Source organism: Fringilla coelebs (assembly GCF_963513975.1).
Source record: "Fringilla coelebs genome assembly, chromosome: 9".
Taxonomy (NCBI): domain Eukaryota; kingdom Metazoa; phylum Chordata; class Aves; order Passeriformes; family Fringillidae; genus Fringilla; species Fringilla coelebs.
Window position 1 is genome coordinate 24,510,523 of NC_140067.1, and position 220,614 is coordinate 24,731,136.

The following is a 220,614-nucleotide window of genomic DNA, read 5'->3' on the forward strand; positions in this document are numbered from 1 at the left end:
TGGAATCTTTTCCAACAGACAGCTGGATTTGCTCCAGATTTACCACTATATCTTGCTTATGGTGTTGCCTGTTATTAAACTGTTTTGAAATACAGTAGCACTCTTTTTTATTTTTGCTCCTGAGCTGGATTTACTGTGTGCACAGGTAACAAAAGGCAAGGAGAAGAACAATCACAGCTCCTGCCAGTCAAATGTGGGGTCTGTGCTCCCAATGACACGGGGCATGGTCACGGCTGCACATATCATACAATGGACTTAATTCTCCTGTATACTCTGTGACTTAAAATTAATTGTTTCTCCCCTTCCTGCTCACCCCCAAGGATTTCTGTTTTCTTCACTCAGCTCTGCCCATGGCTCTGCCCCCCTTCCTGAGGATGAGGCAGCTTTGAGCCACACCATCAGTCGTGCAAGGAAAGGCTGTGTGAATGTGAAACTCTGTTCTGGATCCAGCCTTTCCCCAGTGAAACTAGCTGCAGGTTTTCTCCTGACACCTACAGGACCATGTCTAGAACTCTTCAGGCTCTCAGCACTCGATTTTTGTGGTTCGTGAAACCTCATCTTGAAAACAAGGGGGTTCCCTGCTCCCTAACACAGAGGAGCAGTGAGTTTCATCACCCTCAGCTGCCTGAGCACTCAAGTGACCTCTCCTAACATCTGAACAGCTGTGAGAGGAAAAACAAAGCCTTCTTGCTGAGGAAGGAGGAGGAAGTTGAGGCTGTTTACATGTAGTTATGGTTTCCTCTGTTTTTTCCTATTTTGCGTTGTGCCTGTTGTTTTGGTTTTTTTTTAAGTTGCAGAAAGCAGACTTTGCAGAGCTGGCAATAATATTCTCTGAATATGCTGGAAAATACTGTTATTTGTTTTCTCAGGATTCAGGCTGTGCTTGCATATTTCTGAAATCTGGGCTTCTATAAGGGGTCTAATGAGAGGCCCAGGACATGTTCTAGAATAGAAATAGAACAGAACTGTACAGGATATAAAATGTTCTGGTTGCTCGAGTACCCAGAATTGAAAGTGGCTTAAGCTATTTATAATTATCACACCTATTCTCACTTTCATTCATTTTAAAGGATGACCACAGAAAAATGTCTTCTTGCAGGTGCAATCACCAATTCCCTACATGGAGAAGGACTTCTGCAGCCCGTTGGTGCAGTAAGAGCTGGCTGCTGTCAAGATCAGTGTTAAGTCCTGTATCCTATGTTCTTGTTTTCAAGCTCAGGTCTTCAACAAAGTGGGTTTGGTGTGTTTTTGTTTTTGGTTTTTTGTTTTTTTTTTTTTTTTTAATTAAAATAGAGATTCTGTGTTCAAAAAGCTGGGAACAAGTGAAAAGCAAGAAAGTGTGCAGTAGCTGGAAGGTGTAATAACACTGGGGTATTGTAATACTGTTTGCAGCATGTGAGGGGGAGGGTGTTGAGACACTCAAGGGGAAGAGGCAGACTTGATCACGCTGAGAGCAAGAGACAGAGAGGCCTGGTGTGTGTACAGCCAGCACTGCTGAGCAGCCCTGCCAGGGTAAAAAGCTCTGCTCTGTGGCTCTCTGTATTCTGGTTGTAGAAAGGATGCTAGATAAAGAGCTCAGCGCTCAGGTGAAAAACCTAATGCTTTTACAAAATAGTAACTGCAAAACTGCTGCCTGTGGGAAATACAGAAAGCCTTGGGAGATGCCCTTGGGTTCTACACCCCCAGTACTTGTCTGGAGAAATTTCCTCTGTTCTGCCACTGTCTCCTGAGCCAAGGGCTGAGTAAGGATGGCTCGAGGCCCAGCTTTGAGTTCTGGGGTGTTGGCAGGATGTCACTGGGGGGAGTGCAGGACAAGTTTGCAAACTTGGCTTTCAGGTGACCTAAAGCCATTCTCCACCCATCTATGAAATAATCTGTCTCCTGAGTGATTTGCTTGGATATCAGTTAAGGAAAGTAGGATCCCACTGGTCTAATCCTCTCCTTTTAGTGACTGCTGGAGTTTAAGATTCTTCATTTGGTTTATTTCTCTTTGGGAATTTTCTCCCATATGTTGCTAGAAGACAGTAATGACCCAGACAGAAAGAAGTTGCCCAGCTCAGGGAAGGAGGGCATCTGGCTGCACTGCTCTTATCTGAGGGCTTGTCGCGGTGGAGGGGGGTAGAGATACCCCGAGAACTGGGCTGGGGAAAAATGGGCTTAGGCAGCGGCCAACTTCTTCTTGAGCTCTGGGCATTGGGAGGGGAAGGAGGCTGCGCTCGCTGCGGGAGGAATTCCGCACGCCAGTGGGGCTCTGTCTTCTGCTGCCTTCTGCCGTGACTGGAGCTCTGCCCCTAAGAGCAGCTGCCACCCTGGGACCTTATTGTAAACGCCCTACCTCACCAAAGAAAGAACCCTTCACCATCTGCCGGGGCCGTTCAGGGGAAACCCCGGGATCCTCTTTCCCCTCTCTCTGTGCCCTGTCCCAGAGCCGGGCTGTTGCTGCCCAGCACCCCCCGGAGTTATTCGCGCCATTGCAGCCACGCAACCCCTGCCTGCCGGGCTCCAGCTACAACTGCGGAGTTTCTGATACATCTCATCTACCACCCCGGGATTTTGCTCATTCCTTCCGTCCCAGCTTGCTGCTTCCAAGGGTTCTGCTGGGGCACCGGGCTCGGCTGCCGCGGGGTTTGTGGAGCACAGCCTCCCCTCCTTCCCTTCCCGCCATTTCCCGCTTGGAGGTCTCCAAGCTCGCCAAGGAGCGCCCCCTGCAGGCGCGGGCAGCCAGCGCAGCCCGTGCGCAGCGGGAGCCGCAGCGCCCCTGCCGGCCGTGCCCGGAACTGCAGCGCCGGGGCATCGCGTGCAGAGCGGGAAGCGCCCGCTTTGGGTTTCCTGCTTTAGCCTTGGTTTCTTCTGTTTATTGCTGCTGCCATCGTTGTTGTTTGTTTGCCTCGTTGTGCACATACATCCTGCGAAAGAACTGTTATTCCTTTTTTCCATATCTTTGCCTGAAAGCCCCTTAATTTCAAAGTTATGGTAATTCGGGGAGAGGAGGGTCATGTTCTCTATTCCAAGGGAGGTTCCCACCTTCCTTGGCAGACCAAACTAAAACAGTGACCTAATAACAAATTAGGAGATTTTTTTTTTGACATCATTCAAAAGGGTTTTATTAGCCCAGTGCTTATAATAAAGCTTTTTAGCAGAAATGGAAGGAGGCAGCCTAAGTCAGAGCTGTCCCAGGGTCCTTGAGCTCAGTGTCCCTCAAGGGATGCTGCAGTGTTAATAAAATCACAGAATCAGAGACTGCTCTGAGCTGTAAGGAACCCTAAAGATCATCATGTTCCAACCCTCTGCCATGGGCAGGAACATTTTCCACCAGAGAGGTCTATGTTTCCTGCACAGGGTAAATGAGTCCCATTTTTCATATTTTGGGGTATTGTTTTCTTGAGGTGGATACCTAGCTATGTACTTTTGGGAGGTCTAAGCTATTTAGTGCATCCTCTCATGAGAGTGTATATCTCTTTGGCTTAGAAAAGAACTGAAACCAGGGTTTACCCCACATTGGTTTTGTGCTTGCAGTTGGTTTTGTGGAGCAAAGGGAGTGTTGGGTAGGTGTTCACCACAGGCTGTGGAATTAAACACAGCCTATCTTTGGATATAAAGCCAGTGACCTGGAGCATTACTGTACTCTTGAAAATGAATCTACAGGCTCTGAGGACTAGTTCAGTAGCACTAATTGTTCTCCTTTTATTACATGTACATGCTCTCAAACAACATCTGCCTCTGGTCTTGGAGCTCCAAATCAATCTCTGATCTTTTTGAGGGGTAAAGTGCACCTGGAGGGTTGTGGAATTGTACTGGTGTTGGTGTAAGCTGGGGATGAAAGCACTGGCTGTAAGGCTGTAACTCTTAAAGCTGCAATGGCCAGACTATTATTTTTCCCTGAGGATAATCTGAAAGAAAAGAAATGTTTATGCTGGCTTTGGAATGTTTCAGTCGGGTCCCAAACCACTGACCTCCTAAAAACAAAATATGCCAACACTTCCCTGAAAAAGGCCATTCCCCAGGCATGTGCTAATACCAACCAGTTTGCCTGAATGTGCACAAATAATAAATAAAAAGAGCCACATGTCTGGTTGAATCACAGAGCAATTAGGAACATTGAATGAAGGCTTGCAGATGCTACCTTTGCAATTTATGGTTTGCACATTCCTGTTCCTACACTTTATAAGGACTAAATGAGAGTATGAGGGCTGTCAGCACATCCTGCTGGCAATAATATTCGAATATCCTTACTTTTAAGAGCTCTATTTTGAGTAACTGTTTAAATAGTGAAAGAGAGGAATTTCATGCCTTCTTGTTGAATCAGCAAAGCCTTGAAATCTCCTGTTGCTTTTCTCTTCAGTTATTTATAGCTTGGGTAGTCTCCTCCCCAACACTTCACTCTTGGATCCTGTAAATCCTGCTAAGAGTCATGCAAGACAGAAGAATTCGTGTTGGTATGAAGTATGAAAGCTCCTGAACTCAAAGGTTTAGACTTGCATTGCCTGTGTCACTTTGTTGCTTCCTCTGACTCCTGTAGCCTCAGTTCTCTCTCCAGCCTGACCCAAGAGGTTTCTTCTTTCCCTTCACCCTTTCAGGTGTGCTCCTGCTGCTCTGTCCTGCTGCAGCTCCTGGCAGCTTCTCCTGCAAGTCTCCTTGTTTTAAGTAACAAACAGCCATGGATTCTGCTCTGCCCTAGCAGAGTGGGCAGAGAAAATATTAATTGGAGTATTAAAATGTTAGTTGTTGTATCAACAGCTTCAGCATATTGGAAGGGAATAGATGCACAATGCAAATGGAGATGTGCTCTCTGAACTGTGCTTGCTCTTAATCCTGATGCTATGGACATGAGGATGTTTGCTGTCCATGGCATGTGGTGGCTGCCAGTGTGCTGAGGAAGGGCTCTGGACTGGATGCCTTCCTCCTGAAGGCTGCAGGACATGTCAAGCCAAACAACATGGAACACAACACAATCCTCAGAACTGTGTGGCTTTTGTCTCCCCACAGAAAAGATCGCTGCAAAAGCACTTCATGGTTTAAGGCAGCGCCAGGATTGCTGTGGCCTTGCTGGGTTATTTTGCTGCTGCAGTGGTAGGAGAGGAAAGGAGCGTGTAGGGCAGGATCTGCCTCTGCTTTTATAACTATTCCTGGCAGCAGGATCTGCAGTCCAGGTCTAAGTATTTCCTTTTGGTTTTCCATACCACCTCCCTCTTCCCACCTTATGGTGGAAACAGAGCCATTCCTCAGCCACTGGATACCAAAGTCCCATTTCCTATTAAGCTTCTGTGGTGGAAAAAAAGGCTTCCAGGAAGGAAGCACAAAGAACCCCCATGGGGAACTGAGGCAAATCTGGCAGTGTGGCTTCAAGGCCTGGAGGGATGGGCATTGCAGAGACCTCTGCTCTGGAGATCAAAAGTCAGCACTTCAGCTTGGGCTGTTTGCATGTGCAAATTATTCGCTAGCACTTTAATTTGCATATTCTCACATGGTACTTCTAAGAAAACACAGAGCAGCTCCTCTGTGGGTGTAGGAGCTTTGTTTGTGTCTCTCTGATCTCTTGGTACCTACCTGGAAATAGAGGTTTGGTTCCAGATTTTGTGTTTCCTTGGCTACTCACAGCATTGTTCCCTGACCCAGTGTTTAACATACTTTCAGGGTGATACAGCAATAGGCAAATATTTTACCTTAATCCACTAAACTACTAATTTAGAAGTAGAAAAACACTAGCTTCTGGGGTTTAGTCACTGCAATTTTCCATCTGTTGTCAATGGTAATTGCAGGGCACATAACGCTTGATTGGCAGAGGCAGAAAAGCTGCTCATTCCATTTCTTATTTATCAGAAATTAAAAGCCAGCTTGCCTTTGTGTATGACATTTGTGATGGCACAACTCTGGGACAGCACCAAGTTCTGAGTCCCCCAGCTGGCACAGAGCCCTCTCAAGGAGCTCTGGTGATGCTGATGGAATCCTCACCTTGCAATAGCTGTGTCCCAAACTAGTTGTGCAGCTATTCACATACTCCTACAGATGGGTCTTTTTTCTTATTTTAAAATGCAAATACATCTCCATTTAAACAGGAAAGAGCCCAAGGGTTTCCCCAGCAATGTCTGGGAAACCCAGTTTACTGAGTTAGAAACTTTGTGTTAAAGGATGAGATGGCTGGTACCTAACTTAGGTACCTATAGATTGCTGGTTTGCTTTAGGAAGGGAAACAGCTCTTTACAGAGTGCACCAGGAACGTTGACAACACCCCAGTTCTGCTCCTTTGGAAGTGAGCTGCATTATTCATTTTTCTTACAGTGTTACATCAAATGTGTTGGGATAAGCCCTGCTGAATTTGCCTCACAGAAGGTATTCCTAAGGGAGCAGGGAAAGGGGCATTTCCCTGTGCACAGTGTGTGCCCAGGGCTGTGCCTTAGAGGGGCAGCCAAACAGGCTGGTGTGTCAGGTCTGGCACTGTGAGGGAAATAAACAGGCCTTGGGAGGGGAAATGACTGATGGAACATGTTCTACCCTTTTTCTTCACAGCTTAGCATGTTGCATGTCTGAGAGACTGGTTATCCACCAAAGTATGTGGCAGTTCTGACAGACTATCCCATAACTTTCTCCTTTAGGTTTCTACCAATTGGCACTGCTTGCTCTATTTGCAGCTGATCTTAAAAAAAAAAAAAAAAAAAAGGAAAAACCCCAAAACCAACCAATCAATTAAACAAACAAAAACTTCCTTCAAAATCTAGTCATGAATTATTTTCCCAGGCAAATGATTTTTCATCATAATGTCTTGATAGCACAGTGATAAAATCAGCTGCATTAATTGTGTTAAATACTGTGTTGAAATCAGTACTGAGACTTCAGTGAACGGGCATATTGAGGACATTTGCACATCTGAATGATTCCAACGTCCTGTGACATGCTTTGTCTTCCAGAATACACTGAAAAAGAAAATTAAACTCGGGCTTTGTGTTACATGAAGGAATAAATTGTTCATTTAAACACAGCATAGGAGTTACATCTACCTTTCAGGTTGTCTATCATCTGAAAAACTACTTCAATAATCATGCTCATAGAAACATGGTTCAGAGCTTGTTGTCAACCTCGAGGCTGATAGAATATTGAGTAGCACAGATATCTGTTCTGCTCAACATCTTTATCAGAGTCCTGGAGGAAGATATGAAGAAAAGCCTCATGTTTGCAAATGGCATTGAGCTGAGGGCAGGGCTGCCAGGGGAGCCAGCTCCAGGAGGTCATGAGGAGATATTAGCTAAAGTTCAGCTGAGTTCTTAGTATCTGCAAGCGTGGGGACTCCACAACCTCTCCAGGTGACTTGTGCCGCTATTTGATTACTTTCAGAAGTGACAAGACTCTGCAAGTAATTAGGATTTGACACTTTCTTCAAACAAAAGTTATGGTAATATTGGTCAAGGTGGGGTCAGTATGGATAGGTGAAGTGGCAGTATCAACATAGATAATGTAGCACAAAAACTCCAAGATACTCTTAAGAACTGAAATAAGATTTAAAAATTTGCATATTATAATACTGTCTTTGATAAACTGTCCGTCTCTCACACGTTATCACAGTACCCTTGTCTTGTTTTCTCTCTTCCTTCCCTGCTATTCCATGGCTGTACAAAGCAGTCGCAGGATGAATTCATGGTGGATCTGCAGCTCAGGGAGCAGCCAGGAGGGAGGAGAGTGCAAGGCTGGAGTGGTGCAGCCACTGTGAGCTGTGTTGCAGCTGATACACATTTATTGGGGATGGGGGAGCTTAGATTGCCTCAGACAATGCCACACCACTCCAGGACACTGGCTCTGAGTGCCAGCAGTGTCTGGCTGTGCTTCAGAAGTAATTTTACCTTGGAAGTGGTGTGTACATCTCAAATATTGCACTTCCCACTCTGCACTGCACTTAACATTTCTCTCATATGGCTGACACGTAGCTTAACAAATCATTCTGTGGTATCTGGGGAAAAGCAGGTCAGTGGAATTGCAGAGATTGAGGATCATTTCCATAATCTTCATTAATCCTTTCCTTTGAAGTAAAAATATTCCAAATGGCAGTAAATGTCCTTACAGGATTTTGGCACCAGCAGCCAGCCTTGGGTGTCTTCACATTCATTGCTGCATAGGAACAGATAGGGGTGAATAATCTGGAGCAGTGGGTTACAGTTCCACAGGCACAACAAATAAGAAAGTGAAACAATGGCTTTTCATGAGAGCCTGTTAGGACCCTGTTGGAATTTTTTTCTGTAAATAGTGCCTTATTTCTCTCAATCAGCTCTACAAAAATATAAAATCCAGCAGGGCTGGCATATAAAATCCTGACTTGTGAGAACTATAAATGATGATGACAAACACAGATGCTCTGAGGGCTGGAGCTCCTCTGCTCTGAAGCCAGCCTGGGAGAACTGGGGGTGTTCATCGGGAGAAGAGAAGGCTCCAGGGAGACCTCAGAGCCCCTTCCAGTCCCTAAAGGGGCTCCAAGAGAGCTGGAGTGGCACTTGGGCAAGAGATGGAGGGAGAGGGCACAGGGAATGGCTTCCCATTGCCAGAGGGCAGGGTCAGGTGGGACCTTGGGAAGGAATCCCTGTGAGGGGTGTGAGGCCCTGGCCCTAGAGAAGCTGTGGCTGTCCCTGGATCCCTGGCAGTGTCCAAGGCCAAGTTGGACAGGGCTTGGAGCAAGCTGGACTAGTGGAAGGTGTCCCTGCCCATGGCAGGGATGGAACAAGATGGGCTTTCAGCTCTCTTCCAACCCAAGCCAGTCTGAGATTCTATAATAAATGCTGTTTCTTTCTAGGAATGGGCATAATCAGTAATTAGGGTCATTTAGGGTAGTCGCTGCTCTGTGGGATGAGAGGTGCTGTGTTGTGATGGACAGTTGTGCATGTTTTGAATAACTGTGAGAACCCCAGCAGGAGGAAAGGGAGCACCAGCCCTTTGGCAGTTTCTGTGTTCATGATTTAGCTGCAGCTGCCTGCCAGGAAAAGCAAGCAGGGTGTGAAGGGAGGGTCAATATCCCCTGGGAGACCAATTATTGCAACTGGTGGTTAAAAGCCAAAGGGTTGGTCAGCCAGGCCCTTCTGGAGGTCTGATGAGGTAACTCTGCTCATGGCTTTTTGCTCCTTAAAGGCAGTGACAGGCAAGAGGTGCTCCAGGTTGAGCAGTTTTGATTCAGACTGGACAGTTTACACCTGTAAATAATACCTGGGAGATGCAAAAGGCCAGGGAGAAGGGGGAATGAGTTGATGGGTTTCCGTGTCTGTGGGTGAGGAGCTGCTGCTGGGGAGCTGGAAGGGGAGAGCAGCTTCTCAGACACTCTGTGAATCCCTTGCTAACAGAGTCAGCCTGAGGGACACTGGAGTTTGTGTCTGTCTAGACTTTTGCCCACTAAAGATAATACCCATGTCTATGGAAATTGGCTGTTGAGGCTCAATAGAAATTCAGGCGCTTTTTCCCTTTTCATTAAAAAGCTGAAGACAGTGAATTTTCCTGCACACTGTTATTGCAAATCATAAGTAATAACTAATTGGGAGTTGGTCCCCTTTTCATCCAGACCATCCTAAGAGTCTATGAATTAGTCCATTTTTGTGTAACCCCAGCTGAATTCTCAGTCTGCCTGCAGAAATCCTGGAGCCAGGTGTGTTTACCAACCAGTTCTGAAAATGCCTGTCCTTTTTATTCTCTTGAGTAATTTAATCAAACTAAGAGAGTTTTTCCAATGCAGCCTGACAGGCCTTTCAATGCACTATGCTGAGCAGGTTTCACAATGAAGATGTTATGAAACAAATAGAGCAAGATCAGGTAAATGCAAGGCTTCCTTTCTTTTGCTGATTGATATTGTTGAGATTTGACTCACCTTTGCAGGAACACTCAAGTAATAATTTAAATTAACTAAAATCACTAACATGTGATTTTAACATGTATTAGTCAAACTGTATTAAGCCTCTAGGTGGTTAATTGTAATCAGAATTAATCTGGCTTAATTTGATATAGCTGACTTAATTTCCAAGGTCAAATTAAAGTTACTAGACTCCTGAATTTCTATGAGGAGGTGCTCAAAATGTTTTCTCCTGTCTTGAAGATCCTGCTTTTCTTGGACAGTGAATAATTACCACTATTCTTACTCTGGAAATATTTATAGTCTCTCATGCTGGTTTTGGCCCGGGCAGAGTTAATTTTTTTCCCCAATGGCTGCTATGGGGCTGTGCTTTGGACAACTCTGATTTATTTCTCCTGGGCCACTTGGCAATGTCTGCAGCATCCCTTGGCTCCCAGCTTCCTCCCAACATGCTCTAATTAACGCTGCTGCAGTTGGTTTCCGACAAACAGCCTTATCAGGGCTGGCCTCAAGGTGCAGGATGCGCCCAAGGTACTGCTGACGGGTGAACCTCACAGCTTCCACATTCCCAAAGAGTTTGGATAATCATCACAAGGTCTGGATGTTTATCTGAAATGTATTCAAGCTATTCCAGCCCTCTTGGTCTGCAGATTTAGGTTAGAAATCTTTGACGTAAGACTTGTGGTATTTCCTGCTCCTGACAGGGCCAGATATGCTCAAGTGTCCCTTTGAGGTGACATTTGTCTCCTGTTTTCACTGCTGCTGTGGGGTTATCAGGGCAGCCCTTCTTGGATTTGGGTGCAGGAAGAGACTTAAACATGTTCTTGGTCTCAAGTATAAAGCACAACAACAAAGCCTAGAAAATGGGCTTTAAAGGGATGAGAGGGACAATGGGAAAATTTGTAAGAGACAGGGAGGGATTGTGACAGCAGGGGTGCAGGGGCTGCTGTGGGAGGAGAGACATCTGCAGTCATGGGCCTTTGACTGCTTTGTGGGACAAAAGGAAAGTTGCTTCTGAAAGATAAGATAAATGAAAAGATTAATTAAGAACATAAATGAACATGAGAAAGTTCCATCATGTTCAATTTAGGGTTACATTAAGCTTTGCCAAGACAGAGGGAATACAAATAACATATACAAAGGAGTGGAAATGATAAAAAAATCAATCCAGCTGTGTTGAAGATCAGGAGGGAACAAATCCCAACTTAGAGCACAAAACACAGGAGCTCTAAGGTTACTTATTACCTCCTTTTTCTCTCAAAGAGCCTGTCACTTAATCAGGCCTCAGTATTCAGGCTTGGGGGCACTGGGAATATGTTTTGTGCAATTTCTGAAATCACAGACCTACAGTTTAGGGCAGGATTTATGTAGGAATCACCTTAGGATCAAAGTGATGAGGAGCCACAAGGTCAGGCATGTCTAATCATCCCCCAGGATTTAGGAAGCACCTTGAGTGAGGACACTGTCAGGAATTCCTAGTGCAACCATCCTCCCTGAGGCTTGGGGAAAGAAAGATGCAGTTGTAGGGCAATATATTAATCTCAGCCCAACTGACAACAACAAGGAAAGGCATTTCCTTTGTAAATCTAATAAAAATGTTTAAAACCAAGCTAACTATTGAAGAAGCAGCTGAAATTTGCCTTTGAACTAACTGAAACAGCTTTCATGTAAAGGCAACTTAAGTCTTCTGTGTGATAAAGTAAATAACTTTCAACCAAATAGATATTATTTTAATCTAGTCCTTGAAGTTAAAAAGTTAACTTTCTCTGTGATTTCCCCATTTGTGACAGCCCCTGGCTGTGTTTTTACTGTCGTAGCAGCTTCTGGCAGACTGCATGTCTCTCACATTCACTACAAAGTAAACAGGAATTTTTTCCAAGGGTAGCTGGCTGGGCTCCAGTGGAAGAATTCAAGTTATTCATAAGTTCTGGTAGGCTCATTTCTGCTTAATACAGTCTGTTTTTATTGTAGATTTTATGAAGAAAAAAAAAAAAAAGCTGTGATTTTTTAAAAATCCCCTGGGATTGTTTTCTTCAAATGTGTGGGAAATGGCCTCCACCCCAAGCCCTAGCACAGAGTTATGTTGCTGTTTGTCCTGTTAATATTCACCTTTTCCCACCTGAGGCCCAGTAGGCTATCAGGAGGTTCCCAAGATGCACATGCTGTGCTATTTTGAGGATGGAATTGCTGCTGCAGACAGAGACCCATCAGTGTTCTGGTGAAGGGCTGCAGAGTGTGGCCAGCATGGGCACCCTGCACACCCCCCTTCCCAGGCACAGGCAGGGCAGCAGCAAGGGGCTCCCTTCTGCCTGGATAACCCTGGCAGGAGAGGGAGACAAGGCCTTTAGGGGTTCAGGCAGATTCAGTACTGAGGAGACACAGCAGGGCCAGGTGAATTTTGCTCAGTGCCATGGCACTGGCAGGTCCCAGGTGCCCATCCTGCCGAACTGGGCTTTCCCTGCTCTTGCCTGGGCTGGTCTCTGGGTTTTCTTTGTAGTTCTTTAAGCTGGAGCTGGGACCTGTGGGAGTACATGGGGTCACTCCTGTCTAAGGAGAGAGCTGGGGGCCTGTGCCAGCAGGGGAAAAGCTGGGAAGCTGGAGGTGAGGCTGTCAAAAGGACAACAGGGTATGAATTGTCCAAGCATAAGCTGGAAACTGCATGGAGGCTTCCAAGCAGTAATGAGGCTCTTAGAAGATTTCCTGGGAGGAGGAGGAGGGAACTCGGTGCATTAAGAAAGGGATTATATAATAATGATACAGAAACACTGATTGTGCCAACTGGAGAGTGAATTTGGTGAACAGGGAGGTCAATTTCCAGCCTAATTTCCTCTGAATTTCCTTCTATAGTTGCAGGAGCGCAGCTATGGAAGTAGAGTGTAACTGAGGAGGAGCAGAGCTTCATTGACTCTGTGAAACGGGTGGGTTGTTCAGCCAAGTGAAAGTGTTATCATGCCTCTGACCTCCATCCTAGATAAATCAGCTGTTGTAATTGGAAACAGCACCACACTCAATGTGGTTTGCATGTTAATGTGTGAAAATTCAGGGCAATTAAACCAAGTAATAAATGGAGTACTTCACTTTAAAATTGATAATGTTTTCGTAATACCTTTTAATTCAACATTTCAGGCTGCTTTGCCTTCCAAACTGTCTTAAATACTGCAAAGCTCAGAATGTAAATTGTATTTTATCTGGCTGTGTGTATGGGGAGTGCAGAAAAGTGGATGATTTCTCCCAGGTCACTCCAGGACAGCTGTATAAGGGTGAGCCACAGAACCTTGTAACACTGCCTTTTTAGGTGGGAGACACCCTATGGAAGTTGCATGCAGAGAATGAAGGGCATTGGATGTGGCGTGTGGCTGGTGAGGGCCTGCTGGGGAGCCTCTTGGGATGTTTGTGGCTCATCAGCTGGGCAGGAAATGGTTTCCTTTATGTGCCCTGTGGTGAGAGGCAAGTAGACAGGTTAATTCAGCCCAATTTGTTCCATCCCTCTCTCCCCAGTCTCTGTTTTTCCTTTGACTGTTCTGTGCCCGCCGTTTGTTTCCACTCTGCTCAGAGAGGACACTTTAATTTCACATGAAAGAGCAGATTGATGTGTGATGCCAGGGATTTACCCAGCATTGCTGACATACTCAGCTCTGCATTTTGTCTGCCTGTATGTATTTAGAAATTAGAGTATTAAAAAAAAAAAAAAAGAGAGACTATTCCTCATAAAGCTGAGCTTTATGTGGCTCTTCTGCATGTTCAGAGCACTGTCTAGACATCATCTAAATCATCTTGTGATCTTTCCAGGGAATGGAAATGTAAGCAGAGTTATCTTTTTCCCTGACACTGAAGTAAACTGCTCAAGGCCAGCAGTGGGAAAGGCTCCCCTTCCCTTCCCACTGCCTTCCTTCTGAAATCCTGGGTACAAATCCCTCTCTTTGGGTTTGTGATGGATGAGAAAGGAAGCGATGCCTGGGGAGAAGGCAGGAGGCAACAGCTCAGAGATGAGAGTTACTTGTGGGTCTGTGTATGAGAGTAAACATTTTCATGCACATCAAACTCTGCTAATTCAAAATGGCCTAGCAGGCCTCATTTTGATGCCTTTCTTAATCAGGAAGTGAGTTGTAAAAAACTCCCTTTCCCCATTCCCTGGAAGTGTTGAGGACATGAGTAGATGTGGCATTTCATGATATGGTTTAGTGGGCACTGTGGGATTTGAAGGATGGACTTGATGGTCTTGGGGGGTCTTTTCCAGCCTCTGTGATTCTGTAAAACCAAGGCATTATTTTTCAATATTACTGCAACTGCTATATGGCACAGAACTGATAGGATTCCTCCTACCAGCAGACTTTGAGAAGGCTGTACTTACTGACTTTTCCTGTTTGTGCCTCAGTTTAACGTGTGTGGAAATGTATTGTACCTGAAGTGCAGAATTTGTCCACGAGGAGGGTCCTGAGCCTGCCTTGGAAGTCACACTGCATCATTTCTGCTCCTAGGGCACTGACTAATCAGCTCCTGCAGGGAACAGTGGAAATCTTGCCTCTGGCTCCATGATTTTTATGACATAAAGCTTTACCCAAAGGTGGTCACAGGTCAGGCAATTTTTTTTATTCCTCTCTTTCACTTTACAAAGAATAGCAGGTGGGCAGAACTACTCCTACATGAAGATGTTGCCTTTATAATACTCTTGAAAACAAAATTATTTTTGAGGCAGGATATACCAGAAATGTTTTAATTATGAATGGAGTAGATTTTTTTTCCTTGTTTAAATGGAGATTTTGGATACTTTCTCTTGGCAAAAACCATTTCAAATGAATTCAGTAATGGGTCACAATGTGGTGTGTGCCACCTGCTGAGAGCACAACTCAAGTAGCTTGGCTAGTAGAAATTCATTTTTTCAACTTATGCATTTGATGTAGAATCAGCTGTTGAGTTCACCTAGGCATGAATTTTCAGGTGAATTTGGACTGGAGGTCCTGAAGCAGTGGCTGGGAAGCTCACCAAGCATTCCAAAAAGCCCCACTGTCATGGGCTGCTTTTGGCCCTTTCCCTTCTGTGTGCCCAGCCAGGACTCTCTGCTGATCCTGGCTTGTGTGTAAGCCTTGGGAGGTGTTGGTGTTGGTGCAGAGCTATGGTTTCTCCATGATTGTTCTCTGAAAGGTTTGTACAGGTTTTTTCATTTTCTCTTGGCTTATTTGCCTTTTCCTCTTTCAGAGATGTTCACTTTTCCCCTTCTACTAAAGCTGAACTACTAGTCCAATACAGGATATATTTAGGCCTTCCTGCTGATTTGGCTTGGATAGAGCCCATCTAATTTTAATTTGAGAAAGATTAAAAATTAATTTTAGTCATTCAAAAAGTCACTGGATTGCCTCTCTTTAAAGCCACACCACTCTCCCTTTCTCTCTACTTCTCTCCTCCACCCATGATTTTCTTTTCAAAGCACAATAGATTCCTTTCCTTGTTCTGGGTGTTTTCATCCTCCTGTAAAATTCACTAATGAATCCTTTGTGTAAGTATTAGCCTGGTCTTTCAAGCAATAAATGGGAACAGAAAAAACTGACAAAGCCAAAGTTCAGGGTTCTGTATTTCATATGAAATAGCATCCTCTTTAAAACAAGGTTTTTCTGCAGCTGCTTTGTCATTCCTTTAGGTGTTGCCTGTGAGCTCTTCAAAACCCCAGCCTTGCATTATGCTGTTGGCAGAGGTGGGTCTCTCCAGAGAGAGGTATAATGTAATAAAAAATGAAGTAATGGCTCATTTTTAACCATTTTAACCCCCTCAAAACCTTAGTGGACGCTGATGGTCTGGTCATTTGGGCAGGGAAATTTCCACCTCTGCTGCTGCCTTGTGTCCCTCCCTTCACAGCACCCAGGGTAAATATATTGCCCACTCATGAGGATTTTAAAACTGTCAGATAAAGTAATCCTTTCCTTACCAGATGGATACTCTAACAGGGTCCTGTTATACAGATGGCACACTGCTGTCATAGCTACAGAATTTCTAGTCACAGCAAGAATTAAAGTAAGATTTTTAAAAGATGGGTCCTTCCAGAAACCTCCAAAAGGGCCTCACACTCAGCACATTGGCCATTCTCTCAAGACCTGGCACTTGTTCAGTTTCTTCTTTCTTTATCAGTTTTATAATAAAGCAATAACCATGGAACCCACTTTTCCTTTAGGAAGTTTTTTTAAAAGAAATTACTTATTTTCATCCCTAGAAAGCCCATTTTTCCTATGTGAGGTAGGGGAAATGGAGTTCCTCCTAAATAAAAACATCATGTGTGTGTTTGATGTTCTGGTGTAAATGTTAGAGAAGGTGAGGCCTTCCAGTGCCTGAGGGAAACCTACAGGAACATGGAGAGGGACTTTGGAAAGGGCCTGGAGGGACAGGACAAGGGGGAATGGCCACAGGCTGCCAGAGGCAGGGTTAGGTGGGATATTGGAAGGAAATTCTTCCCTCCCTTCTCTGGCACAGGTTGCCCAGAGAAGCTGTGGCTGCCCAGAGCTTGTAGAATCCGGTCACTCTGGGCCTCCAACAATTATCCAAAGCAGATTACAAAACATTTCATGTGGCCTTGAATTGTGTTAGAGTTTGCAATGACACAAAATAACACAACTCAAAACCCCACTTGAGAGCAGCATAAACACACTTGCAGAGTTTCTCAGTGGGATTTTCCCCAAAAGATAAACACAATAGACGACAGCGGTGTTTGTTTTCCAGCAGTTTTTGCACAGTTGAATATTTCATTCCCTTCTTCTCTGGGTATGCCATGGAGGAGCAGTTCCCAGAGAGAGTTCAGTTCCTGTTTGGCCTCTGTTTCATTAATATTTGTGTACACAAACACACTGACACGCCAGACAATGCTCTCCCTGCAGAGTACTCACACACGTCCCTGCTGCCAGAGCATTGTTTTCTGCATGGCAGGAAACTATTCCAGAAGTTACTTTGCAGTTGTCTGGCAAGAAGTGATGAGTTATAGATTCCTCTAGGTTCCTCTGCTTCCAGCCTCATCCTTAGGTGGAGTCAGAGAGATATTTCTGACATTTAATTGGACAAATTCATCACTGGGCATGGGGAGGGGGAGGGTTGGACTCTGGTGCAAATATTTTCTGTTAGCACTGAGGGCTGACCTGTTCCCATGTTCTGACAGCCTGCATTCTCTCCTCTTACCACCTCCTCACCTGGGGAAGAACTGGAGGCACAGCAGGCAGGTTCTCCTCTGGCTTCTTCCAGGGGTGGAAGGACAGCTTTCCATGGGCCAGTAAAGGGAATTAGAGGTCCTACCTTTTAGCAGGAGCTCTGGAGTCATTAAAGCAGGGGAAAGAAATGTCACTAAATGTTGAGCCAATCTCACTACAAGACAGCTAAATTATTCAAATATCATCAAACCTCAGGCAAAATGACTCCAGCAGAAGAGGGAGTCTGAAAGGAAGGAGAGGCACAAACAGAAACTGGAGAGAGGAAATGTCTCTGTTAATCCCCAACCATTTTGTGCTCAGTGTTTCTTTTCTCACATTTTAATGATTTGGCACAAGTGGGGAGAAAAAATATGTGAGGCATGTTGATGCTCACAGAAAGCAGAGCTGTGTCCTCTCTATATACAGAGCTCATGATAGAGATATGAATGAGAAATTTATCTCTTTCTGGAATGCAAAGGATTTAGTGAACTTTGGGAACCTTCCCAGTTCTTTCTCTTCCTTAATACTCGTAATGCAGTAATGCAGCTTTGAATATAGACGTGCAGATAATCTGTATTAGCTGCTGGTGATGGGTTCTTTGTTTTCAAAATAATTTGAATTTCATTGAGCTTCTCTTTGTTTGATCAATAACTATTTGCTACTTCACATTTCCTGATGTGCAGCGTTTTTCAGTGGACAGAAAATACTTTTCTGCTGGAAAGAGATACCAAAGAAATTTTGACCTTAGCAGCTTGAGTGATGTAGGCAGGCTGGGAAGGGAACATCCCCAGGGATGGTTTGGGGAAACATTCTGCCTGCAGATGAGCAAAGATGGCAGGAACACTTCTGAGGAAGCAAAAAAGGAGCAAAGCTGCTCCAGTACTGGAATAACATTAACATAACACAGGACTCTCTGTGCCCTGGGAGGGTTTGCTCCTATCCCCCTTCCTGCCCTCCACATCTGCAGCCATCCCAAAGTTTTCCTGACTGTTGAGGCAGGTGCCTGTAAAAGAGGAGGAGTGGGCTGAGGAGCAGGGAATTGAATGCACAGGTTCTGTTTTAACAATGAACTGCAAACTGTGACTCCTGCAAGTCCTTTGGCTGCATCTTTCATTCAGTATCTTCATGGAAAAAATTAGATCCCTAAATTAAAAACATTCCATCATATACGAAAGTTCTGAAAAGAGAGAAACAATGGAGACTGTTTTAATGTAAAAGTATCATCTGAAAGCAGTGAGACAATAAATTAAATGACCAGTTCACCTTGATCTGAGCCAATTAAAAAGCCCATCTTCTATTCAATGAAGTGCCTATTGTACATTTTTATTTTCATTATTATTTTCAGCGTTTGAAAGGTAACTGAAACACCTCTGCTGGTAAATAACACCTGAACCCATACCCTAAGAATGGGTGAGTTGGCACTTCTTGCCAGAAAGCAGCCTAATTCCAGTGTAAGAACCCAAAACCACAGCTCGCAGAGCATAGTGCTGTCTCTGGGGGCCAGCGGAGTATGAACATCCTTGGGCCTGGACTTTTGGGCTGTTTGTGAAAAAGTCTGGATTTCCACAACATAATATCCACCTGGCAATATGAAGGGGGAAAACAAACCTTGCTGTCCAACAGGGAATGAATTAATCACAGCTAAAGTAGAGAAGCTGAAGGTGTTCCCAGAGAAAGTTGAGTTTGGCATTGGGCAAAAATATAGGAAAAAGGCCTGGGAGAAAGATTTTGCAAAAATTTCCTTCTTCTGTTCTAAGTACTGGAATAATCTAAGTATAAAGGAAAAATTGTCATTGAATCCCAGAATAATTTAGACTGGAAAGCACCTCTGGAGACCATCGAGGTCCAACCTCTTGTTCAAGGAAGATTTAGTTAGGTCTGGTTCTTACAGGCCTTGTCCAGTCTAAGTCTGATTATCTCAGTGTCCACACTGAAAATCTTTCATTTTCACTTCACTCACAAAGTGTGACTCAACCTCACATAAGCAATTTGTATTTTGCTATGCCTCTGGCCTCCCCATTCCTTTTCTTTTCTACTTCCAGCCAATATCATGCATTTTGGTCCTTTGATGAAATAAACCCTGAGCCTTGTACATATCAAATCTCCTCACCTTATCAGTTCCTGATTTCAGTATGTGCTGTGAGCATGAACAAGATATTGAGCAAAATCCCTGTGTGCTTAGAATACCAAAGTGTCTTGTACACAAAGCTGATGGTAAAAGGAGAGGAACTGGTTGTGTGCAAACTTCTGCCTTGCTGCTGGTGCAAGACAGGCTCTTGTGGAGCAAGGCTGGTCCTTGGTTTATTAAATATATACACCCAGCACTCAGGAAAAGAACATCTTGCTTAGCACAAACACCCACCTGTCTGGCACAAGCAGCTTGTGGCCACTTATGAACACTTTACCTGTTCATTTCTGTTCATAAATGGACTTTCATGGATTCCTTTTCTGCTTACTAGTGAAGGAATCAGTGAACAGTCCTTGCTCTATACAGCAAGTAGGTGAGGATTTGTGCATTTAGGAATCTGGGTCTAATGGAACTTCTGGGAAGAACCTGATTCTTTGCAATGGTTATACTCATCACATAGCAATGTAGAACAGTTAATTGGAAAAGTTAATGTAACAAATCTAGCTGTGACTTGGTTTTCCTGCTGACATAATGATTTTGCATTGAATTTAAAGTGAAAATACTATTTTCATATCCCTGTCTAGACCTGCACTTCATTGAAGGTCAGTGAATACAAAGCTGACTTATAAAGATGAGTATTTTGTATTGGAAAACATGTAAAACAGATAAACACAAGGCATAAATCCAGATTAGTTTCTGTAAGGAGATGAGTAACTGTTTAATGCATATCTTCTTATCAGAATATTCAGCATTACAGAAAGGTTTGTGCCTCTAAATGACACAAGAGACTTTCTCTCAATTTTCTATTATTATAATAGTAGGACAACACTTTAAATATTAAATTGTAGTTTCAAAACTGCTCTTCATCAGCATATTTGTATTGACTAAAAAAATGGACATTCTAGCCTTTGACTTACCTGCTCAGGAAATCAGAGGCAGTGAGAGGAAATGAACATTCTGTATTGCCCTCTGCTGCAAGTGCCTTCAGGAGGAGCTGGAAGGACTGTCTCTGAGATGTGGCTGCATTTGGATCCCATGATTTATCAGTTGGAAGTACACAGGAAACAAGTAAGTTATGAGTATGTTACAACTATTTTAAAATTGCTTTTTTGCATTTCTTTTCTTTTCTGTTGGCCTGGCTTTTTTGGAAACATATGAATGCTCTCAAGGTAGGAGGTCTTTACAGGCTGGACTCTTTTTTTATTTATCAAAGTTTTTATTGTTATGTGATCAATTAAATCTGAGATGTGGAACCAGTTATAAAACATAAAGAGACGTGGGTAGTCTGTAAGTGTTTGCTCAGCCATTGCCGGGGGGGTTAAATAGGAGCAGATGGTGGTGGGGGTTAGGAGGAACAGTAGGTTATTCCCAAAAGAATGGGGGATGGAGATTGACTTTATGGGTGTAATGGCTCTGAAGAAGTCACAGCAGGATTTCTGGGGACTGTAGCATAAATAATAATCTCTTGTGCATTACACATACCATATATTTCATAGCCTTTGGAGGAGTTGCCTATTTTCTTTGCCAATTTGTCAACCACTTATATTGAAAGAGATTATTCCTCCTGAAGGAGACTTTCTGTGTTTAATCAGATTATGGCACAAAGATCTTTAGTCCTTTCCAGCATTTGGGAAAAAATACTATTTCCCACTGCATTTATATACTTAATTCTCAAGTCTGCATTAGATCCATGGCCTGTTATTTCCTATATATAGCCTATTTATAATCCTAGTTAGAGATATTACAGCTGCTTCAATGCCAAAGCAAAAAAATCAAACACAAGTATTAAATCTAATTTTCTGCCCTTCATGTAAGACAAAAATACAATGTTATTCAAGCTAAGGCAAAAATGTGGGGGAAGTTGAAACCATTCGGGCTGGCTCAGCTGTTTCTAATTTAACCAATAACCTTCTGAAATTCCTCAGAACTGTAGGTTTTGCCTTTTTAAATGGGGAAAACACCAATGGTTTGGAGGTTTGCCATATACTTGAAATGTTTGAAAGGGTAAAAAGGTGACCCAGAACGTTTGTGGGCTGTTTGCTCAGTGTCAGTTCTGGTAAGAGTCCCAGGGCAAGGGAGGGCAGAGCATCAGCAAAGCGCTACAGGCTAAAGATGGAGTTGATGGTCAGGGGGTTTTGTGGAACGCAGGCTTTGTTAATGGCTTTGAGCTGAAGCAGGGCAGGTCTAAACCAGCTATTAGGAAACAATTCCTGGCTGGTGAGGATAGTGGGACACTGGCACAGGGCACCCAGAGATGCTGTGGCTGCCCCATCTCTGGAAGTGTCCCAAGCCAGGTTGGACGGGCTGGAGCAAGCTGGGCTAGTGGAAGGGGTCCTTGCCGTGGCAGGGGATGGCACTGGAAGGGCTTTAAGATCCCTTCCAACCCGAACTATTTTATCATTCTATGCCTTCAAAAGCAAAGCTTTCAGCCCCAAGACGTCAATCCCTGACTAAGAATCTCTGTCACAAAAGTGCAAATGTGTCCAGCCACACAGCTGTGTTTGTGAGCACAGTGCACTGTTCTGCCCTGCCGGTGCCATGGTTGTGGCACTGACCCTGACCGGGGACACTGACACTGACCGGGGGGCACTGCCCCTGACCGGGGACACTGCCCCTGACCGGGGACACTGACCCTGACCGGGGACACTGACCCTGACCAGGGACACTGCCCCTGACCGGGGGGCACTGCCCCTGACCGGGGACACTGCCCCTGACCGGGGGGCACTGCCCCTGACCGGGGACACTGACACTGACCGGGGAGCACGGCCCCTGACCGGGGACACTGACACTGACCGGGGGGCACTGACCCTGACCGGGGGGCACTGCCCCTGACCGGGGACACTGCCCCTGACCGGGACACTGCCACTGACCGGGGACACTGACCCTGACCGGGGACACTGACCCTGATCGGGGACACTGACCCTGACCGGGGGGCACTGCCCAGCCCTGCGGGTCATGGTGTCCCCGCTGTGCCACCCCTGTGTGCTGTGTCCAGCCGTGTCCCCCTCACACCGCCAGGCGAGCCCGGGGCTCTTAGGGCAGGTAAGAAGGGTTTTTGGGGTAATTGCTGTAATTGGACTAAGCGTTGTGAAGGCCTCCACCTCGTGGCTGTGCTGTGCAATGAGCCGGCAGCGCCAGGCATGGCTGGAATTTAACTTACAGGTCATGCTAGGCGCTTTGCACGTTTTGCTTGCTTCCCTAATGAGTCTTTTGGGAACTCTAAAGCCGTGTGAGAGGAATGTGAGGGATGGTGTTAAAGCAGTGGTGTCCTGGGCTGTCCTCTGACCCGGTCACAGAGTCACAGAATATCCTGAGTGGGAAGGGACACACAGGGATCATGGAGTCTGACCCCTGCCCTGCCCAGACACCCCAGCAATCCCACCCTGTGCATCCCTGGGAGCGTTGCCCAAACCCTCCCGGAGCTCTGGCAGCCTTGGGGCTGTGTCCATTCCCTGGGGAGCCTGGGCAGTGCCCAGCACCCTCTGGGGAAGAACCTTCCCTGATCTCAGCCTGACCCTGCCCTGGCACAGCTCCAGCCATTCCCTGGGCCCTGTCCCTGGGCACAGAGAACAGAGATTGGAACTGTCCTTTGGGAAGAACTGCAGCCAGCCCCTGGTGAGCTCTGCCCTCAGTATCCTTCAGATGAACTAGCCAAACAGTGGCTCCTTGTATGGCCTCTCCAGACCCTTCACCATCTTCATGGGTGTCCTCCAGATTTTTCTCAAGGAAGTTGAAAAGAGAAAGAGGAACATGCTGCTTGCATTCCTTTGCATGTTGAACACACTTTGTTTAACCTGTAGCAGACCTTAATCAGACCCGAGAGACAACAGTCTGGCCTGGCCATGCCCAGGTGCTGTGTGATCCTGTCTCTGTACCCATGAGACACCTCATAATGCAGATCAGGACTGCATCAGGCTGTGGGACAGGTGGCTTTCTGGTTGGGCAAGGGGAAAAGCAGCTGAAATACCTCTGATGGCAGCAAAGAGCTCAGATACAGGCTGGTTTTGTAAATGGCTGTTGGCTGAGAGGGGACACTGAAAACTGCTTGTAGAAGCCTTGAAAGCCTTGAAAAGGCTTGTGGAAGCCTTTTGACTAGATATGGCTGGCCAAGTTTAGAAGTTTTAGAATATAATAGAGTATTTCAGTTGGAATGGACCAAAGAATCATCAACCCAACTGCCTGAGCCCTTCAGGGCCCACCAGAACTTACAGCGTGTTGTTAAGGGCATTGTTCAAATGTCTCAAGCACAGACAGGCCTGGGGCATCCACCAGTTTTTTGGGAAGCCTATTCCAATGTCTGACTACCTGCTCAGTACAGAAATGCTTCCTAATATCCAGTCTGAAGTGCCCCTGGCACAGCTTTGAACCATTCCCACCCATCTTGACCCTGGATGCCAGGGAGAGGAGCTCAGCACCTCTCTTTGCACATTCCCTCCTCAGGCTGCTCCTCAACCTAGTCTTCAAACTAGACAAGCCCAGAGCCCTCAGCTGCCTCTCCCAGGACCTGCCTTCAGCCCTGTCACCCTCCTCTGGATGCATCCAAGGACCTCCACATCCTTCCCCAGGGCTGGGGCCAGCCCTGCACATGGGGCTCCAGGTGAGATCACACTGAGCCCATGCCCTTTCTGGGTCAGGGCTGTGTGTGATGCCCCCAGGATGGGATTTTCCCTCTGCTGTCTGCTCTACAGTACTTCAGTGAGATTCTGGCCACCTCATGTGACAGAGAGAGCAGCCTGAGGCAGAGGATGATTGAATTCCCACTTCCTTTCCCAAGCTGGCTCAGTCCGACCTTCTGAGGCAGTGATGGTGGTCCCAAAGGGGCTGTTCCCAAGAGGGACAAACACAATGGTGCTGCACTAGGCTATCCCTTGTAAGCAGAACTTGTTCTTTCTTTCTCACATCCTCCATCTTTGGCCCCTGCCCCCAAGGAAATATGAGCTGCTTCTCCAGGACTGTACACAGCTGCGGTTTAAACAATGCTCTTCGATCCTGAAGGTTGGTATTCCACAGCGATTAGAGATCTCTATTTGATCATGAGAGCTGGGGTTCTGCTGAGGTTTGTACTAATCCTCATTTCCCACTTAATAAGGTCTTTGAATATATTCTGAAAAGAGAGTTTTGTTTAAAAAGTAAAATAAAATTGATCTTTGGAAGTCCCAAGCTACCCATGTCACATAAATATTCTCCACTTGTATGCTTCTTCCTGCTCTCTAAAAGAAAAAACACAAGCTTCATCAAGACTCTGAGTGGATTTAATTAGATAAAACCCAAACAGATCCTCTGTTTTTGCCAGGTTACTTTTAAAAGAATGTGACAAATCTAAATACTGTAATTACTAATAATAATTGAAAATAAACCATGGACCACTTCTTGATTTTATCCATCCTTCAGCAGGTCAAAGTAATTGTTTCAAAATTACCTTTCTGCCAAATTCAGTGAGAATGTAAACAACTTAGATATTGAACTAATTTTCATTTTTTGTACAGATAACTCATTTTTCTTCCCAGTTTCTTTCTCAATACTCTGACAAAATTGCTCTGGTCTGAAAATAGTCGAAGCCCATTCTTAATCCACTATTCCTATTTCAATGCTCAGGAGAAGAATTCCCAGTGGTTTAATAACTGAGTTGTGCCTTTGGGTTTATGCACACGCTCCTTTGTTCTGGCCCAGGAGCTCCAGGAAATGTCTCTACCCAAGATAGCAAATCTAATCTCTGCCTTTGTTACCACGGCCTGCCACTGGGAGATAAGCTTTCATTGAAAGCAAAGCTGTGACTGTGCTATGGGAGCAATATTTGGTGCAGCAGCTTCTGCTTGATTAATAAAAATGAATAATTTAGAGAGCCAGTAATCATTACAGCTGTGTCACTTTGAAATGAGAATAGAGGGTAATAGGTGATTCTGATCCCAAAAGGTTAACCAAGGGAGGTGAGCAAACTCACCCAGTAAGTGGCATCCCTGCCCATGGCAGGGAGGGGAAACAGATAATCTTTAAGGTCCCTTCCAATCCAAACCATTCTGGAATACTATGAAATAACATACATGCTTGTGAAGAGGGCAATTGTTTTACCTGAGAGCTCTGTACATCCAAACTCCATTCAAGAGAAACCAGCTCTAAGCACTAACCCAAAAGTTATAGTGGTACCACTGCAGTTTCTATCTGATGTCTTGCCCTGAAAGCAAAATCTTACTGCCTGTCTTTTTCTGAAGGCTGTCTTGTTAGTTAAATAGTAAAAAATAATACAGTCTCAGAATGGTTTGGGTTGGGAGGGATCTTAAAGCCCATCCAGTCCTATCCTCTGCGTGGGCAGGGACACCTTCCACTAGCCCAGCTTGCTCCAAGCCCCATCCCGCCTGGTTTTGGGCAACTTCCAGGGATGGGGCAGCCACAGCTTCTCTGGGCACCCTGTGCCAGGGCCTGCCCACCCTCACAAGGAAGAGTTTCCTCCAAATATCCCATCTAAACCTACTCTCTTTCAGCTTAAAGCCATTTCCCCTTGTCCCGTCCCTCCACACCCTTGTACAAAATCTTTCCCCAGCTTTCTTGTAGGTCCCTTCTACAGAACAACTGTGGCATCAGTGAAATAAAACTCCTATGCTTAAAACCAATTAGAAACCTTAGAATATTTTATTTTGCAAGAGATTGTAAACCTTCTGCTTCCAGATGTTTTTTTTTTTAGTTGAAGACCCTCAAGAACAGTCTCTTGATTAGGCCATCTACAGTGGAGCTTCTAAAATACATTTAGGACATTGCCTACTAGTACTTATTTATATGCAAAGAAGGTCCACCCCTGCTTCTTGGGTTCCTGAGCCTGTGCTAGGAAAGTCACACTGAGCATCATAGAGTGGCACAACCAGAAAAGGTTATTTGGATGCTGAATATTGCAGTTCAGTGGTGTGTTCTCTCTGTTTATTCTGGTTTTGAGGAGTGGATTTAGAAGTTCTTTAACTAGAACAAAAAATACAACAATAAAAACTCTGTAACTGCAAGCAACAGGAACTAAATGACTGTAACAGGAATTCAAAGAAGTCTGCAGAACTGCTTTGATCACAAAAACATACCCAAACCCTGCAATACTGGCACTGGTGTTATTAAGCAAGAATACATTTTATCTTGGCATTCAAGAAGTGTAACAGAAAAAGTATGATGCATTACCTTCCTGTAAATTATTTTATTGTACACACAGAAGTTTATATTTTAAGTTATTAAAGTGTGAGTCTCTTAATCTTCACAGTGAGTCTCTTAATCTTCACAGCAGCTCAGGAAGGCTGGGCAAAGACAGTATGTGTTTTTGAGATGTTCTGTGGCTGACATACATGGAAAGGGCACTTCCCCTCACCTTCTGCTCATCTACAAGCCATGGAAAGGAGAGGTCTCTCTGTATTTTACTGACTGGATTCTAAAACTCATGAACATTAATTTATTACTCTTGTTACATGTTAATTACTGGGCACAGACAGGGGTAGAAAGGAGTCATGCAGAACTTTGCCAGCAGACCCATGGGCTTCAGCAGCAGTCCTGCTAATCTAGACCCTGCATTTTTGGAATTATTATACATGCCAATATACATGGCACCCTAATCAGTGGATTCAGAAAATCTCCCAATGGAAATGAAGTACACAGGTAGGAGAAATGGGAAGGTTGATCAGGCTGCTTGTGTCTGGAGTGTGGCCTCTCATACTGAAGGAGCAGCTTATTCTGGGTCTGAACACATTGCCTGGTCAAACAGGGATGGTCTGATCCAGAGATGGCTGGAAAGGAAGTGAAGGAGCCTGTTCACCTCTGCAGGCCAGGAATGTGTTATTGTTTGTATTTAACTGGAATCAACATTATTTCTGACACCTTTCAGCATAACAGATAACCTATTTCTTTCAGACTCTCAGACCCAGGAGCCTAAAGGCAGGAGGTAAATCTACCCAGGACTGGAGCATTGAAATAGTAATTTGTCTTTTTAAGCATAGCTGTGATCATTCCTTACAGGAGCTGTCCCTGTGCATAGGCCAGATGCTGCAGCTGCAGAAACAATTTGTTTTCTCAGATCAGCTTATGTCATTTACTCATGATGTGAATTTACCAAGATTCACTGTGGTGCTTCAGAAAGGGCTTGGCATTGATTTACATGAAGTGAATCTGCTGCTCACTCTTTTGGAGCAGAGACAAACCACAGGCAGTGACCAGAGCATCACTTGATGCTCCACTGCGCTGGAGCAGAATGAGCTTGCTTGTCTCACATGCTGCTGTGGCTTGGCTCCAAACCAAATTTCTCTCTTGCAAGTCAGGCTCTGTAAGAGAAGTTCCGCCTGTCACAGGGCACTGGCAAAGCTCACTCAAGACTGAGGTCTTAGAGTAGTGACAGGAACCACCGCTGTGCTCAGACTGTGACCGAGGGATTCAGTGACCACAGGGGAATGACCTCTGGCGCTTACAGCTGGCTTTAGCCCCACACTGCTGCTGAATCAGGCTCCTGAGGTCCATTCAAGACCTCATTTGACACCCACTAGAGCTGCAGACCAGTGGGTTGGCTTTGGTACATGTTATAAGGGAAGGCTGAACAGCCTGCCAGGGCTGTGCAGACCAGCTGCAGCCGTAGCTGTGGGTATTTGTGCAAACAATTAGATGTTCTCAAGTCTCAGCAAATGCGCTTGAAATTCTGTGGCTCCTGGTCTCCAGTTTGCATAGCTGCAAGCCTGGGTGTTGCCACCAGCACCAGGCTCAGAGCATCAGCACCTCACCCAGCCCCATCTCAGAGCCCTGCTCCGTGCTGGGTTCACTACCTGTGACCAAAGAGCCACCACAATCGAAATGGTGTTGGTTCACCCATGCTGACTCAGGAGCCTGGTCCCAAGTAGTGTCAGGGGACAGTCAGATTGGATATTAGCAAAAAATTTGTAAAGAGTGGTGAAGCACTGTTACAAGCTGCCCAGGGCAGTGCTGGAGTCACCATTCCTGCAGGTGTTCAAAAATTGAGCATCCATAGCACTTCATGATATGCTTTGTTGGTCATGGTGGGATTTGGTCAAAAGTTGAACTTGATGGTTTTGGATGTCTTTTCCAACCTTCATGATTCTGTGATTCCTTCCATCTTTGATGCAGAGCTTCTGATACTGCTGGTTCCTACTTTGGGCACCATTTGGCTCCCTGCACTGTGCTTTGCAAAACCAGTGCAGAGAAGGGTACAGATGGTCTTGTCTGGGGCAGTGAGTGCTCTTGGAAATGCCCGAGTTCTTTCAGTGGAAAGCCAACAAGATCATCTCAGAGCAGACTTTTATCCGGAAAATTTCAAACCAGACCATGAATCTTACAAAACAATAAGGCCCTGAAAGCAGTTTTGGAATACAAACTTCAAGGTAACCTGATGCCAAATGATGAATTAGCCATTTCTGTCTGTCATGTGTATGTGCATTAGCAACTATGTTTTGTAAGAGGAAACTTTTTTTATCACCCTTTCCTATGAAAGGCTTTTTATTCTTACTATGAATAAAGGCTCAAGTCCACTCTTATTTAACTCATCCCTTTAATCCTAGAAAATGGTATGCCTGACAGAAGGCTCACATTTCACAGTAGAAAGAGAAACAGACAATAATGAAAGAATTTATATGCAAAACATTCCAAGTTTTAAGAATGCCTCTGTTATGCCAAGAAGAGTGTGACTATGGAGAATACAGTCCATATTGGTAATAAAACTAGATCTCCACTACCTAGAGGTCTTGGAAAGTTATCCTTGTTAACTACTGGGGAGGTGCTAACTTACAGTCTGGAAGGATTTTAAAGGATGCTTTGGTCTTTATGGGCTTAAATGTAAAAACTGAAATTGCAGACTAAAAAAAAAAGGACTCAAAAATTATGAACTCATAAACTGGGTGAACTTGGTTTCTTCAAATGCCGGGAAAACACATCTCACATGCCTAAAGATATTTAGTGCTCTGTGGCTGAAGAAATCTAAAGCAGGATTTTTAATAATGTGAGAAATATTTAAATTAGCCAGGTTGACACACACATGAAAATATAATATTGAGATTGGAACTGTGAGCTAACACTTTCATGCCAATGAGGATAGGTGGGGAAGGAAGTGCCAAGCAGTTTTCATCAGAGTCTCAGCCTGTACAGACAGGTACCTGGAACCTGGACTTATGTTTGGTTTAAAACAAAATACTTTTCTGACGGGCTTAAAAGGAGCAAAACAACAACTCTGGAGAACTAAATATTTATTTTCTTCTTTACTGTGCAAATGGCACAAACACCAAACTCATTTCTATTCCTGGCAGGATTCAAGGCCGGGTTGGACAGGGCTCGGAGCAAGCTGGGATAGTGGAAGGTGCCCCTGCCCATGGCAGGAGGTGAAATGGAATGGGCTCTAAGTTCCCTTCCAACCCAAACCTTTCTAGGATTCTATGGTTTGTTGTTCCATTAAGTAGTTTAATCTCACAATTTATGATCAAGGATGCCTGGATCTCTTTCACTTCAGCTTTATCCCAACACACCCACAGAACAGCTCTATCTAATTTTTGTCATGGGGTGTTGATTTGATGCTGAACCCTAACTCACTCCTCCTGAGAAGTTAAACTAGAAGAGTTCATTCCAAGGCATGAGATGCAGTAATTAAGCTCATCTGTCATCTGCATTCCAGAGGATAGCTCCAGGTATGAGAGGAATGGGATGCTTTGTGATTTTATCTATGGTTTGAGTGTCTGTCATTGACTCCAAAACAAGTTTTTGTCTGTAGAGCCAAAGTGGCAAAGCAGCTGCCCTTTGTAACAGGATTATGATACTTGAAGTAATTTCCTCTTCTTTCAGAACCTATTCTGGGTGTCAGCCAGGAAATATTGCTGCTTGCCTGACAGATAAGGGATTGCAGAGCTGTGTTCTGGACTAATTCTGTTAGCACTGCATCAAACATCTAACCTCAGGTCCCTCTGCAGTGTATATGACTTGCTTTAGTACTAAAATAATTGAGAATAGTTCTGCATATCCAAAGTTGCTGTTACATATTATAGAGTGTCACGTAATGGAACTTTTGTAGATTTTTCTGAATATCAAAATTCATTTTAAGTAATTCAGAACTATGAAGGAGACAACAGAAAGGTATTAAATGCTAGATTTTCTCTGGTCAAATTATTAAACAAATCTATCATTGGAACAGTTTTGAAAAAAACCCAAAACCTCTAAGTAAATACATTTTCCCCCCCAATATAAAAAGTACTCTTGCTTTTTGAATTCTCCTATCACTAGAATCTCTCTGTGCAATTTAATTTACTTTCCCAAAAACCTTCCTGTAGAAAAGACTTGCGTAAATATTAAGTATAAAACATTTGGGCATAGGGATGGATCTGTGTGTATCTGTGGTGCTTGCTGCTGTTTTAAGGTTGTTTTCAATCTCAGGCATGAAAAGTAATTTCATTTTATATTCTCTAACTTTATTAAAAATAAGGCTAAAAATCCATAGTTTCTCTAATCCCTTCTCACAACATTTCATTGTGATGTACCAGCAGAGGGAGATCATGTTCTTGTTCTTCCTCTTACTTTCCTAACACAACCTGGTTGCCTAATTGTAAATGTATTGACATGGCCAATACAATATGTTGAGATTCTCCAGATACAATCCTTGCCAAGGAAAAAAATTTAACACACCTTTAAAGATTATTTTTAAAAACATTCCTATGTGCAACAGGCAATTACTCCAGTGGTGAAAGCAGTAACTGTGTAGTAATTTTATCTGTTTTCATAGAATAATGGAATTGTTTATGTTGTAAAAAAGCCATCCAAGATCACTGAGTCCAGCCATTCCCCACTGGCCCAAGTGCCACATCCTTGCATTATCTGAACACCTCCAGGGATGGGAACTCCACCACTGCCCTGGGTAATCTGTTCCAGTGCCTGAACACTCTTTCCATAAAGAAATTTTCCCAGAAATCTCCATTCTAAATCTCCCCTGGTGCATCTTGAAGCCATTTCCTCTCATCCTTGTTTTTTGCATCTATACATCCAGTTCTCTATAAATATAATTTGATGTAAAGTTCATGTGTGCAATTTAATGCATGTACATGGGGATTTCTTGGAGAAACCAAATGGGAGATCTCCATGGACTAGAAAAGGAGCTCCAGTTGTTTAGGGTGGAAGTGGACACCCATGGTCAGTGAAGATACTGATATTTTAGGGGCAATGAACCCCACACTGCCTCATGCACTGTATTTAATACACAACCACAAGTAAGGTTTGCATGATGACATGCCTTTGGGTTAAAAATAGCTTGGACTAATGGATAATTAGTATGAATTCCCCATGTGCAGAATTAAAAAATTTAAGTACGTGATTTATTAATCTTCATGGAGCTGATTTTGAAAAATGACCTTTATGGTGTGGTTCTTCTTTTGCTTTCAGTGTACGATAATGTTCCCAGTATTTCAATAAAGAAATACATTACTTTTTTCATTAAATATTTAATATATTGAAATCTCCATCTGTCAGTTTATCTTCTCTTTTGTTTTTCCAAGTAAGCAGCAGAGCAGGTCCTAACTTGGTCCTGGTCTTGCTCCATAATTGTGTTAATGAAGGCAGCAAGTCTGCTTCTGAGCCAGAAACAAAACTTTTGACCCCTGACTTCTATGTCATGATCACAGGATGGCCTGTTTTATAAAACAAATGTTTTATAACCAAAAGCAAAGTGATTTCATCTTGCAGATGAGAGATGATTCAGTGCTACAGCAGGGTGAAATGGTCTCTTGGCTCAGGCACAGGGTTTGTTAAACAAACTACTCCAGTTGCTACAGCTACTTAGGCCTGTGTCTCACTCTTTTTCACTGGGATATGAGAGTTTGAAATGTGTTGAACTGTGAATCAAACTGAAATTTGTATTTAAGCAAACCTCTGTGGAACAGAAAGAAGATTCAAAATGGCAGAAGTGTCTCTGTAGGACTTCTAGATACTTCACAATCTAGAGCATACAGCATGTTACAATATTCCATTTTTACACCTTTTACAGGAAAAACTGCCTGTCATCAGAAATGTTTGTAGAACACAGGGAATTGCTACCATTCACCTGTCTGCTCTGATTCTGCTGGAAAGCATTAATTGGCAAAGCCATGAAATATTAGAGCAGACTGAGTTTAAAAAGGAAGCAGGAACCATAAAGCACAGGAAGGCCAGAATTCAGCCTGACACTGTAGGTGCGAACATTTCAAAACAGATTTCAGTTTCCAGCTTATCTCTTTATAGCTGTAGGGTAGGAGCAGGGAAGATAGCCTGTAGCATAATTTCAGATTCAAACCTTTTGAGAAAGTGGAGATCAGAAAATTGCAGTTCTTTGGCACCTGGATTATGTGATAAAAACTTTCATTCCTACACAGAAGCTAGAATCCAAGGGTTTGTTTCCTTAACTAGAGCAGGTTGTTTCTAGTCATGTGGATTCTGGAGAAAACTCACAATGTAATGCCCTTCTGAAGAGTCAGAAGGCAGAAGTAGAACAAAAGTTACATACATCCCATTTTCATATTAAATCACAGTTTTTATATTGTTGGCAAAGGTAAGGTACCTCACAGGAAGCTGTGAATCGTCTGTGACTGAAAGGCCTTGAGATTGTTCAGTATAGAGGCTCTCTGGTTCTGTCTGCAGCACAGCTTTTAACCATCTCCAGTGAGATGCCTTGGTCACAGAGCAGAGAGATGAGTACTAAAAACACACTGTCCACGTGTGAGAGCAGCTGCACAGCTGAAACCACAGGGCACAGGCTGGAAAAGGGTCAGGGGTTATTTGATCCCTTCAGAGTCTGAACCCTCATCATATAATGGCATTCACATTTCAAAATCTCCCCCAGAAGCTGTGCAGGTCTTTTCATGGTCTCTGTAGATGCATATGAAGATTATAACAATATAACCACAGATTAATCTATCAGCCCTTTCTCCTTTCTGCACATTGCTTATCTTTCCTTGCAGATCTCTAAGCAGCAGCTCCAGTGAGCTTCATTATTGCTTTCAGGCTCCTGACATACCTGCTAATTCCTGTTGTAGCATTCCTGTCCTGGGATGGCACTTTAACCCTGCCCTTGCCAAAAACAGCATAAGTTCTGCCTGCATGCAAGAATTTGAGACAAAAAAAGGTTATTTTTAGTTTTAGAGCAGTGAATTTGCAACTCTTATATACAGGACCACAGTGTCTGCATACACAAAATACAAAGACAGGACTAAAGGTTGGCTAAGAAAATGCAGTCAGTGAACTGGAGAGATTTCACTCTACAATACACACGCTTCTCATAGGGACAGCCAAAGCCACCTACCTAAAACAAACAGCAGCCATTCCCTCCTTTTCCACAATTAATCAAGTTCAAACAAAAAAATAAAAAAGAAAAGGAGGGATGGGACTTTTAGGAGGAGTTGGAATAAAAGCTTTAAATGCATAAATGCTTAAAAAGCTTAATGGAGCTCCAGAAGAAACAAAATATTGTCAAATGTCTGGGACAAGGCAGCCCAGAGTATCTAGGATACGTGCAGAACTTGCTGGCCAGGAGAGAGGTGTCGTGAGAAAGAGCTCTGGTGGATGCAGCCTGCTGCGAGTGGTCCACGGGATCCCAGGAGGAGCATCTGTTTTGGGACCAGCAGTTGCTCTCTAATTAGAGAGCAGCATCAGCTTTAAAAACAATCATTTTGATGTTCTCCTTCAGATGGAAACTTGTGTTTTTGAAGAGGAGTCTTGTTTATTAGAAACGAGGATGAAACATTCAGCTCTTTCCTCATTAGCAGCCACTGGACAGTAACTATTTTTAGCAGCAAATTACAATGTGGAGCAGATTCAGACAGAAACACAAAGGGTGAAAAGTATTTCTTTCCCAATCTTCTAAGCTAGTATACAAATTTTATTCATTTTAACTGAGATGAACTAGAAAAAGGAACTAAACAACCTAATTCTTTACTCCACCTCAGCTAATACTTTACAACAGTCCAGGATAAATACATAGGGAAAGACTCATGGACTGTTTGGGTTGGAAGGGACCTCTAAAGGTCAGCTGGCCCACACCTTGCCTGCACTCCGTGTGACAGTACAGGAGCGTGGTGGCAGGGGTTTACACTATCTGTTGGATTCTTCCATGCTATCAAATTGCATAAAGAAATTGTTAAATTCCAGCCCCAAAACAAGCACAAAAAGATGATCAAGGTGAAGCTAGAAACACTCAGAATTAGGAAGTGTGAATACAACTGAAATATCTGTGCATCAAAGGAGACTCCAGTGGACCTCGTGAGGGTGGCCCCTGCTGTGGCAGAGGCAGGGCTGCTCTCTCTGGGGTACCCCGACCCTGCTCCCCTGCATGCCCTGCCCACAGCCCCCACCCTGACAACCCCAGGTGTGTCTGCCACGGAGCACTCCCACAGGACCTGGCCTGACCTCAGAGTGCCTGTGCTTCGCTCTCATTCTGGCATCATGTCAAAACCTTACTGGAGAGCATGTCAGAAGGAAAACAAGGATTTTTTTTTTTCAATAGATGAATCTTTGGCAAACTATGAAAACCATACCCCTTCTCATTGGAGAAGAAGAAAAAAAGTTGTTCCTCTTGCTACAAGACTTTCTGCAAATTTCAAAGGCCTGCTGTGAATAATAGTGTCAGAGCTTCCAAGCTGCAAGGCTATTTTATAGTGGAAAGTGTGAGGCAACCAAAATAAGAATCAGTTTCCACTGTTACAAAATAAAGATTTTGCTTTATGTGGTACCTTAAAAGCCATGTTCAGGGATGTGTGTTTTGGGACACAGAAGTAAGTACCCCAGAGGGTTATTTTTTCATACAGCCATTGGGTTTGTTCTTTCTTGTTCACAGCAAATTGGGAAATAATTTGAGACAGAAAGAACACAATGGCTTTCTTTATGATGCAAAACATAACAGGAATTTGTCCTCCTAAAGGACTGAAGGCAATCCTTAAATCCAAATGCTGCCAGTCCTTGGGATGTTCGAAATACATATTCCTATTTAATGGCGTGAGTGCATCTCCCCTTACACAATTTGTGAGTATTTTTGACAAACCTGGTCCTAGTTTTCTGCTAGCCGAGTTACAGATGAGACAAGTTTTCCATGGTTTGGGGTTTTATTGCGAATGCTTCGCACAGCTCTGGTTATGTGCTCCCTTCTCATGACATCAGTCTGAAAGGAAGAAAGAATGTAAACATCTGCTTTTTATAATTCAATTCCAGGCTTATAACTTGATTAGGATAAGCAATGTTTTTGCATGATTTATTTTCCAGTCACAACAATGCACACTTTTAGCAGCAGTTTGAAGATTAGTAAAATAAGGATGGAAACTAATGAGGTAAATCCTGCTTCACGGTCTACCTTTCTGAGCTGCACTGAACATTGTGCAAAGGCTGGGGATTTCCCTCCCACCTGGTATTTAAAATGATGTCCCATTACTCCCCACAGTGCAGGAGGCAGCCCATGGAAAGGAAGCTTCCACAGCAGCACTGAGGTGAGCTGGAGCAAAGGGAATTTGGCTCGTGACTCTCTACAGAGCCCTTCTGTGTGGCATTGGGTCAGGACTAAGTTTTCCAATGATGCCTGCTGGGACACTGCTGCATCCCTAACAACTGCAGCCTGAAATATAAAACCTCTAATCTCTTCCATCGCCTGAACAGAGTTAAAACTCCACTCTGGTCACCTCCCTTCCTTTGTTTTCCAGGCTTTTTCTTGCACCAGAAAACTGACAGTTGCTGGTGCCATTGTCCTGGTCACAGTCTGAAGTCTTTTCTACTCCCTTTAAACTATTAAATTTAGGGGTATGCTCCTGGATACTGAAGAGGGCTTCAGTAGTAGTTGTGGATGTGTAACTGAAGCCAAGGGACAGCCAGGGCAGTAGTGCATGTCAGTGATTTCAGTCTTGTATCACGTTTCCAATAATAAAACACTAAAAATCCCAGAGTCCCAGAATGGTTTGGGTTGGAAGAGACCATAGAGCTTATCCAGTCCCACCCTCTGCCATGGGCAGGGATACCTCCCACCATCCCACGTTGCTCCAAGCTCCATGCAGCCTGGCCTTGGACACTTCCAGGGATCCAGGGGCAGCCACAGCTTCTGTGGGCACCCTGTGCCAGAGCTTCCCCAGCCTCACAGGGAACGATTCCTTCCCAATATCCCATCTAACCCTGCTCTTCTGGGACGAGCCGGCACTGCCACCCTCACCTGCGGCAGGTGCAGACACAGACCCCGGGCCGTGAGGGACAGGTCCTGCTGGGGCTGCCCGGGGCAGGCGGCGGGAGGACCCCAGGTGAGGGAAGGACCCCGGGGAGAGAGAGGGACCCGGAGGTGAGGGATGAAAGCCCGGAGCGAGGGCGGGACCCCAAGGTGAGGGATAGAAGGCCAGAGTGGGGGCGGGACCCCAGGTGAGGGATGGAAGGCCAGAGTGAGGGCGGGACCTCAAGGTGAAGGAGGGACCCCAGGTGAGGGATGGACCCCAGGTGAGGGATGGAAGCCCGGAGTGAGGGCGGGACCCCAGGTGAGGGATAGAAGGCCAGAGTGAGGGCGGGACCACAAGGTGAGGGAGGGACCCCAGGTGAGGGATGGAAGCCCGGAGTGGGGGCGGGACCGAAGGTGAGAGAGGGACCCCAGGTGAGGGAGGGAAGCCCGGAGTGAGGGCGGGACCCCGGGGTGATGGAGGGACCCCCCCCCCCCCCCCCCCCCCCCCAAGTGAGGGCGGGATCCCGGCGTGAGAACGGCGATCTCGAGATACGAGAGGGACCCCGGGTGAGGGCGAGACCCCGGCGTGAGGTCGCCGACCCCGAAGTGAGGGGTAGACCCCAGGTGAGGGCAGGGGCCGCAGCGGGCCACGGGAGGCGGGACGGGGGCGGGCACCGCCTCAATGCGCAGCCGGTGCTCCTGGGGTGGCAGCCGCAGCTCCATCCCCAGCCCGGCTGGCAGTAGCAGCCCCGCGGCACGGCCGGGGCTCAGCTCTGTCCCTCGGGGCGGCGCTGCCCCAGCCCTGCCCGGTAGGGAAGGCGGAGCGGGGCCGCAGCCGCGCGCAGACAAAAGCGGCGGCGCTTCCTGCGCCGCGCCTGAGGGGAGCGGGCGGTGCGCGACGGGGTCCGCTCTCCCCGCTCGGTCTTTGCTCCCCTCGGTCTGTCCCCGCTTTCCCGGTTCATCCCAGCGCTCTCCCCGCTCCGTCCCGCGTCGGTCCCAGCGCTCTCCCCGCTCCGTCCCGGTTTATCCCCGCGCTCTCCCGGCTCCGTCCCGGATCCATCCCCGCTCTCTCCGCGGTTCGTCCCGGTCTGTCCCCGCGCTCTCCGCGGTCTGTCCGTTCCCCTGGCCCGACTGTCCCCGGTGCCTTTCCCGGCCGCCGCGGGTGCCGGCGCGATGGCTGTCGGTGGGAGCTCCGGGGCTCTGGGCACGGTGCTGCTGCTGCTGCTCGCCCTGAGCGCCCGCGCCGTGCCCGAGCCCGAGGCGGTGCCCGAGGGAGCTTCCACCCTGGCCTTCGTCTTCGATGTGACCGGCTCCATGTACGACGACTTGGTGCAAGTTATCGAGGGCGCATCCAAGATCCTGGAGACATCGCTGAAGAGACCCAAGCGGCCGCTGTACAACTTCGCGCTGGTGCCGTTCCACGACCCAGGTAGGGCATTCCCTGCAGTGGGCCGAGCGGGACCTGGCTGGGGCGGGCAGGAGGCGGGAAGGGCAGCAGAGAGCTCCCGAGGGCTGGCAAAAGATTGGGTTTCCTGCGCTTGCAGAGACTGGAATTTAAGTATTCCTGTCCCCTCGTTGTCTTTGTTGCCGCACGCGTTTCTCTGCCGAGGGCAAGTAACACTTTGTGACTACCACCTCCCGATCTCTCTACAAAGCTTTCCAAAGTCTTCGGGATAGACTGGAGTGGGCTCTAAGTGCTCTTTGTGCACCAATGAATAGCTTAAGGGATCAAATACTCCTCTTAATTGTCCAGATACGAGCTGAAGTAGTGTCAGTGAACTGCGCGTGTAGTAGTAACGGTGCTACTGAGTTATTTTCCAATGCCCTTCCATGGAGTGCACTTAAGAACATGAATAACGCAGTTGCACTCCTCCTCTTGTCTTATTATCCCATGTTTACATTCAGAAACTTGCAGTGAAATGAGCATGGTGTGGTTTTTTTGTTGTTTTTTTTTTTTTTTTGGGGTCTTCTTTCTTTTTTTTTTTTTTCCCTTCTGTACATCGTGTGCTCCTCTCTTTCAGCATCTGTTTTTTGTTCCCTTCCTGTCCATTTTCTCTGGCTTTCTTCCTCTTTGCTTGTCAAATTCTTCTGTTGACTTGAAGAGGAAATAAGAACAGGATGCCCCAGGCTGGTGATGTGTGTTGTACTGTGCAGTAAAAACTCTCTTAAAAAAAAAAAGAAAGAAAAAAGAATCAGAAAATGGGAAAAAGCCCTTGAAAATGATCTTTTGGCTTTAGTTCCTATGGAATATGTCAGAATATGCTCAATGATTAAGAGTTCCGTTTTTGCAAGAATGTCAGCAAAAATAAATGGACATCCTCTCTATTCCTCCCAGTCACAGATCTGCTTACAAGATATATGTTTGCTATTGGTGTAAATACCTTAAACCAAGTGCTTAGAAAATTCGAGGGAATAGCTTGTATAGGTTCTCTTTTTTTTTCTTACAGAGTTCTTCATTGTAGTATCAGAGTGTTCTACCACAAAAGGGTCCTCACTGTTTCCACATTTGGTGTAATTTTATTTTTGTTTTCCTTCTGTTCCCCCTGTCCCCCTGTTTTTTGTTATTTTATGGAACAAACTTACATGGGACTTAAAAAGCATCATGCCACAGAAATAAACAAGAAGGGAAACATTTGGGTCAAGTGTAGAACCTAGAACTCTTTTATATCCTTCTGGAAAATCAAGTTCATCTCTTTGGAGCTCTTTTTCCATGGAATGGCCAGAAAATCAAGGAGGATGGGTTAGGAGTGTTTTGGTTTGATTTTCTCTCAATGCTAACTTATCTTCACTTTAGTGAGCATAAAGGGATTCAGGGTAGAAGTCGATAGTTCTCTTTTTCAGAGTGATTGGGTAACTATTCCGTCCACAAGAGCAAGAAGATCTTGTGTGGTGGTCCTTTGTTCTTGTGCATGCTCAGTAGAAAGAAGTCTCATCTTTCTCTCATGAGTAGTCCTGTGCTTAGTTTTCATCACAGACCACTTTCACTTTGTCTGTTTCAATAGCTCCCGTTTTCTTTCTCATCTCATATGTTTTCATTCAATTTTTCTTCTGCACATTTTCACCTTTTCAGTCCTTTTTTGTGTCCTTCTCACTGTCTTTGCTTACACTGCCTCTCCAGGTCCTTTGCTAGTGTTCCAGACTGACTCCTTTGACTATGCTTTGCTGTACCACCCCTCCTTGCTCTGTACAAACCTCACCAGCAACACATCTACTGCCACCTTCCCCTACTTGAATCACATTTTCCCACTCACTGATTCCTTGCTTCCTTGCCTCCTCCCCCATTCCCTCTCTTTGCACAGGAGATCCCTTTCCTTGGCAACAGTTAGACTTCATTCAGTGGAGTGACTGAAACTTAAACCTGCAGAGAACTGACCTGAACAGCCCAGAGCTGCTGGCAAACGTGCCTCAGAGTATCCCGTTACACCTCTCTGTGTGGAAGTCCAACTTCCCTGCGGGGGCCTTGCTTCTTAGAGTGATGGATAACTTGTGAGGGCAGGGAGCTCTCTCAAAGTGGAGGATGGACAGTTTTCAACTTAATTTTGTACTGGTTTCTGAAAACTACTTTTTTGGTCTTTCTCAGAGTTAGAAAGACACACCACAGGCCAGTGTCTTGAATTCAATGTATGTGTAAGGTCCAGATGACTGCTGGTCATGTGTACGGTACACCTGATGATGACCATGCCGAGGCACTTGAAAAGAAAATGTAAGAAATGCGGTTGTGACCACTTCAGCCTTTTTTTATTAATCTATAGAGAAGTAACTTTACTCAAAAGCCTCATAAAAATATTGCTTGGCAACTATTTCACCGCATGCAATTTGTTTACCTAGTGTTGTTCTTTCTGAAGGTTGCTCAAGTGCGTTAATGAGCAAGAAGTTATTTTTTTCATAAGTTGTGTTGTTATTCACTTATATCTTCTTCAAAAAAAGAGCTTTATATGTAGCTGCCTCACAGGCAAATTTTCTGGATGTTTTGATGAGGTGCTGTGGTCCCTGGGGCAGATGGGACTCTACAAGGGGTACAGATACAGTTGGGGCTCAGGTCCAAGGAGCTTCTCTTTGTATAAAGGTGCCCTGATGCAGATTCACTATTGATAGGTAATTGCAGTTTAAACTGAGTGTGGATTTGGTTTTGAACTCTATTGTTTTCCTAGTTTGTATTGCAGAGTGCCCTTGGCATCCCACAGGGTACAGCTGGATTGTAAATTATTTGTCATAAATGTAGTCTAGCAGAATATGGGAGGATTTTTAAATAACTCAAAGTGGGGCATTATTAGTGCTGTATTGAGGCACTGGAGCTTGCCCAAGGAAGGGAATGGAGCTGGGGAAGGGGCTGGAGCACGAGGAGCAGCTGAGGGAGCTGGGAAAGGGGCTCAGCCTGGAGAAAAGGAGGCTCAGGGGGGACCTTGTGGCTCTGCACAGCTCCTGACAGGAGGGGACAGCCGGGGGGGTCGGGCTCTGCTCCCAGGAACAGGGACAGGAGGAGAGGGAACGGCCTCAGGCTGTGCCAGGGCTGGTTCAGGTTGGACATTAGGGAAAACCTTTTCACAGAAAGGGATGTAAAGCATTTGCACAGACTGCCCCGGGCGGTGGTGGAATCCCCATCTCTGGAGGTGGTCAAAAACCAAGTATGTGGCACTTGGGGAGAAAGTTTAATGGTGGTGGTGTTGGGTTGATGGTTGGACTTGATGATGTGAAAGGTCTTTCCAACCTGAATGGTTCTGTGATTCCGTGATTGTGATGTGCCAATGCACTGGGGTGTGCGGTGGTAGATTTAAACGTAGTGTTTTCCCTACTGCAGTGGGATTTTGGTGAAACAGGAATACAAGTATATTTTTAGTATCAAACCTGAGGTTTTTGGCACAGAATTATGGCTTAGGGAAAAATTTGTCATGGGTTTCACATTCCTATACTGTGTACCATCTGGTGGGATGCAGAGAGTTCAACTCTGGAAAAACCTTTTGCTTTGGATTCTATTTGGTGAATATAACCATATCCAGGGCTTTAACAGATTACAGGGAATTTTTTTTATTGTGGGCTTTCAATGCCTAAATGTGATCACAGAACTTTTGTAGATAGTGGAAAGGGCTGTTGACTAAGAAGGCTCTTGCCAGACTTGTGTTCAATGGAAAAACTGGTGTGGGGGGTGGAAAATTGTCCCAAATTTAAGAAGAGTTGGCACAGGAAAATTTTGAACTGGAGCTAAAGCTGGAGATCAGCAAATGCTTTTGTAGTTGCATGTTGTGGGTCCTGATGTCTTACTAACTCCCATTGTATCCTGTGGAAATGGGATTGGACTTGGAACGTCTTTATTTAACATCTGTGGCCAGCTTTGCTATTTTTTTTTTTATGCCATTAAGGAATTTTGGAATGGAAAAAAAGCCTGAGAGGACTAATTCATCCCTATTATTTTTCTGTAAAGCTAATGGAATTATACCAGTCATAACTCACTCTGTGTGATTTAATCAAGCATTCCTTTAGTGTGAATGGGTATTCTATAGACCAAACTCCAGTAATTAATTAAGACAAAAATGAAGGGAATATGTAACCTTTGGACTTCCTAGGGCAGAGAATGGTGTTTGCCTGTTCATACTTCGCAATATCTACAGATCTCCTGACCCTTTTCTTACAAATCAAATAGAAAACACTGTGTGTGAGAAAAGGGGAAACATTAATAATGCTTAGTTTAGATGGGAAAACATTATTGAACTTAAGTCACATAGTAAGTGTGTAGGAGAACAAGGAATAATTCTTTTTTTCCTTGATCCCACTCCTCTCTTTTGAGAGAGTAAAGCTCTTTCCTGTCTTGAAGTGAAGTTACGCACATAGTGAATCATGTAATCATGTAGTTATGTTTAACTGGAGTCTCCTTTAACAGACTGGCAGGGCTGTGTCTGTAACATGGTTAGGCTGCTGAGCCACATACTAGCTTGGATCAAGTTCAGGAGGTCATATGAAAAGTCTGGGAACTTTGGGCTTTGCAGGTTTGATAGTTTTTTTTTTTAGAAGTTATAATGAAGAAGTAATGTTTTTTCCAGAGGAGGAATTCTGTGAAATTAAAATTAGGATATTAATGGAGTTGAAGTTTTTCATACTTCCTGACAGAAAAAGTACTGTGGGTGTGCAGATGGATAATGGAGAGGGGAAGGCACTCCTGTGTCCTTGCTGTACCCTCAGCTGGATGGTATCACAGATGATGTCACTGCCTCTGCCTCTCACATCCAGCGCTCCTGATAGCCCTTCTCCCATGTGTTGCCCTGCACTTTTGCCTTCTGTCACTTGAGGTCTTTGATCTTGGGCGTTACTCTAAGATTTATGGATGTCTAAGCTTCTCAGACAGAGGCTGAACGTGTGTAAATCAGTTGGAGAAGATGAAGAATGACCCTTCTGGTATAGCCTGAAGAAAAGGGGCATTGTCTTCAGCATTCCCTCAGCTTCCTTTGTGGGGTGGAAGAAGTGCTTCAAGACTGGTTATTAGTTTCAGTAAGAACAAGAACATGGCTGTGGAGAAAAACACTTATTGCAGCAGTGGTTTTCAAAGCAGGGAGAACAAGTTTAAGGGAAAAGTGATATTCTGTACTGGTATCTGAGTTTGCCCACACCACGGAAGTGGGATGGGGGCAGCATGAGAAAAGATTGGTGTCACAGAAGCTGTGACTGCCCCTAGATCCCTGGAAGTGTCCAAGGCCAGGTTGGATGGGACTTGGAGCAACCTGGGAGAGTGGAAGGAAGATCTTAGTGGGCTTTAAGATCCCTGCTGACCGAAGCCAGCCTGTGATTTTATAATTTTAATGAAAAGGGAGACAGCTGAAAGAGGGAGAGGAATAGGATCCTGTGTTCCAGTCCACATTCCGGAAGCCTCCTTACCCTCCTTAGTAGGTAAAACTGCTTAAAACTGTTAGAAAACTGTCTTCTGTTTGAGCTAGGCAAATTATGAGGTTGCCCAGAAGAAATAAACTGTTTACCAGTGAAGTTTCTGTGGACAAATATTCTGTGAAAACTGGGTACTTAGCAAAATCCCATAGTTTTTATAGGATAATGTATTGGTTTTGCTTGACCTGGTGTTTGGTAGCAGGGGTGTCAGAAAGATGGCTCCTGTGAAAAGCTCCTGGAAGCTTCCACCCTGTCCAGCAGAGCCAATCTCTGATGGCTTTGAAGCTGGGCATGCTTCTGGCCAAAACTGGGCCTATGAGAGAGGCTGGTAATGCCTCTTTGATGACGTATTTAAGAAGAAAATCAAAACAAAGTCATGGATTCTTGCTCCTAGTCAGAGAAGAGGAAGAGTTAAGGACATGTGAGGGAAACAACATGGCAATACCACCTTCTCCACAAGGTCAGTGGAGAAGGAGGGGCAGGAGGTGCTCCAGGCAGCAGAGCCAAGATTCCTTCCCAGGCTGTGGTTGAGACCAGGGTGAAGCAGCTGTGCCCCTGCAGCCTGTGGGGATCCACAGGGGATGCAGAGATCCACCCAGAGCCCGTGGGGGAGGTGCCCATGCTGGAGCAGGTGGATACCTGGAGGAGGCCCTCTGGCCAGGTGGAGAGAGGGGCCCTCTCAAGGGCAGCCTGTCCTTGGAGGACTGCACCCCAGGAAAGAGAGCCCCACGCCGCAGCAGCTTTGGGAGCGCTGTGTGCCCGTGGGAGGGACTCACCTTGGGGCAGGTGTGGTTTGCTGCTCTTGAGCAGCTGGAGAAGTTCATAGGGAAGTGTCTCCTGTGGGAGGGACCCCACGGTCTCACAGGGAAAGGGCTCCTCTTCTGAGCAGCAGGAGAAAATCTTGGTGATGAGCTGACCAAAACCCCCACGCCCTGTCTCCCTGTGCTGTCGGTGGGAGAGAGGGGCTGGGGGGAAAAAGGTGTTTTAAGGACTTATTTTACCTCTCATTATCCTCCTCTGGTTCTGTTAGTAATAAAATTCACTTTGCAACCTTAAGTTTGCCCTTGGAGTGTTTTCTCCCAGTCCTTATCTCAATTCACAAAGACTTTGTTAACTTTTTTTTCCTCTCCTTTGCCCATCTGTGGCAGGGGAGGATAAGCAAGTGACTCTTGTGGGTGCCTGGCATTGGGCCAGTGTCAAACCACAACAGATAGATAGAGAAGAATTGCCTCAATTCTCTTTGGAAAGAGTAAGGTCAGAGGCCAAGAAAATTATGCTCTCCGCTTAATTCAAGTAGTTGTCTTATTTGAGAATTGAGTGGCTTTTATACTGCTACCAGTATTGAAAGTGGGGAAAAAAAAAGTGCTAATTTAAGAAGTCTCATCTCCCTCTTCTTCTGATGGATCACAGAATACCAGCTTAAAGCTGGTGACAGCTGATCTGTCAGAGCTCTGTGTTTTGGTGGCCTCAAATTTGTGAACATCCCATCTGAAAACTCAAGGATGTGTAAGGATTTGGGGTTTTTTGGAAGCTGGTTTATTTTGGACTTAGATACACAGCGATAGCAATAATGAGCACACGTCCAAATTCTGAGTTTTTTCCTTGGTGTTTCAGGAGATGCCATGTAAAGGTACAACTGTTCAGTGCTGTCTTGGTATGTCTGAGGGTGAATGATAAGCAGACCTGGGCATAACAACTGGGACTGCTCTTTTGTGCTAAAACTGATGAATTATTGCTATTAATGTTTCACAGATGAAATATTGCTATTAATGTTTCACAAGTGACACACACTTTCACTATTTCAATTGGAAATATTGCTTCTCTAAAGCTCAAAACTGCTGCGTGTTGTTACCACTACCAAGTGTTATTGTTGCTGTCATCAGGTGAGTGGCTGTCAGGCTGTCACCAGCGCTGTGGAAGTGAACAGCTCTGGGCTGATAAGGATGAAGTCTAAAGCACTTAGACATTCTCCATCTCTGAGGCTTCTGGGATAACTGTGTGGGAAATGAATGTTGGAAATCTTATTGTCACCCTTAACGGAGACATTGTGATATCTATAAAATGAATTCCCTGTGATTGCATGGGTGTTTTCTTGTTCCTCTAGAGGGATTTATCTGGGGTCCCTCTAAAAGTAGCTGCTTATATAGATCAGAGATGACAGTAAGTATTGCCAGTGCCAGAAGCTCCAAAATCTGTGAGGCAGTCAAAATGTTGTGACATGATCCAAAAGCCTGTTAGAGCATCACTTACAACTTATTTTTCTGCTGTCTTAACTCCGCATGTCCAGCCCAGAAGGTATGCACAAGGGTGAATTTCCTCTCTGATTCTTGAATCCTTCTGGCAAGGATTATTCTCCATGTTTTTATTTGAAGATACAGTAGAGATTCTTTCCTTGGGAAAAAAATGATAATGCCTCAAATACATAAATCTTTTCTGCTTTGAATTACAAGTTATTTTTCATGTTATATTTGAAATTGTTGCCTACAGAACTTAGAAGCTACGTGTTCTGTTCTATTTTGCTTTGCTCTCTTCATCTCCAAGTGGTTATAATTCCAAGGGAAGCTCTGCAGCTCATTAACAATGTATTCCAGTGCTGTTCTGTCCTTACAATTACTACTGATGTCATTTATCAGGTGAACCTTGCTGTTTCTTAGCAGTGTGCACCTATTCCCTAGAGCTGGAATTTGCATAGAGGATACTTCACCTGTTGTGTCCCACGTAAAAGTCACAGTAACCTTGTTAATTTAACTTTTAGGTATGTGACAATTCACAGAGAGATCTCCTCCCAGTTTTTTAACCATTTTTTAAACAAAGAAACTTCCTCATTCACCTTCCTCTCTTCTTTCCTGCACTCTGAATTTATTTCCCAGGGGTTACAGCAGCTTGTATTTCACACAATCACACAGAGAAGCCCAATTAATCCTATTCATGGCAGTAATTGTTTAACACTGGCTATGGGTCTTGATGGGAGCTCTGTGGTATGGAAAGCAAAGAGCAATTTCTGCTGCTGCATGCATCTCCTGGATTGGTTTAAATGCACACAAATCAAATTCCTACTGCTGTATGGAAAGCAGATATTTGATGCAGATCCTCAAGTACTTTTAAGCTATGAATAAACTGTCCCTCCCTGAGGCTAATAAGTGTCCCATTTTCATCTGTAGAAAATGACTATTTTCTGAGAATGCATGGTAATGAAGTGAATAAGGAGCCGTGAATATTGTATACATCTTTATCTCACTTTAACTGAGGCAATAGTGTTGATTGTAAAGAGAATTGTCACAGAAATATGACAGGAAAGTTGAAAAGGAGGCCAATTGGAGTATTTCCTTCTTGAAATCCTGAGCTTCCTCTTTTCAAGCGCCAATCCTAGTGGAAAACTAGGAAAAAAATAAGTCTTTGTGGTGGGGAATTAGAATCATAGAATTGTTAAGAGCGGTTAATTTTTGAGAGGTTGGATGAGACCTCTTAAGATCATTGAGTGCAGCCACTAATCCAATGCTGCCATGTTCACCACGGAAGCATGTCCCCAAGTGCCATATTGACATGTCTTTTGGGTACCTGGTGGGATGGTGACTCCTCCACTGCCCTGGGCAGCATGTTCCAGTGCCTGGTGAAGAAATTTTTCCCAGTATTCCGTCTTAACCTCCCTAGAAGCGATTTGAGGCTTTTTCCTCTCATCCTGTCCCTTGTTCCCTGGGTGCAGAGCTCAACCCCCTTGGCTGCCACCTCCTGTCAGGGAGTTGTGCAGAGTTAGAAGGTCCCCCCTGAGCCCCCTTTTCTCCAGACTGAGCCCCTTTCCCAGCTCCCTTAGTTGTTCCTGCAGCTCCAGCCCCTTCCCCAGCTCCGTTCCCTTCTCTGGACATGAATTAATAGTGAATGAATGTCTTTAGGGAAGAGAATGAAGTTATGAAGTTGAGTTCTCAGGGGAGAACAAAAGAAAAGAACCACGCAAGACCTGAAAACTGGTGAAACTGACACTGATCCTTAATCCTTGCTCTGTGTGCTGCACTGCCATCCAGCAGTACTGACTTGATAAGGAGCAGGTGTGAGGCCATGCCCAGGTGCCTTTTGAAAGCTCACTATTGGGTGATGCAGAGGTGTGCTCTGTGTTACCTGCAGAGAGTGAGCAGTACCTGTCCTGAAGAGGGGGCATGGAGTGATGGGACTCCCTGTGCTGGTACAGGTTGTGTCTGAGCTTTTCTTAACCAATGAGGAGCAAAAGGAGTCTCTCTTGGGTTATGATTTTTTTCAATGAATTAGCAATGTTCATTCTCATCCTGCTGGACCAACTTGTTAGAAACCTTAGAGCTATTTCCCCTGTACTGTGAAAACAGGGAATGGTCAGGACCCAAAGGCTGCCAGAGCTCCAGGGGCTTTTGGACAATGCTCTCAGGCACAGGATGGTATTGTTGGGGTGTCTTGTGTGGGGCCAGGGATTGGACTGGATGATCCTTGTGGATCCCTATGAACTCAGGGTACTTTGTGATTGTATGACTTGAGGTCCCTGTCATCTTTTTTCTTACTTGTCCTTTATCCTTTGTGTGTGTGTCAGAGGCTGCTTGGAATTCATACTAGAGTGGATTCTGCTCAGTGGAGGATCTGGCTAAACCAGATTAAGGACTATGGAAAAGGAGCAGATATTTCATTTAGTTAAAGTACTTTGAATGTAGAGCCTGGCAGGAGGAACCCTTTAGACAGACAGCCCTCAGATGCCAGTTGGTATATATTTTCCAGTCAATGATTTAATTGTTGGCATATGCTGTGGCTTTGGTTTTGAAGGAGACACATGCATCAGAGGAAATATTGAGAACATATGTTTTTCAGTTTGCAAATGGCAAAACAGTTTCTCTGTTGAAAGAGAGTGATGGTGTTACTTGATCAGCTCACCATGCCTTGGTAATCAGCAGTTTTGTTAGAAGGAATAGGACGGATTCAATGAAATATGCTCTGGGCTGGCTGCTTTTTGCGCTTCATTACTCCAGCCAGGGAGAATGTTTTACCCCTCACTTACATTGTTGAACATAATGTGTTTTTTATAACTGGTGCTGGTGTTTAGGATTTCCTGTTTGAGGTGTGCTGCTCTGAGATCAGATTTACGAGATCCTCCAGTGATGCTGGCAGTGAATTCATGTCGTGCAGTTGTTGTTGGGTGAACTCTGGGTCCAAGATTTGCATTTTGCAAAGGGATTGTTTGCAGTGTTGCATTTTTAAGGGGGATCAGAATGGTTTAGGTCAGGCATATCCCCTTGTGATCTATGGTTAAGCTTCTTTTGTTGCTTTTTGAGGAACATGAGCAACTTACTCTTTGGTAACTGGTTTTGCCAGAGGAGAAGCACAATGACTTCATGTTTCTGAAGCACTTGGATGGGATCATGTTATGTCAAGATACATGCAGCCACGGCACTGAGGACAGGATTAATCCCATTTCACTTCAGGCACTTCACTGAGACTCTCAGCTTAGGGGCTGGTGACCCAGAGGCTTTCTAAAATCACAAGATGAAACTGGCACCTTGAGGAGCAATTAATCCCCTGTTAATTTTTAAATACTCATTGGAGATCTCATTTGCTTTCACTGGCTGTAGGGGAAGCAAAGGTCAGTTCAGTCAAAGCCCTGTATTTAGAACATAGGATGTTAATTGAGAGGCTTTCTGCTTTCTAACATTCTGCACTGGGCTGACTGTCTGCATAATAGTCCCTGAGGTTTGTTTCACACCTAGGTTTTCATCCTACCACATGGATACCAAGGGCTCTTGGAATAGGTGATTTCCAGATGGTGACTCCCTGGCTCCCATCAGCAGCTGAAGAAGGCCCTTGGCTGGGCAGCCCAGCACACCCTGAGAGCTCCTGCGAGCCTGCTCTGCCAAGGACCTTGGTGTGTGACTGATCATGGGGCTACTCAGGAGTTTGTGCACCTCCTTTGCCCCTCCACAGATTATTGGCAGGGTTTGAACCTTGGGTGTTCAGAGACCCCTTCTGTGTCAGCTGAAGGAGTGACGCTGGCAGCTCCAAGGCTGATAGTGCCATGGGACAATTCCCAGTCGGGGGCTGGGATGCACCTGGTGCTGTGTGCTGCCAATGTAAACAGGCTGTGTGTGTTCATGCAGCAATGTTAACCTACTGTTCTGTATCCCTGTGCTCCTCCATCTTGGTTTGCTTTGGCACCCTTGGTACTCCTCTTCACTCTGACCACTTTGCCAACTTGTAGCCCTTCTCCTAAAACATTCCTAGCCTAGATTTCAGTCTACAAGGCATTACTAGTAAGATAGATGCATTTTTGGAAATGACATATTCCCAGACAGTGAGCCAGCATGCAGCAAACATTGCAAACAACCAGAAAGGGTTGAATTTACTCGCAGTGATGTGTCCCTGTTGATGTGTCCCTGTTAGCAGGCTCATCCATTCTCGCTGGTATCATGGCTTCCTTACCATTTGCTCTTGGGAATAGGCCAGTAAGTGTGTGATACAGGTACAATGAATGAATATTATGCAGCATTAAAAGCCAATTTCATGTGTCCTGATACATAGTGGAGCCAAATATCAACTTTACAGGATAAATTACAACCAGCAGAGCTTGCTCAGCAATGAGAGGTAACCAAAGCAGAACAGTACCCCAGTTCTCAGCCTGGAAAAATGCAGCTGGAGTGAGTGGGGGTGGGTTTGCAGCATGGAATGAAAATGAAGGAATGTCTTGTGTTTCTGTAGTCCCTGCTAAATGTCTGGGCTGTTTGCTCAGGATAGCAGTTCTGAGCTGTGACTGTAGGTTACTGCTGGACTCCTGCCAGCTTGTTTAAATTAGATTCCTAGCCCGGGGGCTGGGGTGGTCAGCAGGAAGCCATTGTAATTTTCATGCCTTGGACACCAGTGTATTTTCATGAGTTGAAGTGAAGTGTCTCTGGGGATGCTGAATATCTCTGAAACATTTCCTGAGTTCTCTTACGCTCTGCAATGGTATGTCCGAGTCTGTTTTCCAAAGGATGGAGCTTTTTGTTTAGTTAGTGAGGTCTTAGTTCACTTGAGTAGTATGCTTTTGCTGTTGGAACTTAGTGAGGAACAGAAGAAGAGGAAAACAGTGCAGGAAAAATGATGGGCTCTGTCTTAGGACAGCTAGGAATACTGTAATTTCTTTTATGCCCTCATATTAATTTGTATTTCTGTTTACTAAGGTCTTCATGAGATTGTGACTTCAAGCTACTGTGTCAGAGACAGGTTTTTAGGCTGTGAATAGGGGAAATGTTTGGACAAGCACACGATTTAGGTAAAAGAGCAATAGCTGGAGCACCCAGGCAGAGAACCTGTGATTCTGCCCATCTTTGGGCAGATCTTTTCTCATTTGTTGTTACTTACACCAATACAATAGTGGTGTGATTTTTAATTAGAGATCTGTAGCATCCCTGTGCACACTAATTGCTGTCATGTACCAGAGCCTGAGTACCAGAAACACAACAAGAACCCAGGGTGATGTCCCTCGTGATGCCCTAGTACTTTGTTGAAATAAGACATGGTGTGCACTGGCTGGGGTAACATTTTGGCTACTCTCCTACAGCATTTGGAGAACATAACAAGGTGCTTAGGCAGTGGTGCTTGGCCAGGATTGTTTACTCCTGATTTAACAACATACCACTTAAACCCCTGCATCTCAGTGTCATAGGATATTTCAGATATCTGTGTGGTTGGCTTTGTTTTGTTGGTCTGATTTTTTTTTTTTTTTTTTTTTTTTTGAGTCTTGGGTTTTTTTGTTTGTTTTGTTTTGGTCATGTCTTTCCCTTTTTAAATTTTACATAAGCTGAATCAAATCACAGGGAATTCATGTGACCTACCCCTGAGTCACAGTTCTCTGTGTTAACCACAAAGCCACAAATCACTTTTTTCTCCCTGAAATGTTTATTCCTTCTTTTCATTTCTTTCCCAGTGTGTCTGACTCCTCATCTTTTTATCTTCTCTGTCTCTGTATTCAGCCCATCACTTCCTCAAAATTTCCACTGACCCTTTTCCCTCAGAGGTTCAGTGTCCCTTCTCAGTACTCCCCTCCATATCTGAAGATTTCTTGGCAGTCAGGAGTATCTTTTGCATATACACACTGGATCCTGGTGGTGAAGTGTGCTGGTGCTAAAGAGAATATGTTCTTGCTCTGAAAGAGGTGCTGTGTTACCCACAAAAAGGTTTGTGCAGGGGAACATGGAATCATTGAATGGGTTGGGTTAGAAGGGACTTCAAAGACCATCTAGTTCCAGCTCCCTGCTGTGAGCAGGGACACCCTGCACTAGTTCAGATTGCTCAAAGCAATCCCTTCTTCTGTCACTCCAAGCCCTTGTCCCAAGTCTGTCTCCAGCTCTCCTGGCCCCTTTAGGCACTGGAAAGGGCTGTGATGTCTCCCTGGAGCCTTGTCTTCTCCAGGGGAACACCCCCAGCTCTCCCAGGCTGGCGCCAGAGCAGAGGCACTCCAGCCTCAGGAGCATCTCCATGGCCTCCTTTGGACTCTGTCCAACAGGTCCATATCTCTGTGTCTTTCTTGTGCTGAGGGTGGAGTCTCACCAGAGCAGAGTCGAGGGGAGAATCCCCTCTCTCAACCTGCCAGGTGGTGTTTGCCTCAGCCCGAGTGAGGCTGGTAGCTGGGACACATCTCATTCCCATTTCACGTGTTGGCCATGGGAGTGCTTTTGTAGATTTTGTTCTGGGTCAAAATTGGACCAACTGACCCTGATATTTTGTTTTCTGAAATTGTGCTGAATCTGTTAAGTTACACTTTCCTGAAGTTGTAACTGTAGTGGACAAAATAATTATTGTTCTGCACTGCTTCCTGCTTCCCTCTTCTTTAAGGTCTTGGCTTTTTCTGATCCCCAGCCATGAGTGCTGCTTGGCAATCCCAGATTCATTCCCAAACAGTCCAGCTTAGCAGAGGCTGAAGAAGCTCTTCTGTTTGGGAGCTTGATTAGAGTGCATGAGCCACCCTGGGGCTGAGCAGAGGAGGTGATGGCTTGTGTTGTGGTGGTTCTGGCCAGCAGGACTGGCAGTGGGCTTAGCTGGCAGCGCTGCAGCAGGGAGGGAGGGAGCATCCCTAGTGCTAGTGAACTGGAAGGATTGAGTTACATGGGATCTGTGTATGAGGGAGAATCTGGACAGTCTCTGTGAATGCTGACAGTGGGGGAAAAATGAGGCTGCTTTGTGTGTCAAGCTTTGTTCTCAATATTCCTGCTGTGGCTTATGCTTAGGGTGTGAAAAGTGGGGATCATGTCATTGCTGTAAAATGTTGGCCCTTTCTCTACTTTCAAAGTTGATTTCAATGTCATTCCGTTACCCAAATGAGCCATGGTATAGGGAGGTGAAAATAATAACTATTGGCTAAATGGCATTTTGAAGAATTGGCAATTTTACCGCATCAAGCAAATCTTTTAATGCCTTGGTGGTTTGTCACAGCCACTGATATGATGTGTACCTGTGGCTGGGACTTTGTTTAGAGGGAAGGCACAGAAATACTCCCCAATCTAGAGGTGTATGGTCTGGAGCTGGAGCTGAAGCTTAGGAAATGCTAAGAGTTTGTATTCCTTTCTGGAAAGGACAGAAGGGAGGCAACTGAAGAGATGCTGTTGCATTCCTGCTTTGTGGGGATGAGTCTTGGATGATTTTGAACTGTCCTTTTTACAAAGCAAGCAAATAAGAAAAGCCATGAATAAGTGAAGCATGTTTTGAATTAACTCATTAATTTGCATAAATCTTGCTTAGAGGTAGATTTGAAGTACATAAAACTTTTCATTCTCTAGAGAATTTTGGCTGTGGGTATTTATGGGATAACTCAAGTCCATCTCACCTTGTGTTGTTTCATGTTAAGCATTACATACTTACTTAGTTACTTGCAATGAAATGTCCCATTGTGTAGATATAAAAGCCTTTTTTACCCCAGTTTGATATTCTGTCTCTGATCAGGTTTTGATCTCAGTTAACATGGAGTAAATCCAGAGTAATTCCATTACAGTCAGTGATGCTAGTTTGGATTTACACCAGTACAACTGAGCTCAGTCTGGCTTTGGTTGTCTGCCATCTTATTTTGCTAAATATTACATCCTTCCCAAATATCCTTTCTCATCTTGTCTTCAGACCTTGCTGGCTCCTCCTACTTTACCAAATTCCAAGAGTAACAACATAGGTGAAGTTTACTTGATGAAAGATTGTTTGAGCAGGGTCTGGTTTTTATTAGCTCAGCTGGTTTTCATTTTTTCAGCCCTGTTTGAAGTCTGATTGTGCTCAGGCTGGGATCTGGATCCATCCTGCTTTTCCTACTTGACTCAATTTTGTCCATTAGAAGTGCAGTGTTTCAAATTACAGGGTGCTCCCCGACATTATCATTCAGTAAGAATTACCGAGTGCCTCAGTGATGCTTTAAAGCAGTTTTTAACTCCAAAGATCAGAAAAAAGGAAAAAAGACTACCTTAAGGCATTACTGCTAATCAGCAACATAACATGTTTGGAAGGGCTCAGTAAATGTGAGATGTGACTGAAATGAGAGAATGAAATGAATTAAATTTTTCCTGGTTTTGTTGATATTTCCGTTGTAGAAGTGGACACTGAACTTTATTACAGAGTATTTTAATTTATCATGTGTGAAGGACAGCTATAATTTCACCTATGCTATTCTGTTAGTTAAATAGGGTTTATTATTCAGGTTTGCAGTTTGGACAGTTTTATCTATGTTTATGTAGTTTAGCTGGACACTGGGGTCTTGGGTCTCAAAATCATTCCAGAATTAATCCACAACATTTGTCTTAACGTTTTTACAGTTGGGCTTATGCTGGTATAGTATTGCTACATTCATGTGATGATAAATAATCCTGCCCAGGATATCCAGCCCCAGCTCTAGGGATAAAGAAGGGATAGGAGATGGGAAGCACATTTAGTTTGGATACCTCAGGCACAAAGTTAAGCAAAACCCTTTGGAATGTTTTTATATATATTCTGTTGATTTTGATACCCTTTTCACATATCCTTAAGTGTTTTCCTGAGTGAGGCCTGAAAATTTTCCTCTGGCAGCAAAGGGGATGTTTGGCAGAACTAGTGATTTAAACCTGAGCCATCCTGCTCATCATTTGGATACTGTTTTGTGCTGCAGACACCTGAACAAGATCTTCAAGAGAGACTGGATGACTATTCCATGTCTGTACCTGAATAGCTCCTGAATTCCATGGAATGGCAGTCTTCACTGTGACCATTTCAGTGGGCAGTTGGTACAAAAAATGGTGCCTTGAGCCTGCCCAACAGGCTGTTGTTTAAAGAATCAGTGATGCCCGTGCAGTCTTTGTTCCTTGGGCTCCATGTTCAGGAAAATTGCCTTGACTCTCGATGTATGCAGGAACTCCCTTTTGGCTTGTGAATGTCTTAAAGACACTGGATGGGAAGGGGGGGGGGGGGGGGCGGGCAGAGAGAGTTTGCAGCTCGAGCACTGAGCAGCACAGCAGGGCAAAGACAGTACCAGTCTCTAAGGAGTCTCCTTTCCTTTCTAAGGAAAGGACTGAAGACAGGCTGGGAGAGCTGTGGGAGTTCACCTAGAAAAGAAAGGTTTCTGGGGAGACCCGAGAGCCCCTTCCAGTGCCTAAAGGGAGTTCCGAGAGAACTGGAGAGGGACTTGGGACAAGGGCCTGAATGGACAGGAGGGGGAATGGCTTCCCACTGCCAGAAGGCAGAGCTAGGTGGGATACTGGGAAGAAGTTATTCTATGTAAAGGTGGGGAGGTCCTAGCACAGGGTGTCCAGAGAAGCTGTGGCTGCCCTTGGCTCCCTGGAAGTGTCCAAGCCAGGCTAGAGGGGCTTGGAACAACTTAGTGGAAGGTGTCCCTGCCCATGGCAGGGGGTGGACTGAGATGAGCTTTAAGGTCTCTTCCAAACCCAAGCCATTCCATGATTCCATGCCATTCACTGGGGGCATCCTCAGTGACTATACTTGCTGCAGCAGCTCAGGAATTAGCACTCACCCTTCACTTGTGTTGACTCATGAGGGGAGTCAACTCCCCTCAAACACTTCAAATATCCAGTGTGAGCTGTCAGACTGTATTTGAAAGGACCTGCCAGTTCGGAGAGTGGGTTTTCTTCCAGACACAATGCAGACCCTGAGAAAATATGCTTTAGATTGATCTATGCAAACAGTGGAAGTCAGGTGGTAACATTTGATTTTTGGAGCTTGATGGTTTTATGGTCACAGATCCAAATTCCCCAGAGAAGATATCTTTGTGCTCTGTGTTGTATACACAGGCTGAACTAGTTTAGTGAAAACAATCATCATGGTAAATGCTTCCGTTTTTAAACTGTAATCATTCTTTTAGAGTAAGTTTGGTAATTATTTAGCAATTGATTATTTCATTGCCCTGTGAGAGTTCCATGTTTTTCCAGTAGTCAGCTGAGTACATTCCAGTCTGTTTGGGCTAGGCCAGATGGTGAGTAAAACTGGGAAATACAAGGTTCAAGACAAATGAGTTAGTCTAAAATGATTTCTATCTAAACGTAAATAGTGGCATTATTTCAAACAAATTTTACAAGATGAGTGAACAGAAAACAAGGTTTTGTCTAATGTATTACTGTTTAGCTGATTAGGGCAAAAAAGTTAATGTTCTCATCCTCTTTCCCGCCTCCCTCTCTGTTCACATCTGCTTTTTGAGTTAGTTTGGAGCGTGGTTGCATTTTTACACCAGTAAAACTCCATGGAATTTTACAACCCACAGATAATATTTAATTTTTCCCTCTCTTCCTCTCTTCCACAGCTTCCTAAAAACTTCCTGAGCACTGAAACCTGCATCAAGAGCAGAAATATTCTGATGCCTTTTTTTTTTTCTTCTTCCAAAGCCCTGAAACAGCTTTCTTCTCGTGAGGTGTCCCAGTGCTCCCGTGGGCTGTGCTGTGTCTCTGTGTCAGTGTAGGGGCACTGGGCCCATGTGAGGAGGTGATAGAGATCTGCACAGCTGGGATTCTGCTGCTGGGCAGACAAGGCTGGGCAAAGCTGCCCGGATTAGCAGCTCCCCAGTTAAGCTCTCGTGGATCCTGCTGTAAAGAGCTGCCCGGATTTCTTGCTTGCATAGTGGAGCTGGCAAAAGGCAGCGTGGTTGTAAGGGAGCTTGTTATAAACTACTCAGACCCTGAGTGGGGATGAGTTATAAGAAGTTTTATTGAGAACTAATAAAAATACACAAAGCAAAAGGGACAGCGCTGGGAGTGTGGCTCAATGCCAGGGGCTCGTTCACAAAATGGCGGCTCTGCCTTTAGACACCTGGGAATTGCATTAGCAACATGAATATTTATGAGTGGTCATACATATTTTAATATTTTTCTTATATGTGCTTGGCCCTTCCCAAAGTCTGCCAGCTGACCCTCCTCTATTGTCCATTGTTGGAGTCCCTCTCACAACTTGATTGGAGGTGAGGTGCCATGCCAGGTTCCACCAGGGACAAGCTTCCCCCATCCCTAGCTGTCCCATGCAAGAGGCACAGCCTGGCCTTGGACACTTCTAGGAATGGGGCAGCCACAGCCTCTCAGGGCAAGTCCTTCAGCTTGCTAGGGCAGCTCATCTCCTTGGAAAACTTCTCATACCCTTGAGGGTTTAGGTAGACTCTGAAGGATGATGAAGAAAGGACCTCATGAGCTTTTAGGGTTCTGTGTCCTGCATGGATCCAGGTCACACTGAGACAGTGACATGCTCTGAGTTCTCGGCTGAGCTGCTGGTGATGAACCCTCAGAGCTGCTGTTTCAGAGCTAGAGAAGCAACCTGAAATTCTTCCTGAAAAAGTGCATGGCTCTTCTTGATTTGGGCTTCTTTCTGGTCTTTTCTCAGTTGACATTTAAAGCTATATTGTTATATAAGACAGGAGGAAACAGCTTCAAGTTGCTCCAGGGGAGCTTTAAATTGATATTAAGAAAAAATTTCTTGCCTCAAAGGGTTGACAAGCATTGGAACAGGTTGCCCAGGGAAGTGTCACCATCCTTGGAGGGATTTAAAAGGTGTGTGGATGTGTCACTTGTGGCTGTGGTTGATGGTGACCTTGGCAGTGCTGGATCAATGGTTTGACTTGATGATCTTAAACGGCTTTTCCATCCTAAATGATTCCATGATTCTCTATTAGAAGGTGTTTTGCTCTCTGACTGAGATGTCAGTTTTATATGACAAATGACTGTGGGCAGAAATGATGCTTAGACATTGACTGAGGGATTGTTTACATACCACACAGTTTACATAAGTCAGTGAATGTGCAGATTCCCTTTCCAAAGTCACAACTAAAGATGTGTGTCTTGCAGCCAGACCCTCAGTAGCACTGAATGTGAGACTTCTGTGCAACAGGTTTCATTTACCAAATAGTCATTCTCAGGGTTGTGTGACTGCTGTGGGAAGAAGTTCTGGTTTTCAGTTCTCCTGGCAGATTAAAACCATGAAATGAGTGCAGTGCTGCAGAGGGGGGAGAAGAGCCTCTGTGCCTCTGTGTAGATGGCTCCCAGCAGACCAGCTCCAGGGGTTGCAGCCTGTCTCAGGGAGGAGAGCTGCCAGGGAGCCCTGTGTGTGCTGCTGGGCCAGACTCAGAGCTGGGAAGAACCAGAGGCAAGGCATTCTGACTGCCGTGGCCCATGGAGAGCAAGGAGACACATGAGACCACTGTCACCACTGAGCTATTCTGGCAGTGTGGAGACACTGCTCAGCCTGGCCCGACTCCTTTCCCCTTCCCCTGGGTTGTGGTGAGCGTTCCAGTTTCTCAGCCTTGGTTCTCTGGACTTCTGCAAGAAGTTTATCCCTTACTTGAATGGTTTCTGCTTAAAAATGTTTTTCTTGGTGCCATTTAGAAAATGACACAATTACAAATGATACAGGCAAAAGTGAAGGGATGGGAGAGAGCTGCTTCCAGCTGACTCGCCAGTTACCAAAGTAAACAGTGCTGTAATGAAGCTTTTGAGAGCTCATCTGGCCATGAAAAACTTGCTATATCTTTCTTTTTAAATCGGCATTTCAATCCAAACCACATATTTTTAAAAATAGAACGAAAGTGTTTCAGTATCCTCTTTTTCCTGGGTTGGCTCTGTCAGATAAGCTATTTTGCAGTCTTATTTTCTGCTTCTTTTTCCCACTGCCTTCTTGTACAATAGAGTCCTGCAACAGCCCAGGTTAGAAGGCACCTTGAAAAAATCATCTGATCCATCTTCTCAAACAGAGCCTTACCAGGAGTAAGAAATGTGTCTGATAGGTAGAAATGGAAATTGAATTATTTAGAGTCTTCACTGTTTAAGTTAGTAACAGATTTTTAAAAAGACCAGAAAGTTCACGTTAACCTGGAACACCAGTAACAGCCCTTCTTTGAACATCCTTAAATGGGTGTTTTAATTTCAACTAATTGATGCCTCTTTATTCACAGCAGTATTTGAGGCATCACTGGACCCTTGTTAGAGCCCTAGGGGGATAATACTACCAACTGGATATTGTCAGAGTGAATAATTGGTGTACACAGTGTTATCTGCTGTAACATTCCGTGTTCTGTCAGCTGCACATGGATTAGTTCTGTGGAGACTTATCTGGAATGATACAGAGATTTGAATTTACAGTTGTAATGCTTGAAAGAACAGGGCTGAGGTTTCTAATAGTTTTACACCGGTAATCCTTTAGCAATTCACTTTATAGTGGAATACTTGGACAGGAGCTGGGGTCTGTTCTGACTGAAATCAATAAAAATTCTGTCAGTTACTTGGAAAGAAGGCAGATGCATTTCTAGTAGTAAAAAGGAAAAAAAAGAATATTTTAGGTACAGAGTAACCTCATGCTGAATATCTGAATTTTGTACTGAATGTGACACTTCTTTCTCCCAGCAGCTGGCGTCAGATTGTGATTTTTGTTATGTTTGGAAATCTGCATTCTCAAAGGATGGCAGCTGGATATATCCTAAAGCCTTTTTGAGTATCTAAATGTTGATGTTCATGCACATGTATGTATATGTGTATGTGTATATGTGCAGACACAGGTCATCTCCTAGAACCTTGGTTTTATCCTCCTAGAATTTTCAAAATTGAACTTTTTTCTTTCTTCCTTGTGTTCTATTGAGAGACAGGTAGCTTGGTATGAAAACTGAGGGGCTCTATTTAGTAGTGCTTGAATTATTCAAGTAGGTAGGTCTGTATTTAGTGTCTGTCTTTTCCCTTTGTTTAGGGCTAATTGAGTAATTATGTGGTTTGCTGATACTTTGCTGAGCAAAGTTTAGTGTTTCAAGGATTGTGTCTGGCATCTGAAGGAATTCTAGCTCAATCCTTACTTTTTTGTCTTTCTTTTAGGGAAAAATGCCTAAAACTTACCACACTGTGTTTGAGCTTCATATCCAACAATGGTGTTTTTATCCCAGGACATGTAACTCCCTCCAGCCAAAGAAACCTCCAAAGACCCATTTAAACCTAACAGACCATAGTGCACCCATGGGCAGATGGAGAGCCACCAAGGGGATCAGGGGGATGGAGCCCCTCTCCTATGGGGAAGGCTGAGCGCATTGGGATTGATCAGCCTGGACGTGAGAAGCTCTGTGGTGACCTCAGTGTGGCCTTCCAGTGCCTGAGGGGAGCCTACAGGAAAGATGGAGAGACTTTTTACAAGGGGTGGAGGGGCAGGACAAGGGGGAATGGCTTCCTGCTGCCAGAGGGCAGCATTGATTCAATGTTAGGAAGGAATTGTTCCCTATGAGGGTGGGGAGGCCCTGGCACAAGTGTGTCCAGAGGAGCTGTAGCTGCCCCATCCCTCAGAGTGTCGAAGGCAAGGTTGGACAGGGGTTGGAGCAACCTGGGACAGTGGAATGTCCCTGCCCAAGGGATGGAACTAGATGAGCTTTAAGATCCCTTCCTACCTAAGCCTATGATTCTATGATGATTTAAAATAAAATGAACTTTTATCCTGTGAAAGCAAACCCCAACATAAGCTTGTTAAAGAGCAGGATAGGGTTGATATGGGAACATACTCTGGGAGGTCCTTGTGTTCCCATGGTCTTTTGCACTTTTAAGACTGATGGATTAGTGCCATGATCTCCACAAAGCTTGTTAGGAGAATGGCTTCTTGAAGAAAACACTGACTGCTGCTTTATTAATAACTGGGGGGTAATTACCCCTGTTAAGTACCATTCCCGCCTTGGGACTTTGTTTTGTGCTACATGACGGGGATGTGTTTCCCCTCATCCCAGACTGAGCCAGGACTGGCTTGTCCTGCTCCCAGGATGCTTGGGTTGCTGATGGTGACTTTATTTGCTTACAGGGTCTGCTTTTGTGGGTTCTGAATACATTACTAGTTCCTTATCCTTTGGGAAAGCAATGCAGCTGCACTTTCAGCAGGAAAGAGGCAGTTGCTTTTCAGTTTGCTCATGTCTCAAGATCAAAAAGCTGACTTGGCTTCACTAAGGTAGCTCTCTCCAAGGATCTTCCAAATCTCTTTAATGGAAGTAATCTGGGAATATAATCTTCCAAGCAGAAGAAGCTTTTAATTAGCCATTGTAATTGAATTAATCTAGTCTGCAAATAAAAGAAGCTGTCACTTTTTTGCCAGTCAGCCACTGGGCCCCTCTTATGGTGAGGTGCATTTGGGGACATTATGGGAGCCTGAGTTCCATGAAGAAGGAGAAGGAGCTTTATGGATGAGGCTGTGGTACCCTGCAGTGCCAGGAGGCTCCTGATGGTGGAGCTCGGATATTCCCAGCCGACAGTGGTGTGGACAGCAGCTCAAAATCAATCATGCTAGATGTCACAGTAAATAAGTTCATTTTGTAATGCAATATTAAGTATAAATTGTGAATTAAAAATTGTGTTTTAAATCCTTCTTGATTTGACTTCAGCATGGTAAGGTAATTAATCACAAAGCAGCGCTGTGAAATGGGTAGTTGCATTTGTTCCTGCCCAATTCCTCAGTGCACGTTCTTTATCCAGTGCCGTTACAAGTGTAGAAGGAGCAGTGCCAAAATACACAGACCCAGAGATGAGACAGAAATAGACCTGGACTGAACTGGAGTTCAGTCTGGAGAAAGAATTTAAAGAGCATTATGAACTGAGTTTTACTCTGTTCAGCCTGTTGTTAACAAGGGGAAATAAACACAAACAGAAAGTGAGCTGATGACCTTCTCAGATGTTCAGTGGGAGTTGAGAGCGTGGGCCAGCCCTGGGATCCAGCACTGCTCCCAGGCTGGACTGTAAGGAAGCTGTGTCTGCAGTCCTTATCAGCTGTTTGTCCTTTACTGTAGGCTGAGTAAAGCAAATTGCTCAAAGCTTTTTCCCCTTGTGTCTGCTTGTGCCTTTTGTTGTTGGAAAAGTGAAGCAGCCCCATGAACGCCTGCAGTAGTGGCTGTGCTGCACAGGCAAGCATAAACCCTAAAGCTCTGGGAACGCAGGAGATGCAGGAGAGCACAGGCTGCAGTCCTGGACATACTCAGTGCTGGGATGGAGCTCAAGCTCAAGGCTTGGATGTCAGGGACCACCTAGTTGTAAGAGCTTCCCATGATCTTCGTGGCTCACTCAGCCCTTGGCCTCTCTCAGGGCCTGTCAGCTGAGTTGCCAGCCATGGCTGTGTTGGGAGTTGGGCAGCCATCCACGGAGGGCTGGCCTGAGGCAGCAGAGCCAGCTCAGACACGGCACTGTGGCCCCGCTGGGAAAGGACCTCCAGGCTGTGCAAAAGGCTGAGGCAGGGAGGAGGAAGGTGGGGCTGCTCCAGATTTCAGCATTCAGTATGTTTGCTTGTCCCCAGAAAGGAAAAAACCTTGCTTTGTGTCCTTTTTTTTTTTTTTGGGACATTTATTAGCCACTAAAGTCATTACTTCAAATCTGAACCACATGGACTCAAGTTTCTGGTCTCTTTGCCCATAGTTGTGCACCAGCAATAGACAAAAACTTCTGGCCTCCCAGTGGAGCTAGAGGAGATGCTCAGATGGATTACTTCCTCAGAACAATAATTTTATCCACTGTGGGTCTCCAAGTGAGCTTTCTTTTCCAAGAAATGAAGCATGTATAATGCTTATTTTTGGTCATTGTTATTTTTCTTAAAAAAAACCAAAAAAGTCACGAGCTCATAACTATTAAAACAATGGAAAATAACATCACAAACATGGCACTTGCTAAGGCACATTGCTAGTAAAGCTTGTGTTAGATATTTGGTTGTTGAGTTTCATCCAGGCTCTGGCCACTGTCCTGAGGTGAAGATTTTGATGCCTGAGGGTGATGGCCCTTGCCATTCATGAGGATGGAGTGTCATCATCTCCACTGGTGCTGGGTTGGACTGCTTAGCAGTTCCCAGGATAATCTATCTGGTTTATCTGTGAAAAACTGGGTGAAAAACCATGAGCTGTCTGACTCCTTCCTGTCTGCTGTTACACTTAGTAGTCATAAGTCATGAGGCTGAAAAATGATTTAAGAAATAAAAAAGTGAGTGTGTTAAGGAAACGTGAGCTTGCTGGACTGGTTTGGCTCATTTATCTCTGGTTAAGAATCTGGTAAAAGTTGCTCACTGCAGTTTCTGGGCTCTTCAAAAAATTCATTACAGCCAGGTTAGAGTCTGAAAGCTGCTGAGTAATGAGGAAATATCATTTAGGAGGAAACTTTAAATAGCCTATTACATGTTCTAGTGCTAAGCATCTTGGCTTACTTAGTGCTCCCTGAATCCATTGGGATGATTTTTCCAGTGGGATGTGTGTTAGCCATGACTGTAGGCAGCATCTCCAGTGCTGCCTTATGCTCCTGGAAAAATTCATCAAGGTTTCTATCCACACAGCTCCCATCATCTGAATGGGAATTGGGGATGTCCTTCACTTCAGAGCATGAAGCACAAGGCTTTAAGTTTGGTCTTTCTTTACTATGTGGTGGAGTCAGCTTCTTGGTTTGGTAGTCTACAACAGAAATTTGCAATCAGTTCAAATGGAGCAGCATTTTGGATGCAATAAAACATAATCTATGAAACAGCTTCTGATCCTGTGTGCATGTACTCATCAGCTGTGTGAGGAACTCATTATTATTTGAGATGTCAGTTACAAATGGTTTTCTTTATATAGTTTTACCTGTGTGATGACTCTTTAAGGGGAAGAAAAGCCCTGTGAAGCACTTGCAGTGGCAGCTCATGAGGGATCTGTAGAGGGAAGAGCCTGCAGGACTCAATTTGCTGTTGGAAAATTGCAGGTTTCTGCTTCTGTGCCCTCAGGATGGACAGCTGGCTGGAGCAGCTCTACTGTTGTTCATATTCTCCAAATTCTTGGCAGTGGCTGCTTCTAAAGGTCTTCAGAGGCATTATGAGCAGAGCTTTGCAATGGATTGGATACAGTTCTCTTCTTTCTCTGAGAAGAACATTAAATCAGATAAACCTTGGTGCTCAGCACCCTTAGTAAATGGCTCTTAGGGAATAATTGTACGCCAGCTTCTTTTGGCAGGGAATCTTGGTTTAGGCATTTCAGCTGTCTAATCTGATTACTCCTAATCCTTGAGCATCGCTTCATTTGTGGTGAAAATCATTTGATATATGTGTACTTATACACACACAGATATACACACATCAGTGGGCAGGTGAAGATTTGTATATGTGGGTATGTGAAATCCATATTAATCCTCTGATCTCAAAAACTGTCAGAATTTCCCAGTGCTAGACTTGTGAGTCCACTTCAAAAATAAAAAAGAATGTGGAAGATAATTGTCATATAGGTTTTTTTCTGTGCCTACTGTGTTATGAAGAGATAACTTATAAAATATACTAATAACTGTAGAGATAAATAAATATGCTAACTATAATATTAGTTTTTAGTAGTATATAAATAATGTAGTTGTATAATAAAACAGTGTAATTATTTTTGTATTATTACATGTAATAGTAATACTGTTATTGGAATATGAGGGATTTGTTGCTATTCTGTGGTATGCTTTGGGGTTTTGGTTTTTTCTATTTTACTTTTTCATTTGTAGTGTCATAGTGTTGAAATTTGTATTTCTTTGCAAGTATTCAAAGGTGTAGAGGCTTTTTTGGGGTATATCTTTGATTTATTCATTTATTTAGTTAGTTTTAATTCTAGATAGGGCTTTGCATCAGGAAAACATCCTTGCTGTGAATTAGAAGAAGGAATTCTGTGGGTGAGAGCACTCCACAAGGTTTAGCATCTCTGCCAAAATTGCTTCAGCTACCATGTGTCACTTAGAGCTTTCTTATTCCTTCTGGAATAAACAAATCCAGTGTTCTGTCTTGATGAGAGGTAGGCAAAAAACTTCCATATTCCTTTGCTAGATCTCCTAAAGCACCCAGCCATCCAAAGCAGACATTTGGTGCAGATGTGTTGTGTGGTCAGGACTAGGGGAGTGCCAAATTTGCAATCACCGTCAGTGGTAATTATGTGTGATTGTGTGTCATGGGGAAATCTGTGGTTTTCCCAACATGCTTGCTGCTCAGCTTGTACATAAGCATGTGGCCATTTGAGGTGTGGCAGAATGCCATGGAAAAACAGCAGGGCCTTTTGGAATGGCCAGTTTCTCAGGTTGCTGTGGGCTTTTCCCCTTGTTTACCAATGAGATGGTTTTTACAAGACTTTCCACAGAAAGGAAGCATCAAAATCCTTGATTTCTGCGTTACTCAGTTGTGTGTTGTCATAGTTTCATTGCTTAGGTACAAGCTTAGATGCCACAGTGGCTATGTTGACTTTTGTGATTTCAGTTTTGGAAGTCTAGGCTTTGCTCAGGGATGTACAGCCATTCTTTTAAAACGTTTCCTTTTAGCTGGTACCAGTTGGTGTATGTGCAAGTCTGACTGTTGATTCCCAAGTCTGGAAGAGCTGACATTTACACTGTACTTGTGAGGCCAGAGGATTGTGTTGGTGCCTCAGAAAGACTTGCTGCCATTCTGGGGCTGTATCAGCTTTTTTACCTTTGCACAGCTCCCTCTGGGTGACCATGAAAGTTTTGGAGTAGTGAGAAATGGAGAGACCCCCACAACAAACCAGTTCCAGTTATTCCCGTATCAGTCCATAAAAATGGATTCAGATTGCAGCATGAGAATGGAAAACCACCCCATCACTGGAAGTGTCCAAGGCCAGGTTGGACAGAGCTTGGAGCAAGATGAGCTAGGGGAAGGTGTCCCTGCCCATGGCAGAAGGTGGAACTGGATAGGCTTTAAGGTCCCTTCCAACCCAAACCATTCTGTGATTCTGTATTCTGTTAGAGTATTCCATGTGTCAAGCTTCACCTAAAGAGCTAATGAAGTTAAAAAGCTTATTATTTTCTTCTGCTTGGTATGTTTACAGGTGTAGTTTCTGAGTGAATAATCTGTTTAAACTATGCTTGTTATGTAAATTTAAATCACTTCTCATAATTCCCTTTCTTTTTACATGTTCTGGACACTTTGAAGGCCTGTGTTCACCTGTGTTGGTGAAACAGCCTTATTTGGGCTGTACTTGGAGGTCACCAAATGAGGATGAAAGAAACTGAAGCCGGTGAAAGCTTTTAAAGCTCTTCTGACAGGCAGGTCACATAAGCTGGTGGCACAACAGTATGTGAAGGACAGCTTCTGGGTTTTTTGGGACAAGCTGGTGAGTGTTCAGGTGGTGAGGAGGAGCACCATCACCATTCAGACATGGTCTTGGCTGTGGAATCAGCTGAGGACATCTGCTCTTCATGGCTCCTGTGGGGCTCTCTGCTCTGTCCTGCCCACAGCGCTCGATGCTGACTGACCATGCCTGGCTCTTGTGGCCTGGGTGCCGTTTCCCAGCTGAGCTCTTTGCTGAGCTCTCAGCAGAGGGCAGCTGGAGCCCTGGTCCTGCAGGAAGCTGGTCAGGCTCTGCTTGGCATCGGCACTTCTGGAGCCAACCCATGCTGCCTATAGGGGAATAAGGCCAAGTTCTCAGCCCAACTGACCTGATGGGCTGTTTTAGCTTAGCTGAAGGAGTCTTGCCTTTCAGATCTTTATTTTATAGGGTAAGGAAGCCTTTCCAAAGGACTTACTGCTCTAGCCTGAAACAATGAATCCCTTAATGGATGGGAATTATGGAGCTAGTGGGGTTACTGTATGGATAAACTCCAGTCAGTGATGTGCTTTAGAACAGTGCTCGGCAAGGGGGAGGTTGGAAGCAAAACAATTTGGAGGTAGCTTTATTGCAGGTGTTTGCTGTAAAGGATACCCAAAGGAGAATAGTGCCAGGGGGAGCTGCAGCACAGCAGGATGAGGTATGTGAAGGAACAGCGAGTCCTTATAATGGCTCTTTTAATGGTAGTGCAGCATTTTAGTACATGGCATTCTCAGATAAATGACTCACAGCCATACAAAAAATCCCCAAGGGCAGCTTAATATTCTAGGAAAGGTTTTGTGTGATCTCGTGGGTGACTTTCAAAGAAATTAAACCAAAAGACATCCATAAATAGAGCTTGCCCAGCAAATACTGGTGTGATTAGAGTAGACCTTAGTGATGGCAGTTGTTGTAACTCCAGTGAAATAAAACTTTGGATTGTTTAAAAAAGAAAAATGTCTGTATTATATGGAAGATAAGTGCGTATTAACTTTTATAGAGCTTGGAAAGTACTGTGAGGTCTGCTGAGGCAGCACTTCCCTCTAAGCTGCAGCTGTATTAAATTGGCACCGTTGCAGTTTCATGCTTGGCTTTTACCCTGACAGCAGAATTGTGCCCCATTTGGTCTGTCGGGACTCAGCTGATCTCTTTGAGTGCTTTGGAGCACTCAGCTGGCAGAAATCTCTTCATTTGTATGTGTGTGTGTATGTTTATTTATTGATTTTTGGCATAGCACCCTGACTGCACTTGCTGAGCTGGGCGAGTGCCCATGGCCAGGGCAGCAATGCCTGCCTGGGCCAGGCAAAGAATGGAGGGCACTGTGGGTGCCAAGGCAGATTGAGGTGAGCAGGCAGGAAATCACAGCATAGGAACCAACTGGCTAGAATCACATTTGATACCAATCAGGAAGGCAGCTGTGTGAGGGGCAGAGGGGACAGCTCCATGGGATTGGGAAATGCTCACGTGTGTGCTGCTGTTACACACCCCAGGCAACTTCACTTGGATGTTCTGCCCTTCCTCAGTAGCCAGACACAGCAAATGCCATTAATAAAGTTGTTTCTGCTTTGGTTCTTTCTGACAGCTCCTGCTAGATGAGCTGGATTGGAGATAGGGCTCACACTGGAATATTTCCAGAAGTAGATTTTTTTTTTCAGGGAAGAGATGTGGTACATGTCTTTTTTTTCTTCCCTTTTTTTTTTTTTTTTTGCAGGAGTAAAATTGTAGAGCCAAGTATGTGTGTTCTGTCCAAAGAGGTCTCTTCAGGTTTATCTAGAATCACATGGTTGTGGAATGGTTTGGGTTGGAAGGGACCTTAAATTCATCTTGTTTCACCCTTTGCCATGGGTAGGGACACCTTCCACTATCCTAGGTTACTCCATGCCCCATCCAGCCTGGTCTTGGACGCTTCCAGGGATCCAGGGGCAGCCACAGCTTCTTTGAGTACTCTGTGCCAGGGCCTCCCCACCCTCACAGGGAAGAGCTGCTTCCCCAATATCTAATATCTTCTAAGTCTGAAGCCATTTCCCCTTGTCCTGTTCCTCCAGGCCATTGTCCAAAGTCCCTCTCCTTGATTACCTTTAGGCACTGGAAGGTTTCTATAACATTTTCCCAAAGCCTCATTCTTTCCAGTCTGAAGAGGCTCTTAATCAAAAAATACATTATTTCTTGGTCCAGCAACATTTGTTCTGGGAATTTTTGTTCCCTTTTTATTACTAAGAACAATTAGATCTTTGAACAAAATCAAAGGTGAAAGGCTTTATGTGCCTATGAATGTTTAAGGCACATAGGCACATAGAGGTTGGTAATACTGGAATATTTAAGTTACCAGATTTGAAATCACAGGTTTCAGTACTGGGGATATCATTCTCTACTATTTTGAATGCTTTTAGTTTCAATTCTTTTTACTACCGTATGTCTCTGAATAACTCTGGTTTTTTGTATTTCATTCTAGAAATTGGTCCAGTGACAATAACCACAGATCCCAAGAAATTTCAGTTTGAACTTAGGGAACTTTATGTTCAGGTGAGTAACCTGTTTCCTATGTGTTTCTAGCAAAGACTGTTTCCTCACGCAATCTTTCCTCTTGTGCTGATATTCCTGCTGCAAGCATTCATGAGGATGTAGATCACTTACCTCTGTCATTTTGCCTGCACCAACTGTCAACTTCCTGCTCATCCTAATTTAGGGTTACGATTCATTCCTTTGTCTTAGTTTACATCATTGTGTGGAAACTCAGTTCAGTAACCCAAAAAGGAATAGTTAGGTAATGCTAACATTTAGTTGGCATTTTCGTTAGTCCTGCCACTTGTCCACAAACATATTTATGTACTTTTACTGTATTATGGATATTACATTCCATGAACACCATTCAAACAAGCGGTCTGTAAGATCCATCAGGTTTTCCATAGGTGCTCTCTTCCCTGCCGTGCATTACTTGGCACTTAATGATTCAAAGGCTTCTTAGAATCACAGAAAGTCCTGAGTGGGAAGGGACTCACAGGACCAACCCCTGTCCCTGCCCAGATACCCCAACAATCCCACCCTGTGCATCCCTGAGAGTGTTGTGCAAATGCTCCTGGAGCTCTGGCAGCCTTGGGGCTGTGTCCATTCCCTGGGGAGCCTGGGCAGTGCCCACCACCCTCTGGGGAAGAATCTTCTCCTGAGATCCAAACTGACTCTGCCCTGACATTGCTCCAGCTGTTCCTTCAGCTGATAGAAAGAAAGGAGGAAGTACTGGAGTGGAGTTATCCTTGCTGACAGACCATATGCTCCTGTTGTCCTGTCTTTAACCAAGGAAAATGCTTCTGACCTGTGGTGAACCTTGCTGGAGTGAGTAGTGCCAGACAGGCTCTCCCTCAGAAATGGGCACATGATGTAATCCATGTAAGAGCAGATTGCTAGAAGATTACTTTAAAAGTTGGCAGGAGGTTTGAAATCCAGAGAAAACAATAGCTATTGCAGTTTTCTCCTTCATGTGGAAGATTAAGCTTTAAAACTCCATCCAGTTGTCATGTTTTGTTTCCTCAATAGTTGTACTGGACAGTAATTGCCACTGTTTCTAAAAGGTAGATGATTTAGGTGAAGCTTTTGGGAATTTCAAACTCTTAATTTCTAATCAAGTTGTTTAAAAGTTTCTGTCTAATTAATTTTAAATTTCATTCTTTAATGCTAGTAGATTGCATATTTCGTAATTACTTTCAGATATTCTAATTCGGCTATATGAAGGCTCTCCCTGACTTGTATTCATCCACTGTATTGGTGAAGGGCCAAAACAGAAACTAAAAAATGTTTACAACAGGACTGATAGGTCATATTGCAGTAGAGAAAATATAAACACTTTCTACAGGTTTGTTACCAGTATTTTTCTAAAACCACTGGTAAAAGATGCAAGAGTGAATGTTGTGGAGGTAGAGGAAATTTGGAGCTGGGTTCATTTTGAGAAAGGGCATGGACCAAATATTCTCATTAATGAACAAAGCTAAAATTAAGGTGAAGATAATATTTCAAGGCATCTTGTGTATAAAACATACTGTATCAAAATATGCTCAACTTGTCCTTCCTGAATATCAGCGTAAGCCAAACTCTTGTTTTTCATTCATCTGTCACAGAATAGGTGGAGGGTGTTTTCTGACATTTGACATCAGTTAAAAATTGGGCTGTGTACATTTCACTGCAGAAATTGTGCCCTGTTCGTTTTACATTCAGTGTGATAAAAGACATGCTCCATGGATACAGGATCAACTTAGGGGGTATCACCTATATTTCATCTGTAATTATCTTTGAATCATTCTTATAGACAGTATGATAAGAATGTGGACTTGGGCAGCAATGGCTTCTTAGTGTTAGTGTTGTTTTTTTAATTTTTTTGGTAGTGTGTCTTTTCTTTTGTTAAGCAGATTTTTTGTGTATTTCTGTGGGCGTGTTCAAACTGAAGGGAAAATGAAGTTTCCTGAGCTTCACTCACCTCAGATTTTCCAGAAAGTTTCATGAGGTAGTTGTATTTAATTTCAATTTGGAGAGAAAGGCAGGACATACTGAATGGAAAATTTTCTACTTTTTAAAAATTTAAGTAAAGACAATACTAATGTTAAATATTAGGAAGTAATTCTGCCTGTGAAGGGGGGGAGGCCCTGGCACAGGGTGCTCAGGGATGCTGTGGCTGCCCCTGGATCCCTGCAAGTGTCCCAAGTCAGGTTGGATGGGACTTGGAACAAGCTGGGATAGTGGAAGGTATCCCTGCCCGTGGCAGGGGTGACACTGGATGGGCTTTAAGGTCCTTCCAATCCAAACAATTCCATGATGATGGTGTTTTGTTGTTTTACCAGCTGACTTTTAAGAGTATTATTCTACATTATAGGAATAAAAAAGTCCATACTTGTTCTCAGAGCAACCATTTAGCTCAGTAGTGCTTTTTCTGTTCTATGTAAAAAACAGATGCTGCCATGTAGAATATTATGAGATGATAATCAAGTAGACTTGTAGTGGGAATAGAAATTTTCCTGTTCCAAGTAGATGTCTGTATAAATTAGCTATTATTTTGACTTTGCCCACAAATTAAAGCTTTATGTGGAAGAGTCTTCTGCTGAAAGAATTTGGATATACTGATGTGTCCCATTGGACTGTGTAGGCATTGCCAAGATAAAGTTCTGACATGTGTCAAAAATCTTCTTGGAGAGTTCTCTCTTGAATTTCAGGCTGTCTGGAGTCTACCACTTGCTTTTCCCATAAAAATAAGGCTACATTTAGGAGAACTGACTTTGAAAAAGAACTGTGGTTCTTACATGACTTACAGAAAAACAGTGACCACATGCTTATTCTTTAGCATAAATGAGAAACTTATTAATATTCTTGCTTTGAAATTGGATTAAGGATACTGATAAATTAAACTTGTTCCCAAAATGAATATTTCACTGAGGACAAACAAAATTCTTAAGTATGAAGGACTGCTCTCTTTTTGCCTTCTTCTTTCCCAGCATGTGTAGATTTGTATATATGTATGTATGAAGGCATGTTGATTGTAAAAATAAAAGAAATCAATTTTATATTTAATACTTAATGTGCAGAGATCTATTGTAGATGACAGGGCAAGTTTTACAGTTTATATGAGCTCTTTGGAAAGTTCTGTCTTCAATATGCCAAGTTAATTTTTATGTAAGCTAGCTTTTATTTAAACAGTATTTTTCCCAAATTCTTAATTCAGTGAGAAAAATGAATCCTTTCCTATAAAGATAAAGTCATACTTGGAAGCATTTTGATTGAACACATGGTCTGAAAAACCTCCAGCTCTGCAGCTGCTGCAGTGCAGAGCTGTGGGAGCACAGCACCTGTGCCCTCTGCTGAGCTCCTGTCCGAGGGGGGAGTCCAGGGCGGGTTCTGGCTGCTCTTGTGTCCAGAGGTGCTCCTGGAGCTTGGCCCTGCCTGCCTTGGACCATTTCCCATCTGTCTGTGCCCCTGACCTTCTGTGACTGCTGTGTGCTACCAGGGGAGGGGAGTTGTCAGCCAGGAAGGGAGCATGTGGGTGTGGGAAATAGGGCTGTCACAAAAGCTGGAGCTGAGCGGGACATGGTAGGAGTGACTGTGACACCAGCCAACATCAGGGCTCTTCCTTTATTTCCCCTTTGGAATTGTTGCAGTTGCTGCTTGTCAGTGTGTTACAGCACTCTGCAGAAACCGTAAAATCCTTAGGGTAGAAAAGGTGAATAAATGATTAGAGGCTGAGGAAGTATCTGTCATGAATGTCCCAAAAATGTAACTTATTTGATATGGTTTTTTTTTTTTTTCTTAAAAGAAAAAGTTATGTTTGATTTCTACTTCTGAACAGGGTGGTGGAGACTGTCCAGAGATGAGCATTGGGGCAATAAAGATTGCTCTAGAAATTTCCCTGCCTGGCTCTTTCATCTATGTCTTTACTGATGCCCGATCCAAGGATTACAGACTGACCCATGAAGTGCTTCAACTCATCCAACAGAAACAGTCACAGGTACTGAGGGGATTTGCATAAATACACTGGGTTGTGTGTTTAATACTGTGTTTTCTCAATGACTAAGGGTAGAATTCTCCTGTGTGAAACTTGGTGAAATCTTTTTACAGAAGGGACCATAATACTGCATTCTAAGTATTTAATTTTTTTTTAAATAGAGTTAACTGATCTGGGCAAGGAAAAACTTAGTGGAATATTCTTTTATTATTCTGAATTAAATAATGCAACTGAATCTTCTACCAGTATATGTGTTTTTTGGCAGCTTATCACTTACATGTTTTTTTTTGTTGTTGTTCTAAAAGAGGTATTATGTGAATGACAGGGCTGATTGATTTTTGAAGGGATTTTTGTCTATTCCTTTTCTTCTGCATTGCTTTTTCCATCATTACTGAGTGCAATGCCTCTGTCCCTGTAGAGTAACAAACCCATCTCGACTGACATATTCTTCCGTTGTCTTGCCTTAATGCTGCCATGGCAGTGTTTTCCTCACCCATGCACCATGTGTCCAATGATTCACTGCTTTTTCTTAAATCCAGGTGGTGTTTGTGCTGACTGGAGACTGTGATGACAGGGATCATATTGGTTACAAGGTCTATGAAGAAATTGCTTCAACAAGTTCTGGTCAGATTTTTCACTTGGACAAAAAACAAGTTAATGAGGTAACTTGGCTTGAGTTTTGCAATTGATAAAGAAAATGAGGCAAGAGTTACATTCTAAATCTTTTAAGAGACCTGGTGGTGTGTTAGGGAGCAGAAGGGGAACTTCTAAATGTTCTGGTCTTAGTATGTAGACTCTATTCCACCTTTCCTTTCCTTCCTTTCTCCATCTTCTATATCAGGATGCAATTCTATGACTTTTGTTGACAACAGGGAAGTGTGAAGTGACATATCGTATTAGAACCTCCCCAGCTTCCATCTGCCTGTGCCAGAAGGCTTCCAGGAGAGGAGCCTTTAAAAAAGGAGCAGTTCTGGGCTCGGTGTAACCTAGTGGCTTTTCTGCTCAAAACAAGAGCACACATTTAGCTTTAAATGAGCATTTTGTGAACAAGCAAAGGACTGCTATTTAGTCTGGGCAAAAATGTTCCCCACACAGGCTAGATAGTGTGAACTCTCAGGTTTCCATTGTTCACAGAGTCATGGAAGTAACTTTTTAATTGAGGTTATCACTGCAATACTTTTGCCACCGCTGCTGCCCTCCTGATAACTGTGGTTCCTGACCCACAGCCATGAATGACTATTTGCTTTGGGAACTTCGGTGAGTCTCAGGCAGGAATGAAACTTCAGAACTGCGTGAGAAAACAGTTTGGAGAGAGGTGAAATTACATGGTATTTATCTGGAGAGTTGGAATTGTTTATAAATGTTGTAAACATTCCCCTTTGAATTCCCGGTGTAGGCAATAACTAGCTGAAGTTTTTAAATAAAAATTTACCGTGGTTTGTTCTTTCTCCTTTCTGTCCTAAAATTCTGACAATGATAAATGTTGGAGACAAATTGCATTTTTCTACAGCTGTTGCCTAGAAAAACTGAAGTTCTCATTGGGAATGATAGAAGCTATTGGCAGTGATGTGAAGGTGATCAAAAGGAGAAACTTCCCAGAAGATTTATCCTCCAAAAATTAGGTTAAAATTTGGAAGAAAAGAAATTACCTGTTTGGTCTGTTCCTGGCCTGCATTTTGCTGTTAAGTATAAAGGGTAAAACTTTTCTGTGACATTCCATGAAATCCCTTTAAACAGAAGGGATCATCATGGAATGAGATGGTCTTTAAGGGCCCTTCGAACCCAACCAATTCTGCAACCCTTTGATACTGCCAGTGGGGAATGCTCTTTGCCAGGACTGTAGTTTTAGGGTAAGGGTTAGGTTGGATTGTTGTGGTTTTGTTTTCCTCTGCTTTTGAGAGGTAGAAGTGAGCAGGTAAAGCCATTTGTAGGTGCTAGACAGTGCCATGTTCTGGAGTGGAGCTGGCACGAGCTGTTTTCCTGGCTGCTTGCTGCTGCTTTCTGAACTTGGCACTTCCCTGTTTCTAAGATCACCAGCTTCTGCCTGAAAGGATAGTCTGCCTTGGAGTTTTGGGTAAGGTTTTAAGCAGGGGATTTACTGCTCTCACCCCCTTCCAGCTTCATTGCAACATTTCTTTTGAGTAAATAATTGTAGAATTGTAAAGTCGTAAGATGTCCTGCATTGCAAGATACCTTGAAGATCATCTCATTCTACCCCCTGCCATGGGCAAGGACACCTTCCACTAGCCCAGGCTGCTCCAAGCCCCATCCAGTCTGGCCTTGGATACTTCCAGGGATCCAGGGGCAGCCACAGCTTCTGTGGGTACCCTGTGGCAGGGCCTCACCACCTCTGCACAAGAGCAGAGGGTGAAATTAGTAGGTGATATTTTTGCAGCATTTTTTTGAGAGAGAGGGAAAAATATGGCCTATGACCACTGGAAGGAGGTGCTTAGACAGTGTAAGAGACTGCCTGAGGTGGAAAAAAGCAAACCCTAAATAACTTTCAGAAGTCTTCCACAATAACTGCTGAACAATTGTGTTAAAGCCAAACCCAAAAGACTGCAATTTTAATGATTGTTGACCTTACATAAATCTGTGTCTGGGCCAAATGACTGTGAAAATGAATTGACCAAATTGCTGCCATCCCCAGTAAAACCTTCTCTGTGGTTTCAGTTCTGGATCACCACTGATTCCAAGAAGCACATCCACCAGTGGGTGGATGCAAACAAACAGGACATCTTGCAGAGATCTGATCAGCTGTTTATGGGATAGCCCTCAGGCAGGATTCAGCTGCAATCAAGCAATCACACTTGCCCTCCTTTTTCTCTGAGGAGTCGATGATGTGTAAAGAATGCAGTTTATAAATGCTGAAGCACACTCACCGTTGTGGGCCTAGAGACAGCCAGTGCTGGACTGGGGATTAGGGAATAGCTACAAAGTCCCTGCCGAGTACCCTGCCAAACCAACGACTTGTTTTGTTAAAACATTTTGATTATTCTACCCCCCAAAAACTCAAACAAAGCTATTTTTAGTATATAAAGTTTCAAACCATTCCTCTTGTTCTTGCCCTTTGAGCATTAAGTGCAGAATGAAGCAATATGCTAAGCTAGATACAAGGAAACACAGCAAAACAGTACTTGATACACATCCAATGCTTGTGTCCTGAGAAGACTATGAAAACTTAGTGCCTTTTTTTTACTTCTGAAAAACATGTTCTGATTTAAAATACTTCAATAAACTGGGGCAAAATTATTAGTGATTGACAAAGTTGTGTTGGGTTCAGTCCAGGAAAACATGAACTACATATGTATCTCTACTTACCTGCTGAAGGTAGCTCATCTAAGAGTCTGGAATAAAGATCCTATTCTTACAAACTCACTGTGATTTCTGTGCATTAGATAAATGAGAATATTTGTCTAGTTAGAGTATCAAGGCCCCATCCCTGGGAGTGTTCAAGGCTCATGTTGAGGCTCTGAAAAACCTGGCCTACTGGAAGGTGTCCCTGCTATGGCAGGGGTGTGAGACAAGGTGGGCTTTAATATCCCTTCCAACAGAAACCACTATAGGATCATAATATTCTGAAATGTTTTCCCCAGTGTCTTGGAAAGCCTTTATCAAAGTCCTTTATCAAAACGTTGAAGTCCTGGTTTTGAGAAGTGTTTCTTTAGGTGAGATTTCTCTGGTTGCTTTTGTAGACTCAGGGCTTAATTTACAATAATTGCTTGAAATTAAATGAATCACAGAATATTCTGAGCTGGAGAGGATCCTTGGAATCTGCAAGGATTGAGTCCAACCCCTGGCCCTGCACAGACACCCCAACAATCCCAGGCTCTGCATCCCTGGGAGTGTTGTCCAAACCCTCCTGGAGCTCTGGCAGCCTTGGGGCTGTGCCCATTCCCTGGGGAGCCGGGGCAGTGCCCAGCACCCTCTGGGGAAGAACCTTTCCCTGAGCTCCAGCCTCACCCTCCCTGGCACTGCTCCAGGCCTTCCCTCAGGTTCTGTTCTCATGGCATTGAGAATTTTCATCAAGCATGGGTTAAATTACCTGTTGGGAGCAGGTTCTCTATTTTCATAACTGTGTCCAGTTTCCAAAAGGTACTAATTTTGACTTGAACTGAAGTTACATTCCACCACACCTAATTATCCTTCTGTAAGGAAATTCCTGTAAATGGTTGTGATGCCCAAAGGTTTGCACTGATGCCAGAGGGGGTGTTGAGATGAACTGTGATCAGCAGAGTGTGAATATGGGGCTGTGGAAAATAGTGGAGATTTATTAGTCATTGGCAGTTCAGGTCGTGTCTCCTCAGGTAGTTTTGATTGTTTGTGGCAAAAATGAGTCATTCTTATGTCTGATGAACTGGATTGATCAGTGTAGAGCTAGGAGTTCACAAGGACTGAGCTGGTGAGTGGTCTTTTTCCATTTCTTTTAGTGTTGAAACACTTCATTTTTCTTACTTCTAACCTTTCTGTAAGAAGGGAAGAAGTCCTGTCCTTAGACTGCCTAAAAATACATCTTTCTTCCTCATTTTTAAAATGAGTAGAAATGGATCTTCCATATACAGAACATTGAGAATGACATGGGGGCACAGCTTGGACTTTGATGGAAGAAAGGGGTGTTGTTGAGTGACTTGAAAACTGGATGAACTTATATGCAAAAAACAAGAGTTTGGAATTGGATGAGAAGCCTGTGAATGAAAGGGATGCTGTGGGTGAGAAGAGATTGAGGGGGGACTGAAGACAAGACTGGTGACAGGTTATTTAGGATGGTGCAAAAGAGGTTGTTGTTGTGGGGAAAGTATTATCTGTAAGGTCACAGGGAATGGTCTGGTGGTGTTCACTCATGAGTTCTCTGCTGTAGATAGAGGTCCCTGAACCCACTGGAAAACATCCCATTTCTGCTGGCCCTTACTCCTCCCAGGGGGTGGCAACACAAGGGTTACACCAACACAGCTGGGGTTGGTGTAGGTTACTGCAGTGTATGACCAGTGTGTGTTTGGATGATGCTGCAGGGGAAGCAATTTGAAATCTTGTTTCACTCAGTTAAAGGTGTAAAATGCCCCTCCACTGCTTTTCAAGGATACAATGCAGGTGACAAAGTCAAAAGTTAAAAATTACATTACAGAATGAAGGTTTCTTGCATACCTCTGTTTCTTGCCTTTTCTTCTCCCTGGGCCCAAACAGGCATTATCCATTTTCATAGAAAAAGAAGGAATGGTTTCATGGGAGAAGCAGCTGAATGCTTCTATTCTGAAGATACATAATGTACAGTGAATGCCAAACAAAGAAAGGAAAAACAAATAGTTACAGCTGGTCTTCCTCTGTTTTCTATGGAATTTGTAGTCTGTGGAAAAAATAAAACATGATCATGTACCTAAGGCTTTTTGTCATAAAGCAATGCAGAAGGGCTTTTGAAAGCAGACGGGCTTAGTTCTTGTGGTTCCTACATTTGAAGAGCTTCAGATGCAACACTAAAACTTAGCAGTTGTGTGGTTTTCATACATATTATATATATAATTCATGTTTTATTTTTACAGTATGTTTTCTCATGCACTGTCTCAGTTATATTTTTTGATGTGCATTTTAAAACATTATTAGAATTTTTTTCCCCTTTGGGTGTAAGTACGAACCTAAATTTACTTAAGCAATGAAACAGTTAATCTGAAATCCTGTTGCTTTGACTGCTTGAGAAATATTCTTGAGTCCCAGAATAAACAAATGGGAATAGAGGCCATGCTCCACAGATTTTCCAGGTTTCAGTATGCATTCCAAGAAATGACCTGACAGCAGGGCAGGTTGCAAGAGCAAATTTTCTGGGGAAAAGTTATAAATCATTGCTCTATTTGCCCTTCCCCCTCTCATAAAATTCATCACGTCATATTTTGGCAGAACAACAAAAGCTGCTGTTCTTTTGGGGGCTTTCTGTAAACGTCCCAGAGGAGAAAAAACCTACTTCTAAACCAGTGTTACAGCATTATTGCAAAGCTCTTTGGAATGACAGGGTTGGGAAATGGATCTCCCAGAATTGCCTATTGAACTAACACAAGCAAGCTGCTGCCAGACTGCAGACAGCTGGGTTGTTCTGTTGCCTTCCATTTTCAGTTTTGATCTTGAAAAACTCTCAGAAACTGAAGTTCATATGGGTTCCTTGAATTTTACAATCCATTAAAAAACTTACCTGTGGAGGTGAGATCTTGGAATTAAATGGGAACTTTTCCATATACCTCATACAAAAAAGCGTTGTGTTCATCTCACTGGGAGCAGAACATTGAAATTTCCTTGGAAGCATTTTTGGGCCCAGATGTATAATTTCTAAAGTAGAACTTAAATTAGTTGGATCTTTTTGAAGCCTTGTGATTCCTGTCTAAAGCAAACACAAGTTGCTCCCTAGCTGGTGTCACCAGCTGTTGCACAAAACCCAGCTCTCTCTTGGGCCATGTTGCTGCAGGGTTTTGAGCAGCACAGGCAGTTTTACTGTGATTTTTTGGCTATGTTGTTTTGCAGTCGTTCCCAAGCAGCTCGCTCATGCACACCCTTGGTGAGGGGACACCTAGTCAGTGCTGTCTCACCCTGTGCTGGGGCCACTCAGCACAGCTCAGGTTGGACATTCCTAAAAGTGGAAGGGGAATGACTGATGAAAACCTATGCCCTCCATTTCAAACGTGTTTTCAATGATTCCCTTCATTTATTTAAACTTATTTAATCCTTGGACAAAAGTTGGTGGGCATTCATACTGTTACATATGAGAATGAGTACACTTCTATAGGAGGCTGGAATCTAGTTTCTATCACAAAGTCATCTCTCACACAAACCTATGGCATATTTCCTTTTTTTAAACTACAAAGTAGGCAAGTAATGCGCCGTAAGCCAGGGGAATGAGGTTCTTTTGGGCAGTTTGTTGAATTGTCCTTCCTAGGTTGAAGGACTTGCCCTGGAGATGCCCAGTACTGAGGGGTAAACATCAGGTTAGTTTCTTGCTGGTTTCCAAGTCTTGAACTGAGATAACCAAAATGTGGCTTTCCTTTACAAAATGTTTCCCAATGCCACCATGGTCAACTGCAGCTTAAAGCCACAGTTCAGTATTACTGTAAGTCACATTCACATTGCTACATAAGCCTAAGATTACTTCAGCGGGATTTAAAAAATATGCTGCAGCTCTATGATGTACAGATGTAATGCAAAATCATATAGTTTGACAAACCAGGTGTGTTTCTGGGGAGGCTGGGTTGGTTGTGGTGGGTTTCCCTTGGCTGATTGTCAAGCTCTCTCTCAGCCACTCACTCATCCCTTGCAAAGGAGGAATGGGTTGAGAAAGCTTCTGGGTTGAGATAAAGGCAGGGAAGTCACCAGTTGTTGTTGAGGGCAAGACAAAGTTGACTTAAGGAAAATTAATTTCTTGCCAATTAAAATAGATATTCAATTATTCCTTCAGGCAGTGGAAAGCACAGACAGGTAGGAACACCTTCGCCTCCACTTGCCCAACTCAGCTTCTCCCCTGATTCCTTCTCCCTTCCCCAGTGCCATCAGGAATGAGGTTGTGGTCAGTACATGTGGGTTTCTCTTGGCTGCTCTGCCTCCTCACACCCTTTTTTCCTTCAGTTGGGCTCTCCCATGGGCTGCTGTCCTGTCCCTGGTGTGGGAGCCTCTGTGCCCTGCAGGGACATACTTTCCAAAACTATGTCCCCTTCCAGTCCCACCTCTGTGCTGTCCCTAACAAAAATTTGTATTAGGCGTTTTAGGGGAAAAAACCCTGGAGAAGTCCAGAGATAGGAATTAATCAGTACATCTGGATGAGAAAATTTTCCTTGTTCCTTCATGCAACTAATAATTGATGAGCAGAAATGCCCACGGGTTTGTATCCCTAATTCCTTTTAAAATTTACCTGTCGTTGTTGTGTAGAGATGTATGCAGGTGTGCTAGTGTACTCCTTTAAACACCATGCTGACCATGGCTTTGCTAGTATTGTCTATTAAGGTTACATTTCCTTTAAGTATTCATGTTTTTAAAAATAAACCAATATGGAATCTCTACAAGACAGTAGAGACATTTCAGCAGAAAATATTTCAGCAGCCCGTATTGCTGATAGTATAGTAACAACTGTTCTTTTCTAGGTGTTAAAGTGGGTTGAAGAAGCAGTTCAAGCCTCCAAAGTGCATCTCTTATCTACAGACCATCTGTCCATGGCCGTAAATACTTGGCAGATCCCTTTTGATCCCAGTCTGAAGGAAGTTACAGTGTCCTTGAGCGGTCCTTCGCCAGCAATGGAGATTCATAATCCTCTAGGTGAAGTACTTTATACTTTCTTTTGTGATAGTGAAAAAAGAGAAGGAAAAATCCCTTCTGATATTGTATTTTTTTCCCAATATTCCATGGTTTTTTTTCACTTGGAGGAAACTGGAATATTTCCTTATTCTGTCCATTTCGTCTCACCTCCACCTTCTTTGTTACTATTTCTCCTTGCATTCCAGATTGCTGGACACTTTTGTCTTTCATCTGTTTTTGTATTTCCTGAACCATCATTTGAGGGTTGTACATGATGGTTGGGTTTTATGTGAGGAAAATTCAGCCATGGTCTAGCTGTTTTTAACTGAGAACACTCAGAACCAAACCTGTCTCCCCTGCCCATCTCCAGCTGAGCAGTGTGTGATGGGGAATGCAATGACAGATTTGGAGCTAATCTATAATTGAAGCTATTTTGAACAAATCTGTTGTTTATTATTAAGTTGATGCCCTAGGAACTTGGAACAGCACTCCAGAAATAAATTCAGATCATATTTTGTATTCTCTGAATGACTTTTGCCTAAGGATATTGCTTGAGTAGCTGGGAAATATCTTATGCCCAGGATGGGTTCCCTGCAATGTGGTCTGGTCTGTCCTGCACTGAGGCAGTCTTGTTTACAGGAAAGAGGTTTGCTCAATATCTGTGTTCAAGCCATGACAACGCACAGTCCTGGGTGCAAGTGTCAGGCTTCCCTGAAGCTGTGACCCCACCTCTTTTTGGCCTTTCTCATGGATCAGCTCCATGCATCTAAATCCACAGGGTTTCACTGAAATTACCCAAGGCAAATCTAGTAGGTTTTGAAAATGGGCACTAGGACATCCCACTCTCCACTTCCTCTTTCCCTTTAGGGCTGTGAAAGAGCCAGGTGAGTTTTAGAGTTGATGATTCTTCAGGGTCAGCATTTATGGAGCAAAATTCCCCTCTAGAGGGCCAGTTCCTGCACACAATCACCCACATATAAATGAACATTTTCAGTATTCTGTCAGAGAATTATAGGGAATGTTGACTGTTGTAAATGTCATTGACTCCTAAGTTGTAAGTCAAGCATCAGAAATACAGTTGTCGAAAACAAAAATATTGCATTTACTCTCTGTTTTTTTAAAAGCATACTGTGTTTACTCCATCCTGTGTTTAGTTCCTGTTTCTGTTTTTTCAGGCAAGCAGCTCAGTAAGGGATCAGGACTGAATGAATTGCTAAATATCCAAAACTCTGCAAAGGTAGTAAATGTCAAAGATCCAGAACCTGGAACATGGACAATTAAGGTAAAGTTATTGCAGAACTTCTGTGTGATTATTCTGTAGCATATAAGTGGGTTGTATATATAATGATTTGCTATATTATTTATCATACATGCTTACGGCTGAGTCTGTGTTACAGTAAATGTTCTGTGATCTTGTATTTAATGTTGTACAGCTGAGTCTGTGTTACAGTAAATGTCCTGTGCTCTTGTATTTAATATTGTTGTATACCTCTTTATGTAGGTAAAGCTGCATGATCCCAGCTTTCCTAAATAGATGTGGAAACAATCCTACTGGTATAGATGCTTTCTGACTGAACTCTTCTATTGTAGCAGTGTAAATACTCTATAGTCATTTCTGGAGAGGAAGGCACCAGGGTGAGGCACTTTATAGGCAGTGCTGAATGGATCCTGCTGTGCATTGTCCCTGCCCTAAGCACAGAGGTGCTTTGAAAAGGATCACGAATTCACACACAGCCCTGGGGGAAGCTGTTGATCCTGCTGCAGAACTACAGCTACAAAAGCATGTTGAACTCAGCAGCTCTGGGGGGAATTGTTTGAATGTCTGTCTAGGACTGAGGGCTTATCAAACGAGGGACAGCGACTTTTTGTATGGGCAGATATATGGGACAAGAGGGAAAGGTTTTAAACTGCCAGAGGGGAGGGCTGGATGGGCTATTGGGAAGGAATCATTCCCTTCCCCAGTGAGGGTGGGCAGGCCCTGGCACAGGGTGCCCAGAGAAGCTGTGGCTGCCCCTGAATCCCTGGCAGTGTCCAAGGCCAGGCTGGACAGGGCTTGGAGCAACCTGGGCTAGTGGGAGGTCTCCCTGCCCATGGCAGGGGATGGCACTAGATGACTTTTAAAGTCCTTTCCAATTCCAAGATTCTGTGACCAAAAGTGCTGAAAACCAGTACAGAGACAACCTGGTGGGCTATTAAAAGTGAAAAAGAAAAGAGTTTGGATCCTGCTGGACATGGTAACATGATCCACGTTGGGTCCTGAGACCTTTTCCTACAAGTCAGTGCTTTAGGATTCACTTCTGTCAGCCTCTGTTGCTGGAGCCTTCTAGGGTGAGGGATCAGTGCAGCAAATATCCAGTGCCCTGCAGCCCAGAGGGGCAGTGCAGGAAGAGCCCTCTGTGCTCCTGGCTGCGTGATGTGAGCTGAGCCACTGGTGTGTGCCAGCACCAAGTGCTGGCTGCTGGGGAGGAGTCCTGGGCTCAGGGTGGGACACCTGCAGAGCCAACAGTCCCCTTGTACCCAGGCTGCTGCTGGTGGCATGCACTCCTGGCAGCAGGAGAGCAGCCCTGCCAAGCCATCAGGCTGCTCCTGCAGGCAGGGCCTGCGAGTTTTTTGGGGGTTGGGAGGTTTTTTCAGTTCTTTTTCCTAAGCTTGGTGTAATGCTGTCTCCAGCTCTGTGGAGAGCATGGATAAAACTTTCAAATTTATGTGTTTTGTGTTAAAAAAGAAATTAAGACAATCTCTTGAATATGTAGTTGAAATATTTAAATCTAAATTTTATGAGCAAGCCAGGTCATGCATTTCTTCATAGGTACCTGTATTTTGGGCAATTTTTTGATGTTGTTTGCAAGACAGGAAAGCATCTTTCACAAATATGTATTTGCTCTTTTAGTTATACTCATCCAACCTGGGATGGCGAACATTAATGTACAGTCTCTGTAATCCATGTTCAACTACAAATAATGAGAAGAGACCTAAAGATAATAATTGGAAAGCAGTCCTGTGTGATGAACTAATTCCTTGTGTTTGCCTAAACACCTCCAGCTTCTAGACATGACAGTGAGAGATGTTTTTATTGTTATTAGGAGATGGTAACATTTTATAAGGTTATTCCGGCCTTAAAAGTTACAAATAACCAAAGGTCTGAGTAATTCATAAAGAGAAATTATTTCCCAGTATATTTTTCTGTGGATTGTTGACTCGGCTTTAGTCACTGGCTTGGTTTATTTACTCAAAGATTTTAAGACTTAAGCTTTGTGAAAATTTTATTCACACCATAAACTCCTTATATAGATGCACCAAGCTATAAAAACAGAACTTTATCACTGAGTTTATCTAATGAAATTTTAACTGGCAATTAACGCTTGATACCTTGAGTTGTTTGGCACAATTAAATATTTCTTTATATTGTTAACAGCTGGCTTATATAAAAAAGGCTTTAGTGGTTCTATTTCTGAGGTGAAAGGCTAACTAAATAGAAGGAAATATGTTGTTTTAATCAGACAGACATTGATTTGTCATGGTGCCTAATGCCTGTCCAAAGGCTGTTAGTTAGAAGAAACAACTGTTTAATTTGATACTCACATGCAGTTGTGGCAGAGGGGGCTACTCTGGAGTAACCTCTCCCAGAGAGCTGCAGGAATTTGAGAATGGATCCGGTAAAACTCCAGGGAAGCTCAGTGGAAGCTTCCAGACACCTGAAGGGTGTAGAAGTAGGTGAGGAGGAAAAGCCATGGGTTCCTGTGCACCTTTGGCAAATAGCACTTGACCTTTCTTTCTCTGCATGGAATCATACAAGTAACTTATAATTACTTTGATTTGTCTTCTTTAAGATGAAAGATGTGCATCAAAGCAACTATGCTCTCCAGAACATGAAGCTCAGGCTGTTCATGGGTGATGGATGGGTGGATGGGTTGTTCTGATTTCTTTTTTGTAGGTCAAAGCAGAATGACAAGGTGAGGGTATAAGGGTACAGACCAGAGGGGAGAGGTACCTGTGCACCCTCTGTTCTCCCTTGGCCAGGGGAGAGAAGCACCTTTAAAGCATTGATTTTTCTGTTGAGCTCTGATTCACTCACCATTTTCTAGTGGAGTTTGTAATGGTCAGGTCCTAACTCCCAGACCACTACCATTGCAGCAGGCACTAGCACGTGGCAAGGACTTGTGGATATGTTGGTATGGTTTACTTCCAAGACAAACTGACTCTCTTTGCTGACGCCACAATTGTAGGGCTGGGTGCAAAAGCAAAGCTTTATTCAAGGTGCTTTTCCTTACCACTTTAGCCATAAGGTTCCTGTCTGTGCTGCTGTTAGCCATGCTGGAGTCAGTCCCTGAGCTCAGGGCTGGCTCACCTCTGTGCAGTGCCTGCAGTGCTGATTCCATGTGCTGGCTGTTTTGCAGACCTCGAGCAGCGGGAGGCACTCTGTGCGCATCACGGGGCTCAGCACCATCGACTTCCGGGCTGGCTTCTCCAGAAAGCCCACCTTGGACTTCAAAAAAACATCCAGCAGGCCAGTGCAAGGTTTGTTTCCACTTCAGTCTGTGTTAAATACCTTCAGGCCCCCAAAATCGAGTAGAGCTCTATGATGAGCTTTGTGATAACTCTGGGGATGCTGTGGGTTGGTTCCTGGAAGGGCTTTGTATCTGTGTGACATAAATACAGATATTCTTAACTATGCCTCAAAATTGTGGTGCCATTTCTGTTATTTTTGGAGCTTCAGAAAAGGCATTGACCTAGAGGCATGGTGAAGTTAATAAAGAAGCTGCTTTTTCAGAAACACCTGTTGGAAATCAGTAATTTAAACTCTCCCCAGCTGGGTCTCCTCACGGCTAATAAGCAGAGCTCAGCTGAGCACAATTTAGCCTTTCCCTACTCAGTAGGTAAGGGCTGGGGCTGAATGCTGCATTCATGGGGTAGTGAGCCATGCAGATGAAATTTTATCTTTCATGTTTTAATTATCTGTTTTCTTTAGCACTTAAAATAGTGTGTTTCTGTTTTTCTAGGGATTCCGACCTTCATGCTGCTGAATACCACAGGGATCCTGCTTCCAGCTAGAGTAGACCGACTGGAACTTCTGAGTATTACAGGGGAACTCCTTAAGACCTTGCCTGTGAAATACTATCCTGACAGAAAACCCTATGGACTATGGAACATTTCTGACTTCATTCCACCAGATGAAGCTTTTTTTGTTAAAATAACAGGCTATGACAAGGATGGTTATCTTTTCCAGAGAGTTTCAAGTGTTTTGTTTTCTAGTATTATTCCTGGTAAGTGGCTTTAGCTTGAATTGACTGTTCATTTGTCTCATCTGAGTCTGTTGAAGTTGAGGTCTTGTATGCTTTTAGAACTTATGCTAGTACTTTCTGTGCTGTTTCCTTCCAAAGTTCTGTCTCTAGTTCATGGTGGTCAATACCCACTAAGTGGAGCTTTATCAGAAATTGAGCTTCCTTTTAATGAAAGGAAAGGATTGGATGTGTGTTAGTAGCTGTTAATACACTTTCTGAGGAATGTTTTTTTTCTTCAGATGCCCCCAAAGTTACAATGCCCATGAAGACTCCAGGATATTATTTACAGCCAGGCTCTATTCCTTGCCACGTTGACAGCCTTATACCTTTTACTCAGCGTTTTACTAAAAATGGAGTAAAACTGGGAGTGGATCAGTTCTTTAAGTAAGTAGTGACAATGCTGCTTGTTTTCCATGTTTATATGTTTATAAATCCTATTTATAGCTTATGATTTCTATTATTATTTTCTGCTATGTGCTGTCTATGTCCTGCTCCTTCCAGTCTGTTATTTTTGGTGCTCTTCATCAGGAAAGCTGTGTTTTATGGAGATATTGAGAATATTTATATATAGAGAGATATATCTATCAATGATGTACAGAGGAGGGGGTACACTTTGCATGTGATGGGATTTATAAGGTTCTGGCCTAAATTCCCCTCAAGTGTGTGCTCTGAAGTTATGATAAACTGGGTCTAAAAGTCTAGAAGGCAAATGGTTTTAATTGGTAACTAGCTTTGTTTATTAAACACACCCCCCACTCTGGCCCCAGTGATATGTAGATGACTGGGCATACATTAATTTGTTTGATTTCTTAATGCCTTTCATGGATGCCCTAGAAGTATGTCCTATGATATTCCTGCCCTAGAAACCTTCATCTTCAGAAAATCTTTTAAAATAGCAAAATTTATGTGGGGTATACCACAAGGCTCTTCAGATTTCTGTATAGAAAAAGAATTGTGTGCCCTTTCTCTGTAGGGTGAGAGAATAATAATTAAAAAAAAGTTAATTAGTTAAAATACTCCTAAAGTGCCCCTTTTAATTTTGTTTGTTAAACCCAGAAGGGAAGTGTGCCCTAGCAAACAGTGTCAGCAGCAGCCTCCTGTGCAGTCCAAAGCACCTCAGGAGCAGACTGTAGGCTAAATTCTGCATTCTCCAGCAGGTACAGCATACCCAAGTAAACACATCCTGCAGCTCCTTGTGCACTGCTGGCAGCTGGAAATGCTGGAGCTTGGTGTGGTTTGGGTTTTAATGAGGTGCCACTGACACATAGTCAGCCCCAGCACAGCACATACTTGGGTTGCTGTGTAATGTTTTCCATTCCTTAGGTATCAAACCCCACACTTGTCCTTGTTCTTCACACATCCAGCACCGCTGATTCGACTGTGTTTTTCTTTTTTCTGTTACAGAGCAGATGAATGAACATATCATCCAAGTTAATTTAACAAAACATATCTCAAGCCAAATATTGTTGGTCACAGTTAAATAGGATCTAATTCAGCTTGGCTTGTTTGTCTCTTATTTGTAGGGAAGTTCCAGGCAGGGTTTGTCCAGCTTAGTAGTTCAGTGCAGATTTGAACTGTAGTGTTCTTCTGCATTGGATGAGTTTTGTTTTGGTGTCGAGATGTCTTTACTCAGATGTTTTAATATTTATTTTAAAACCTAAATGGTTTATAAGTTGAATATTGTATTTTTATTGTGACGATTGTCTATGTGAAAATACCCTTAGAATGACTATAGGCTCAAGGTTCATGAGGAGAACAGACTTTGAAATCTGAATTTATTTTTTTTTACTTTGGTTCCAGAGGTACTATCAGCTGCAGTAATAATTCCTAATTTTAAATTAGTAACATATGTTAAGAAAAAGAAAATTTTGTAGCTTTGTCTTTCTACATTTCTGCATCCTGTGGTAGTATAGGAAAAAAATTTGGGTTTTGCTTAATATCCCAGTGCATTTTTTTACCAGCCTGAGAAAGGAGGTCAAGAGCAGTAGTTGGGCACCTCATTCCAGTGGGCAGTGGGAACTGAGCACTAAAGTGTCTATACAATCAATTCTGTATTGCAAATAACAGATCCCACCAATCCTGCAGAGATTACAATCAGCAAAAATAAGACATTAAATTCTGACAAGAAAGGCAATTCATGTAGTTAATCAAAACAACAACCATGATAATTAAAAAATGTACTGATAATGAACTGCTATCTATGATTGCCGTTCAAGTCTAGTAAATTATGCAGAATATATTCCTCCAAACCATATGCTAGGAAGTGAAATTATAGGTTTCATTTCTCCCTGTGAGCCATAGCCTTCTGCTGGTGAGCTCCCAGCTGGGTCTGGAGCAGCGTGGTGGGGGTGTCCAGCAGGTGAGGTCCAATACAACCCTAGCCCCACCATGCTCTCTGCATGACTGAGAACCAGGGGGTCATCTGGGCTGTGGAGTTTGAGTGTTTGTAGTTGGCCAGCTGCCCACACAAACAGCCCAATCAGCAGATTGCATGTACAGTAAAACTAATTTGGTAGATAATGGTGATGCTGCAAGGTGCTGAATTATCTCATGACATGTGCTGTGATTTGTGTGCTGTTACAGCTCCTCACCCAGTGCCCATGTGTGTAGCAGATGCCCTGAGCTGTGTGTTAGTCCTTGCTGCCAGCGTTGGTTTGATTTCTAAATTTTTCTTTAATAGTCCACCACAGCTCTTTGTTTTGCCAAGCTGTTCCATGCCCCTGGGCACATTTCCCTTTGTGCTTCTGTTCTCAAAGCTTCCATGTTTGACATCTGGCATGTAGCACAAGTCAGGAAGGAAGCAGAACAGGATTGCCTAACCTCACTTCTAACATACTTTCCATGAAATAAAGGAGTTTCTCACTTGTTATTTGGAAGAAACACCACCTTATTCTTTAGTGTTGGCAGTTGCTGCCATGTCCGTGTGCCAGCATTGCACTGGGAATTATCATAGATTTGAAGTATGATATATTAGGTTATCTAGAGTAAGTATGAAGTAAGAGGGAACAAGTAGAAAGCCATTTAAGGTCACTGTACGCAGTTTTCATTTGTGGTGTGGTTGGATTGTCTGTCTCATGGTGCTATAGCATTGACCTTCCTTGCCTATTCCAAGTCTCTTGTTCCTTCTGTATTCTTTAAGGGCTGATAAATCAATCTATTCAGACAAACAAAGGGGTCATTAATGTAGTGTTTTCCTGTAATGTGGCAATGACTTGCCAAAGCTCTCACAGATATTTTGGTGCTTATCAGTTTTGTTTATGTGCCATAGCAACAGGCCACGGGGAGCACTGGGATACTGCAGAACCACTGGTTTGCTCATTTATGTTGTCCTCTGTGTGTCTGTAGCACCAGAAGTTTATAAAATGTGGTTTTGTATCATGAGAGACTGAGAATGTTTGTTTTGAAGCACATGTAAGCAGCCTATCTAGATACAATTTTATTTCCTTCTTGCTTTCACATTGTGTGTGATACCAATGTGGTGTTACTGCCCAGCAGCCTTGGCCTTGCTGGGATCTAGAGAACACCTGCAGTGGTTCTCTGGATTGCTGTACCTGTGAGTTTGGGAAGCTCAGGTGGGAGGATGAGACCTTGTTGCCTTTGCTGGTAAGAGGCATGGGCTTGGTTCTGCAAACTGGCTCTGCACAGAAACTTGCTGGCTTCAAGAAGTGTGTCTACTCAGGTGGTAAATACAGCAGAGCACAAGCAGCTGAGAGAATGACAGGCCTTTGGGTATTGTGTGACAACTGCTGACTTGTTAAAGGTTTATTTTTTGATGTGCAAGTGGGACATTCTGCAAAATCTTAGGAGAAAATAACCATTCATAAAGTGGCATCCAGTTTGATTCTTTAGAGGGTCTGTCTTGCCTCTGAATGATTGTGCCTGCAGTCAGGAAACCAAGCTGGTGTAGCTCTTGATTCCTTGAGGGATTCAGTGGCTGCCCTTTTCTCCTGCAGAGAATCATCCAGCATGAGCTGGGACATTGCCCAGGTGTCTGTGTCCGACGAGGGCTTCTATGAGTGCATGGCCAGCAGCACTGCGGGGACGGGACGCGCGCAGACGTTCCTCGACGTGTCAGGTGCGTCCCAGCCTCCCTCCTGGGGTGGGGTATTTGGGCTACAACACTTAAGAAAAGCACATGGGGCCGATAAAATACATTGCCAGTTTTACATGTATTTTTAATTACTGTGTTTTTTCCTCACCCATGTCCACAAGTGAGCTGGTGTTCATTCAACAAACCTGTTTTAAATATCAAAGTTGATTTGGTTTTAGTTCCTGCTATCAGTTGGACTTGCAGAATAGATCTGACCTATAGAATCCAAAACCTAAATCTCAGATTTCAACTGTTCTCGATTTTATTTCATTTTGTAGCAACTGTATGTTGGCTTGATTGTATATATGTGTTGTCTGATAGACAAGGAAGTAAGAAAGTTGTGTTCAAATTTCTGCTTTTTTACAATACAAAATTCAGTAAATTTTTGGAAATCTCATCTATTACCTTGAATTTCTTAAAAGTGGTAATAAAGATGAGGAAGTAAAATGAATGAGCTAAACAATATGGCTTATCACAAAGATAATTTTGAATAAGTAGGCTTATTTCTGTCTGTGGGTGGATGGATGAGACCTCTGCCCATACTACAGCAAGTTTTGTCTCTTAATTTTTCACAGTTGCAGTGCAGACAGAGTGAGAGGGAAAAATAATTTCTGGTTTGTAGTAAAGATCTATTCTATACAGCCTTGTGTTGGTGTTGATCAGATATAAGTCTTGGAGCAAATGAAAGCTGTTGCTGGTGAGCTGGAAAAACACTGGAGCAGTAATTCTGTGACAGGGAGGAATGGGAGAACTCAGAGCAACATTTTCATCTCAGGGTTTCCTTTAATGGCCTGAAATTAAAGTTGTCTTGCCTCTTATCTCTTGCAGTAGCTACTCCAGGTAGCCACTCCAGGTGGCTTATGAATCACAGAATCACAAAACAATTCAGGCTGGAGGCACCTTTGGAAGTCGCCTAGTTCAATTCACAGCTCAAAGAGAATTAGCTTCTGGGCTTGATTATGTTTTTCAGGAACTTGTCCAATCAGTCTTTGAATGTCCCCAAGGGTGGAGATTTCACAAGTTTGTGGGCAGCCTTCGCTGCTTAACTACCCCCCAGGAAAATATTTTTTATGTCTGGTGGGAATTTCCCCTGCTGCATGTTATCAACAGAAACTCTCATCTTTATTTTTTCCCCTCTCCTGTGCCCTGAGAACACTCTTAATTGTGTATTCCCTAAAACAACCCTCTTAGTAGCTAAAGAGAGTGGCTCCATAACCCTTCACCTTTTCCAGGCAAAGATGTTCCTTTCATTGTACTATGAGCAAATTCTAAGAAACCAGTGTGATAGCATTGATTTTATGCTAGGGAAAGTCTGTAGAGAAAGAGTCCTCTTGGACCAAGGGATAAATTTGAGGAGAGGGACATACTTTTATTCACAAGAAGCAGTGAGTACAAGGGAGCAGTAACATCTGTCCTAACCCAAGTCCTGCTTCTAGAAGTCTAGTTTATATTTTTGCCACAAAAATCCTTCAAGCAGAAAGGATATTCCCAGATGCTTGTTTCAAACCATGGCTTAGAGGGCAAGCAATTGTGGGCATAAAGATTGTCAGTCTGGAAGTTGAAACCATTCTCCTCATCAAAGAGAAACGTGAAGGAGAATCCTGACCTTTTTCTTGTGATGTTGGTAGCACTTGAAAGCCAAGAGCAATAAGGGGGAAAATCCCATATCCCCTCATTTACAAAGCACAAGAGATGGCCTGGAATTGAGTCACTGTGTAAACATGACAATTTGTTCTGTTCAGAGCCCTGCAGAGGATTAATGGGAGGGAGATGCTTTGAAATCCTCGTGTACAAATATTTGCAAGAAAATTACTTGAAATTTCTTCTTGAAGCATAGTAAACAATCTTTTCAAGTGTTCTTGGTTTACCCAGCTGACAGACAGTATAGCATAGATAATCCATTCTGGCAACTGTTGTGTGAAAGGTATTGGAGCTGTGCCAACGTTTTCTCATTTCACAGAAAGCAAGCACTTGAGTTTGCCTCTTACTCCTATTAAATCTTTAAAATGTCAAACGGCTCGTTAGCTTGTGCAGCACCCTGACTGAAGGGCCACTGAAGTGCTGAGGGATGGCTGAGTGTGGCTGAGCACTGCTGTGGGCAGTGGCTGGGGTAGGGCAAAACTTGTGTTGTCCCTCTAGACTGACAGTCAAGATGGGGATTCCAGTCCTGTACTGGCCTCATCTTTCTTTTCTGAGTTTAGGTAACATATTTGATGATAAGCCTGTGGAAAGCAGCAGAAGATTTATTGTTACACCCCAAACATACAAGTACAGGGCAGAAACTCCATTCAGTAAGCAAGTGTAGCTTTCCCTGACTCTCCTCTGCATGGGTTAAAGTCTATGGATTTGGCAATGGGATGATTGCTGTCAGGACTGTGTTTGTAGGGAGGCAGAGCTGCACACCCAGCAAACAGTGCTGTGCAGGGATCCAGCATATTGAGCTTGTGAACCTCATCTGAGACCCCCCAGGAGACTTTGAGGAGGAGGATTTATGGCTGGTTCTGGGCTTAGGAGTAACTTTAACCCTTAATAAATACAGATTTTTATTTTTTTTAAATTTCCTGTTATCCTTGCTTTTTTATGATAGTTGTGGTTTAATGTGTACTGATAAAGATTTGGTCTTGCTCTTACAGCTGTCTTATTTCTGCACAAGCATCCCTCTCAAAGTATTATTTATTGCAAAGTTTTCTTTGTTCAAGAACCAGTCTTGGGAAAACCAAATGGAATACATGTGATATTTTTAATGGGAATGCATAAAGTCATAAATAATTCATTTTCTTTCTTGAAATGTTGCCTTCTTGAAATGTTGCCTCCTTGATCAGTAATATCTTAAGGAGGAGCAGAATGACTGCTGCTTTTTCAACCATCTGTGGTTTCAAAGTTTAATTTCAGTAGAATATTACTGCATTTGCTTTTTTTCTGGGAGCATAATAGAACTGCACAGATGGGTCAGGTAGAAAGCAGATAACAAATACTGGGAGTTATAACATGAAATATGTACAGGAGAAGATAATGAAATTCCCAGAGATTTGAGTGGAAGTGAGAGTTGAAGGATGTTGTACCTAGCTGCAGGCATTCCTCCTGCTTGGCTGCCAGAACTCATCCCATGTCCCTAGGGACACCTGGTATGCAGCAGCACAGCACTGCCCGAGGTCACTGTGGGCTCCAGGAGCTGGTGCTACTGACATGGGGTTCCTAAACCCCTGGTCTGACTCCAGCAGCCTGCACCAACTCTACTCACACGGGTCTCCCACTAGCTGGCACGTAGTATTTGCAGGGATACAGAGAAGGAACAGGGTCTGAGGTTACCCTGGGAGACTTAAAGAAGGGATTTACTAGTGAGAGAGGACAAGGGCTGGGGCAGGCAGGGCACTGGCTGGTAGTGCTTTACAGGGCACAGGCCCCTTTTATGCCCCTTCCTGCCTATTCCTTCCTTTTCTCCTCTCTGATTCACTTCCCTGCATATTCCCTCACGAGTTTGCCAGCGGCCCCTCAACCCCACCATATCAGGGACCCTCGGGTTTGTGTCCTTACCAGCTGTACAGCCTGGGCTGGCCCCTCTGTGCAATGGTGCTGGTAACTTTTGGTGCTATTCAGTCAGCATGAGGAGGAGTGGCTATTTGCATTGTGTCTGCTGTCTGTGTGTGTACTGTTTATTACCTCCCCTTTTCTTACCTGTTTCATGAGGTCCTTAATCAATATGAATGCTTTCTCCTTCCACATTTTTGTATAGAATCTGTCATGAAAAGAGCTCACTAATGGTGCTAACACTGATGATGCTAACTTGGTTCCATTGTTGCTGCTGTAAGAATTTCCTACTAACATATTATTTTTCCATATACAAACTGTAAAAGTCTACTGAACAGCTCAGATGCCACCAGGTGGGGTCACACCTGGGGCAGAGGTCAGACTCAGAGGCCTGTGGTGGTTCTCTCGTTCCCTCCTGTTGCTGTGACAATGATCCCTTGTTGGCTGTGCTCAAAAAACATGGAGCTGCCTCTTCTCATACAGGATATGATTTTTCATCCTAAAGGATGTGGTAGTTTGGGTGCTAGACCAAGTGTGTCCTTGTGATGTGAGCTCCTGGCAGGTAGCTCAGCATCAGAGATTGAGGGTGCTGCCCTGGCTTCTACTCATGGCTTGCTGAATGGGAGATGAAACCAAATATGAAATGAGAATTATTAAATAACTCAATTCATTAAATTATTTAACACCTAATGCATTGGATAAATATTTTTATATTTAAATACAACTTCTTTTTTTCTGTAGTGTGCCTAGAGTTGTTTATCAGGAATGTGCAAATGCTGAAAGATTGCTTGTTGTATTTGCTGGTAATGCCTCGACGAAGGCAGGAATGATGAATCTGACTCCATGTTCTCAGAAGGCTCATTTATTACTTTATAATACAGTATTATATTAAAGAATACTATATTATACTAAGGAATACAGAAAGGATACTTAATGCTAAAAAGGTAATAATGAAAACTCATGACTCTTTCCAGAGTCTTGACACAGCTCGGCCATAATTGGCCAATGAGTCAAAACAACTCACACCAGAATTCAATTATCAATTCCCTTCAGGTAGACAGTCTTCCACAGTGCATTTCACTTGTGAACAACACAGGCGCAGCAAACGAGATAAGAATTGTTTTCCTTTTCTCTGAGGCCTCTCAGCTTCCCAGGAGAAAAATCCTGGGTGAAGGAATTTTTTCAGAGAACGTGAATGCCGCACTTGTTGAAATGTGTCTCTGACTCCCTTGCTCTCCGTTCCCGCAGAGCCCCCGCCCGTGCTGCAGGTGCCCGCTAACGTGACGGTGGTGCCCGGGGCCGGGGCGGTGCTGAGCTGCCTGGTGCTGAGCGCGGGCCACTACAACCTGACCTGGCAGCGGCACGGGCGCGACGCGCGTCTGCAGGACCCGCTGCGCATCCGCGTCCTGGCCAACCTGTCCCTGGAGCTGAGGCCAGCCCGGCTCTCGGACGTGGGCAGCTACAGCTGCACTGCTGCCAACGAGGGCGGATCTGTCACCGCTTCTGTCTTCCTCACCGTGCAAGGTAACGACGGGATACCGCGCCTGCGGCTCACTTGGCAGGGCTCCCTTTGGAACAGGTTGCCCGCAGCCTTGGACAGGCCCATCCCTGGATGTGTCCAAGGCTGGATGGAACTCAGAGCCACCTGGGATGGTGGAACGTGTCCCAGTCCATGGCAGGGGGTGGAACGACTGGGGCTTTAATATCCCTTCCAAGCCAAACCATTGTGATTTCATAAAAAATCAGAACTAAAAAAGGCAGCCATGAGCAAGACCAAACAAATCTAGGTCTAGGCTTTTGCTGTATACTAGGAACAAATATGTATAAATGCAGTATTTGGTATTGGAGCAAATATTTTTAAAATTTTGTAGTACTACAGGATTTTTTTCTTCTATTTGCCTTGATCGTGTGGAGGTTTGAGCCTTGGTTCTTTGGTGCCTGTCTATGGGTGAGGAGAGACAGAACTCAAAATCTTACAGAAAGAAAATTGTCACTTGTAGGTAATTCCAACAGATTTCTGCTTGTGATGCTGCTGGGCCATGTTCTGTGCAGAGGGGGATGCCATCGTTAATTAACTTTTCTGCTCTAGTTGTAGTAATTTGTTAGCTAATGGAAAACTTAAGATTATGGAAAAAATAAATTTTGAATGGAATAGCTTGACCTGAGGTGCTCCAAAACAGAGGTGGAAGGTGGAGTTGTAAAAGTTATTAAAGAGATGTTGTTTTTCTTATCTTGGTTACCAAGGTAGAGCAAGTAGGTGTGGAACCACTTGTGTAGGGTCTAGTACAAAATACAGCAGAACGAAGTGTAGTTTTTCAATATCTGTTTGAATTACCCTTAGATTGCTACAGCAGAGTTATGACTTAATTTCTAACTAACTTAGATTTCTCTAACTTAAATTTTTAACAAAGCTGAAAGGAAAAAAGTAATGAAAAAACCTCAACCCCCATGCATTTGGAAAACCTAGTTTTGAATTGTAAAAAATTTTTCCATCAAGGCACTCATTCAAGCATGTCAAAGGTATCAAAAGAAGTACCTCTCCGTCATTCATCTCTTCCTGGGGTTTAGGTTTTCCTTCCTAATATCTGTAGCTCAGCTGGGAGCTTAAACACACCAACCAAATTGCTTCTGGTGTTTTTTTCTAGTAAATCTAACAGAGTTTTACTGCTGCCACAACAGAATATTAAGTTTCAGATCACTTATATACGTGGAATGATTGTATCAAATGGTTGGGAATTATATTTTGGCTGGTAGTACTAACAGCTTTCAAACATGTTTGAGAGAGCCCTCTTGGGCAGCTCAGACAAGCCTTAGCTGAGAGCTGTAGTTAAGTTTTCTTTATTTTTTGTAAGGGATGCTTAGAACAGACTAAATACATAGGAAACACTAAGCTGCAGCTGAATTCATCTTTCTGCAATAGTGCCTGCCTCTTTTGTTTGGAAAAAGTAATCTACTGCCAGCTTTTCCCAATGGCTGCAATGCAGAAGCTGAATGGTATCTGAAGGGTTTGCAAGTACTGTTACTTGTGATCATTTCAATTTGCCTGGAAAAAATTATTTCCATCAGATTTCTGAGGGTACTCAGTGTGTGATTTTCATGTACAGCTTGCAGTGCTTGTTAGGGCCTGGAGTAGTTTTCAAAAAACAGTTTTTATTTGGCAGTAAAGAGCAAAGGGTGGCCAGATGTAAGAGCTGCAGCTTTATGGGCTTGTCAGTATTAACATGCCAAAGAGGGAAATTTGAAGTCTTGTTAATTGATGGAGATGGGTCCATGCTTTGTGTTGTAAGTAATTCAGAATGTCAAATTAAATTCATCCTGAAGCCCTTTATTATTTTTGGACTAGCTCCATGTAGATCTCAGAATTTTAGATCATAAGAGAATAAACACTGCTTTCATCCCCATTTTCTCTCTGGGGGTGAGTTAAGGCAGAGAACAAATGCTGGTGGCTCTAAAAATAACCCAGCATCTGCTTTTCCTGCTGAAGGAGGTTATAGTAAACCCTTGTTTTGAAAGTGTTGGGTTTGATGTTGCTGTTTCTGAAATGGAACATTAATGTGACTCCTGTGCCAGCATCTGTGCAAATACAGTCTGGAGCCTTCATGGGGCTGACTTGCTGCCCCACCTGTGTGCCCTGTGTTCAGGAGAACACACTCTCCCCAGCTTCTCACTGCTCCCCGCAACCAGGACGCAGGTAGAGACAGCCCTGTGTGAAATTTGGGCCTCTCTTTAGTCTGGGGGTACTGCCCAGAGCACTCTGGAAGGTCCTGGAATGCATCCTTTACAATTGTTAACACTGCAGATTCACTTCTCTTCCACTTTTATGTGTGCACATGTATTGTGACTTTCATACTTATCCCTCCGGTTGCATTCTGACAGTTGACCCACCTGGAGGCTTGTAAATTTCACAGAATCAAAGAACAGTGTGTGATGGAAGGGACATTAAAGCTCATTTTGTTCTGACCCCTGCTATGGGCAGGGACACCTTCTATCTTGCTCATTGTCTGGTGTTTGTCAAAATTGACTCTTTTGCTCCTTTTTTTAATCCCATCTCAAGAAGACCAATACCTGAATTCTAACCTAATGTCTCTTATAAAGGTGGCTTAGTCTGAGACTTTGACTGTGCCAGTGGAAACAAGTGGTTACTTTCTCACCATGTAGCCACATTTGAAAGCGAGAATGAAGTTCTTATTGTAACCTGTGCTTTCTAACAAGACATTTTAAAATGCTGTTTTTAATTTCTTTTGATAGAACCTCCGAGGCTTGTAATTTCACCCAAGAACCAGACTTTTACAGAAGGTGCTGAAGTGTCCATCAGGTGTTCTGCCACAGGTTACCCAAAGCCAACAGTTGTGTGGACACTCAACGATATGTTTATCATTGGCTCCAGCAGGTGGGACTTGAAGTTGTCTCCATTTATTTTAATATCATATGTGAGAAACAAGGCTTGAATAGTGCCAAAATATTCTACTACTTCAAGAAGGAGTCTGTGAGTTTTGGAAATAGTACCTCAGTCTTCGATAACTCTTTAATTGCAATTACCTCATCTCTCACAGAGAAACACTTTAGTTCTCTTCTCCAGGTTTTTTTACAAGGTTAATTTATGTACTTTTCTCAAAATGTAGTGCTAGATATAATAGTACTAAGAGTGTTTATCGTGAGGAAAAAAAACCCCAGGAACACCTGTTTATAAACCATCTACTCATGGTGCTGTGACTGCTTGGAATGTGGATATACCCATTGTTCTTTCTAATAGTTTTGCTTGGTCCCTTGTGTGTTCCCAGGTACAGAATGACTCCAGAAGGCACCTTAATCATAAGAAAGGCAATCGCCAGAGATGCAGGAATTTATGGTTGTTTGGCAAGTAACTCAGCTGGGACAGAGAAACAAACATCCATCCTCACATACATTGGTAAGTGAGAAAAACTATGTATTGAAATTTTAAAAATAAACTAATTCATCATCAGGGAGAAGGAGCTGTTAAAATGAGTAGAACCCTGCAGAGCATACTGGTTGAAATTTCAAAAACCTCAGAAGATATGTTGAACAGCTCCCAAATGTCCCTTTTGTATTTGGTTCAAACCTGAGTAGTATTGTTAGGTGGTATTTGGAGCATGATGTTCTTTCTAAAAAGAAAGCTTTTTAGGTTAAAAAAACCTTTGTAGGTTAAAAATACCCCCTAAAATAAGGTTGTACTATGGGATAGACTGGGAAACCTGTCCTTTAGAAAAGTCCTTTAGAAAAGAAATTGTGGTTTTATATCAAAATACCGTGTTGAAATATTGATAGCAGAGTATTAAACTATTTTATGACCAACATCTGGCTGGAGGAGGAGAATGATTTAGTTTTTGTACTTTCTGCATGGTGAAACTTTTCTGATTTTGCCCTTAATATTTCATGTACATTTTGCATATGATTCAGGTGCTCTGGACCAGACTTTACTTTCCCTTGTTTCCCAGTGTTTATCTTCCACTTTAAGGTCCATTTGACTTTTAATGCAAACATTCTTCCATATAACAAGAGAAAATTAGAGTCTTTCATGGTTTATATCTTAAAAGTTACCTGTACTTTGGGTGAAGAACTAATTTTTTTTCTGTCTTGTTTCTTTTTAGAGGGCCCAACATTGACTGTAGTTCAGAGTGAAATTCTGGTTGGTCTTGGAGACACGACTGTTATGGAGTGTAAAACAACTGGAATCCCACCCCCTCAAGTGAAATGGTTTAAAGGTGCACTCATTGCTTGGTGATTGAGTCATTTATTTAGCAGCAATATTTTGAACAATGGTCAGGAAGTGACTTCATTTTTCTCAAGAGCATTATGTTGTATTCAACCAGTGACAGACCTGTGAAATTCTCCAAATCTAGAACAAATGGCATTGACCTCTAGGGCATAAATTCCTGCTTCTATTTAAATATGGTGAATTAACACACTGTATCATAAGTAATAATAATAGTAAAACAAGGCTGAGCCTCCTGCCTGCTTACATAAGGTTCATTCTTTCAAAAAATGTTTAGCTTTACACTACAAAAATCACAAAGCATTTTTCTGTAGCCTTTATTGGTCTGTTTTCATGTAGTCTCCAGTTAGGAAAGGAGAAATACAGCCTGACACACTGTTCTAATGCTGATCTCTGCCCAGAGATACTTGGGTTTGTCTTTGCCTTGTGGAACCAATAAATAAAAAAAGATGTATTTAATGTAGTAATGAACTTTTCCTCTCAGTTGAGTGGGAGTCAGAGTACTCATCTGCTGAGTTCATACAGCTGTGTTGTGAACTAAATCAAACTTGGACACTGTTTTGTGGGGATAATTTTGATAAATATAGGTATATGTTTGATATATTCAGTTATGTTGTCTTTTTTCTATCTGGACTTAGGTGACTTAGAGTTGAGGGCATCAGCATTTCTCTTTATTGACATTCACCGGGGTCTTCTGAAGATCCAGGAAACACAAGACCTGGATGCTGGTGACTACACGTGCGTGGCCAGCAATGAGGCAGGGAGAGCTGCTGGCAAGATAACTCTGGATGTTGGCTGTAAGTAGTTAAAACCTGCGTGGGGCACACTCAGATTGCTGAGTTGCTGTGCTGGTCAGGGCGTGATGCCTTGGCTCCCCGAACCTTTCTAACAGATCTTGTGTGTGCTGGGAACACCTTTTGGTGGTGTTGGTTAAGCAGTTTCCTTGTCCCATTTGGACTCCAGCTTGGAATCACTGAATGGTTTGGGTTGGAAGGGTCCTTACAACCCATCTGTTTCCAGCCCAGTCTTACTTCTTTTGCAAAGTATAAAAGTTATGGGGAGGAAGAGAGGCACAGGAGGAGGAAGCTGTTAAAACCTCAACCTAACAAAATTCTCAAACAGAGAATTAATTACAGAAACTTGAGTTACTATGTGAGGTTATTGTAATTTAGCCCTTCCTCTCCTCCTTTCCTAATTCTTTCCATCTGCCTGTGGCCTGACGCATTGCATCCTGTTAAATGTTCCTGTCAGGCACATCTGCTTTCTGAACGCATGGCGCTAGTTGCAGAAGATGAGGAATGTAAGGACGCTGATAGTTAAAGTGTTTCTAGAGTTGGGAATGTTAGAAGACGACCTATGCACAGTGGGACATAAATTGAGGTCATCAGTGATGTTAGAGAATGGGATTGCAGTGTTACAGTGCTCACTTTCTGTGTGTGCTCTCTCCCCAGCTCCCCCCGTTTTCACGCAGGAGCCGGGTGACGAATCTGCAGATCTGGGCTCCAACGTGACACTACCGTGCTACGTGCAGGGCTACCCTGAGCCCCGGGTCTCGTGGAGGAGGCTGGATGGGGCTCCCCTCTTCTCCCGGCCCTTCGCACTCAGCTCCAGCAGCCAGCTCAGGACAGGCGCACTGGCCATCCAGAGTAGGTGGACTCAACGTTAAAAGAGCAGACTCCATGAGGAACTAAGACATTTGCAAGTGACTCCATTAAATTAACTATGTAAACAGACTGAATTTTTATCACAGATTATGTTTGTGATAGTGACATCAGTGCTGTTGACATGCAGTTCATTTTGCTATGAGTTGTGCTTGGTCATTGGCTTCACTCTTCATGCAAGTTATTATTAATCTTTGTTGAAACACACATGGGCTATGGTCTCCAATCCTGAGGAGCCACAAATTTTCATTTTTGGTGGGTTTTCTTTTGTTTTGTATTGGTGTGGTTGTTTGTTTTTGTTTGGTTTTTTTGTGGCTTTGTGGGTTTTTTTGATTGGTTTTTTGGTTTTGGTTTTATTTTTGTGTAGAGAATTGGTTCCAAACTCAGTTTTTTAGATCTGTCCTAATTTGGGTAATAATCAAAAACTTTGCAAGTGGCTTTTTGATTTCGATTATTTTGCAGCATTTCAGTCGCTCTTATGTTAAGCAATATTATTCTGTTTTCTTAATTAGCTTTTAATTCCTTTTTGTATTTTCATTGCTTCTGTACTTGGTGACTGATGGAAAGGAGTGCTCTGTTTCAAACTGAGTGTTTGAAGGTGGGGGGGACAGGGACACAATGTCCATGTGGAGAGGGAGGGGCATTATTATTTTAGATACTGCAGTCAGCTCTTTTCTCCCCCTGTAGATCTGTGGGTCAGTGATGAAGGGACTTATGTGTGTGAAGCTGAGAACCAGTTTGGAAGGATTCAGTCCCGGCCAGCCACAGTCACAGTGACAGGACTGGGTAAGAGCAGTGCATTGCAGTGGGAGCTGTTGGTGTCTGGCCAGCAAGCAGGGTGCCTGAGGGTTGTGTCCATACATGCTGACCTATCTGTGTGCTGTATTTGTGTGTCATCCATACAAACTGAATTAAGAAACATTTACAAGGAATATTATAGTTTATTTCAGTGGATTTTGCTTGTTAGAACATTTTTTTGACTGGCTACACTAACTGAAATTAATTCCACCTGCACTTTTAGCTTGGACCTTAGAGAAGTGATTTATCCTGTGTATTTTTTCTTATTCTGAAGTAAATTTACTGAGGAATGAAAACTCACTGTAATGATGGATGCTAATGATGGGGTTCCTGCCATTTAATTAATCTTAAAGCAAACAAACAAAAAAAAAAAAGGCAGCAGTGAATGTGGTTGTGTCAGTGTTGAGATAGGTCGGAAGGAATCTTTGTGATCCAAGAAGACAATAAATGTCTGGCCTTGACCACAGAATCCCACAATGTGATTTGAGTTGGAAGGGACCTCAAAGCCCATCCAGTGCCATCCCCTGCCACGGGCAGGGACACCTTCCACTAGCCCAGATTGCTCAAAGCCCTATCCAGCCTGGCCTTGGACACTGCCAGGGATCCAGGGGCAGCCACAGCTTCTCTGGGCACCCTGTGCCAGGGCCTGCTCACCCTCACAGGGAACAATTCCTTCCCAATATCCCATCTAACCCTACTCTCTTGCAAATATCCATGCTGTTAGAGGCTTGGTTGTTATCTCAGTTTGACATCTGGCAATAAAAAAAAAAAAAAATAATGCAATGGAATGTATACATTTGCATGAGGCTAAGAACAGAGTCTCTCCCATCAAAGAAACCATTTGTTAGTTTCAAACTTATTGCAAGAGCCAGTAATACTGGTAGGGTTTGATAGACATGTTTTTACCTGTTTAGAAGTATTATTTAATGCCCAGTACTTAATTTAATTTCTCAGCCATGTGCCCAGTTGTGTTTGCTGTTGGCTTTTCACAGAATGTGCAGGTTTTCTGCTGGGCTGTGACCTCTCTTCTGATCCTTCACAATTTTATGCCCAATGGAAATTACAACTTACTTTTTGTCCTCTCCAAACCCACTTCATCTGTTCTTTCGTATTTTGCCCAAGCAAGGAAAAGTGATAAATCAGCTTGGTGCCAGGGGAGCATGAGTTCACAGGGAAACCCTTGATTGTATCCAGTTTCAGCTGAACGGCATCTTCCATTGGCTTCCATTCCTTAGACTAAGGATCACTGTTGATGTATTTCCGCAGCTTCCCGTCTCTCCTGTGCTACCCCCACCCCTACATTTGTTTCTTTTTTTTCATGTCTTCAATTTAATACTAATTTAATTTAATATTTTACGTGAATATATAATAATTCCTAGTAATTTCTTCTTGTTCTTCCTTTTTGTTCAAGTCACTCCTCTGATTGGAGCAAGCCCAGCCACAGCCAATGTCATTGAGGGCCAGCAGCTCACTTTGCCTTGTGTTTTGCTTGCTGGGAACCCCATTCCAGAGAGGAGGTGGATTAAAAACAATGTGGTGGTAAGACTACTTTATTTCCTGTGAGATTTATTGGCAGAGGAAAGCTACAACTGACATCTCAAGGCATGATAACAGCTTGGTTTAATTTACAAAAGTTAATGTGATTGCTGCCCGTGCCAGGAAATTTCTGACCCTGATGTACAGATGAGGGAATAGGAGATGGCAGTGGGGGCTGTGGAGGTCTAGAAAAGAACTTGGAACCAAAGTATTTGTGAGTTACCCTTTAATCTTCTATTTTGCTTGCTTTCAGAGGAGTTTTATGCATTTTTGTAGCTCATGAACTTCAACCTTGGACTCTGAATAAGGGAATGCTAGTGGAATATACCTACTAGAATGACAAAAGTGGGTTTTTTAAAATACAGGTACCAGAAAATTTCTGTAGATTTAAGATGTTTTAACATCTTGCCTTTTCCTGTTGCTGATGGGCTGAATTAAATACCAGTATCCCTGTTCCATATCCTCCTTTCCTGGTGATCCTCCTGTGCTCAGAGCATGAATGTGTGTTTTCTTTCCCCCTTGGGAACGTACCATTGCCAGTTTATACCTCCTGCAAACACAGCTAGGTGATCTTTATGGTCCCTTCCCACCCAAACCACTCAGAGATTCTAGAAAGTTGCTGTAGACACCACACCTGGGTTAGTTGTGTGAATGAAACTTCAGTTCTTTAATACTAAAATTTCTGACTTTACCCTATGAAGCTGCTTTTTATCTTTTTCCTAATTTCTCCCTAATACCCTTTCTGCACAACTGGAATTGCAATATTGTAGCAAAATGCTTAATGTATTGTCACAAAGCAGAACTTGGTACTACCTGACCCCAGTTCAGGTTTCCTGCTCAGTTTAGGTGTCTCTGGGAATCACTGGCTTTTCCTTAGGCTGTGCAAGGAGCACAGGCTGTAAAGCTCTGTGAGAAATACTGGCAGGATCCTCCTTGTTGAGTTGCTAATTCCTCTCTCTAGTAGTGCTGGTTTCCTGTCATTGTAAACTGCTGGGAAATGTTGTGCTCCAAGGAAAGTGTTGGAGTAAGTTATATTTAGAGAAGAATTCAGCTGCTTCTGAGTGTGACTGGAACAGATTTGCTTTCTAACAACTCTTTATGAGGGAGGGCTGTGCTGCCAAGCTCAGGGTGTTTGATGTTGCTGTAGGATATATAACTCTTCAAGGGTTACTCCTTGGTGAAAGTTACAATTCTCTTGCACAATGGTTTGCTTCAGAGCCAATCTGTTTGATGGATATGGAAGTTAGAAGCTTTTGATAACTGTAAAGGAAAATAGTCTGCTTGTGGAAGAAGAACAAGTCATTGCACTTACCAATTACTGGAATAACCAATAAAAATACAGTGAAGTAATTGAGCTAAATTTGGGTTTGCTTCATTAAAAGCAGGAGTGGCAGCACAGGACATGCTGTGGCAGAGTGTCTCTTGCAGTTCTTACTCTCATTCCAGCAGTAAATATGAGGTGCTACTGAAACTCTTAAGTAAAACTAGCTTTGTATGAAAGATGGAAAGTAGGAAAAGCTCTAGTAAAATTCTGCAGGATCACATAATTTTTAACAATGTGACATAGCCAGGCAGAGCCACGCTACATCCCCAAGTGCACATTGACAGGGAGTATTTCCCAGTGAAAAGTTCCCTCTCTCCCTTGGCAGCTGGTTCCCAATCCCTACGTGAGCGTGCGCAGCGACGGCAGCCTGCACCTGGAGCGGGTTCGGCTGCAGGACGGGGGGGATTACACCTGCATGGCCAGCAGCGTGGCGGGCACCAGCAACAGCACCACCACTGTCCACGTCTTCGGTGAGCAACAGGCCTGCCCTTCCAGCCCCGAGCAGGAGGGGCAGCGCTGACCACAGCAGCTTTCACTGCTTCGCTGCACTTACAGCTTCCCACGTTTCCTCTGCTGTCATGATGCTGCTTTGTAAAGTAACAGGGGAGATTGGGTCCACTGCGCAGGGAGGAGCTGAGTGATCAAGACTCTTTTTGAAGTAATATCAAATAAAACTATTTTGTGTTCACAAAAGATCCTCATTCAAAGGCTGGGCTGTGCAATCTTCATCTGGTTTAATTAACAAACAGGTGCAAGTGAGAGTTTGCTGGAAAACCATGAGCAGTGCTGTCTGAATGTTTCATAACTGGTGTAAAGAAGTGCGGCTCATGGGAGAATTAGAATGAAAGAAAATGAATTATGAGTTTGGTAAAAGTCATAATTTGTTTGTTGTTTTTGGTGTCATCCCCATTCTCCTCCCCCATATTTTTTCTCTTTAATTAAAACATACCAAAAACTGCACTGACAGCAAGACAAAGTGTTAGCATTTTGGTAACACATCTGTATTTCAGCTGAACATATTTGTGTTAACTCTATGAGGCCACAATCACTTCATGTTTTCTCACATGTTAAATTTTCTCACATGTTAAATTATTCATGGGAGATTTGAGCTTCACTGAAGATGCCGAAACCTCCTTTTATAAAAAGAATGACTGTAAATTTTTAGTACAAGCAAGTACTCATAAGATCTTCCATGTCAACACTAGTTTTTTGAATGTTTCAGAACTTGAGAACAAAAAGGAATATCTTCGTATGTGTTTAGAAATATCTAGGTTTTGGTATTGTACCCTTAAATCTTACCTTATTTTTCTGTTAATTCAAAGGCAGCTCAACTGAGTGAGGGGAATTCAGGTTTTTGTTGTCTTCCTGTTACTGATTTTGAGAAGCAAAGTCTAAAATGTTACCAGAGGATAATGTGACAAGGCCTTTCTGAAGTCATTTCAGTCAGTGAAATACTTGCAGTTAGTTTAAAACTGCACATACATAATGCAGTGATAAGCCTATGGCTAGAAGGCTCTGTAGTGAACAAGGATTTATTCTGTCCTGAAAAGTTGGAAAGTGGTTCCTTGTCTGTGTTATGGTTGGAGAAGAGGCCAAAAGGTCCCAAACCCTGCTTGCCTGTAGGAAGTAGTAATTGAATATAAAGATTTTATCATAATAGTTATTCCATGTTGAAATGTGTTCTGCATGCCTTTAATATTTGAATGTGTTTGTAGTCGTGCCTGTCATTCAGCATGGACAGCAGATATTCAGCACCATCGAAGGAATCCCAGTGACGCTGCCCTGCAAAGCAAGTGGAGTTCCCAAGCCATCCATTGTCTGGTCCAAGGTAACCCCTTACCTTTGAGCTGTTCAGGAAAAATGGGCTGAACATGTAATTTAGTTGCCATAAAAACTATATTCAAAGAACATGCCCCAAAACTGCACTTGTGAGGAACCTGGAAATCTCTGTTTGTTCAGAGCTGCTTTTGTTTCTTAGAGCAGAGCTTTTGGCCGTGGTCCTGCCACAGCTGAATGTTCCATTCTTTGGCAGGGCTTAGGTTATCGCTGTATCTTTATGGGTTTTACACTTTAGAAATGGTTCCTGTTCCTGTTGTGAGTTGATAATTTGATTTTAGGCAGCCTGCCACAGACTGAGAGTTCATTTTTCTTGTGGAGCTCTGACTTTTTTCTCTGAGAAAAGTGTATTTAATAATGGCATTGTGGAATTAACCCATGACTTTTCAGTCATGGCCTTGACAAGATGTGCACTGAGGAGGACCTCAGCCTTTGAGGGAATTTGTCTTAAAGCCAGTTTTAGGGTTTTTCCCTCCTTGAACAGGATAATTTCTGGTAGTAAGTGTTATTTGGGTTATGTTACAGCTCACATGATATGGTGTGAAGGCACTTTTGGGTCTCAGAAGTTGTGCAGATGTAACTGATTGGGACCCTGGGAACAGCTTTGTTTTAAAGAAGAAACAGAACATGGTTAACTGTTGGTTTGGTAGGGAAGAGAATATGGGAGGATTTCTTTTTCTTTATTTTATCACTCATTCAACTACAGACAAGGAGGAGGCAGCTGACCAAGAGCAAGTTTGTGTAATGTATACAAGATTCATTTTGTTATCGGAAGTTATTGTCCTAATTAACTCAGTTGAAATCTTGATTATTATTCTTGACTGTTATTTTTTAAATTTTCTTTTAAGACTTTGGGTCTGTAGTAAGTTCTCTGCATAAGAATCCCTGTGCATTTGTTCTTATTACTGCTTAGAAAGTGATACTCAAGGACTGTGGAAAGTTAATTGTAATTAATTAGTTTGAGTAAATGGAATTTTAGGGCCAAGTTTCTTAGCTAATATAAGATATTTTGTCCATCTCAGCCTCAAAGAGTAAAAGCAGCTTTTATTGAATTAAATAATTGTAATTTGTTTTATTTTGGAAAATCCAGGCACTGTGGACTTTGATTATTTTTCTTTCTACAGAAAGGAGAGGTAATCCTTCCCAGCAACGTGAGGTTCTCGGCAGGGTCGGATGGAAGCCTGTATGTGGTGTCCCCAGGGGGAGAAGAGAGCGGGGAGTACATGTGCACTGCCACCAATGCTGCTGGCTATGCCACCAGGAAGGTGCAGCTGACTGTCTATGGTGGGTGTCACCTCAGCTCAGCTGCATTATCTCTGCCACCCATCCAGTGCATTGGGAGAAAGACGCACTCAGAACACATGGGATGGGAACTCTTCTCTAGTTAGTGCTTTTGGATCAGCAAACCAGGCGGTTCTGTATATGGCTGATCCCAAAAGGCCTGTCCCTCAGCCATTGTAATTACCTAAAGCCTCCTTATCCCTCTTTCCTCAAGTTCACAGACCTTGGGCAGAGCATAATTTCAGCTTTATGGAAGTGGATAGGAGGCATCTGTACAGGAGTAGAATTTCCTGCTGGGAGAGGAATGAAGATCCCTTAATCTCCCACCAGTCCCAAGCCTTCCTGTCATCATCAATCCAATGTTATTAAAATTTGGTTCAGGTATAGGTATGCTTTGCAAGGCTTTTATGGCTTGGAGTTACTGGGGCTGTTGTGTAACAGTTCAGGGAGTGGTTGCTAACTACCTATGCGAAACAGAGCTCAGCACACACAGGAATTACAGCCATTTGTTGTGTCCATCCTTTTTAATGCATAGTCCAGGCTTTCTGGTATTTGTGGTGTTCCATGTGGGCACTGTACATCAGCATGGCAGTGATTTATCTCTATTGCAGACAGGTCATTAAAATAGGTTTGTAATGTTTTATACCTGATAAAAAAAAGAGATGTTGTGTGGTGTTACTTTGGTACAAATATGTATATTCATTGCAGCTTCTTAATGTGTTCCATTTTATAGTGAAACCTAGAGTGTCCAGGCCTGGAGACCAGCAAGGAAATGCCCATGATAAACCCATAGAGGTCTCAGTAATTGCAGGGGAAGATGTCACACTTCCATGTGAAGTGAGGAGCTTGCCGCCCCCCATAATTACCTGGGCCAAAGAAATGCAGCTCATATCTCCATTCTCTCCAAGGTAACAATGTTTGATGAAAAACTAAAGAAAACTGAAATTGCCTGTAATGTCCAAATGTCAGGATTTTGGAAGGGTGTGTGATTTTTAACTGCCACAGGATTGATCAGAAGATGTTACTGTGTTACTTTGTCCTGCCTGACCTGTTGTACTGGGTCTTGAAACGCTCTTTCCCCAGCCTGCTAAGCCTGTGCATGGGTTGCACAGCTCCCATTCCAGCATGTGCTTATATCCAATCTCAGGGGGCCAGGAGGAAAGAGATCCTGGGTGTTTGTACTGTGGTGGTGCACAGAGACCCACATAATTTGTGCATGATTATAATTGTTTAAAAACTGTGTTTCTTTTCTTATGTACTTCACATTTATGTCAGGGGAGCAATGTCGGTGTTTTATATGAAGCCTGGGCTGCCAGTGGGATATAGATGATGATGATAATTGTTTGGTTGTGCTGACAAGGGCATGTTGTGTGCTGTGTTTTGGATCCAAAAACTCACCAGAGACTTTTGAACATGTGAAAGCAGAGTTAAATACTTGTAAAAATTTGAGCGGACAGCCTTAGAGAATGAAGAGCTGGGGACTGTGTTGGACAGTGTTGGAATTCTCCCTTATTATTTAATGTGGCACAGAACAAGGGGGAGATGAGCTGGTGGCTATTCTCTGGATACTCCCCATGGCAGTGCCAGGTAGTGTCACTGCTGCTGCTTTCTGCTCCTTAGGGTCCCTCAGAAGGGCTAGGCACCAGCTGTATCCATAAAACAGGGAATGGCAAGGCTGGTCACAGACACACTGTGCTTGCTGGTGTCTCCCAGTGATCCCATGGATGGAATCAGCCAGTGTCTGAGCTAAGGAGTGGTACTGGAGATCCTCTTTGCCTTGTGGCCAAACCTGCACCTTGGAGACATTCCAGGGAGCCTGTGACAGCCTCAGCAGATCTTTTGCCACCATGTCTGCTGAAGGAGGCTTGTGTGCAGGGATTGGCTTGTCAGTAATCCATGAGGGATTTTCTGCTGTGTCCTGTGAGCATGTTGCATGCGCTAACAAATCTGCATTCTTCGCCTCTTACTTGTCCTCGTTTTACCTCAGGAGACACTGATAAATTAGGGTACTTGCTCATGGCTGTTGTGGTGAGGTCCAAGTTGTCCAGAGAAACAGAAGTTCAGCTCAGCCCATTCCATAAAATTGTTTACAGATGTCAACAAAAGTTACAGATTAGTCCAAACAGAACTGATTGAGACCACCCAAAGATCTTGTTAGAAATGTGAACAGTAAACAAAGGGAGAGGGAAATCAGATATGAAGGAACTTTTATCAGAAAGCAAATGTAATTACTGGACAAAATCAAGGAGGAGAAGCCCAAAAAAGTGCCAAAAAGTTTGGAAAGGTACAGACAGCAGAGGAGGAATTGTAGTATCAGATGGATTTTACACTGGAGAAAGTACATTTCACTTTCATTCATCTCTCCAGCCTTGCAATCTCCAAATTCACCATTTATGTCCTTGTGATAATGTCCTAATTAGTGCCAAGAAAGGAAAACAGATGATCCACCAGTTCTGGAGTGGCAGGCTTGGATTTTTTCTTGTCAATCCTTAGCTGTCATTTTTCTTTCCTCCTCACTTATTTTCCCTGTTTCTATTACGTTTGATTCTTACAGAAGATTTTGGCTTAGCTGGCCAAAGTAGCTTCTGGTGTTACAGATCTGTGACCAGAACTGTGGGAGAACTTAATGCTGTGTAGTAATTATTTACTGGGGAATAATAACAATTCCTATAAACACCAGAACTAGCAGTTTTGAATCAAAATCCTGTCTTTCATCTTGAATCAATGTAACATCACTTTTTTGCCAGGATGAAGCAGTAATAAAAATTTTCACTTTCTGGCCCTGCTGACCTGAGCTGAACAAAAAATGTTAACAAGGGGGTGAAGAGCTCGAGTTCTCTGCCTCTATCACAGGTCCTCTTTATAGAACTTTTAATAAGTCCTATAAATAGCTAGAACCAAATTTTGTAATTTGGATCTTAAATTTTAGATATTTCCTGTGTATTCTGAATATAGGGGCTCCTTAAATAGTTAGAAAAAAAAAGGAGTAATATAAGTCATAGTTGCATAATATGGTCAGAGTGGTGTTATTTTAGCTCATAGCAAACATTAGCAGTGTGCAAGGAGAGGTCATTCATCTTTCCATACATGTTTATATGGTTTATCTGCTTTTTCTTTTTCCAGACACACTTTCCTCCCCTCAGGGTCGATGAAGATCAGTGAGACCCAAGTCTCAGACACTGGAATGTATGTCTGTGTCGCCACAAACATTGCTGGGAACGTGACTCAGTCAGTGAAGCTCAGCGTACATGGTGAGTGGAACTCCAGGGTTCATCATCTGCAAGTTTCCACATGGAACTGAGCGTTTTTAAGAGGTTTCCAAAGTTTTTTTCTAATTGACATTAAATCCTCTCAGCTGTTGTTCTTTCAGGTTGTATTATCTTCATATGTGAGTTATTGATTTTGTGAAAAGTAAATATTGTATAAACACCCACAAACACATAGATATGTGTAAAGGTGTCCAGTGGCTCCAGCCAGGACCTGTGTCCCTCTGTCTTTCCTTACCTTTGTCTCGTATTGCTCCTTTGTCTCTCTCCTGCCCTTCCCACACTGGGGCCCGACCACTGTCTCTTAAACACTCACACAATTCCAAGTCTGGAAAAATGTCACTTGTTATTGTTTCAGGCATTTTTTAAAAGTCTTTATATTGCCAGTGATCCTTAGGGGGGAAAAAAATATATTGTGGCAAAAGACTTATGGTGAATTCATATTATTCTGTAGGACCAGCAAAATCACTTCCAGTCATATTTTGTCTCCCTTGTCTGAACTTGTGTTTGGAAACATACAAAGATCAGGGATTAGGGAAAGGAAATTAAAATTCCAAAAGGAAAATGTGATTAACTCTATCATAAAAGCTTTTGAATTGTTTTGTGTTATGAAGACCCAGTACCCACAGCTCTTCCAGTGTGCTCAGAATATGGCAGCGCTCATGGAAGTTGTGCAGTGTGGCCTGTTCAAATAAATTCAGCACCAGGGTATCTCCCATCCTGTTCTGTGCAGAGAACGTGCAGTGCTGCTCTTGTAATCGCCTGAGGGTATTTGATTTCAGTAAATAAGAAACATTTTGTAAAATGATAAAAATAGAAAAGAATTTCATAGGATCATAAAATGATTTGAGTTGAAAGAGACTTTTAAAAGGCCATCCAGTCCCACCCCTGCCATGGGCCATGGGCACCTCCCTCTATTTCAGGGTGTCCCAAGCCCTGTCCAGCCTGGCCTTGGACCCCTCCAGGGATCCAGGGGCAGCCACAGCTTCTCTGGGCACCCTATGCCAATGCCTTGCCACCCTCAGCATAAACAATTTCTTTCTTATACCTGGTCTGAATCTCCCCTCTCTTAGTTTAAAATAGTTCCCCCTTGTCCTGTCCCTCCCTCCCTTGTCCCCAGTCCCCCTCCAGCTCTCCTGGAGCCCCCTTAGGCACTGGAAGGTGCTCTATGGTCTCCCTGGAACCTTCTCTTCACCAGGCTGAACACCCCCAGCTCTCCCAGCCTGAAGAAAGATCCTGTACATTGTTTCTTTTACGTTTCTGTGGACTAAACTTGTCTTTCTCAGTTCCTCCAAGGATCCAGCGTGGGCCTCGAGTTCTGAAAGTGCAGGCTGGGCAGCGAGTGGAGCTTCCCTGCAGTGCCCAGGGCATCCCTGCCCCGTTGGTCTCTTGGTTCCGAGGCACAAGTCCCGTGCCCACAGATGGGGGGAAGTTCCTGCAGAGCCTGGATGGAGCTCTGGGTATCAGCAGTGTCCAGCTCCCTGATGCTGGCATCTACACCTGTGTGGCCACCAACAGTGCTGGCAGTGACACGGCAGAGGTCATAGTACAAGTGCAAGGTACTCGTTTGGGGCACGCTCCTGCCCTGACCCGGGCTGGCAGGGACTCCCTGCCAGTGGTGTGGGGTTGGGGCCTTGCAGGGCAGGGCTTTCTCTCACCCACTGTTACGTGATGCAAAAGACACATCTGGTTTAGATGTTATGTTCTGTTGGTAATTGAGGAGAGTTAGAATGAGCAACTAGTCTTTGGAGAGGTTGCAGAAATAAAAAAAAAGTGTGCACATGCTTTCTCTCTGTGTATTTAAATTAAAAAATGATGTTGAAATGGTAAAAGGGCAAATAGTCAATGTGCCAGTTTAAATACATAGTGCAGCTCCTCACCTGAGGGCTGACAGATGTCAGCGGAGCATGACTGACTTAAGCTAAGCAGGAATTGTTTCTTCTTTGCAAAAGTCTAAAGGCAACATTCTGATCCCTTTGGATTAGGGATGCTGAGAAATGCTTCCTACAGACAACAAAGAACTCTCAGTAACTTTATTTAATTATAAAGAATATGCTTCATATAGTCTCTGTCTACACAGGAGTTTAAAATGAGACTTGAGAACAAAGGATGGTAGTAGCACTAAAATATGTGGTGTGGGAAAAAAACAGTTAATATTTTTCAGATTATGCAGAAACATTGCCTTCAAAATAAATTTGGCAAGATTTAAAGAGAACTATTTTCTGTCAAGTTTGAAAGCCTCTTTGTATTGCTTACTTCCTAAATATTCCCACTGAAATGGAAACTACTTGTGCAGTACCCATTCCAGTCAATCTAAAGAGGGTTATTGGAATGTGACCTCATGTGAATGAGAGAGACTTAGTGTTATGTATTGTCAAACTGTATTTTTATTTTTGGAGCAGAGAGCAAGCAGTTTTTTGGGTCTAATTTTCTTTCAGAGCCTCCTACTATTGAGGACCTGGACCCTCCATTCAACAGCCCTTTCCAAGAAAGAGTGGCCAACCAGCACATTGCATTCCCATGCCCTGCAAAAGGTGACTGTCTTGGTGACAAAAGGATCTTTATCTGCTGACCATTACATATTACAACACTGCTGTAAAAATGTCCAATCCACACAGTATTTTCCATGTATGCTTTATATGGAAAAATTCAAACTAACAGTGATTTAAATCACCACTGTGTGTGGAAGTCCTGTGGAAAGTTATTGCTAGCCAACAAGGATTTTACAGTGTTTAGGATGAAGATTTTTAATGTTAAAATCATCCTGTAACAGCTGGAGCTTCCTCTTCAAAGCTCCTGGCCTCCCTGTGTGTTGTCCTTCCAGCAAGCAGCGGGAGTTGTTTGAATCAGCCTTGTTCTGAGCTGAGGGAAGCATTTGTGGCCGTTTCCCCTTTTCCTTGCAGGTATTCCCAAGCCTGCCATCAAATGGCTGCGGAATGGGCGAGAGCTGAGTGGGGCTGAGCCGGGGCTCTCGGTGCTGGAGGATGGGACCCTGCTGGTCATAGCTGCCCTCACACCCTCAGATAGTGGGGACTATGTCTGCGTGGCAGCCAACGAGGCTGGGAGCACACAGAGGAGATACAGCCTGAAAGTCCATGGTAAATAATACATACAGCTCTTGGGGGAGCTGCCTTGGGAAAGTGTCTTCTGTTCTCTCCTTGTAAATTGCATGGCCCAGATCTGCCCTGGTGCTGTTAAATTATAAAATCTGAGTACTTCCTATTTTTCTGACACTCTCTATAGTTTTTCTTTTCCCCTGTTTTTTCTGTTCTCTGTGGCTTTATGCACAAACCATCCTTGTTTTCTCAAGGGTCTTATTGATAGAAACTCCAGTTTTACTTGAAAATTTTAATGCAAATAACAAATGAGGCTTTGTACTGTAGAAGGTACAGATTGAGGGCTAGATCTGCATTTCAAATGAGAAAACAGTTATCAGAGTGAACACAGACTAGGAGATTTTCTATTTGCTGATATTCTTCCTCTTCCAGAATCCTAGTTAGTAAATAGAAACCGTCCAAACTACTTTTATTCCGGACTTGTTCACTTCCCATGACAGTAAGTTCTAATGCCTGAGAAGGATTATATCCTTGTTTTGAGAAGAGCAGGAATTCCATCTCCTCTGTGGGGTTGGAACTTTCTAATCCACAATTTAAGGCCATTCTCTCTGCATTCATAGTGGGGCAAATGATAGATGGGGTTCTTGGGCATGACTGGATCAGTGAAGAGGAAGGATGACTCTGGAATAGGCTTCCTTCATATGCTAAACAAATAACACTAGACTTCAAGATTAAATTTCAGATTAATTTTAAGATTATTCTCTTAAAATGTTGATGGTTCTTGTGTTTGAGTGAATTTCCCTGGGAGTCTGTTACTGAGCAAAAGAAGACTGTTTTTGGCAAAGAGAAGAAAGGATGCAGGGAGATATATCCAGAGCCTAAAGACAAATAGAAATGTTGGGAAGGGGATGAGAAGGGTGTGAGAAATTTTGATTGGTAGTGGTCCTTGACTGGGATGGAAAGGGGAAAGCACTGGAATAGGAAGACTTCAGTCATAATGTTGAGCTTTCTTGCAGTTCCTCCTGAAATTAGAGATCAAGATAAGGTGACAAATACATCTGTGGTTGTTCATCACCCTGTAAGTCTCTTCTGTGAAGTAACTGGTAACCCCTCTCCAGTCATCTCCTGGTATAAGGATGATATCCAGGTATGTTGGATCAATCTAACTGTGGACTTTGGAGGGCTTGGCATGAGAATTCATTCAGAATAAATACAGGTAAATGCCTTTATGTAAATTTAAGTGCTCTAAGAACACCGCCACAAAAAGGCAGCTAAATACAGCTCATCCATTAATTCTGTAAGTCAAATGTAAACTCTATTTTCAGTATTCCCTTAGGAATTGACCTTGGCAATTGCCCAGTATTGTAGATTCTAATCCATACAGAGGGGACCAATATGGCCATTTTTTCATTCTGTAGATGGAGAAATAAGAACTTTAAGAGGTGAATTGAATTATCCTTGAGTCCTCTGTTTCCACTTGTAGCTGATAAGTCATAGCTAAGATGAGGAGAGGTCCCTTTATGCACTCCTGGGACTGTCCATTGCTGCTGGTTGGAGTTTCCCCACTCCCTGCCCTAGGCTGAGCTACAAACCATATTGAATACATTGCAGCAGGGCAGGAGATTAGTGCTGAAACTGAAAGGGGAAACAGATTATCCTTCCACTAAAACTACCATTTTCTTATAAAAATCCAGCTGTGATACTTGGCTGCTGTAGCTTGGATCACATAAGGCTAATGTCTCGGGTTCCTCTAAGGTTGTGGAAAGCAGTGCGCTCCAGATTTTGCACAATGGGAAGATACTGAAGCTCCTGAAAGCTACTACTGAGGACGCAGGAGAGTATTCATGCAAAGCCATAAATGTAGCAGGAAGTTCTGAGAAGCTGTTTAACCTCCATATACTTGGTGAGTTCCATGGCTTATGGGTTGGTTTTTGTTTGGATTAGGTTTTAGTTGGTGATTGGAAAAACAGTTGATATTTAAGAAGCCAATAAATTTCAACTCATTATTAATAGATTCTTCTACTCACTGCCCATGAATTATTGGCTGTTGAAGCACTGAGTGCTTAAACTTTGCCATTCTTGTAGCAACACAGACAAAATACTGCTTTTGCTTTCCGGGCTTTGGTACTTTGTTTTGTATTTGGGGTGTGCAGTGTGACATAGGGGTGTTCCCTGGTGCAGTTCACTAGCACAGGTGGGGAAGTGCTAGTCACGATACACATGTTGTTGTGATCTGCAGAATTCCATCTGCAGTAAACACTAAAGGTGTTTCAAGGGAATAGTAAGATCCAGCTGCATTCCCCATTCCCTTCAGTCACAGGGCACAGGTTCCCAGGCTAAATACCAGTCCCTCTTTAATGTTTGTCTTTTTACAGTTCCACCGAGCATAATAGGTGCCGATAGCCCTGGTGAAGTGGCAGTCATCCTCAACCAGGAAATCCGACTGGAATGCAGAGCCAAAGGCTTCCCTGTTCCTGACATTCACTGGTTCAAGGATGGCAAGTGAGTATATTGCAGCTTTTGTGGTTTGTGTCAGGCTCTTCCTCCCCTAGAGCAGAGAGGAAGGAGGTGTGCAATGTTTAACTACTTTGTGTTAACTTAATGTCACAGAATTTGGGGTGGTGTGAGGTGGTAAACTCTTTAATCAAAACTTAACATCCCACTTTCCTTTCTGAACTCACCCAATTATTGGCGCTTGCAGAGCAAATTTTGGGTTTTTGGAGAGAGATGATGGTTGAAGCAAGATAAGCAGAACCATTTCTTTGAGTTTTTTCTGTGAGTTATTCTACCTGAATTATTTTTCACACATTAGTAGTTAAAATGCAGTTGTTTAGCTGAGATGATTTTTTCAGCAGTAGACAGAACTCATATCGGATGTTTTGCTGGCTAGTGCCTTGTGCAGTTCTGCATATATATACATTAAAGGTCTGAAAGGTTATATGTACATATGTATGTTTGGAAATATTTATAGCCTGCATGTTTTCCATTCTTCATCTCATCTTCCAGGAAAGCACACCAGAATAATTCTTCAAAAACCAGCTGGGCTGGATGTTTTTGGTGTTTAACAATGTAGGCATTGGTCAGGACTCACAGATACTCTGCTGTGACAATTCCTTACCCTTTGCTATGGATATGTTGTTCCTGTGTAGTAGTTGACATTTTGTTATCAGCAGAGGCCTGGCATGATTAAATAAATTAGGAAGAGGAGCTGAGGTCAGGTGTGCGACTCCGGCTCTGGTGCTGGCATCCCGGAGGTCTGTGAAAAGTACTTTTTGTAGTTTGATTTCTTTTAGAAGTTAGGAGTAGAGTTAATCATAATAGTTTGTCACTGCATGTTGGTTCTTGTGATTAAAGCTATTAATTTAGTGCCAAATGGCACAATGGAATGGTACAATTATTGCCACCAAAGGACTTCTTACTGTCGGTTTCAATCAGTGCTGAAGGGGTGGGGGCAGAATTCTGTGAAGCAAAGTGGTCTCTGTTTCAGGCCCTTGTTTTTGGGTGATCCCAACGTTGAGCTCCTGGACAGGGACCAAGTTCTCCACGTCAAGAATGCTCGCAGGGTTGATAAGGGTCGCTACCAGTGCAGTGCCACCAACACTGCTGGCAAACAAGTGAAGGAGGTCAGGCTCATTGTCCACGGTAAGTTTATGGAATGCCTGATCCCAGAAGACCCTCTTGTTCTACTCTTAAGGTTTCTTTTTGAATGGAGATAGGCAAATGCAAATTAAGTCTCTGATGCTCCAGAATTTGTGTGTTAATTTAATTTAATAATCATGTGTTCACAAAATGACCTTTTTAAGTATTTTTATGTGTGAAGTTAAGTATGGATGTAGTCTTTGCAGACTTGGAAAAACACCTTGAGATGTTGCTTATATGCTTCTTTTTCTAATTAGTGAAAGCAAAAAATCTTGAAGGGTGTTCTCAAATTCTGCTGTTAGTTTCAACTGAATTTCTATTATCACATTGTCTTCAATGTTTTGATGTGTCTTAGGGAGGAGAAACTTATTAAAATTTTGATTTTGATACACATTTGGTCTTATTGTTCTTAAGCTGGTGCCAGGATACACCCTGCACTTCATGGGACTCACAAATTCTTGTGCCTGGAGTGTGAAGGGTAGGGATTTGAGTCTGTTAGCTCTCGAGTCCTCCCTGGCTATGGATTTGTTCCTGAAAGTTGTGTGTGATTCTGTGAACTTAATGTGCATTATTTCCCTCATCTGGAACATTTGTGAAGCACAGAGCACACATAGGCACAGGAATGTGGCTGCACACCAGTCTTGGTGAGACCTTTTTCTATCAGGAACAAAGAGAATGCTGGGAGGACTTGCAGGGGATTGTGGCTGTTCTGAGGTTAGAGGACTAAAACAGCTTCCCCCACTTCCCCACAGATAAAATCCTTGCAGATTAGTAGATTTATTTCAGGTTCTTCAGGAAAGATGAATTTGTGACAGCAGAATGGAATTTCTCTTTACTTTTCTATTTCTCATTAGTCCTGGCTAGATGAACAGAAGCCCACAGAGTGAGGAACCTCAGTGCTAATTCTTGCTAGTTCTTCCTTTGTTTTAGCTGTTTAGCCCTGCTTTTGGCTTTGATATTTTCCCAAAACACCATATTAAAACCACTCCTCATCTCTGACAGAGAAATGCAGTTGCCTTTGAACTGGGTGCATTTCAGCATATATTCAGTGGATTTGAGGTTTTTGATACAAAAAATGTTTAATTAATAAATATTTCATTGTGTTTTGATAACTGCAGGAACTGTATCAGGTGGGGATCCATCTGTTCACAGACACTTCGCTTTGTATTTCTGCAGTGGTGTTCTCAATGACCACTGTGGAAGTCAGAGGAATCTGTGGATGTACTGAGCATGTTTGGCAGCAGAGGAGTCAATGTGTCTGCCAGATGTGTCTGGTCCTTTCAGCAGCCATAAATTTAGTCGTTGCCAATTGCACTGTGTTTTTATTGCTTCTATAGAGATTTACGGACTCTTTATATTGGCTGATTTACACAAGAGCTTGTTTGCTAGAAAAATCCGAGTCCTGCTGCCTAGAGAGCCAGGGAAATGACTATGGGCCAAAAAGCTTCAAAAATAGGAACATAAAGCAAGACTATTAAGCTCATACTTAGTCTCAAAGTAACTGACTTAATCCTCAAAAGTTTGGAGCGTGGAGCAGTTCCCACTGCTGTTGTGGAGGCTTTTGGGTGTGTTTGGTGTTTTCAATAGTAGGATCCTTGCTGGGAGGATGCACCTCTCAAGGCATCCAGGGATTGCTCTTTCTTTGGAGACAGGGAAGAGTGCATTGCAATTGCAGGAGACATGGAGGCCCAGCTGTCCTGACCTGCCACATGTTGGAGTCTGGTGGCCTTTTTGTTGTGTTCTCTTCATGCTTTCCATCCTGTGTGCCTTGAAGGACTGTACAGGTGATAGATGAGCTCTGCTGGGCAAAAAACCAAACAAAATACAACAGGAAGGGTTGGAAGGCTGATGAAGATATTTTATTCTAACAGCATTCTAATGTTTTGTTTAAATCTGCACATACTTTGTAGTCTAAGGCTTTAATGTTGTTGGTTTTGTCTTTTGAACTAGTCCCCCCTAGTATTAAGGGAGGAAACATTACCACAGAGGTATCGGTGCTCCTCAACAACCTGATAAATCTGGAATGTGAAACCAAGGGAATCCCTGTGCCCACCATCACCTGGTACAAGGATGGGCAGCGTGTGATTTCCAGCCCCCAGGCTCTGTACGTGGACAGAGGGCAGTTCCTGCAGATCCCACGGGCACAAGTGTCAGACTCTGCTCAGTACTCGTGTCGCGCGAGCAGCACCGCAGGGGCCGCAGAGAAGCTCTTCCACGTGGATGTCTATGGTGAGGGACAGCTCCTGGGCTGCCTTACTGCTCCTGCAGAACAGCTGTGGAAGAGATCTTCAGCCTCTGCTGCCTGGCAGTGGCTGTGATTAAATTCTGGCCTCTGTTGGCAGGGCTTTGTAGAGGGAGATTTAGACCCTCTGTTTTATGGGACTCTCCAACAGCTCTTGACTTCATGGAATCATAAAATGGTGTGGGTTGAAAGGGAGCTTAAAGCCCATCCCATCCAGTCCTACCCCTGCCCCATGGGCAGGGACACCTTCCACTATCCCAGATTGCTCCAAGCCTCATCCAGCCTGGCCTTGGACACTTCTAGGGATTCAAGGGCAGCCACAGCTTCTCTGGGCACCCTGTGCCAGGGCCTCCCCGCCTTCACAGAGAAGAATTCTTTCCCCATATCCCATCTAACCCTGCCCTTCCTTCACTGGCCTTGGTGCCATGCTTTCTTCTACTCAGTTATTTCTCTTCCATGTATAGCCATTCTCTGTCTCACATCTGCATGCTAAGCAATACTTACTTGAAAGAACCACTCTGGATGGGATCTTTACTCCTTTAAGTCCTTCTTGTCTAGTTCTTCCCTCTCAAAATACTGCATATTCTCTGTTTTATACAGCTGGTCAATTTTGAACTACATCATTTGACTTCTCTGCCTTGCCCCAGCAGCAAATTCTCACATGAAATTGTGCGTGACGTGATGGCAGATGGAGCCAGAGTGGGTGGAACAAAGCCATTTTCTCTTAATACATTTTCTGGCCACAGAATTAATGGCTTGCAATATATTTCTTCCTTTCTGCAGTTCCTCCAGTAATTGAGGGTGATGCTGACACAGCCCAGAGCAGGCAGGTGGTTGCTGGGAATTCCCTGACGTTGGAGTGTAAGGCTGCTGGCAACCCTCCCCCTCTCCTGACCTGGTTAAAAGATAGAGTTCCTGTGAAAGCAAGTGACAAGCTCCGTGTCCTGGCTGGCGGGAAGCAGCTGGAGATCCTGAACGCTGTTGAGGCTGACCAGGGCCAGTACTGGTGTGTGGCCACAAGCATAGCTGGAGAGCAAGAAATCAAGTATGACGTTGAAATCTTAGGTGTGTGAGCTGCAGATTTATCAGGTTCCCATAAATCTAAGATGGAAAAGTTCCATAAAACCTATGGTTTTATTTCTGTTGGTATTAATATATTAAGATGAGTTAGTCATGCTCTGTATCTAGCTGAACTAGCACTGCACAGCTTTACTGTCCAGGGCTACAGGACAGTTAAAGACTTGTACTTTCAGGTTAGTTCTTGAAGGATTTTTGTACATGTGGTAGGTAAATGTTCTCAACAACCTCTAAAATTCATCTTACTTGTCTTCAGAGAAGAAAATTGCAGAATTACATTAGAAATATCACCTAGCAGCTGTCTCTGGGAGAGGACGTTTTTCTCTGAATTTGTGTTGTGCAAGTTTTGAACCTTATGTTGAAAAAAAACCCCTTTTTATTCTGTATCCCTTGAATCCATTACACAGTCTGTATTTCAGCAGTCCTTTTTAAATGTCTTGAGGTCTTCTGACAAGGGAGAGAACTGTAAAGAACTGATTTTTAGGTTTCACTCACTTGAACATAATACTGAATGCAGATGTAGAGCATCCCTTCTGCTTCTGCAGGTAAATGTCACTGGTCTTGATAGTGGAGGAGCTGTGTGGTAGTGCTTCCTTCCCAGAGAGGATGAGATAGGGTGAAGAGGACCTGAAAGAGGATCCTCTGCACCTTTGTTTTGCTGACAAAGGGTGCCAAAAGCACCACCCCCTGCCCACCCTTTCACAAGGTTCTTCTGGCAGAATCTGGAAAACGCAACCAAACAAGAAACAGTAAAAAAGTGAGAGCAGTGATGTGAAGCCACTAAATGTCACTGTGCAGATGTTTCTCTTCAAAAAGGAACAGTGGTTCATAATGAATCAGTGTTTGTTTAACAGTGCTATTTGAGAGAGACTTGTTTGATATTTCTGATGCGTAAATGTTTCTCTTGGTGGATTTTTCTCTCTTACAGTGCCACCATTTGTGGAAGGTGGGGATGAGCTCTTGGGCTACATTGTGATTCTCCATAGCCCTTTGGAGCTGGATTGTTCAGCAAGAGGGACACCCTCACCAACTGTCACGTAAGGGCACTAGTATGACTGTAGAAAAATATAAATAAATCTGCTGGTTGGTTAGGTGAGCTTAATGAGCCACCTGTGTTAATCAGTGGTGGTTAATGAGTAGAGGACAAACTCCTGGCTCCACTGATAGCACCATCAGGCACTCCCTCCGCAACATCAGGATTTCATTTTAAAGTAGTTTGATTTGTTGTGGCAATATCCATGTCCTGGAGATGAGGATAGAAAACAAGAGCAGACAAAACTTTAAGTCCTTTGCCAATGCAACTTAATGTGCCTTTTCTTCTGCTGCCCATGATTGCTTTTGCTTTGGAGGTTCCTCTCTGCCTCTAGTGGTATCTGCTGTCACCTTTCTGACACTGTCTTTAGTGGCTATTCCCCAATACTCCCTTCTGATAAACTCTTCAATTTATGGCACTCAGACAAGAGGAATACAGCCTGACACTTCCAGACTCCCCTAGGAATGCAAACAGAGTTACTGAGGCATTCTGTTTAATAGAATTGTGCATATTTTAAGATTATTGTTGATCTTACTTTCACTGACAACTGAAATGGAACTTCCTTTTTGGTAGATGGTTCAAAGATGGTCAGCCAGTTGGAGAGGAGGCTGCACACAAGGTCTTATTAAATGGACAGAAACTTGTCATCTCTCAAGCTCAAGTGTCAGACAGTGGCCACTATAAATGTGTGGCTGCAAACAAGGCGGGAGAACATGAAAAGGAATTTGATGTTACAGTGCACGGTAGGTTACTCAAGGTGGGTGGGAAGCAGCAGACAGCAGACTGCTTGTATTTCAAATTTCTGGCAAGAAGGTGCTCAAACTTTTTATAAATGTTTATTTGCATTAGTAGGTTGTAAAACTGGAGAGGAGATTAGATGAAATAGAATCGTAAAATGGTTTGAGTTGGACACCAGCCATGGTAGGGACACCTTCCACTAGATCTGGAAGTAGAAGTAAAGCTGTACTTACCTCTGGGATGCTGCTTCTGTATATTTAAATGTACATGTTTAAATGAGGCAACATTTTTTTTCTGGTGCTTTTTGCAGTTCCTCCGACCATTAAATCGGCTGGGCCTTCCGAGAGAGCAGTTGTGCTCCACAAGCCTGTGACACTGCAGTGCATAGCCAGTGGCATCCCCAGCCCTTCCATAACCTGGTTAAAAGATGGACAGCCAGTAAACACAGCCAGGGGAAATATCAGAGTAAGCATGTTTCTTTTATGGGATCCAAACCATGGAAGATAATTGCTGTAAGTTATACATGTTAGTGCTTCTTTTCCTTTCGCTTCTGTCACACTGTAATTCCAAAGTGCTTAAGGGCCATCCTGCAGAGTGAGGGGCTTTCTGCCTGCTTAGGGGGGTGTCTCAGGTAATAGCAGAATTCAGTAGACTGAATCCCACTAGACACCTCATAACAGGAGAGTCCATGACTGGAAATTCAGAATCTGTCTCCTTCCAGTTGTACTTAGCCCTTCAAGGTCAAATGTTTATCTGCTGATTGTGAGGTGGCTCTAGCCACTCATCCCTGTGAGGTGGGATTAGCTGAGCTGTTTTGTGATCACTGCAGCAGCTACCTGTAATTCCCTTCTCCTGGTGAGATCCTGCCTTTCCATGAAGAGCCCTCCCCAGTGTTCTCATGTTCCAGGGGTGAGTGCTTGCAGTGGCTTTGATTTCCCATGGCTGGAGCAGTTTTTGGTACCTTGCCTGCAGTCTCCTCTGCCTGCCTGCCCCTCACCAGCCAGGTCTTCTCACACCTGTACAGCTCCTGATGCTGCTGTCCCAGGGACACTGAAATCTCTGACCCAGCAGTCTCCTTGTTCCTTGAGCCAGGGTTGGGAGGGGATGATCCCGGCCGTGTCCGCTCACCCCGAGCGGCTTGTGCTGGGGGCAGTGGTGTCACACAGCTCCTCTCTGTGTTTGGGAACAGCTGGAGGCCTCGGGCCGTGTCCTGCAGCTTGGCAAGGCCCTGCCCGGAGATGCCGCCCGCTACACCTGCGTGGCCACCAACGCTGCGGGGGAGGCCCAGCAGCACACCCGGCTCCACGTGCACGGTAATGCGCCCCACCGGGGCTGTCCACGCAGCTCTTGCACCTGGGCTCACCTTGCTCTGGCTCTTCTCCTGGCTCTGCACATCCACCTCTCAGTTCTCTTTCTCTGTCCCACTCCATTAGTAAGGAGTGAGGGCAAAAACTGGCTTTTGTGGAGTTTGGCCTCTCTCCTGTAATACCAAAGGATACAGAAATGAATGAATGCCTTTCCAGGTACCTCTGCTGCTCAGAGGTATCCCAAAATTCAAACACATTCATACTAACCCACCCCTCAGAAGGGCACTCTGTGTTTCTGAATCAATGTGTGATATACCACCGCTATCATTACTAATTTAATCCAAGGTTTTTGTCGATATTGGTATTCCCCGTCACCCTGGGAAATGGGAAATTTTTACAGGAATAACTTTTCTGAGAAAGGAACGTTTTCTTGTGAGGGGATTTTCCAGCCTGTTTAAAAGGAATTTTCCTTTGCAGCTAAAAACAATGGGAAAAGAATCAGGGAAACTTGAGAAGCTGTCATTTGCATGTGAATTTAATAAACGCTCTCACCGTGATTTACATATATTTGGCTTAGAAGTGGTCACAAAGTGTTGTGCATTGCTGATGTGACCCAGTCCTCAAAGGAGGGGTGGGAATCCTCAGCAGGTACAGGAATAGACTGTGGCAATATTTTCAGAGTACGGCTGTGTTGTCTTTTATTGCCAAACCAAGCCAGTAACTGGAGGGTGTTAAACTGAAGCAAGGAGAGATTGCAAAGTCTCTGTGGGTGGCACTTAGGAAGAGGAGCCACATTCAGACTGTGATAATTGCATCACAACTGACTTCAGTGTCTGTCCCATGCTCATAAAGCTCTCCTTTGCTGTCAGTCTTCATGTTCAAACTGTTATTATCTGGTGTTTCTGTCATGTTTCAGATTTTGGAACTTCAGGAAGGTAAAACTGTCTACACTACTCAATTTACAATCACCAGCTGAAGTGAAAGGATCTTGCCACAAGAAAGAATGGCTATTCTGTTTTGTGTACCCATTACTTGCGAGTCTTTAAGTTCCATTTTTCCTGGAAAAAAAATAAAATTAGCAAAAACAATGTTTTATTCCTCTTACCACTAATGAGATTATATAATTAGAGAGGATTCCCATTTCAGAGTTGGAATTTCTGGAGAAATTCCTTGCTCACCCAGCAGCTGAAGCTTGTGCAACCCATTGCCCAAAGTTTCTGCAAGGGTGGATCACTTTGTGATCATATACTCTGCTAGCTGGGTGGCTGAATTAATGCAAACCTGCTGCTTTTGTCTCTTCCCAGAACCACCCAGTCTGGAAGATGCAGGAAAAATATTAAATGAAACAGTGGTGGTGAATAATCCAATCCATCTTGAATGCAGAGCATCTGGGAACCCTCTGCCAGGTATCCATGTACACCTCGGGGAGCATCTCAACAAAGGTTTCACTTTCATGTATCTTTGGAGAGTAATGGATATGCTGAATCTAATTGTGTGATTTTAAACCAGCTAGAAACTGTGGTGGGAAATGTCAATGTATGGGCTGACACAGAGGAAGGATTTAGGAATTCAGTGATCCCCACTGATAAAGGAGTGAAAACACATCACAAGGATAATCTATTCCCTTGTGGTGCCCTGTCCACAGGCAAGAGCACTATTAGATTTCTACTGAACGAGCTTTAAACACATCCACTTTTATCTCCTGTCAGTTCAGTATTTGTTAGTGTAAGGCAGACATGAAATACTTCATGGATTGAGTGTGCCTGTCAAGTGTGATCATGTCTAGGACTTCTTTAATGTGTGGTTTTTGTTACCTGGTAAGATATAAAAAGACATTATTGAGAGCAATTTGCTGTATTAATTATTGTAGAGCAAATATCTACCATAGCAAATTATTCTCATGCTGATTATAGCAACATTTTCGGATGAAAAGTGTTATTACATTTCAGATGTGCATCTAGCTTCTCCTTTTCTGCCTTTTTAAGAATTAATTCACATCAAAGTATTATTTTATAGAATAATTTATACTTATATTAAAAATGTTAAAATGTTGAGGAAGTAAAATGTTATAAAAGCATAAGAATTTTATGTCTTATTTTATGCTCCTTTTTCTCCTTTATCTTCCAAATTTTCAGTTCTTTTAGTTATCAGCGATTAAAATTATGGATTTCAGATAATTTTATGCAATAAGAACAGTTTGGTCACACCTGGTGTGATGCAATGGCACATCCTGTTGTCAAGATATAACATGAGTCAGGAAAGTAAGGAGCACAGCATCCCACTGGAAAAGAGAGAAGCTGTGTGCAAGTCTTACCTATCAGTCAGGCCAGAGCACTTAGTGGGTGTGAGTCTTTCCCCAAAATCCCTTGTGTGTTGCAGATAATCCTTCCATGAGCAGTAATTTCATCTGAGTAGTGAAGTGGTGCCAGCAAAGCCTCAATGACCCTTTCTCTTGATGGATGGTGCCATCTTTTGGCTGAGATGCAAAATCTGCAGATTTTCTTGGTTGTCAACTTCCTATAAAATTTTCTTCTGCAATAATACCTAGTTTTCTGCACTTTATTTTCAGATTTTTGATCTGCCAGTTGCACTTTGATTTGGTTGCTTATGGTTTGATTCTTTGTCCCAGGTAGTTCAGTTTAATGTAGTGATAGTTTAAGGCAAAAGGTAAAAAAAGAAGATACATGTTATAGAATCCCTGGATAGATGCTCTATCTATCCCTTCTTGTACATATCTATAATATCTAGGGCTATTATAGTATCCTTGGATGGTTTGGGTTGGAAGGAACCTGAAAGCTCATCTCTTTCCATCCCCCTGCCATAGGCAGGGACACCTTCATATTTTTGTGTGGTTTTAAACAGCTGCTCTTTACCTTGGTATAAGATAAGTAAATTTCCTTTAATTTACTTTGTGTGATAATTTCTCAGTTTCAGAACACTTTTCCATAAATATATGGGGGATGTGGATGATGGTGTCAAATTTGCTGTTGAATTGTGGGGCATAGTCAGAAAGTCTTCCTATTTCCTGATTTTCTGTTCCATTTTATTATTCTTAACCACGACTAACACTGCTGTTGGCTGTTAAACATTGGTGTGTGTGGGAAAGCTGAGGTGGCCAGTGTGACAGCTCTGTGGTGCCATGCTTGTTGGGGCTGTCAGTGATTTGTCCCCGTTCCTCCCCCGCAGCCGTGTCGTGGTCCAAGGACGGGCGCGCGCTGGGTGACAGGGGACAGGTGCTGCGCATCGAGGGCGCGCAGGTGTCCGACTCCGGCCTCTACAGGTGCCTGGCTGCCAACGCCGCGGGCACGGCCGAGCTGCTCTACAGCCTCCAGGTCCATGGTGAGTGCACAACCACGGAACTGTCACTCCTGGAGCTTGGGGAACACTTCTGAGAGCATTGAATCCAGCTGTTCCTCCAGTGAACCGTGTCCCCACGTGCTACATCCACATGGCTTTTAAATCCCTCCAGGAACGGGGACCCTATCATTGCCCTGGGCAGCTGTGCCATGGTTTGCCTACCCTATTCATGAAGAAACTTGTCCTAATATCCAAATTAACCTCCCTACCCCCAGCACAACTTGAGGCTGCTTCCTCTTGCCCTGTATTGTGACACTTAGGGAGAACACATGCAAGCTCCATCTTTGCTTTCCTTCTTTTCCTGTCTACTTAACACACTTGGTGTCACTCATCCATCACATGATTACAGAATCCCAGGGTGGTTTGGGTTGAAAGGGACCTTACAGCCCATCCAGTGCCACCTCCTGCCATAGGCAGAGACAACTTCCACTAGCCCAGGTTGCTCCAAGCCCTGTCCAGCCTGTCCTGGGACACTTCCAGGCATCTGGGGCCAGCCACAGCCTCTCTGGGAATTTCATTCCAGGGCCCTCTCCACCCTCACAGCCAAGATTTCCTTCCCAATATCTCATCTAACCCTGTCCTCTGGTAGTGGAGAGCCATTCCCCCTTGTCCTGGCACACTCCATGCTCTTCACTCTTCTGTTTTCTCACTGATATTGGAATAAGTGTTTTGAATATGGAGAATGTGCCAAGGGAAGGCATTCCTAGGAAAAATAAATTTATGGAAGGGGTATTTTGTTTAAGGGATCACTTGAGCAATTTGGAGGCCTGGCCAGTTGCTGGGATTTGTTTTAGGTGACTTTGAAGCTCACAATAGACAAAGGACGCAGATCAAATGCTCTTTCATAATCCAAGAGTTTTAAAGAAAAATGTGCTGTGTCCAAGAAGATGAAGTGGAAGTGTGTGGGTGTTTGCTGACATGAGACACCTAAGCAAAAGCCCAGCTGGAGCTTTTCCACTGATTTCAGTGGCTTTTGGATGTGGCCATAATCCAAATTCTTATCTTTGATACATGCATGTGCATGTAACTGGTTTTCTGTGGGAGTCTTCCATGCAAAAGTGTGGTCCAAATTTGGCACTGTGTCCCCAGCTGAGATGCACACACAGTATATAGTTCCTATTAATGTTAATTAATGGCTTGGGCAGTGCGTTTCCATGGATTTAATGACCATCATGGGAAAAACTGATGGCACAAGACACAGTCAAAGGCAATTAATCCCACCCAGTGATGAATTCCCAGAAATCCTTAGAGCTAAGGTCATTATTCTTGTTAAATGGAAAATAACCCCGCAGTACATGTGTGCCTTTTTAGGGGTGGCAGAATTTCAGCAAGCGTGTCCAGAGTGTTCTAGGGAAATAAAATTTTCTAAGACACAGAGCTTCCCCTCCTAGAACAGAATATATGCAGTTGCAGCCACAAGTAATGGTATCAAAGGAACTAATTGCATCGAACTCCTGTCCATGAACCTGCTTCATTCAGCTGGTGTCCTGCCAGACTGACAGTAGAGAGGTGCCGGAATTCACCATCCACAGGTTCACTGTCTTTAAAGTTTATGAGTTTGAGAAGACAAAACTTTAAGGTTTTGCCCTCTTAACCAGTGGAAGCTCCTTAATGGACAACAGGCTCAAATGCCAAGTACTGAAAGTTGTGCTGCATTTATGGAAAGGCTGCTCTAGATTTCCATGAGCACCTGCCTCCATCAACTACTGGTCTAATTCTACAGTTTCTGTTGCTAATAGTGTTATCAGATCTTTTTGACGTTAAAAAACAGTGCTTGATACCTCAGGTTTAACACTGAATGGAACCAGGCAGGCCAACTGAAGGAATCAGGTGAAATTCCAGTTTAGTTAGAATTCAGAGGATTTCATTGTATTATTTTTTTCACTTCTTTCTCCCCACTATAGCTTTCTCAGGCGTTTGAGAACAATGAATGCTGCAATAGGAGGAGCTGTATGTGTGGGGAAAAGATGAAAAAATTATAAAATCCTGTGCCTTTTTTCTGCCCTTACTGCTATTGCTGAAATATATGTATGAGGAGAATCACAGAATCATGGAATGGTTTGGGTTGGAAGGAACCTTAAAGCCCATCCAGTGCCACCCCTGCCATGGGCAGGGACACCTTCCACTGTCCCAAGTTGATCCAAGCCCTGTCCAGCCTGGCCTTGGACACTTTCAGAGGCAGCCACAGCCTGAGTTACAGGTTCTTAGAAGCTGCTAAATTCATTAATGAATCTTATTTTCAGTGCAGAATTTTACATGTTTTCCCCCTCATACAGGGCGATATGTATGAGTAGCTCACACCGTTCTCATCTCTTTGCAGGAGTGACTTTAAGCATTAAGTTTTTATCTGATACTGACTTTTAAATTTTATCACTAAGTTATTAGTGGTAGGAGCAAATAGAATAGTTTTGATTCTCCTAGCGCATGAAACATCTTTTTTAATTTTTCTTGTTTCCCTTTCTACCAGAGCCCTACAACATTTGCTAGACCGTGTGCCTAGAGTAAGTGCTTTAGATGTTCCATTGCAATGTTTTGTGTCATCAGAGAGGCAGATGTTTTCCAATCTAATCTGATAAACGTTTCCATATGCTCTGCCAGGACAATTTATCACTCTGCGTATGGATTTGCTTTATGTGGTTTATATGGTAAACTCCTTTCTTTAATCCCTACCACTCCTAAAGTCTTTCACAAGGTCTAAATGGAATAGTAGAAGAGTTTGAGGGAATATTTTCTGGCTTTATGGTGTGGTTCCTGGGTTTCACAGCTGTCCTCTGGGCTGTGGGCCCAGTCCCACATACCTTGCTCGCAGTAGTTTCACTGCAGTTATCTGCCTGCTCATGCTAGGGAAGAGCAGGATCTGGCACAGAGCAAACACATTACAAGAGTTCAGCGGGAATTACATGAGAAAAGAGAAATAACATCCAAAACTAGGCAGCCTATTTCATTTCATTGTGATTAATACTCTTATGTAATTGTTACAGCCCTTTTTCTGTGGATTTTTTTTTTTCAGTCCCCCCATCCATCTCTGGCAGCAGTGACATGGTGACAGTAGTGGTCAATAATGCAGTGAGACTGGAGTGTGAAGCCAGGGGCATCCCTGCCCCTATCCTGACGTGGCTGAAGGATGGGAGCCCTGTGTCCAGCGTCAGCAACGGCCTCCAGGTACCAGGGACAGATCCTGCTCTGTGGTGTTCCCTCTTGTGGGAGGAGGCTTTTAAGTCAGTGCAGCTTAAAGGAAGAGAATAAGATGGAGGATTTGGAATAATAATATAAGAGCCTTTTGCTCTGGGTTGTTTGTGTGAGTTTAGCTCCAGTACTGTGTAGAGTGGAAGATAGAGATATATTGAAATAAAGTAGTCCTTTCAGCTGATGTCATACTGAGTAAATTTGCATCAATGAATTTTTCACTTACTGGGAAGAAGAGGAAATTGGACCAGATTCCTCTGCTGAAGAGATCTGGAAAGCTTATTACATACAACAGTAATTCAGAAAAGAAAACCAACCTCTGATATAAGGAGATATTTCAGAACTAAAATGAGAGGCCGTGGTTGGTTTTTTGGAAGTTGGTTTTATAATCTGAAAGGGAAGAGGGAGAATTTGTGTTCTGTAGGAACAGCTCAGGGCACAGACAAAAGGTGTGACAGCATGTTTGAAGCTGGTGGGAGGGAGGGAGAGGTGTCCAGATCCTGCAAAGTCTTGAGAATGCCAGGAATTCCCTAGGGACTGGCATGAAGTTAGAGTTCTGCTTTTGCAAGTCTGGATTAGAAGAGAACACCAGAGTGCAGGGAGATGGTGGGAAGCAGTGGCAAAACAAGTGTTCCATTTTGAAATGAGCCCTAGGAGTTCCCCCTCCTGTGTTTGGCGCTGGGGTGTGCCTGAAGGCGCTGTGCTCCCGTTGCAGGTCCTGTCGGGGGGGCGGGTGCTGGCACTGTCCAGTGCCCAGCTCAGTGACACGGGGACATACACGTGTGTGGCAGTCAATGCTGCGGGGGAGAGCCAGAGGGACATCGATCTCCGCGTGTATGGTGAGTGACAAACGTCTTTCTTTTGGCTCTGAGAGCTGTTCTTGAAGCTTTAATGTAACAGTGGGCCCAGACCCTGAGCAGTGCTGAGTAAAAATAGTCCCAACCTGTAATTGAAGGCCAAGTGAGGATGAGTGGTTTGTATATGGAAGTTAAAACATATATGCACATCCACCTTCATTTACTAAAGTGTGTAGGTGTGTCCTTCTGTGTATCCTTGAAGAAATTTAACTACATTGAATTTAAAAACTACATTGAATTTACAGCAGTGAATTTACCAGTTTAATGCATAAAAGCTCGTTTATGAACAACAAAAGAAATATTTTTTTTTGCCTGAACTTGTGTAAATTCATCCTCCCTTCTTATCTCAGCAATGCTCTCAGATACCTGGTGGGATTGGTGGGACTGTCCTGTGCAGGATTTTGGTGATCCCTGTGCGTCCCTTCCAACTCATGATATTCTGTGGTTCTGTGTTTTCTTGTAACTTGTATGAATCTCATCCTGTATTTTTGTAACTTGCATCAGATGCCTTTTCATATTCATAGAATGGTTTGGGTTGGAAGGGAGCTTAAAGCTTACCCAGTCCCACCCTGTGCCATGAGCAGGGACACCTCCCACTATCCCAGGTTGCTCCAAGCACCATCCACTCTGGTCTTGGGTGCTTCCAGGGATCCAGGGGGAGCCACAGCTTCTCTGGGCACCCTGTGCCAGGGCCTCTCACCCTCACAGGGAAGGATTCTTCCCAATATCCTATCTAACCCTGCCCTCTGCAAGGCACTCTGAATTGTCCTGTCCCTCCCGGCCCTTGTACAGAGTCTCTCTCCAGTTCTCTTGGAGCCTCTTCAGGCATTGGAAGGGTCCCTAAGGTTACCCCATGTTGTGTTCTCAGAGCCCATGGGTGCTGTGCCAGCAGGGATGCCTGGGAGTGTGACTGTAGCAGGTTTTTAGTTCCCTTGGTCATCTCAGAGGATTTGTCCAGCAGCAAAATGAGGATGAAAAATAATCTGACATTTATTTTAGAAATGTTATAGTTCCAGATGTGTAGAGAGGCATTTGGAATTGAGGAACCTTTGTGGTTTTTGCTTCTGCTTTCAGTAGGTCAGTGGACTCTGCCAGTCTCCAGCATTATGGCAATCCCCTGTGGAAAACCTTGCAAGAAAAGTTAGGAGTTTGGATGAGTTCTAAGAAGGGGCAGCTGGCCAAGTTATTTGTTCCCGAGTTTGGCTTTCAGAATTGTCTCCCTTGCTTAGGGTACCCCTGACTGAAGTCCTGGTGACTTTTGCATCTGGAAGGGGCAGTTAGAAACCCAGGACTCTGCTGTGGCAAGTGAGCCAAAGTTAATATAGGCTGGAACATTTCATGTCTAGAGCAAGGAATATCAGGGTCTCCTTAGGAGTTTAAGGACAGGTGTGTATGTCTGTGCAATGTGACATAGGTATATTTCTTATTCCTCTTTTATTTTCTGGAACCTCTGTCCATTTTAGCTGGAGGAAATGAAAAGAGTTAGGAGTTGTGCATGTTTAAAATTAGTGTTGTATTAGAAGCTGGCCGGAGTTGAGCTCAGCTGCAGGACAAGCTTGAGTGAGGCTGTCACCAAAAAGTAATATTGCTCTTCAGACTTGCCTCATAAGGGCAATCTAATTAAGAAGCCACAGGAGGAAAATTATTTGGAGTAGAGTTGGAGCTGGATTGGTTGGAAATGTGCACTGAACCAGGAGTTGGAACAAGCTCAGTTACTTACAGTTACTATGAGCATAATTAGATTAATTTTAAACCCCATTCCTTCAGAAATAAGTGCTTTAGTGTCTGTGTCATAAACTCAGTTTCCTTTTGAGCACATTTCAATTCATTGAGTTGAGAGGAAAAGTAAATGGTTGAAAAGTCTTTGGAAATAAGTTTGCTTTCTGCAGGAATGGATCAGCTTCCAAGTCTCAGTTCCACAATACTCATAAAGAATCTGGACCTTTGTGAGTTCTAGAAAGATAAAAAGATAAACAGATTTTTTTTTTACTTACTATATTTCTTATCCACAGGGACCAGGCTTTTCCCCAAATTATTTCCAACTGAAATCAGCAGCTCTGCTCTGTACTTCCTGGGCATGAAACACAAAGCTTGATTGTTCCTGGTCTTTCAGGCCGCCTCGAGAGCTGTCTTGCTGTCCCCTGAGTGCCACTTTGGAATGCGCTCTGGTCCCCTGTGTGTGATTAACCTACTGTGCTTGCTCTCACAGACGGTCCCACTGCCTCCCTTCTCACCCCGAAGTTCTGTGCACTCAGACCCTCAGTGCCTGGGGTCATGGATCCTAAAACTAAAGGGCAAAGGAAATGTGACAATAAAGGTTCTTATATTTGGTCCTGGTCAACTTCTTGGGGGGCAGTATTTTGTCTGTGTTCTTTTTGACTGCAACCATGAACACTTTCCCTGTGGAAAATTTCTGACTTGCTGTGTTCAAGGTTTAGTTCTCAGTTGCCTTCTCAGTTACTTTTGTTTTTCTGATTGTGGAAACACAAAATTAAAAATGAGGGGGAAAATGTGTTTTCTTAAATCCTGGCACTGTTCAAGAGCAGCTAGTGGGTTTCAATTGAAGTGTCCAGTGTTCTTGGGTTTTTTATTTCTACACAGAAAACTTTCCTTTCAAAAGGAGATTTTTCTACTGTCTGATTTGGAAATAATGGTGTAATAATGAGGTTATCACTGAACTGCAGGACAAATGTAAATGTAGCACTCAGTGCCAACAACTGCATTAATCAGTAGATTAGTAGATCTAGTAGATCCCACATACCTAATACATGAGCTACTTGTAGATTATTATTTGTTGATTAGGTCATTAACCCATTGACTTGCTTGCCAACCATGTAAGTTCTTATTCTGTCAGCTGTATTTGGCCATCTCTGGACAAATTGTCTATAGGTCACAGTTTTCCTTAAAGCCAAATATCCTTCTTGGCACTGTCTGGAACAGCTTAAGACATTTTCAGCTTCTGGGGCTGATTGTTATCTCATGAGCTTTTTCACTCAGCAGCTCTTTTTCTTTCTTGCCAGGAATGCATTCCCCCATTTTTATATACTGGGGATTTTCCTTTCTAGCTACATTTAAAGGGTTTTTTTTGCTAGTCTTTGGTTCTCCTTATGATTTCTATGTAGCTGATACCTCACTACTGTCTATTTTGTGTGGAAGATATTCTGTAAATAACAAAAATTATTATTGTGGGTTTTGTGGTATAAAGGAGACTGAAGTTGTGTGTAACTGGAGGTGTGTCGTTTTATCTTTGCTCGGTGAAGTCCCTTAACTCCACATTATGGTTGCTCTGTGAAATCTTCAGTGCCCAAAGGTCCCTTGGTTTGAGCAATAGAGGAAACTGCCTCAGGTTGTGCTAGGGGAGGTTCAGGTTGGATATTAGGAAAAATTCTTCACAGGAAGGATGGTCAGGCACCGGCACATCTGCCCAGGGCAGAGTTGTAGCTGCCATCTCTGGAGGGATTTAAGACCTGTGGATGTCGCCCCTAGGGACAGTGCTGGGGAATGGTTGGCCTGGATGGTCTCAGAGGGCTTTTCCAAGGTAACCAAGTGTGTGATTGTGTTGGTGCAGTCCCTCCTGACATCGTGGGCGAGGAGCAGAACGTGTCAGTGCTGCTGGGCCAGGCTCTGGAGCTGCAATGCCAGGGCAGTGCCGTGCCCCCGCCCCGCCTCGCCTGGCTCAGGGATGGGCGGCCCTTGCTGGAGAAGCCAGGCCTGAGCATCTCTGCAGATGGCAGCGTGCTGAAGGTAAGCTGGGCAGGCAGGGCGTGCTGGGGCTCACCCTGGGGAGCTGCACCCTCCGTGGAGGTGGGACAGCATTGGGCTCTCTGGGGCAGCAGAGTAGTGTGTGAGGACGGAGGGATGGCAGAGACCCTGGCTGTCTGGGTACAGAGCTTGATGGATTCATGCTCTATTATTTATATTCTGGGAGACAAATATAAAAAAAAAATTGAAACCTGAGCCCCCTCTCCCTACACATTTCATTAATAATTATGTAGGAAGAAGAAACCCAGGTTTTCCTTTTGTCCTCAGATTGAAGGAGCTCAAGTGCAGGACACTGGACGCTACACTTGCGAAGCGACAAATGTTGCTGGGAAAACTGAGAAGAACTATAATGTCAATATTTGGGGTAAGATTTGTTAAGCATATTCTAGAAATAGGAATTGAGGCTCAGAGCTGAATTATAATGTGAGACACTGAAATCCTCTGTAGTTCATCAACACTCAGTTGCTGAGGCTTGTACAGGGATATATTGTCGTAGTTGCTGCAGTTGAAGGGGCCCAAAACAGTGCACACATTTTTAAAATTGCTTTAATTTAGTTCCTAATTAACACCAGTTATCCTACAGGCCTTTATTGAGCTTGCAGGAATGAGAGTAGTTAGAACTATAACTAGTGAGTGGCATCCCTTCTCATGGCAAGGGCTTGGAACAAGATAATCTTTAAGGTCCCTTCCAGCCCACACCATTCTGTGATCATGATTCTATGATAAATACCTGGGTTTGGATCCATAGCTTTAATGCTATTTAAAGTAACATACCAACTTTCCAGTTAATGAAATGCTAAAGCATTGGAAATTCAGATAAATAAAAGCTGCCTTACAAGCTTATTAGTGCTGCATCATATAAACAGCTTTAATAATTTTTTCTGTGGCTCTGTGATGAATGGGGCTTAGGACTTGTTTTAGTACTTGTTTTTGAGGGAGTTTTCTGCACCATCATTTTCTTCTCATGTTCAAATTGAAATGTCCCTGTTTTGCTGTTATAAATCAATTTCTTGCTTTGGAGTCACAAGACTAGAATTACATTTGAGGGTTTGTAACACTAAAATAACATTTTTCAGTTCAGATTTCAAGTCTGTCATTATTAAAAGACCCATTCATGGGATTTGAGTTAGAGATGTGTGTTGTAGTACCATGCCATTTTCCCATGCTGAAGCAAATACCATTTACTGTGCAGATCAGCCTCTGCTCACCTCTTAGTCTCCCAGACTTTTACAGACCTTTGCTGGAGGGATTTAGATTTGTTCCTTTGTGCAGTAGGACCATTCCAGTAGGATTTCAGTGGAGGGATAATTCTTTGCTAGTTAGCAGCTTTGATGGGATAAGCTTGATAGAAACCACAGGCTGCCTGTGAAAGCCATCTATGGATAAAGAATTATAGTTTTCATTTATGCCCCAGCATCCAAAGTCCTCCTTGACATATTTTGAGATTTTAAATCCAGGAAATGTATCCTTCTGAGGATTTGTGAGAGCTAAGTGTGGATCCAGGAGCCAGCCTATGAGTTAAATGAAGAGAACAGCACAGGCTTGTCCTGGCTGGAAGCAGGACAAATAAAGGGTAAAGCAGACAGTACCATAAGGCCCTTGGCAGTGTTGTTTCAAACCCCACACATCTGGCTGCTGCTGGAGAGCTGGAGGTGTCAGAAGGAGAAGCTGGCTATTGTCACATGCATTAAAAAAGTGCTGTGTAAGTTGCTCACCTGGGAGGTTTTATTTGCCAAATTCAGCCTACATTCTCCTCTGCTTTTTCTTGCTCTCTACCTACTCTATTTTCATCTGATGAAAATCATTCCCTGATTCCTAAGAGGCAATTAGCCCTTCCCTAGCAATTGAACCAAAGTTTTTTAAGACTTTGAGAATCAGAGTAAAACACTGGTCCCTTTTGTCTGCAGCTGATTTAGAGTCACAGAGCTGTGAACAAAGTGATCCTTCTGTTGCAGGAAGGTGATCAGAGGGGTGGGACCCATAGCCTTGGATGCAGCAGCCAGCATGCTGATGCAGGAAACATTCAAAGGAAAAATGTGGGACGAACTTTAAAAGTCACTGATGATAATATTCTCAGTGGGTTTATTGGCTGAGGCCATGAATGAGACAGGCTCTTAGAGTTGGAGTCACTTGACAAAGTTCCCCAAACCAGCTTTGTTCAGTGAACTCCATTAAAGACAGCCCAAATTAAAACCTATCCGTGCAGCAGCCCTTAGAGCCCAGAAGGATGGATGCAGTCATTCCCAAGTGTATTGTTCCCTACCCAGGGCCTGGTTAGCATTGAGGAGACAATTCTTGTCATTGCTTCAGAGCTGAATGGGAGAGATTTGCATGAGGGTCATTTGGGGTTTACTGCTGGCTGATAATGTGCTGTTTCAAAGGCTGCACTTACTTAGCTTTTCTTTGCAGTGTCACCAAGTATTTCTGGCTCAGATGACACTTCTCAGCTGACAGTCACTGAAGGGAGCTTGATTAGCCTCATCTGTGAGTCCAGTGGCATCCCACCACCCAGTCTCACCTGGAAAAAGAATGGTGGGTAACTGCTAATTGTCTGTTTTATAAAGCAAATGGTATAATTCTGATCTGCTGAGTTTTCTTTTCATCTTGTGTACATTTTGGATGGTGTGTTCTGAGGAGTTCCAATGTGCAGATATATCTGCATAATCCTGGCATTGAGTAACGTGAGCTCCAGGAGTAGATTATTCCCTTCTCTCTATCTCACCTCTGCTTGGATTAGGTGTTTCTAAGGTGCAAGAGAAGTGCAGTGCTTAGATTGAACAGCTGACAAAAATAAACTGTGGAGCATTTAAAATGTTTATTTACTGTGCGGCAACAGCAGCAGCATGGTGCCCCATCCCTGGAAGTGTTCCAGACCAGGGTAGATGTCTTTTGAGCAAGTGGGAGGTGTCTGGGCCCATGGCAGAGAGTTGGAAGGAGATGATCTTTAAGGTCCCTTCCAACCCAAACCATTCTGGGATTGTAAGACTTGTTTGTGGATCCCAGATGTCACGGCCAGGGTGTGCCTTTGTGTGAAGTTGAATTCTGCCCTGTGATCCACTGCATAACACAGATTCTCCGAGCTGGTGGTAAATCTGCAGCCAATGGCATCCTGCCAAGTGGTGAAGATGTGTGTAGTTGTAGTCATTGCTTTGGGGATTCACCAAACCCTTTCTCTCCTCCCATCTTGTTCAAGAGTAATCTGCACACCTTTTGCTTTAGGGGTCAAAGTTACATTGCCAAGCACATCTTTAGCAGTTGGCAGACAAAGCCAGCTATTTTCAGCACCTTCTTTTAGCACTCCTGGAGAGAGAATACAGGACAAAATAATTTACTTTTTCAGTGTGGTAATTCTTGTGTTATTAATCAATCTTACTTATATTTGTGTTTTTCTAAGCAGAACAATTTGATATGGTATGTACTTGTTTTAATTAATTTTGGCTCATGGAAAGAGCAGGTTTTAATTACAGAACACTTTTTCCAATGCATAACATTTTCAGAGAACAGGAAGTTCTTTTTAAACCCTGTCTCTTGGAAGCCAGAAAGGCCTTGTATGACATGTAAATGCACTGCAAGGGTAATGTGTGCACACTTAATGGAAGGAAGGAGACTTAAACCTGTTAGAAAGTCTAGAAAAGCAGTTAGAAAGAAAGAGTGTATTTTTCAGCATGTTTGACATTCGGTGCACTTTGTAGAGAGGACTTGAAATGCACAAGAGGGAAACGAAGATTCAGCTTGTTAGAGGTGTCCATGGCAGGTGTATTCTTTCTGTTAGGAAGTCTCCCTGCAGTTTGGAAAGATGAAAATGGATAATCTGAGGTCTCCAAGACAGAAAAATCTGCTCAGAGAATGCAGTGGCAGTTTGCTGTTGCGTTTCTGCTGAGGATTTCCTGAGAAGAAGCCTGTGACATGCAACACACAGATGGTGTGAAACTAAATTTTATGTTTCTAAGCTCTGGCTCTCCTGAATGAGACAATTATACACTGAAAAATGAGTCACCTTTTACTCATGTGCTGAGCTTTTCTGCTGAGCTTTCTGCTCAGGGGAGGTGTTCCAAACTCTGGATGGATGTGAGGGAGAATCAGTGTGCTTTAGCTCAGGGTATGCCATGAAATGAGTGGTTAATACAGAAGGTCCTCAGGATCTGCTTGTGCCAAGTTCCTGCTCTCTGGAAAAACTCTGACAGAGTACTTCTAAAATGGGCAAATGTGCAACTCAGTGCTTTTGAATGAGTCAGTGGACTTCACACCGCATGAATTTCATTTTCTCCTGGCCTCTTGTGTGGTTTTATGTGACAGAAGGTGTCTTGCAGGCTCTCCTGTGGTGCCGGAGCCATCGGGAAGGGTGCGGGTGCTGTCTGGGGGCAGACAGCTCCAGGTTGCAGTTGCTGACAGGTCTGATGCTGCATCTTACACCTGCATTGCTTCAAACATGGCTGGGAGTGCCACCAAAGAGTACAGCCTGCAAGTGTACAGTAAGTGCCAGGAAAACTCTGATCACAGTTTACCAGTTGTGCAGTAATGTTATGGGAGTGTGAGCTGGGCAGTCATGTTGAGCTGCAGGGTCTCTAGAGATGGAGTGCTGGCTGTAGGACTATTTAGAGGCAGTTCAAGGAGAGTGTCATTAAAATTTTGGCAATTTGGACCTGTAGCTTGACCAAGACATTGCATATCCCTGTTGAAAGTGCACAATCCACTGATGTAACCCCTTTAGTCTTGTCACCAAGCTGCAGTAGTGATGACACCTGAATGAACTTGGATTTCCCTTAATTCCTTTAGACTTTACTATATTTTTGTTGGGAATAAAAGGAGGTATTTTTAAACAATCCCACAGAGAAGAAAATCTTCCAAAATCTGTAGGGATTGATAGTGCAGGGACAGTCTCTTTTAATTTAATTTTTTCTTTTGTCTGTATTTTAAAAATTGCCTGTAAGTTAACATTTTAAAAAACATTTTTACTTTATGCTGTAGGAGCGGGGGAAAGGCGTTGATTTGCCTTTTACTATTCCTGCTGCTCTGGAAAATTGACTCAGCAGCAGGTGAAGATTCTGAAGTGCAGCTTCCAGTTGACTCCTGCACTGACTATGTCCCTTCTTCGTCCCTAGCTCGACCAACTATATCCAACAGTGGTCCCCACCCGTCAGAGGTCGTTGTCACCCAGGGAAGCGAAATATCCCTGGAGTGCGAGGCTCGTGGCATTCCCGAGCCAGCAGTGATGTGGCTGAAGGACGGGCGGGCGCTGGGCAGCGGCAGGGAGGTGACAGTGCTGGCCGGGGGCCGTGTCCTGCGGCTGCAGCGCGCCCGGGTGTCCAACACCGGCCGCTACGTCTGCGTGGCCACCAACGCCGCCGGGCTGGCCGACAGGAAATACGACCTCAGCGTCCACGGTGAGTGGGGGCCACCTGGGGCACTGGAAATCCACCACTGGGTGGCCAAGCAATGGTGTGCAGCTCAGTGCGCCTCCTGGACCTGCTGCAGGGGATGCAGCTCTAGTTGCAGTGTTAGGAAAAGCCCAAATCCCAGTTTATAACGCCTGAATATTTTGAAATTGTAGCCCTCTTTCTGTTAACATCAATCTACCTCAAGTTGCTTCATCACCCGAGATAACCAGGATATGGTACAATTTTACATTATACTGGGGTGAATGTCATGGTGGGAAATATTCTGTTGTTGGAGAGAGAAATTAGGGTTTAACCAAGACCACCCTGGTACTCAGCCTCAGTAAACTAATATTTGGGTGACGCAACATTTTGTGAGCAAAATGAATTTGTATTTGCTCTGAAGTATGGCTTTTCCTTACTCTTTGCTGTAGTTCCCCCCAGTATTGGTGGCTACCTGCAGCTGCCTGAAAACATCAGCACTGTGGAGAAGAATCCCATCTCCCTGGTTTGTGAAGCCTCAGGAATCCCCTTGCCAGCAATCACGTGGCTCAAGAATGGATTGCCCATCACCTTGAACAGCTCGGTCAGAATCCTCTCAGGTACAAAAGCTGGAGGGCACATGGCAACATCTCACTTACTTATGCCCAGAAATACACTTCATTATCTCTCCTATTTATTTTTCTTGACCTCTTCCTCTTCACAGTTGTTTTACCATTGAAAGAGGAAAAATTTTTGAAAGAGCAAATGACAAAAACCCAAAGCACGTCTCTAATTTCTATGGGTTTGTATATGAAACCAAAGAGAGCCTCAGAAATGAGTGCATGTAAAAGCATTTCTGGCTGTGTGGTTTCTTGGGCCTTGGATTTGCCACTGGCAAGTAGAAATCTCATGACAATAACTTTTTATGAAGTTTTATGTTAGCCACCATGCAAAGCCTGCATCATGAACCTAAGAAAATTATCAGACAGGTAAAGAGCTGGAAGGTGTTTAAGAGCTCAGCTAAGACTGCATTTGAAGCTGATAAGCTTCAGGATATTTTAATGAGTGCAGCTTTTAATGTTACAGATAGTCCTGTCCTATGCTTTCCCATTTTTGCATATGGTGTGTGGAAAAAGGAGTGGGTGTGTGATTATTTCCCAGTATGAACCTGGCTCTGGGAGCTGCTCTGCATTCCCTTCTGTGTCAAGTTGCCATCAACAAAAATAACATCTTCTGGGCTTGATTGTTTCTGTCCTGTCTGTTGCTTTCTACACCCACACTAATCTCACCTCCCGGATCGAGAGTCAGGAAGGGAGAGACAAAAAGATGTTTATTGTCTCTGGATGTTGGCTGTGTGGGAGGGGAAACACGCCAGGGCTCAGGGCTTTGTTTTCCTCCAAACTTCGTGCTTCAGAAAGCTACATGTTGTGGTAGTGAACTGAAGCCAGCATGGCACTTGGAGCTTTATTTGTGCTTGTAAAGCTGTAAAAAACAACAACAACAACAAAAATCCTCCTCTAATTTTGGATTTAAATACTTTGCCAAAACAAGATTTTGGTTCTGTCGACTGAAAACATACTTGGCATTGTAGATAATTTCAGTGTGTGGACACACTGCTGGCAGCTTTTAGTCAGTTAATTCAGATCATGGAATCACAGAGTACCCTGAGCTGGAAGGGACCCACAAGGACCATCCAGTCCAACTCCTGTCCCTGCACATGGGCTTTAGGAAGGAGAAGAACTTTTGTTTAGCCAAATGTAGAAAATCTGTCCTGCCTCAGCACTGGAGGGCTAGGTGTGTGATCGCCAGGGAAGGTCACAGTCAACCTCCTGCACACAGGTTTCTGCCTCTGCTTTGGCCTTGTGCAGGGGTGGGTGAGAAAAGGGATCAGGGAGACACGAGGCTGGCAGACCTGAGCCCCCCTCAGCCTCCCAATGCTCCCTCCAGCAGGCACATCCAGTAACCAGCTCAGCAGTCTGTTCCTCCAAGTGCATGACCAGGATCATCACTTTCTGGGCTATGTCCCAAGAGTGATAGCCACAGGCAGGAGCTGCCCAGGGCAGGTGTGGTATGGATTAGGGAATGCTGCTAACCAGAAACAGGGAAAAGCTGCTGGCTGGCTGCTGCCTTTGGCTTCACGCTCAAATGCTCCCTAATGTCTGTTCAGCTGTTCCTCTGCCAAAAAGCAAGGAAAGAGAAGTTACTCTGTGATGGCAAAGCAGGGGTATTCCTCATCTTTGGTCAAACATACTTGCAAATCTTCCTTTTCAAGGAACGTGTTTGTGCAAAGGTGACTTGACAACTACAGAGTCAAGAAGTATCTGTTCTTTCAAAGCATTGCATGTAAACTAGTGCTATTATCAGCTGTTACTATTATTATTGATGGCACAATTAATGCAAATGCTAGAAGGGAGACGTGGAATTTTATTCCTTATCTATGAAAATACCTTAAGGGTATTTATAGAAGTAAGCTTATTTTTGTGTGTACACACATAAAAAGCACCGATGAGGCATTATTAATTTTCCTGAATATTCATCTAGAATCTCAGTACAGCAAAGCACTCTTGTGAGTGAAAACCCTGCTGTCTGAAGCACTGTGTGCTCTCCCAATTTCCTGCCCAGAAGTGTGTGTTACAAGCACAGCGTTCCTGCCATGTCCTAAGTGCCAATCCATGAATCCCGTGCAGTGGAGCAGGGTGTGTGTGCCCTGCCCAGCCCTGGGATGGTGCTGGGCGGCAGAGCAGGGTGTGTGTGCCCTGCCCAGCCCTGGGATGGTGCTGGGTGGCAGAGCAGGGTGTGTGTGCCCTGCCCAGCCCTGGGATGGTGCTGGGTGGCAGAGTAGGACTCTGATGCTGTTTTGGCTGTCTCAGGGGGCCGGACACTGCGGCTCAGTCCCGTGGGTGTGGCAGATGAGGGACATTACACCTGTGTGGTGACCAATGCTGCAGGAGAGGCCAGGAAGGACTTCCACCTCTCTGTCCTGGGTGAGTACCTGCTTGGGTTTGGAGCAGCACAAGAGAGGGGTTTGTACTGTAAGGGGGAGGGCATTCTGTATGCTTTGCTGGTATTTTAAAAAATATTATGTCAAAACACACATCCTTAGGGGGAAAATCAGTGAATTTGATACCACAGACAGAAAACCAGGTTGTAAAGAGAAGCTTCTTCTACATAGAATCATAGAAACCTGGAAAGGTTTAGGTTGAAAGGGATCTTAAAGCATGTCTCATTCTAAACCCCTCCTGCCCCCCCACTCTCTCCCCATGAACACCACTACCCCAGGTTGCTCCAAGCCCTGTCCAGCCTGGCCTTGGGTACTTTCAGGGATGGCAACCTGTGCCACAGCCTCCCCACCCTCACAGGGAAAAATTCCTTCCCAATATCCCATCTATCCTAGCCCTCTGGCAGTAAGAAGCCATTCCCCTTTGTCCTGTCCCTCCAGGTCCTTGTCCAAAGTCCCTCTCCATCTCTCCTGGAGCCTCTTGAGGTCCTAGAAGGCTGTCCAGAGTCTCCCCAGAGCCTTCTCTTCTCCAGGATCAGTAATCCCAACTCCAGTTCAGTGGAAACCTTCAGTCAGCAGAGCCTTTAGTATGACAGAGTATATAAACCAGTGTGGTAGGGGGTCATCCTGCTGTTATACTTAGACCAGGAGTTGTCCAGCAGGCTCTTTAGATGCTATTTGGAACCATTAATGTATTATTCTATCACATTGCTTAGTTTTGCAAATCAGTGTTTTCCCCAAAAAACACTACTTATTGGTTTAGTAACTGTTATTTTTATCAATAACTGTTAGGTCTGGCACAGTGCAAGTTTTCTCTCAGCATTTCTGTGTAGAATTTTGTTCTCAGTTTCCTTTCTCTGAGGTGCTGAGCACCCTCATCTTCCCTTGCCTTCAGCTGACCTGGGCATATTCAGCCAGTAAATGATAACTCCCATTCAAGTCAGTTCATGTTTATTTGATGAGCTCATGGAAGTGTAGTGTAAGTGTGGTAGAATGGAAGAGATGGATAAACACTGGAAAGCATTCATTGTCTGACTGTTTTCTTTGGAGGGTTTTAGTAGCAGGGTGTTCTTGAGGGTTCTGGGAATCTCTATTGCATAGGCTTTGTTTTCCTTGAAGAAAAATGCTCAATGAAGCTGATTTCAAGTGGAAAATTCCATTGTTTAGTCCTCTCTTCCCTCCCCCCAATAATTTCTTTGTCTTTCCAGAGGAAAGTTACTGGAATGGGTCCTGACAGTGGCACAGAATCTTCAGCAGTCACTGTCAGTGGGAACGGTACACAGACATGCCAGGGTTTTTCTGGGTTGTTGTCAGAGGCACAGCAATTTGCAGGCAGAGCTTGGTGTAATAAGCACAATATTTATATATTTGAAAAGGGTTTGGTGTGGCTTTGCCATGTTTTTGAAATTAAGATGTGTTGATGACTTACTGTATTATTTTGGAGTCAAAGCAATGAGTTGCTGTCTTTGTTTATGAATAGTAGAAAATTCTGGCCTAACTTAAGTCCTGAACTTTATGATTTTAAGTTTTGTTTTCCCTCATCTGTTCCCTTCACTCGGGTTTGAACCCTTCCTTAGTTATCAGAAATCTGGTGTAACATTCTTGTCTCTGTTAACAATGAATTCTGCATATTTCCATGATTTTTGCTTTTATAAAATGTTTGCTTCCAGCAACGAGTTAGATCACAAATAAGCTGTTAAATATATTAAATATATTAATATTAAATGTATTTTAATTCCTTTTTTCTTAGGTCTTCTGTCTAGACTGAAAGTTTGCATTTTGCACGATTATTAAAATATAAATGAGGCTACTTACTCTGACATTTTTGTTACAAAATTTCCTATATCTCCTGGAAATGGAGCTGATTTCTAATAACCATAGGTCCCCTTTTCAGCCTGTTACACTCCATGCCTACTTTGACTTGTAGTGCCAGTTTCTTTTGGCCTGATCTGCAAATGCCTCTACCTTGAATAAATAGTTGATCACAGCTTTTAACCAGCACAGCTGCTCCCTAGCATGCTCGTAATCTCCCCTCCACATCCAAAAGCACAGGTTGACCAGGATAATTTGGAAACATGTCAGCCACATCAGCCATACAGTAGGAGTTTCCTTGCCTTGGCTTGGCTGTCTGCAGGGGCTGGGATAGGTATTTTAGGGATTTTATCTTCTACTTCCCTAGAGAAATGTAATTTGTACTGCAGCAAGGTGCCTTTAGACCTATGTAGTGGTTCATTCCCCTCTGAAACTAGCTGTATTTGCAGAGAACACTGATCAGCCATGTCACAGCATCCACTTGTTGGGAATCTGTTGTATTGCTCTTGGTTTTTTATGGCAGTTACTGTGTAACCAAACACAAACAGTGGTGAGTTTGTTCTCCTAGTCCCATGTTACCAGGCTTATCCCTTCCCCCAGCATCATCAACCAGCCCGCTGTATTTCAGTGTTTGAAGGAAACCATGCTGATGTTGTGTCCTTGCCTGTTGCAGTGCCTCCAGGGATTGTGGGGGAAAATGCTCTGGAAGATGTGAAAGTGAAGGAGAAGCACGGAGTTACCCTGACATGTGAGGTGACAGGTAAAAGAGCAGGTTATGATTTCCCTTTGCTCATCAGAGCCATGGTCCTATCACTACTGGTGCTGCACTGCCTGTTTTCAACCAGATTTCAGTTAAGTGGGATTTTTAAATCTTGGATTTAACTGTGGTGCTTAAAGCAGGACTAAGCACTCCTTGTAAAGGTTGGATGAGATGAACTGAGAGGGATGTTGCTGTGATATTTCTTCTCCAAAGGCCTGTGGAATTTCAGAGGAGGCGTATATCACTTCAGGGGGTTCAGGGACTTCAGAATGCATTTTCCAAAACTCCCCTCCTTGAATATACATGAAAAGCACACCTGAAACTGTATTTTCCTGTTTCTCAGAAATCTTGGTATATCCTAGAGGTTATGCACCAACTCATGTTTGCCCTTTTCCCAACTCCATCAAGGGAACCCCGTGCCACAGGTCACATGGCTGAAGGATGGGCAGGCTCTGGCTGAGGCTGGAGATCCCAGGATCGTGTCCAGTGGGCAATCCCTGCAGATCTCCGAGGCACAGCTCCTGGACACAGGGCGCTACACCTGCATGGCATCCAACTCTGCTGGGGACAGGAGCAAAACCTACAGCCTCAACGTGCTTGGTGAGCAGCTGGGCTGCCTCTGACAGGGGAACAGGCAGCTCAGCAAGAGAGTCCTGTCAGAATTCTGTAGGGCTTTTTTTGGCAGCAGTGCACAGGTTGCCTGTCTGTGATTAGAATTTTACATCTTAGTAGTTGATAGGTGATAGTGGTTTTATAAACACCAGTGCTGTGCTTTAGACAACAGAGCTGGAACACAGGGAACCTTCACATGGTACCATCCCTATGGAATGGGCAGGACAGCACTTTGGCTTATTGTGATTCAAGCAAGGAGCATCTGAAGAGCATTTCAGATTGTGATCTCTTCAGAAAAGCTGAAACCTTCTGCACTTGTCATTTTTTTTTGGGTTTTTTTTTTTTTTTCCATGAGGGTTATTGCACAACAAAGTGCAAACAATGGTGAGTTTGTTTTCCACACCCTTGTTCCTAGCCTTATCCCTCCTTCCAGGATCATCAAGCAGCAGCTCTGCTCAAGGAGTGGTGGCTGGCTTCCTGGGGAGCTGTGCTTGACAAAGGCAAGGGTGGGAGTGAATTCCACTGGTTTTGGGATCACTGCTGATTTCAGGACAAAACATAAAACCAGCTGAGTGTTATCTAGGTCTGGGTTTTGGTGCTTCTTGTAGGACTGCCCCCCAGCTAGCTGAGGCTGCAGCCAGATTCCTGGACTGAACAGGGACCAGAAAAGGCTTTTCAGAGAGGGGCTTTCCTCCCTGTGGTTACTGATTTTGTTGTTCCCAGTGGCTCCAAGCATTGTGGGGGCAGACCGCCAAGGGAATGCAGAGGATATCACCGTTATCCTCAACAGCCCCACCTCACTGGTCTGTGAAGCTTATTCCTACCCCCCAGCCACCATCACCTGGCTGAAAGATGGGAATCCCTTAGAGTCCAGCAGAAACATCCGCATTCTGCCAGGTAAACTCTGTCCTTATTGAGAAATAACACCTGATCCTTTCATTGCATGTTTTTCTGTTACAGACTTCTTTAAAAAAATCAAAGAGTATATTTCTGTTAAGTGTAATGCACTGGCACAGGTTGCCCAGTGAAGCTGTGGCTGCCCCTGGATCCCTGGAAGTGTCCAAGGCCAGGCTGGATGGGGCTTGGAGCAAGCTGGGATAGTGGAAGGTGCCCCTGCCCATGAATGGGCTTTAAGTTCCTTCTGGCACAAACCATTCTGGGATTCTTTGTACTTCTCTAGCATTTCCCATTCCAATATTTTTAAGTACTTCACATTAACTGATTGTTTATTTGTGTTTTATTACGTATTTATTGTTTTGTACTGTCAAGCGAAATGATGGGAAATTCATGTGAGTTAATGATGAATAAAAATGACTTGTAACTAAGTGTGGAAATTAGATGGAAAGAGATATAAACTAATAAAGAGAATGAGGTGGGATTGTTCTAGGTGATTAGTAGTTTGCCATTTTTAGTTAGTAGAATAATTTCTCCCTAGTATCTGTGGAGGTGGAAAAGGGAACAAGCTTCAGAGGGAGCGCTGGAGTACTCTAGATGTACGAGCACCTTACCTTGTTAACTGCAAGTGTTCAGAGAAAGAATGAGTGTTGGCTAAATATCTTCAAGAAATTCCCTGCACAAATTTCTCGATGAAATTTCTTAACAAATTTCCCAAGAATGCATAAGCAACTGGAGTGATCCATGTGCTGCCGTGAATCATGCACTCATTTGTTACACATGGTAGTAAGCAGTCAGATTTTCTGCTTTTCAAAGGGCAAATTTTGGACCAAAGGGTTGGAAATATGCTGAAGGAAGTATTTAAAAAACTGGGAGGCAGGAGTGTGATGTGAGTACTATTAAAGGTTGTGTCTTTGGCAGGTGGGCGGACCCTGCAGATCCTGAATGCCCAGCAGGACAGCGCTGGAAGATACACCTGCATAGCCACAAACGAGGCTGGGGAGACACTGAGGCACTATGAAGTGAAAGTCTACAGTATGACAATGCTTTCAGTTTTTGAAATTTCTTCTAGTTTTGCATTCTTCCATTTTCCCCATGGCAGTGTTATCTGTCCTGATGAATTCAAGAGTTCCTATTAATGGCTTTGCTGAGCAAACATCTGTATTAGCTCTGGCATTGCTGGAGGAAAGACACCAGAAAAGTTGATTGTTGCATCCTTTACAATACTAGAGTTGTGCTAAAAGCCCTTATGTCACTGAGGGAAGGACATTTAAGAAACACTAAACTCCAGTTTCCTCTGGAATCCTTCTTTTGGAGCTGATTTTCAGGTCAGATGAGTGCAGCACAATGGGAGATGTGAGCAGAGAATCTCCTGAGCACAGAAACCATTTAAAAAAAACAGGAGAGGGCCTCTAACATCTAATGGGACAATTTATTGAGGAAGGCAAAACAGAAGGATACTGTTTTGATACCCGTCGATAAGATCCCATAAGCACAAAAGTTTTCCTGTTCAAGTCTTTCTGTCAGCACGTTTTCTTTTGAGAATCTCTACCTACTCAATTTTAATGCTTAAACTCTTCATTATGGGCTCAATCAAGTATGATTTTAACCTTTTTTTAAAATTTCCCAGTCTGATTTGGAATTGGTTTGCTCCCTTACAGTACCCATACTGTTATTTGTTTGCAGCAAGTCCTTAATAAGGCCTCCTCTGGATTTGAAATAATGAGAAGGTGACAAATGAGTTCATTACTAATGCATGGCTATGTGGGAACATATTGCCCTCCACCCCCAAATGCCATTGCAACTGTCAGTTATTAGGATACTGTGAGTATTAGGGGAAAATTTAAAAATTCCTAGTGGAAAAGTAGAAAATTCTCTGAAAGCATTTTACATAATTTCAAAAATATTATGAGACCAAGCTGGGGGCAGCAGAAGAATTTTGAAACATTCTGTTTTCCGTCTGATTCAGAAAGAAACAGGATTTTGCAACACTGGGATTTCAGTGGAAATACTGAGTTTTGACCAGCTACGCTGAGTGTGGACTTGTGATCAAACATATGTTTCTGGGAATATTAGTTTCCATTAAAATGCTCTTTATTGACCACAATACCCTGAACTTGATAGAATTGAAGCCAGGCACGTAATAATGAAGTGCTGTAGTTAGGTAGGTAGGGGCTGTAGTCAGGTTTGCATATTTAAAAGTGTTGAATACAATTTTGTGTATTTTTGTACTATATATATATATGTAGTAATTTGGCATCTGGCTGTGGGCAAGAGGCAGTTTATTGGGGGAATGCTTTTTTTCCAGGAGGTTATCACCTTAGTTCATGTTGAAATGCTGCAGCAGCCAGTAAGCCATGACAGTCTGTACCCCTCTGCCTTTGTCTGTGTGCAGTTCCACCCACCATTGCCAAAGGGGATGTCTCAGGGACAGGGCTGTCCCCCAAGGAGGTGAAGATCAAAGTGAACCACAGCCTGACCTTGGAGTGTGAAGCTCATGCCATTCCTGCTGCTGCTATCAGCTGGTACAAGGATGGACAGGCCAGTCACAAACTCGATTCCTTCCTCTAAGGGGATGTGGGACAGGGACAGCTGTATGTTCCCTGTCCCTGGAAATAGCATCCATACAGAGAGCAGGAGTCACTCCCTGCTGCTGGCAGAAGCACTGCCCAGCAGTTTGGAGTGTTTGCTGGCACCCAGACCTCTGCAAATCAACATCCTGGCTTTTGCTGGGTGCCTGGCAGTGCCTGAGACACCGGGGCTGAAGTTTCCAGGCCTGGCACTGGCCTGTGCTGGGAGAGGGAGTGCCCTTCTTGGCATGAGCATCCCATGGTGTGACCACAGGGCCGTGGCTGTTGTGTAAAGCCCCCAAAGGCCCTGTTATTTACAGATGGTTCTCTCAAGTGCTGCCCTTGCAGAAGTTGCAGAGCCTCCCCCATGGTCCTGGCAGAGCTCACAAAGCCACAAGAGCATCTGGCTGCTTCGGGGGGGGAATGGGGGTGAGGCACAAGTCCTGCCACACACAGCGCTCCATGAATCTGTCTGGGGAGCTGGGAAGGGCAGGGCCATGGGGACACACTGAAATACAGCACAGGGGATAAATTAAAAAGGAACTGTGCTGCTCTTCTGTAAGAAAGGAGAATATACTCTTTTGCTTGAGCTGTTCTTTGGTAGGGCACTCATTGTAGAACAGCTCTTCCTGGATTTAAGGAGCACATGAGAATAACGCAGATGATCACCCACTGGCTGTTTCAGGTGTGCCCTGCTGTTCTGGGATCCCTGGGAGTCCTGGCTGTATTGCCAAAGAAAAACTCAATTTGGGGAGTTAAGAGGTCCTCAAAAGCAGTGACTGTGCACACCTGACTGCCACTGGCACAGGAGCTGCTGCTCCCTAGGCTGCCCTGGGTGAAAGGTTCTCACTCCTGTCCGTGGACAGAATGAATTCTCCCCTGCAGGACTGGAGTTCAGTGCTGACTCCCTGATCATGGAAGCATAGACTCATGGCATGGTTTGGATTGGAAGGGACCTCAAAGCCCATCCAGTTCTGTCCCTGCCATGGGCAGAGACACCTCCCACTAGACCAGGCTGCTGACATAGATGAGCACATCTAATGTATTCTGGACAGACAGGCTGTGTCACTGCAGCCTCTGCTGTCAGGTGTGGGCCACATTTGGGCACAGGAATATCTAATCCTGTGTCTCTCTGTGCTGCTGCTTTGTCCATTCTGTTTTCAAACCGTGTCCTTGCTGGCAGCAAGTCTGGAGGATGGGTTAGATCCATTTGTTCATCTCACAAAAAGCTGGGAATTTTCCAGGTATTGGAAGCTTGGCCAGTGAGTTCAGGGATTGCAGCCTGATTGGATCCAATGCCCTAAGAGCGCTGGCCTGATGGGGATGGCATTGCTCCTCTCAGCAGCATCCTGGGGCTAGGAGTGATGGAAAATCATATCCTTGAGGAGACCAGCCACCATGATCAGAAGGATGAAGATGCAGAGTTTCTGACAACCATGAAAAGAAAATTGTCTCCAGAAGCTTGGAGCTTGATTGAGTTTACTCATTATCACTGCCATAAATCTGGCTATTTCTGGTGTATTCTTTGCTGAGTATTAATTTTCATTTGACTTGACATTGCAGCCACTGCAGACAGATGAGCATGTCCTGATCCAGGGCAGTGGCCACACCCTGCACATCAAGGAGGCCCAGGTGTCAGACACGGGGCGCTATACTTGTCTGGCCTCCAACATTGCTGGGGAGGATGAGCTGGAATTTGATGTAAATATACAAGGTAAAAGGGTAATAAAATTCTCCTGCTTTTTTAGTGTTCTGGGATGTTGGAATTAATAATTTTAGGTCCTTTACCCTTGCGTGGTGAAACCAAATGCTTTTGTGTTTTCAGGGATATTTTGCCAGTTGCTGACACGTAGTATTTGATTATTCTTTTTTATGTTGTGTTTGTGAAGTCAGTGCAAGGACATAGGAACTCTGATCTTCCTCTAAATGCCATTAAAGTTTTTAATTTGTTTTGAACTAAGACATACTTCACTTTTCTGTTTCAAGTAGTATTTAGAGGCCCCAGACATAAGCATCCGATTGGCCTACTGTGTAAATACAAGGAAACAATCATGAATAATTTCTGAAAATTTAAACAAAATGAGAGCTTGAGTGAAACCAGATACCACATTGTTTAAGTATTTTTGTTGATGAATACCCTCTGTGTTTGTTACCAGGTCATCTTACACTGTTATTTATTGCTCTTCAAAAATACTCAGTAAATTGCTCAATTGATCATTCTAGAAGAACTAGAATTTTCCTGAGTAACTTAATGTGGGGGGAGGGGTTTATTTAATACACTTAGTTTTTATTCCTGCCATTGAACATTACAATACCTTCTTATTTCTTGACTTTAAAATGAGCTACTTCTGCTGCAAAATGCTGACATTATTCCTCTTCTTTGTTGTAGTTCCTCCTAGCTTCCAGAAGTCTTACAGGGAATGGGAAGCTGGGAACATGGTGGATGCAGAAAGAGGTGGAGAAAGTAAAGATGTAATTGTCAACAACCCCCTCTCACTGTACTGTGAGACCAACGCTGTTCCTCCCCCTGTGCTCACGTGGTTTAAGGATGGGCATCCCCTGAGCTCCAGTGACAGAGTGCTCATCCTGCCAGGTGGGTGTTCAGCTGGCACTCTCTAGCCCTGCACTGAGGTGATCAGGGGGATGGAGCCCCTCTCCTGTGAGGAAAGGCTGGGGGAGTTGGGATTGTTCAGCCTGGAGAGGAGAAGCTTCAGGCTGACCTCATTGTGTCCTCCAGTGCCTGAAGGGGCTGACAGGAAAGATGGAGACAGGCTGTTTACAAAGGATGGAAGGACAGGACAAGGGGGTATGGACTCAAAAGAGAGTGGGTTTGGATTGGATATTGGGTAGCAATTCTTGGCTATGAGGGTGGAGAGGCCCTGGCACAGGGTGCCCATAGAAGCTGTGGCTGCCCCTGGATCCCTGGCAGTGTCCGAGGCCAGGCTGGACATGGTTTGGAGCAACCTGAGACAGTGGAAGGTCTCCCTTTCCTTGACAGGGGGTTGCATTGGATGATCTCTAAGGTCTCTTCCAACCCAAACAGTTCTATGATTCTGTGATTAAGAAATGGTCTTAGTGCTGGTATTTGTGTAGTGATGAGACACTTCTCTCCTTCAGAACGCTTCTTTAATGTTCCTTTCAGACTTCATTAGCTGGAAGTGTTTCTCTCCAGTCCTTGGCCTTAAGTTATTTTCTTTAATTTAAGAAGTAGTCCCTAAAATGGTGTGAATGTCACCATTGAACTCTCACAGTGAATCATGGAATTGCAGAACAATTTGGTTGGAAGAAATCTTAAACCCATCTCATTCCACCCTCTGCCATGGGCAGGGACACCTTCCACTAGCCCAGGTTGCTCCAAGCCCCATCCAACCTGGTCTTGGACACTTCAGTGTGTCGTAAGATGAAATGCAGCAATGATACCTTCTCTCTGATGTGTTCCTGGTTTATTTCCTTATAAAATTTGCTTTGAGAAAAAGATAATTGGAGTGGAAAAGCCTCTTAACCAAGGGGTGAGGCATGGAAAGCATGTTTGCAGCAGAAAAATGGCCATAATTCCCTGCTTAAGCTTGTGGGGCAGGAAAGGAGCTGCCTACAGTCATGAGTGTTGCTATGCAGGGATGGTTTGGGATGGAGTGTTTAAAGAAGGGCGGTGGTAAAAGGGGAACACCTGCTTGTCCATTTTGTTCATCTCTTGAGAGAGCAATGACAAATACTCCCAAAGTGTATTCCTAAGATCTCCTCTCCTTCTGAAGGTATGTATATGCTTTTATGAAGAATAGAATGAAAAGTACCTCCAAGCCTCAGAAGTGAATCTGTTCGATTTGGAACAGAATATTCTGTGCTTATATTTCTTTTTGCCTATTAGTTCTGTGCCATCTTACTGGGAAATATTTCTATTTTTGATGGAAGAGTAACATCTGGCTACATATTGCTGCAGCATGATCTTCCTTTATGTTGAATTAATTGCTCCTTTTTAACATTTCAGTATGAGCATGGCTGCACTCCAGCTATCCGCCTGTAGAAAAAGTAGCCAGGAAATAAAAACCTTTAGCTACTTATAATTCAGACCAAATGCTGACCATTCATAAATTTGCTTGCTCAGGTCTCTGGTGGGATGTGGTGTGGAGATGATGGAGAGTGCTTGATGCTGCCTTGGCCTTTTGTTTGCAGGAGGCCGGGTGCTGCAGATCGCGCGGGCCCGTGCGGCGGACGCCGGCAGATACGCGTGTGTGGCGGTCAACGAGGCGGGGCAGGACTCCATCCACTACGACGTCCGAGTGCTCTGTGAGCTCCCCTTCTCCTCTGAGTGCCAAAAAAAGGGTTCTGTGCAAAATAGCCAACCATTACAGTCCAGGAGTCCCTAGTGTTTTTAATGTTTATTTGTAAGTGACGATGTTAATGTGTTTAGGGTGCTGGAGCTGTACAGATTTGTGTGAACAGTGTGTTTTTAGTTCCATGTGTGAAGGGCATTGTTACAGGAACTCAGTTGTGTTACAGCTCTCATCATTCACCAGAAATTGAAAAGCATAGGTAAAAATCCAGGTCTTTGTCTTGGTATCTCTTGTTCTCTCTTCAGTTTCCCATTGAGAATTGTGACCAAGACTTTTCTCTCTTTCTTTATTTTGGCCATCATTTTCTACAATTCCTGCAGAACTCCCAAAGCCTGAAGGGAACTGAGGATTTAGATTAATGAATGCCTGCACAACCATTTGGATGGCCTGTTGTGTCAGTGCTTTAGCCTTGGGAAACACTTCTTTGCTTTTATGGTGGTGTTATACCATTGAAAATACAGATTTATTGTTACAATGGACTCCTGCCTTGGAAATAATCTTTTATTTTGATGGCAAAGAACACAGTGGAATAATTGGAAGATGGGTTTTCCCCTCTCCTTCTCTCTGTGTGCTGTGAATAAGTGTAGTTCTACTGCAGTCCTTGGAGTTTAGCTGAGTTGTTCCAGCTGAACTACTCATGGGAGAGCTTTCTCTTTCACTGGAGGTTTCACTCTTTCCTCCTGCAAACCCAGTCTAATCTCACAACCACCTGAGAGGTGCTGAGTGAATGTTTTCACTTTTGCTCCCTGCAGCTCCCCCATCCATCCGAGGGGCTGACGGGGACCTGCCCGAGGAGGTGACTGTGCTGGTGAGCAAGGAGGCAGCCATGGAGTGCATTCCCAGCGGGAGCCCTTCCCCAAGGATCACCTGGCAGAAGGATGGCCAGCTCCTGGCAGAGGATGACAAACACACATTTGTGTCCAATGGAAGGAGGTTACAGGTAGTGTCATCTTTTTCATAGTGGAAAAACTGGGTTTTGGCAACATAAAACTGTCTGGTTTTGCTGAGTAGGAAGTATTTTCTTTCTCCTACAAGGTGCTGCAAATAGCACCCTAGGAGTTTTTGTCCTTTGTTCCTGTCCCTCACCTGCTGCTTCTCACTCCCATGTAATTCCTCAGATCCAACTATTTGTGGGATCATGCTATGAATCACATCAGTTGAAATCACTTACTTATAAATATTATTGACTTTTTTTTGAGCAAATAGTGAAAATAGTGTATTCTCAAGAACTTCCTTCCTATTGATGAACAAAATTGAATAAAACTATGAAAGCAGAGAGCTGGGCTTTATCCTCTCCACTTGCTTCTTTGGCAGTGAATTGTCTATATATTAGCTCCAAAGCCATATTTTGTCTTTTTTTGCCTTAGATTTTGAATTCCCAAATAACAGATACTGGCAGGTATGTCTGCATTGCAGAAAACGTAGCTGGAAGTGCCAAGAAATATTTTAACCTCAATGTTCACGGTAAGTACTGTAATCTTCTGTCAACTTCTGTCTTCTGTCAAATGCTGGTTCAGCTTGGGTGTGTTATTTTTAGCAGACTGCTCAAGCCCCCTCAGCTTCATTCATGTGAGCCCTGCTGGGTGTGATGGAGATTCTGACAGACCAGAACTCAAATATCAGTTTAAAGTCCCTTGACAATATATGGCTTTTGATACCACGTGGCTTTAGTTCCCCATACGTGTTCCAGAAAGGTAGGAATTGTCATTGAGGGAGCCTTGTGAGGTGGCTGTGTTCCCCCAGTTGGTGTTGCTGAGCCCTGGTATCATGAATTATAAGTAGGTTGGATTATAGCCTGTTTTGATGTATTCAGAAAATGAATTTTTTCAAAGAAATTAGTGATAGAAAGCATCAAACAAAGGTACATAGCTTGTAAATGCTTGGTTTTTAGAAATATGCCCTTTGAGGTTCCTTTCTGTTCTCTATGTTTGGTTTTCTTGTGGAGTTACAATAGGGTTAAAGTAAATGTTGGCTTTAGGTATCAGAAGTCTAAGACAAATACAGTCAAGACATTATTCATGAAGCAGTCTCCACTACCTCCCCTTCTCTTTCCTGATAACTTCAGAAGATCAAGACATCTCTAATTAATATTTCAGAGAAAACCCAGACTTCCCCTTCTATTTCTGCCCACTTTCAGCTTTCCATCTTGAAAAGAAGTATCATTCCCACTAGTTCTTCTGCACCATTCCATGTTTCAACCTGACAAGGAATACTGGCAGCTACATTTTTTTCTTCTTTATCTCGAAGAAAACAAGGGCCCACCTAAAGACAGTACCAGCATCCTAGGAAAGTGAGGAGTCAGCTTACTGCACCCAGAATAACTGCATTTTTTTCCTTTGTCACACATGCAGCAAATTTACCTGCTACATGGCACAGATTTACATCACTTTTTGCTGCTCAGTAGTACACTTGGCCAAAAATAGTGTTGTCGTGGGAAGAATTTGCCCTAGAGTTGTTCTCTGTGAAATTATTTTCTGGTCAGACAGTGGAGTCTGCCCAGATTTCTTGAAGTGTGAGTTTTGCATTTAAATCAAAATATTTCACTTTTCCTGACATTTGTGTTTAAATTTAAACTTCTGTCTTAAAAACATCTGGTTTTAGTGACTATGGCTAAATACTATTCTCTTAAAATAAATATTTGCATGAAGTTTCAATTCTAACTCAACAGTATTACCAACTTAGGTCTATTTTTCTTAATGCAGTTTAATTTGAAAAATTAGAATGTAGCTGCTCAGGAAAAGACCACACAGGGTGAAGTGCTAAGGAAAATGCATTATCAGTAAGCAGCAGGATCTGTGTTTTGTCAATGTCACAAAAAAAGTCTATTTCCCAGCATTTTTATGTTTTTCTCATATAACTGCTCTCATAAATTTAAATAAAATATTTAAGATGATCTAATACTAAAAATGATCTGAGTAATAAAACTAACACCTTTTAAAACATAGGAAATAAGCACCCAGATTTAAAATAGTAGGGAAATAATAGGTAGTTTTCATGCTGAGTGCTGTGCTGTATTTGAGCCCCTTACCCTGTCTTTATGCATATACAGATATATTTGCATATGCAGATTACCTGTGGTACATTTGTGGGTGCTTTGTGCTGCAGAAATTGAAATCAACTACTGACACAATTTAAGCAAGTTTCATTAAAGACAGCTGAGATTTGGCCCCGTACATTAAATTACCCACTGCCAGTAATCACATCTGTGGAAGATGAACTGTAAAAGTAAATAAATATAAATAACTATCAAATGCCGTCAGATCAGAATCCTCCACTTGCTCTAGTGAACCACTTTATCCTCTTTATCAGGGAAATATTCTTCAGTTATTCCAAGCTGAAAAATACAGACTGAATTCCTCATTTACATGGACTGCTCTTGTTTGTGCAGTGCCCAGAGGAGCCATAAAATTGCCTTAATGACTGGTTTGTGTCATTCAAGTGGCAGCAAACAGCTGGAGCATTTCAGGGGAAGATGGGCCAAAATACTTCAGCATTTCTGTCTTTGAAGGGGAGGATTCCATGTGTTCTTTGGAATGATTTTTCCACCCAATAAAGCCAAGAACATGCTTTTGCCTTCCTCTTAAGTGTTTTATATATCCCCACTGCAAAAACATGGCAACTAGAGCTTGGGGGTTAATAAAAGGAAGAGATTTACAATTCTTTCATTCTAAATAGTTCTTGTAGAAAGGTTACATGTCAAACTATTCTTGATTTAAAAATTCTGGGACTTGTAAGCTTAAGGAATGCACCCCTTGGAGCAGTGCTGCATGCCAGGATTTTCCAGTGCTTAGCTCACTGCTAAGCAACAGGTTTGTCTGGTTGACAGAACCACTCTGAACTGTGTTGGGAGGAATAAGTCTGTAGGTGGAAAATGGACTGTTCCAGAGAGAACAGGAGCAGCAAGGAATCAGGAGGAAGTGATAGTCATCCTACATATCCTGACAATGGGAATTTGCTCTCACACAGCAATTGTCCATGAGCATCATCAGGATCTTGTGTAGGTTCACTAGCCCTCCCAAGCCTCCAGCACAGAAGGACTGCAAATGGAATAATTGACATTGTTGTGAAGTACAGGAGCCGGAAATAGCATTAGATGGTTTCAGTCTCATTTGCAGATGCTTCCAAAAAGCAATGGATCCATTCATAGGATGTGAAAGATTTTTGCAGCCTGGCCCTTTGGCAAAATGCAGCAATTCAGCTTTCATATAGTAAATCGTGATCTTGTGGGAAATCCTTTGCTGATGCAGTGATAGATGCTATTAATGTATTTCTCTATCCACAGTTCCTCCAAGTGTTGTTGGGACTAACCCTGAGAATCTGACCGTGGTGGTGAATAATTTCATCTCTCTGACTTGTGAGGTCACAGGCTTTCCACCTCCTGATCTCATCTGGCTCAAGAATGGAAAGCCTATCAGTTCAAATTCCAACACTTTTATTGTGCCTGGTGAGGAATCTCAGCCTTTGGGCTCAGCTTCTGTCTGATTTGTCCTGACAGGGCCCATGGCCACTCTTTATGGGGCACAGTGCCTGTGCTCAGCCTGTTGCACCTGCAATTCTTAACCAGCCTTTGGGATTGACACAGTCAGCACAGAGCAAACCTCCAGCCTTCTCTCCTCACTCCAGGTGCTCGGACGCTGCAGATTCCCCGAGCCAAGCTGTCAGATGGTGGAGAGTACACTTGTACTGCCAGAAACCAAGCTGGGGAAAGTCAGAAGAAGAGCTTCCTAACTGTCCTTGGTCTGTGTTTTACTGTTTTCTGAAATAGTATTTGTTGCTTGGGAAGTGTGGGGAGGTTTATCTGCTTTATGGGGTTGTTTCAATGCAGAACTGACTCTGGGCTCCTTCCCCAGTGCCCCCGAGCATCAAGGCGCAGGGGGGAGCGTCGGTGACAGTGCTGAACGTGCGGGTGGGCACCCCGGTGACCCTGGACTGCGAGTCCAACGCCATCCCAGCCCCAGTCATCACCTGGTACAAGAACAGCCGCCTCATCCCTGACTCTGCTGCCCTGGAGGTCCTGGCAGACGGGCAGACCCTGCGCATTAAGGCTGCAGAGGTGAGCCAGGCTGGGGGGAGGCTGCGTCTGCCACTGCTCTGCCTCTGCCAAGCAATTATTTCAGTCTTCTGTGGTGTGTTTTACTTGCTGTACATGGAGATGTTTTTCCTGGAGGCTTTTCATCCTGTGAGATGCACTTTGAGTTGGCAGAGGTACTAAACTGTAGCATTAAAATAAGAATCCATAATGATTTCTTTTAAAACTTGTTCTTATTTCAGGTTTCTGACACAGGACAGTATGTGTGTAAAGCCATAAATATTGCAGGACGAGATGATAAAAATTTCCATCTCAATGTTTATGGTAAGCACCCTCTGCATCATCTACAATAGTTATTGTAATAACATAAATTTAGCAGATTAGGCACTTCAAAATCAGTTTACATAACATTCTTCCTGCTTCCATTCCATTCACAGTGCCTCCAAGTATAGAGGGCCCTGAGCAAGAGCTGGTCAGTGAATCCATTAGTAATCCTGTCACCTTTGTATGTGATGCTACTGGAATTCCTCCACCCACATTAGTGTGGCTTAAGAATGGAAAACCAATAGGTAACATTGTCTCATGATTTTCTCTCCTCTTCTTCCTCTCTTTGAGGTACCACTTTGCTGTTTGCTGTCTGGTTTGTGTTTCTTCTTTATTTGTCTCTAGACACTCTTATGAGAACTGATTGGAATCTTTGTTTTGAAACTTTGATGGAACAATTTCTCCCAAAAGAGATGTTTGCTCCCTGCAGCCTGGTTTGGAATGATGACTTGTTTATGTATTTCAGAAAACTTGGATTCTCTTGAAATTCATATTTTATCTGGTGGAAGCAAGCTTCAGATTGCTCGCTCTCAGCTCCTGGACAGTGGCACCTACACGTGTATTGCCTCCAATCCAGAGGGGAAAGCTCAGAAAACATATGTGCTTTCCATCCAAGGTAAGGAATGGGGAGGATGCTGGGTAAATGTGACACTGTCTGCGCTGGGGACACTGAGATCACATAACCATGTAGAAAAGTGGAGAATTTGGACTGTTACTTTTGTAACCAGAGGGGGAGAGTGGTTGGAGTCCAAAATTTGCATGGAAAAGAATATCCCTAAGCCTTGACTGTGGAACTTGAACAGAGTTGTGCAGCTTGTGTGTGTCTGCTGCTGGTCACATCTTTCCTCCTGCTGGGCATTGGAGCTGCCTTGGTTGGTTGTGGAGCAGCACAACACGGAGATGGATTCAGGAGCAGCGGTACCTGTTTGTGCCATGGCAGGGGTTAGCAAAGACCTACTGCCAGAATTTCCTTGGGAATACTTCCCCCACCCCCACCTCAAATGACAAACCCTTATTTGTTATGGAATTGTCTCCTGCCTCCTGTGAATCACCCTTAGTCTGTGACTGTTGTGTTTTCCTCTGTTCCTAATGACTCATCCCCGCTAATTGCACTAGTGTACCCCTGCCTGCCAGTTTTTCCCCAAGTTTAGGAATGGAGTGTCAAGCTGGTGGTTTGATCAAATGTGTCTAAAATTGCTTGAAATGCTCAGAACTTATTAGTGGGACTGACAGTCTTGACTTCATGGATAGCAGGATTTTCATCCTCGTTCCTTGGGAATGCAGGCTGGAAATGACTTTGATTAGGATGGAATTAGGGTGGCTGTTCACAGGGCTATGATGGTATTGGTCACAGAATCCCAGACTGCTTTGGGCTAGAAGGGACCTTAAAGCCCGCCCAGTGCCACCCTCTGCCATGGGCAGGGACACCTTCCACTATCCAAGCCCCATCCAGCCTGGCCTTGGACACTTCCAGGGGTCCAGGGGCAGCCACAGCTGCTGAGAACCTGCCCTGGGTGCTGTACTAAGTGCTGGCGCTCGTGAGCTACTGCAGTGGGGCTGTTTCTAGTTCAGGTTACATTTCTTGCTGCTGAATCCCCTCATCCTTCCATGGTGCATTTCCAGTTCCTCCCAGCATTGCTGGCTCTGAGATGCCGAGCGAGGTCAGTGTCCTTCTGGGAGAGAGTGTCCAGCTGCTCTGCAATGCCACTGGAGTGCCCACCCCGGATGTGGAGTGGCTCAAGGATGGAAAAACAGTTGCCAGCGATGATTTACAGAGGATAAGGCAAGAAAAACTAGCAGACACTGCATTCTCTTCTATAATTTTAAGGGTCCTAAGGGGGGAATGTGAGGAGAGCCTGAACTGGATCTTAGCCAGGTTAAGAACATCATCTCCCTCCTTAGCTTCTATAAATCAAGTATAATTTGTTAGTCCTTTGATTTTTTAAAATTTCATTTTCTTAACAGAGATAAGGTTATGATATTTATGTCTTTCTCAGTTAATAAATTCCATAAATGTTTATCAGCTTCATGAAAGTTTATTAAGGTCATTTAGTTCTTTTGGAGGGGAAAGATGTGAGGCATGGAAATATTTTACTTAATGCTTATCATTATGGGTCCTTCAAAAGCTTGGCTGGAGTTGAATCTTAAAACCAAGTTAAACAGGACATCTCTAGGAAGAACTTCTTAGCCTGTTTCTAACAAAAATATTTTGCAAAACACAATGCTTCTCTCATCAAGCTCCCAGGAGGATAGAGATACTTAGTGAAGTGTCCAGACCAGACTGTTTATTTGCTAGGTTAGAGGAACACTGAACAAACTCACTGTGCTTTTTGATGGTCCTTGTAGAGTGACTCCAGATGGTAGCACATTAAACATCTCCAGAGCTCTCACCTCAGACACGGGAAAATACACTTGTGTGGCTACTAACCCTGCAGGAGAGGAGGACAGGATTTTCAACCTGAATGTGTATGGTGAGTTCTGCCAGATGTGAAACCCAAGTCTGCTCCATAATCCCATCCTTGGGAATGCTCCCAAGGGAGAGCCCAAAGAGGAATGCCTGTCTGCAGTGGAATCCTACATGCACATGTTTCCAATTGCCTGTGCTGTAGATATTACACAGGATGCTCTGTCAATGACAGAAGGGTTGAAATTGCTGGTAAATGTGTTTTAGGATAAACAGGAATAAATTCTTGGGTGGACTTCATAATAGAAGGATTCTGTTTATGGTGATTTTTTTATTTCTTGTGGGGAAGATTGTTTGGGCTGATTTCCTGTGACCCTGCTGTTTTGTTGTATTATCTCCCCTAATTCCAGTCAAAGCACATCAGCTATGAGCAGAGCGGTATGAAGGGAGCTGATAGTTAAAGGTCCTGAGAGTTTAAAAATGAGGGAGTGTTGGAGGAAATTCCACAGTTTGACATCCAGTGGCTAGTGAGTGTAATCCTTTAGCAGCCTAGAGAGTGGATATTTTAAGTTGTGGGAAATGTGGTAATTAAGTACAGTGGAGGGAGGAGAGGAGAGTTCTGCCCAGGCAGGGTTTCACTGCAGGGTAGGTGTCTGTCCCACTTACACAGACTCACAGTCACTGGGAACACAGGCATGAGCAGAGCAGTAAGAGAGGACCTTTGGGGTCATAAAAAACAGTGCTGAATGACCACAGCACATCTTTTTGGCACAGAAAGGCTCTGCACAACAGCAGGGAGTTTGTGCTCAGTTTGCATTGGCTGAAGTTCAAGCAATAACCAATTTAAAAGTCTTATTGGTGTCAGTGTCACAGTGAGTGATGGGATCCTAACTGAGCCAGTGCCTGGAGCTGCACCTGGCTGGGCTTCTTGATGTAGTGAAGGCCGTGGCTTTCAAACTAACCTGTAACCCCAAAGAGTCTCAAAGCAGCAGTTTGTGTCCTCATCCAGAATACTTACTTAGGCATGAAATAAGCAGATTTCATCTCCATGAAATAAGCAGATGCATCCAGACATCAATAAATTAACTCTCCTCCTCTGTGATTTCACTGTATTTAAGATTTAGTGAAAGCCATGAGTTTGAGTGGTCCCTTCTGGCCCTGGGTTCAGCCCATCCCTTACTGCACTGCCCTTCTCTCCCCAGGAACTTCAGGCCCTAAGCTCTGTCTTGCTTGCTGCAGTCTGGCAAATCAAAGAGAAGTCTACTGTCATTGTACAGTGCCTCTGATTTGAATATATAAGTGGATGATTTTTAGTGCTCAATATTATTGTCTGAGGATTTACTCTACCAAAAATGGGATCCTCTTACTAAATTGCCAGTGGGGCATTAGGGGCAGGATTTCCTGCAGGGTGAAATGGTTTCAAGAGCCTGTTTTAATACATTCCTTTCCATTATCCAACATGCAGTAGCTCCAACGATAGCCAATAGTAAAGATGAAGCAGAGGAACTCACTGCCCTTTTGGACACCTCGCTAAATATTGAATGTGCTGCTGCTGGGACCCCCCCACCACAGCTCCACTGGCTGAAGAATGGCCTTCCTCTGTCTGTCTCCTCCCAGATTAAGCTCCTCTCAGCTGGGCAGATCCTCAGGTTGGTTTTCTTTTCTTTTAACTGGCTGACTTCCTGTTCTTTTTTTGCGGTATCAGCATAATTCTGTTATATTTTTGGAAGCAAGAGTAAAATTTGATCCAAACTATGCCATAATAAATGTAATGTGTTCCATGTAGTCCATTTACAGCTTGCTTTAATTGCTTTTTCCTTAGACTTAGCCGAGTGCAGATATCTGATACTGGAGTGTACACTTGTGTAGCATCTAACAGGGCTGGAGTGCACAACAAACATTACAACCTGCAAGTTTTGGGTGAGTGTCTCTGAAATGTTTTATGCAAAGAATCTTATTTCTTGACTTCTTAAACCTACTTTTTAGTCTTCTTTCTCACCAACACCTTATTAAAGACAGCCACAAATACATCTTAGAGATGATGACTGGGGAAATACTAACTTTTCAAAGTGTTGAGTTTTTTTTTTTAAATGAGAAGTTTTTTTACCCCAGAAAATTCCTTACTTGAATTGTCAACCATAACCATAAAATCACAGAGTGGTTTGGGTTGGAAGGGACCTTAGAGCTCATCTAGTTCCAGCTCCCATAATGTGTCACAGGTTTTAGAAAGAATATTATTCAATTTGTAAGCAAAGTTTAGCACAGCTATGTAAGTGGGGAAGTGCAGAAGGGCAGCTGTTCCAGCTGTTCTGTGCCCAGAATACTCCTGTGCTGCATGTGACAGAGCTCTGTCCCTATGTCCCTGTGCTGTGTGTGACAGAGCTCTGTCCCCGTGTCCCCATCCCATGTGTGACTGAGCTCTGTCCCTGCAGTGCCTCTCTCCTGTGTGTGACTGAGCTCTGTCCCCCCGTCCCATGTGTGACTGAGCTCTGTCCCCATGTCCCTGTCCCTTGTATAACTGAGCTCTGTCCCCTAGTCCCATGTGTGACTGAGCTCTGTCCCCGTGTCCCTGTCCCTTGTATAACTGAGCTCTGTCCCCTGGTCCCATGTGTGACTGAGCTCTGTCCTTTTTCCCTGTCCCGTGTGTGACTGAGCTCTGTCCCCTGGTCCCGTGTGTGACTGAGCTCTGTCCCACATCCCTGTCCCGTGTGTGACTGAGCTCTGTCCCACATCCCTGTCCCATGTGTGACTGAGCTCTGTCCCTGTCCCATGTGTGACTGAGCTCTGTCCCCGCAGTGCCGCCCAGCCTGGACAACGCGGGAGGCACGGAGGAGGTGCTGGTGCTGCGGGGTGACACGGCCGCCCTGGGCTGTGTGAGCGATGGCTCCCCTGTCCCCAGCGTGTCGTGGCTCAAGGACGGCCTGTCCCTGGCCCTGCCCCTCGGGGCCCGCCTGAGCTCAGGCAGGCACGGGATGGTGCTGCAGGTGCTGGGGGCAGAGCCTGCGGACACGGGCAGATACACCTGTGTGGCCTCCAACGCCGCTGGGCACAGCAGCAAGCACTTTGTCCTGAAGGTGCTGGGTGAGTGCTTACCTGGCAGCATGACACTTTAAACACCTCCAGGGATAAGGAGTATTTCCATAGGCTCGCAGAATCCCTGAGTGGTTTGGGTTGGGAAGAACCTTAAAGCCCATCCAGTTCCACCTCCTGCCATGAGCAGGGGCACCTTCCACCATCCCAGGTTGCTCCAAGCCCCATCCAGCCTGGTCATCTCAATAATGATAAATGAGAGGAATAAGGAAATGAAAGATAACTAAAGATGTGTGAATGTGCAATACACTATGTATTTCCCAAGTACTGAAATGTGCTATAATTAATATAATTATATGCTAAAAATTAGTAACTTTGCTTAGTGGAAATTCAGCTTGATAGGAAGATGTGCAGCTGAAAGCACAGCAGTTAAAAGGCTGATACATATAATTGCTGAAATTATACAATGTTTTATCTGTGTTTTTTAAAACATTTTCTAACTTATAATTCTAAATCACAAAATTTGAAAATTAATAGGCAGAGTCAGCTAGAAATTGAGTTCCTCAGAGTTTACGATACAGTCAGAAATAATTTAATGTAGACTGATCTGCAGACTCTACCCACAAGATCAGTCAGTTTTTACAGGTGTTTTCAGTCCATAAAAAACTGGAATGTTTTTCCTTCCACAGAGCCACCTCATATTAATGGTTCAGATGAACCAGAAGAGCTCTCTGTCATTGTTAACAACCCACTTGAGCTTCTCTGCATCTCCTCTGGCATCCCAGTGCCCAAAATCTCATGGATGAAGGATGGGCGCCCACTGCTGCAGACTGACAATATTCACATGCTAAGAGAAGCCCTCCGAATAACCAGTGCTCAGGTAGAGTGTTTGTTTCAAAATAGGCTCAGTTCTGCAATCCCTAAAATCGTTCCTGCCTTAGGACCATCCCCAGAGGTGTCCGAAAAACCCCTAAAATTCACCCACCTCCATTTGTGGTTAGAGAAAGGTACAGGTCAAACCACCTATAGAAACCTGCATCAATAAACTGAGGCTGGGCCCAGCTGTGGATGCCCAGGTGAAGTTCCCCAGACAAAAGTGGGATAGGACTTAGGATTGATTGGTGCTTGTTTTGATTGCAAAAAAAAAAAAACTTCTGGGCTGTACAAGGAGGAGTTTATAGGAAGGGGAAACCATAAAGGTGTTAGTGACTGTGTGCACAAAAGGATTTCCTCAGTACCCAAACCTAAACTTTCCTTATGTGGATCAGTATAGCCAGTTCCATCTTTTGTGCTGGACACATTGTCCAGAGAGATTTTAGGGAGTTCTGCAACTCCTGAGCCATCTCAGAATAACCCCATCAAAGTGAAATGAAGTAATATTCAACAACTTCATTACTTTCTTTCCAAGCATTCTGTGTCTCCTATGCTTGTGTTGAAATGCTGCCTCTGTTGTATGTTGTTACTGTGTTTGTATTTCTTGGTTTTGCTGAATTTTTTCCATAATCTGGAGTTTCTGCTGTAACTGTTCCTGTGTTTCCAGGTGGAGGACACAGGAAGATACACATGTTTAGCATCTAGCCCAGCAGGAGATGATGACAAGGAGTATTTAGTACGAGTGCATGGTAAGTTTAATCTGGGGGAAAAAAAATGTCCTCAAACTGTAAACTGTAAAGTTACATGTCAGCATCTCATTTAACAAACACATATTCCTAAAGATTAAATATTCTGTGATATGATCATAATAGTGTTTCTCATTAAAGATGGTTATTCTGAATGTGATACACAATAAGAAGGGAAGTTCCACCTGATTTCTGTTACAATTTCAAGTGTTATTTTGAATATCCAGGAAGCTCACAGATGTCAGTATTTGGTTGGATCAAGTTTGCTGTGCTCACTCTATAGAGATGTGAAATATACTGTTATATTTAACACAGGTATTGAGAGGACGAACTAATTAATGATACCATAGCTTTGCATTTATTTTAAACTTGAGAAAAACTGGAATTTTTCAATCACTAGTTTTCTTGACAGTTCATATTTGTGGTGCTGATTTTGTTCTCTGGTTTTTGTTCCAGTCCCCCCCAACATCGCTGGTACCGGAGGGCCCCAGGAGCTGGCGGTGCTGCAGAACAGCCAGGCTATTCTGGAATGCAGGTCGGATGCTGTGCCCCCTCCCACCATCTCCTGGCTGAAGAATGGAGAGCTGCTGGAGGTACTGAGCTGCCAGCCTCGGTGCTGGCCTTCTGCTCGCTGCAGTTGTCACAGCAGTGCTCCAGGTCTCCTGCTCTGCTCACTCGCCCCTCAGCCCGAGTTACATACCCCCAACTCAGAGCAGTTGGGCAGCCCAGTGCCTCTGCAGTCAGCCCCAATGAGCCCCCAGAGCCAGTGGGTGGAGTGGCCATCCCGCTGTTACTTGTTCTTTTTTCCTTTAGGGGGATCCCTTGCTCCTCCTGGATCCTCTGAGCAATGCTAGAAGCCTTCGGTAAACTCCTGAATGGCTTCCCAGGAAAGGTAGCTGAGACAAGACTGCACTCTATGTTTCCTTTGGCTATATTATGCATCCTCCTACTCTAGTAGCACTTAGAAAGGAATTCAAAGTTCTTCAAAAGAAAATGGGTTGCTAATCACCAGGTTTTGTACCAAGTGCATCTTTCCCACTCAGAATTCCATAGTGCCGTGGCAAGGCAGAGAGTCTTTTCTGGTTGAGAGACAATTAGCAAGATGAGGATGGTTTATAAAGAAAGACTTTTTTTCCTTCCCATCCTTGGGACCACTCACAGGTCCTTTTTAACTGAAAATTAAAGTTCAGTTATTAAATGAACTTAATTAAAATTTTTCTCTCAACCTTTGTTCATTAATAAAGAAGAAACAAATACAGATTGTGAATTTTCTCCTTTAGCTGTGATCCATCACTAAATCGTCACCCAAGTTTTTGCTTGTTTGCTTTCCTCTGACATGTCATTCCTCAGACTCTTTCTCTCTGGTTAATTTAGAAGAATTAAATGTTACTGGAAGAAGGATCTGGTGGGTGAACATGTCTTAAAAAGTACTGCTAGGGACCATGATCTTAATATAGCCCAGGAACCAACTGGAAACAAATTTAACTGGACCATTCTACTTCTGGACAGTTAATTCTCTAATTGGGTGGTGAGGTTTTTAAATGAAAACAAGGTTGAACAAAGCTTGGAAATTAAATATATGAATGCTTATTGCCTTGGCCTTCATTGAAAAGCTTGTGTTTGGAAAGCAGTGCTTAGGGAACATAAACCATGAAAAGGAGTTCCCGTTAAAAATACTCACCAGAAAACAAAAGTAGAGGAACATTGTGACAGCCAGAGGTGCTCAGATGGTAACCTGGGAATTATCTTTGTACTGTTAGTTCTCCTCCTGCCTCGTGAACTCATGTGAGAACGTGAGGGCTGAAGCTTCTTGGGACTTCAAAGCCCATCCAGTGCCACCCCCTGCCATGGGCAGGGACACTTTCCCCTAGCCCAGGGTGCTCCAAGTCCCATCCAGCCTGGCTTTGGACACTTCCAGAGCTCCAGGGGCAGCCACAGCTTCTCTGGGCACCCTGTGCCAGGGCCTGCCCACCCGTGAGCTCATATGCTAGACATCAGGAGAAATCAGTGTCCTCCCCAGTGTCTGGCTGCTTTCTCAACCCCAAAGAAATGTAACAGCTGACTAATCCTGAGCAGCTGGAAATGGGTGTCCTTGCGTGTGGGAGGAGAGGTGAGGAGCTCCTTGGCAAATCATGGAAACCTTCCTGGAAAAGTGCAGGTGTCACAGTGACAAGAGAGGGCTGGAGAAAGGCAGGTTCCCAGCCTGCAGTGTTATTTCAATTTAATATGACTGGTTTTGTGAAGCAGCCTTGTGGAGATGGTTATTCCTCCTGCTTTTGTTGTCTTCTGCTGGGCAGATTTTGAGGCCTGCCCTAGTCCATCTCTGTGTGCTGAGTGATGGAATTGTGCAGCACCACCTTCTGTGGCAGCAGAACTATGGAAAGATCTGGCCTCCAGCAGCTTTGAAGTTGTGGCGCTCTTGAGGGATTCTGGAAATGCACATTGAGAGTTAAGAAAAGAATAGGAGCCTAACCTGTCCTAACCTGGCTTTTTTCAAACAGTGAAAGACTTGCTGAGTTTGTATTTTTTTTTTTCCAAGATGAGTTTTCTGGCTTACTTTGAGCAAAGCCTAAGGATTAAGTTATAGCTTCATCCCCTGTCTTCTGTTATCTCTGGGTTTCTGTGTTTAGAAACCATCACACAGGTTGTGTTCTCAACAGGAAATGTCAGAGATTGCCCAAAATCTGTCAGTAACCCACCCTGATGGTGAATTGTGTCACCTGAGAGCTCCAGCCCTGTACTGCAGCCTTGGAGCTGGTGCCTGGCTTGAGAGCAGAGTACCAGGGTGCTAGTGCAGAGCCAGAGGAGTTTCATCTCTCTGGGGTGCCCTTCTCAGACCCTCTAACCAGAAGAGTAGATGGGAATGTCAGCTTTGAGTTCCATCCAGAGAATAGGTAGCACATACTGGAAAAGCTAAGTTTGTGCTCTTTTTCCTGCTGGTTTTTATCCAGTCAGATCTCTGAGCACTCGTAGCTGATGTTGCTGTCAGTGATTGATGCAGGCACAACCCAGGCTGGGTGTGGTAAAGCTCTCACTGGACTGGCTCCTGGCAGGGGCTGTGGAGTCACTGCAGGGCTGGGAAGAGAGGGGCAGCCAGTGCCCAGAACTGCTGGCTGGTGAACTCCTGGCTGGTAAACTGAACTGGCTAAGCCTGTGCTGCCTCCCAGCCGAGCCAGACTGTGATGCTGGAAGTGTAGAGAAACTTTTGATTCCTTCTGCCTGTGGTGTGCATAGATAACAAGATAAATGAAATTAATTACGTGCTATTAGGTGCCCCTTTCCATAAAAGCTCCAAAGCCCTTTGGCTCTGTAACAGCTGCCTCTTTCAGGCACAAGCCTCAGTAGGGATTTCACTGGAGAACCAGTAAGCAATGCTAAGTTTTGAAAGCTTTCTTCATCCTCTTCAGGGATGTAAAGGAGCAGTGAGTTCAGTCCCTGGTTTATTGGTGTCCTTCTCTCCTGGCTCTTAGTGCTGTGCAGTGCAGATGTTCTGTGCAGAGGGGCCAGCAGTGAAGGGCTAAAGCCCTGCCTGTGTCTGTGTGCCCGCAGGGAGGCCCCCGGCTGCGGATCCTGTCCAGCGGGAGGTACCTGCAGATCAACAACGCCGAGCTGGGGGACAGTGCCAGATACACCTGTGTGGCCAGGAACGTGGCAGGGGAGACCACCAGGGAGTTCCTGCTGGCAGTGCACGGTAACTTCACGCAGCAGCCTCGGGCAGCTTGGGCTTTGCAGGAGTTTAGGCAGCAAGAACTGAGTGTCTGTGGTCACTTTCCAGCCATGTGTTGGCCTCTCAGGCCATGCCCAAACCGTGGGGCCATATGCATGGCCTCATGTCCCACTGCTGAGCCCACAGCTGGCCCCCAGCCTAAGGGACCTGCTGGGCACTTGCCATGGCTCATTCACCATCTGTGTGCTTTGTGCAAGCAGAGGCTGCATCCAGCCATCATCCTGACAGGGAGTCCTGATACACCCAGAGTGAGCATCCGTATCCAGGACTGACAAATGCTCTTGAACAAACACAGAGCAATTCTTTGAAGTGTTTGATTGGCACCCTGGGGACAAGGTTTCACAGCTGGCTTGACAGGTTCCTTGAGAGCTGTGGCTGCTTCTCTGTCTGGAGAGGACAGGGCTTGAGGGGCCTTACGCTTGATACTTGTCCTGTGCTACTATAGCCCTGAGCTCCATTTTAAACCTTTTTATTTTCTCACCTCTAGTGTGATGAGAAGTTATTCTACTCTCAGACTCAGGTGACTGGAAGGAACTTTTCCCCCTTTTTCTATTCTGTTTCCAGCCCAGCCACATGGGGCCCTGCCTTAACCTGTGCCCCCAGTGACTGGCCTTACCTGGTCCAGCTAAAGTCCTTTTTTCTCCTTAGTATGTAATCAGGAAGCAAGGATATCCCCACAGCCGTAGCTTGCTGAGTTCCATGTGCTGAACTCCTGCTGTTTTAGCTCAGTGGTACCCTTTGCAGTAACTTGCTGAGCTGACCTTTGCAATGCATTTCAGCTAAACTTTCTTTCTCCTTTCCTGCTGCACCTTGGCAATTACCATCACCCAGAATGGTAAGAAACTTGTTCCTGACTTTGCAGTGAACCCAGACCCACTGCTGCACCTCTTTTCATGTTTTCAGTTTCAGTCACTGCAATGTAGAGTTCCTTTGTGTCATCAGCATTTCTCCCTTGCAGTGGCTCCAACGATCCGGAGCAGCTCTCAGACTGTCATGGTGCACATCAACACCTCTGCCCTGCTGGAGTGTGCTGCAGAAGGAGTTCCAGCCCCCAGGATCACCTGGAGGAAGGATGGGGCTGTTTTTACTGGAAACAATTCCAGGTATTGCCCAGAATTTTTAGTGTAAATAGTCTTCATTGCTACTTAAGAATCTATTTATTAGAGACTTAATTAGACATGAAATTGTTCTAGAGAAAAGTAGCAGCACCAAAGGTTTCACCTTTTTGTTTTTAAGAAGGATAAAAAATTCCTTTGGCAACCAAATATACTCATTCTGACATTAGAGATTTTGAAGAGTAAATGTGAAAGATCTTTAGATTTTTTTATATACACAGAGTTTTGGGATGAAGCCAAGAAATTTCACGTAGACCAAAAGCTATTCTGTATTTTCTAATACAGAAAACTTTTTATACATGTTCTAGTACCAACTTTTATTATAGTGAATGGTTTTTTTCCTGATTGTTTTAGAATGAAGTAGTTTGGCATTTTCTAGAACTGAGCAAATGCTAAGGAATTCTGTTGTATTGCAAAGGAAAAGTACAGGCATTAATTAAAATTTTTAAGGTTAAATGAGAAACCAAAAATAAAGGGGATCAGCTGTTTTCTGTAAATCCAATATCACTTATGTGACACCACTACGTCAGCCAGATTTCGTAATTTCTTTGGGAAATAGATGTGCTGGGACAGAATGAAATCAGTAAGAAAACTCTGTGCCCCAATTAACACATGCTTCATTTGGGCCATTGGTTGTGTCCCCTGAGTCATCTCTTCTCTGCTCTGCCAGGGTGCCCTGTGGATGGCTGGTGGGCAGCCCCGTTTGCTCTGTTGCAGGTATTCAGTGCTGGAGGACGGCTCCCTGCACATCCCCTGGGCTCAGGTGGCTGACACGGGCAGATACGTGTGCATGGCCACCAACGCCGCGGGCAGCGAGCGCCAGCGCCTCGACCTGCACGTCCTCGGTAGGGCTGCTCAATCCACTGGCTGCAGGCTGCTTCTGCCACTGGCATCTCAGCTTAGCCCCTTCTTAGCTGCTCTGGTTAAAAAATAAAGGGGGGGAGAAATTGTTGGAAAATCCCAGCTTTACAGAGATGGGGCAACTGAGAGGTGTTTTGAAAGATTTTATTCCATTATCAGTCTCGTTGAAGGGTGAGACATAAAAGATGTAAAACTTAACACCATTCTATCAGAAGTCAGCCTATTTCCTGGTTACAGTGCCTTGTAAATGCTTTTCTGCCTGTTAGCATTGCCACACAATGCTGCCAATACTTCTAACACCAAGCACCTATTATTTTACTCCACATGGTCTTGCTACAATGCATCTTTCACAGTTCTAATTCTCTAAAATATCTGGTCTTTTGGCAAGGCCGTCTTTTGAAACTTGTTTCTAGTTCAGTCTGTCTCTCAGCAATGCCATCTCTATTCCATGGCCTTTCTAAGTCAGCACACCTTATCTCAGAGTTTACATACAAATGTACAAGACTATGTGAGCTTTCGGTCAGGTTTTGAGAGTCCTTTACAAATCCATTTCTCACAAGAAATGTGTATATACACACACACACACATATATATGTATAATTATTCTAAATAATGAGGCTTTGTTTGTCCTTAGTTCCTCCAACTATTGCTCCTGGGCAGACGAATATCACAGTTACTGTAAATGTGCAAACCACTTTGCCTTGTGAAGCCACGGGAATTCCCAGACCAGCAATTAGCTGGAAAAAGAACGGACATCTGCTTAGTGTTGATCAGAACCAGAATACATACAGGTGAGAGATGTTTTCTTTTTCACTGTGGGTTTCAAGTTTTCAGGGATTATTTTGGCACATGAAAAATCTATCTGTGCTTAAATACTGCCTTGTCTAGCCAGCACATTCAGTGGGCTGATTACCTGAGAAGGAAAGAAGTATTTCAATGGCTTTTACTTTCTTTTTTCTTTGTTCAGACTTCTGTCTTCAGGTTCCTTAGTAATCATTTCTCCCACTGTGGATGACACTGCTGTCTATGAGTGCTCTGTGTCAAATGATGCAGGAGAAGATCAAAGGGCAATTGATCTCACTGTTCAAGGTAGAGGGGATATTGCTATTACATGTGTGTGCCACCCAGAACTTCTTTGGGGTGTTCTGGTGTTGAGATGAGATTTTTATTTCATTCCTTTTTGATACTGATATCCATAAGTCTCTGGTATTTCCAAGAATTTGTAACAAATTAATGTGGGCAAGTAACCTTTGCCCTGCTCTTGATTTTCAGTGCCCCCATCCATAGCAGATGAAGCTACAGAGCTCCTGGTAACAAAGCTCTCTCCAGTCGTGGTTTCCTGCACTGCCTCCGGTGTTCCTGTCCCCTCAGTTCATTGGACCAAAAATGGCATCAAGTTGCTTCCCAAAGGAGATGGCTACAGAATTCTCTCTTCAGGTAATGTGCTGCAGGAAATCAGTGCAATCAGGCGCATCCATAAGTACTGAATTGCAGAAATGCAAACAATCCCCCAGAGATCCCCTCTCTGATGGCTTGCAATGAAATGAGGAACGCTGTAAGGGAGCACGTGTGCCTGGAGGATGCTCTGCATGTTGTGGTGCTCTCTCTGCCCCAGGAGCTGTGGAGATCCCCTCTGCCCAGCTGGCCCATGGGGGCAGGTACACCTGCGTGGCCCAGAACGCCGCGGGCTCTGCCCACAGGCACGTCACTCTGCACGTGCAGGGTAAGCTGGAGCTGATGAGCAAGGCTGTTCTGGCAGCCAACACTGCTACTTCAGCCTGCTCAGCTTGTACAGTTTAGTGCTCTTCTGTGTTGTCCTAGCCTTGAATGGTCTGCTTTTCCCTTTTTCTTTCATTCCACAGAGCCACCCGTTATCCAGGCCCAGCCAGGGGCGTTGGATGTCATCGTGAACAATCCCATTGTGCTGCCCTGTGAGGCCACGGGCACTCCTCAGCCCGTGATCACGTGGCAGAAGGAGGGCATCAACATCATCACCACAGGTATCCTCCCAAAGCCTGGGACCCTGCCTGCTCCTGTGACACAGACACCCCTTTTCTTTTCTGGAACTTGGGTTTCTCCTCTCCTCTGGTTCACCAAACCAGAAGTGTCATACTTTGATTATATTTCTTTTAGGGAATAGTTACATGGTTCAGCCAAGTGGCAGTTTGCAGATTGCCAGAGCAGCTGTGGAAGATGCTGGCACTTACATGTGTGTTGCTCAGAATCCAGCAGGCACTGCTCTGGGGAAAATCAAGCTGAAAGTTCAAGGTAAATCACCTTTTAAACTCCTTCTCTTGGTTCAAATACAATTCTGAGCAATAGAAAGGGACCTAGTGCTTTCCTGTTTGATGTGATGCTGAACAAAGCCCAGGAGGTTTATTCCCTTTAGTTCAATGTCTGCTTTAGGGCATGCTTTTACAATTATTTTCACCAAGAACTAAAGAGTTCCTTGTTTCTTACCACATCTAATTCTTTCAATAATTGTCTTTCTTCCTTTCAGTTCCTCCTGTTATCAAGTCCCACGTGGAGGAATATGTTGTTGCCATTGATCAGTCTGTCACTCTGCAGTGTGAGGCTGAAGGCTACCCTGGGCCAGAGATCAGCTGGCATAAGGATGGGCAGCAGATAACAGAGTCCATGCGAAGGAGAATGCTGAGCACGGGAGCTCTGCAGATCCTGTTTGTGCAGCCCGGGGACAGCGGCCGCTACACCTGCACCGCGACCAATCCCGCAGGATCCAGCACCTCCAGCACAGAGCTGGCTGTGCACGGTGAGGAACCCTTCCTGGGAGGATGGGGGGCACTGCAACAGCTGCTCCAGACAGGCTGAGAACTCCCCATCCCTGGAAGTGTCCAAGGCCAGGTTGGATGCGGCTTGGAACAATCTGGGATAGGGGAAGGTGTCCCTATGCACAGCAGGGAGTTGGAATGAGATGGCCTCTAAGGTCCCTTCCAGCCCAAACCATCCTGTGATTCCATGATAATTGAGACTGTAGGGAAATTATGTGTGTTACAGTGTGACCCCACAGAGAGTAAGGAGCTGGGGTGTACAGGGAGGAGTTCAGGAAAATTGTGCTACTTAATATAGGGGAGCATTGTTAAGTTGTAATGTAATATCGGCCAGTTGCTTGAATTTCGGCACACAATCATTGATGGAAATGGACAATCCAGGAGGTCCAGGCAGGCGTTTTCTTCAGTCCAGTGTTGTGCTTGGATAATGCCCAGAGGAAATGTTTCTAATGACCTCCCCACAGTTCCACCCAGGATCCGCAGCACGGATACACAGTTCACGGTCACGGAGAGCTCCCAGGCTGTTCTGTCCTGTGTGGCTGAGGGGATCCCAGCACCAACAATTAACTGGAGAAAGGACAGCATGCTGTTAAGAGACACCGTGGGAAAATACCAGACTGTGCCTGGTGGAGACCTCATTTTGGACAGTGTTGTGGTAAGCTCCCTGCCTACACATTCAGCAGTGTTAAGATCCGATTCTGGGTTAGCCATACTTTTATTTTGATTTCTTGTTCTTAAGGTTCCAAAATCATTACAAAAGTTTCATTTTCCACTGGGGAGCAAAATCTATGAAGAATTTGTAGTGGTAAATCCTCAGGAAGGGTAAAAAGCATTAGTCATCCTTCATATTTAAGGAAGTGGAAGAGCTCAGCTTGAGCATTTCTGCTGAATGCTTGTTCCAAGCCTTTCAAGATTATTTTACTGATACGAGTGGCATGTGCTGTAAGATATATCCCAGCTGTAGGATATATCCCAGCTGAAATTTCCCCACCATGTTTCCTTCCAGCCTGAAGACTCTGGCAGTTACACCTGCATTGCCACCAATGCTGCTGGGGAGGACACACACACGGTCACCCTGACAGTTCACGTGCTCCCAGCTTTCACTGAACTACCTGGAGATGTAGCCTTGACCAAAGGAGAACAGCTCAGGTTAACCTGCAAAGCAACTGGGGTACCTGTCCCCAGAATAACGTGGACCTTTAACAATAACATCATTCCAGGTGGGTCCCTGATGGCCATCTGGCTGCAGATTATTTTCCCCTGTGCAGTATTGCAGTCTAGGGTAGGGAAGAAGAAAACTCTAGCTGGAATAAACTGTTAGTGATTGTGTGAGAAACATCTTTAGTGTTATGCAATTATGTAATTAAACTGCCTCTGAGACAGAGCTGTAAGGTAATTAAAAGATCATCCCTCTTCTGTAGCCAATAATGTAGCACATAAAAAACTTTCCTATCTGATGGTATTTACTCAGCATCCAGCAACTGATAATCACAGGGTAGCTGAAGTGGACAGGTGCATATGGACAAGTGTCACAGCAATGACTTTCTGTGCATTCCTGAGTGTCTCGGGGATGCACAAGATCCCATAGCTGTGCTGCTGAGAGTGCACAGATCCAGGCACTCCTGTGAGCTGTGTACATTTCAATCCCTGGAATGACCCTTTCCCTGCTCTCCCTCCAGCACAGTACGACGATGTCAATGGGCACAGTGAGCTGCTCATCGAGAGGGTGTCCAAGGAGGACTCTGGGACTTATGTGTGCTCTGCAGAGAACACTGTGGGCTCCATCAAAGCCATTGGCTTTGTGTATGTCAAAGGTACGTGAAATTAAGCAGTTGTGCTTGTTGCTGGACAGCTCTCTGTAACCACTGGGTTTTGATAGTGGAGTCAGAATGGAACAGGTGGGAAGGGACCTTAAAAGTCATCCAGTGCCACCCCCTGCCATGGGCAGGGACACTTCCACTAGCCCAGGTTGCTCCAAGCCCCATGCATGCTGACCTTGGACACTTCCAGCGATCCAGGGGCAGCCACAGCTTCTCTGGACAACCTGTGCCAGGGCCTCACCACTCTCATAGGGAAGAATTTCTCCCTAGTATCCACTTTGAACCTGCCTGCTGTCAGTTTAAAGCCATTCCCCCTAGTATATAGTACCTTGCCAATGGCTAAATGGGAAAAATCTGAACAGGTTGAAATTCCCCCTTCGGAAAGTTAGAGGTGAGGGACCCCTGCCAGCCATTCTCAATTAGGCACATTTTATTTTGGCTCTGCTATTTCTCTGCCATCTCTTGTTTTTTAAGAGCCTCCAGTCTTCAAAGGGGATTATCACTCCAGCAAAATTGAGCCCTTGGGTGGCAATGCCATGTTGAATTGTGAAGTCAGGGGAGATCCCCCTCCAACCATCCAGTGGAGCAGAAAAGGAGTAGGAGTTCAGATTAGTAACAGGATCCGGCAGCTTGTGAATGGTTCCCTTGCTATCTATGGCACTGTGGTGAGTCCTGCCCCTGCACTGTGAGTGTCTGCTTTGAACTTGATTGATAAAGGTGTTCCTGATCATGTTGGTTTGAAAGAGTCAGGCTAGACAGTTATCCTTTTTTGCTTTCACCTTTAACAAATGTTTTAATTCAGACTGGAATTAGATTCAAAATTATTGAGGCAAAAATCCCCACGGGGTCAGAGTTCTCCCTGCTTGTCAGAAGGACTGAAATTACATACTAATTGTTGGTGTGTGAGATCCTGGTCATGACCAGTTAAATGGGACCTTTGCTCCTGACCTTAAGAGAGCCTGGCTTCTACAGGTCAGCTGAAAAGCAATTGCATTCTCCTTGTGCAAATCCCTTATTCCACATCTAAATTCCTAATCTGAACAGCAAGACTCCTATTTTTCCTCATGTACTCATGTCTGCATTTTGAATTGGGATTAAATTCCCTGTCAGGAGGGGCCCTGAAGACTGAGCTCCTATTTTGTTCCTCAGAATGAAGATGCTGGTGACTACAAGTGCGTGGCGACCAATGACGTGGGTGTGGTGGAGCGCAGCCTGACACTGACCCTGCAGAGTAAGGCTCAAAGGGAGGCTTCCTGCCCCTTAAGGGAGTGCAAACCTGCCTGTGGGGAGGTGCAGGCAGCTCCTGGGGGGTTGTTTCAGGTTGGGCACTGCCCTGGAGGTTTGGGCTCATCTCATCTTCCACAGAATTGTAGAAAGGCTTGGGTTGGAAGGAACTTTAAAGATCACCTGCTGTGGGCAGGGATACCTTCCACTAGAGCTGGTTGGTTCTTGAACACTTCCAGGGATGAGGCAGCCAAGAGCTTCTCTGGGCATCTTTCATCATGAATATATGAGAGTCTGGTCTGAGCTGTGATTGAAGTCAAAGGAGAGAGGGATGTAAAGGGTGGTTGAGCCTCATTGCAGAAACCAGTGTGGAATGAACTGATCCACTCTCTGAAAAGGGCCTGTTTCTCTTAGTTCACTCAATACAACTGGAATAAACTAGACTCTCAAGTTATATGAGGTGAATCCTAATTGTCTTTGACAATATTTTAGTTTTGGCAAAAATAATACCTTAGAGTTTTTCTTTGCTAGTGGGGTAATTTCTAAACATGCCCTTCCTGCTGTAGCCTCAAGCATTGTGGGTCTGTTCCTCGCCCTTCAGTTGTCTCTGGACATGAATAATAGCATCTTCCTATGAGTTTTATTAAAAACAGCCCATTTTAGCAATAAAGAAGAGCATGTGCTCTTATAGCTGGGCCTTAATCTCAGCTTTAGTCTTCAGATTGCAGCATGTTCAAACCAGTTTATTGCTGGCATTGTAACATGTCTGGTGGCACTTGGGGACACGGTTTAGTGGTGAACATCAGTGGTGGTGCTGGGTTGATGGTTGGACTTGGTGATCTGTTTTCCAATCTTAAGGAGTCTGTGTTACTATTTAGCCAGCAGGGGATCAGCAATAATAATTTTAGTCAAAGTAAACTGACTTGAGATTTCTCTGTGCTCACTTTGGTACTAAATCAATCAGGCCTGTGCCCGTGTGCTGTCACCCACAGAACCCTTTCTCTTCAGGCCCCCCAGTCATCACTGTGGAACCGGTGGGGACCGTGCTGGAGGCCGGTGCCACGGCGGTGCTGGACTGCCAGGCCAGGGGAGAGCCCCCTCCTGCCATCAGCTGGTCCCGCCAGGGACAGCCCGTGCTGGGGGATGACAGAGTGACCCTGCTGCCCAACGGCTCCCTGCGCATCGCCGCGCTGCAGAGGGAGGACACCGCCCAGTACGAGTGCGTGGCCAGGAACCTCCTGGGCTCCGTCCTCGTCACAGTGCCCCTGACTGTGCAGGGTAAGTGCACAAAACATCTCAGTGACTTTGAAGCTGGTAGATGACAGCATTAATCTGGATCAAATGTGGTCAATGTTCATCTTGCCCACGTTTTATGGGTAAGATGTTTGCTCTTATCTTCTTTATAACATTAGGTTAGGGTAAACGTAGTCTGAAGTGTCAGTGGGGATCTCTTTCATTAAATTTTATTCTATTATACTCATCCAGCTGGGAAAGATAGAGGCTGTGAAGGGTGAGAGACAAAAATTATAATGAAAGGACCTTAAATCAGATCCTATCCTCAGAACATGTCATAACTGAACTGTGTCTCTAAAGAAAAGCATTGAGGAGCATATGCAGAAATTGTCTTTGAACTATGGTAAGAGATTTGTGCACAGAAATACATGAAGTGAGGTGGATTTCCAAGGGTCAGGAGGTGCAGTTTTCACTTCTCTGTGTCGGCTAAGGGAGCTGCAGGCCCCGGCAGTGCCCAGCAGCATCCCTGCTCCCGTTGCAGTGCACGGCGGGTTCTCCAGCTGGCTGGAATGGCGGGCGTGCAGCGTCACCTGCGGCCAGGGCGTGCAGGAGCGCGTCCGGCAGTGCGACAGCCCCGTGCCGGCCAACGGGGGCCGCGGCTGCCAGGGGCCCCACAGCGACAGGCGCAGCTGCCACCGCCAGCCCTGCCCAGGTACTGCTGCCAGCACACGGTCCCACCAGGGGCTGGGTTGGAGGGACCTTACAGCCCATCCAGTGCCACCCCTGCCATGGGCAGGGACACCTTCCACTGTCCCAGGGTGCTCCAAGTCCTGTCCAACCTGGCCTTGGACACTGCCAGGGATCCAGGGGCAGCCACAGCTCCTCTGGGCACCCTATGCCAGGGCCTCACCACCCTCACAGGGATCAATTCCTTCTAAATACCTAATCTAAAGATCTCCTTTTCTAATTTAAAACTTTTCCCCCGTGTCCTATTGCTGTCTGCCCATCTAAGTCTCCCTCCCTCTATTTTGTAAACCCTGTTTAAGTACTGGAAAGCCACAATGAATTGAGACTTTTAATGTGCCTTGCATTAAGTGCCCAAACAATGAACTTTTATCACCATGGATCTCGATGGCAGATTAATTTTTCTAAGTAGTTGTAATTAATTTTAGAAAGAAAGAGAAAATTTAAATAAATACTGTAAAAATAATGTTTATTGAAAACTGGGCTATTTCTGGTCCTTAGTGGATGGGAGCTGGTCGGAGTGGGGGCTGTGGGAAGAGTGTTCAAGGAGCTGTGGCCAAGGGAACAGGACAAGGAGCAGGACCTGCAGTAACCCCCCAGCTCAGCACGGAGGGGAGCCCTGTGAGGGCAGCGCCCTGGAGTCAGTCATGTGCAACCTTAGGCCTTGCCCAGGTAAGAGAAGAGTAATTAAACCTTATTTGCATGAGGGGCTTCACATACAGGTCTCTTTGTTTCTCCAAACCCAAATTCTCTCAGCTTATTTTTAGTTGTTAATTAATTTATTTTTTTTAATTGAATGGCACAAATTCTTGGAAATAGGAATCACAAAAGTAAGTGTAAGCAATCTCACAATTTCTTTTTTTTTTATTCTTACACCAGTAAAAATATTAATTTGTATTTTACTGTTTTCCAGTGCTTGTCACCCACATCCTCACAATGTAAATTTTCTCTACTCTAAACCTATCCTGCAAAGCCAGTTAAAATAAGAAAATAACCAAATCCAAGCCACAAACTATTTAAAGCTATGTAAAAATGATTGTTAGTAATTTAAGACCGTATCTGTGTATTTTCCTGTTATAATTTTTAGCCACGTTTTGCTCCCAGCTACCTGAATGTTCATGTTTCCTTCCTCTCCCATGAGTATTTCCCACATTTGAAAGGTTGTAGTTTATTCAGAGCCTTCACCACTGATATATTCCCTTCTGTACAATTTGCAATGTTTGATTTTTCCTTTTTTCCCTGGCTCTGCTGCCACTCTGATGCCAAATTCTCATCCGTGGGCCTGAGACTCATTTCTCTAGGCTTTGGCAGGAAAATCAGCTCTGGCTGCTGCTCTCTGGCACCTTTTAGCCTGGCTGCCTTGGCCCTGCTCAGGCCTCCATCCTACCCAGGGAATTGGGAAACTCCAGATTTGATTAAGCGTTCAGTTCTCATGTTCTGCGATGGTGGTTAGGTGATGTAGCTAAAAAACAGAAAGGGAAGAGTCAATCTTTGCTTGTCAAAGTGCTGATTGTTTGGGCCACTGCATTTTGTGGGAAATTTGGGATATCCCAGCGGTGTGTCTGTTCTGGGCCAGTGTGTGGGATCAGGGATGTCCCAGCTGTGTCTCTGTTCTGGGGCAGTGTGTGGGATCAGGGATATCCCGGGTGTGTCTGTGTTCTGGGGCAGTGTGTGGGATCAGGGATATCCCGGCTGTGTCTGTGTTCTGGGGCAGTGTGTGGGATCAGGGATGTCCCGGCTGTGTCTGTGTTCTGGGGCAGTGTGTGGGATCAGGGATGTCCCGGCTGTGTCTCTGTTCTGGGGCAGTGTTTAAGCTGTGCTGCCCTTGCAGTGGCCGGCGAGTGGAGCCCCTGGGGGCCCTGGGGGCCGTGCAGCACCACGTGCGGGAAGGGCAGCCAGACGCGTTCGCGGCTCTGCACCAGCCCGGCCCCGGCGCACGGCGGCCCCCACTGCCAGGGCCCCGACACGCAGCTCCAGCTCTGCTTCCGCCGGCGCTGCCCAGGTGAGACCAAACTTCTCCTTCCCCCCCCCCCCACCCCCCCGTTCTGCTTCGCTCGTGGTTAACACTTTCTAGTTCTAAAAGCCTAACCCCTGAAAAAACTTCCCTTCAAACTTTTTATTGTCACTGACTCTGTCACTAAATAGCATCTGCTATAGACCCTACAATTGAACCCCACCTCTTCTCCAGGTGGAACACCCTAAGCTCTCCCAGAGAGAGCTTTAAGGTCCCTTCCAACCCTTAGCTGGGTCCAGAGGAGAGGGTCTCCAGCCTTGGAAGCAGCTCTGGGACCTCCTCTGGACCCTCTCCAGCAGTTCCATGTTCTTCCTGTGCTTCTGGCCCAGGGCTGGAGCAGCTCTGCCGGTGGGGTCTCACCTGAGAAGGGCAGACAGGCAGAATCCTCTCTCCCCTGCTGCCCACACTGGGGGATCAGCCCAGGGCATGGGGGGTTCTGGTTCCACCTCACATGGCCAGGGCTGGTCCAGCTCTCACCCACCCCCAGGTCCGTGGGGAGAAATCCCTGAGTAGCTGAGATGCTGTAGAGTCAGTGACATCCATGTTCAGTTCTCCCTGATGTAGCACTGCTGTGCTCCTTCTGGAGTCGGGGGCTGTAACTGCTGTGCCTCTGTCCCCAGTGGATGGGAAGTGGTCCCCATGGAGCAGCTGGAGCTCCTGCAGCGTGTCCTGCGGGGGAGGCAGCAGGCAGAGGACGCGCCACTGCTCCGACCCGGCCCCGCAGTTCGGGGGACACAAGTGTGAGGGAAGTGACATACAAATGGATTTTTGCAACAGTGATCCTTGCCCAGGTAAGTGCTTTGGGTTAGGTTGTTTCCTTTTGGGGGGAAAAAAAAACCTAAGAAGTTACTGTCCAACAAAAGTACTTTCCTGTCTTGACTGTCTGGTTTTAAGTCCCTGAGGAAGATCAAATCTGACTTATTCTTGCAGTTCATGGCAACTGGGGCCCGTGGAGCAGTTGGGGAACTTGCAGTCGGACATGCAACGGGGGCCAGACAAGGCGGTACCGGAGCTGTGACAACCCACGGCCGGCCAGCGGCGGCAGGGCCTGTGCTGGGGCTGACGTGCAGATCCAGAGGTGCAGCACGGACCTGTGCCCAGGTCAGTGCTCACAACAGCAGTGGCAGTGCAGCTTTCCCTGGAAGGCATCAGGGTATATGCCACATAAAGAATGTAGACCACCTGTGGAAATGTCCAAGGCCAGGCTGGACTGGGCTTGGAACAACCTGGGACAATGGAAGGTATCCCTGCCTGTGGTATGGGTGGGACTGAATGAGCTTAAAGGTCCCTTCCAGCCCAAAGCAGTCTGGGATTCTGTGTTTCTGATGGCAGGAGTGTTCACACCTGCCTGCTACAATGGTTTTGTTGTCCTTTAAGCTATTCCTTTAGAACCTTGGTTCCTCCAGGAAGGAATTGACTTCAGCATAACCAATGCAGCCTGAAGTATTTAAATGGAAAAATTGCTTTCTTCATTCTTTATTGAAAAATTGATTTAAATTGAAAAATTGCTTTCTTCTTTCTTCTGCAGTGGATGGAAACTGGGGGCAGTGGCAATCATGGAGCCAGTGCTCTGCTTCCTGTGGAGGAGGAGAGCAGACCCGGGTGCGCCTGTGCAGCAGCCCAGCCCCATTAAATCGTGGCCGTCCTTGCCCTGGGGACTCTTCCCAGATATCCAAGTGCAACACCCAAGCATGTCCTGGTGAGTACTTACAGCCTGCATGCAGTGACAGTGTGCTGAAAGCCTGTGGCACTCCTGATTTCACTGGTGTTATCTCTCATCTTGGCCAGTTGCCTAGGTAATTTAATTTTTGGGGCTTAAATCTGCCCTGCAACTGAAGCCCAGTTCTCTCTCCCCTAAAGTACCCAACAGTACTTATATGGGGTTGTGTTTTGCCTCTCCCCCATCCCCTGCACAGGTGGGCCTGTACGTGCCAAGGGCAGCATCATTGGCAGTATCAATGATGTGGAATTTGGGATTGCTTTCCTGAACGCCACAGTAACAGACAGCCCGGATTCTGACACCAGAGTGATACAGGCAGAGATCACAAACGTCCCTCGGACCCTTGGTAGGCCTCTTTGACTTTGACCAATTTTTTCTCTGAATACACCACATCCTATTGTCTTCTGGTTTAAATCTAAAGGGTTATACTAGTTCTAGATCTTCATATTCAGCTCCTGTGCATGTGGGTCTGTGATGAGATCAAAGCTCCCTGATTTTCTGTGGTGTCTCCTTCAGGCCCAGCGATGAGAAAGCTCGTTTCCATACTCAGCCCGGTTTATTGGACAACTGCCAAAGAAATTGGGGAAGCAATGAATGGGTTTACACTCACTGACGCTGTCTTCAAGAGAGAAACCCAAGTGGAGTTTGCAACTGGTGAGTTGCCTGGGATAGATCAGCTCTTTCTATGTCCAGTAAGCCAGATAGAGGCTGCATTTCTGAAAAGACAGCAGAGGACCATCACTGAAATTTGGGTCTTGTGCTTGCACTAATATTTTCAGACTGACTGTATCCTTCTGAGCTTTATTCCACCTTTTAGAGCTGCAGTTTGAAATGTGTCATGTCTTTTCTCATGGGCATGGTACACCTTACAGAGTTTAAGTATAAATAACTGGCCAGGGGACTACAGTTTTGATTCCATGTGGCTGTTGGGAGTTGCTGTTGGGAATGTGTGCCAAATGAGTGTGCTGTTAAACTGCCAGGTGAGATCCTGCGCATGACGCACGTTGCCCGGGGCCTGGACACGGACGGGGCCCTGCTGCTGGATGTTGTCGTGAGTGGCCACGTGCTGCAGCTCCAGTCAGTGGCTGATGTCAGTGTCAAGGTAAAGCTGCTTCAGGTCCCACTACTGCTCTTGTGCATCTGTAGTTCTCTCACCCAGAGAAAAGCAGGAAACACTGAGTCCTGCAGCCTGCTGTACTGTATGTGACTTCTTTTGTGCGTGGTTGAACTGATGATGCTGATGTTGCTTTTGGAAGAAGAAAGTTCTCATGAGGAGGGTGGTGTTAGTCTCTCAAGAGTTTGAGATGTTGGCAGGTAGTGTTGAGGAGGGTCTTCAGGGCAGTTACTGATGGCTGGCATGTGAGGGTTGCTTTGGGCAGAGCTAGAAAGATGCATCTCTAAACCTCTCTTAGTAATAGTATTTTACTGTATTAATCACACCATGCAATAAATATACCTGAAGCTGTTGATATTTTGGAAAACTGCAATATGTAGTATGTCCAATATTTATATCCCTCTTCAGTGGCAGAATTTTTCTCCACTTGTTTATTTAGCACATTTGTCAGCATCTGATTTCAAATAAAAGGCAAATATTTAGACCTCAAAAGATTGTTATTGAGGAGTAAGATATTTTTTAGAAATCCTCTGCTGTGGCTTCCATCATGAGGATCCTCAGTACATCAGTCTGTATCTTTTTTTAAAGTAATAGACCAGGCAGCGTTAAGATTCAACAGTAAAAATGAGAGTGAGAAGGACCTGTGTGCGTGCAATACCCTTTGTTCAGCAGTTAAGATAAGCCCCTTTCTCTAAGCACATCTCCCAGCTGTGCAGCACAGGCCTGGGTGGTGCTGGTGTGGGAGCAGCTGAAGGCCAGGGCTGTGTTGCAGGATTACACAGAGGACTACATCCAGACGGGACCTGGGCAGCTGCACGCGCACTCCACGCGCCTCTTCGCGGCAGACGGGGTCAGCGTTCCCTACACGTGGAACCACACCATCACCTACGACCCCTCCAAGGGCAGGATGCCCTTCCTGGTGCAGACACTGCGCGCTGCCTCCATCACCACGGAGTACAACCCGCTGCAGGAGGCCGTGGCTTTCAAAATCCAAGCTTCCATTGCAAAAGGTATTGTTCTAGGCCTTCCCAGGAATCAAACAATGGGGAAAGACTGTCCTCTCTTCCTGGAATTCATTGAGTCACCCGTGGTCTCGAAAGGAAATTCTGTGAAACTTGAGTAGCTGTAGTGTAGATCCCAGGACCTAACAGTCTTGTTGATGTAACCCTTAATTAACTCTTAGTTAGCACTGCTATCTGCTGGCTTTTATGAACCTGAGTGACCAAAGGGAATCGATTTATGTGAGCAGATTTTCCCTTGAGAAGCTCTAATTAATGAGCAAACTGGCCTGTTACTTCTTTGAATGCTTTTTGGGCTTTTTTTTTTTTTAATGTGGTAGGGAAATTACTCTGGTTTGGAAATAAAAGAGACAGGGATTGCCTGTCTCAGTCTTTCTTTTCAGTAACAAGATTTTCCCACTTGCCAGACTAGGGACTAGGGAAAACCAAATACATTTTTTTTTTTCTAATTTAAACAGAAATCTGATAAAAGGGAGTCTCTGGGTCAAGATAGGCCTGTGATTAGATCTGGCTAAACCTTTACTGAACTAGCATTTCCTCCAATAATTGCTTGGGATTTTTTTAAATTTCGTTTTTTTAAATTTCAGTTTTAAAACTGTGTCATGTGTCCTGTGAGGAGCCTCTCCCTGAGTTTTTCATTGCAGTTTGTATTACATGGTTGTGTTCTTCTACAGTGATCTCCTAAGATTTGTAACATGGTGACTTTTGTTTGGTTTGGGTCTATTGTCCTCCTTCTATGTGAAATAAAACTGAATGGTCTTTATTCTTTCAACAAGAAACTTTCCAGGATGCATTAGGCTGGGATGGGACTTGCAGCTCACTCTGAGGGGACCCCCACACACCTGTTCCATGTTTTTCAAACCAGCACAAGCCATGCAATGCTGACTTCTAGTGCCAAAGTAGAAAAACCACTAAAGGCTAGATTTAAAAGTTTCTGGTTTGGTGTTGAAATATAATAAATACTGTGAAATTGCTGGGCTGCAATTCTTACTGTTGAAGTAATGAAATGGCCATATTTTTATCCACAAGTGACATGTGCTGCCTTTATCATACAGGGGATCGGAGTAACCAGTGCCCTGCGGGGTTTGCTTTGGACTCGTCTGGGCCTTACTGCTCAGGTAACGGCTGACACGGGTGGGTGTGACCATGGGCTCCTGGAGTGCTTTGGGTGGGAAGGGGCCTTAAAGATCCCCTATTTCCACCCCTGCCATGAGCAGGGACACCTTCCACTAGCCCAGGGTGCTCCAAGCCCTGTCCAGCCTGGCCTTGGACACTTCTTGGACAGCTTCCCTGGGCCCCCTGTGCCAGAGCCTCCCTACTGTCCCAGGGAACAATTCCTTCCCAATATCCCAATATCTGTCCCTGCCCTCTGGCAGTGGGAATCCATTCTTTGTGTCCTGTCCCTGCTGGCCCTTGTCCCAAGTCCCTCTCCAGCTCTCCTGGTGCCCCTTTAGGCACTGGAAGGGGCTTTAAAGTTTCCATGAAGCCTTCCCTTCTCCAGGTGAAAACCCCCAGCTCTCCCAGCCTGGCTCCAAAGCCGAGGGGCTCCAGCCCTTGGCACATCTCCATGGCATCCTCTGGACCTGCTCTAAGAGGGCCATGTCCACCTTGTGCTGAGGGCTCCAGAGCTGGACACATTATTAAACCACTAGGACCTACATCCCCTGTATTTAAAGTATGCACTTCACAAAGTGTGAGTGATCCTTGCTATAAAGGGTGTGGATCCAAGGGCAGCTGAAGATGTTACTTCTGCTACCTACAATATGAGCAGTGCCCAGACAGCTTTTAAAGCAGTACCTCAGGTACACCTGGAGGACACTGAGCCTCAGGCTCTGCTGAGCCTGAAGAGCAATGAAGGACCTGTGGGTGACCTGTGTGGAGGAAAGGCTGAGTGTTGGCACCTCAGACAGGAGCCCATGTGTTCCTGCTTGGGGTATGGAGGTGGAGAGAAGCACACGAGTGCTATCTCTCTGTCTCTCTAAGAGTCAGGGTTGTTTTAGGGAGAAATCATCTGAGATGATTTTATGGACTTATTTCATTACTTCTTGAAAGATTGCAGATGAAGGGAATTGCTGGATCTGATTTTGCCCTGTGGGCTTTGCTAGTTGCACACCTCTGAGGAAGGATCAGATTGGAGTCGTTTCTTGGGAAGTCTCACTGGTTTTTCAAACATTTTGTTGTTCCAGATGAAGACGAATGTGCTGTGGGAAATCCTTGTTCCCACACCTGTCACAATGCCGTGGGATCCTACTACTGCTCCTGTCCCAAAGGCTTCACCATCTCTGCTGATGGCAGAATGTGTCAGGGTAAGAAAGGTGCTGCTGGGGACAGCTTGGATACAAATGCCCTTTAGATAATTGAAGGCCTTAAAATGCCTTAAGAGGCACCAAAATTGCTAAGGAGAGGTTTTATTCAGGCCATTTTCTCATTATAAGTACATAATTTATTGGTGGTATTCTAATTATTTCACAGCTGAATGTACTTGTGGTCACTACTTGGGACACTTCAGCGCCAGCAACTCGAAACACTACTTGTGTTTCTAGTTGCTGGTGCTGAAGGCACAGGTTGGTGTGTCCCTCGTGCTGGCTGGGCAGGGTTTGCAGCTCGTTTCCCATTGCAGACATCGACGAGTGTGCTTTGGGGGGGCAGAGCTGCCATGCGGGGCAGGACTGTGAGAACGTGCCCGGCTCCTTCCGCTGCGTGCTGCGCTGCGGGAGCGGCTTCCGCAGGACGCCCGATGGCTTCAGCTGCCAAGGTACACCTGGGTCACAGCTCTGCGCAGCTGGAAATGCTGCTCTCGTGCAGCTAGAGGGCGCCTCCAACTACCTGTCTAGACACTTTCATTCTTAGGGTTATGGGTTTTTGGGCCTTTGGTTTTTCTGTAGGTTTGGGGTTTTTTAATCTATTGCTTCTTCTGTCTTTAGAAATAAATTTAAAATCCTGTCAGGAAAGAAATTAGCATTCTTGGGTTTGTGCCCCATGTGCATTTTCTTGTACAAAGATGGGAGAGCAGCAAACAGTCCTGAGCAGAGCTCAGTCAAACCCTGCTCAGGTAGTGCCCACGGGGTAACTCCCAGCCCTGGTGCCAAGGATTTGTGTTGTTCCACAGACATTAACGAGTGTCAAGAGTCCAACTCCTGCCATCAGCGTTGCTTCAATACCATAGGAAGTTTCCACTGTGGCTGTGACCCAGGATTCCAGCTGAAGGGCAGAAAATGCATTGGTAGGGATGAAGTTCTGAATGTCCATTCCCTCTTTCCAACAAAGTTCAACATTTATTTGTTGCTCTATTGTCTTATGAAAGAAAATGCTGCTATGGATGATACACTTGATGTACATTTTGGAATCTGTCAAGCAGTACTGAAAGCCAGAAGCAGCAAGAATTGGGCTGACTAATCCATGTGCATGAAATGATTCAATATGTGGACACAGGGTAATTTCACTATATAATTGAGTCCAATCTTGCTTTTTTTTTGGCTTTTGTTTGAATAAGATGTCAATGAGTGCAGGCAGAATGTGTGCAGGCCTGATCAGCTCTGCAAGAACACCCGTGGTGGCTATAAGTGCATTGATCTGTGTCCCAGTGGGATGACCAAAGCAGAGAATGGGACTTGCATTGGTGAGTAGAAGCATTAATGCACTGTGTGGCTATGGGAAACACAGGGACAATTATATTTATTTTTTTAAATAATCCTGAAGATTGTCCATCTCCAGGTATTAATATTTGTACATACTAAAGCACCAACTTGTTTATGCTTGTGGAGCATCTGTATTTAACTTTTTTTGTAGTTGGTATTAAAAAGCAGATGCATCCTTGCCACCTCTAGTTTTCTACTGTTCTTAAGCAAGAACAGTGAGATTTCCCTTGGTGTCTTTTGTGTTGGAACCTTGATTTCTCTGAGTTATTCATTGACTGAAATGTTTTGCTCTGTGGGCATTTCTTAAGAGTTTGGCTCAGGAGCTCTCAATCAAGATCACAGGTCCCTGCTGCTTATCAGGGAGGGTTTTAAGCACAGCTGATGTTGTAGATGGTAACAAAGCTTTTGTTCCAGGGGGGATCATGGGATGATTTGTGCTGGAAGTGACCTTAAAAGTCACCTATTTCTACCCCTTGTCATGGGCAAGGACACCATGCACCATCCCGGGTTGCTCTAAGCCCCTTCCAGCCTGTGCTCGGACACTTGCAGGGATGGAGCAGCCTCAGCTTCCTCCCGCAGTGGGGCTGTTGCAGAGCTGTGACTGTGTCCTTGCCGTGTGCTGCAGATGTTGACGAGTGCCGGTCGGGGTCGCACCAGTGCCGCTACAACCAGCTGTGCGAGAACACCCGCGGCAGCTACCGCTGCGTGTGCCCGCGAGGATTCCGCGCCCAGGGCCCCGCCAGGCCCTGCGTGGGTAAGCTGCCACTCGCTCCTCTCAGCCCTCTGCTCTGCTTTTGCCTGCCTTTCTGCTGCAACACACCAGCAGTGCTGGCCCTAGGCGAGACCATGCTGTAGAGACAAGTTGGCTCTGTTTCCAAATTGGCCATCTAAAACAAAGTGTTCTGTTCTAAACAAACAGAGCTAAGTGGTTCCAAACAGAGATTGGTTTGGGGCTGTACTTTGAAAACCAAGTGTAAGAGGGACTCAGAGCAATAGTGCATGGATGTGGCAAATGACCACTCTACAGGAGGCATCAGTTATAAAAATCAGGTGGGGTTTGTTGATGTACTGGCTGTGCCCTGCCGTGCCCTGGCTCACCCCTGAAGGCAGTCACACAGGGAGTGATATGGTTTCCCCTAGGAAGCACACCTCAAGGAGCTGCAAGAGGCCCGACAGACCCAGAACTGTGTCTGGCTCCTGAACACCCCAAGTACACCTATCCCCCCAATCAGGACTGCCAGGGGTGTACCCCAGCATGCAGAGCACAGGGACCTGATGTGCATATCTCCCTCAGTGCTCCCCTCCTGGCATGGGTGGCTCCCAGCAGGGAAAGAATAGGATTCCTGGCACTCACTGGAATGCCAGCCGTGCAGTAACTCCCTGTGCCATCTTGGCATAAAGCCACCCAGGGTTTTCTTCCACATCATGGAAGACTCCAGAGCTCTGACGTGGCAAGTTTAATGTATGAGGGCAGGGCAAGTGGATAAGCACTTCCCCTGGCAATTAAGAGACTTCAGGAAGGCAGTAGGATCATCTAGAATCACCTTTATTGCATTTATGTCAAATATTTAAAATGTAAGAGCTGACCTACCCTGATAGTGAGGATTTCTGAATGTGAGTTTGTGACGCCAAGTGAGGCTGGTTTTGGTTGCTGTTACGTATCATGTCAGAAAAGCATTCCTCCTTGATGACTACTTCAAGATTAGCTTTTCTAAGTGATAAATAGTTTGGGGTTTTTTTGTGGTTTTTTAACAACCCAAGAGTTTGGATTGTCAAAAGCCAGAATGTCTGGGATTTTTTAAAAGAGATGAAATTGCACTAAGAAGTGTTTGGCTGTAGACCATTACATTATATAAGATATTATATTACTTCTGCTATGTGCCTATGTACTGAAATAAAACCAATCCCAGACTCTTAACTTATATTTAAGCCATTTAAACTTCTGAGTGGAAAAAGCCAGGTAAAGTCTAGGACTGTCGGTTTTCACAAAACACCAGCAGCCTTAAAGCTGCCTTGTGACCAAGGGCCACTGAAAGCTCCCTCCTAATGTATTTTTGTCCTTTGAAGTTTTATGTTCCTAAAAATATATTTAAAATATAGATTCATCCAAAGTATTCGTTTTGTTAATAAAATCCAGTTTTTATTGTCATTGTTGACAGTGGAGCACAGGGAGGAGTTGAAAACTAAGCAGGGCTCAGACTGAAACAGGAGAAGTGAATTTTGTTCCTGCCTGTGCCATTTTTACCCTGGGTAAAGCCCTTTTTGCCACAATTCCCTTTTTTGTTTGTTGGATGGGGATAAGATGCTCCTTTTGTGACCCCCACAGAGCTGTGTCCGCCCATTTACCTGAATTACAGCATTTCTGGGGGCTGTGTTGTTTTCTCTCCTCTCCACATAGGGTGAAGGGCTTTGCTAAAAGCTGCTACAATGCAGATTACACATGTGAGGCTAGCTAGAATATAAAATCAGGTACTGTTTTTTAAATTGAAGAAAGCCTGAAAATTTAGCTATTTCAATTTCAAAGTAATTTTACCTTGTTAGGGTTCCCATGCCTCAGCAGCTTCTTCTCAGAGGGGCAGCCTTGGAGCCAGTGCTGGTGACTCCCTGCAGTCAGTTCTGCTTGTATTGCACAGGCTGCTCTTGCAAAAGAAATTGCTCAAATTTTCACCTATTGTCTTTCATAATTTCTATGAAAATCTTCTATTGCTTATCCACAACTTGTTCCAAGGACATTGTTGTCATAAAGACATCAGTGTTAATTTATTTTAGGCAGGTACAGAGTGTAAAAGTCAGCACTTGAGTGCTAAGGAAATTATGAGTTTGTTTCCTTTTACATGTATATGAAAAATAACTTTTTCATCTTAAGCACATACTGAGATTAATACAATTAAAATTCAGATCAGTTATTGTCATACTTAAAGTGAAATTCTCATTTGTAGCACCTGAAAATTCTACCCTAAGGATAATTCCATTAATATGTGAAGTTTCAGTTGTGTGTTTGCCAGATAACAGCTGGAAAATATTGTAACACTCTGCAATTACTACTTCTGGATTTCCAACTCTTAATTTAATTATTATATCCCTCTAAATTGTTTAAAACCTTAAATGTATTGAATATTAACTACTTCATAAAAATGCAGCCCAATATTTACCATATTTCTGACAGTATTGATTTTTAAATACTATTTTCTTGAATTTGTGGCTTGGGAGTTACAAGCTGTGCTCAAAAGCTTCTGTTCATAGGGGATCCAAATGAAACTCTAACAACACTGGCTTAATGGCATTTTTACAGTAGTAATTGATAGAATACACACTACTATGGAATAACTAAACTATTATTGAGTTGCCATTAAGATCATCTTTAATTTCTAGTAGGAGAATTTTTATAATATATGTCAATTATTGATATGTTGCAATGTATGTTAATAGCAGGTTTTTTATTTCTGGTCATTGCAGAGTTGTTTGGTGTTATCAGACTTTGGTCTTTTTCTGGTGAAAAAATATTAGGCTTGAAAAGAAATACAGTATGTTTCAAATTTCCAGCTGAGTCTGAAGTAACTTGATAAAAACTTTTTGTAGAAAATTTTTTTCTGGTAGTGTCAGAGAGACTGTGGGAGAAAGTCCTGCAGTCCCGAGAACACTTATAGTTACTTGGAGGGAAGGACACTCAGCATGTTGCACCCTCAAGGCATTTACTATATTTTGTATGTCCAGCACTCAGTTTTGATTTAAGGATGGATATTTACTGCTGGTCTAAATAACTTTGGACTGCAATTTAAACAACTAAAAAGAAAAAGGCATTGCTTAGGAAAGCAAAAATAATTCTATTTTTAATTGTCCAAAAGTGGATTAATATATACTCTTGAGTGTCCAACCTGTCACAGCTGGAATGACCAATAACAGCATCAAAAGTTAGAAGGTACCCAACTCTTGCCCCTGCAGCCTTGAAACATGTTCTTGAGCCTGATGCCCCATCCCTGGGAGTGTCCAAGGCCAGGCTGAGCAGGGCTTGAGACAACCTGGGCTAGTGAAAAGGTCCCTGCCCATGGCAGGGGGTGGGACTGGCTGAGCTCCTCCAGCCCAAAGCATTCCATGATTTTATGATTCCCCCCACACAAGGCACAATAACCACATCAGAGCCTTTTGTGCTTCCCTTAGTGTAGGGTGTAAGGAATTTCTAGCACTGTACTTCTCTGGAATGCTCTGTGTTAAGCATAACCTTTTAAAGAAAGGACCAGCAGCTTCTTCCATTCATCTGTGGAGCACTCAAGGAAAAAACTCCAATTACTAGGAGAGTATTGAGCAGCTGAGGCTGAAACAAGGCTTCAGCAGGGCTCCTGTCCTGGTGAGCACAGTCACGTCAGCCTGTGGGAGAAGGAAGGTCTCACAGTCCAGGACAGTGGATCCTGCCTGCTTGGCCTAGTGTTCTCCATGTTTTACTGCCTCTAAATCTTGTTTTTATGTCTTCAGCTTGTTCCTGACACTGAGATAAGTATCTGTGTGTATATATACGTATAGTTATGTGTTGTTGTTTGTTTGTTTTCTCTCCTCTCCACATGGTTTGGGGCTCTGGATCATGTCACATGAGCAGACATTAATGAATGTGAACAAGTGCCTAAACCCTGTGCACTTCACTGCACCAACACCCCCGGCAGCTTCAAGTGTTTCTGTCCACCTGGGCAACAGTTACTGGGTGATGGGAAATCTTGCGCCGGATTGGAGAGGGTGCCAAATTCGGGTGCCTATTACAGTAGCTATAACTATGCTCAGTTCTCCCCTGGGAGAGACAACCAGCAACTGCAGCACTATTACAGGCACTCCTCAAATCTCTACAGCTCCTTCTCAGAGTATAGGAACAGCAGAATACCCTTCTCCAGGACTAGAAGGAACCTTAGAGAGACTTGTCCTGAAGGCTATGAGGCAAGAAATGCCAGATGTGTAGGTAAATGTCAGTCCTATCTATGCAACTCTGTTTTGGGCCTTATTCTTAGATTATTGTGTGATATATACTAGGGGCTGAGGGTTTGTGGTGCTGGGGTTGTGTTTTCTATTACCCTGGTCAATATTCAGAGGGTTCTGCATGTTCTGGTCTCTGCTGTCTTGGCTCACATGGTAGAAAAAATGTTCTCAAACCTCCTTATAACCTCTTGTTTTAATTGTGTTGCTTATTACCTGTTTGCAAAGTATTTCCCTCTGTTATTATCTTTCTCCTGGTCATGGTAGCTCACCTTGGTAAATCTTCTCACTCCAAAAGCCACCAGTATCCCCAGCCTAGTTAGTGTTTCTGTCAGACTCCCATTGGCAGCAGTAATCTGTCACAAAGGTTTGGAATAAACATTTTAGAAATGACCGCAGTGGGGCCACTGCTAGCACTGCCACTGTCACACAGGCACCAGGCAGAGAAGCTTTTAAATTATTATTATTTTATGTAAGAAAACAGGTAGCAGTGTAATTCAGTGAGCATGGAGAAGACATCAAACCTTGAATTTAAGCTACAGAGAGGTTTCAGTAGTCACATCCATGTGGATTGTTATGGTATAGGAGTTTAATTGAGAAACCCAGGAATACAACTGTGAGGGAAGGAAGAGTTTGTTTCAAATTTGTATCCTCATCCCAGATTTTAGTTGGAATTGGTTAATATGCTGTGACTATTAATGATATTAATATTCCATGAAACTTTCATTTCACTGAATAAATATCTAAATTTTAAAATTATTGTTTAATATGAAAAATATTCCCAAATGATGTTTTTGTTATAGAAAATTCTTTCTACAGGCAACCATCAGGATTTGCTAACAGCACAGAGGTTTGCAGTCACATCTGTTTCTGTTCACTGCTTGCATTTTGATCTAATGCAACCCCTGTCAGACAGAGAGGAAGCAAAGACCTTCCTTCCACTGATTTAACCATGCAAGTCTGAACTCCTGTTTGAGATTACTTTACTGCTGTCCTGAACTAGGCAGATGTTTCAAAAGCCATTATAAGTACAAATTATCTGTGTCTAAATCATGTTAATGTGCTCTGAAAACTTTACATAATGTGGTCTGGTGCTGGTACTTCTGTATTTAAGAGGGAGAGTTAAAAAAAAAAAAAGAAGAAAAGAAGAGCATTTTGTGACAGTTTTCCCAGCTACTGAGCCTAATTCATCCCTCTGACACAGGTCAGTTTAAAAGGGAAACAGCTTTGAGTGAGGAGGGAGTGACTGTAAGCAAGACTCCCCTAGTAACAAGGCTTCCTCTGGTGAGATAAGGAGTGTGGGTGTTCCCTAAGCATGTTGCTTAACACTTGATTGATTATCAGGCAGCTCAGATTGCTTTGGGGGCAGAACTGTGTTTGTATGACCCTGGCAGTGGACACGGGTGGCACATCCCCCTTTCTCTCAGAGCTCTGTCTCAGGACTGGTCTCCTCAGCTGGGATCTGTCACAGCTGCTCTTCACCGAGGGGAGGAGCCCCTCAAAGCTGACATTAGTGCCTGCAGGGTTACAAGGACTGGCACAGGTAAGGGAAGAGGACACTCTAGTCTTAGATGTTCAACCCCATCAGAAAAAGAGCTCCAGCCAACTCCCACCAGCTCTGTCTGTACACTTGCAGTACATAAGTGGGGGGAAAGTACCTGTGTTCATGGCAGGCTCAGGGAATGCTGAGGTGTTGGTGCTTCTCTCCACAGACATCGATGAGTGTGAGAGCAGAGACACGTGTCAGCACGAGTGCAGGAACAGCCTGGGCAGCTTCCAGTGCACCTGTCCCGCGGGATACCGCCTCATGCCCAACGGCAAAACCTGCCAAGGTACAGCCAGCCATCCCTGCAGGGCTCTGGGCAAGCTCTGCAAAGAAACCTGACTCCAGCCAGGCCCAGCACATGGCTGAGCCACCTCTCTGAATTGGCTGTGTGAGAGTCAGCATTCCAAATTTCAGGTTTCAGAAGTTTTTATATTCCACACTTAATTGTTTCATAAAACATTAGCAAACTAGACAATTGCACCTTCTAATTCTCTGCAGTTCCCTTGTGACTTTCTCATTGCTCATTGAGCTCCAAGCTCTAGGGTCAGACAGAGGCATGTTCTGAGCCCTCCTCAGCCTTTACCCACTTTGATTTTCACCCTTTAATTCTTCTACCAGTAGTTGATCCCTTGTATGTTTTTCCATCCAGATATTGATGAGTGTCTTGAAGAGAACATAAATTGTGGATCAAATCAGATGTGTTTCAACATGAGAGGAAGCTACCAGTGCATAGACACTCCTTGTCCACCCAACTACCAGCGAGAGCCACATTCTGGGTATGTTTTATTGTCAGCCTCTTCTCACCTGCCCCAAGCTCAGCTCCTAAACCTGTTTGCCTGACACCAGTAGAGCTCACAGTAGCTAAAGGTGAGGCATTGACATTGGAGGTCATAGAGAGTTCTGGGATGGTTTGGGTTGGAAGGGACCTTAAAAGAACATCCAGTTCTACCCTCTGCCATGGGCAGGGACACCTTCCACTATCCCAGGGTGCTCTAAGCCCTCTCCAGCCTGGCCTTGGACACTTCCAATGGATGGGGGCAGCAACAATTTCTCTGGGAAACCTCTGCCATTGCCTCAACAGCCAGGGAAGAATTCCTTCCTAATATATAATCTGAATCTCTCTGATGGCCTTACTTGCTATCAGCTTCAAAGCATCAAATATATTCTTTAAGTCATGAAAATAATTCTAAGTTTGTGTTAAGCTTTGTTATTTCCCTGTTCTGGGAAAAAACCCCATATTTCTTTTTATCTTTCAACATCCTCAAAGAAAAACAGCTTTTTTCATAGTCAGAAAGCATCTTTGGAATCAAGCTCAACTGTAGTGACATCTATGCTGACATGGAGGTCATGTGCTTTGACCTCCATTTGCAAACTGCACTAGCAGAGATTTCATGTTTTAACTTTTGATTAACAGAAGTAAATTTTATACTGCCCTTCATTCCACGTTCTTTATTTTATGGCCTAACAGACACATACCTCAAATGCTGCCCAGAACATTTTAAACTAGGTCTTTCCACTCTAATGTTTAAGAACACAGTCACTAAAACTTACCCCATGGATGTCCATGACATGAGTACAGCCAACATCTTTCTGAAAGGGTCCTGTTGAGGCAAAAAGGGATGTTAAACTGGGCTGCAGCTCTAATGGAGCAGTGGATGAAGAGTGCATGAGCACTTCTGGAGAAGTTTTAATCTGCAGCAGGGTGAACAGGGAAAGAATTTCTCCTCTAAGACCTATCCCAGTACTTAACATACTGTGCCTTCTCCCTGGGCTAAAGTCTTCTGCTCCTTTCTAGGTTCTGTCTCAAAAGCTGCGCAGCCAATGACCTGGAGTGTGACCTGAGCACCTACGCCCTGGAGTACAAGCTGCTGTCGCTGCCCTTCGGCATCGCTGCGGGGCAGGATCTGATCCGGCTGGTGGCCTACACTCATGACCAAGTCATGCACCCCAGGACCACCTTCCTGATGGCGGAGGAGGACCCGGCCGTGCCCTTTGCCCTGCGGGATGAGAACTGGAAGGGGGTGGTGTTCACCACGCGGGCGCTGCGGGAGCCCCGGACGTACCGCATGGGCGTGCGGGCCCTGTCCTACAGCGCCGACGGCAGCGTCGAGTACCGCACCACCTTCATCATCTACATCGCCGTGTCTGCCTTCCCCTACTGAGCCCAGCCTCCTTCCCCAGGGCCAGGGGGGCTTCAGCCTGCTCCGCTGCCTGCCCCACACGGGCAACCACTGCACTTCAAAGGGTGCTGTGCTCTTTTCTCCTCCCCTGCTTCCTGGAGGCTGCCTCTCCTGTTCTGTTGTTCCGTGGCTTTGAGGACCTGCTACCACTTGCTTTATTTATTACACTGGAATAGTCACTTTCCACAGTATGTTCTGAAAAGCAGCAGAGAAATCCATGTAGGCAAAGCAGTAAGCAAGGAGCAGCCTCCACTGAAAGTAACTGAAGAAAATAAACCCATAATTTCAAGTGGTCTACATATTTTAAAGGTTGCTAAGTGTTTTAAATTTTATATCTATTAGATTTTTTTTTCCTTATCAATTACCCAATAGAATTAGGGCTGTGCTATACTATGTTGTGTGCTCCAACCCACCAAATGCCACTGTGCCCAAAGGTTGCAAATGCTGAAACAAATGACATTAAAGTTTGTTTGCAGCTAATGAATCTTCAGGAGAATTTGAAACCGGTACCTTTGGTTTCCATGCAAGTGTAGAGATGTTGCTATGTTTTGGAAGAAAAAACCAAAATGGCTTCTTCTACTTTATAGAGCAGGTATTTTATAACTTGTTTTTACTCTGCCATTCTGGTATAGCCATTTATTTAACCCAATCCCATATCCACTGCCATACTCCCAGCTCAGTAAATGGTCTGGGGCTTTACGCACATGGAACATTTTTCTCCAAAGGTGATGTAAGTTTGGTTCAATAATGTCAATACACTGTACACAAGTAATTTTGCCAAGATGTATTCTATTTTTATGGACGTGTATATATGTGGTTTTTCCTATGTGTATTTTCTATGCAGTATCTCAAGAGTGTTTTACAGTTAAGTTTGCATAAAAGGACAATGTCAGTACAATGAAAATAATCAAAATAAAGGTTCCCATCAACTTTGAGACTGGTGGGAGTTTCATCTTTGAAAAACTTATTTTCCATTTCTTGCCCTAAGTGCCAGGGGACAGTGCTGAAGGTACCATGGCCAACAAACCAGGGAGCAACTGCAGCTCTTTTCCCTCTTCCTGGCACTTTGGGGTAGTAAGAGACTATCACCAGCTTTAAAGTAGATTTTCAGCCACAAGAACAAATTGTCTCCCAGTAGAACTTTGTCTCTATTCTTGGATATTATTAACTAACGTTAGACATCCCCGCTTGTTGTCCCCTTGTTATTTCTTCCCTTTCCAGTGCACCAAGTGAAGTAGTCCTGTGTTATCATCTTACTGCAGGAGTTCCATACTGTTGTCTCCTTATCACAAAAGTTTCCTACCTTCTTGGTGTTTCTCGTGGGCAGCTCCTCAGGGCACTGACTGTTCCTTCTTCACAAAGCAGCCAAGTGACTCCAGTTCGCTTCTCAACCAGCCAACCCACTCTTTTATAGCACTCTTCTTCTCATTGGTTACAGCTGTGGCCTGTTAAAGTCAGGCCTGTTCCTCATCTTTGATAATTGGCCCAGCTGCAACTCCTTAGGGGTAAGATTACTTTCTACACTATCTTTATTTTCTTATATTCTATCCCCCTACAGTCCTGCAAAACTAGGATGACTTAAAATTGCTTTGCACTTTATACAGATTTATCTGAGTTACAGACTTTAAACTGAACAGGATTGCTTCTTGGAAACCTGACTGAAAAATGAAAGCAGCTCAAAGAAGATAAATTCCATAAAAAAGACATGAGGGAAGGAGAAATGAAAGTTTTAAGAGTACAGGTAATTACCTCAGTGTCTTTTAAGGATGAGAATCAGACTGAAAGTGGTGAACTTAAGTGAATCTAATTCCACTCCCAGAATACAAAAATTTCTACTCTGACATATTTTGTGAGAGGGGAAAAAACCCCAACAGAGTTGACAGCCTTTGTGACCAATCTGACCCTAAAAGAAGTAAGTCACTTACCAGATGGAAGCCACTTAGCCATGGCTCCAAGTTTGCCTTCTCATCCAGGCTTTCCAGGAGGCAGCTCAAGGAGGAGCTGCTTGTCCATGTGGAAGGTGTTCCTTACCCTGAGATGATGCCAGGACTGAGGGACCAGGGAGATGTGGGTCACTGTGGGTGTGGTGGTTTTCACTCAGGGACTCAGAAGGGAAGTGCTGAGTAAAGGAGAACTTCTGCCATGGCCTTCTCTTCTTTGGAAGTGGATATTTCCCAGTCAGGCTCATGTCTTGGGCTGTGTTACAAATTTCATTTCTGTACTATTAAAAAGTTTGCAAGTATGTTAAATTAGATCTCAGAGCAACTGTACCTGCTGCTGCTCTATCTCCATATGTCTGTTGCTGACAGGCTGCTGTTTATCATTAGTTTTCCTAGTCTAACTTGAGAAACAGGTTAGTACATGTTCATGTGCCCACATGAACTTGGGTGTTTGCTAAAGGTTAAAAATCCTGTTTTCATAAATCCAGATTTTAAATACAACCAATACTCTACTGTGTTTATTACCACTTTGGAGAAGACTGCCCAAACCTTAGATGCAGTTTTCAGTGTCTCAGGGCTGTACAGTCACTTTGTCCAAGCCCCTCTATTAGTCTGCAGCAATATTTGCACAGTTAAAGGTTCACTACCATCCCATAAAAGGCATGATTTGTCACAAAACTATTTGCAAATGCTCTCCTATCACAAACAACTTACTCTCTAATAACAGCATCCTAAGAGCAATACCACAAGAAAAATAATACTTCAAAAATAAAGGGAAGTTTTATGGAGAGCAATTAATGAACAGATAGTTAATGCTGCACTGCTACCTCAGGCCTGTGCTTACCTTCCTTCTGCACAAGCCTACTATTGCCCCTGCTGATTGGATTTCCTGGAGCAGCATTTTCTCCTGGCCTGTTTATTCCTGAAACACTGTCCTGTGTCACAGGCTCCTGCCTCTGTTTGCAGCCCTCACCTCTGTGCAAACAGCAACATTTCATTAACTACCCTACCAGGATCAAATAAATCCTCTTTTGACATCTTCCACAGGGTGTATCTCCCATAGTGAGGAATTCATACATAGGGGTGGTTCCAGAGTGACATCTGGTGGCATCCCAGCAGCTGGGCACAAGTCTCCTGAGACTCAGCTCCGGGTGGGCAAACCTTGGATCCCAGCCACCTGCTTGCTGCAGCAGTGCCCAGAGCACTCAGCCCATGCCTGTATTCCAGGAAAACATCTGCTAAATGCCAGCCTTTGCCAGAACCCAACCAGACTCACTCTTCCTCCCAAAACCAATCCTTTCTTGGTAAAGCCTAAAGGAAACTGCATGTTAAATACAGCCCTTTGGAAAAATCCATGTGATTCCTTCCAAATCTAAGGTCTAGGAGAGGAGTAAGGCAGGAAAAGGAGTTCAGGGATGAAACTGGGGCCAGAAAGGATGGAAAATTCACAACCAGCCCTAATGCCAACACCACCACAGCATCAGGTATCTCACACACACCATAAAAGGCAGGTGTTCAGGAACCAAAGGCAGGTAAGGAATGCCCATCATACCTTCTGTAGGGATCCAGCTTGCCAGCCCCTGGAGAGAGGAAATGCACTGGGGTTTTGTTTTCCTTCACACACTGGCTGAAGTAAAAAGTTACTGCCTGAGTACAGTAATGAGCCTGTGCTGGATGCACAGCACTGTTGGCTAAAGGGAAAACATGTCATCAGGTGAGATGGATGCTCAGCAAAGACCAGAGCAGCTGTGCCTGACCGGGAAATGTCCACTTCCAAGTCAGATCCAGACAGTGGGTGCGAAACCCAGCCGGATGCTGAGTAATGCAGCCGTCACTGCCCACATCGGTGGGGCACTTACAGGCAGGACGCTGCTCCCAGGGTCCAGGGGGGAGTTCTGGAGCCCTTTGCCTTCAGAGGCGTTTCTAGTTCTGGCAGCTCAAATCCAAGGCTGCTGCCAAGAAAAACTTGGCCCAGTGCAACAGTTGAAATCCATGGATTATTTTACGAGGCTGGAATCCCAGTGCCTGCCCTGCTGTCGCACACGAGTGGGAGCAGCACGCACAGCACTGGCTGTGGGATCCCCTGGCCGGGGTGCAGAGGAGGCACCTGCCTGGCACATTTCCAGTTACCTGTCAGGATATGGGATGTACAAATGCAGGGATGGGTGAGGGCTGCTGGGCAGAGCTCTGCTTTGTTTCTGTGGAGAATCCTGCAGGCAGATAAGGCTCCTCTGGCCTTGTGGGCTTCGATCTCTGATCCAGCAGAGAGCTTTGATTCAGCCCAAAAACAAATGGATCTCATTGCCAGCACTCAGCACCACAATGAAGTCTGGAAACCTAGAGCACCTTCTTCACCAACTTCCATTAATGCTGGAGAGTCTGAATGGCTTAAGTGCAGTTCCTGAGGAGAAATCAGAGACATTTTCAGCTCTTGCACATACAGAAGCTCCCCATTCATGCAGAGCTGCTGCTCCACAGGGACTACAAGAACTCTTAGTGAATTACTTCATTTGCCCCTTATAAGCCTGGGCAAACTGAGAGGCAGAGGTCTCTGGGTGTGAGCTGGGACAGCAAGAAAACACCAGAGAGTACCAGCTGATGGCCAGAGCTAAATGGGTCCTTAGGCATCATACCTTCAGCAGCACTATTCTAATCATCTCAACATCCAAGCAGTGCATCCAACCACACCCTCTGAATAAGGTTGCAGATTTTTATAAACACATTTGCATGTCTGGACACACAGCACAACTCCAATCACTTCTCAGATCATTGGGTTCAATGTTCACATCTTTAGTGCACAACTGGCGCCAGATTATTCTGCTTTGATAAAGTTCTGTGTTAGAAAGGGAAGCAAAGGAGACTTGCTTACAGATAAAGGCATAGGGATAAAAAAGGCACACTTCAGCACTAACATAGATTCAAATTATACTTTATGAATAGCTAAATTCATAAATAAGGGCACCACAAACATCAGCAAGCCAAGGGGCTGTTCAGAGTACACAGAAAAGGTTAAGAAGTGCTCTGCAGTAATGCTGTGCAAGAAGAGGATCTGTTAATTTTCACTGTATATGAGCACTGCACATCTCCTGTGGTTCTGGATAGCTTCAGTAGTCTTGCAATGCAGTGAGGTGCAGCTGGCTTCCTTATTAATAACTTCTCATTGCTAAAGACTGAGACAAGCTCTCCTCCACACCTTTGAACAGCAGTCACACAAGTCAAGTCCTGCCCTCCTGTTCAATCACAAGAAGCGTCTCAAGGACGCCACTCTTAGAGAACACCTGAGAGGTATCAAGAGATCTGCACTGCACAGCCCATAATTCAAGCAAGGCAAACTCTTGCTATGCAAAACTGTAGCAGAACCACTGGCAAACACAAAGCTGTATGTAAAAACTTCCAAAAAACAGGAATTTATCTAATTTGGGGTCTCCAGCTTCAGAGGCAAAGCCCACCAGCATCCCTGAAGTAAAGAATGCCATGAGTATTCCCCATTACCACTGTCCCTGACAAACACAGGGGCACACAAAAGCGTAGTTCCAAACGGCATCAAGGTTCCTTCACAGGATTTTAGCTGCATTGCCTCTGGAATCTGCTGCTGTAGATATAAAAAAATGGGGTTTGCAAATCTGGGAGAAGAATGAGTTCCCAAACACCACAGGAAAACTGGAGTGTGCCAGCTCTTCACATAAGCAGGCAAAGGAACACGACTTCCCCATGTCCAGAGAGGAAAATGCAGAGCTCTCTGGTGCCACTGCATGAGTGACTGAAATGGAAGAAGCAAAAATACCATGAGAAAACAACATTAAAGCACACACTGAAGGGACTACAGGAGCCCCAGTGATAAGCAGGGGAAGACAAAGCTTCCTTGCACCAGAACCAGATGGTTTCTGCTGAGATGTCCTAGCAAGTCCCATGCTTGAGAGCTTATAGGAAAGAGATGGGCTGAAAAAGCTGCAACAAAACCATCACTTAAATTTCTCTTCTACTTAAAAGAACTGGACTTTAAATATAAACCTTGTAAATAACTCTCATTGCATCAAATTTATTCATCCTTCCTCATCTGTCTCATCCTTCCTCATCTGTCTGCAAGCAGAATTAGCTCACCAGTATTCACTATTTACCAATCCTTCAGGCCAGCCTGCTTTTCTCAGCTGCTGTGGCCTTGTTGAAAAGGAAATATTGGTGGTTTTCTTACTGGCTGCTCTGCAATGCTTTCAGTGATGCAGAGACTGATAGAGAACCTCAAGTTGGGTGTAACCCTGCAAACCCATGCCAAAATATTACTGCTAACATTTCACAGCTCATGTTTTGAAAATTTTTTGGATGCATAAACAATGTTGTCCTTTAAAAGATGAGGCTCTAAGACAGAAGTGGTTTGTGTTCAGCAGCCCAAATGCACAGCAAGGTAGTATCATGGTGTTTTTACCACCTGTAGTAGCTTTACTACAGACAAGCAAAGCAAAATTGCCATCAGCAATTACCAAAAAGCCACTTCTAATGAAAGCCAGTCACAACCTTGCTAAAAAACTCCAACTGCCTTCAAACTGGGCACCTCAGCTAATCAAAATCTCTTTTAATCATAGAAAAGGTCTTACCAGATGCTACAAGTAATAGCAAAGCCAGGTTTTACTTAGAGCTGATATAACCCAAATGGTCTTGATAAAGATTTGAAACTGATAAACAGGACAGAAGGGCACATGGCAAAATGAATTACCACAGTATGTAAAAACAGACCAGCGGAGCAGTTAATGGAAACAGGCTGAACCCAGCTGAGAATCAGCTTTTTGGAGAAGAAAAGCTGGGTTTGGGGCAGTCAGGTTCAGCAGTGAAGTTCTGCACCACCAGATTAGCCCCAGTTTGTTTACAAAGCCCTGCTGGTTATCTAAATAAATCACACAGCACTGGTTTTGCTCCCACCTTGTGTACTAGACAGAAATCAGTAGAAAACAACAATCAACAAATCTCCAGCCTCAAACTGGAATTTAAACCAGCCATGTTAAAGTCTGAGACATTTTCATGATTTAGAGCCGCATGAGTCAATTGCCCATTTCCACAGGTTTTTTCAGTATTTTGACAAAGTCCTTTGATCATCTAAAGCTGAACTGAGAAAAACACAATGGATGCTTGTTCCACTTTGCAATCCCCAAACTCTTCCACTTTTCTGTCATCATTTGTGTCTTTCAACAAATGCTTCTGATACTCAGACACATATCCAGACAACATCTTCAAATTAGGTATTTGGTCCCAATCACACTGAAGTCAAAATCCGAGCTCTATGTACCTGAGCATCAGCTTCTAAACCACCTCTCAATTACAGCAATAACCTCTCCTCTGACTACAGCAAATCCTTTCCCCCCACTTACAATAACTCTGAGTAGTGGTACAAAGGCTTTGATCTTAGTCTACAAACACAAGCAGCTACTTCTTTCCTTTCACGTTCAGCCTGTCTTTACTGCCAGGAATCAACCTTGCCACACTTCCAGATCTGTTTGCTCTTCCTCTCAAATTGGCCTTTTTTCACTTGGCAGCAGTTTGCTCCTTGCACAGAACGACTTCATTTTGCCCTTTCAACTCTTTCTCCAGAGTCCTCCTCTGTGGGCTGTCATTAGAGATAAATATAAGAAAGATAGTGAAATGCATAACTACAGGAAAGGAGTCCAACACCATTTTCTGTACAAGTTATCTAAAAAATTAGTTTTGGAAGCTATTAAACACCTTCCAGTATAACATCATGTTGGTAAACAGCACTTTCACAATTATTTCCCTTACGAGAGGGTTGAGCTGTTTTTGTCCTGTTTTACAAACTCTGTCCAGATAAACTCCATTCCATTACAAAGGTGTGTGTGCTTGGATTTTAGGACCTGTTCCACAACGTGCTCCCGGGGGAGGAACATGGGGTTCCTCTGGCTCACAATCCTATATATTATCTTACAAGGAATGCACTGGTACCACACCAAAACCCTTGATGAAGAAGTATTCTTGAACATATGAACACTGCTACAAAAAACCAGGGTTTTAGCTGGCAGGATTGACTGGAGGAGCTCTTGTTGCTCCATGGGAGGGGACAGTGACAGAGTAGTGCCAAAGGAAGGACTCACTGGCATCAGAAGTCTTGGACTGCAGGTGGCCCAATAAGACTTGCCATGAATATCAGATGCTGCCACCAGCACTTGCAGGTCTCAAATGCTGGTCACAGAGACAAAAATTCCCTAGGTCAGAGATATCCATGAACATGAGGGACTCAGCAGCACCAAACCCCAGCAGTCACAGACAGTCAGAAACAGCAGCCACAAACACCAGGTCATGTTTTGTGTACACCATGGATGTATGGATTTAGTTCAAGTGAGAGCTGTCACCAACTCCTAACAACATCCTGAGCATCCACTTGGAGTACATGGGCACTTATCAATGCACCCTCAAGCCCACAGCACACTGGGAAAACTTCAAAACAGAAACCAGAATTTCGGTCCATATTTGCTGAAACAGTGGAAAAGTATTTTTTGTAAATATAATTGGGATTTCTCTATTTTGCTTTGATTTGTCTTAAGATAGCAGAACATAGAGCATCAAAAAGCTCTGCTATTTAGCAAGAAAGCCTGCAGTTACAGGTTTCAGCTTAGTTCTGAACTTCTGGGGTGAAATTCTGGGTTTTTCAGTATTGTTTCCAGCAGAAAAGGAATATGTACTTGGAGTGTTTATAAGACTGTTGGCAGAAATAAGGTTATATTAATTATCTTAATCTAACTAATAAATAAAATGAGAGTTAATGTTCTCACACAGAGATGGAAAAAGCTCCCTACACATAACTGAAAAAAGCACTGCCTACATGCCATGCATTCTTATTTTGTATTAGTTACTATACAGGTTCACCTGGACTGTTATATTGTGTCCACATGTTCCAAGGGAGCTGTAGATCCCCTTTGAGAGAGACTGACATGGAAACTAACCATTGCTATTGCCTGAATGGTCACAGGTTAGATTGCCCTCTTCTATTGATAGATGTTCTCAGAAGACTGAGATTTTAGATTAAATCTGTTGTATTTTAACAACAACAACAAAAAATCAAATATTTTGAGACTTATAATTTCTGTGTCTGTAGCAGAATTGATATGTCAGTTATTCAAATTCCTATTTCAGTTTTCCATAGACAGATTTCGTAAGTAAAGACAATCTTTGTTTGCATCTACCTATTATGCAGTCATTGTTTATTTTTAATCTGTTCTAGTCCTGCATTAAATACATTTACTATAATAAGATGAGCAACAGTACTTGTAAATCAGAACATCTGTAAATGCCTGCAATCTGCCAGACAGTCTTGTGCAAGAGTAATCACTCCAAATAAATGTTATTTGTAATGCTCTTTAATATTATGCCAGATAAAGTGATAATAAAAATGTAAGAAGCCTAAAAGGATAGGAGTAGAATCATATCCCTGAAATCATCACCAAGTGTCCCTGTTTTCTGAAGTTCACATATGAATCACAAGCAAACTACTGTCTTGGCAGAACAGTAAAGGTCCCAGAAGGGGAATATGCACAGTGTTCATGGGGGAAAGAAAAGAGAAAAATGGAGCAAAACCTACAGATTATCATGTTCTATGGACAACTCAATTGTTCAAGGGAGTGTTCATAGATTAACTGAGACAATTAAGGGTGATGCTTTTGAATTAAACTGCTTTCATTAACAAATGCAAAGTTGGAATGGACTTCCAAAGAACATCATCATAATCTTATTTATCATTAGGCCGATACCAATATTTCCTTTCATTAGTACATAAGTTATAAGGTTATAAGGAGGAACTAATGACAAATATCTACAGTTTCTCACTCTTCACTATTTAATGAGATGATTTTTCTACAAACTGGGTGAGCTGCTTTTAAATTATCTTGGATTAACCTGAAGTAGTGTTTCAGAGAGATCATCTTTGTCACTGAGATACAAGTTTAAATTTTAGCTTTGCTTTCAAAACGGAGTTAAAAGGCAAACTAGTACTGTGATCAAAATGCTCTAACAGCAACTACAATTATCTACTTAAACACTTCTTCTGAAAGTGAAAACAACCATAACAAACCACTGGTTGGGAAACTGTTGAGCAGCAGGAATGAATATTTTTCACAATTTTATGCATAGAAAGCTACTAGATGCTACACACCTTATCTTTTACAACTACTGAGTGATTTTTCTGACTCCTATTTTCATCAAAATTTGCTTAAATTTCAAAGTTAGCAAGAGAAACCAATAATTGAATGATAGTGCTCACAGACATGGAAGGACAAATTTCAGCCATTCTCCCCTCTCACCCCAAGCCATTGAGAAAGCAGAAACTACCCTAGCAGACGAAGGACTGAAGTAAAATTTTGGGACCACTGGCAGTTGCTCTGCAGCACCAGAAGCTGGGAAATGAGTGTTGTTGTCTCTCCATTAATGATGAAATGGCAAGGTTCCACCGGCTGCCCAAAGAGGACTCTGACAGACGGCTGTGATAGACGACTTAGTAAATGGAAAAACATCAGACCCGTTTACATTGAAGTAATGTCTCCAAAATTACTGTCCCTGCTCTACTGTCTTACAGCAAGAGCCTTCCAAAATCACCTCAGGTTCCTGCTACAGCCTCAGCTTCACTGCACTCTTACAGCAATGCAGCCAGGGAGGGACACTGGAAAGGAACTCCTGCCACCAAGATCCTTCTCCCACCTCATTCAAAAATACATCCAACTTCATCTTAAAATTCATATGGCCAGCAGGCTGTTGCCAAGTCTCAGTTATATAATGCTTAAGAACATTGTTCTAATTTCCTGCAGTCTTACTTACAAAGTGCTTAAAATGATTGGGTTTTGGCTGCTGTTGCTAAAGGCTTTATTAAACTAAAGGTTCAAATAATCCTCTTCTCTTGGTCCCCCATATCCTTATTGCCTGGAGGTATTTACACACAGAAATAAAGCCCTTCTTTGCTAGAATTAACAAACTGAACTCCTCCATGCTTTCCTCTTGCATCTTTCCATTACTTTATTTATTATTGCAGCCTCTTCTCATTTGTCTTACTTTCAGTACCTTGTGCTCAAGCAGCCAAAGCTGCTCACAGCACCCCATATCAGTATAAAAATATTAACCAAGCCCCATGGTCTGCTTTCACTGAATCCAGGCCCCTGAATTACTAAACTGTGCTGGTCTAAATGTCACCAGAAGAGTTTGAACAGCGCGTCACAATAATGGGGCAGTTTTATCTGGCCACACAGTGAAGTTCACTGAGTAACCTGAGCCCCGAGGAGCAGAGCACCAGGGCGTTGCCATGAGGTAAGGCAGAGTCATCAGCCCCAGCCAGAGCCCTGGAACAGAATGTTATGAATATAACATCAACCCGAAAATGGTGCCAAACTTCTGCAATCCTTGCAAATTCCACAGCCATCTCTCCCATCCCTCAGGATTCCCAAAGACAAAAACACTTTAGCCTATCTGCTGTCAGGGAGGGCTATTCCCAGCCCCTCCATGAGTGAGTATTCCAGGCAGTGCTGGCTGCCCACAGCCTGGTAGCTGCTGACTGACGCCAAATCCTCCTTCTGCTCTCATGTCCTGTGTCTGCAGCCCAGCCCATTCCCATCAACGCCCCGCTGGCCAAACAAACCAGCACATCATCTCCACCGACACTGAGGGACTCATTGAGTGCCCAGAGCCTCTCAGTCTCTGCTTACGCCTTCCAGAGTCCCCTTGATCTTCACTGCCCAGGTTCAACCTGCCTCCTGCTAAGTTCTCGTTAATGCCATATTTAAAATTCTCCTGAACTGGCCCCATTTCTCACTGGATCTAATAATGCATCTGGTTAAAACACAAGGCCACCCCCCGCCCAGTGCACCCTCTAGCCACCTGTATTTCAGTAATCTTGAAGTGAAACAAAAAGGTTCATCCCATATTGACACTACCTACAAACCAGGATAGCCCAATAATAGTCTGCCCTTCATGTTTTCCACATCAGGAATACTGCAAAGAAATACCACAACCATCTCAGCAAAGCCTCAAGACCGGATTCAGGATTTGTACGCATTCTGAAACTACTGTGAAACTGTAACCTGGGAATTTAGAAGCATGCTAAAGTTTAAAATTTATTATACACAGGTGGGAAAAAAAAACTTGGATGTTTTATGGCTTTTCACTTAGAGGTAATAGGCTGGAATACATTCCAAAACATCTATTATTTTAGGTATATATTTTACTGACACAATTAATTTATGAGATTTTCCTAGTTAAATAATCCTTTTTTAGGATCATTTAGGTAACTACTTGTTGCAAGGGCCTAAAGAAAATATTTATCATCACATTTATAAAGTACTGCAAATAACTGAGTTTTCCTGTTTGGTCTTCACTCTGGGCAAAATAGGCACAATTATTATGCAAGCTTCATCAGAGCTTGATACAACCTTGGAAAAATACCCTATATTATCTATGTTCTGTTTCAGAAATAAACCCCTTTAACCTAGCCTATGCTCACATCTCTAGTATTTGTCTATGAAAATCACTGTAATGAATTAAAAGTAAGCCTCAAATACTTATGTTGATCTCTGGAACACTTAGCTTATAGAACTGATTTCACTCAAGCCAAATTACAAATTTATCTTTCTCTAGGCTTAATGGAGCTAAAAAATATTCATAGAAACAGATGAGACTATGTAGCATATTAACCCAACTAAAAAGATCAAACATGCCCAAAACACAAGGAGAAGCACCTTATCTCTGTTTATAATGTAGATCTTTCTAGTTTAAACTGTTCTCATATTTTCACATGAGAACAGTTTTATATAAGATACAGTGTCTTCACAGGAACTCTTTATCTGCAAATAAAAGTTGCATCTTTTGGAGCATTCTGAAATTAATTTCCTAGAGTTTGACAGACAGCCTGCAGTCCTACTGCTTTAGCTGCTCCATCCTTAAACCTTTTCTAGCAATTCTTCTTCTAGTAGATGTCCGCTTCATGGATTCTAAGGATCGTTTTGAAAATGTGGTGTTCATATCACAGTTACATCAAATATCTTTTATCTAAGAGTTATGCGAAACACTAAGAAGAATTTGCTGTTCTCCTGAACACACTGGTGAGTTTGTGGAGCACATCCTTATTTGAAATGTATGCTATATTCTTAAAGAGTTAAGGAAAAAAAATAATTTGAAACATCAAGAGATCTGAATTTCCACTGAGCTTGGCATGAAAGGCTGAGCAAGATGCTTCCCTTTCCAGCTTCTTTTTCCTTCCAGTGTACTCAGGACAACAAAGAACCCATGATCAGGTACCAGGACCATGGTAGGACCTTTCTTTGGGCTGTTCTTCCTCACGTGGCCCCACGTTCATCTGAGAGTTCATTTTCACTGTTATTTGACATCACAGTGTAGTCACTAAACTCCTGTGGGACTGGCTCTGGCATGCTGTTACACTGAGCTTGCCCATAAATTGTGTCTCTCCATCCTGCTCACTTCTCACGTCCTGCATTGAACAGCAGCAAGAATTGGCCTGAATCATTTACTAAAGCACAGGCAGAGCAGGGGCTCTAATGTTCATTGTCAGTACTTTGGCACATGCACCTCCAGCTCCACCCCATGCTCAAGGTTTTCACTCCTCAGCAGAAAAGGAAGCAATTAGCAATGTCATTTTGTTACTGACAGGATTTCTGGAAGGCCACGCTTTTAAGCAGCAGTTATTGTATATTATCACAGTTATGCAAATTCATTTCTTTCCAGTCTGAGCCTTTATGATATTTGTTTCTCAGGTACAGCACCCATGAACACAGGATAAATTATGTTCTCTTGTAAGAATATGCTTATGTCAACCCATATTCTTTACCAGTATCCCTAGGATTTTCTCTTATTTTCTGAAAACTAACTTTGAGCAAAGAATGTTGCCAATACCCGGAGCTAAATCTTTCAGGAATAGAATTGTCTTAAGGGTGGTGCATTATTTATAATTTTCATCTTCAAATTAACTGCTTTGGTCACAAAAACATATGACTCATTCTGAAGTGAATAAAAGAAGACTGACTGTAAAAAGTCTCATCCTGCAGATACATCTCTGATGATGTACTGAAACAAGATTGTTAAGTGCTGAGGGAAAGGACTTTTTCTTGTTTGGTCTGCAAAGCACTTTCCTTTTCCTTTGAGAGAAGTTTTTAAGGATGACCTTCTACTTCCCTTAAACACCTTCTCCAAGGATATCCTTTACAAATGCACCTCCCTCCTCACGTCAGAAACTGACATCCTGTTCTAATCTTTTGGGATAAGAGAAAAAAAAAGATAAAAAGAGATTCCTTCCCACTGTCTATGCTAGAAAGGGAATCTTCACAGTCCAGCCAAGGGAAAGAGTCTTTCTTCAAACTAGGCTTTTATTGAAGGCAGGTATTATCTATAAACCTGTCAGCCCATCAGATAGTGATGCAGACTGCTCAATTCTCTGTTGCAGAGATTTTATTTTCTTTTTAAGTCCTCATTACAGCTCAGAGTCCTTCAAAAAGATGAGTTAAAGAGCCATTGGCACAGAGAACACTGTGACAGAAACAGAGCAGATCATGTTTGGTGACACCAATTCATTCTCAGGTGTCAGTCACAGAAAATACAGAAAACTCTTGCCAGACTCTGGTGATCCTTTTCCCTTGACAGTGGTGCCAATCAAGATACAAAAGCCTGTCAGATGCACCTGCACTCCCATGCTGGGCCTTTGGGAAGGGAAAGGTGACTTTTCCTGGTGCTGACTGGTGATTAAACCTGTCCCAGAGCACAGCATTCTTCTAGACATGCATCATGTTCTATAGGGGGGTGAGTGAGCTGGGATGGAGAGATACTTCTCTTTTCTCTTTCTGGGAACATGACAAGGATTTGCTCCCTGGCTGTTATTAAGGCTGCAGTTTGTGATGGGTTTAGTCTAAGCCCTGGTAGGATAAGTAATACCAATAACAGCAAACAATAGAATGGGTTTCTGACACTGTAGTTTACTAAATGGTAAAACCAGACTATAACATACCCAGCTATGCAGTAAAAAATACTATTACATGTTTAAACATCACATATTTGCAGCCAAAGGTTGACATCATTAAAAACTGTAGCTCTGTCAAGTACACCAGGGAAGCAGTTCTGGGACTTCAGACTCTAAACACAAAGGCAATCCCCAATTAAAACATAGACATGTCAACAGCCAAAAACCTATACCACAGAGAGCTCCAATTTCATAATCTTAATTTGAAATTCTCTAGCACTTATCTTAAGTATCAGATTAGATTTCTCCTAACTCTAATCCTATCTCTGCAATCAATAATGTATATATTGATGTGCTGAATTGTTTAATCCAATCTTCCTTATAGGCAAAGATTAGTGCCTCTACAAAAGTAAAATACATGGCTGTGGGTCATGTCTGCTGACATCTTTTGGGCTGTAGAAGCCTAAATATTGACTCCAGCCCACCTCCTCAGGCTAACCTCAATAAGGCCAATCCCTACAGTAATATGCAAAGCAACCAAAACACACAAATCTCTGAAAATTTAGACCAAAACTGAAATATATAAATTGAACTTTAATGAAATACACTGAAATGCTATTACTAAGCATATACTGAATGTTAGCCATAAATTTTAATATCATGAAAACCCCAAACTGAGTTTTACTATGGAGATCAATTCCTATGATAATGCAGAAGGCTGACCTTTGTCAGCCCTCAGCCCTCCTTTTAACCAGACTCCAACACCAGAAGCCCTGGCTGTGAGCCCAAATAAGTGCTTAGTAATATCAGTATATTGATCAATCCCTACAGTAAATGAGAGCAGCAGGGCCATGCCAGGCACCTCCCTAAAACTGAACACCACAAAGTTGAATCACTGACTTATAATCTAACTGCAATTCAAACCATAAAATTAATTTGCAGTCAAGAAGGGGGATGAATCATTTGAACAGAAAAGCTGCCAGCCCTCTTAACTCCTTGGGCTTTTAAATTCCACAGAGGCTCATCTTTCCAAAGCTTGACCTTGACCCCAGCCTCCAGCATAGTCACCCCTCAGGAAGGATATGGGGACTAATTCACATCCCCAGCCCCAACAGCTGTGAGTGCTGGCAGTCCATGCTGTAAAGGAGAACTGTTTAGGACAGGTAAGGAACTCCATGCCAGAAGGGAGCTCCTGCTACCCATGCTGGTGCCCTTGAGAAACAGGTAATTACACAGACTTTCAGTTTTAGATTTCTAAAACCTAATGCTCAGCTCTAATTCCAGACTTAATTACAGACAAACAGAAGCCAATGCCTAGAAATTTCCTGAAACATCAGAAAGATATCTGGATAACAACTACAGCTTGGGAGTTTTTTGAATTTTATTTTCCCTCATCAGTTAAAGTCAAGAATTTTGCCTTTGCTGCAGATCATTCCTGCTTCAGATCAACACTGCACAACTTCTGCTATAACATAACCTTGCTGAATAATTTACATATTTGCCATAGTTTCATTTGTAGACAGAAAATTCCTGTTATATTTCAAGTACAAACTTAGAGCTGCTGAGCCTCAGTGCCCTGCTTGGAGCTGCTGCAATCATGCTGTGCTTGTGCAACTCTTGCAGGAGGTCTGAGAAGAAAACTGATTTTTTAGAGGCAGAGTTCATGTTGAAAGCATATAAAAGAGAATACAAAAAATTCAAAGGTCATTGAAACTGAAGGGGAAATGAACATTTTCTCATGTTTTAAATACCTTTACCTCTGCCAAAGAAAAGGGGATTTATCATGCTGAGACCATTCACTCTGCCAAACACCCAGGCAACCCTTGTTCACTGTAGGTGTCTTTTAAACAACAGAATCTGAATAGAAAGAAGTACTGAACATTCCACAGAAATAATTCAGATTCCTGCAAAACAACGTTTACAGTAAGAAAGAAAGCAGGTTCCACAAGCCTCTGGCAGCTTCAACCAAAGCTTCCTCCACTACCATTAATATACAGTATTCAATAGTGCCAGGAGATTTTTTTTGTACAGGAGCTTGATATTTGACCTTTGAGAGCTTCCTGTTGAATGTGCATAGAAGTTACTATTCAGTTCTCACTCTGAAGTCAAGCAACAGCAGAAAAGTTCCAAAAAAGAAAAAAAAAACCCTCTTCTCAGAGGCATATACATTAAAATCTACTCATCACTCTTCTGTACAACTATGCTGATCCAGGAAGATTTCCCCCCTTGCATATACACATTCAAACAGATTATTTTTGCATGAGTACATAAGAAGTGAAAGCTTGAAAATGTGTTAAAAGAATTATTTATTGTGGCTTGAGTGTGTCTAAGAAAGATGATCCTTCATGTTACAAGAAAATTACTTCACACCAAGTCTGAAAAAACCCGTCTGTCACCTTTTGACTGCTCTTTTGCCAAACTGAGGGTGTTATTTGTCAGCCATATGAAAAATGGTGACTGTTTCTGGGAGTCTCTATCATCTGTCCTGAAGGGGTAATGACATAACTAAACTGAAAGAATTGCCTTCATCTTTCATTCCCAAGATTTCCAGGAGCCTGTGCTAATTCAGCTCCTATTGTTGAGCTGAGAATTCTGGTTTAACCGCTGAACATAATTTCCTACATTACAGACAGACATATATAACTTCTTACTCTCCTAGATTTACCTTTCTCATGTTAATTTTCTTCATTCTTCTTATCCTGGGGCATCCTTCACGTTGAAATGCTGCTTGACTTTTTTTCTTCCTATAGTTAAATCTCTTATTTTCTTGCAGCTATGACTCAGTAGAACTAGTCCGTGCACTGTATGAATAAAAAAGAACAAACAATATGAAATATATTTCATTTTGTGAGGCATTTTTATGAAACAGAACTCACTTTTATCAGCTATCTATATTCAAATCTATAACCATTTCACTAGGCCCAGGTTCAGAGAGAAATAATTCCTGTAGGGGAAAAGAAAGAGAAGTTCAACATTTCTTATTTAATGAGGTCCTGTTCTGCAAGACATTCCCCAAAAGATTTCACCCAGTAATTTGCTGCCACTAAGTCTGCCCTGTAGTATGAATCAGAGCACAGATTCCACATAAAATGAGATTCTAGTCTAGCTCAGATAAATCCATGCTCTAGCTTTGGGATAAAAACCTTTAAAACTATTTTAGAGAAACTTGTGAGGACCCAGTGAGAAATATCATGACATCTATAAAATGATGTACTTACAGCCAAGGCTCCAGAGAAGTCCATTACAGCCCCAGATGTAACCAGCCAGCAAATCTGCTTCTCCTCCTCCTGCTCTTCAAGATGTTCCATAATGTCTGCAGCTATGCTGAGTTTAAAGGCTTTTCTGGAATAAAAAGATTTCTGCTACTGATATTGGTAGTACTATAAAAATAACACAGACCTGCAGATTCTACCAGTCTTCCACCTACCATTATGGGCTGGCCTGAGATTTCTGTGAGAACAAATATAATATTTAAGTCATACTTAAATATGACTTTCCACTTACTTTTAAAAAAAATTCTCACCTTTCTCAGAACTGGAAATATAATAAATCTGTATTTACATCAGCTGGATGATGTATGTGAGCATTTTGAGCCTTGGTGCAGCAGAATTCATTGCACTACTACTGCTACTCATAAACCACAGAAAACCCAGGGTGTTAATATTCCTTTTTCTTAAAAGCCAGAGGTGCTGTTTCAAATTAACTTTTTTTTTTCCCCCAATCAGATAAAATGCCAGTGAAAGGTAGCCAGCTGTGCACGGAAGAAAGTGACAGACTGTAGAAGGCAAGACAAGGAAGCACCTTTAATCAATTATCAGTTGTCCCAGAATTGTAATCACATGAGTTTCCCACATGGAGGCTTCTACCTCCTCTACACCATCCCCTTTCTTGCTCTCCCAGGACCCCAGCCCTGAAAGTCTGTCAGTCTACCCTGCAAGACCAAAATTTTTCTGAGATTCTTGATAATTTTTCTTAGTAACTTCAGTGAGACTTCCAGCATTCTCATTTAACTTGCTATCACATTCCTTCTATGATTCCTTTTATGTGAAATAAGGGTTCACCAATCAGTGAATATTTAACAGGTCAACACTACTCCAAATACCTTTTCCCTTTCCTCTTGCTCAGCTCGGTTTGTTTCACTTCTGCTGGGATTGCCCAGCAGCTCTTCCTGAGTCCTCCCAGGGACTCAGAGCACCCAAGGTAACTTCGTGTCCATCTGAAAGTCACAGGATATTCTGAGGATCCTGATGGGTTTACAAAGGGGACCAATAATAGAACTGAAAAAGCAATAAAGCTTCTGTCAGACCAGGCTCAGATCATCCCAAAAACTGTTGTCTGGGATTTCACTGACTTATATGTTCCATGTGATCCCAGTGGATATGATCACATCCACAAACCACTATCATAAATGTGACTGACTGATGAGCTTGTGGAAAAGCCAAGGCCTGAAAAGGCACCGCCAGGTCATGGGTACCAGCGTATGGAATCTGTTCATCCAGAAATAAAAAATAACAGCAATTGTGCTGTAATTGGGATCATTGCAGTACATAGGCAAAGGAAGGGCTTTTTTTTTACCTCTTCTTCTTTTTTCAAAATGTAATCTACTAGGGAAGTTGGAAGTACAGATAAGATTTTGGGAACACATGCCAAGGTTTGATGAAGGGTTTATGTCGCCTGAAAGCCTTGCCAAATTAAACGACTGGCCAGTTGATATTAAGTGAAGCAATAAAAATCAGATAAAAAATAAGGTTCTCTCTTTTTGATTGGAGTGACTAACCACAATATTAGGTCCCATGTGCTTCTTTAGGACAAAATAAAATGCTGGTGAAGCCATGTATCCTTATTTACTCATCAGGAACGATGACCAAATGTAATGAGTCTTGTTTCCCTAAAGGCAGCTGAAATCAAAAGAAGGAAATGGAACATTTTGTACTTTCCCTATGTTATATCTGTGTTTGGGATGCAGCTCCCCACTCCTCTGCGGGTCCTTCTCCCTGACACTCCAACCTGGGCTCAGCACATGTGCCCTGAATGCTTTTCTTGCAATTTAAAGCAGGCTTTCAAAATCCATGCTTAAAAACAAAGTGAAGACCAGCAAAAGCTGGTCATGATCAGTCCTCACCTTAGTCTTATCTGCCCACCCATCTCAATGTCACAGTGACACTACAATTTTAAGGTGTTTTAGGTGCTCTTCACAGCCTGTTGATCCACTCATGAAATTCTTTTCACTCAAACTTTGCAACTCCATGTGACCTCTAACAACCCAAAAGTTCAATTCAGAAGAGAAATTAAAAATACAATCCTACCAAAAGTAACATCCATAACACAATGTGGCAGCCAGTCACAACTACTTGTTTTTCAAGTGTGTCAGTACCCAACTGTATGACTCAGTTGAGCCCCGGCATGTTAACAGAAAAATGATAATTTTGATCTTCTGGGTTTTTTTATTGAATCATACACACACCCACACACATATTCACCTCAGGTAGCCAGCCAGTATTTACTGGGGCTTACAGCTGCACCAGCTGTGAATTGATGGAAAAGACAACAAATCTACTCAATGTCATGTATCTCAAAATAAGGATACATTCATTAATTCTGTCTTAGATGTTTTGCTTGATCAAATTATAAATTAATTAAGTTATAAGTCTTTTAGTACTTTTCTAGGAAACTTCTCATATTGTTGATCCTATTTTGCTACTCTAACAAGTACTTCTTCCCCAGGCTTCAAATAATCATAGACAGGCACCATTCTACCCAAGCCAGGGTTTCTTTATCAAGCTCATAGTCCACTAAAGACAGCCCTGAAACTCTTATTATAAGACAAGTAATATACATCTCTTTTTGTATGACCTTGAATAAACTCCATAGAAACTCATTCTCCCCCTTCCCACAAAGTAAAGAAACACTCCATTTAATTAAAGCAAATAGTTATTCCATCTGTACACAATGCAGAAAGACTGATTGGAAATCTCTCTATTGTGATAATGCAGAAATTAGAAATTCTAGCATAAAATTACTAAAGCTGTTCAGTCAATGAACCAAGTGAGGGAAACATTCAAATACATGTTTAAACCCACTCCTATTCTGCATTGTTTTCCTTAAGAGACTCATTCTCATTTGAAGTGCTTTCCTCAATTGGGATCAATGCTCACTATACTATATTTATTTTGGGGGTTAACAGAACTACTTTGTGACTCAAGTAATATAATAAAGGAGAATTATTAAAGTTCTCTGGCCTTTAGGATAATTTCTGAATAAAAGATCCCTCCTAAAGACCAACAGTCAGGACTGTAAAAGTTTCAGTTAAAACCTCCTTTGTCTCTGAGAGTTACAAATGACCATTTCCACTATCCTGAATCTGGAACCAATGAACACAAAGACCATTAAAACAATTAAGGCCTCTTTCATTCATTTTTGATGTCTTACATATCATATGTTCAATAACTTTGTGATTTGACTCAATTCTTTGATTTCTAGCCAATGCCTTGGCAGCGTTTCCATTCAGTTCAGGGGAAAGTACAAAATATTCAGTGCAAGTGGTGAATTACTTATGTCTGTATGAATTACCTCTCACAACTTTTTGGAGAAGATACACCATCAGTAGCAGATAAAACTGCATCGTTTCGGGGTACTGTCACCTAAGCTCCATTTGACAGGAAAGAAAATACACTCAGCATTTGCCTGTGATGATTTTTTATTGCTCTGCAATACTCTCTAATGCCTTCCAGCTGCATTGAGGACAATTTGTTCATTTCTCTCAGTAATCAAAATGTGTTTTGACTAGTAAGTCCCCATTTAGTTTTTCTGTAATCGTTTTTCTTAATGGGAGTATTTTCCAGATGTTGTGTTAGTCTAGTCATCCGGGCCCTCTTCCAAGCCTTGTGGAAAGTTTGCTGTCATGAGCTGTCATTGGTGGTGTGTTTAACAAACTGCCTAATTACCTGACCCCAGCACAGTTCCAAAGCAATATATAAGGACTCTGGAACAGCCCTGGGAGCAGACACACTCTGTGCTAGGTAAGTGCTACACCTGTCTCTACCCAGAGCTCTTCTTCAGTAGGAGAACAAGGAACTGGGACAGAAAATCCAAAGTTTGTTTTCCTTTTGAAAGATTTACTTTTAGCTTATGTTTCCATTTGATATATTTCAATGTTAGGTTATGTTTTATAAAATTATGTTGCTGAATAGCTAATGTTCTTTCAGTATTTGGTTTTTTTATAGATTTTCATTTATCAGTATTATAACTTTAAACATTGTTGTGCTGAAGTGTACCCATGTTAGAAGATGACTGTGACTGTAGTCTTCATGTAATAGAATTCTGCAAAAATTTATTTCTATTGCTTGTTAAT

At 43.9% G+C, this 220,614-nt stretch overlaps 1 protein-coding gene across 1 annotated transcript; it reads left to right on the forward strand.

Moving 5' to 3' along the window:
* Positions 1 to 37,424: 37,424 nt before the first annotated feature.
* On the forward strand, positions 37,425 to 199,267 carry HMCN1 (hemicentin 1; the record flags this gene model as incomplete). The annotated part of the gene is made up of 107 exons (XM_084211302.1): positions 37,425 to 37,680; positions 68,066 to 68,136; positions 71,936 to 72,094; positions 72,631 to 72,753; positions 80,200 to 80,371; positions 81,526 to 81,632; positions 84,748 to 84,868; positions 85,351 to 85,614; positions 85,872 to 86,016; positions 89,586 to 89,707; positions 94,499 to 94,774; positions 97,499 to 97,640; positions 98,032 to 98,159; positions 98,860 to 98,973; positions 99,623 to 99,781; positions 100,436 to 100,630; positions 101,333 to 101,431; positions 102,855 to 102,982; positions 104,629 to 104,773; positions 106,019 to 106,131; positions 107,264 to 107,423; positions 108,154 to 108,328; positions 110,544 to 110,671; positions 111,973 to 112,245; positions 113,125 to 113,220; positions 113,590 to 113,784; positions 114,759 to 114,889; positions 115,498 to 115,645; positions 116,118 to 116,244; positions 117,230 to 117,384; positions 119,332 to 119,610; positions 120,407 to 120,688; positions 121,629 to 121,737; positions 122,307 to 122,476; positions 122,782 to 122,936; positions 123,661 to 123,784; positions 125,083 to 125,184; positions 126,965 to 127,117; positions 130,146 to 130,297; positions 131,037 to 131,160; positions 134,747 to 134,922; positions 135,208 to 135,304; positions 137,350 to 137,472; positions 139,251 to 139,412; positions 140,043 to 140,324; positions 140,750 to 140,917; positions 143,168 to 143,281; positions 145,781 to 145,867; positions 146,276 to 146,467; positions 147,203 to 147,376; positions 148,295 to 148,408; positions 149,769 to 149,914; positions 151,507 to 151,657; positions 152,333 to 152,536; positions 154,114 to 154,227; positions 155,027 to 155,214; positions 155,642 to 155,738; positions 158,557 to 158,718; positions 158,898 to 159,011; positions 159,125 to 159,327; positions 159,546 to 159,627; positions 159,741 to 159,872; positions 160,094 to 160,243; positions 161,251 to 161,410; positions 161,974 to 162,098; positions 163,497 to 163,680; positions 163,854 to 163,951; positions 164,828 to 165,112; positions 165,751 to 165,941; positions 166,602 to 166,683; positions 167,137 to 167,273; positions 170,230 to 170,371; positions 171,366 to 171,510; positions 172,240 to 172,367; positions 173,018 to 173,174; positions 173,351 to 173,472; positions 173,656 to 173,820; positions 173,999 to 174,106; positions 174,246 to 174,383; positions 174,517 to 174,651; positions 174,884 to 175,153; positions 175,637 to 175,827; positions 176,179 to 176,392; positions 176,852 to 176,986; positions 177,467 to 177,657; positions 178,142 to 178,223; positions 179,225 to 179,494; positions 179,991 to 180,161; positions 180,695 to 180,865; positions 182,025 to 182,195; positions 182,828 to 182,998; positions 183,138 to 183,308; positions 183,736 to 183,906; positions 184,124 to 184,273; positions 184,444 to 184,581; positions 184,908 to 185,029; positions 185,814 to 186,051; positions 187,116 to 187,178; positions 188,247 to 188,366; positions 188,681 to 188,815; positions 189,170 to 189,283; positions 189,554 to 189,679; positions 190,324 to 190,452; positions 194,290 to 194,640; positions 196,367 to 196,486; positions 196,850 to 196,976; positions 197,996 to 199,267. 107 exons carry the CDS (start codon positions 37,425 to 37,427, stop codon positions 198,360 to 198,362), a joined length of 16,890 nt encoding a protein of 5,629 aa, XP_084067428.1. The 3' UTR covers positions 198,363 to 199,267.
* Positions 199,268 to 220,614: the final 21,347 nt, after the last annotated feature.